General features: G+C 42.6%; 3 protein-coding genes, 1 long non-coding RNA gene and 1 pseudogene across 4 annotated transcripts; 2 read left to right on the top strand and 3 right to left on the bottom strand.

Annotated features, from left to right (window-relative positions):
• Positions 1–23,746: 23,746 nt before the first annotated feature.
• On the bottom strand, positions 23,747–23,965 carry LOC143961125 (small nuclear ribonucleoprotein F pseudogene; annotated as a pseudogene).
• A 13,881-nt stretch (positions 23,966–37,846) lies between these two features.
• Positions 37,847–85,649, top strand: CMTM5 (CKLF like MARVEL transmembrane domain containing 5). Its single transcript, XM_077469276.1, has 5 exons — positions 37,847–38,389; positions 58,647–58,799; positions 70,014–70,112; positions 79,295–79,382; positions 85,173–85,649. Exons 1-5 carry the CDS (start codon positions 38,294–38,296, stop codon positions 85,187–85,189), a joined length of 453 nt encoding a protein of 150 aa, XP_077325402.1. The 5' UTR covers positions 37,847–38,293; the 3' UTR covers positions 85,190–85,649.
• Positions 85,650–95,504: 9,855 nt separating this feature from the next.
• LOC143960549 (myosin-6) lies at positions 95,505–131,728 on the bottom strand. The gene is made up of 39 exons (XM_077469265.1): positions 131,647–131,728; positions 128,689–128,733; positions 126,934–127,142; positions 126,651–126,794; positions 126,355–126,511; positions 125,358–125,385; positions 125,169–125,268; positions 124,846–124,938; positions 124,594–124,657; positions 124,072–124,170; positions 121,945–122,048; positions 119,211–119,349; positions 116,243–116,361; positions 115,944–116,093; positions 113,009–113,179; positions 112,104–112,413; positions 111,950–112,017; positions 110,631–110,718; positions 110,309–110,426; positions 110,104–110,227; positions 109,877–110,013; positions 104,639–104,894; positions 103,782–104,024; positions 103,521–103,697; positions 102,231–102,376; positions 102,059–102,149; positions 101,508–101,897; positions 100,142–100,387; positions 99,598–99,794; positions 98,902–99,085; positions 98,649–98,814; positions 98,400–98,524; positions 97,931–98,239; positions 97,468–97,671; positions 96,853–96,978; positions 96,496–96,771; positions 96,187–96,282; positions 95,774–95,908; positions 95,505–95,626 (listed from the first exon to the last, which is right to left on the bottom strand). The coding sequence occupies exons 3-39, from the start codon at positions 127,132–127,134 to the stop codon at positions 95,603–95,605; spliced, it is 5,805 nt and encodes a 1,934-aa protein (XP_077325391.1). The 5' UTR covers positions 127,135–127,142; positions 128,689–128,733; positions 131,647–131,728; the 3' UTR covers positions 95,505–95,602.
• Positions 131,729–164,992: 33,264 nt separating this feature from the next.
• LOC143960544 (uncharacterized) lies at positions 164,993–195,185 on the top strand. Its single transcript, XR_013270340.1, has 3 exons — positions 164,993–165,102; positions 192,723–192,801; positions 195,100–195,185. It is a non-coding gene; the product is annotated as an uncharacterized LOC143960544 (long non-coding RNA).
• Positions 190,537–276,467, bottom strand: MYH7 (myosin heavy chain 7). The gene is made up of 39 exons (XM_077469245.1): positions 276,321–276,467; positions 269,679–269,886; positions 269,452–269,595; positions 269,085–269,241; positions 265,326–265,353; positions 265,123–265,231; positions 259,591–259,683; positions 255,828–255,891; positions 252,798–252,896; positions 252,587–252,690; positions 246,703–246,841; positions 244,682–244,800; positions 244,441–244,590; positions 241,784–241,954; positions 241,124–241,433; positions 237,791–237,861; positions 222,880–222,967; positions 218,447–218,564; positions 218,214–218,337; positions 205,909–206,045; positions 205,416–205,671; positions 204,060–204,302; positions 203,798–203,974; positions 203,575–203,720; positions 202,210–202,300; positions 201,628–202,017; positions 200,267–200,393; positions 198,854–198,972; positions 198,538–198,734; positions 198,240–198,423; positions 197,991–198,156; positions 197,648–197,772; positions 197,206–197,514; positions 196,081–196,284; positions 195,703–195,828; positions 195,257–195,532; positions 191,547–191,642; positions 190,833–190,967; positions 190,537–190,645 (listed from the first exon to the last, which is right to left on the bottom strand). The coding sequence occupies exons 1-39, from the start codon at positions 276,386–276,388 to the stop codon at positions 190,628–190,630; spliced, it is 5,886 nt and encodes a 1,961-aa protein (XP_077325371.1). The 5' UTR covers positions 276,389–276,467; the 3' UTR covers positions 190,537–190,627.
• Positions 276,468–288,358: the final 11,891 nt, after the last annotated feature.

Raw genomic sequence — 288,358 nt, 5'->3', positions numbered from 1 at the left:
CACTGGGGCGGATGTTTTGTCAGCTCTGCAGGGGCAGGCCGAGAGGTGGTTGACGTCACGCCAGCTTAAGCCAGGAATGGTGGTTTGCGACAATGGCACCAACCTCCTCTCCGCCCTCCGACAGGGACAACTGACCCATGTGCCCTGTGTAGCTCACGTCCTTAACCTGGTGGTGCAGCGGTTCTTGGGCAGGTACCCCAGCTTACAGGATGTCCTGAAGCAGGCCAGGAAGGTCTGTGTGCATTTCCGCCGATCATTTAATGCCTGTGCTCGGCTGGCTGAGCTCCAAAAGGAGTTGAACCTGCCCAAGAACCGCCTTATATGTGACATGCCCACCAGATGGAACTCAACATTGGTCATGCTGCAGCGGCTGCACACGCAGCAGAGGGCCATCAATGAGTACCTGTGCGACTACGGCACCAGGACAGGGTCAGGGGAGCTTGGTTTTTTCTCACCACGCCAGTGGGGCATGATCAGGGATGCATGCACTGTCCTGTCACCGTTTGAGGAGGCCACAAGGATGGTGAGCAGTGACAGTGCATGCATCAGTGACACTGTACCTCTTGTCCACCTCTTGGAGCATACGCTGCGTGGAATAATGGACAGGGCACTTGAGGCAGAACAGAGGCAGGAAGAGGAGGACTTCCTTGCCTCTCAAGGCCCCCTTTATCCAGACAGTGTTCCTTCTGTGCCACCCATCACACAGGAAGAGGATGAGGAGGAGGAAGAGGAGGAGGAGGATGATTGTGTCAGCATGGAGGTGGAGGCTGGCACTCAGCATCAGCATCAGCAGTCTTGTAGGGATGATTTACAGTCCCAAGAAACACGTGGACTTGTACGTGGCTGGGAGGAGGTAGCTGCGGATCATGTTGTCCTTAGTGACCCAGAGGACTCAAGACCGAATGCCTCAGCTAACCTACGCTGCATGGCCTCCCTGATCCTGCAAAGCCTGCGGAAGGATCCTCGTATTCTTCGGATCAAGGAGAGGGACCATTACTGGCTGGCCACTCTCCTTGATCCACGGTACAAGGGTAAGGTTGCCGACCTTATCTTGCCATCGCAGAGGGAGCAGAGGATGAGACATCTCCGGGAGGCCTTGCAGAAAGGTCTGTGCAACGCGTTCCCAGAGACTGGGAGGTTACAAACTCCTGGTCCTGGACAACGTGTTGCTGAGGCATCGGTCAGAAGGAGCGGTGGAGAAGGTGGCCGTCTGACTGATGCTTTCAGACAATTTTTTAGTCCGCAGCCCCAAGGTATGATCGGTTCCAGCACCCATCGCCAGCGTCTGATTTACATGGTGCAGGAATACCTAGGGGCAAGGTCAGACTTGGACACCTTTCCCACCGAAAATCCTCTGGTTTACTGGGTCTTGAGGATGGATCACTGGCCAGAGCTTGCACAGTATGCAATTGAGCTACTGGCCTGTCCTGCATCCAGCGTTCTTTCGGAACGCACCTTCAGTGCTGCTGGTGGCTTTGTTACCGATCACAGGGTGCGCCTGTCCACCGAATCAGTTGATCAACTGACCTTCATCAAGATGAATCAGTCTTGGATCACCCACAGCTACCAAGCACCTGAAGCTGATGTAACAGAATAATTTTTTTTGAAATATTACATCCCTTCAAGACTGCCTATGCTGATGCTGAGTGACTGTCCTGTTATGTTGATTGTCTATCCTCTTCCTCCTCCGCTGATATGTTGGAAGAACATTTCTGGTTCTGGTTGATGCCATCAGCCCAATTTTTCTGCCCCTGTTTAACAGGGGCGTTTAAGTACAATTTTTGATGCAATGCTTTGCAGCAGGGCTAATTCCTGCAATAAAACTAGAGTATATGGCAGAGGTTGCAGTGTGGTGGCACCAGCACCAGTGCCTAAGGCCCAATTTTTCTGCCCCTGTTTAACAGGGGCGTTTAATTACAATTTTTGATGCAATGCTTTGCAGCAGGGCTAATTCCTGCAATAAAACCAGAGTATATGGCAGAGGTTGCAGTGTGGTGGCACCAGCACCAGTGCCTAAGGCCCAATTTTTCTGCCCCTGTTTAACAGGGGCGTTTAATTACAATTTTTGATGCAATGCTTTGCAGCAGGGCTAATTCCTGCAATAAAACTAGAGTATATGGCAGAGGTTGCAGTGTGGTGGCACCAGCACCAGTGCCTAAGGCCCAATTTTTCTGCCCCTGTTTAACAGGGGCGTTTAATTACAATTTTTGATGCAATGCTTTGCAGCAGGGCTAATTCCTGCAATAAAACTAGAGTATATGGCAGAGGTTGCAGTGTGGTGGCACCAGCACCAGTGCCTAAGGCCCAATTTTTCTGCCCCTGTTTAACAGGGGCGTTTAATTACAATTTTTGATACAATGCTTTGCAGCAGGGCTAATTCCTGCAATAAAACTAGAGTATTAGGCAGAGGTTGCAGTGTGGTGGCACCAGCACCAGTGCCTAAGGCCCAATTTTTCTGCCCCTGTTTAACAGGGACATGTAATTACAATTCTTGATATAATATTTCACAGGAGGGCCCCTTCCTGTGCCCACCCAGAGTAACGGTGAGGACTTATAGTGTTGTGGCACCAGCACCACAACCACCAAAGGTCAATTTTTCTACCACTGTTCAACAATGGCATGTAGTTACAATTCTTGATATAATCATTCACAGCAGGGCGCTCCAGCGCCCACCAAGAGTCACTTTGAGGGCTTACAATGTTGTGGCAAAACCAACACCTTGTTCCGCCATTTCTGCAGAGCATATAGGGCAGGCCCCTACTTTCAAACATCCAATTTACAAACATCTCCTACTTGCAAACGGAAAGAGACAACAGCAAGTGAGATGAAAAAAGATGGACGACAAAACAAATTATACAGGGGTGATAACCCTTCCCTATGTTTTCCAAAAAGCTTAAAAATAGTTTTTTTGACTGGAGCTACACTTTAAAAATGTACCAGTTGAAAATTACAAACAGATTTAACTTAACACAACAAACCTACACAGTCCCTGTCTTGTTTGCACCGCCTGTATACTGCTGTTCTGAGTATATAGGGCCTGGGGGCCACACGCATTTCCTTTTTTTAATATGGGTACGGGGTTCCCCTTAATATGCGTACAAGACCTAAAGGGGCTGGTAATGGGCAGGGAGGGCTACCCATGCCATTTTTTTCAATGATTTTCAACCATATTGCAGGAACCAGATATAACATTAAAACCGCAAGCAGTTTTAAATGGTGTTATTTCCGTTTAATGTCATTTTGTGCAGGGACAGTTCTAAGCACGGGAAACACGTGGCACTTCACAGGCATACTACAGACACCCCCCAGGCACCATATTTAAAGGAATATTTCACTTTTTTTTTCACTTTAATCGTCATTAACCACTTGCCGACCGCCGCACGACGATGTACGTCCATTTTTTGAAGAGGGATATCTCGGTAACGGCAGCAGCTGCTGCCACAACCGAGATATCCATCTCTTCAGGCGGCGGTCGGCTGTACGATAACGGTGGTCTCCGCGGCGGATTCGCCGCGAGATCACCGCTATCGGCGGCGGGAGAGGTGCCACCCCCCCTCCTGCCGCCCTCCCGCACCTTCCGCCGCTTACCGGAGCCGTCGGTAGCGGCGGAGGCGATCGGGTCCTTCAGTCAGCTGGGCATAGAGACAAGTGAGGCTAAGATGGCCCCCACTCGTCTCTATACCATAGGAGGGCGGAAGCGACGTCAAAACGTCACTTCCGCCCATACCTCTTAAAGCTATATTTTTTTTTTAAATGTCAGATTTTTTTTTTTTTGTTGCATTTTAGCCCAAATATGAGATCTGAGGACCTTTTGACCCCAGATCTCATATTTAAGAGGACCTGTCATGCTTTTTTCTATTACAAGGGATGTTTACATTCCTTGTAATAGGAATAAAAGTGATCCATTTTTTTTTTTTTTTTTAAAGTGTAAAAATAAATAAAATAAATTAAAATAAATAAGAAAAAAAAAAAAAATTTTTTTAAAAACACCCCGTTACGACGAGCTTGCGCACAGAAGCGAGCGCATACGTGAGTAGCGCCCGCATATGAAAACGGTGGTCAAACCACATATGTGAGGTATCGCCGCGATCGATAGAGCGAGAGCAATAATTCTAGCCCTAGACCTCCTCTGTAACGCAAAAAATGCAACCTGTAGAATTTTTTAAATGTCGCTTATGGAGATTTTTGAGGCTAAAAGTTTGACGCCATTCCACGAGCGGGCGCAATTTTGAAGCGTGACATGTTGGGTATCAATTTACTCGGCATACCATTATCTTTCACAGTATAAAAAAAAATTGGACTAATTTTACTGTTGTCTTATTTTTTTATTCAAAAAAGTGAATTTTTTCCAAAAAAAGTGCGCTTCTAAGACCGCTGCGCAAATACGGTGTGAAAAAAAGTATTTCAATGACCGCCATTTTATTCTCTAGGGTGTTAGAAAAAAAACAATATAAAATGTTTGGGGGTTCTAAGTAATTTTCTAGCAAAAAAAACTGTTTTAAACATGGAAACACCAAGTCCGAAAAAGAGGCCTGGTCCTTAAGTGGTTAAAATCAGTGCTCCCGCCAAAACGGCCATTTTTAAAAACATTTTAGGCATTGACCCATGCCCCCTGGGGCAGGAGCCAGGTCCCCAAACCCTTTTTAGGACAGTATCTTGCATATTAGCCGTTAAAATTAGCACTTTTCATTTCGAACGTTCGAGTCCCATAGACTTCAATGGGGTTCTAAAGTTCGTTCGAATTTGGGGTCCGTTCGAAAGTTCTGGTGCGAACCGAACCGGGGGGTGTTCGGCTCATCCATATCTATGGGAATGCAAAAGCAGCTGAAGCAGGTCAAAGGCAGGCCCACTGCAATGAATTGAATATGATCTCAGAAGAGTCTCAAAGTGTTGTCAAAAGCACGCTACTTTTGCTGTTTGCAACTCACTGACACAGGGCGCAAAACACACTGTTAGGGTTGCTTACATTTCCAAGCTCTCATGTGGAAACCAACATTCCAGCCAGGGGAACATTCAGAGACATCTATCACTATTTAACCCACTATCTGAAGAGTTGACTCTTGGAGGAATAGTGGATGTAAGGGGCTTTCCATTGGACCCCTTGGGAGGAATACCCCAGATTAATTATCAGGTTAAAAGAGAATACTTGGGAAATCCTTAAAGAGATGAGCTCCTATTTGATGAGACAGATATATGCCTCCAACTGTTGCATAAGACCAGGGCTCAAAGTTTGAAGTCCTGAGCTACTAGCCAGGCCTCAAGGGTTACTCGCCACCAGTTGCCCCACCCGCCCCTTATTCCGCCCCTAAATACACCCTCCTAAATTATCTCATGAAATGACACTTAAATACTTAATGCAGAATTAAGTTATAAATATAAATATTAACAACAACTTTATCCATGATCATCAACGCAGCTTGCCATGCCCACCAATGCAGCCTGCGCCTGCCAATGCAGCCTGCATCCACCAATGCAGCCTGCATCCACCAATGCAGCCTGCGTTCGTCAATGCAGCCTGTGTCCGTCAATGCAGCCTGCGTCCGTCAATGCAGCCTGTGCCGCCAATGCAGCCTATGTCACCAATGTAGCCTGTGTACCCAATGCAGCCTGTGTACCCAATGCATCCTGTGCCTGTGTCTCCAATCCAGCCTGTGCCTGTGTCCTCAATGCAGCCTGTGTCTCCAATGCAGCCTGTGCCCCCAATGTAGCTTTTGTCCCCAATGCAGCCTGTGCCTCCAATGCAGCCTGTGTCCCCAATGCAGTCTGTGTTCCCAATGCAGCCTGTGTCCCCACTGCAACCTGTGCCCCCACTGCAACCTGTGCCCCCACTGCAACCTGTGCCCCCACTGCAACCTGTGCCACCAATGTAGCCTACCTGTGCAGATGGTCAGATTGTCGGGAACAGAACAGCTTTAATTTCAATAGCTGTGTGTTCCCCCGGCCTCATGTCATCAAATAAAGACCCTCACCCTTGTCCGGGGAACTTTGATAGACAGATCACCCGTCCCAGGATTGGACGGGTGATCTGTATATCAAAGTGCCTGGACAAAAATGAGGGGCTGTATGTGACGGCGCACGGTGGGGAACACAAAGCTATTGAAATGAAAGCTGTTTTGTTCTGGGCACTCTGACCATCCGGGCGGTGGCTCTCCTCTCTCTTTCCCTCCGATCGCTGGGAGAATGGCTCCCTTAGAACCCGCCTGCCGGCTCCCAGGCAGCCATACCTCGCCAGCCCTCAAAATCCACTCACAAAATGCAAACAGGCAAGTGGAATTTTTGAGGGCTGCTATAGACCCTAAGGAATACATACAGGAACAGCATATAAAGAATACTGATTAAAAAAAACTATTGCCTCTCCTGGTTTGTGGTAGAGGAATATGGGCCAGGTCACCAGCCTGAAAGCTGCTCAAGTTTTTAATCATAGTATTAAAGTTTTACTAAACCCACAACAGTAAAATCAGTCTGTATATGCAGGAAAGCATGCGCATTGTAAAGCATCTGCATTGTGTAAAAAGGCTGTTTGATCCTGTCTTCTCTGATCCTCCCCTTCTTCCGCTGTTCCCAATCTATCTCCTAAAAAGACAGAGCCTTTAGAGTCACTTTGCACATGCTCAGTTTGGTGTGTATTGCTAGAGTTTTTTTTTTCTTGGGAGAGTGCATGTGATCAGCACAAGGCCAATCAGTACTGTCCAGACAGAGGGTCACGGGTCCTGCAGCCTCATAGGACAGTCAGATGAGAATGAAAACTCCTCCTACAAGCTTTAACCAGTGCTCAGTCAGTCACTGATAGAAGTCACAAGACTGCTATATACTGTTGATGAGAAAAAAGTATTTAGAAGTTTATATTTACAAAAATAATTGCATTTCCATGTTCTTTGTACCATAGGGGACCAGGCATGGGGAATGCAGGGTCCTGGGCTTAGTAACACTTTAAATTACCATTATTGCTGTTCTAAATACAACATACTTACCTCTGTGTTTCTCCTGGTGAAGTGGACTGTTGGTCCAGAAAACGTGTAGAAAGGTCCCACCATCCACTGCTCATATATGACTATGACTTACACTGTATTTTGAATATGTTACTGTATGTCATGTGGTGAGCAGGGTTGACAATTAGGAGTGGAGGGTATATGGATATGCACACATAGGGATTTGCGATGTAAAAATCTATGGATAATATGTTAATGAACAGTATTGGTAAATTATGTATTTTAAAAAAGACAAAATAAATACAAATGTATTGTAGCACCCTCTAGTGCTAGAAGTATAATTAGTTTTTTTCCAGTGCAGGTCAATTTATATAGGCTTGGCTAGCAGCCAAGCCTGTCTGTTTTTGTCTTGGGTTGGGCAGAAATCCAGGGAAAGTTGGATGACTCAAAGGCAGCATCCCCCCTATTTCTAGAATGTACTAGAACCTTCTAGAAAGATAAGAGGTAAAGTAAGCAGGAGCTGCCTGGTGTATTCTGAGGGCCCTGAGCAATCCCCAACTTGGATTGGCAGTGGGCAGGCTTCCTCCAATACTCAGGGTCAGCCCTGCTGGGGAGGAGTTGTTCGGGTGGAAGCTGGAGATGGAGTATTAGGCTGTCCTGGCCTTTGGGGGAGCTCCTAAACCTTGGGCCTGGCTCGTGTGCAGATGGGGCCTTCCTAAAACCCTGAGGTGTCCTGACCAGCAGGCACTGGGAGCAAGAAGGACAGCAGGAAAACACTGCCAGACAAGTCTCCAGGAGGAACAAGGAACAGCCAACCAAACAATAAATACAAGTACAAGGACTATTTCTTGACTGCTTTATGTCTGGAAATTTGTGGGCCTTGCTGTGCAGGGTGAGAGACTGACCACAGTAACCATCAGCCCCAAGGGGGGTACCGCTGCAGTGTTTTACGATGTTGTAAGAAAATGTAGTACCCAAAAAGTCCCTAAAAGCTTTTCCCACATTGTATCTGGTTGCTTACATTCATATGGTTTAAATATTATCCCCTTTTCTGCCACCCTGGTGTACCTTTTAAAAGTTCTGAATTTCTGGGGGGAAAGAGGACGAGCGATCATGTTACCAATCTGATTGGCTGTCACAGTGGTCACATATCAGGAGACAGTCCCGCTGGCTACCGATCATTAGCCCAGACTGAGAGCTGTCTTTGACAGCTCAACTCGGTTTCCATTCTGGGAGCATGCAGTGAGTGTACATGTGCGGGGTGTGGGTGTTAAAGTCCACCCTTTTGCAGCTGCACATATGTGTTTCACAGGAGGCGACAGGTTAAAAAGCAAACTGTGCCTGCAATTTCTCAAGCACCCCCTGTACAATTTTCTTCTTCAATTTCCTTTAGATTTACCTTCAGCTATGTAGTACAATGGCCTGCCTGATTTCATACAAATTTAAAGTGTTTAGGTTTGACCTCACATTATATGGTTTTGGTAAATCTGAGGAAATTGTACAAACAAAATTGTAAAATGTATGGGCACTGGGCAGCCTTAGGCTATATTCACATGGGCAATGGCCACACCCTGCAAATTTGTCTGGCTGGAAGGACAGGTATGTGTAGTACTGTGGCTGCTTAGCCCATGCAATGCAATGATAGGCTGACGATGGCTACAACTACAGTATCTGTGACTGTTTTCACAGTCAGCAATTACCTGCGGTTAGGGACAGATTATCCTGTCTAGACACACTCTGTGCATGTTCAGCCACGATCACCGAAGGTAATTGCTGTCTTTGCCAATTCTCACAGATAGCTGTGGCTGCCATCAGCCTGTCATTGCACTGTATCGGCTGAGCGGCCGCAGCTCTTCTCATGCGCCTGTCATTCCATGTCTTTGTGAATTGTGCTGGACAGCTTGGTGTATAAATGTGGAGGGAAATATAAAGGCTTTTTTCCCCACAAATAGAGCTTTCTTTTGGTGGTATTTGGTCACCTCTGCGGTTTTTATTTTTTGCGCTATAAACAAAAAAAAGAGTGACAATAAAAAAAAAAAAGCAATATTCTTTTACTTTTTCCTATAATAAATATCCCCCAAAAAATTATAAAGAAAACAATATCTTTCTCAGTTTAGGCCAATATGTATTCTTCTACATATTTTTGGTGTATATTGATTGGTTTGTGCAAAAGTTATAGCATCTACAAAATAGGGGATAGATTTATGGCATGTCTATTATTTATTTATTTTTACTAGTAAATGGTGATGATCAGAGATTTTTAGCAGGACTGTATTATTGCGGCAGACAGATTGGACACTTTTGACACTTTTCTGGGACCAGTGACATTTATACAGCGATCAGTGCTTTAAATATGCACTGATTACTGTATAAATGACATTGGCAGAGAAAGGGTTAACACTAGTGGCGATCAAGGGGTTAAATGTGTTCCCTGGGAGGTGTTTCCAACTGTGGGGGGCAATGTACTGACTGCAGGAGCAGAGAGATCACTGTTCCTGATCACTAGGAACAGACAATCTCTCTCTACTCCCCTGACAGAACGGGGATCTGTTTGTTTACATTGACAGATCCCCATTCTCGCTCTCTGTGGAGCCATCGTGGCTGCCGGTCACACACATCCTCACTGCGCCTCCAGTCCCCTGTGCGCGCCCACTGTATCTATTACATGAACCAACGTACATCTACGGTGATTCGTTTAATAGAGCCAACCTGCCACAGTATAATGATGTCGGCTGGTCGGCAAGTGGCTAAAAAAATATAACTTCTCCTCAACCTTGTCTTGCCATTTGTGCATATGGGGAAGTATCTTGAATCATTTATGTTCAAGGTAATCAGATATATATGTACTAACTGCTACGCATCATTACATAGGATCATGTTATGTGACATGGAGTGACCTGAATGTCTTGCTTTGCTATTATTTGTAAAAAGCTGAAACATCACAATTGGTTGTTTTGGAAGAAAGTTCTGCCTGTGTGTATGACTGGGTAGAGTGAATAAAGGAAGGTGGAACCGAGGTCACAGACATCTCCACACGGGAACGCTGTAACAATACCCATGATGCTTTTCACTAATGCCTGTTGAACCTTGAATGCTGCCACTTCCTTATTTGGTCTGTCAGGCCTTTGCTAAAAGCATCATAGATACAATGACTGCTTGACTTCACACACACTCCTAAAGGCTGGCTCCAGCTCCTGTCATGCTCCATTCACCTCAGAGAGAACAAAGTGCCTTACTAGAACAGGCATTTATCTACATATCAGTGTTAATAAGGATTCAGTGTAGACATAAGCCCTGATTGCTTGAGAATGCTTTGATGAAATTACACTTATTTTATCACTCTGCTTGGAAAAAAAGGCTTAACAGTGGCATTTAGTAAAGGGAAACCTGTAATTCCATGGCAAACGTTTTTAAAATGTTGTGAAAAGTCACTAAGTTTGTACAAATTGGTTTATTCTAAGAGGGGTTTCACACCGACAGGCGTCGGCGATAAAGCGCCACTATTTTTTATTTTTTTTTCAAATAACAATTTTTTTTTTTTTCGTGGTCGTAAAACAGAGATATCAGTGCAGGCATACAGCAAAAACAGCAAGGCTCCCAAAATTTGGAGGGCCCATTGCAGAGGTACAGCATACAGTAACATGGTATAGGGCGGTATAGCAAAAACAGGCGGTTCGACCAGGGGTGCAGAGCGGGATGAGAGACACAGAAAGTCAAGCAGACGCACAATAAACCACGAAGCCGCCCAGGGTCTACTGCTCAGCTCATATGCCACACGGAAAACAGGACAAAGACCATCAACAACATACACAAAAAAGGCGGAGAAGAGAGAGAGACAAGGAAGAAGAAACGGAAAAGGAAAAGGAGCTAGAGCGCCAGCGGTCTACATCACCACATCCATACCGGTTCGCCATCAATCCTCCAGCAGCCGCCATCTCCCCCAGACCAGGTCATGCTCCTCCAGCTTATCCCTCATTCTGGCTGTCATCTTTTCCATGAGCTCAACATCTTTGATCCTGGCGTATAAAGCCTCCCTTGACGGGGGCACCGGGCATTTTCAGTTTAAGGCTATCAAACAACGGGCCGCTGTTAGGACATGCCTGAGAAGCTTCCGACCAGGCCTGGCCAGTGTGGGCTGGGACAGGCCTAATAAAAATAAATTAGGGGAGTGGGGTACTGGGACGTCAAACAAGCGCTGGAGCAGCCTGCGGACCATTAGCCAGTACGGGGCGATCAAGGAACAGGCCCAGTAAATGTGGAACAGGGAGCCCCGCTCCTTCAGGCATCTCCAGCAGCGGTCTGAGGTGGAGGGGTAAATTTTGTGGAGTATATCCGGGGTCCGATACCAGAAAAAAATAATTTTGTAGGAGTTCTCCTTGTACAATGTGCACAAAGAGGACTTGGCCGCCTGGCCCCACACCCCCTGCCAAGTCTCGAGGGAGAGCTCCTCACCCAACTCCCTCTCCCAGCGTCTCATATAGGAATGTTTACCCTTCGTTAGGAAATGGTATGTGTTAAGAATGCGATATATGTCCGAGATCAGGCCTCTGCGATGTCTGCCTTCCAGAATCATCTGTTCGAAAGGAGAGGGCGGGGAGAGACGTAGGCGAGGGGCTTTAGACTGCACAAAATGTCGAATTTGTAAGTAGCTGTAGAACAATTCTCTGGGGAGGTCGTGCTTGTCCTGGAGCTCCGAGAAGGACAAAAGCTGTCTTGTTCTGGGATCTACCAGGTGCCCTAAGTGGAACAGATCGCGCGAAGCCCAGGGTCAGGACATCTGATGGGTCAGGCCAGCCGGCAGGAGCGGGTTATACAGAAAGGACGTCAGTGGGGAGAACTCCGAATGGAGACTGTGCTCGCGGGAGAGCTTCCGCCAGAGCAGACGGAGGTGAGCCATCGGCCCTAGAAGCCGATCCGAGTCTATCTCAACACTCGCACCCCAGAGAAAACTGTTCGGATGTACCGGGGCTAACCAGATTCTTTTGATCTCCGACCACCTATTAAACGATCTCTGTGGGAACCAGGATGCTATGGCCCGCAGCTGAGTGGCCTGGTAGTAACGAACCAAATCAGGAAACGCCAGGCCGCCGTCTAAACGTGCGGCCGTCATAACAGAACTCGGGACCCTATGTCTCCTGTAGTTCCAAACAAATTTCAGCAAGTCCCTCTGGAGTGCGCGTAACTGAGCATATGGAACCGGGATTGGCAGTGTCTGAAACAAGTAAAGAAGTTTGGGGAGGACCACCATCTTAATGGACGTAATCCGTCCCAGGAGAGAGATGTGGTGGGTCTTCCATTTACGGATCAGATCCCTAATCGTCCGATAGAGGGGAGGGAAGTTGGCTTGGTACAGGGTATGGAATGACGGTGTAAGGAGGACCCCCAAATATTTAAGGGAGGAGCTTTCCCATTTATATGGGAACGCGGAGCGCAAATGGGTCGTCTCAGCCGTGACCATGTTTAGGGGGAGGGCCACCGATTTGGAAGAGTTAATTTTGTAGCCCGAGAGCCCTCCATAGCGGTCCAGCTCTGAGTGGAGATTGGGTAGTGAGATCCTAGGCTGAGTCAGGGTGAGGATAATATCATCCGCGAAGAGCGAAATCTTGAATTCTCTACCCCTGACCGGGATCCCACGGATATCAGGATTACTTCTAATGGCAGCCGCCAGAGGCTCCATGCACAAGGCAAAAAGAAGAGGAGAAAGCGGACAGCCCTGGCGAGTGCCATTAGCAATGGAGAAGGTGGAGGATGTGGCGAAGGGGGTCCTAACTTGTGAGGAGGGTGTAGTGTAGAGGTGTTGTACCGCGCGCAGAAATGGGCCCCCGAAAGCCCATACGGTGCAACGTGGCCTCCATGAAGGGCCAACTGAGGCGGTCGAACGCCTTCTCGGCGTCTAAGCTTAAAACCAAAGACGCCATGTTACCTCTGTTCGCCACGTCAATGAGGTCAATGACCTTCCTGGTGTTGTCCCCCGCCTGTCGCAGGGGGACAAAGCCCACCTGATCCTTATGTATTAGGGAAGGGAGGATCGTATTTAAGCGGTTGGCAAGGAGCTTCGTGAAAATTTTAAGGTCAGCATTCAGCAGAGCTATAGGCCGGTAGCTAGCGCAAGAAGTCGGGTCTTTGTCAGGCTTAGGAATGAGGGAAATAAATGAGCCCAGCATGTTGGTCGGGACCGGGGTTTGGCGGAGAAAGGAGTTGAACAGTTTGGTCAGATGCGGGCTCAGGAGGGGTAAGAACGTCTTGTAATACTCGTAGGGGAGCCCGTCCGGTCCCGGGGATTTGTGGGCTGGGAGAGCCCTCACAGTCTCGAGGAGCTCTTCCTCAGTAATAGAGGCGTTCAACTCCTGGAGGTCCGTGTCCCGCAGTCGGGGTAGTACAATGTCTTCCAAATACTGGGTAATACGGGCAGACAGATCCGGGGTCGGGGGTTGTGGGGGATGTCAGGCCTATTGTACAAGTCCGTGTAGAAGTCCGCGAACGCGTCCACTATCGCTTGGGGGTGGGTCAAAAGGTCTCCCCCCCTATTTTTAACTTGGGCCAGAGTGGAGGACACTGTACGGTCTGCCAACTTCCGGGCCAACAGTGACTGTGCTTTGTTTCCCTTGTCGTAGTAGAGTTGACGTAGGCGGACCAGTGCTTTCTCTACCGACCCCAACGCCAGGTCCCGAAGCGTCTGCCTAGCCTGGACAATTTGCTTAAGAGTGGATAGGGAGGGGGATGCCGCAAGACGGGCCTCTAAGGTCGCGAGTCGTTTCTCGGCCAGTAACACAGCGGCCCGTGCGTCTCGCTTCAAGGCCGAGGACAGGGCAATACAACACCCCCGGATGACCGCCTTGTGGGCGGCCCAGAGGGTAGTGAGGGAGATGTCTGGCGTATCGTTCTCGACAAAATAGTGCCGGAGCGAAACCTCCAGCTCCGCCCTTGCTGGGGCATGCTGCAGGAGGTAATTGTTCAGCCTCCAGGTACAGGGCTTACGGAGGGGGAGGTCCAATTCTAGGGATAGAGTTATGAGGGCGTGGTCTGACCAGGTGATGGGGAGTATATGAGCAGAGTGAACCGCCCTAAGCGTCGCGTTGTTGACAAAAAAATAATCGATACGTGAGTGTGTGCTGTGGGGGGCCGAGTAAAAAGTGTATTGGCGGTCCTGTGGGTGCAAAGCACGCCAGGCGTCAAACAGGCCCCGCCTTCTGGTGATCTGGCGGAACAGCCTAGAGTCTCTGGAGGTCCTGGCCTGGGGTGCCCGAGGGTCCACAGCCAGGCGATCACGGAGTGCGGATTGAGCTAGGTTGAAGTCCCCCCCTATCACCAGAAGCCCGGGGGGTGTCTTGAACAGGCGGGAAAACACCCTGGACAGAAATTGGTGTTGACGGACATTAGGGGCATAGATGACGCAGAGGGTCAAGGCCTGTGTGCGCCACAGACCGCGGAGAATGATGTAGTGGCCTCGTGGGTCCAGGTATACGGAGGTGCAAGTAAGGGGAGTGCCCTGCCGAAAAAGAATTGCGACTCCTGCCCTCTTCCGTGGGTTAAAAGCCTGATAAACCTGAGGAAAATATCTGGAGGCAAATGTAAAGGAGTCTCCCCGGTCAAAATGTGTTTCTTGGACCAGCACTATATCTGCCCCTGCCTGCCGGAACTCCCTAAGCGCTAGGTGGCGTTTTTTGTTGGAGTTCAGGCCGTGTACATTAAGGGACAAAATCTTAGCCATGATCAAGTAAGGGTGGGGTACAGGGCATACTTAGCTTACTGAGATGGAGGCCTGGATGCCTCGGAAGGAGCGGCGACCACTGGAGGAGAGGCGGCGACCGGGAGAACCGCTGGCAGAGCGTCATAGGTAAGACCAGGGGGGGAGAAAGCCTAGAAAGAAGGGAAAGAAGAAAAACAATAACAGAATACAAAAAAAAGGAGAACATTATCAAACAACAGGTCCGGAGGTCCTATAGGGACACCGGATCTGTACAGTTCCTTATTGACTCCCTGACCAAAAAATCCAGGAAAAAAGAACCCGGGTCAGGGAGGCACCAACAGTCCACACCACAAAAGGAACCAACTAGTGCAAAACCACGGGGGGGGGGGTTGGGGGCAGAAACCGTCCTGGAACTCAACCTGAATCAGCCCGGGGATAGAAAAAGCAAGTGTAGCTTCGGCAATCGGGGGGAGGAGAAAAAAAGGGAACCCCCCAAAGACAGGGGGGAAGCTAAAACTGCCAAGGGGAGACGTCCACTGGACTGGGCCCATCCAAGTCACTGGTGTAAAGGTGAGTTGCGAGCCGGCTCTGGTCCTCTGTGCCGTTTGGTGGAGGGAGCTTTCTGCCAGATCACCGGCGGAGGTGGCGGAGAAGCAATCAGGTCCCAGTCAGGGAGCTTGGGGACTGGCAGGCCCAGGGTGTCACAAAAGGGGACCAGGTCCTCTGGGAATTGGAGGGATGCAGATTTCCCCTGGTTTCTGGCCGTAAGACAAAAGGGGAATCCCCAACGGTAGGGTATGTCCTGGTCCTGCAAGGCTCGAAGAAGGGGCATCAGCAGCCGCCGTTTTTGAAGGGTTATCCAGGAGACATCCGGGTAGATCTGGATTGGAGCATTGTCGAACATAAGGTTGCGGGCGCCACTATTTTTTAACCCTCCTCTAGCAGTTGAAAAGGGGTTACATCGCAGCGCTGCCCCATTGATTTCAATGGGGAGCAGCGGTGGAAGAGCGGTGAGTTCACCACTCCTCCACTGATCCAAAGAAGCTGCTGGCAGGACTTTTTCTGATGCCCTGCCAGCGCACCGCTCCAGCGTGAAAGCCCTCGGGCTTTCACACAGGAGTGAATAGAGCCGCTTTTTTTCAGGCACTATACAGGCTCTATTTTTAGAGCTGTAGCGCCTGAAAAACGCTGGCAGTGTGAAAGGGGTCTAAGTGAGTTGGCACCCAAATTAACAATACTCATGTGCAAGTGCTAATTTTTGTGCACTCACTAGTAGCAGCCATTCAGAAATCACTTAGCTGAATGGAAACCAGTACAAGATGGACTCTGGTTACTATGAGTTTCTTTACTAAAGAATTAGGGTTAAAGTGATAATAAACCCTCAGTTTCTAAGAACTTTCAGCAGCTGATTATAAGAGTATGGTACCCCACCATTTCATATTCCTAAAATGTGTCTATGGTACCATGTACTTGGGGTAAATCGTATCCTGTTCTCTTTGTATATATATATATATATCTAAAATAACATTGTATAAATACATTTTTTTGTTTGTTTTTAATTGATCATGACATAATTTCTGTTCTCATCACTATATAAATAAATATAAATGATCACATAATTTCTGTTCTCATCAGTATATATATATATATATATATATATATATATAAAACTGTTGCCCCAGGTTTCCTGTTTTAGGGTGTTCTCTTTCTCTTGCAGTATGCTATGGAGCTACACTTGTAAGCAAGGACTAGAGTTTCGTCTCCTTAAACTGTGTCCATCAGTAGAAACACACAGCCCCATAACCTAGGATAGCAAGGCACTTCCCTGTTCCTCCCTTCCCTTCTCCAAGCTAAACAGACAAATTTACTGAACTGTTCACTTTTAACTCTCGTCTCTTTAGGGGTTTTACTTACCTTATCCCTCCCTTCTCCAGCAGCCAGAGTTAATTTCTTCTGATGTGGGCTCAGCATCCTCACATACCATGCAGGACTACTGGTACTCAAAGATGTCAAGGTGCCTGCAATTGATGAAGTGCCTTAAGCCCCATACGCACTATCAGTTTTTTTTCTGAGTTTTTGCTTCGGATTTACCAAAACCATATAATATGAGGTCAAACCTTAGGAGTTTCAATATGTATGTAATCAGGCAGGTCCTTCAACTACATGGTTTTGGTAAATCTGTAGGAAAAACTTAGCAGAAAAACTGATAGTGTGTATGGGGCTTAAGAGAAAAGTCTGCAGGGGCCAGTTTTCTAGCATAGAGAGATCCTGTGGGAATGAAGTATGAATGCTGAATGCCTGCGGGAGGGAGAGGAGGAGAAAGGCGCATTCAGTGGTGGAACACCAGGGCCTCGTTGCAAGTGCAACCTAATAGTTCCACCAATGGTGTCAGTAGTTTTTTATTTTTGTTATTTTTTTATTTGTTTTTTACCATTTTTTTTAGGAGCCCCATTGGGGGGGCTTTGGTAAAATATCAGGGGTTTAACCTCCCTTGCGCTATTCCCGAGTGTGGCTCGGGGTTAAATTTCAGTATCGTTAGAGGTAACCCCTAACCCTACTTAGCATTGCATTGCAGAATCCTGGTGCCGTGTATTTAGCTTGTCACCAGGATCCTGCAATGTCCCTCATGCTATGTCCCTCCCGCATGTAAAAAGTCCTTTAATAAAAATTCCATTTAAAAAAAGTCAACATATTTGGTCAATTAATTCATCCAGAATCCCTGGCTTGAATCCCATGGATTGTTTGGGGAAGTTTTGTTTACATTTTCACACTGTGCTGTTGGCTTTCTTGTGGAAGCTATTTGGGTGGTTGTAAAGCCACCTCATCACTTACACATGTACTGCATGATCTGTGCTTGGTTAGTATCAGTGCGGGGGTGAGATTAGTGGTCTAATAGACAATCTCAGATATCTTTGATAAACCACACACATTGAAATGATCTAAAACTACATTTGCATATGATGATCTGCCTGTGAATGGGCACATTTAGAGCCTGTGTCAATGGGCTTTGTCAGACAACTAGAGGGTACTTTTTGCATCAGTTTGAGTTTTTACATTCTCATAGACTTGCATGGGGAGAGGCACATGAATTGTTAGGAAAAACAACATACATTTTTTGTAGGGTTGCACCAATACCAAGCATGTTCGCAAGTAATTGAACTGCCTGGGAATGAAGAGGTGGCGTTGCTCACAACCGGAAGTCAGTGGGCAGAGAGTGCGGAGTGGAAAGCGAGTCTGTAACAGGCTGGCAGCAGCAGAAGTAAAGCTGGCTGGGGCAGGGGTGCAGGATGCAGCCACATGTTCCATCAGAATCGATGACCGGGCTGTCACATGTTCCGTGTCTCTGTCAGAGGTTGAAAATCCGGACACCCATCTTGCTACACCCTGCACTCGGCTGCAGTAAGCCAGAAGCGAACATCTTGTTATACCCAGCCCATAAAATTTGGGCTGGGTGTAACAAGATCACTGCTGTTGCTTACTGTAACCAAATGCAAGGTGTACCAAGATGGGCGTTGCAGCATATAGCATTGCAAAATCCTTCCTTTCTTCTCACCAGTGCCCATAAGTGCCACCCATCAGTGCCCAATAAGTGCCACCTATCAGTGCCACCAGAAACTAAGAAAGAAATAAAAAAAAACTGTAATTGGTATCAGCGAGTACTTGAAAAAAGTATCGGCACTTGTCTTAAAAAAGTGGTATTGATGCAACCCTAAGACCCCTTTCATACTGAGGTGTTTTTCAGGAGCTTTTGGGCTAAAAATAGCGTCTGTAAAGTGCCTGAAATACGCCTCCCCTGCAGTCCCAGTATGAGAGCGTGAGTGCTTTCACACTGAGGCGCTGTGCTGGCAAGGACATTGAAAAAAAGTCCTCTAAGCAGCACCTTTGGGGCAGTGGAGGAGTGATGTATACACTGCTCCTCCACCGCTCCTGCCCATTGAAATGGATGGACACCGCTGCCGAAGCGCCTACAAAGCGCTTCGGCAGCGGCGCTACACGGATGCATTTAACCCTTTATTTGGCCGATAGTGGGGGTTAAAAGTGCCCAGCTAGCGGCCGAATAGCGCCGCTAAAACTACAATAAAGCACTGTTAAAACTAGCAGCGTTTTAGCGTCAACACCCGCCCCAGTGTGAAAGCAGCCTTATTCTTAGCACGCCTAGAATTCACACCTTTGTATTTTTGTTTGACGCGTTTTCCATTGAAGTAAATACATATGTTCAAATAAGCATCAAGATGCCCGCAACGAATCACAATGCGCAAAATCATTGTGACACGCATCAATGCACATCCATGCATAATATAATGTCTATAGGCATTCAATACAAAGCACATTGCAATGGTCATTGAAAATGCAATAGAAAGTGCATCGGGGTAAAGCGTAAGAGCTTCCAAAGTTGAAGACACCTCTGAATGTCTGCTATCATGTGCTACTTTCCGAAATTATTATTTTTGAAAACATTTTCATAATTTGTATTACTAGCACAAATTTGAGTAATATACAATTTGTATGATCAGCACTAGCTGGAATCAGAATGTTATCTTATCTGGCTGTGTCCATGCAGGATTACATGTTAAGCATGTCTCAAAATACTGATTGATATAAAGTGGGGAACTGATAGAAAATGTAGCGGGGATACTCGCGATCGTCTCACGGGGAGGAAGAACGAGGAGATGCTGTTTCTGCCTAGCAATAAGTGACACTGATCTCTGCTCCTTGTGATTGGAGCAGAGATCAGTGAACTGTAAATCACAGCCACGCCCCCCCAGTTAGAAACACGCCCATAGGACACACTTAACCCCTACACTGCCACCTGCTGGTTAACCCCTTCACTGTCAGTGTCATTTACACAGGAATCAGTGCATTAAAACTAAATGCCATAAAACAATCCCCTATTTTGTAAACGCTATAACTTTTGCGCCAACCAATCAATAAACGCTCATTGCGATTTTTTTTTAATATGTAGAAGAATACATATTGGCCTAAACTGAGGAAAAACATTTTTTTTATATATTTTTTTGGGGATATTTATTATAGCAAAAAGTTTAAAAAAATGTGTTTTTTTAAAAATTAATGCTCTTTTTTGGTTTATAGCGTAAAAAGAGTGATTAAATACCACCAAAAGAAAGCTCTATTTGTGGGAAAAAAAGGACGTCAATTTTGTTTGGGAGCCACGTTGCACGACCGCGTAATTGTCAGTTAAAGTGTTGCAGTGCCGAATCGCAAAAAGCACTCTGGTCTTAAGCCAGCAAAATGGTCCGGGGCTTAAGTGGTTAAAGGAGCAGTCATTTTAATGATGCTTAACCACTTCCCATCCGGCCAATGTACATATACGGCCGGGTGGGAGCCACCTCCTTCTGACTGGACGTTCAGGAACGTCCATCAGAAGGAGAGGGAACGCGCACGCGCATGTCCGCGCAGCGGCGTGATCCCGATGTGCTCGTGTCACCCGAACACGGCCCATCTCGGATCGGCAGGAGGGCTCTGTTATTGGACCTCCTGATCACATGATGGACGTGTCTAATCACAGCCGTCATGTGATCTAAACAAACATCCGGTTGCTAGGCAATCGGCTCTCCTCTCCTCACACGGAAGTCGTCGCTGAGGAGAGGAGAGCAGATCGCTGCAGCCGGCTGGTGATCAGTGAGTATGAGCTGTTTTTACAGCTTTTTACTCACTGATCACTAGTCTAGTGTAATACACACATGTCCCCACACATGTCCCCAAAACACACATGTCCCCAAATAATAAAATCACATGTCCCCCACATATGTCCCACTAAAATCACATGTCCCAATAATTATCTGCACACATATGTACGTGATCACCTGCACACATATGTACATGATCATTCGCGTATATATGTCCGTGATCACACAAACCAATTATTATACACTTAACGGAATTTTTTTTACCAAAAACATGTAGCAGAATACATTTTGGCTTAAATTTACGAAAAAATTGGATTTCATTGGATTTCTTTTAAAATAGAAAGAAGAAAATATTGTTTTTTTTTCCAAATTTCCGCTTTTTTTGCGCTTATATCGCAAAAAATAAAAAACGGAGTTGTAAATAAATACCACCAAAATAAAGCTCTATTTGTGTGAACAAAATGACAAAAATTTTATTTGGATACAGTGTAGCATGACCGCACAATTGTCATTGAAAGTGCGAGAGCGATGAAAGCTGAAAATTGGGCTGGGAAGGAAGGGGGTGAAAGCGCCCTGTATTGTAGTGGTTAAAGTGAAACAGTAAAGACTAAAGCTCGCTACTTGTTATATAACAACTCGGCCTCGACACTCTTCGCTAGAAGACTTTCAAACTCGATCCGCCCTCCCCATTTATATAGAGTTTCTTCTAAAGATGGATTAGTGACCTCACACCCCAAAGAGGTGCTTAAAATTTTTTAACAATTCTATGCCACCCTATTAGCGCCCCCACACACTTCCCCATCCCCAGAGGAATTAACGTGGCTCCACGATATCCCCATCCTAACCCTGAACACTTCACAGATTGGTGAACTTAATGCCCCCATTACAATCCTGGAAATTTTACATGTAATTAAATCCTTGAAGGCAAGTTCTGCCCTAGGCCCTGACGGTTTCTCGTCCTTATATTACAAAAAATTCTCCACAATTTTAGCCCCTAGAATGGTTCACCTTTTTAATTTGGTTCTACAAGGAGGTAACTTCCCAGATGAAATGTTATTGGCCAACATGTCCCTAATCCCAAAACCAAACAAGAATCACACTCTGCCCCAAAACTATAGGCCCATTTCAGTTATCAATAATGATTTAAAAATTTTTAGTAGGATATTAGCAGACAGGTTGGCCAAGATCATCCCCTCCCTTATATCCCCCTTCCAATCAGGTTTCATTCCACACCGTCTAATAACTGATAATATACGTTTATCAACCAATATTATCCAGGATGCTAACTTTTTCACCTGCAAACTCCTTTTGCTCAGCCTTGACATACAGAAGGCATTTGATAGCGTCTCATGGGACTATGTTAATGATCTCCTACCGCAGATGGTCTTTCAAGGGGAGTTTCTAGTAGGATTCCAAGCCCTTTACTGTAACCCTAAGACTCATATTAAGCTCCCCGGGTGTAACTCTGAGTATTTCCCAATAGGTAGAGGCACCAGACAGGGGTGTCCCCTCTCCCCCTTAATTTTTGCCCTGGCCCTTGAGCCCCTAGCTATAGCTCTATTGAGAAACCCCGACATTTCTGGTTACACCAAAGGTAACTCGATGTACAAATTCTGCATGTATGCAGACGATGTATTGATGTTTTTGACAAATCCCCATATTTCGCTCCCCAACATCTTTGGGACGTTATCAAGCTTTGCAAAGGTTTCTGGTCTCTCTATTAATGTCTCAAAGTCTATTGCCCTCCCAGTAGGTTACTCTCCTACTGAACTAGACCACATTAAACACAATTACTCCTTCACATGGGCTAATTCATACCTGTCCTATCTGGGTGTAGGCCTGCCCAGAGACTTTTGCAAACTCTTTGATGTTAACTATCCCCCACTGATCTCTAAATTGAAAAAAACGCTTAAGCATTAGCTCCCTCTACATATTCCTTTTATTGGTAGGATCACTGCCCTTAAGATGGTTATTCTGCCCAGGCTGTTATATATGTTTCGCTCCCTTCCTGTCAAGCTTTCTAGATCATATCTACACAACCTCCAATCCTATCTCAATAAATTTATTTGGGGCGAAAAAAAAAAACTGATTTACTAAAGACGTCCTGTACCGATCTATGAAAAAAGGGGGCCTGGATGTCCCCCAAATCTGGCTCTATTATTTGACTTGCAGATTTACGCAGCAAGCCCAGTGGTCAATTCACAACTCAAGGGTACCATGGGTTCAATTTGAAAGAGAATCTATCATCCCATTTTATCTCCCTGGACTTATGTGGTCCACTCACCAACTAACCACTTCACTGCGCACACTGAACACCATAGTAGCAGATGGTCTGCAATTATGGCACCGATACAAAAGTAAATACAACCTTATCTCCGAGATTCCTTTGGGCGCCTCTTATTTGGGCGACCCTAGGTTTCCCCCAGCGTTTACTCATCCTGAGGCATTCCAAATATGGGTGGAGTACAAGCTTACCCAGTTAAGGGACTTTGTAATGGGCTCCAGATTCATCCCATTTTCGGAATTACAAACCCATTACCGACTCCCTGAGGTTGAATATTATAGATACTTGCAGATTCGGCATTTCTTCCTATCCCACTATCGAGTCCAGACCCAAGACCAAATTACCCTCTTCGAAGATTTATGTTTCAACTCCCCACGTCAAAAGGGGCTTGTTTCTCTAGTTTACAAGTCCCTTGAAGGGGTGAATGAGTCTCAATCATTGAAATATAGATCCCAATGGGAACGAGAATTGGAACTGGGAATGGATGCGATAGATTGGGGGGAAGGCTGGAATAATATGTGTAAATGCACTAGATCTTTAACGATTAGAGAAACTGCCATTAAATTAATGACCCGATGGTACTATACCCCAGCACGTCTACATAGGATATATCCCCTCACCTCCCCTAACTGTTTTAGGGGATGCAATCGTCTTGGCACCCTTACTCATATTTTTGGGGAATTTGAGATAATTCAACCAATTTAGCAAGAGGTTCTGAAATTGATGGACAAGTTAGCTGGTCGGTCGTTATCCTTAACGTACCAACACTGCCTAATTTTCCAAACCCCCCCTGACACACCTAAGCCGTTGGTGAGGCTGATTCACTCAATCTGTATGTCTATGCTCTGGACGATAGCACTACACTGGAAGACTCTGATGGTCCCATTAGCCCAGGTCCTCTCACGCACAGATCACATGATGCTAACAGAAAAGATTTTCCATACCTTGCAAGATACGATTCATACATATGATCTGAAATGGAATCCCTGGTTTCTATTCAGACTGCAAAGATGACCACATCTCATGTTTTATGTTGTATGATTTATTTATTTTCCTTTTCTGCTTGTTGAATTATTATTATTTTTTTTCTCGCTTACTTACTTAAAAAGAAATGATGACAGTTTACATTTAAAAAAATAATTTGGAAATTGCTTTATTTTCTCATCTCTCCATTTTCTGCCTCTTCTTCTCCTCCTCATATAAACAATACATTATTACACCTTATTAGAACTTCTCCAAGATGTTCAGACAATGTACCATTAATAAACTCTTCTGTATTGGCGAGCTGCATGTTCTGGTACGCATTCACAGAGACCAGGTATCCCTTGTATTCTATACCCCACTTCAGTTTCACCATTACTAACTTACCAGTAAGGCCATTAAGGAATGGTTTTGGGTTTAATGGCAAACTCATTCTGCTGCTGAAGCCACTGCAGATCTATAGACCAATGAAACACCTCCGGAGAGAGCAAGAAACAGCTAGAAGTACTCTTGATGAAATTGGCCTTTCTGTAAAAAATTGTGGTGCCTTCACACCATACAGCTATAGAGGTAAAAATAAAAATATATACAGTGTAGCGCTATAAGTGAAAAAAAAACTAATGCGTAGTGAACACTGATGTCTTATGAAATAATAGTGAATAAATACATAAAAAGTCCGAAATTCACTGAAGAGGGCTTTTAAAAGGAAATGCAAGAATGTCCATTCCATGCTTGAGAGCAAATCCTCAATTAGACACAAGTAAAGCAAACGTTGTGCAGATAACTGTGCAGTTGTGAAGAAAACTCAATAAGAGATGGATACTCTTACCAGATATAGTGGACCGTCTGGAGGTCTTCAGGCTCGGTGCAGTCTGTCTTTGTACAACCAGAACCTCCAAACGCCCCCCTTGAGCGTTCAGCATCCATATGGAAACCAAGGCTGCCGGCCTGACCATCATGGACAAGGAGTGGAACCATCTTTTAAAGAGTGACTGCTCTCCAGCCAACCTTAACCCTGTGGCATTTGGTCCACATAAGCCTGACTATATTCTGATTCTGAATTCCCTACCCCCTTCTCCTCACAGAATGCACTGTGCAGCGTGCGTTGCATTGTAGGGTGCTTGGCAAGCGAACATTCCTCAGAGCACTCAAATTTGGGTGTTTGCCGAATGGGTGAATGGGCCCAAAATTTGGGTGTTTGCCAAATGGGTGAATGGGCCCGAAATTTTGCTCAGCTCGAACTGTTTGCCCAACTCTAATAGCAAAGTGATCTTATAGCAGACATGTGCATCCAGTGTAAAGCCTGGTACACATGGTAACTTTTTTACTGAGTGCATTTTTTACTGTACATACACTGTGGGTTAAGAATTGATTCACATTTATTTGATTCATACATTTCTGGTGCTGCAAAACACTTTTTAATGTGGATGGATGAATCTGTTGATTTTTCTCTTATTCTGCCAACAGCCCGAATGGAAGAGATCTATATGTCTATAGTTAGCTTTACAATGCACTAGGTGATTTTTTCCTTTGTGAAAGTAATTGTCCCCGAAAGCCAGCAGGAAGAATTCTAAAGAAAAAAATGAAAGTTACATTGCATAATGTTGCACCCTTTACTGAGCAAACATTGATAGTTTTTTTTCAATATAGGTTTAATGCGGAACTGAATGTCTGGATAGGTGCTTCTGTATTTAGGAGAGCAGCACTCATGGCCAAAGTGCTGCTTTGAATTGCTTGTCTCCTCCATGTTATCTTATCAGTAAATGTACACAGGGTCGTTTACAGTCGTTTTTAGGCACTTGAGTTTAGAGGAATTTTTTGGAATGCAAAAAATGGGTTCAGAAGCTGAGTTTACAGGCATTTCAATCGCCGAACGCGGTAACTCGCATTTAGCCGCATTTCATTTACAGGCATTTTTCATTTTTGCCTACCGTATATACTCGAGTATAAGCCGAGATTTTCAGCCTCTTTTTTGAGGCTGAAAGTGCCCCCCTCGGCTTATACTCGAGTCATCGCTGTCTGCCCGCTCGATCAGCGTGTCGAGCAGACAGACAGCGGCCATTCTATAATTCAAAAGCCGCGCCTCCGGCTCCGCCTTCGCCTGTGATAGGCGGAACACTGAATTTCCCAGCAGCCTGTGTTCCGCCTATCACGGACATCGTATCATCCTCGTACTACGGACGAGGATGATACGATGTCCGTGATAGGCGGAACACAGGCTGCTGGGAAATTCAGTGTTCCGCCTATCACAGGCGAAGGCGGCGGCGCAGCTTTTGAATTTTACAATGGCCGCCGAGGCGCCGACGAAGAGGGCACGGGACGGAGGCAAGGCAAGGCACGGCACGGCACGGGACGGGACGGGACGGGACGGGACGGAGGCAAGGCACGGCGGCAAGGCACGGCACGGGACGGAGGCAAGGAGGCAAGGCACGGGACGGAGGCTCGGGACAAAGGCTCGGGACACAGGTAGGCTGGACACACACACACACACACACACACACACACACACACACACGGATGGATGGATACACACACACACAGGGATGGATGGATGGATACACACACACACAGGGATGGATGGATGGATGGAGACACACACACACAGGGATGGATGGATGGAGACACACACACACAGGGATGGATGGATGGATGGATGGAGACACACACACACACAGGGATGGATGGATGGATGGACACACACACACACAGGGATGGATGGACGGACACACAGGGATGGACGGACACACAGGGATGGACGGACACACACACAGGGATGGACAGGCATGTCTCACCCTCGGCTTATACACGAGTCAATAAGTTTGCCAGTTTTTTTGGGGGTAAATTGGGGGCCTCGGCTTATATTCGGGTCGGCCTATACTCGAGTATATACGGTATTTTGAAAAAATACATTTTAAATATATATTTTTTAAACGCCTCTAAATGCAAACGCTGCAAAACGCGGCAAAATGCTGATAAATGCGGCAAAACGCTGATAAACACAGCATGTAAACGTGGCAAAACGGACGCTTTAAACGTTGGTTACTATCTGTCAAGTTAAATCATTTAGGAGAGTTTGTAAATGCGCCCCATGTACATGAAGCCTAAGTTGCTCCCTGTTTGCTGAATGAGGTAGAAGAGTCTTGTTCTCTCTATAAAATGACTCATATTTTCCATATGGAAAAACTGTCCGCAGTCTATACATTTAATGAGCTATGTTAAAAGCATATTTTTTTTTTTATTGAAATCCATTTTAGAAGCCATATGTTTGAGGCTCAAAGAGACTTGCAGTGGAAAAATTTTTTTTTTTGCAATCTATTTATTTTCATTCTTTTCATTCAGTGTATGTTAATGTCAGTGTAGGTAGGTCAGTGTATGTTAATGTCAGTGTAGGTAGGTCAGTGTATGTGTAGGTAAAATGTCAGTGTAGGTAGGCCATTGTAGGTAGGTCAGTCTATGTTAATGTCAGTGTATGTGTAGGTCAGTCAGTGTAGGTAGTTCAGGCAAGTCAGTGTAGGTAGGTCAGTGTATGTAAATGTCAGTGAAGGTAGGTCAGGCAAGTCAGTGTAGGTAGGTCAATATCGTTAGTGTATGTAGGTCAGTGTATGTAAATGTCCAGTGTATGTAAATGTCCAGTGTATGTAGGTCAGGCAGGTGAGTGTAGGTAGGTCACTATCATCAATGTAGGTAGGTCAGGTAGGTTAGGGTAGGTAGGTCAGGTAGGTTAGTGTAGGTAGATCAGTGTATGTAGGTCACTACCGCCAGTCTCACGGCCCAAGCAAAATAACCTGCATCGCGTACAACACCCCCCCCCCCCCTTGTTTCCGGCCTTGGATTTCGGGCTGAAGCCCCTGGTCCTTTTGCCACCTAGCAACGCCCCTGTCCTTAGTAAACTCACTTAAGCATTCATCGCATTTAAAACATGTTGCACGGGAACTATGCTGGACAATAAATCAGCTGTATGTTTTTGTGTTGTGGGAAGAAACCTTTGCATATGGCTATGGCACAGAGAACTTACACACAGTCCTAGTGGTACCTGAATCCAGGACCACAGTGCTGCATGTTGATCACTGTGTTCTGTTGCAGCATTTTAAATAAAATATATATTGAAATACTTTTTTAAAAAGGCAGTTATGTGTAAAGTGCAAGCACTCATAAAAAACCTCAAGAAATAATCTATTATTTGCATTGTTTTAAACTGAAGAATTTTTAATTTTGGATAGAGCAAAGGGGGTTATAACCTCTGTCCGATTTTTTTTTCACCTTTTTTTTTCTCACTGTGTGCCATTGGGGAGATTTTCCCTCCCTTCCTGTCCCAGGAGGCACAGGCAGCAACAAAAAATGGCAAGCATTCTAATTCCTCTCCACATCTAAAACTAAAAAAAAGTTTGCCTTTAATTATACTTTAAGTTAATTAATGATACATGAAAAATATTTGGATTAGGCAATCCAATATGAAGTCCCAGGTACTGTATATCTATCTGAAATTCCAAGTTGCTACATTTGCAATGAAATAATGCAAACACTTTTAGCCTAGGTTCACATATATGCGATGTAGGAACCAGCGTGATTCCAGCACCAGTTCCCGCATCGCATTTCTCCCGCAGGCAGTTCACGCTGCCCACTGCGAACCGCTGCGGTTGTCAATACAATGTTAATGACACCCCCAGATCGGTTCACAGATCACAGTGCGAACTGTGAACTCACACAGAAATCAGATCGCATGTGTAAGAACACCCATGTGATCCAATTCTAGTGCGAAGAAAAAAAAGTCCCTGCACTATTTTCCTGCGAAACCAATGCGAGTTCAGCAACTGTATGGCTGAACTCACATTGCACAGACATTGCATGCGATCGGCACAGCAGAGCGAATGCGAATCTCATGCAATGTCTGTGTTTGCACAGGTGTGAACCTGGGCTTAGGCTACATGCACGTGGCTGTAGTTTTCTGGCACATAAGTTCCTGCATAAATGATTAGTAAAATGTTTGCGTTTAGATGCATGAGATTCAAGTTATATATCTCCTACTTTGTTTTGAATCCCAGAATGCACTTTTTGCATCCATGTAAATGTGTCCTCAGAGGCAAATTTTTAAAAATTCTTAGCAATGAATCTGAAAGCAGAGCATGTTTAACACACCTGCGTGCATGCCCTCATGGAAAACAATATGCCTGCGTTCAGGTTCGTAAACAAAAATCTCTTTTGCCGCGTACACACGAGCGGACTTTTCAACATCCAAAGTCCGACGGAATGATTCCGTCAGACTATTCGATCGTGTGTGGGCTGCAACGGACTTTTGATTCGCAAAAGTCTGACGGACTTTAGAAAATGGAACATGCTTCAAATTTTTCCGACGGAACTCCGCCGGACCCAGTTCCTCCGAAAAATTCGCTCGTGTGTATGCTATTCCGACGGACTAAAACCGACGCTAGGGCAGCTATTGGCTACTGGCTATGAACTTCCTTATTCGAGTCCAGTTGTACATCATCACGTTCGAATCCGTCGGAGTTTGGTGTGATTGTGTGTGGCCAAGTCCGCTCAGTCGAAAAGTCCGTCAGAACTCTGTCGGAACTCCGGCAGAACTCCGGCAGAACTCCTTCGGATGTCTGTCGGACATAAGTCCTCTCGTGTGTACGGGGCTTTTGAATTGCGTTTTTTTTTTTTTTGGTCATGCATGTACCCTGATTTTTTTTCTAAACCAAACACCTGCATACCAATTATCTGTTGTTACCTCCAGTGAAAATCTAAACGTCAAAATGAATATGTTGTATATTTCAGCTTACCAGACATTAGTTGTCATGGCTGCAATCATTTTCTTTTTTTTTTAGATACATTTTAAAATAGTATTAAACCATAAGTTATTATTCCCTGTTTCCTCCTAGACTTTTAATAGTTGCACTTTAAAAAAAGAAATTCTGTTATTGTGCTTCCAATCTGTTTTACCTTATCAAAAGATGACCCCATGCAGTATGGCTCTCTGCTCAGCTTTCCTGAACTTCCGATTGGGGAGTGGGCACTGTGCATATCACACATATAGGAGCAAAACCAGTTGTCAATCTGTAAACTGGTGAGCGGAGCAGTACTGCGGTTTACAGAGCAGGCTGTTTATGTTGGCTTTCAAGCACAGCTCTAGTCCTGAGAGCATGCATGTAACATAGCTCCCAACTGTCCCTGATTTTGAGGGACTGTCCCTGATTTGGAACAAGCTCCCTCTGTCCCTCTTTCCTTCTCATTTGTCACTCATATAGGTGTAGCACTGCCCCGTGGGGGTTGCTGAGTAAAGACACAGTATTTTCACACAGCCAGGTGCACTCACTCTTCCGCTCGTTGTCTCCAATGACCAGTCTGGGGGATTTTATGTATTATTTGGAGAACTTGGATAGGAGAAAGGAATTAGTAGGATCCTCCAAATTAACTATGCACAAGCGAGGCCAACTCTCTTTGTAGAATTGTGAAACAAATTATCTGCTGAACCATAAGTTCTTATGTAGCAGAAGTGGACTTTGTATCTTCAAGACACTAGCCCGTGTCCCCTTTAGCTCACACACCCAGTGTGCTGACTTCTAGGACCAAGAGGAGGATTTCAGCAACACACATTCAGTGTCAGGGATCCCTTCAGGGGTCTGTACTCACAAAATGTCCAGGGACAGCTGGTAGCCTCCTTCCAACTTCCAAGCGACACTCTATACCAGTGATACTAGACCAGATCCGTGGACATCCTCCCTCGCTCAGCTTGCACATGAAACCTGGGTTGTAGCTTCAAGGCTTCAGGCCCTCGGGTCAGTTACCTGAGGCTTGGCAGTCTACGCTGGGGAGAGGCAGCAGCCTCCTCCCCACCTGAACCTCTCTCCTTAGAGGTAGGCTGGACTCTAACCCAGAGCCCATGTGCTTCTCAGAAATAAATACAGTCATCCAGAATTCCCTGGGGGACATCCCCTTCTAATTGGCCAGGGCTGTATCTACATCCATGCTCTCACCTGCTAGGTTTCCTCCCACTGTCCAATATGACTTTTGCCATAGCTTCCAACTGTCCCTGATTTCGAGGGACTGTCTTTGATTTCGAGCAATGTCCCTCTGTCCCTCATTGCTCCTAATTTGTCCCTCATTTTGGTCTGATTTATATAGATGTATATAAAATGGACTTTTTATCTATCAAAAAGTGTTTTCCAGCGCTAAAACTTTCATCTGATTTCTAAATTGCTGCATTTGTAAATTCCAAAAGCCAATATAAAGGATCAGTAGTGGTAAAAAAAAGCACTTGTGGGTATAATCAATCTTGTTTTTTTGTACAATTCTTCTTTAAGGGGGCTTGGCAGGGTGTGTGTCCTATACCTGCATACTTTTGCTGATAGGTGTCCCTCATTCCCATCTCAAAAGATTGGGAGGTATACTTTTGCTATTGGATCAGTGGCAAACATCAAGACAGCATGAGCCGCACCCAGAGCACACTGAGCAGACCTCACTAATCAATCACTGCTCTCTGGTAAGCAGACAGCACCTAAATTTGCCTGTGTGCTACTCTGTTAAGCAGAAAAGCCAAAAACTATATACACTCTCTAGCACCTACCTATACCTAAGAGGGTGCTACATCAGTCTGATCTATATAGTTGTATATAAATTGCACTTATCTTTCAAAAAGTGTTTCCCAGTGCTAAAACTTTCATCCAATTTCTAAATTGCTGCACTGTTGCATTGGTAAATTATTATTATTATTATTATTATTATTATTATTATTATACAGGTTTTATATAGCGCCAACAGTTTGCACAGTTTGTGCAACAAAATAAAGGCAGACATTACAGTTACATCACAATTTGTTACAAGAGGAATCAGAGGGCCCTGCTCATAAGAGCTTACAATCTAAAAATTTTAAAAGCCAAAAAAAGCACTTGTGGGTTTAAAGAGGAACTGCAGTCTGCTCACATAATTTGTAATAAAAACATTCTTTGCCATTCTGAAGCTTCCCTCCAACCACGTTGCATATTTTATATATACTGGGATTCTGTACTTGCCAAATACACTGCAGAAATCTCCCTCCACTAAGTCTGGCTGCAATCATTTTAACTGTGGGCAGCTGAAGCTGCTGCCTGTTCACTTCCTGGATTTACACAGACACACAGAGGCACACCTCCAGCTCTGCAGCTTTCATTGGTCCTCTTATGACTCACCCCCTCCCTTCCTGGCAAACTCTCAGGAGAGTGAGAGAGAGAGAGCTGTGAATGATGTCATATGCCTAGGCATTTTTCCAGACAAGAAACAGGAAGTGGGCTGTATAAAGTATTTACTGGCAGAAAAAAAAAATTTACTCTTCAAAGTTAAAACAGTTGAAGCAAGTTATTGCGAAATATGTCGGGTACATAGCCTGCAGGCGAGATTTTCCACGCTTTTTTTATTGATAGTTTTTGTTGCTGTGTACCGTTCTTCACTGATGGCTTGTACATGCATGTATCCAATTTTTATTGATTTTTTATCTTAATAAATTACCATTTTTTTATTGGATTAATCTGCTCTATGAGGTGGTCTTCTGTGTTTTTTCCCCTCTTTTATTTTTATGCACCTATTTGGGTGTGAATTTATGTCGTACTTTTGGGGAGTCCAATTTCCTGGCATTCCATATTCGACATCCTGATTGGAGAGATCACAGAGGATCGTTTGGTACAGCTGGAATCCACGCCATCCCTATGGGAGGACTGCAGAAAACCATTATTTGATGCCTGAATGACTCACCACTATGGTGTTTTTTTCTTTTTTTGGGTGTGTTTTTTGTTTTTTTTGTTTTCACTTATAATCAGTTTTTTTTATGTAAAAGGAAACTGTTTATGGGTTTACTAACACTGTTCATATTATCAATTTTTTTTGGCTCAGTGCCAACTAAGCCACTGATTTGTTGTTTTTCACCTATCTTCACTGTTTGGCGATTGACTATTTTAGCGCTGCATTTTTTGTTTTCACATTTTTTACGCAATTGTATCATTGTTGATGCTGGCTGCTAGTGTCTTTTTTTCTTTTTTATTTGGTAGCGCAATTATAATTTGATTTGTTAAAACAACAAGGGCAGAAGATTAAATAGATGTAAACATGAAAAAAATACTGAAGTTCCGCTTTAACTAATCATTATTTTGTATCATTCTCCTTTAAGGGGGGGGGCGTGACAGGGGTGTGTCCTATGCCTACATAGGTATGTATGTAAGGATGGCTCTAGAGAGACTTCTCAAAGCAATGGAACCACCAACAGCATAACTGTTGTAAGGATAAGCTTATTTTTCATAAACAAGGGCATTGAGGATAAAGTAGAACAGCAATTGATCTAAACAGAATGATGCTTCTACATTTTATATTTAATAGTACTTGGGCTTAATAACAAGTTAAAGTGATTGCAAACAATCACTTTGTAAAACAATCCATAAAATAGAAATGAAAGGCAAAACATTTTTGTATAGATATAAAAAAAACGTTATTTTCTCAGTTTTTGTAAGTGATCACATTCCCCCTGTTCTCAGCCGTATATGAGCTGGGGGAGCTTGCCAGTGAATGGCTGTGCAGCGGGGGGCATATCAGGACAAGTCGATCATTGGAGGAGAGCACACTGAGTTCCCAGCATAGCTAGAGAACTGACCACGGAGTGCTCTCTTGCTTAGTCTGGTCAGGATTTAATAAGATAGCAAAAGTACTGGCAGAAACACCAGGGATTTCACACAAAGGAAGCAATACAAAGAGAACAGGAGACTTTCTCATACAAGTACATGGTGCAGCAGCCACGTATCAGGAATATCAAGTGTTTAAAGAGGAAGTAAACTTCCTCTGCTGACATTTACTTATAGGTAAGCCTATAATAAGACTTACCTATAGGTAGTGTAAATATCTCCTAGATGTGTACCATTTAGGAGATATTTACATTACATGCAGCCAGTGACATCACTGACGCAAGTGCTATGAAGGAACGGCCGAGCCCTGTGCTCGTTTGCGGGAGTGAGGTCATCATGGCTCTGATGCATTCTAGCACATTATGAGATTTATTTTCAGGTAGATTTTTTTTTTTTTATGTGGTTTACTATTGCTTTAAGTGTACACATGCTTTAAATACATTTACCAGGATGTTACTTCCTTGTGCATTGCACAGCTAAATGTTAGTTGCCTTCATCAGATTGTGGGTTGACTACTACATAGATGCATGCAGAGATAAGAAGAAGTTCTCCATTCTGTCTGTTTACAGTAAGATTGACGAGGTATGCTATGGCTGTAGGCCCTTCTTCAAATTTTTGCCACTTCCTGCTGAGCTTCTGTTGACTTTTGTTGAAGGAGCCCAAAGCAAAATCCTCATATGAACAGCACCTGCATCCAACCATATGCAGGTCCTGTTCACTATTCTGACAGCTGAGGGTGCTAGCTGTTAGAATCAGGGCTGCTGTTAGAAATCACTGCCACTATAAAATATCAAATTATATTTTTGCTAAAATGCTATGGCCATGATGCTATGCTTCACAGCCCAGGCAGAAATTATACCCTCATCGATCAAGACCCATTCAGTTGAATAGCGATGCTCCTAAAGTGCCCCACAACACATGAGGTTGCGGTGCGCTACTATGCGCTTAAAGAAGGCAGCGAGGATGCAAGATGCGTCCTCACTGCCTGTCAAAAGCTGTCTCTGAAGAGCGCAAAGAGAGTCCTTCATTTTTTTTGTAATTTTTTTTAAACTGCCCTTTAAAGGGCCTTTGGTGAAATATCAGGGGTCTAAACAGACTCCTGATGTCTCACATCTGAGACAAAGAAAGGGACTAAAACATAGATTCATCAGTCCTTTTCTCTGCAGCCTCAGCTGCACTGACAGTGAATGAATGGGAAGTGCTCTGAGGCTTCCTGTTTATTCACAAACTGAAGCATAGCAAACACAGATTATTGTGCTTCTGTGATGAATGGACACAGTTCATGATTGGTACTTCTTCAAAGCGATGTTCTGCGACTGTGATGTCATCACGGCTCAGCCATTTAAGCCACTGGAGCCCGTGAACCCAGAAGGAAGACCGGGTGAAGATGGAAGCCCTGTCAGCCGTGACAGCGCACCGATGGAAGGCTTAGTTCTAAGGTAAATATTTCATAATGTGCTAGTAGGCAATCCATACTAGCACATTATGTAATTGCATTGTAGAGGATCTTTTTTCCCCCCAATGCCGTGGTTTATTATCACTTTAAAATCACCTTTAAAGTGATAGTAAACCTCAGACCTGAAATATGAACAAACCATATCCCTCTGTAATGTTTACTTATCTCAGTTAAGAGCACTAAGTGCCACTTTTGTTCTGCTACTTCTGACAAGTTTATCTGATACCAAGAGAAATATAGTGACAGGGGAAGGATCTCCAGCTGATTGACAGCCTCTGCTCTGTTCTTGTGTGTTGTGTGGAGGGGGGCCAATCCGCTGTCAGATCTCTCCTCACTGTGCTCTGCAGAGTGTAACTACACGTACATACGATCACACTATCCGGCGGACTTAGTCTGGCGGACTTTCCAAACGAGTGGACCTGCTCACACACGTGACTGATTATCCGCCGTACTTTTGAATTGAATGGACTTGCCCACACACATGGAGGAAAGTCCGTTCATTTTGAGCGTGGCTCCAGGTAGCTGGGACCAGCAAAGGAAGCGTCGCTGGCCCCGTCACCTGGTATGTAGTTAAAGGGGAAGAAAAAACGGCAGAAGATAGTGGAGGAGTCCGGCGAGAAGACCCCCGAAGACGGAAGAAGACCCCCGGAGCTGTGCAATAAACTATTTTAACCCTTGTGTATTGTGTTTTTTTTTTTACATTTTTTTCACAGGTGAATGGATAGGGGTACATTGTCCCCCATACTCATTCATAAGGGGGCCGGGATCTGGGGGCCCCCTTATTAAAGGGGGCTCACAGATTCCAATAAGCCCCCCCCCAACAGACCCTGATAACCAACGGCCAGGGTTGTCGGGAAGAGGCCCTTGTCCTCATCAACATGGGGACAAGGTGCTTTGGGGTGGGGGGGGGCGCGCGGCCCCCCTTCCCCAAAGCAGCCCCCCATGTTGAGGGCATGCGGCCTGGTATGGCTCAGGAGGGTGGGGGGCGCTCACTCGTCCCCACCCCCTTTCCTGACCGGCTGGGTTGCGTGCTCGGAAAAGGGTCTGATATGGACCTGGGGGGGACCCCCGTGCTGTTTTTTTGGCGTAGGGCTTCCCCTTTAACTCCATACCAGATGACGGGGCCAGCGACGCTTTCTTCGCTGGTCCTGGCTACCTGGAGCTGCGTTCAAAATGAACAGACTTTTCTCTGTGCAGAAGAGGGGGGTGCAGATAGATAGATACAACTTATGTAGGAAGATTTGTTTCATCTCTGTATATCACCTGAGACCAGTCACTTCACTGGGTAAATGTAAAGGTTTACAACCACTTTAAAGGGGTGGTAACCCCAGGACTTAGCCACTAGTTTTTACCCCACCCTCCGACCACAAATGTAAATGAGCCCTAACAAAAAAATCTATATGCCCCCATACACACGGTCGTAAATTCCGATGGAAAAAGTCCAATCGGATTATGTTGTCGGAAAATCCGATCGTGTGTGGGCTCGGACTTTTTCTGTTGGAATTTACGACGGAAAACGTTTGAGAGCAGGATCTAAAATTTTCGGACAACAAAATTCGATCAGACTTTTTCCAATCGTGTGTAGAGAATTCCAACACACAAAATGGCACGCATACTCAGAAAAAATTTGGAGATGAAAGCTATCGGCTACTGGCCTCTACATAGTTCCGTTGTACATTACGAACGTCACCTCATTCCGAATGGTCGGACTTTCCACCAACTTTGTGCGACCGTGTGTATGCAAGACTATTTTCGGCCAAAATCTGTCGGAAAAAATCGGAGGGATTTTGTTGTCGGAATGTCCGACCGTGTGTACATGTCATTACTGTTGACGCTTGGAAGTTTGGCTAAAAGGAAGGTTTGAAGCAGCCATACAAAAATGGCTGCAATGAGAGAGGACAGTATGACCCTCAGGTGTGATGGCTATTGTAAGGAATCACTGGAGTGAACTTCCAGAAGAGGAGATATGAGGCTCCCTGCCATGTCCAGGGAGATCACGGGGGGATCATGCATGTGGATGAAATTTAGCCAGACCATGTCTGTTAAGGGATAAGGGATGTGATTGAGTCTTGGACTTCCCCCCTGCTTAGATAGTCAACTGAGTGCTGCAGGACATAACATTTAGAGTACTAGTTAATTGTGCAATTTACAAGCTCCAGGAGGTACCTTGGAAGATATAACTGTGTTTAAATGAATGTGTAACAATTCCCCTCTTCAGTTCATATATATCACCCTACAGGCATGACATGGACATCTTCCAAGGACAGGGATATACTGTTTCATGACTGCTACATTGTCGCAGCCTGTAAGATGCTGCAGGCATCATTCCATCAAGTTTACAGTAGACCAAACGCTTTGCTTGCATGCGTGTCCTGAGCCATTATAAAAATATATGAATAAAACATAATGGTGGAACAAAATGACTTAGCCCCCGTACACACGGTCAGACATTCAGATGGAAAATGTCCGATCGGACCGTGTCGTCGGATAATCCCCACCGTGTGTGGGCTCCATTGGACTTTTTCCGTCAGAATGTCCGACCAACAAAGTTTGAGCGCTGGATATAAAATCTTCCGACAACATGATCCAATCGGACTTTGTCCGTTCGTTTGTAGAGAATTCCAATCGGACACAGTGCCACGAATGCTCAGATCAAATTACGAGACCAAAGCTATTGGCTACTAGCCTCAACGTAGTTCCGTCGTAACGCACGAACGTCATCACGATTGGATTTTCTGACAACTTTGTCCTACCATGTGTATGCAACACCAGTTTCGGACAAAATCCGTTTGAAAAAATCAGACGGATTTTGTGGTCGGAATGTCCGACCGTGTGTACGGGGGCTTAGATATCAACTGGCTTGAATCAGCCTGATTTGCTGCAATTTTCAAAACCAGCAGATCAGTTTTCTCACCCGTTTTGTATACTATATAGATGCTATCTTTTGCTGCTGTTGCTTCCCGTTGGACTTTTTTTTTTTTTTTTTTGGAATGTCACGTGCATTAGGTATGCATACTGTGTTTTTTTTGTTCCTTAAAGTCATATACTCTACAGTACAACATTTTGTGTTTGCTTCTGAAGAATCATTTTACCTTGTATTTGCGGCAGGCATGTGACAATACAATTTCTGTCAACTTTTATTAGCTTTTCATTTCACCAAATTCTTTAGTTGTTTGAGCGTTTTTCCTTCTCTTTTCCTCCCCTAGTCTCTCTCCCTCCCCCTCTTCCTGTAACACAAATCTGGATCAGTTGCATTTTCAGACACAGTTCATCCTCGTCACCCTGCTCACACATCAGGAGATTCTCTGGAAGAAACTCACCCTGCTTCCTCTACCTCAAGCCTACTAATCTTTAACACCTAACACCTAACTACAATTTGATTTACATTGAATAACTTCCTCTCTTTTCATAGCCCTCAACTGGCTGAAAACTTTCTCCGTTCTTTTGGGTGTACAGAAATGTTTTATTGTGTTTTCTTCCTTTCTGCTTAGGGCATCACAAACTAAACACATATTCCAACAGTTCCTCTACTAATAGGAAACTAATAAACTGTTCTATCCCGTGTACACTACCAGTAGATTACTGTTTTCATTATTCTATCCTATTCCCTGATTTACTTTTTCTCCGTTATCTGTCAATCTGTCGGTGTAGCCCCTGCCTGGGGATGAGTGAACGAGAGGGAGACGAGAGCTCCAACGGCTTTTCTCTGGATAAAGAATTCCTTCGTTCATTGAAAGGGAAGCTTTTGCTAGCAGAGCTGGTAAGTGAACTACATTTCAACTGTTCAGATCCAGAACTTGAATTAGACATGGACCAGTAGGACTGGGCCAAGGGGTAGGCAGAAGAGGTGGTCGCCTTGGGTGCTTTAGCAGGAGGGGAAAGCAAAAAGGGCAGGACCTTCAACCTTTGCTGCAAAAGTAGTTCACAACTCATGGGGGGGGGTTACTCTATCCTAATCACTTTAGGTACTAAGGACCTTTTCCTGGCACTGCTGACCAGAGTAGGGTATCCTAAGTTTAATGGGTGGGCAGCGTTACCATGGAAGCAAAAAACAGGAAGTGCTATGGACATAATTCATTTTGGGCAAGAATTGCAGACTAATGCTCTTCCTAATGCCAGCTCTGTAGGGAACTTAGTACTATTTTCCTTAGGCTAGCCACCGATGGTTGATGTCTCATCATCAGGTGATGAAGATAGATGAGGTCATCCTCACTGTGATCATCACTGTGCCAAACCCCCAGAAAGCTTGTAGTGTGCCTATAGATAACAGATGTATTACAGAAACCATTGGGAATGACTTGATGAACCAATGGAATTGATGCAATAAAGTGTCACACATTCTTATTTTTAAAGGGATTTGCAATTGTGCAGAAATATTTTAGAATGTTAGAAAAAACTTTGCAATAACAAGTATTTCTGATAGTCTAAAGTGCTTATTGCCACATACTTGTTAATCTATACTTAGAAAATTGTCCAATCAGCACAAATAATGTTCGAAATGCTTACTATAATTTTTTTTTTTTACAAATCAGGAATGCTTTATTAAACAAACAAGCGTAACACAGCATAAATAGTCTCATAAACAGAGTACCAATGCCATAACTGAGTAGCAGTTGAATGCAAGGCCACAAGACCCAACCGTACATTGCCATAATGTATATACTTCTTAGCCCTTGTACACACGGTCGGAGAATCTGTCGGAATGAGTCTTATCGGACCGTGTCGTCAGATAATCCGACTGTGTGTGGTATGTATCGGACTGATTCCGTCCGAATCTCCGTCCGACCCAATTTTCCAACATGTTGGAAATATTTCCCGACCAACTGGGCCGGACGGACCTAATCCGATCATGTGTAGAGCATTTTCATCGGACCAAGTGCCACACATGCTCAGATCAAATTCCTACATCAAAGCTATTGGCTACCAGCCTGAATGTAGTCCCATCGTAACGAAATTACGTCATCACGTTCTGAAAGATCGGATTTTTCGCCAACTTGGCCCGACCGTGTGTATGCAACAGTTTCGGACACAATCCGTCGGACTAAATCCAACGGGCAAAATCCGACGGATTTGGTTGGCAAAATCTCCGACCGTGTGTACGTGGGCTTACACTGACAGAAACATGCTTATTATTATTGGTTTGTGCATGGGCATTAACTAAAATGTTCTTTTCTTTTTCAGCACATGCATAGTAGGGCCAGTCCTTTCTCTACGGAGAGCACATGGAACAGTTCCTAAATAGTTACAGAGATTGTCCATTATACTGGAAGATCTATATGACTATTGTTCAGGACTTTTTTCAGCTGGAACATGGTGGAACTCAGTTTCACCACCTCTGGCCCTCTGTTCCCTGCTCACCACTGTCACTTGTAAACAAAGAAGACTGGCTTCTGTATTTATAAGTGACAGCTTGTCTCCCAACTGCTCCCACAGATCTGATCTCCTGAGCTGCTCCCACTGTGCAGGATGGGGACAACGGAGATGCAGCTGCCAGGGTGCAGTGCAGATCCAAATTGCCGTTCTGCCTCTGTACCAAAGGATTGGCGGGTGCCAGTGGACATTGAGTCCATTGTACCCACTGCTCAGCTCCCACTGTGTATGATCACAGCGGGAGCAAGACGGAAAGAGCCAGATCACACATATATATATATACCTAATCCAGCGTAGAGGGGCCGCCCTTTTTTTCACTTCAGTGTGTTTTTTTTTGCTATTTTTATTGTTAACAACCAACCCATTTACAGTCTTTTAATTAGATTTTTAAAAAAATGTAATTTTGAAAATGTAATAAAAAAAACAATTGAAGCAAAAAAAGGACAAGTTAAAGTAAAAAACAATTATATACTGATTTTTATACATAGACCTTCAATCTTTATAGAATTTGTAGTTGTTACATAGTTAAATAGAAGGTGAGGTTGAAAAAACTCCATCAAGTCCAACCTGTGTGTGTGCTTTTATGTAAGTATTACATTGTATATCCCTGTATGTTTTGGTCGCTGAAACCACTGCCTGTGGAAAAGAATTCCACATCCTTACCGCTCTTACAGTAAAGAACCCTCTATGCAGTTTAAGGTTAAACTGCTTCTCTTCAAATTTTAGTGAATGGCTGCATGTCTTTTTAAATTATCTTTCACGGAAAATGTTATCCCTAGTGTGGGGTTACCAGTACGATATTTGTACATTGAAATCATATCCCCTCTCAAGTGTCTCTTCTCCAGAGAGAGTAAGTTCAGTGCTCGTAACCTTTCCTCATAACTAAGGTCCTCCAGTCCCTTTATTAGCTTTGTTGCCCTTTTCTGGACTCTCTCCAGTTCCAGCACAAGACTGGTGCCCAGAACTGGACGGCATACTCCAGGTGCTGCTGGACCAGAGTCTTGTAGATTGGGAGAATTATCGTTTTATCTCTGGAGTTAATCCCCTTTTTAATGCATGCCAATATTTTGTTTGCTTTGTTTGCAGCAGCTTGGCATTGCACACCATTGCTGGGCCTATAATCTACTAGGAACCCCAGGTCCTTTTCCATCCTAGATTCCCCCAGAGGCTCTCCCCTAGTGAGTAAATTGCATTCATATTTTTGCCAACCAATGGCGGCGATCAGCGACTTATAGCGGGACTGCCAGGGGCAGCCCGTGCACTGTGGACACACAGGCGCCACCCCCCCAATCCCTGCCGCCACCTCCCGATCCATGCGCCTGGCCCCTTTCAGAAAGCCAGACACATTGACTCCTATGGCAGCATGGGCGCGGGTGTTTTTTTTTAAATGAAGCACCTGATTAGAGCCTGAGGCTCTAATAGGCTTCAAAAAAGGGTGAATATGACAGGCACAGGCTGCATATGATGGGCACATGCTGCATATAATGGGCACAGAAGCTGCATATGACGGGCACAGGCTGCATATGATGGGCACAGAGGCTGCTTATGATGGGCACAGAAGCTGCATATGACGGGCACAGGCTGCATATTATGGGCACAGAGGGTGTATGATGGGCACAGGCTGCATATGATGGGCACAGAGGCTGTATATGATGGGCACAGGCTGCATATTATGGGCACAGAGGTTGCATATGATGGGCACAGACTGCATATGATGGGCACAGAGGCTATATATGATGGGCACAGGCTGCATATGATGGGCACAGAGGCTGTATGATGGGCACATAGGCTGCAATTGATGGCACAGTGTCTGCATTTTATGGGGCACAGTGACTGTATATGATTGGCACAGTGAGGCTGCAATTGATGTTTTTTTTCAGAATTTTTCAGTTTGCTTGCGCCCCCCCCCCCCCCCAAAAAAAAAATTTGGAGCATCAGGCGCCACTGGGGACTACCATATTGCGATGGACAAATCTGACACTAATTGACACTTTTTGTGGCGCAGTGACACTAATACAGTCATCAGTGCTAAAAATGTGCACTATCACTGTACTACTGACACTGGCTGGGAAGAGATTAACATCGGGGCAATCAAAGAGTTAACTGTGTGCCTAGCCAGTGTTTTACTATACTGTGTGGGGTGTTCTTACTAGGGGAAGATATTAAATTTATTTCCTGCTTTGCAACGATGCAAACTTCATCTCTTCCCCCTGTCAGAATGGTGATCGCAGTTCTGTCTCTCTGCACGATGATTGGCGGGTGTTGGAGTACATCGAGCACCCTGCTACCTCCGATCATCTTCTACTGTGTGTAATCACATGTATGTCCCCTACCCAGAAGTGTCAGATTGCGTATATATACTTGATCCAGCACAGAAGTGCAGCCCTGTAGCAGCAAAACTGCTATAGAGTGGACCGGAAGTAGGGATGAGCCAAACACCCCCTGGTTCGGTTCGCACCAGAACCTGTGAACGGACCAAAAATTTGTGCAAACTTTAGAACCCTGTTAAAGTCTATGGGACTCGAACGTTCAAAATCAAAAGTGCTAATTTTAAAGGCTAATATGCGAGTTATTGTCCTAAAAAGGGTTTGGGGATTCGGGTCCTGCCCCAGGGGACATGTATCAATGCAAAAAAAAGTTTTAAAAACGTCTATTTTTTCGGGAGCAGTGATTTTAATGATGCTTAAAGTGAAAAAAAAGGTGAAATATTCCTTTAAATATTGTACCTGGGGGGTGTCTATAGTATGCCTGTAAAGTGGCACATGTTTCCCGTGGTTAGAACAGTCCCCGCACAAAATGAAAATTTTAAAGGAATAAAAGTCATTTAAAACTGCTTGCGGCTTTAATGTAATGTCTGCAATATGGATGAAAATCAGTGAGACAAACGGCATGGGTACCCCCCCCCCCCCCCCCAGTCTGGTGCAAACAAGACAGGGACTGTATGTTTGTTATTAAGTAGAATCTGTTTGTGATTTTGAACTGGTACATTTTTAACCACTTCCCGACCAGCGCACGACGATGTACGTCGACAGAATGGCACGGGCAGGCATATTGGCGTACATGTACGTCCAATATGCGATGCCGCCCTGCCATCGGGAGCGCGCCGCCGGCGCGCGCTCACGCGCTGGTCGGGACCCCCGTGAGTCCGGTCGCGGGACCCGCGGACTCGATCGCCGCAGGCATCCCCGCGATCGTCTCACGGAGCGGCCGAATGGAGGAAATGCTGTATAAACAACACTTTTCCATTCTGCCTAGCAACTAGTGACACTGATCTCTGCTCCATGTGATTGGAGCAGAGATCAGTGTACACTAAATGAAAGCCCAACCCCCCCACAGTTAGTAACACACCCCTAGGAACACTTAACCCCTACACTGCCACCCACTGGTTAACCCTTTCACTGCCAGTGTCATTTACACAGGAATCACTGCATTTATATAGCAGTGATTACTGTATAAATGACAATGGTCCCAAAAATGTGTCAAAAATGTCCGATGGGTCCCCGACAATGTCGCAGTCACAATAAAAATCGCAGATCGCCGCCATTACTAGTAAAAAAAAAAATAATAAAAAATTATTAATAAAAATGCTATAAAACTATCCCTATTTTGTAAACGCTATAACTTTTGCGCAAACCAATCAATAATCGCTTATTGCGATTTTTTTTACCAAAAATATGTAGAAGAATACGTATCGGCCCAAATTGAGGGAAAAAAATGTTTTTTTATATATTTTTGGGGGATATTTATTATAACAAAAAGTAAAAAATAATGCGTTTTTTTCAAAATTGTCGCTCTATTTTTGTTTATAGCGCAAAAAATAAAAACCGCAGGGGTGATCAAATACCACCAAAAGAAAGCTCTATTTGTGGGAAAAAAAGGACGTCAATTTTGTTTGGGAGCCACGTCGCACGACCGCGCAATTGTCAGTTAAAGCGATGCAGTGCCGAGTCGCAAAAAGTGGTCTGGTCTTTGACCAGCAAATTGGTCCGGTCTGAAAGTGGTTAAAGTGTAGCTCCAGTCAAAAATTATATTTTTAAGCTTTTTGGAAAACATAGGGAAGGGTTATCACCCCTGTAACATTTTTTATGCTGTCTGTGCACCTCTTCTGAAGATTTCACCTCACTTTCTGTCCCAATGACAAATGTTTTTTGAAAATTTTGGCTTTTTAGTGAAACAAGGATTGGTGATAAAGCATCAGTGGAGAAGAGACACGTTTTTCCCATATCAACTCTTACAGGAGAGAATTTCCCTTCCTAGGGGTAGATTTCATCTCACTTCCTGTTGTCTCCTTCCATTTGCAAGTAGGAGACATTTGTAAGTTAGTTGGATGTTTGAAAGTAGGGGCCTGCCCTATATGCTCTGCAGAAAGAAATTTGGGCCTAATGTGTTGGTGTTGCCACAACACTGTAAGCCCTCAAAGTTACTCTTGGTGGGCGCTGGAACGCCCTGCTGTGAACTATTATATCAAGAATTGTAATTACATGCCATTGTTGAACAGTGGTCGAAAAATTGGGCCTTTGGTGGTGGTGGTGACACAACACTGGAAGTCCTCACGGTTACTCTTGGTGGGTGCTGGTACGGTCCCTGCTGTGAAATATTATATCAAGAATTGTAATTACATGCACCTGTTGAACAGGGGCAGAAAAATTGGGCCTTTGGTGGTGGTGGTGGTGTTGCCACAACACTGTAAGCCCTCACAGTTACTCTTGGTGGGCGCAGGAATGGGCCCTGCTGTGAAATATTAGATCAAGAATTGTAATTACATGTCCCTGTTGAACAGGGGCAAAAAATTGGACCTTTGGTACTGGTGCCACAACACTGTAACACCTCACAGAAACTGTAGTTGGAGCGCAGGAATGAGCCCTGCTGCAAAGTATTACATCAACAATTGTAATTGCACGCCCCTGTTAAACAGGGGCTGAAAAATTGGGCCTTAGCCACTGGTGCTGGTGCCACAACACTGTAACCCCTCACAGATACTCTAGTTGGAGCGCAGCAATGAGCTCTGCTGCAAAATATTGCATCAAAAATTTTAATTACACGCCCCTGTTAAACAGGGGCTGAAAAAATGGGCCTTAGCCACTGGTGGTGGCACCCAGAGCCAAAAATGTTCTTACAAACTATCAGCATGATCATTGAGGAGGAAGAGGATAGTCACTTAGCATAACAGGATAGTCACTCAGCATCAGCATAGACAGTCTTGAAGGGATCTGACATTTAAAAAAAAATTATTCGGTTACATCAGCATCAGGTGCTTGGTAGCTGGTGGTGATCCAAGACTGATTCATTTTTATGAAGGTCAGTCGATCCACCGAGTTGGTGGACAGGTGTACCCTGTAATCGGTTACAAAGCCTCCAGCAGCACTGAATGTGCTTTCCGAAAGAACGCTGGATGCAGGACAGGCCAGTAGCTCAATTGCATACTGTGCAGGCTCTGGCCAGTGATCCATCTTCAAGACCCAGTAAGCCAGAGGATTTTCGGTGGGAAAGGTGTCCAAGTGTGATCTTGCCCCTAGGTATCCCTGAACCATGTAAATCAGACGCTGGCGATGGTTGCTGGAATCGATCATACCTTGGGGCTGCGGACTAAAAAATAGTCTGAATGTATCAGTCAGACGAACACCTTCTCCACCGCTCCTTCTGTGACTGACCGAAGCCTCAGCAACACGTTGTCCAGGACCAAGAATTTGTAACCGCGTTGCACAGACCTTTCTGCAAGACCTCCCGAAGATGTTTCATCCTCTGCTCCCTCTGTGACGGAAAGATAAGGTCCGCAACCTTACCCTTGTAACGTGGATCAAGGAGGGTTGCCAGCCAGTAATGATCCCTCTCCTTGATCTGACGAATACAAGGATCCTTCCGCAGGCTTTGCAGGATCAGGGAGGCCATGCAGCATAGGTTAGCTGAGGCGTTCGGTCCAGAGTCCTCTGGGTCACTAAGGACTACATGATCCGCAGCCACCTCCTCCAAGTCCACAGGTTTCTTGGGACTGTAAATGATCCCTAAAAGACTGCTGCTGATGCTGAGTGCCAGGCTCCACCTCCATGCTGACACAATCCTCCTCCTCCTCCTCTTCTTGTGTGATCGGCAGGCCAGTAGGAACACTGTCTGGATAAAGGGGGCCTTGAGAGGTAAGGAATTTCTCCTCTTCTGGCCTCTGTTCTGCCTCAAGTGCCCTGTCCAATATTCCATGCAGCGTGTGCTCCAACAGGTGGACAAGAGGGACAGTGTCACTGATGCATGCACTGTCACTGCTCACCATCCTCGTGGCCTCCTCAAATGGTGACAGGACAGTGCATGCATCCCTGATCATGGCCCACTGGCGTAGGGAAAGAAAACCAAGCTCCCCTGACCCTGTCCTGGTGCCATAGTCACACAGGTACAAATTGATGGCCCTCTGCTGCATGTGCAGCCGCTGCAGCATGGCCAACATTGAGTTCCACCTGGTGGGCATGTCACAGATTAGGCAGTTCTTGGGCAGGTAAAATTCCTTTTGGAGGTCAGCCAGCCGAGCACTGGCATTATATGACCGGTGGAAATGCACACAGACTTTCCTGGCCTGCCTCAGAACATCCTGTAAGCCCAGGTACCTGCCTAAGAACCGCTGCACAACCAAGTTAAGGACATGAGCCAAACAGGGCACATGGGTCAGTTTTCCCTGTCGGAGGGTGGAGAGGAGGTTGGTGCCATTGTCGCAAACCACCATTCCTGGCTAAAGCTGGCATGGCATCAACCTCCTCTCAGCCTGCCCCTGCAGAGCTGACAGAATCTCTGCCCCAGTGTGGCTCCTGTCCCCCAAGCACACCAGCGCAAGCACCGCATGGCATCTTTTTGCCAGCGTACTTGAACGCCTATGGAGCACCGCTGGTTCCGAGGACAAAGCATCGGAAGAGGCCATGGAGGAAGAAGAAGAGGAGGGGGTGGAGGAGAGAGGTGTGTAAGAATCACCAGTAGTAGCATTTTGGAGGAGTGGTGACGGGACAACCTCCAACACTACTGCACCTTGTCCTGCATCCTTCCCAGCTGACAGCAGAGTGACCCAATGCACTGTGAAAGATAGGTAACGTCCCTGCCCATGCCTGCTGGACCATGAGTCAGTGGTAATATGCATCTTGCCGCTGACCGCCCTGTCCGGCAAGGCCAAGACATTGCCTTCCACATGCTGGTAGAGAGCCGGAATAACCTTCCATGCAAAAAAGTGGCATTTGGGAACCTGACACTGAGGAACCGCATTCCACAAACTCACACATGCACATAAAGAGCTCTGCGGTGTGATGCAGTCAGTGTGCTGTGCTTAAGCTGGCCCCTGGAGGGCATCCTGCCTCATTGGAGATGTGCCTCCTCCTCCTCCTCTCTCCTAACAGACACCCACGTGGAGTCAGTGACTTCATTATCCCCTCCCTCCTCCTCACTGGAGCAAACCTGGCAGTATGCTGCAGCTGGGGGAACATGACTGCCAGATTGCTGTCCTTCTTGGGCACCCTCTCTCTCTAGGCTCACGTTACTGCCTTCCTCTAGCCGGGTATCATCATCAGAGCCTTCAAAACGCTAGGCATCCACCTGGAGCATGTACCCAACACTGTGCTCAAACAGTTCTGGGAACTCCTCAGGAGGACATGGTGGGGCTAGGGAAGGAGTGACTGATGCCATTGAGCTAAGGGAAGAGGCAGCATTGGCAGCTGCTTTGCCAGACAAAGTACCCTGAGCTTGGGTGAGACAGGATGAAGAGGATGAGGATGGCTTGGTCATCCACTCTACCAAGTCTTCAGCATGTTTTGGCTCAACACAGACAGCTGCCGAAAAAAAGCGTGTCCCATGGCCACGTGCTGATGAGGATGCACCGTGTCCACGACCAGCACTGTTGCCTCTAGACACAGAGCCTGCTTGCCCTCTTTTATTGGCTTGTGACTGTCTGCCTCTACTTGTTAGCCTTCCAGACATAATAATGGCCTGCAGGGAGATGTAGCTGCACAAAGCTGGGGTGTATATACTGATTATACTGCAGCTAGCAGAATCAACTGCCTGCCTGTAGTATTATTAGTATGAGAACACCAGCAATTGGGGTAGCTTTAAGTGCACACTGTGCAGAGTATACAGTACACCAACTGTAATTACTGCAGCTGCCTGCGGTATAGGATCAGAAGAACACCAGCAATTGGGGTAGCTTTATCTGCACACTGTGCAGGGTACAAAGTACACCAACTGTAATTACTGCAGCTGCCTGCCTGCGGTATAGGATCAGAAGAACACCAGCAATTGGGGTAGCTTTAAGTGCACACTGTGCAGAGTACACAGTACATCAACTGTAATTACTGCAGCTGCCTGTAGTATAGGATCAGAAGAACACCAGCAATTGGGGTAGCTTTACGTGAACACTGTGCAGAGTACACAGTACACCAACTGTAATTACTGCAACTGCCTGTAGTATAGGATCAGAAGAACACCAGCAATTGGGGTAGCTTTAAGTGCACACTGTGCCGAGTACACAGTACACCAACTGTAATTACTGCAGCTGCCTGCCTGTGGTATAGGATCAGAAGAACACCAGCAATTGGGGTAGCTTTAAGTGCACACTGTTCAGAGTACACAGTACATCAACTGTAATTACTGCAGCTGCCTGTGGTATAGGATCAGAACACTAGCAATTGGGGTAGCTTTACGTGAACACTGTGCAGAGTACACAGTACACCAACTGTAATTACTGCAACTGCCTGTAGTATAGGATCAGAAGAACACCAGCAATTGGGGTAGCTTTAAGTGCACACTGTGCCGAGTACACAGTACACCAACTGTAATTACTGCAGCTGCCTGTGGTATAGGATCGGAAGAACACCAGCAATTGGGGTAGCTTTAAGTGCACACTGTGCAGAGTACACAGTACACCAATTGTAATTACTGCAGCTGCCTCTGGTATAGGATCATAAGAACACCAGCAATTGGGGTAGCTTTAAGTGCACACTGTGCCGAGTACACAGTACACCAACTGTAATTACTGCAGCTGCCTGCCTGTGGTATAGGATCAGAAGAACACCAGCAATTAGGGTAGCTTTAAGTGCACACTGTGCCGAGTACACAGTACACCAACTGTAATTACTGCAGCTGCCTGCCTGCGGTATAGGATCAGAAGAACACCAGCAATTGAGGTAGATTTAAGGGCACACTGTGCAGAATACACAGTACACCAACTGTAATTACTTCAGCTGCCTGCGGTATAGGATCAGAAGAACACCAGCAATTGGGGTAGCTTTATGTGCACACTGTGCAGAGTACACAGTACACCAACTGTAATTACTGCAGCTGCCTGCCTGTGGTATAGGTTCAGAAGAGCACCAGCAATTGGAGTAGCTTTAAGTGCACACTGTGCAGAGTACACTGTACACCAACTGTAATTACTGCAACTGCCTGTGGTATAGGATCAGAAGAACACCAGCAATTGGGGTAGCTTTACGTGAACACTGTGCAGAGTACACAGTACACCAACTGTAATTACTGCAGCTGCCTGTAGTATAGGATCAGAAGAACACCAGCAATTGGGGTAGCTTTACGTGAACACTGTGCAGAGTACACAGTACACCAACTGTAATTACTGCAACTGCCTGTAGTATAGAATCAGAAGAACACCAGCAATTGGGGTAGCTTTAAGTGCACACTGTGCCGAGTACACAGTACACCAACTGTAAGTACTGCAGCTGCCTGTGGTATAGGATCGGAAGAACACCAGCAATTGGGGTAGCTTTAAGTGCACACTGTGCAGAGTACAAAGTACACCAATTGTAATTACTGCAGCTGCCTCTGGTATAGGATCATAAGAACACCAGCAATTGGAGTAGCTTTAAATGCACACTGTGCAGAGTACACAGCACATCAACTGTAATTACTGCAGCTGCATGTGGTATAGGATCAGAAGAACACCAGCAATTGGGTTAGCTTTAAGTGCACATTGTGCAGCGTACACAGTATACCAACTGTAATTACTGCAGCTACCTGCCTGTGGTATAGGATCAGAAGAACACCAGCAATTAGGGTAGCTTTAAGTGCACACTGTGCCGAGTACACAGTACACCAACTGTAATTACTGCAGCTGCCTGCCTGCGGTATAGGATCAGAAGAACACCAGCAATTGAGGTAGATTTAAGGGCACACTGTGCAGAATACACAGTGCACCAACTGTAATTACTTCAGCTGCCTGCGGTATAGGATCAGAAGAATACCAGCAATTGGGGTAGCTTTATGTGCACACTGTGCAGAGTACACAGTACACCAACTGTAATTACTGCAGCTGCCTGCCTGTGGTATAGGATCAGAAGAGCACCAGCAATTGGAGTAGCTTTAAGTGCACACTGTGCAGAGTACACTGTACACCAACTGTAATTACTGCAGCTGCTTGTAGTATAGGATCAGAAGAACACCAGCAATTTGGGTAGCTTTAAGTGCACACTGTGCCGAGTACACAGTACACCAACTGTAATTACTGCAGCTGCTTGTAGTATAGGATCAGAAGAACACCAGCAATTGGGGTAGCTTTATGTGCACACTGTGCATAGTACACAGTACATCAACTGTAATTACTGCAGCTGCCTGCCTGCGGTATAGGATCAGAAGAGCACCAGCAATTGGGGTAGCTTTAAGTGCACACTGTGCAGAGTACACAGTTCACCAACTGTAATTACTGCACCTGCCTGTGGTATAGGATCAGAAGAACACCAGCAATTTGGGTAGCTTTAAGTGCACACTGTGCAGAGTACACAGTTCACCAACTGTAATTACTGCAGCTGCCTGCCTGTGGTATAGGATCAGAAGAATACCAGCAATTGGGGTAGATTTAAGAGCACACTGTGCTGAGTACACAGTACACCAACTCTACTTACTGCAGCTGCCTGCGGTATAGGATCAGAAGAACACCAGCAATTGGAGTCGCTTTAAGTGCACACTGTTGAAAGGACACAGTACACAGGAACGAATCTAGCTAAACTGAATACAGTGTATATAAATAAATATATATATATATATATATACAACACCTAGGATGCATATATATAGATATACACAATACACTCACTGCAGCTAACTGACTCTCCTCCTGCCTGCTCTATCTAACTCAAATGAAATGAAATGACACTGCCTATCTCTCTCTCTATCAGCATGCCAGAACACACTACACAAGGCCGCCACGCAAACGACCTTATATAGTGTGGGGCGTGTACTAAACCCCCTGAGCCACCCTGGCTTTGGCCAATTACGGCTTGCTGTACAGAAGGCGCTGTGATTGGCTAAGCATGCGGGTCATAGTGCATGCTTGGCCAATCATCAGCCAAAAATGCACTGCGATGCCGCAGTGAATTATGGGCCATGACGCGCCACTCGAATTTGCCACGAACAGTCCATAATGTTCGGAATTCGCCGAACGGGCGAACAGACGATGTTTGAGTCGAACATGGGCTCGACTCAAACACAAAGCTTACCCCTAACTGGAAGTTGTTAAGGTAGAACTGTAGGGAAAAACTTTTTTTTTTTTTTTTTTTTGGATTGAGCAAGGGAGGGTTATAGTGCCTGATTTTTTTTTTTTGCCATCTGTGTCCCATTGTGGAGATTTCCCTTCACATCCTGTCCTATAGCCCAACAGGAATTTAGAGGAAATCCCTACAAAATAAGGGAATTCCTTGGGGAACCCCCAGGTCACCTGAACTAGTGTCTCCATTGGAAGATTTCAGTTCTATTACTTTTCTGGGGACAACCCAAAAATTGTGATTTTCTTTTATTTTCACTTTTAATAATAATAGTAAAGAGGACAAATAGAGAGGGTGAATCTTAACGAGGGCACAGACATAACTCCCAAACGTCCCTGGCTTCGAGGGACTTTCCCTGATTTGGAAAAAAGTCCCTCTGTCCCTCTTTCCTCCTCATTGGTCCCTCATTTCTGTCTGATCTATATAGTCTTATATAAAATGCACTTTATAGCTTTCAAAAAGTTTTTCCCAGTGCTAAACCTTTCATCCAAATTCTAAATTTCTGCATTTGTAAATTTCAAAAGCTAGTATAAAGGGATAGTAGTGGCAAAAAAAGGACTTGTGCGTTTAACTAATATTCTTCTTGCATAATTCTCCCTTAAGGAGTCGTGGCAGGGGTGTGTGTCCTATGCCTACATACTTTTCCTAATAAGTGTCCCTCGTTCCCATCTCAAAAAGTTGGGAGCTATAGGCACAGACAGCAATAATAACTGCCAAACATTCTAATCCTCCTGCACTCTATTCAAACCCAAACAAAAAGGTTCGCCTTTAGTTTACTTTAATTCTTTGCAGTCTGCACAAGGAAGGGTTTTTACAAGGAAGTATGTTATGCCTAAACGTTTGTGTGCTAAAACAAGATCTTTGCTATCTCATGGTATGTCTAAATAATTAGGGCCTTTACACAAAATAGGTCACCTAATGGGGATTTCTCACAATGGCCTAGATTTGCAGACTGATGAGTTTGAGCCAAATGGCTGAAGACTCATTAGCACTTGGCAAAGTAATTTTGCTGTGAAACATTGTATGACTCAAGTTTTGTCTGATTTGTTCTAAATGAACTAAAATTTGAGCTGTGGGTGGCCCTACAAGCACTACCCAGATTGACGAATTAAAAAAAATGACTGGGACAGGTGGTAGACTATCAGCCGAACAGTGACTACATTATATCAGATACAGTCACTGTTCAGCAGGGACAGCTTACTATGGAGATTCTTACATTCATGCCATTAACATGGATGGGAGAATCAACTGATTTTTCTCCCTGTCTCTGAAATTTGAGCCATCTATGCCTGACTTAACTCAAGATGAATGCAGTGTTTAACCCTGACACTGCTCTCGCCTGCTACATGTGTATTGAAGCAAAGCCTCATTAGCCTTTACTACTGCCATTCTCTCAGTTTGATTTTTGCTTTGCGGTCCTTTACAGGAGTATGATAACAGAAAAACCTTAAAGTGACACTAAACAATATCCTTATTCTCCAAAAATATTCAATTTTTTCCAGTATTTTTTTCATAAAATTATGTAAATTTTTTGTGAATTTGGCATCTAATACCTGGTTGATCCTGCAAATTCCTGGTTGTAAGCTGACCACGATATGCACAGAAGCCCCTCCTTGCTAGCGTGGCCAGTTTGTGTGCCTTCTACTCCCATTCAGAGGCACAGGCAATTTATAAAAAATATATTTTATTGATGTCAATAAAAACATTATCGTAAAAAATCCCATGTTGCATATCAAATTCATTTCCTATACATATACAGACACTACTGCTTTAAATGTTTCGCTTTAAGTGAGTTTCTTCAGGATATTCTAGATCAGCCTTTCTCAACCTTTTCAACACATAGGAACCCTTGAAATAGTTCTCCAGTCTCGGGGAACCTCTGCTAAAAATAAAAATCTCCAACTCATGATACATTAGTGTGATGGTCAGTGGGAAGAAAGGGCCTTACACTTGTGGTCATTGGGAAGAATTACCTCCTTACAGATATCTAAAAAGATCAATGGTGTCAGTGGGAACCTATCCAAGAGGCAGAAAGGGCCCAATGCTGAAGGAACCCCTAGCAAACTCTGGAGGAACCCTAGTTGAGAATCACTGTTCTAGAGTGCTGTACGAAATGATTACTGAGAAAAGTAAAACAACAACAATGGGATTAATTACTACAAAATTATAATTAGTTACAATTTATCAAGAATAAAGGTGTATACACTCATGTATATAATGAATATCGCCAAAAAGGAATTTTACAATCAAACAATATTGTTGAAACATAGAAGGACTTACTGAGTATGCGACACCTGAGCATTTAATTTTTGAATGTTTCCAGCAGACAACTCTATGTAATGGACATAGCAACCACAGGGGGGGGTGAGGTAAATAAAAACGGACTGAATCCTGAGAAGGAAGCATATATGTCTATATATAGTATATGTATGGAAGATATACCGGGACATTTCCCCTTTGTAATAGTACATGTATTTTTAAACCCAGATTGTCCTAAAAAGGAGATAAACGGTAATGGTAAAAAGTTACCTGGATTGATGGATTGGTAGGATCAAAAGGAAAGGGAAAATATCATTTAGGCTGAGTGTTTAGGCCTGAGAGGAAGCCCTTGTACACACGGTCAGAGATTCAGACAACCAAATCCGACGGATTTTGTCCGACGGATTTTGTCAGACGGATTTTGTCCGATGGATTTTGTCTGACGGATTTTGTCCGAAACTGTTGCATACACATGGTCGGACAAAGTTGTCAGAAAATCCGACGTGATGACGTTATTTCGTTACGACGGGACTACGTTCACTCTAGTAGCCAATAGCTTTGGTGTAGGAATTTGATCTGAGCTTGCGTGGCACTTTGTCCGATCGGAATTCTCTACACATGATCGGAGTATGTCCGATCGGAGCATTTTGTCGGAAAATTTTACCAACAAGTTGGAAAACTTGGTCCGTCGGATACTCAGACGGAAACAGTCCGATGTAGACCACACACAGTCGGAATATCCGACAAAACGGTCCGATCGGACATATTCCGTCAGAATCTCCGACCGTGTGTACAAGGGCGAAGGGAAGGCTTTGATAAAAGCTCTCCAAACGCCAGTCAAAGCACCTGTCAAATAAAATGGTTAGCCTACAGTCTTGTTTACACCTTGTGTTTGTTTTGCTTTAAAAATTATACCCCATGTCACTTTACTGGTGCTTCAAAGCATCTTCAAAGCCTCCATAGAAGTCTATGGCAAAGCTCGCTTAAAGCACCTGCAGCTTTTGAGAGGCTTTAATTCAGCTTTAGCTTTGCCTTGTTTTGGAGAATTGCAGGTATAAGATATCAATTAGACTTGTGCACAACGGAACATTTTGTTTAGTTTTGGTTCGTTGTCATTCGTAAAATACATGATTTCGTTCTGTTATATTCGTTATGTTACGTTATTACGTTTTCGGATAATTTTGTTATTATTCGTAGAGTGTCGATATTCATTATACTGAATCTCGAATCATGTCGAATTCATTCGTTATATGTGCTATAATTTTGTTCGTATTCATTGAAATTCAATATTTATGTATGTAAGCACTTTAATGTATGTTGAAGCCAAAGCAACTGTGAATGAGCCCGCCACACCACCTGCCCATCCCTCCTTTCTTGATTTAACAACGTTTTCCTTAGGTGCGCTTATCCTTGTCAGCATTCGTCAGTCACAGGTAATCATACCCACCGGTCGCTCTGTGACACACTGCAGAAGGAACAGTGATTACATAACTTAAATCAAAAAAGAGAAACAAAACTTATTTAAATGGTGTTTTTTTTTATATTTCCTAACTGTGGATTAGTAAAGGATACACTTTGACAGGTCGGACTATATATATTTAGGACAGTGGTTTCACAAGTACTTTCATGGCCCTGTAATCTATTTTTGATTCAATTGTTTCTTAGGGCTCATTTAAGCCCCATACACACTATCAGTTTTTCTGCTGAGTTTTTCCTTCAGATTTACCAAAACCATATAATATGAGGTCAAACATTAGGAGTTTCAATTTGTATGCAATCAGGCAGGCCCTTGCACTACATGGTTTTGGTGAACCTGAAGGATAAAACTCAGCAGAAAATCTGATAGTGTGTATGGGGCTTAACACTTGCTTTGACTTCAACAAACATTAAAGTGTCTACCGCTTCAACATGCTTTTATGATGTGTTTTTGATGCTTCTGTGGTGCTTCGATTAAGCTTTGGCGATGCTTCGGTGAAACGTCAGTGATGCTCTTTTAAAGCTTTGTTGAAGCTTGAAAGATGTCGTGTGTGTGTGTGCGTGTGTGTGTGTGTGTGAATGTCTTATACCTGCAATTTCTCCAAAACATAGCAAAGCTAAAGCTGAATTAAAGCCTCTCAAAAGCCGCAGGTGCTTTTTCATAGAGTCCTGTGGAGGCTTTGAAGACGTTTTGAAGCGCCACTAAAACGGCATGGAGTATATTTTTGAAGCAAAGCAAACTCAAGGCTAAACAGGTAAACAGGACTGTAAAGTAACCATTTTATGTATTGACAGGAGCTTTGACTGGCATTCAGAGAGCTTTAACAAAGCTTTTCAGAAGCCATGTTTTGAAGCAAGTGTAAACTAACCCTTACTGTTATTTTTCTGCCTCTTTTCCCCCCATTTTTGTTGGTATGGAATGAGCAGTGCACATTAGATTTGATCATGTGCACTGCTCTATGCACACTACACATCCCAGAGTCCCTAGTCTATCTCAGGAGCAAGAAAGGGTGACTAGATTCCTATATACAGTGGGAACATGGATGGAGAGCTAATGTAGTCACCCTCTAACAGGAAGTTGGATCGCACCAAAAAATAAAAATAGAATTCGGAGATTTAGAAGACACTAGTGTTAATTTCGTTGACCAAAATATTTAATGAAATTAATACTATTTTAGTCGACTAAAATATGACTAAAACTAAAACAATTGTAATGACTAAAATACAACTAAAATGGCATTTTAGTAAAAAGACTAAACTACGACTAAAATTAAAATGGCATTTTAGTCGAACGACTATGGCAAAAAATAAATTAAAACTTTATGTCAAAATTAACACTGCACTACCACATAAGTATATGTAGGGGCATCTACTAAGCTGCTAAAAGTAAAAACAAAAAAGAAAGAAAGAAGAAAAAGTCTTTTCTTTTTTTTTTTCTTGATTTTTAATGTTGGTAATATATTCAGGTAATATGTGCAATGATATTACAGTCAGTAGAGTTTAGAGGTTTTTTTTAATATTTTCAGGTTGTACTTCTGCTTGTCAAAAAGCAATGCATTTGTTTGTTTATGAAACTTGATTTTATTTATAAAGACGTTGCCTAAATCTCTGTCTGTAGTGCATGTTACATAGTTACATAGTAGGTGAGGTTGAAAAAAATACACATGTCCATCAAGTCCAACCTATGTTCAAACTTTAATCCCATAAATAATAAAATGTTATTAGATTTTCACTCCAGGAGTATATAATGAATTTGTCAATTCTGAAAAAAAATGCTTAAAGAATGCATTAAAATTTAACTAAACTCATTCGATTTTAGTTGGCTAAAATGTACTAGAGATTTTAGTAGACTAAAATACGACTAAAACGAAAACAATTCAGATGACTAAAATACGACTAAAACTAAAATGGCATTTTAGTCAAAAGACTAAAATACGGCTAAAAATTAAAGTGGCATTTTAGTCAAAAGACTATAACTAAAACAAAATCGAAATTTGACCTCAAAATTAACACTGGAAGACATTGAGAGAAATCGTAGGGACCTTTTGAGCCAAAGTTTATTTCAAACCAGTGCTGAGCATTACTTTAAGAACCAGTAAAGTTAAAAATACATGCCAAGAAAAATTATTCACTGTTTATGATATCGTCTTATGAAACTTCACAATGAAATGATGTCACAACATGGTTTGAAAGAATATATAACAGTATGTAGCTAATGTGTATATCTTGTTTTGTTACAGAGGCTCTAAAGTCAGAAGTTTTTTTTTATCTTTATGCATTCTATGCATAAAAAAAGATTCAGATCCATTTTTTTCTTTTAAATGAATGTGCAGCCTTAAAGAGGTTGTAAACCTCCAAACCCCCCACGAAAAAACCCCTAGCAATACAAAGGCATAATGAGCTATTATGCATTGCATACTAGCTCATTATGAAAAACTTACCTTAGAACGATGCCCTGGATCGGCGCTGGCACACCGGTCACATGCGGGCTCGCAGGCTCCGGCACTGTGATTGGCCAGAGCCACAATTACATCACTGCCGCACATGCACGCAGGTGCTGCCGGTCACGGCATGGACCCTGAAGAAACGGCATGAGCGGGCTCCTTCAGTGTGCATGCGCTGATGACGTCGGCGGCAGCGTATATAGTAAATATCTCCTAAACAGTGCAAGTTTAGGAAATATTTAGAGTACTTATAGGTAAGCCTTAGTATAGGCTTACCTATGGGTACAACTTCCCCATGGATGTTTACAATCATGAAATGAATGAAATAAAATGTATTGCTCAAAACACTACACATTAACATGTGCAGTAATGTAATGTTTTGATTTGCACTGCTGGTCATGTTTTGTGTGGGCTATGAGGATTAATGCCTGGTACAAGTTTTTTTTTTTTTTCTTTAAGCCAACGGGCTGAACAAAACAAACTGACAGATCGCTGTTCTAACACTAAGCGATGTTAGTACAGCGATCTCCCCCGCTAGCTGCCAGTGGCGATCAGATGCCGATCAGATGCTGGTTTTCCCATATGCCCATTTAAAAGAAGTCAATCGTGAGCCCTGCTTCTGTTGGACAGGGAGCTGTACACACGGGCCGAATGTTGACCAGTTTCCACTGTACCAGCTAATTTTGGACAATATTCGTCCTATGTGTACAGGCATTGGTAGGGGCTTAACTGAGTGTAAGCTAGTATTGTGATTATTTAAATGAACTCACCTATTCAGCAAATTGGCCACACTTTATTTACAGGGTACTAGGAATGCTGTACTGTATCACCCTGGTAAACTTTTCCATTGGCTGACATCTTTGACATGCTCAACCAAAATTGTAGCATATTCATAATAGTGGAGCTTTTATGAGACTTCACAGATATAATTAATTTACAATATATGTCTCTCTCTTTACAGGTACTCTGCTTTGTGATATTTATCTGTTTTGCTGCATCCATATCCTCCTATTTGGCGGCACCACTGATTGAGCTTATCATCACCCTCATTTTCCTCATCCTTTACTCAAGTCATTACAATGAGCGCCTCACCGCTCTCAACTGGCCCTGCACGGTAAGTTACAAGAAAAAAATGCCATAGATGTTATAAGAGAATACTTCCTGTCATGTATTGTACTGTAAGGGGATAATTTACTAAATAAAAAGAGAATGTTTACTTTGCTAAGTGAATGGTCACAAGTTAGAAAATGAGGTAAAACTGTGTTTATGTCACCTAATTGTGTGCAAGCATTCAGTATTTTTCCTTGCAAATGTAGTGCTTACCCCCCAGGAGCCACTGGATATGATGGGTTGTCTGTTCTGCCATGACTCTTTAAAGTCGTTGTAAAGGCACAAGATCTTTTACTTTCATGCATTCTAATAAACATTAGTGTGCTACCATTCTACAATAATTCACAGAAAGTAGGCCACAAGAAACTGGATGAGATTAAATGGATGTATTATGGCAAGGCAGTTGAACAATGCTTGAATCGATAAATAAGCTATTAAGCACGTTGAAAGATGCTACACTAGATAATGTGACCACTGACCCACAAGATGGCGATCAACTGGACTATATAATGCAAAACCCAACTTTAACTGATGCAAACAGGTTAAATCATAACCCTTAACTAACCCAAAAATAATAGTCCTCATGTGCACACTGCGTATACTGCCCCAATAGTGGGTATTTGTATAAGTTCCTGACAAAGGGGTACCCCAGGAAGTGATTGCAAAGTATGTGGCACTTAATTGTCAGTATTAGCTGGCTATTATTGGGGCTCTTCTGTAACGTCGTGCATGTAAAGCTATCCCTTTAAGAATGTGCCATGGATCACTGATGGGCTGCTAAATAAGCAGTAGTCTCTATTGCATTAACTGTGTGCAGTAAGGGATTAAGCTTTGTAGTTCTGCTCACCAGTCCTGACATGCAACAGGTCCGGGTCCCATACACTTGGCAGTCAGTTGTCCCACAGTCCTCATAATCAAGTCCTCATGATCAGGTCCTCCTGCTTAGACTCTCCCCAGCGGTAGGCATACATGGCAATGAGTTGTGGTCCCAAGTCACAGTTATTCTTTGTTGCTCCAACTCTCAGCTCCATGGAAGCTCACATCAGTTATTTTTTTTCACCACTTGATGGATGAGGGAATCCTCCCCGCTGAACTATTGTATTCTGATCAAGCAGGGAAAATATGTCAGGGTGGTTGTATGAAAGTTGGTTGGTTGATCAACTTCTGTATAACCACAGGGGCCATACATGGATCGAAATTCAGTTGATCCCTGCTGAACTGGCCAAATTTTTATTCATATATGGCCGTTTGGCATTTGGTTCTGGATTAATCTAAGTTTGGGCAGAAGTTGAGTAAAAAAAACAAATATAACTTGAAGTAAAGACAGGGACTAAGAGATTCAACATTCTTAAATTCCACCAATGTGCTTAACCCCCTGCTGACTGCCACACGCCGATGTATGTTGGCACAATGACATGGCTGAGCAAATGGGTGTACCAGCATGTTCCTTTGTTGAAGCCGCATGGCTGGCGCGGCAGCACGAGCATGCCCAGCGCATGCTGTGGGTGCTTGCCAGTGGGTACCGCAGACTCAATGTTCGTCGGCAGCCCACGATCACTGCGAGGAGAGGCAGAACGGGGAAGTGCCTATGTAAACAAGGCAATTCCCTGTTCTGCCGAGTAACATGACAGAGCTCTACTGCTCCCTGTCATCGGGAGCAGTGTTCTCTGTCATCTTCTAGTGAGCCCATCATACCCACAGTTAGAACACACCTTTGAACACACAGTTAACCCCTTGATCACTCCCTAGTGTTAACCCCTTCTCTGCCAGTGATATTTATACAGTAATCGGTGGATATTTATAGCACTGATCGCTGTATAAATTTCAGTGATCACAAAATAGTGTCAAAAGTGTCCAATCTGTCCACTGCAATGTCGCAGTCCCAATAAAAATTGCATATCACCGCCATTAGTAGTAAAGAAAAAGAAAAAAATAATAAAATCGCGATAAATCTATCCCCCATTTTGTAGAAGCTATAACCTTTGCGCAAACCAATCAATATACGCTTATTGTGTTTTTTTGTTTTACCAAAAATATGTAGAAGAATATATCAGCCTAAACTGAGGAAGAAATTTGTTCTTTATATATTTTTGGGGGATGTTTAATATAACAAAAACTAAAAACTATTGCTTATTTTCCAAAATTGACGCTTGTTTTTTGTTTGTAGCGCAAAAAATAAAAACCCCAGAAGTGATTAAATACCACCAAATGAAAGCTCTATTTGTGGGAAAAAAAGGATGTCAATTTTGTTTGGGTACAACATCGCACGGCCGCGCAATTGTCATTTAAAATAACACAGTGCCGGTATCACAAAAAATGCTCTGGTCATTAATGGGGTAAATTCTTCCAGGGCTGAAGTCATGGGCGTCCGCAGAACTTTTTTTCAGGGGGGGCATCATTTTAGGTCACCCATGCTCTGCCACTTTTCGACAATGTCATGAAGGAAGGTTGCTGTATATAGCTGTATTCAGGACATCAGCGCATCTACGTCAGCAGTGTGATATCTACGGGCCTGACTGCCCTGTGTGGGCTCATGGTTTCGATTCCGTGGCCCAGTCCAACATCTCAGAACCGGGAGATGGAGAGCTGACCCACTAAAAAGGAGGATATCTTTTGATGGGACCCATCGAATATATACAAACGCCCTAATTTGTTTATTTTCTGGTAAGCGCATTCAATATACGGTGACGGGCACTTTATGCGCTTTTGGATCGTGTTGAATCACTGTGGTGTCACAAACGCTTATCTGGACTCACATATGAACTTTCCATGATTGGACTTTTGTTTATGATATTTTTTCTTTATGTATTGCTGTGTTTTTTATGCACTTAAGGTGTTCTTTTTATCGTTATAATCATTTAATGATAATTACTTACATATTTTGACACTATTTTTTGTTATTTATTTTAGTATAGGGTTGGCGCAGTTTTCTATTTCTGTATATCTGCAGTCTGTGATGATGGAGGAAGGTCTCTATAGACAGGAAGGAAGGTGGGTATATACAGATACCTGTATATAGAGACCTTCCTCCATCATCACTGACTGGATATATACATCATCTGTCCTGTATACAGCTATATATACAGGACAGATGATATATATCTGCAGGCAGTGATGATGGAGGAATACAGGAAAAAAGATGGGTGTATATAGCTGTATACAGGACAGGACAGATGATATGATCTTTCCTATGTCTGGCACTCCTTTTCACTGATCATACCTATATGAACTCAGCTGCCCCCCTCATCTATATATATGTAAGACCCCCACACACACATCTGTTAGCACACACACACACATACACACAGCTCTGCCCCCCTGTACACAAACAGCCTTTTCCCTTCACTTGTACTCACAACCTCCACTTGTAAGATGGTCTTCCTTCTCCCAAGTCCTGTTTTCACATGTCCCTGTGAAAATACAACAGGCAGCAAAGCAAACACGAGGGGCGCACATACAGGAAGCAGCCAGAAGTGGCAGTAAAGAGCTCTGTAAGTTCAGTGACACTGATCTGCAGCAGCTGTGGAGCCGACTTGCACAAACCCAGAGAGCAAGCACAGCTACAGATGTGGCCACTGCATACCCTTGCCGATTACAGGGGGGGCTCACGCGCCCCCCCCCTTGCCCCTACCTGCAGACGCCCATGGCTGAAATGGTTACATTTCATGACTGTTATGAATATATTATCTACACAGTTGCCCGTTCATATGGAACCTTAATCCTAGGGCAGTCATGCTGGCTGGAATACTTACCACTTAGGCCGCGTACACACGGGCGGATTGTATGGCCTACTTAGTCCGTCATACAATCCGACGGACAGTCCGTCATACTTTCCAATGAACGGACTTGACCACACACGGATGCACAAACAGTCCGTTGAAAGCTTGCGCGATGACGTGTACAGCACGTACGACGGGACTAGAAATAGGAAGTCCAATACACAGCAATGCAACCTTCCGCCGTGTAAATCCTTTCTGAGCATGTGCCATTCTTAGTCCGTCAAACTAGCCTACTCACGAGCGGATTGTCCGCTGAAACCAAAGTATGACGGACAATATTACGGAAATTCCGAAATACTTAGTCCGCCAGACTGCACGCTGAAAAAGTCCGCTGAAGCCCACACATGAGCGGACTGTCCGCTGAAATGTGTTTCGGCGGACTAAGTAGGCCATACAATCCGCCCGTGTGTACGCGGCTTTAGAAGAGCAGTCACATCATCTTTATCATGTCTCTGGTTCTATAAAGGAGGTCTCATAGGAATATATAGCATATGTAACTCAGAGAAGGAGCTAGGAAGTTTGGCTAACACATACCTTGTCATGTTGTCAACGCTAAACTGTTCCACCTGAAACAATAAAAAGTATGGGTTAGTGTTTTTGCATAAGACATCAGAATGAGGAAAGTGTGAGGAGATTTTGACTGTGGCACGATTGTTGGTGCCAGATGGGCTGCTTGAGTATTTCTGTAACTGCTGACCTCCTGTTATTTTCACATACAACAGTCTCAAAATTGTACAAAAAAAAAAAAACATCCAGTGAGCAGCAGTTCTGTGGATGGAAACATCTGGTACTTCAAAAAGGTCAGAGGAGAAGGGCCAAACTGGTTCAAGCTGACAGAAAGGCTACAGTAACTCAGATACCCACTATTTAAAGGTGCTGCCAGCGGACAAAATCTCGGGATGTACTTGTCAGACCTTGCTGGGGATGGACAACAGTACGACAGCAGAAGACTACGTCGGGGTCCAATCCTTTCATGTCGACATGAACCTAAAAGAAAAGTTGGGGATTGTAGAATCCATGCCACAAAAAAACTAAGGCTATGCTAAAGGGAGGCTCTGCTGATTATTAGTTTATTAATAATAGCATTCCTAATAAATTGCTAATAAATTGTTCCTGTAGCTGTGGGGTAGGTTTTTTAGTCAAAAATGAAGTGCCAATACTTCTACAAAAGTGCTATTGTTTTTACAGGAATGAATTTCTCCTCAACCATTCCTATTTAATTTAATCTACTGTATGCTTCCTTTTCTGGGTTTCTTTTCTGCTCTTCTGTTTTGTTCTTTTGTTTTTCTATCTCATTTGCAGGGGAAATGTACCTTTACTTGATTATAGAGACACTTAGGAAATGAATACAGAAGCTCTTTAACTAAATTAAATATGATATTACATAGATTCCCTAACTGACCTTTACCAAATGTATTTTCTCAGAAAGTAGCACTTAAAGCTTTCTGGGTCTAATGGAAAAGCAGTACAATGCTTGTAAAAGAGCAGCTGTCATAATTACTAAATAGAACCCATCAATGTCTTTACCTACTTCACTTGCAATAGGAAAGCCGTTAATAAGGGGCTCAGTGTCAGACACCTTATTTTATTTTTGTCTGTACTCACTGCCTCCACTACATCATGCTAGGTAACTGACAGCACATACAACAAAATGTGTAAGATCCACTTGCATTAAATTAAAGTTTTTCCCTTACTTAGATCTACCGTATTTGCCGGCGTATTAGGCGACTGGGCGTATAAGACGACCCCCTATTTTTCAAGTGAAAACATAGGTTTTGGGCAATACTCGCGGTATAAGACTACCCCCCTTCTGAGGCAACACCATTTAAAAAAATCATTAGAACCATTAAAAAACACAAAGCAAGAATGCCAACTACTCATCCGCCATGCTGTGATATGTCATAAGGTAAATCAAACAATAATAACACAAACAGAGATCTATTGAACGCCACAACTCTGGAACATAGCATTTTTCACTAACCAAACCTATACCACTTTTGGGTTACATTCTATGGGAATTGTCCACCTAAATGCATTTAATAACCCCCCTGTCATATGTCCCAGATTTACCTGTCCCTCTTGGGTGCCTGGGACCTCAAAGGCAAACAGCAGGATGTATAGTAGTAGGAGATCAGTGAATGGATTTACCCAGGGAAGTATGGTGAGCGGTGTATTTTAATGAAAACAACGCCTGCTTGGATTGGCAGAGGCTGTAGCATCATCAGCCCTTGCCTCTCTCTCTCTCTTAAAGCCAATCGAGCAGGCTACTCTATGTAGCCTGCTCGGATTGGCAGAGGTTGTTACTCCAATCCAAGCAGGCTCTGTATTCATTAATAGAATACAACGCTCGCTGGGATTGGCTCAACGGCGTATACTGTTTGTAGCTGAAGCCACATACAGTATTAGCAGACATTTGGGGGCTGACATCCATCGGGCAGCATTGTATACCCGACGTATAAGACGACCCCCGATTTCTGGGCATTTTTTTTAAGTGTAAAAGGTAGTCTTATACGCCAGAAAATACAGTACTCAAATTTGACACGCTAGGACAGAGGGATGGTTACAGAGAAATCCTATTTTTTGAACTTTTTTGGAGAGTGATTACTTACTTGAAGAGTTTAAATGCAAAAAAAATAAAAAATTTTTTATATGAGCTTGTAAGTTAATATTTATTTGCCCACATCAGCTTTCACACAACTACACAGCCTATGAAGTAATTTTTACGTTCCTGCTATGGCACAATGAAAACATAGTGCTAGAGGACTACAGTGCCTTGCAAAAGTATTCACCCCCTTGGCTTTTTACCTATTTTGTTACCATACAGCCTTTAGTTCAATGTTTTTTTAATCTGAATTATATGTAATGGGTCACAAGAGAATAGTCTAAGGTGTTGAAGTAAAATTAGAAAAATATATACATAAAACTATTTTTCAGAAATAAAAAACGGATAATTGGCATGTGTGTATGTATTTGCCCCCTTTGTTATGAAGCCCATAAAAAGCTCTGGTGCAGGCAATTACCTTCAGAATTTACATAATTAGTGAAATTATATCCTTCTGTGTACAATCTAAGTGTCACATGATCTATCATTACATATACACACCTTTTTGAAAGGCCCCAGAGGCTGCAACACCTAAGCAAGAGGCACCACTAGCCAAAAACTGCCATGAAGACCAAGGAACTCTCCAAACAAGTAAGGGACAATGCTGTTGAGAAGTACCCTGGGAGCACCATCAAATCTAGCATAACCAAATGAATAGCAAACCTGCCAAGAGATAGCCGCACACCAAAACTCACGGACTGGGCAAGGAGGGCATTAATCAGACAGGCAGCACAGAGACCTAATGTAACCCTGGAGGAGCTGCAGATTTCCACAGCAGAGACTGGAGTATCTGTATATAGGACTACAATAAGTCGTACGCTCCATAGAGTTGGGCTTTATGGCAGAGCGGCCAGAAGAGAGTCATTACTTTCAGCAAAAAACAAAATGCCATGTTTTGAGTTTGCGATAAGGCATAAGGGAGACTCCCAAAATGTATGGAGGAAGATGCTCTGGCCTGATGAGACTAAAATCAAACTTTTTCCAGCAGGACAATGACCCCAAACACACTGCTAAAGCAACACTTGAGTGGTTTAAGGGGAAACATATAAATGTGTTGGAATGACCTAGTCAAAGCCAAGACCTCAATCCAATAGAAAATCTGTGGTCAGACTTAAAGATTGTTGTTCACAAGCACAAACCATCCAACGTTAAGGAGCTGGAGCAGTTTTGCAAGGAGGAATGGGCAAAAATCCCAGTAGTAAGATGTGGCAAACTCATAGAGACTTATCCAAAGCAACATGGAGCTATGATAGCCACAAAAGATGGCTCTACAAAGTATTGACTTAAGGGGGGTGAATAGTTATGCACATTGACTTTTTCTGTTATTTTGTCCTATTTGTTGTTTGCTTCACAATAGAAAAAAAAACATCTCCAAAGTTGTGGGCATGTTCTGTAAATTAAATGATGCAAATCCTCAAACAATCCATGTCAATTCCAGGTTGTGAGATAATAAAACACGAAAAATGCTAAAGGGGAGGGGGGGTGAATACTTTTGCAAGGCACTGTATTTAAACTAAATGTTACTGATGGAAAATTCATAAAAGTTCATAACAGTCCACCTATGGGGTATGTCACGCAAATGGCACATGAATAATAAAAACGCAGCACCTGTGGCAGCACCCTTGGAAGTGAAGCAAACTCTGCAAAAGCCATGGGGGAACAGAAGGGGTACCAGACTAAGTGCAGCAGTTATAAAAGTGCAGAAGCTATTTGCCTTCCATGCTGGTTTCCATCACGGCCGGCCGCTTTGTACAGTCTCAGCCCAGGTCATTACACTGATGTTTCCACCATGGGGAACCCTTGAGCCAAGCCGCAGAGTTTACATACTTGTTATCTTTTCACTAAATGAGAATATGTGAATTGCCAATGTATTGTTCTTTTAATATATCCAGATACTTTTTTTAACTGCTGTACTTAGTCTGGTGCCCCTTCTGTTCCCCCTTGACATTTCTGCTATGAGCCTATTTATTCAGAAATAATGTCATTGCTTAGGATAAGAAAGTAATTCATATATTGTTTTTTTAAGATAAGCAATGCCTTCTTTTGGTGTTATTGCCTTTCTTTTTATGCAGCCCATAAAGGGGAAATTCTGCTCTTTCTCCTACTCCTCCCCCTTGCCATAATTGAGTGGGGGGGGGGGGGGGGCAGGTACATGGTTTTAACAGGTACCCGCTCCCACTTCTGCTCGGATCGCCTAGCTGATCCAAGAGGAAGTTCTCCCCCCTCCTATCCCGCAACCTTCTGGGACATGTTACATGTCCCAGAAGGCTGCAGGACCATTCCAAAATCGCGGTGCAGCTTGCACAGTGGGCAGCTGGCTGTGAAACCACAAAGAGTCACGGCTGGCTGACACACAGTTAACTTGCCAGTGCCAGGGACCCGAAGACCAGTGAAGAAACTGGCCCAGTTGAGGCTAGCACTGGATCCTTTAACAGGTGAGTGTCTGTTTATTAAAACTCAGCGGCTACAGTTTTTGTAGCTGCTGACTCTGCAGAACCGACTGAAGAACCGCATTAATGATATAATTAATATGTTTACAATTCATAAGCTGATCTAAACATATTGGTAGATTGAGAAACTACATACTCAATGAGGTTTAGTACCAATAAATTAATCAATGGTGGAGAAAGAGCAGGGTGTTCTGGTAAATCATAGATTTAAAGTGTATGTTACTCCAACATTTCATTTTTCTGATATGTGTCTGTTGCCATGTAATTGTAATTATCCTGTTCTCTTTGGATCGCTTCCTTTGCATGATGATTAGAGTTGGGTGAACAGTTGGGCCCAAACATCACTTGTTCGCCCATTCCAGGAACACCCAAATTTGCAGGGCACTTGGTGGGATGTCCGCCCACCAAGGGCCCCACAGTGCACTGTGCGCTGCATAGTGCATACATGGTTGTTAAGGAGTGGGCCAGGAAGCTGGCCGCTGCATTCTTAGCAATGGATGAGTCATGAATGAAAAAAATCAGGGGACAATGGCCTCTTCCAGACAACCCTGGGCGGTAGTTGTGAGGGTCTGCAGTCAGGGGGCTTATCAGAATCAGGAAGCATCCTTTAACAAGGGGCCCCCCAGATCCCAGATCCCAGGCCCACCCTATGTGATTGAGTATGGGGTACATTATACCCTACTTTTTCACCAAAAAAGTGTCAACTATAAAGACAGCTGGCAGTTTTTGACAATTCCTTTATTAAATTTTTTTTCAAAAATGTCGCCGATGTAGATCCATCAATTGCCGGACCCAAAATAAGAAAAAAATAAGTTCTGCCCACAATGAAGGCTAACTTCCGAATGCCTGCTCTGCCGTTTGACAGTTCTTAAATAGGTAAGAGGCAGGGCCAACTGATGATGTCACATGGTGGCACCGCCCCCTTGTGATGTCACTGACCCAGCATGCACCACAGACATTTGGTGGTTAGCTTTCATTGCGGATGCAGCATTTTTTTTTCCTTTTTCGGGTTCAGCGGTCATGATTGATGATGGCTCTATATCAGGGAACATTGTTTTTTAATTTTTTTTTAACAAAGCAATTGTCAAAAACTGCCTCCTGTCTTTATTTTTGACACTTTTTTTGGTGAATGAGTGGGGGGGGGGGGTGCAATGTGCCCCATACTCATTCACATGGGGGGCTCGGATCTTGGGGCCCCTTTTTTGAAGAGAGTTTCCATATTCAAATAACCCCACTACCAGCAGACCCCCACATTCACCGCTCTGAGTTTTCAGTTTTCTTTATAAATGTCAGTTTTGCTGCAACAGGTTCTAAACACGGTACGGATGTGCCACTTTACGCGAAAATAAATAAATTGCATTGATACATGTCCCGCAAGACAGTACCTGGGCCCCCAAACCCTTTTATGGCCAATAACTTGCATAAAATCCTTCAAAATGGGCACTTTTGATTTTCCAAGTTTGGTTCCCATAGACTTTAATAGGGTTCGCGGTTCGAGTCTGACCTTTTGCAAAGTTCGAGAGTCCTGGCGCAAACTGAACGGTCCCCCTGCTTTTCTATTCCAAACCCACCAAACCAGGCATGGAAGCACATCTCAGCGTGGTCAGGTTTCTTCTTTGCATTTTACTTGGGAGGACAGCCTGCCTGTACTCCTTTGGTCAAACTTGTGCTGACATCCCCCCCCCCCCTTGCACAGCTAATCACTGGAGAGCGTAGTGTACTGCTGTTTCTCTGCCTCCTGCTGACATGCCACCCTGCAGTCTTCACCCCCACCTCTCTTAGCCCCGTATGCAGCTAAGAACAGAGGTCATGTAATCATTTAGAAAAAAAAAGGCATTTATAGATTTTTTTTCCACATATACCCTAATATCACAATGCAATGGTAGTCTGCAGCTTCTGTTTTTCACTATCTGCAGTTTTTGGATGTGAGGCTCCCAGACTCTGTATAGGAGATTACTGAAGGTGCCGAGATAGTGTCAGTTCATTTATTTTCCCCAAATGTACACTTTAAGGGACCAATATAGTGAACAATATATTATTCTGGTAATGGTATGGAGTTAATACCTGTAATTATTCAGTGCCTATTCCCACTTTTGCCATAGTTGTGGTACGGTTAGGGTGTGTTAAAGCACTCAACTCTTGCCTCTGTCTATTTTGGAAGGGTAAATAATAACATTCAGCCTCTCTAGAACTTTTATATTCTAACAGAAAGGTACTATAAGCTTAACAAAGGTGTTCAACTGATTTCTGCCATGTTTTTCACTTTGCATTTGGCTCTATGGGTTTCTACGCAAAGTTTGGTTAAAACACTTTTACAGTTATTTGTACAATAGATTGCAAACATTTAAACTGTCTGACTGATATATATATATTTATCTTGCTTTCAGGATTTTCTGCGCTGTGTCTCTGGTGCTGTCATTTTTCTGGTAGTCTCCATTGTGGCTGCAGCCCGGAGTTCAGGAGATGGAGGGGCTATTACTGCAGCTGTGAGTACTTCTGTGGACGTCTTTACCTTTGCTTCACTTTGATTTTCTGCTCCAAAGCCATTGTTTCCGTCTGCAGTGAATTGTACTAATTCAGTTCCTAATTCAGTTATTTCCATTTTTTTCAATTTTTCATTTATTTGTACCACTGCCCTAATGATCTGAAAAATAAAATAGTGATAATATAATGTTGTCATATGGGAACAATTGGCTTCCTTTTTGCTAATGGTGTTATTAACGATATTTCAGCTCACAAAGGCTATCTGTGTGTTGCAGCAGATTGGTTCTCAGCATGTGGCATATGTTTCTCAAGGTGTAGCTCTGATCAATATATGAGGGACCCTTCTTTGTCAAGTTAAACTTACTATACTCGATTTAAAGCTTAGTAGTAGCTGAAGCAGAAGCCAGGGCAAGCGTGACTGTATGGGTCCAATGCAATCATATAAAGCAGCAACAAAATCTGTGCCTGGGTATACTCTTTTTAGTTCAATCTTATTTTATTTAAAGACAAAGGTTAACATACACGAGAATTAACACAGTGAAACAATAATATCAGTTACATGAGGTTCGGTAGTGACAATTCCAAATGGTCAAATTGGACTCAATTTTTGTGCTACATCAGGTTACATGGTATATGGGGGGGGGGGGGGGGGGTGACAAAAACTGATATACAACTAACACAAATCAGTAACATCATCCTGAGATTGGGTATACTCTTTTAATTTAAAGGTGCAGTTTTTACAGAGCAGGAAGACGATGAAGGATGGTAACCAATGAAGGAGGTTCCACCTCCAAAACAGTACCCCCTTTTGTTGTTGCTTAATATCATTGTTTTATTTGTGAATACACAATCATTTGAATGAATGATTTGTCTGTTGTAAAACATAATGTACTTTAAAAACATTTAAAACTAAACTCCAGCCAGCCCAAAAAAATGAGTTCTCTCCAACATCATCACATACAATGCCGGACCAGTGGACTTTGGGGGCTCACCCACACTCCAGGAGCAGAGAAGAGAGCTGAGGGGTGGGGAATAAATTAAGTATATCTGCTTATTCCTTACCACCTAGACTAAACAAGCATTTACCACTTGCTGAGTGGCACTATATGCTCATTTTTTTAGTTTTAGTGCACATGGCCTTTGGCACTGAAACCTAGGGAAAAAAAATGTACCCAAATGTCCCTAACCTCCAACATATCACAAATCCTCAACAGGATCTTAACACTTCACCCTACCCTCACTCAGCCTTAAGCCTCCATGCACACTGGCATAAAAAACATTGCTTCTACAGGAGTTTTGTGTTCTGCCTGTAGAAGCAGCTCAATGTTATCCTATGTGTCCATGCACCTTAGGATGATTACAGGCATATTTTGCGTTTAACGTTTAGAGGCAGAAAAAAAAAACTCTTCTGGTTTGCGTTCCTGATTTCTGGAGCTTGGAGACAGAAAAAATGTAAAGCTCTTCTAAACTCGTCTAAACTTTGTACACAAAAAATGCCCTGTATGAGTGTTTTTTACTCCAGAGAGAACAGATGTTTTTTTAACCGGTTCCTGACCAGCGCACGACGATGTACGTCGACAGAATGGCACGGGCAGGCATATTGGCGAACATGTACGTCCAATCTTCAATGCCGCCCTGCCATCGGGAGCGCGCCGCCGGCGGCGCGCTCCCGCGCTGGTCGGGACCCCCGTGAGTCCAGTCGCGGGACCCGCGGACTCGATCGCCGCAGGCATCCCCGCGATCGTCTCACGGGACAGCTGAATGGAGGAAATGCCGTGTAAACAGCATTTCTCCATTCTGCCTAGCAACTAGCGACGCTGATCTCTGCTCCATGTGATTGGAGCAGAGATCAGTGTTCACTAAATGAAAGCCCAACCCCCCACAGTTAGTAACACACCCCTAGGAACACTTAACCCCTACACTGCCACCCACTGGTTAACCCCTTCACTGCCAGTGTCATTTACACAGGAATCACTGCATTTATATAGCAGTGATTACTATATAAATGACAATGGTCCCAAAAATGTGTCAAAAATGTCCGATGGGTCCCCCACAATGTCGCAGTCACAATAAAAATCGCTGATCGCCACCATTACTAGTAAAAAAAAAAATAATAAAAAATTATTAATAAAAATGCTATAAAACTATCCCTATTTTGTATACGCTATAACTTTTGCGCAAACCAATCAATAATCGCTTATTGCGATTTTTTTTAACCAAAAATATGTAGAAGAATACGTATCGGCCTAAACTGAGGGAAAAAAACGTTTTTTTATATATTTTTGGGGGATATTTATTATAACAAATAGAAAAAAATTTATTTTTGTTTATAGCGCAAAAAATAAAAACCACAGGGGTGATCAAATACCACCAAAAGAAAGCTCTGTTTGTGGGAAAAAAGGACGTCAATTTTGTTTGGGAGCCAGGTCGCACGACCGCGCAATTGTCAGTTAAAGCGACGCAGTGCCGAATCGCAAAAAGTGGTCTGGTCTTTGACCAGCAAAATGGTCCGGTCTGTAAGTGGTTAAAGCCCAGTGGCAAGACATGCAAATCGCTGTTCACAGATGCTCTCCATCCAATCTGATAGAGCTTGAGTTATTTTGCAAAGAAGAATGGGCAAAAGTTTCACTTTTTAGATGTTCAAAGCTGGTAGAGACATCCCCAAAGAGACTTGCAACTGTAATCGCAGTGAAAGGCGGTTCTACAAAGTATTTTATCATTTTACTTCCAGTTCACAATTATATGCCACTTTGTGTTGGTCTATCACATAAAATCCCAATAAAATACATTTTAGGTTGTAAAAAGATAAAATGTGGAAAGTTTCAAGGGGTATGAATACTTTTTCAAGGCACTGTACACATAAGGTTTGTGTCAACACTTTTCCTGATTCCCCTTTAGACTAGGCTCACACCTGTGTGGTCATGCTGGCCACAGTTTTGCATGGGCACGAAAGCCCATTAATTTGAATGAACTGCCATGCTCCACAACACGCAGGAGCAATTTCCAGTGCAAGCGGCGTGCCATTAGGATTAATAGCACCCATAGGTCCCACATTTTTTTCTGTGGGTGGTTGTAGCTGCCGGGGTTTGTGTTGGTCACGCAGCAGCACCACCCACACAGATTTAACCCTAGCCCTAATGCAATTGGTACTTTATTCAAAAAGGAGAATCAAAAGTCAAAATACTTTTTTCTTGAATATTAAACACAAATAATTTAGAATCATTACAGCCCTTGATTGGTTTGACACGTTTGATTCTTTATTTCTATAATTTTACTATTGGTAAAATATACAGTATATGTGTTTTCCTATCACCCAACCATGTATTAAACATACATGTTCACTGTGCAAACACCTCTGGCACCCATCTTATCACATGAGAACAGTAGCAAATAAAATCAAACCCAGATGGTCGATGTCTCCCCAAGATTTGCTGACCAGGGTGCGTCTACAGAACTTGCAGAGTGCCCATAGATATTAATTTCCCAGTTCATTTCTGTCGAGTCAGATAATTATCTCATGTCTGCATATGTCTTTAAACTGGTGGGCAAATAGCATTTATTAACAGTGGTAAGATAAGCAGCGGCGAGATAAGCATGCTGATGAGATGAATGAATTATAAGACAAAGGCTGACCATTTGGTGCTGTGCATTATAATGAGCCATGCAGACCACCTGTGGATGCTAAGATGTTTTTAAGACTTGCTTACATTTAACACCTAACTCTGAATTTGAATTATTGTCTGAGGACCTGTAGTTACACCTACAAATTTGTGGTTTCATGTCTGAGTGAATAAACAGCAAACAACAGTGCACTAGAGTGCAGTGTACAGCAGCTTTCTTTACCTGCCAAACCTTAACCACTTTCAGACCGGACCAATTTGCTGGTCAAAGACCAGACCACTTTTTGCGATTCTGCACTGCGTCGTTTTAACTGACAATTGCGCGGTCGTGCGACGTGGCTCCCAAACAAAATTGACGTCCTTTTTTTCCCACAAATAGAGCTTTCTTTTGGTGGTATTTGATCACCCCTGCGGTTTTTATTTTTTGCGCTATAAACAAAAATAGAGCGACAATTTTGAAAAAACGCATTATTTTTTACTTTTTGTTATAATAAATATCCCCCAAAAATATATAAAAAAACACTTTTTTCCCTCAGTTTAGGCCGATACGTATTCTTCTACATATTTTTGGTAAAAAAAATCGCAATAAGCGATTATTGATTGGTTTGCGCAAAAGTTATAGCGTTTACAAAATAGGGATAGTTTTATAGCATTTTTATTAATAATTTTTTATTATTTTTTTTTTTACTAGTAATGGCCAGCGATCTGCGATTTTTGTTGTGACTGCGACATTGTCGGGGACCCATCGGACATTTTTGACACATTTTTGGGACCATTGAAAATCCGATCGTTCAGAACGAGGTGACGTAAAACACGTATGATGGTGCTATAAAGAGGGCAGTAGCCAATAGCTTTCATCTTGTAATTTATTCTGAGCATGCGTGGCACTTTGTCCGTCGGAATTGTCTACACACGATCGGAATTTAAACGATTGGATTTTGTTGTCTGAAAATTTTAGATCCAGCTCTCAAACTTTGTCGGAAATTCCAACAACACGTTCTGATCGCACATTTTCCGTTGGAAAGTCTGACCGTGTGTACAGGGCATTATAGTTCTCAATGGACTACGAGTGTGCTGATTACTTGTAGCCCATTCACTCTTCCTGCAACTTTCTACCTAAAAGCCCATACAGAGGAAAAGGAAAAAAGCTAGAGGGAGAGTGTGCAGGATCCTGAAATTGTGGTTGCAATGCTTTGCAGGCTCCTGTAGGAAAAAATAATATATTTATAAATATAAATGCATTTTTTTCCTGCAAAAATATGCGCAATTCATTATTTTTTCACTAAAAATGAATGTATTGTTTAACCTTGCAAAGAAGGGGAAAACCTCATGCTACAGATATCCCAGTTTGGCAGCAAGTTGTGTTTTTCTGTAAAATACTGCAAGAAGTGTTTATCATTTTGTGTGCAGTAACTGGCTGATTTAGTACCTTGTGCAGTTTTTTAAAATGAATTATTATGGCTCGATTCATAACTATGGAGTTGGTGTGATGTGTGTTGGTATGCATGCATGATGGGCTTGTTTTTCCACAGCAGAAGCCAAAATGTTGCAGTTTATTGCAGCATTTTGTGTTTAAAATGCATTGTAGAGTGTTGGGTTTAAAAACGGTATGTTTTTTTTAACCTTCACCCAGCACACTTTAATGTAGCATGTTGGTGTGAACTGGGCCTGTTACAAACAATCAATTTCAGTTGGTTATTGTGTTGGGTCTGCATGAAGCAATGCACCCCAATCAACGTGGTGTGGGTGGGCCCTACTGGTTGCTCTCTTTTGTTTTTTGTGCTGAAATAACCTCCTGGTAACATGAAGTATAGAGGTACTACAGATAGAGGTTGGTGGTTAATCACCAGGTAACTAGGCAATACCTTTTTATTAAATAAGTGAAAAAAGTGAGCTGCGCTAAAAAAACAAAAAAAACTAAACTCAACTAAAAAAAAACTCAAATCACACACATATTGAAAAATCTATAATCCCAAAAGGAAAATAGTGACAAAAAAGATGCAAAGATAGCTTAATCACTTGCAGACCGGACCATTTTGCTGGTCAAAGACCAGACCACTTTTTGCGATTCGGCACTGCGTCGCTTTAACTGACAATTGCACGTTTGTGCGACATGGCTCCCAAACAAAATTGACGTCCTTTTTTTCCCACAAATAGAGCTTTCTTTTGGTGGTATTTGATCACCCCTGCGGTTTTTATTTTTTGCGCTATAACCAAAAATAGAGCGACAATTTTGAAAAGAACGCATTCTTTTTTACTTTTTGTTATAATATATATCCCCCAAAAATATATAAAAAAACTTTTTTTTCCCTCAGTTTAGGCCGATACGTATTCTTCTACATATTTTTGGTAAAAAAAATCGCAATAAGCGATTATTGATTGGTTTGCGCAAAAGTTATAGCGTTTACAAAATAGGGATAGTTTTATAGCATTTTTATTAATAATTTTTTTTTTTTTTTTACTAGTAATGGCGGTGATCAGCGATTTTTATTGTGACTGCGACATTGTGGGGGACCCATCAGACATTTTTGACACATTTTTGGGACCATTGTCATTTATACAGTAATCACTGCTATATAAATGCAGTGATTCCTGTGTAAATGACACTGGCAGTGAAAGGGTTAACCAGTGGGTGGCAGTGTAGGGGTTAAGTGTTCCTAGGGGTGTGTTACTAACTGTGGGGGGTTGGGCTTTCATTTAGTGAACACTGATCTCTGCTCCAATCACATGGAGCAGAGATCAGCGTCACTAGTTGCTAGGCAGAATGGAGAAATTTTGTTTACACAGTATTTCCTCCATTCGGCCGCTCCGTGAGACGATCGCGGGGATGCCCGCGGCGATCGAGTCCGCGGGTCCCGCGACCGGACTCACAGGGGATCCCGACCAGCGCGGGAGCGCGCCGCCGGCGGCTCGCTCCCGATGGCAGGGCGGCATTGAATATTGGACGTACCTGTACGCCAATATGCCTGCCCGTGCCATTCTGTCGACGTACATCGTCGTGCGCTGGTCGGGAAGTGGTTAAAAAATTTAAATAAATTATATCAGTGAGTAATATCTTAAACGTATAGGTGAGAGTTAGAAAATCACCAGTGCCAATAATATAATTAACATAAATTATATGTCCCTTGTGCATAAAAATTGCATAAATTATTAATAAAGCACACAACACCAACTAATTATAATGAATATACAAAAGACTAAAAAAAGAAATTGGATAGGAATAAAGTCAATAAAAGTCCCAGAGAAAACAATCAAAAGATGGTGATGATTCTTCCAAAGTGAAGATATGGAGTTGGCACCCACAATATTCTGTGTTAAAAGACATCCAAGAAATCACCTCCACCAGTGAAAGGGGGCCGCTTACCAGAATTTTAGATCTCAGTATCAGTGAGATCAACAAGGCAAAAGCACAGGAGTTCTGGATGAGCCGTCACATGAGCCACACTAAACTTTATCCTTGATGTAAGCCTCCAGACGCGGAACGAAGGTGTCATATATCATATAAAGAAGTAGAAAGGCACTCGCATAGCGTAAAACCTCTTACTTTAATAGATAATAAAATAAATAATATTGCACTCACATGTATAAAGAAGGAAACAATCGCGTAAATAGAAAACGAGCCGGCCGGCTCTCGTGTGCCGCCCGCACTTCCGGGTTAGGCGTAGAACGCGGTGACATCGGCACGCCGTACCTATCTATGCGCGTTTCGTCACAAGACGGACGTGTTCACGGGATGCTTTCTATTTACACGATCGTTTCCTTCTTTATACATGTGAGTGCAATATTATTTATTTTATTATCTATTAAAGTAAGAGGTTTTACGCTATGCGAGTGCCTTTCTGCTTCTTTATATGATATATGACACCTTCGTTCTGCGTCTGGAGGCTTACATCAAGGATAAAGTTTAGTGTGGCTCATGTGACGGCTCATCCAGAACTCCTGTGCTTTTGCCTTGTTGATCTCACTGATACTGAGATCTAAAATTCTGGTAAGCGGCCCCCTTTCACTGGTGGAGGTGATTTCTTGGATGTCTTTTAACACAGAATATTGTGGGTGCCAACTCCATATCTTCACTTTGGAAGAATCATCACCATCTTTTGATTGTTTTCTCTGGGACTTTTATTGACTTTATTCCTATCCAATTTCTTTTTTCAGTCTTTTGTATATTCATTATAATTAGTTGGTGTTGTGTGCTTTATTAATAATTTATGCAATTTTTATGCACAAGGGACATATAATTTATGTTAATTATATTATTGGCACTTGTGATTTTTTAACTCTCACCTATACGTTTAAGATATTACTCACTGATATAATTTATTTAAATTTTTTAAGCGATCTTTGCATCTTTTTTTTGTCACTATTTTCCTTTTGGGATTATAGATTTTTCAATATGTGTGTGATTTGAGTTTTTTTTGAGTTGAGTTTAGTTTTTTTAGCGCAGCTCACTTTTTTCACTTATTTAGTTTATTATATCGGAGTATTACGATTGGAGTTGCTGCTTGTAGGGAATCTATATACATTTTTTAAAAAATAATTTTTTCTGAATAGCGCGGTTTACTTTTTATATCTTGTTTGTAATACCTTTTTATACTTGCCAACGTTTTTGCAACAGAATTCAAAACAATATGGAATACTGTATGGATTCAATGTTATTACATGTTTTCTATGGTGTATGTGTGTGGAGTAGACCAGGGGTCTCCAAACTGCAGCCCTAGGGCCGGATGTGGCCCTTTGCTTGCCTTCATCCAACCCTTGGGGCACTATTTCTCCCAATGACACCAACAATGGGGCACTATTTCTTCAACTACTACCAATGATGGAGCCTTATCCCTCTCCCTACTGACCACTAACACTGAGGCGGTGTTTATTCTCACTGATGCCTGGCCCCGGGGCATTTTCTACCCCCACTGGTCAGAATCTGGCCCCCCTGGAAGTCTGAAGGACAGTAAACTGGCCCTTTGCTTGAAAAGTTTGGAATCCTGGAGTAGACACTAAAAACTAGCCATGGTGTACGTAACTGCCATCCAGTTTGGAAAATACTAAAGACATTCAAGACATACTTTTAAAGCATACTTTTAAGCTGATAATATTTCTCAATGTCTGAATAGGTTCTGTTACTTTATAATGAAATGTATTTTATGATCTTTCAGAGACCGTGACTCCTTCCTTTCTTGTTCTTTTGTCAATGCTCCCTCTAATTCCAGTCATTATTGTTTTGTGTTTACTTAGCGATGATGGCTTTTGTTCCCTAAACTGTTGTTTTTTTCTATCTTTATTAGATGTTTAAGTAGTGGGTGGTAGGTAGAACATCCCAAGTTTAACACAAGCCAACAAGCAAAAAAAAGCTATTTACACATTGCAAAATCACTGTTTATGGACAGCTTCTGAACTGTCCTTACAAATTTTCCCTGAAGCAAGGATTTGTCAGCGTAGGTTATTTTTAACTGGCATGAATCTAAAGGGATATACTTTTACCAGTAACTATATTCTATTCATTGCATCACTTCTTTACTTGTTTGACATGTTTCCCACTTCTAACCTAATTTCTGGTTTCCTTCAAGCTCTTTGGCTTCATATTGGTTGGTGTGTTCGCTTATGACGCATACAGCATATACAAAACGGAGATTATCGACAAATCAGCAGACAGAGGTAAGCTTTCAAACTCACTTTATCTGCTCAATTTATCTTCTCTGTGCCATATCTAGGGACTTTGCCTATCGGGCCATTAACTATATAACCAATAAAGGATATTCTTCCCCTGATAAACATATATTCTATTAAAGTTCACATCTAGGTTGGACAGACTCCGCTTTGTAGCACCACCTGCGTTAATTTGTTTTCACATTTCTTCCCCACTGGGTGTAAACTGTGTATTTTATTGCGCTGTGGATTAAACCTTGTTGAGAATACCCCTGCTGCTGAACCACCCCTGTATGTGCAAAACACAACCTGAAATAAAATAAAATAAATTGTGGGCACTAGCTATCATCTATAAACTACTAGGATGTGATATCCCTTTATATAAAAAAAAATAATAATTATTCTTATAGTGCAGCCTTATATATATACAACACCACAAATTGTTCAAACTCATAGATTCATAGTGCCCATAAATCATATACCAACATATAAAAGTCCACTTTGGTGCTCAGTGATATAAATTCTTATAGATCATATGACAGCTTATACAGTGGAGAAAATAATTATTTGATCCCCTGCAGATTTTGTAAGTTTGTCCACTTACAAAGAAATGAAGGGTCTATCATTTTTATCATAGGTGTATTTTAAATGATAGGGACAGAATATCAATCAAAACTCCAGAACAAACACATGATACAAATGTTATAAATTGAGTTGCAGTTCAGTAAAATAAGAATTTAATCCCCAAGCAAAACATGACTTTATACTCGGTGCATGAACCCTTGTTGGGAAGCACAGATGTAGGATGTTTCTTGTAGTTGGTAACCAGGTTTGCACACATCTCTGGAGGGAACAAATCTTCTCTAAATCCTTAAGGTTTCTTGTCTGTCTATGGGCAACTCAAAGTTTCAGTTCCCTCCATATATTTTCTATAGGATGAAGGTCTGGAGACTAGGCCACTCCATGATCTTAATGTGTTTCTTCTTGAGTCTCTCCTTTGTTGTCTTGGGGGTATGTTTTGGGTCATTGTCATGCTGGAAGACCCATCCACCACCCATCTTCATGTTCTGACTGAGGGAAGAAGGTTCTCATCCAAGATTTAACAATACATTCTTCTACCTCCATGCTTGAATGTATGGATGGTGTTCTTAGGGTCATAGTCAGCAATTTTCTTCCTCCAAACACAGCAAGTCGAGTTAATGCCCAATAGCTCAATTTTGGTCTCATCTGACCACAACGCTTTCTCCCAATCCTTCTCTGAATCATTTAGACGTTCATTGGCATGACTGTACATGTGACTTCTTGAGGAGGGGGACTCTCCCCATTGTACAAGTCCACTGTAGTGCTTAGTGATATATTTAATTTGTGCTCAAATCATGCATAAAAAGTACTTTGTGCCATATAGCTTCTCCACCACTTAACACATTGACAGTCGCCACACTCAAAGACCCAGTGTTTTGTGGGTCAGCTTGAGCTCAGATAAACTCCCTGTAATTTGGGCTGTCAAGTCCCCTCTCCTCGGTTCCAGTATAGTACTCCAAAATAGAGATCAAACACACTCTCGTAACCCCATTTTAATAGTAAAAATAATTAAAATGGCAAAGGTAGGAATAGAACTTACATTGTCCTGTGCCTGAACCAGCACCCAGCGATCTCAGCAGTGTTCGTTATGCCCGTCAGCCGCCTTCTCCCGCATGGGTTATCAGCGTGCATTCCAACCAGAGGAAGCTCAGTCACCAGATGTGATGTAAAAAAACACGTAACCCGCCTCTACGCGTTTTTTGCAGTGTTAGCATCATTTATAGAGGATACTTAGTGCCCACAATTTATTTAATTACATTTTTTCCCCACTATCTTCTAGTCAGTCATATGATTTTATGCGGTCTTCTTTTTTCCATCCTTTTGCAGTGGTGGGTAGTTCTGTACACTTCAGAGAACGACTTGCACATAAACCTCAAGATAGACAGACAGACATATGAAAGCTCCCCTGTTGAATAGTGCCAACATTTTCTAATATCTGTGGGCTTCACAGGTCCTACAATTTTGTCAGCATAAATTTGATGCTGGGGTGGAATTATTTAAAAACATATTATTTAAAAACAGTGATAAATGCATTAACTCGATCCCATCAACTACTGGTCTAAACAACATACCGTATATACTCGAGTATAAGCCGAGATTTTCAGCCTCTTTTTTGAGGCTGAAAGTGCCCCCCTCGGCTTATACTCGAGTCATCGCTGTCTGCCTGCTCGATCAGCGTGTCGAGCAGACAGACAGCGGACATTCTAAAATTCAAAAGCCGCGCCTCCGCCTCCGCCTTCGCCTGTGATAGGCGGAACACTGAATTTCCCAGCAGTCAGTGTTCCGCCTATCACGGACATCCGCTCATCCTCGTACTACGGACGAGGATGAGACGATGTCCGTGATAGGCGGAACACAGGCTGCTGGGAAATTCAGTGTTCCGCCTATCACAGGCGAAGGCGGAGGCGCGGCTTTTGAATTTTAGAATGGCCGTCGAGGCGCCGACGAAGAGCGGCGATCCTGGCAAGGCACTGGACGGAGGCAAGGCAAGGAACGGCACGGGACGGGACGGAGGCAAGGCACGACACGGGACGGAGGCAAGGAGGCAAGGCACGGCACGGGACGGAGGCAAGGAGGCAAGGCACGGCACGGGACGGAGGCAAGGAGGCAAGGCACGGGACGGAGGCTCGGGACACAGGCTCGGGACACAGGTAGGCTGGACACACACACACACACACACACACACACACACACATGGACACACACACACAGGGATGGATGGATGGAGACACACACACACAGGGATGGATGGATACACACACACACAGGGATGGATGGATGGAGACACACACACACAGGGATGGATGGATGGAGACACACACACACAGGGATGGATGGATGGATGGACACACACACACACAGGGATGGATGGATGGATGGACACACACACACACAGGGATGGATGGATGGATGGACACACACACACACACACAGGGATGGATGGACGGACACACAGGGATGGACGGACACACAGGGATGGACGGACACACAGGGATGGACGGACACACAGGGATGGACAGACACACACACAGGGATGGACAGGCATGTCTCACCCTCGGCTTATACACGAGTCAATAAGTTTGTCAGTTTTTTTGGGGGTAAATTGGGGGCCTCGGCTTATATTCGGGTCGGCCTATACTCGAGTATATACGGTAGATGATTTTTATTCACAAATTAGTACAGACATGTAGCAACTCTCAGTTGTAAATGTAAAACAGTTGTAGCTTTTGGCTTGAAGTATTTGCCCCTAATGACCAGACCATTGTTTGCGATTCGGCACTGCGTCGCTTTAACTGACAATTGCACGGTCCTGCGACGTTGTACCCCAACAATATTGACATCCTTTTTTTTTCCACAAATAGAGCTTTCTTTTGGTGGTATTTGATTACCTCTGCAGTTTTTATTTTTGGCACTATAAAACAAAAAAAGCAAAAATGTTGAAAAAAAACTATATTTTTTTGTTTTTGCTATAATAAATATCCCAAATTAAAAAAAACAAAAACAAATTTCTTCATCAGTTTAGGCCAATATCTATTCTACATATTTTTGGTAAAAAAAAAATTGCAAAAAAGCATATATTGATTATTTTGCGCAAAAGTTATAGCATCTACAAAATAGGGGATAGAGTTATGGCATTTTTATTATTTATTTATTTTTTACTAGTAATGAGGGGAATCTGCGATATTTAGCGGGGCTACGACATTGCAGTGGACAGATCGGACACTTTTGACACTTTTTTGGGACCATTGACATTTATACAGTGATCAGAGCTAAAAATAGCCACTGATTACTGTATAGATGTCAGTGGCAGGGAAGGGGTTAACACTAGGAGGCAACCAAGGGGTTAAGTGTTCCCCAGGGAGGTGTTTCTAACTGTGGGGGCAGTGTACTGACTGGAGGAGAAGAGAGATCGCTGTTCCCGATCACTAGGATCAGCAGATCTCTCTCTACTCCCCTGTTAGAACGGGGATCTGTTTGTTTATATACACAGATCCCCGTTCTGGCTCTCTGTGGAGCGATCACGGGTGGCCAGTGCACACGCATCGGCTCCAGTGTCGCGCTGGTGGTGCGCCCCCCATCACTCTTAAAGCAACCGACGTATGGCAATTCACCCAGGAGAGCCAACCTGCCACACTATAATGATGGCAGCTGGTCGGCAAATGGTTAAAGAGATTCATCCTCTGTATTTGTCCTGTTTACTATTATCATTGCAAGTGCAAGTAAATCCCAAATTTTGGGTTGTCCCTAGAAAAGTAATATGGGGGAAATCTTCTGATGGGGACAATTCTCTTAATTTGTAGAGATTTCCTCTCACTTCTTGTGTGGCTATAGGACAGGAAGTGAAGGGAGATCTCCACAATGGCTAAATAAATTCTGACAGGGGTTATAACCCTCCTCGGCTCTATCCAAAAATAAAAATAAAGTTTTACCTATAGTTCTACTGTAATCTACATTTTAGTAAATAACTATGATTACCAGTACACCACTGTGGCTTTGCATGTAAGCTTCTGGTGTTTTACATAAAAAAAATTAGGGATGATTTCAGTCACACAGCATGAGTAAGCTTAACTGTAAGTTTTCTCATTAAATAATAACTAAGCACAAGAGCAAAATGCAATATATTTCTTACCTAAAGACTGGTAAGCTACAGTATATTCATGTTTTGTGTTTGGTTTTAGATACTTTATTAGCTGTTTTCTGAATGGCTTGTAATGGCTGACATGACTTAAAATATACTAAACAAGTCCAACATGGGTGCCCATGGGTATTTCCGCAAATTTAAAAAGAGCTCCAGAATGAATGGGTGGCCCAAGTGCACTGATGTGCATTAAACTTACCTCCCTGCCACTAATCCAGAAATATTTAAGTTTAAAGTTGTAAATTGTAAAATTAACCTGGTCACTGGCCAATTCATGCTGACTGAGCTTATGATAAAAATGTATAAACTGAGGTCATATTCAGTAAAAATCACACTCAAAAAACAGTAGTTCCACAGATGAAGCTATAAGCAAATCTCAAAATTTCTTGTAAAATTCAAGCTTTGACTTACCTACCAGTGGAGTCTACTATTTTGTAAGTGACCCATCTGTCTCAGCTGCCCATCACGCTAAAGAACCAATAAGAAGGCAAAGGAATTGGAAAGGGGTGGCACCAGCTTGACTTTTATAGAAGAATTCAAAATCTGTATACCTAGATCTATTGATTATTTTGATAAGTAGATTCCTCAATGTGAATTACCAAGGTGCATGACAGATTTTCACTTAGGTAAAGCAATTATAACTGAAATTGTGTTCACAGATAATACACTGTGGGGGTTATTTACTAAAGGCAAATCCACTTTGCACTACAAGTGCAAAGTGCACTTGAAATTGCACTGAATATGCACTTGAAATTGCAGTTGCTGTAGATCCGAGGGGGGCATGTAAGGAAAATAAAAAACAGCATTTTAGCTTGCACATGATTGGATGATAAAATCAGCAGAGTATCCCCTCATTTCAGATCTACCCCTCAGATTTACAGCGACTACACTTCCAAGTGCACTTTCAGTGCAATTTTAAGTGCACTTTAGACTTGTAGTTTGCGCTTGCAGTGCAAAGTGGATTTGCCTTTCGTAAATAACCCCCAATATTGTCTCTTAAAATAGACCTGAAAATTGTTACTGCATTCTGTATTTTCTGTTAGATATGGCTTATCATAGATATATATTTTGTGTTGTAGGTGCTGCTGATGCGTGAGGACCATGCACCAAGACTAATATCAGATTCTGGGATATGACCTGGGCATTTTAATTTTGCGTGATTCATTTTTCAACCATGATGAATTTAAACCTTGTCACGTGTTAAACTTATTCTAGATTCCCAGTATATATGTTTTACACTCCTGTGATGAGCCAAAACAACTAAAGCAACTTGTTACAAACAGATATACAATGTTAAGGTTATATAAATGTGTACCTATTAAAACATGTGATTCTTCTGTATGTAAGACTCTGATGCTGTAGTAGGTTTTATTTCAAATATGTGACCTTACCAAATATGCAGAAAATTAAGTATATACAGTATTTAAGGACGGGTGATTGAGCAAAAAACACAGTAGATTCGGATTGAGTAAAATAAGTACCAGTAATTAAAACTACTTGATTTTTCATGAAAATAAGGAATATACTAGCTAATAAAGGATACTTGTCAATCCAAATATGGAATCTTTTATTTCTGGAAAGAGTAACTCATCCTTTCACAAATTGTTTGTCATAATGTTGTGCTTTTAGTTAGCAAGCATTTCCATTAACAGCCCAACCTGCACTGAAATTATCATTATTTTTTAACTTCACATGAGCACTGCATGCAGAAGACCATCGAGCACCTATGTAATTAAGGCAAGTGGTCCAGCAGTGTCCATACTGCTCATTGTAACAAGAAGATGATTCTACTGTATCTCCACCTTGGCCCAGACATTACAGGCACCACCCCACCACTGCTGAGCCATTGAGCTCAGTACACTATAATTAGGAACTCTTTTGAGAGGATCAGATCTAGCTGCCAAGTGCCTTCTCTTATTGTACATTTAGTCTGGGTACTTAATGCTTACTTGTTGTCTCAGTGGAGAGCCAAGGGAATTAAACAAGGTCAGCACTCTGCTCTAGGTTCTCTATCCCTAAAAATGGCATTTTCTTGTTTCTTTATGTTTACTGACAGTTTAACTCCTATTTAGCAATCACTGAGCTAAACAATGAATGCATTTTGTCATTTTAATTCACTTTTTTATATTCCTCAGATCACAAGCCTACTTTATCTTGTGTGTATAAAATAAACAAGTAGAAAAACATGGAGGGCGCACCGACCTTGTGCATTGCCAAAGATAAAATGTATTTAAATAATAGAAGCAAGAGTCATACTCACAAACAAACATTTAAAAAGGCTTAACATTTCTCCAAAAATTCTGAACTATATCTTCTGCAACCTGGACCGAGTGTTGAGAGGAACCAGATGTTATCACGAATGGCTATAGCTATAGAGCAGGGATCCTCAAACTACGGCCCTCCAGCTGTTGCAAAACTACACAACCCATGAGGCATTGTAAAACTCTGACATTCACAGACATGACTAGGCCTGATGGGAATTGTAGTTCCTGAACAACTGGAGGGCCATAGTTTGAAGACCCCTGCTATAGAGACATACCCAAAAAGACTTGCAGCTGTAATTGCAGTGAAAGGTGGTTCTACAAAGTATTGACTCAGGGGGGATGAATACAAATGCACGTCTCAGATATTTATTTGTAAAAAATAAAAATAAAAAAACATTTATCATTTTCCTTCTATTTCACAATTATGCGCCACTTTGTGTTGGTCTGTCATATAAAATCCCAATAAAATACATTTACATTTTTGGTTGTAACATGACAAAATATGGAAAATTTCAAGGGGTACGAATACATTTTCAAGCCACTGTACCTCTCTTGTGCCATATGCAGTTTTAACACCATTGCTTATGACCTTTCTTCATGATAGAAGAATGAAGAAAAATGAATGGTTCACACATTTTGTATTCATTTTATAAATTATCCATATATAAATCTTCCAATATATTATTAATGAAAGCAATGCATTTTCCTGAATGACTGCCCTATAGCATAATGTGATGAGTCTTTGATGTTTCCTGAAGATACTATTTGGCAGTACTGAGTGTGTTACAGATCTAGTAGCAGTATTGTGTACATCAAATTTAGATTAGATTATTATTTTTTTAATATTCTGTGAGAACTTTTTTTTTCTTACACCTGATCTTAAGGGGGCCTAAAGTGAAAAATATACTGGTGGTCCATGAATATTCCTTGTTAACCAAATGTTAATCTGACTCCCACAAATGCTTACCTTTATCATCAAACATCTGTCTACTATGATAAAAGACCGGATCTGTTTGAACAAAAATCTACCATTGACTGCCCTTCCCTATGCACATAACCTTAGACAGCTCCAGTTCTTCTCCATGGCTAATAGGCAGAGGTGAGTATGAAGCAACAGCTGTAGAGACTCTGTGGAACCCTACTCTAGGAAAGAGCGAAGCTTTGGGACATTTGGGCAGCCAGTTTGTCTGTCTACTGTAAGGGGGACCAGTGGGCCAAAAGTAATTTTCTTTTGTATCTTCTAGCTCCAAAGAGAAAAAAGGAAACATTCACTGTATTTGTTACTCAATCCAAGACAGAACAGTCCATGAGGTGCAAACATTCCGAAGCGTTTCACTCAGTATTATGATTATGGCTATGACAACTATATACTGCTCTTAACATTGGGGACAGTGTGGGCCTGCAGTGGAACAATTGTTTTATTTCTACTTTTGTATCTTGTAGTTTGCCGTGAATTGACTGCCATGATGTATGTAATCTAGTGCCTTCCTTTTCCTTCCCAGGACTAATGAGTAGATACAAGCAGTTCTGGCCAAACTGAATGTATACGGTACTTATAAATAAGTCATGGCAATCAATTTACAGCAAACTGCAGATACATTAGGGACACAATGTACACAAATTTATTCAACAACAATCAAAATGCAGCACCCATAGCAAAAAATATGCGCTTATCTTCCACTGATGTAGCCTTAGTGAATAGAAATGTGATTGCTTGCTATTGGCTATGAATCATTGCATATCACCTTTGGCATTTTCACAGCTTTAGTAAGTTAGCAATTTTCTACACAGGATGTGTGTAGACAATTACAGAAAATCAGCAGTGTTACAGAGATACACTGCCAGGCACATGCACTTTGCATAAAGTGCTCACCCTGCTAAGCACAAATTATGTGTTCATACATACAGTGGGTAAAATAAGTATTGAACGCGTTACCATTTTCTAAGTAAATATATTTCTAAAGGTGCTATTGACATGAAATGTTCCCACACATGTCGGTAACTAGAGGTCGACCGATATGGGTTTTTCTCTGGCCGATGGCGATATTTAGAAATCTGGGTTGCTGCGGTTTGTTTATATTTTAGTGATCGGCTGTGATCCTTTCACAGCCGATCATTAAAATATAAACAAACCGCGGTAACGAGATGTTACCGGGTTCTCCTCCTCACACACCGATCGTGTGTGAGGAGGAGATTGCGGTAACATCTCGTTACCGCCTACAGTACACATCAAGCACACTCATTGCCCCCCCCAATAAAGAGGACCTGTCACCACCCCTCATAGTACCTGTCAATCACAGTCCATCAGAGTACCTGTCACAGTCCATCAGAGTATTTGAGTACCTGCCACAGCCCATCAGAGTACCCGAGTACCTGTCACGGTTCATCTGAGTACCCGATTACCTGTCACAGTTCATCTGAGTACCCGAGTACCTGTCCCAGCCCATCTGAGTACCCAAGTACCTGTCACGGCTCATCAGAGTACCTGAGTACCTGTCACGGCCCATCAGAGTACCCGAGTACCTGTCACGGCCCATCAGAGTACCCGAGTACCTGTCACGGCCCATCAGAGTACCTGAGTACCTGTCACGGTCCATCAGGGTACCCAAGTACCTGTCACAGTCCATCAGGGTACCCGAGTACCTGTCACAGTCCATCAGGGTACCCGAGTACCTGTCACAGTCCATTAGAGTACCGAGTACCTGTCACAGTCCATCATGGTACCCGAGTATCTGTCACGGTCCATCAGAGTACCCGAGTATCTGTCACGGTCCATCAGAGTACCTGAGTACTTGTCACAGCCCATCAAAGTACCTGAGTACCTGTCATGGTTCATCCGAGTAGCTGTCACAGCCCATAAAAGTACCAGAGTACCTGTCACGGTTCATCTGAGTACCCGAGTACCTGTCACGGTTCATCCAAGTACCCGAGTACCTGTCACACCCCATCTGAGTACCCGAGTACCTGTCACAGTCCATCTGAGTACCCGAGTACCTGTCACAGTTCATCTGAGTACCCGAGTACCTGTCACAGTTCATCTGAGTACCTGAGTACCTGTCACAGTCCATCTGAGTACCCGAGTACCTGTCACAGTTCATCTGAGTACCCGAGTACCTGCCACAGTTCATCTGAGTACCCAAGTACCTGTCACAGTTCATCTGAGTACCCGAGTACCTGTCACAGTTCATCTGAGTACCCGAGTACCTGTCACAGTTCATCTTAGTACCCGAGTACCTGTCACAGTCCATATGAGTACCTGTCACCGCCCTTCAGAGTACCCAAATACCAGTCACCAAGCCATCAGAGTACCTGTCACCAGGCCATCAGAGTACCCGAGTAGCTGTCACCAGGCCATCAGAGTACCCGAGTACCTGTCACCAGGCCATCAGAGTACCAGAGTACCTATCTCCAGCCCATCAGAGTACCTATTTGCAGCCCATGTCTCATAGAATATACGTTGGGGTGTTTGCTTTCCAAAATGGGGTCATTTTGTGGGTAATTTCACTGTCCTGGTGGTCCAGGACCTTCAAAATTGTGATGCGTAGGAATGAAATGAGATGTGTCATTTATGCTTCTAGAACGCCTGAACGTACTACTTCAATGTTCGGCCTCTGTATGTGGCCAGGCTGTGTAAAAGTCCTACACATGTGGTATCGCCATACTCGGGAAGAGTAGCAGATTGTATTTTGGGGTGTAATTTTTGCTATATACATGCTATGTGTTCGAAATATCTTATAAATTGACAATTTTGTGAAAAAAAAATGCGTTTTAATTTTTTTCCACATATTCCAAAAACTTCTGGAAAAAAATTAACCATTCAAAAGACTCATTATGCCTCACAGATTATACGTTGGGGTATTTGCTTTCCAAAATGGGGTCATTTCATGGGAAATTCCATTGTCCTGGTACTCCAGGGCCTTCAAAAATGTAATAGGTGGTTGAGAAATGAGATGCGTCATTTTTGCTCGTAGAACGTCTGAAGGTACTACATCAATGTTGGTGCTCTCTATGTGGCCAGGCTGTGTAAAAGTCTCACACATGTGGTATCGCCATACTCGGGAAGAGTAGCAGAATGTATTTTGGGGTGTAATTTGTTGTATGCATATGCTGTGTGTGAGAAATAACCTGATAATATGACAATTTTGTAAAAAAAAATAATAATAAAAAAAATCTTAATTTTGCAAAGAATTGTGGGAAAAAATGACAACTTAAAAAAACTCACCATGCTACTTACCTAATACCTTGGAATGTCTACTTTGTAAAAAGGGGTCATTTGGGGGGTATTTGTACTTTCCTGACTTGTTAGTGTCTCAAGAAATTAGGTACACCTGATGTACTGAAGGCCTGATCAGAAGTGTTCAATTTTCAGTGATTGGCACCATAGTTTGTAGACTCTATAACTTTCACAAAGACCAAATAATATATACTAATGTGGGTTATTTTTACCAAAGATAGGTAACAGTATAAATTTTGGCGAAAATTTATGAAGAAAAATTACGAATTAGCAAAAATTTATGACAGAAACAAAGAAAAAGGCATTTTTTTCACAAAGTTTAAGTTTTATTTTATTTATAGCACAAAAAAATAAAAAACCCACTAGTGATTAAATACCACTAAAAGAAAGCTCTATTTGTGTGGAAAAAAAGACGCAAGTTTCATATGGATACAGTGTTGGATGACTGAGTAATTGTCATTTAAACTGTGAGAGGGCTGAAAGCTGAAAATTGGTCTGGTCAGGAAGGGGGTGTAAGTGCACTGTATTGAGGTGGTTAATGTCATATAGTTCTGTGTGCGTTACTTCCAGTTTAATGTCATATAGTTCTGTGTGTGTTACTGCCAGTTTAACACCATATAGTTTCGTACGTTGCTGCAAGTTTAACCCTATTTACTTCTGTGTGCGTTAATACCAGTTTAACTCCATATAGTTTTGTGTGCGTTAGCCAGTTTAACGCCATATAGTTCTGTGTGTGCTACTGCAAGTTTAACGCCATATCGTTTTGCGTGTGTTAGCCAGTTTAACGCTGTGTGGGTTACTGCCAGTTTAATGCCATATAGTTCTATGTGTGTTACTGCCAGTTTAACGCCATATAGTTTTATGCGTTACTGCAAGTTTAGCGCCATTTACTTCTGTGTGCGTTACTGCCAGTTCAACGCCATATAGTTTTTTGTGCGTTACTGCCAGTTTAAAGCCATATAATTTTGTGTGATACTGCAAGTTTAACGCCTTTTACTTCTGTGTGCGTTACTGCCAATTTAATGCATATAGTTTTTTGTGCATTACTGCCAGTTTAACACCATATTGTTTTGTGTGTTACTGCAAGTTTAAAGCCATTTACTTCTGTGTGCGTTACTGCCAGTTTAACACCATACAGTTTTTTTGTGTGTTACTACCAGTTTAACACCATATAGTTTTTTTGTGCATTACTGCCAGTTTAACGCCATATAGTTTTGTGTGCGTTACTGTCAGTTTAATGCCATATAGTTCTGTGTGTGTTACTGCCAGTTTATCACCATATAGTTCTGTGTGTGTTACTGCCAGTTTAACACCATATAGTTTTGTGCGTTACTGCAAGTAAACCAAGGGGCAGGGATGCTGGTTGATATCATTGTCCAAAGCTTCCCAAGACATTTTGTCCTTCTGTAAGCCAACTCAGAGGTGGTCTTAGTTACAGGACCGTTTTTAAGGCAGGGCAAAAGGGGCAGCTGCCCTGGGTCCCATCATTGTTGTGGGGCCTCATGCTTGCTAACTATCCCAGTTTAAATTCCCTTATTCCTTGAAGTTTTAGTCCCGTGCTGTGTCCCAATATCTCAGTGTAAAGTTCTGTTGCTGCTGCCCAGCTCTGCCCTTTTGCCATGTACACAAGACTCACCTGCAGACCCTGTGTTTACATGTAAATAACCTGCATTAATATGTAAATAGTTGTGGACCCAGGCATTGATATGTAAATAGAGGCAACATTCATATGTATATAATGTCCCCCTGAGGTCACATCTACCATCACTTCTGCTGAATGCTGCCCACTGGGGAGGTAAAGGAGCATGCTTGAAAGTCCTGCCCACAACTATAGTCATTAAGCCGAACATCAGCCTGTTCTGCAAAGGTAAGCAAATTAGATGTGGAACACATCTTCAAAATAGCATAATGCCACAGCACCCTGAATTTTGGTGCATGTGCACAGTCAAGGCTATGCAGTACCCTCTAGGAACCAATCAGTGAGCAGTAATAATGTGCAGTAACCTATAGCAACCAATTAGTGAATGGTATAGATGTCCAGTAACCTCTAACAATCAATAAGTGAGCAGTATTAATATACAGTAATCTCTAGCAACCAATCAACAAGCAGAAATCATGTGCTGTAACTTCTAGAAAATAGACAGTGATCCATAATGTGTGCTGTAACCTCTAGCAGCCAGTCAGTGAGTGGTAATGATACACAGTAACCTCTGGCAACCAATCGCAATCGCTAGCCTGGTCTGATTCAGTAAACTGGTTTTGAGTCTAGCTGCTATTTATTGTATGTCTCCGAGCATGTGGAGAGTGAAATTGCATGGAAGAGGGGGCCCAAGAAAATGTTTTCCCAGGGTCCAATCGATAATAAAGACAGCCCTGCACACATATCAAATGCATTGTGCACAGGACATTTCAAAGGGGCCATACTACCAAAAGTGTTGGAACTCCTTTATTGAATTCCACCTTTTATCCTTGACTAGATTCATTTTCTGTTCAAGCTGCAAAGTTGTCTGGGAGTTCAGCTCTCACCCATGGTGCGGGATAATGGAGTGTTGGCCATCTCCCCACTGCTGCAGAAATTTAGAGACCGGATTAGGACATGGAACTCACTCTGCCTGTCGGTAGCGGGCAGGGTGAACTTGATTAAGATGATACTTATGCCCCAGCTACTATATGTACTCCACAACTCTCCGGTAGTGGTCCCACTGAAAACATTTAGAATTGTGAACTCCCTTTTCCGCTTACTAATCTGGAAAAATTGCCCCCCCCCCAGGATTAAACTCGAACATTTACAGTGCCCTAAGGACGAGGGTGGGCTTGCCCTGCCGAACCCATGGTTATATTATCTGGCGGCGCAACTCCAACACCTCATAGGGACTATGGAGGGGTAAGCAGATAGGCCAGGTCATGCCCGTAGTTCTTCAAAGGCGGTAATGCTACACACAGTAAAACGAGACTCAGTGCCTGCAGCACTTGAGGCCCTAACTTTTGGGAAACCAAATAAGAAATACCCGACCTACAATCTCATACAGAAAATTTGGAACAAAAGTAGATACCTGCAGGGAGTGACAGCGTACAGAGTTTAGCCCAATATGGTCCAATGGAACATACCTTGAGATAGCACAGCTACAACATGGGACATTGTGGAAGAGGTATGGAGTGGTATATATTCGGGAGATCTTCCAAAATGGGATCCTACAGTCTTTTGAGACTCTGCGGGACAGATTTGGCTTGCCACCCAGTATGAGGTTTTACTATATGCAATTGAGGCACGCAGTGAAGGCGCAGAGTAGAGCCTCTGAGTGGGTTTCTTCGCCAACGCCGGTGTTTAATTTAATACTGAGGGCAGCCACTACTAAAGGTTTTATTTCTCAATGCTACAATATGCTCCTGCAGAGTCTCCTGAATAAACACCCCCTGAAAGTGAAGAGTGGGTGGGACAGGGATGTAGGACCCATAGATGGAGAACAGTGGGAGGAAATATTACAGGCAGTGCCCATGAGTTCCCTGAATGTGTCACAGAGGTTATCCCAGTTGTATCTTATTTTAAGGATTTACTATACCCCACATAAAATGCATAAAATGGGTCTTAGGCCTACCCCGACGTGTACTATGTGCAAGAGGGATCACGGAGACCTGATACACCTTCTGTGGAGGTGCCTGAAGCTTCACTCCTATTGGGGTGGTGTGGTGAACACCATAAATAGGGTGTTTCGGATCTCTATGCCCACCGACCCCAAGTTATTAGAATCTTACAGTTAGCACGAAAGATGATAATGCTCCATTGGATATCGGAGGATCCGCCCACTGTTAAGGAGTGGATTTCCACAGTTGGGAATATGATTAGAATGGAGAAAATGGTATATCAACACAGGGGTTGCTCCCAGAGGCTTGAGAAGCTTTGGGGCCCATGGCTGGATGTACCGGGGCCGGTCCCGGTGGATCTGGTAATGGGCAGATATTGGGAGGGAATGCTGGTTGAGTGAACTCATACGGAATATTAGCCATCTAGAAACATGGGGTCGGGAAATAAAAAGTTAGAGAAGAGTGGGGTTTGTCTCATCTAAGACGATTTTGCAGTGATTATGTAATGCAAACGTACTGACCATGTAATGCAACTGTGAATTGTTGAAGCCTGGTTATGTTTGTTCATGTTGAACTAAATAAACTTTTGTTTGGATATAAAAAAAAGCTGCAAAGTTGTAACAAACTTGTCCAGGGAAATGATCTATGAAAATATGCTCCTACTGCTCAGTAATGATCTGCAGTATAATATTGCTGTGGTTATTTGGTCATACTGGTGGCTGCACTGTTCTAATTCATCAGTGTTTCTGCACACAGTTGTAACAGGCATTCCTTAGCTGCTTTACAGGACTTCTCAACAGGGGAAACTATACCCTGGGATATGCTGGTAATACAAGCATTTTACAATATAATGAGGGAGCTTTATTAAAACTGGTGCACACAGAATTTGGTACAGCTGTGCATAGTAACCAATCAGCTTCTAACATCAGCTTGTTCAATTAACCTTTGAAAGTAAAACATAGAAGCTGTTATTATGTACAGCTGCACCAGATTCTGTGTGCACCAGTTTTAGTAAATCCCCTCAACATATCATTAGAAATATTCATATACGTTTATTAAAGTAGCGACAGATAAGTTAAAAGCAAGTACCAGATAGCATTGTTTTACCCACAAAACCTCAACTGTTTTATCAGGAATGAACTATTCATGCAAATTCGATTTGTTTTTTTTACAAGTAGGGGAATTAGCAATCCTGGGCCCCTTTGCTCCCTTTTGGCTTTGACAGACGTGGGGCAGCAAGGGCTTTCTGTTTTCAAATTTTTTTTTATAGTAAGTGCATTAGCGTACAAACACACAATCTACAGCACTGAAAAAATAGGAGGCGAAAAAAATTGAGGTTGCATTATGCAGACAATCTTTATTTAAGTTTGTTTTACACAGTATGTACAGCTTCATTAGAATCTTTAGAACTTCTTGGAGCAGAGCCTTTCTACTCTTCATCATGGAGCTTTTGCTGTTGAAATAAAACACCAATGTTGAGGTATCAAAGCATAGGGGCATATAGTGTATTTGCTAGTAAACAGAAACAACAGCAGTAATCTACAGGAACATGTAATGAAGGAGAAATATTTGGCCAGGTCAAGATAAATGTTATACTCACCTTGCCACCAACATCTCTAGTCTTGGCTCGCAGCTTGTTGACCTGGGACTCAGCAATGTCTGCTCGTTCTTCGGCCTCATCCAGCTCATGCTGTAATTTACGGAATTTGGCTAGGTTTGTATTAGCTTGTTCCTCCTAAAGAAAAAAATATATATAAGAGCGTAGAAGATGCATGAAGAAAGCAGGCAAAAAATAATGTGATTGGAGAAATGACAGTATATATATTATAGACCAGTGTTTCTCAACTTCAGTCCTCATGTTTTCAGGATTTCCATTATTTTGCACAGGTGATTTGATCAGTTTCACTGCCTTAGTAATAACTACAGCTGTTTCATCTGAGGGAAAGTATGAAAACATGACCTGTTAGGGCACCTTGAGGACTAGAGTTGAGAAGCACTGTTATAGACACTTACAGCCTCTTCTGCCTGTCTCTTGTAAGCTTTCACTTTAAGCTGCAACTTATCAACCAGGTCCTGAAGACGAGCTAAGTTCTTTCTGTCCTCTTCTGTCTGTAGAAAATGGAAAGTGATTGTGAGAATTGCTCCTTGGCTGTGAACATTGCATATTTATAACATAAGGTATTTACACATCCTTACTTCCAGCACAATCCCAAAAATCAGTCTGAGCTCACCACAACCTTAATTATTGTATTGTTCCCCTACCATGCAAAATAATATAGAAATGTAAATTACATTTTAATCTTTATGTTTGACCTGTCATACCTGGTACGTAAGTTCTTTAATTCTCCTTTCATACTTCCTCACGCCCTTCACAGACTCAGCATTGCGTTTCTGCTCAGCTTCCAGCTCATTGTCCAGTTCCCGAACTCGAGCCTCCAGCTTCTGCACCTGCTTCTTACCACCTTTCATTGCAATCTGCTCAGCCTCGTCCAGACGTTGTTGAAGATCTTTGATTGTTTGCTCCATATTCTTCTTCATCCTCTCGAGGTGGGCACTTGTGTCCTGCTCTTTCTTTAGCTCTTCTGCCATCATAGCAGCCTAAGTTATAGACATTTTTAAAACAATTAAAGAGAAAATAATGAGATGTAATAAAGCTTTTTGTTTTCAAAATTTACATACATCAGTGATTGCTTTCTTGGCTTTTTCCTCTGCATTACGGCACTCCTGCACTGCTTCCTCCACCTCTGACTGCAGCTGAGACAAGTCAGATTCCATCTTCTTCTTCTGATTGATCAAACTGGTGTTCTGTTCAGGAAAATAATAAGTGTTACAATCTGTGTGAATATCAATATTGTGAGAGAATCTAAGTGACTTATATGATATAGGAAAAACAAGGAATGGTGGCACACCACAGACGTAGTCAAAATTCTTTGAAGATACTAATTGATCATCCAGCCAGACATACACAAGATACGTTGACACATTTCACTCAAGTCATTCTAGCTTACTCTTAACAAGTCTATGAGTAAGTTCGAGTGACTCGAGTGAAACGTGTTAACATATCTTGTGTATATGTCTGGCTGATCAATTAATATCTTCAAAGAATTTTGACCATGTCTGTGGTGTGCCACCATTCCTTGTTTTTCCTATATTGCATCCACGGTGGCGAGCTGAGGTGAGCACCCACAGCTGTCAATTGCTTCACTGATTTGCCTGAGTGGTGTACCACATGTGTTACATGTGTTTTGACTTATATGATAGGCATTGATTGAGAAAACCTGGTTCCTTTCTGACCTGTGAATGAAGGAGCTGTACTCTCTCACTCGTCTCTATCAGTTCTTGCTCTGCAAGCTTCCGTCCCCTCTCAGTCTGCTCCACTAGAGACCGCAGTTCCTCCAGTTCAGCCTGGAGCAGCATGTTTCGCCTCTCTACAATTGCAATATTTTCTTTAAGATCGTCATTAGCTCTTAGTGTGTCATCCAGTTGAATTTGAGTGTCCTGTAAGTGACAAAACAAAAGAGTTACTTTCACCTGTACCTCTGGCAGTTGGTTGTAGTTCAGTGCAAGTCACAGATTTATTAGGGTGGGGCTTTGGTCTCCATAAACCTAGAATTTGTAGCTTAAAATTTTAAGCATCCTGTGACTTATTTCTATCATTATTTTAATAGTTAATGCATAAATAGTATGATCATGACTGAATTTTAGAAAACATTAAAGCTATTCAGAGTCTACAAATATGCTTACATTATATGCTTACCTTAAGGGTACAATGGGCCACCTTCAAGTGTTTATGAGCCTCAGCTGCTGCACGGTTGGCCTGGCTAAGCTGAATTTCCATTTCATTTAGATCACCCTCCATCTTTTTCTTTATCCTGAGGGCCTCATTGCGGCTCCTGGTCTCAGCCTCCAGTGAGGTCTGCAATGAATCCACCAAACGCTGATGGTTTCTCTTAAGTTGCTCCATCTCTTCATCCTTTTCTGACAGTTTACGCTCAATCTCAGACTTCACTTGGTTATATTCCAGCTGGGTACGCAGGATCTTGCCCTCTTCATGTTCCAATGAAGCCTGAAGACAAACACATTTACATGTAGAAACATTTCAAACACATTCAAAGACGCATTTTTCGTGCATGCTATTTTAACATGTTGATTATATATATATACTGAGTTTATGAAGTGGTTTTATTAATTAATATTAATTATAACCAAGTGTTGCTGTTACTTACTTCTGCTTCCTCCAGTGCAGCCTGCAATTCCATCTTCTCTTGTTCCAGCTGCTTTCTAACCTTTTCTAGTTCATGAATACTCTTTCCACCCTCTCCCAGCTGCTCTGTGAGGTCTGAGATTTCCTCTGTGAAATAATTTTATTATTAGTGAAGTACATCTTAAGATATTAATCCACCCATGAATTCCTAATAGACATTCAACTCATTTTCATCTTTTCAATTAGTAGAATATTGGTCTAATTTTCTCACCCTGGAGATTTTTATTTTCTCTCTTGCAAGTTTCAAGATGCTCCAGAGATTCTTCATAGGCATTCTTCAGCTTGAATAGTTCAGTGCTTAGAGTTCGAGCTTCTTTCTGTGATGCCTCCAGCTCTGTTTGGGACTCCTCAAATTTCTGCTTCCACTCAGCAAGGATCTTAACGATTAAAAGAAGTTTAGAAACTATACATGAAACATTTTACCAGTTATAGCATTCCCCTTCACTGAAGAGTTTCTTTTTTACCTTATCAAAGTTCCTTTGTTTTTTGTCGAGTGCAGCAGATGCCGCATTTGACCTCTCTAAGTCAACCATCAAATCCTCAATTTCATTCTGTAAACGATGTTTGGTCTTCTCAAGAGATGAGCATTTGGCATTTACAGCCTCTACAGCCTCTTCTGCTTCCTGAAGCCTTTGAGCCAACTTTTTCCTGAAGGAAAGGTTGCAATAATTACAAAATACATGTGTTTTTGGGAACTAACGGACCATTAATCTCCATATATCATAATATGGAAACAGCAATAAAAAAGACAAGAATATGTAAACATACATTCACCAATAAGGATCATGCTCAGTAATGTTCATGCAGTCATTTACATATACTTTGGGTACTCTCATGTTCTTTCACCCACCTGGATAGAAAAGGCTGAAGCAGAGCCTTCTAACAAACAAGCTTTATGCTCGTCTTATACAACAGTATGAAACATAATCCAAGCAAAAAGCTTCTCTGTTGAAAGGAATTTTAGCTGGGATGCATTAGGATACCTGGCCAGATGTTAAAGAAGCAATTAAATATTATAGCAGGGTGAGCTGCAGGAGAGGGATAATGACAAGTATTTTTAATGCCAAAGAGTAAAGGGGAAAAAACACCTGTGTAAGTAATTAACTAATAATTATGGCACTGATTACATACAGTGGATTTAGAAGGATGTTATCACTCACTTGGCCTCCTCCAGTTCCTCAGTCCTTTGTATGGCATCTGTCTCATACTTGGTTCTCCACTGAGCCACCTCTGAGTTGGCTTTGGATAGAATTCTTTGCAGCTCTGCCTTGGCTTCCTGTTCTTCCTCATACTGCTCCCGTAGGAGATCACAGTCATGACGGGCAGACTGCAAGGCATGGGCTAGAGCATTTTTAGCCTAATAAAGAGAGAAACAATGCTCTCTAAGCAACCAGGCATAGTTAATTACCTAAAAAACGGACAACTAAAATCTATTTGAGGTTGCAAAAGCAGCTGTAAGTACCCCATATTAAAATGATCTGAATATAAATAAATTGTGTAAATACTATGTGGTGAGAACTTAGCTCTTCGGTAGTTTGCCACCTTTAGTATCCCAGAAAGACATGCAAGATAAAAAAAAAATAAGTTGCATGTCACAATTTTTTGGTCAAAATTTCATTATCTAGAGTCTATAAGTTTGAGCCCTTTGATGATCAATCCAGAGTTGGTTGAGATTGTTTATCATAGTAACTTAATAATATTTACCTTGTTCTCTTCCTCCAGCTGCCTCTTAAGGTCTTCCAATTGCTGTGTGTAGGTTTGCTTTCCACGTGTTAGTTGGGACACTAATGCCTCTTTCTCATCCAGTCTGCGGGACAACTCTCCATTCTCTGTCTGTAGTTTAGCCTTTTGAGAAGTAAACTCATTGAGTGTTCTTTGACTCTCTTCATACTTGGTACGATGTTCATTCATCTGGTCCTCCAATGTTCGGCATATCTTCTCTAAATTAACCTGGAAATCATAATGTAGAAGTGAGAGGAAGTAGTGTGCAGAAAATGATTGCCTCTGCTTAAACAGTAATTCACCATTATTACCAAACAATTCTGTACTGTTGTAGCTTGCAAACTAACATCTGCATCCAATGGAGCATGCTCGCTTCTTATGCCAAAGACCTGGGAAATTGTGGCTGGATTTTGCTTTGGTGCACCATGTGCACTGAGCTTAGCAACACCTATCTCCCCAATGGGAAATAGTAAATAAACCCAATATAAGTTATCGCTTCATAAGACATGGACACTCAAGGCAACCAAGAGTATCAGATAACAGATACTAGAATAAAGTATATAGATTTGTCCAGGCAGCTTACCTACTTGCACAATAATATAAAAAAGAAAATTGATTCCCTATCACACATTGACCACGTGGCATAAATTAAATATGAGAATAACAAAGACTTTTCTCCCATAATACCTAGCTGAGCGTGTTCTGGTCAGGTCACCTGATTAATTCTCAGTACCCGCTTCAGTGTCTAAGAGGGGCAGCCGACATAAAATGTCCTATAATAAGCCTATGGGTGAAATCATCGCACAGGCTCTGCAACCATTATCTGCATTCTTTCCTCTTAACTGAAGCCGGCGGCTGGAGAAATCATGAAACCTGAGCAGCACTCAAAAGGTAAGTATAAGCATAGGCTTAGAATGGGGGAGGGGGCAGGTTTAGGTATGGTTAGGATTTGACTGGAATGATACTTTAATATACACTGAATTGTTTTGACTGAATCTAAAGGTTATACTTTGGATACTAGGACACATAAAAAAAAAAATCTAATAAAGGTAATCATAATCAGCACTGGTCTGATACACCTCTCTCTTCCGCTGCAGTATAAGTCAATGACACTTGTGCTGAAGGGTGTGACTAATATTCAGCTATGCCAGTTTAGATAATTGAAAGAAGGTTAGGAAGCAGCGTTTCCATAGTAAGTTAAGGTATTTCCAAAAATCAGTCAGAAATGAAGTGATATAAGGATACAGAGTTGAAATAGATTAAGACTTAAATCTGGATTTAAGTCAAACAAAACAGGAGGGATATAGCTGGTTTAGAAAAACTGCAGGACAACAGGACAGCCCCTTACCTTGGCTTTCACCACCTGCTCCATATTAGATCCTATATCATCCAGCTCCAGTTTGAATTCACTCTTCTCCTTTTCCAGTTTCTGTTTGACTCTCTGAAGGTTGTCTATCTGCTCACTGAGCTCTGCCACAGAATCAGCATGTTTCTTACGTAGAGTAGCAGCTGTGGCCTCTGATTGCAGAGTGGACTCTTCAAGATCCCGCCGGAGTTTCAGAAATTCAGCCTCCCTCTTTTTGTTGAGCTCCAATTGCACAGAAGTAGCTCCTCCAGCTTCTTCTAAACGCTCACTTATCTCCTCTAGCTCTCTTGACAGATCAGAGCGAAGTTTTTCTACTTTGGCTCTTGCTGTTCGCTCAGCTTCCAGTTCCTCCTCCAGCTCTTCTATACGAGCCTAAAAAAGAAACATATATATTAAAAAGGAAAAACATATAAAAAAGGAAAGATAATAGGTATATTTACCGTAGGCATTTATTAAGCAGGTAATTTGTTAAAATAAATATATTATTCAGGTGATCAATATGGGAATTTTGGTACTATATTTGCATCATGTACCTGGTGCTCTTTGAGTTTCTTTTGAAGTTGCATGCCTAAAAGTTGCTCGTCCTCTATTTTGCTATTTAGCTGGCTGGTCTCAAACTCCTTCCTGTCAAAGAAATATTATACAATATATCAACATCACCAAGACCCACTAAGAAAAAAATAAATACATTCTGAGGTAACATACTTCTTTAACTTCTCCTCCAGCTGTTGCTTGTCATTCTCGAGATCCATAACATTCTCTTGAGTCAGTTTCAGATCACCCTCCTGTTTTCGTTTGACTCTTTCCAAATCCATTCTTATTTTTTTCTCTTGTTCTAAAGATCCCTCCAGCTATTGGGAATGAAGAGGTGTCACAATCGAGCTCATATCATACCAGATACTTAATATAAATACTTGGAACATGCAAGTGTAGCACCCTCTAGGTAGAGGTTAATAGAGTAGATACATTTAGGCAAGCCTGGCTGGTTGCTAGGCCTGTTTGTTTTAAATTCTGGGCAGGGAGTGGCTCAGAGTAGCAGCTGGTGACTCACAAGCAGCATCAATAAGACCTCTCTCTTTTTTCTAGAGCCTTCTGGAAGGTACTAGAAAGAGAGGAGGACAGGAGAGTTGGAGCTGCCTGGGCGTGTTCTAAGGAGTCCTGACCAATCCTCAACCTGGATTGGCAGGGGGCATGCATTCTTAAAAACCCAGGGTCAGCCCAGCTGAGGGGGGGGGAGCTGGAGCTGTTCAGAGCTTGAAGATGGAGTGCTAGGCTGTCTGGGGCCCGGGCTCGGGTGCAAACAGAGCCCTTCAAGAAAGCGTGAAGCTTCTGGACAGGAGGCACAGGAGGAGAAAGAGAGAGGACAGTGGGAGCTAGCATTGCCGAGCAAGTCTTCAAGGAGAGGAACAACTGATTGCAGCCAGGAAAGGGCTGGTGAGTGACTTGCACAGTCAGGAGTATTGGGGAGGCACGCCTGAGAGGACTGGGAACAGGCAGTCTGGGATGAGTACAGAGCCATTAGTGTGGACTGTGATGTTATGGGCAGTAGAGAAGGGCAGCTGCAGCCAGGAGGGCTGGCAGGGCCTGAAGATAGGTTAGTGGGCTTAGTAACCAAAGTTATGGCAGCTAGCAACAAGAACTTTTCATTGCTACATTAAAGTTGAGCCAGTGTCAGGCCTAACCATTCGGTGCTAGCTGTGTCTGAAAGCTCAAGCAAGTAGATTTCTGGAGGAGCTGAGGAGTAATAGTCTGCAGTAAGAGTTGTGCTGGAGGATGAAAGATCTGTATATACCAGATTGTATATAAGTTGTCCAAATTATTTGTTCCAAATCCACTGGGCATCCCATACTTCCTATACCCCATCCAAGTTTAAGCCCCTCAATAGAAATACAAAAACAAAGCTAATGGACTGTTCATTGCCTTGGCGTGTCTGAGGCCACTTCACTTAGCAGCCCCTATGATGTTACTGCTACACAGAGTACAGGTGTCACTTACATCATCAACCTGCTGTTCAAGCTTAGCTTTGGCCTTTGTCAGCACGTTGACTTTGTCTTCTTCAGCCTGGAGGTCATCTAGTGTTTGCTGATGGGCCTCTTGGAGGGCCTTTTTCTCTTTCGTAAGTTTTGCAATGATCTCATCCAAGCCAACCATCTCTTCGGTAAGATTTTTAACCTGGAAGAAAAGAAGAGCTGACACTAAAAGGGAAAGGAGAACTGTCATTGACTAGAGTAAGGTTCCATTAGAAAATAGTATTACCTTGTTCTCTGTGGCATGCTTTTCCTTTTCCACTTTGGCTAATGTCAGCTCCAGATCATCAATATCCTTCTTGAGCTCAGAACATTCATCCTCCAGCTTCCTCTTTTTAGCTGTCAGCTCTGCATTCATCTCCTCTTCATCTTCCAACCGTTCTGTCTGCTCCTTAAGCTTGGCTTCTAGTTGGATTTTGTTTTTAATTAGCTGTTCACATCTTTCCTCAGCATCATTTAAATTGTCTTGCTCCTATTAAAACAAGAATTTATGCAGAAATACAACTTTTAAGCAAAAATTAAAAAAACATTACCATATATAAACCTATATGAAAATTCTGTACTGCTTTCCAAAGGTTATTTATGATAGCTATTCCATATTAGATGACATGATTATTTAATTAGTCACCTCTGTTTAGTTTATGTGAACTATCTTAGCTTTGACATAGATATAATGACAATATGTGTTCATTAAAAGAAAACCGTTATATTGGAATTTAAGTTATAGGCAAATAAAGCATGTCGCAGTGTAATCTTCTGCCTTTTGTTACCACTTTTTTCTGTTTTTCTATCCCTTAATGTACACTGTTGGGTGCTGTTTAGCCTGCATCAGTGGATTACCTGTCATGGGTTTCCGAAAGCCTCCTCATGTCTTATATAAACACCAGTATTTCAGGGGGTCTGAATGTACAGTTAAATGTAATGTAGATTTTTCCCCAAAACCTAGTTGTTTGTACTGCCACAATATTCAATAACTTAACTATTTTTAATAAAGAGATTCAAGCTGAAAGTCCTGAAGTATTACAATTATTGTGTATGTGTAATAGGTGAATTTATTAATAGGAAAGTATGTTAAGGTAGACTTACAGATTGCACTTGAAGTTGCAGATCATTCTTCTCTTGTAACAAGGAGACCATCTTCTCTTCCAGCTCCTTGCGCCTGGCATCAGACTTCTCCAAGGCGTCCTTTAGCCTCTGGAACTCCTCCTTTATGTTTGCCATCTCTTTCTCGGTCTCTGCACTCTTAAGCAGTGGCTTGATCTTGAAGTAAAGCTTCATCCATGGCCAATTCTTGACACCCATGAAAGCACGAATGTTCCACTGAATAACCAGAAGAGCGTCTCTGAAATGATAAATAATATAAAGAATAAACCAAGAAAACTGCAAATGCAATTGCATTAAGCTAAACTTTATCCAGATTAAAAAATAAAAACATACAAAATGTTTTAAATACCCCTGTGGAATCTTGTTAGGAAATTTGAATTCTCAGAATGTTCGTTCAATTGACTAAGAGTTAAAGGGGACAATCCGTTTTGACCAGAATAAGTTAACAAATCGAGGGACAAGGATGGACAATTTTTAATTAATGGGTATAAATGAATTTCTAATTGATAAATTTGTTCTCGGCTGAAAAAAATCATAACTGGTCCTATGCACTTGCCAAAGGTAATCTGGAAGTAGAATGTTCGTTTGATGATAACCAAGACATTGACATTGTGCTTGAACGAAAAGTCAGACAAAATTGGTTGAGTCCATGAAGGCATCATTGAATGGATGGATGAGTGATTTTTATACTTTCTCATCTCAATGTTAGAATGAAATTCTACAGGTCTAAGGCTAACTTTAGTCCCTGCATTCTGTCTTCATTAACCCCCCAAGAGTGAAACAGGGAAAAGCGTTTTTTTATTAGTATTGTTATTACAATTATTATTATTATTACAAGACTGGCTGAGAAAAATAAAAAATGTTTTGACAGTTCAAATATTTAAACTTGTGTATGTAGCTGTTTGGCTGGAGTTCAGCTTTGAAAGGGAGATAAAAAGTCAGTGATATTAGGCACTAGTAAAATACAGTATTTGTTCAGAAATCGCCATAGAAAGAGGGATGGAATTTATTGTTCGACTTACACTTACTTTTTAGCTTTCAGGTATGTGGGGTCCAGTTACAAATAATGTTACTAAAGAAATAGTAATTTAATTATTTATAGTCTGCATTGTTTAACCAATGAAGAATGGACAATGTATTTAGGCTTTTTTTAATAGGTAACTGAATAAAGCAATGGTAATAGGTATAAGTGCAGTAACACCAAACATAAGTATTTTTTACTGAAACGTAAAGTATCTTTTACTGCTTTTACTGCTTTTTCCACAGTAAACTGAAATTGAATTGGTTTATGAAATGTGCACTTTTCCCATAATAATTGCTATTTACACTGCCATACATATAAAAACTAGATTTTTTGTTACCATAAAATCTCTTTCTCTGAGTTCATTGATGGACACAGCCTCTCTTCTTTATTCTTGACCAAACAGGATTTTATAGCGCCAACTACAGGTGTAGGATTGGGCAGAAAAAACTCAGCACCTCCTGTGGGCAATTCCCTCTGGGTATAAAGCCCCCTCTCTGCTGTAGGTAAGCCAGTTAGTCACAAGCAGTGTCAGAAGTAAAAATTACAATAGAGGGGTGGGTACTGTGTCTGTCAATGAACTCAGAGATAGGTATTTTACAGCGAGTAACAAAAAATCCTCTTTTATCTTACATTCATTGATGGACATAGCTTATCTTCTTTTTTCTTGACTAAACAGAGATGTCCCAAAGCAGTGCCACAACAAGGGGTGGGCAAACAAACCCAGGAAATAACCAGGCAAGCACACCAACACTCTAAACTTTCCCAAAGGGTCCCCCAAGAACTTTAAATAGGCCCAGATAATCCAGACGCCTAGACGAAGTCAAGGCAGACTTTCTGAGGTACAACATCCAACTTAAAGGAGTTGCAAAGTCTTGTGATTTTTCACCTTAATGCAATCTATGCGTTAAGGTGAAAAACCTGTGCTGCAGCTGCCCCCCAGAGCCCCACTTTTTCTTAACTGAACCCAATCGTTCCAGCGATAAGCACAAACCCAGCAGCTCCAGCCACTGTCTCGGATCCTCATTGGATAGATTGATAAGAGCAGGAGCCATTGGCTCCCACTGCTGTCAATCGAATCCAGTGACATGGGAGCTCAGGGTGTGGCCGAGTCCTGCTGTCTGTCAATGGACGCAGTAGTGGGACTTGGGAGCACGCCCGCACAGATGCCCCCATGGAATGCGACTCTCTGTGGGGGCACTCAATGAAGAGGAGGCGCCAGGAGAGCCACCGGGTTTTGCTCTGTGAAAAAACCCTTACACAAGCAGGTAAGTATAACATGTTTGTTATTTTAAAAAAAACAAAAAACAAACCTTTACAATCACTTGAAGTCCTGGTAACATGGTGACCTCTACACTGTCCATCAAGGTCAAGTGAGTAGTGACGTATTAAGGGTATGACACACATGGCATGTGCCATGGGTGCCATATGAAGGGGCACTACTGAGTAGCTGGGCAGCAGGGATGTACTGGCCATCAGGACTACCGGGAGTTTCCTGGTGGGCTGATGGCTCAGTGTGCTGGTTTCTGTATCAGACAGCCAGCCTGTGTCAAAATAATGGCTTTGCGAACTGCACAGTCATTACTTTGAGCACTACACAAAGTAATGTCTATAAGCAGGGCCGGGCCGGTACAAGAAAGGGGTGGATACCCTGGGCTGGGTGGTACAATTTGCTGGAGGGAGGGGTAGCAGGTGAAGGGCCCAGCAGTGCTTCACACAGTACACACTAGCCGGCACTAGCTGTACTGTAGTGGTCTGAGTCGCTCTACCTTACTGTAAAAACGTGCCCAGTGCACTTCGGCACAAGCACCAGACACCCCTGTCAGCACTGCCACTTCACTCCCCCTAAGGCGCTTAGTAGTCTTAGTAGCATGACGTCACTCACGGCCAGAGGTGGGATGGGAGGAGCTTGAAGAGCTGCTGCAGTGCCTAAGCTGTAACCAAGAGGAGCCACTGAGGAGGATCCAGCAAGTTCAGGAAAAAGTGTGTATAAGCTAAGCTGAGTGTTATAATGAATGATTCATTGCCATTGCCAAATGCCATGTGGGATGCTGCCATCTGACTGACTTAATAATGAACTGTCCAGATCCAATTGGGGGAGGGAAGGAGGCTGAGGGGGACATTACTAATGCTAGTATTCTACTTATTTATAATTTCTGTAATATGCAGCATTGGGGGGGATTATTGTACTGCCACTGGTCAGCCATCAATGCATCAGTGTTAAGGTTATCTGAAAGATGCATTTCAAATGTTTTGACAGTGGTGCAGTTTCAGTGCTTGCCATAGGCGCCAGTGGCGGCCCGTCCATAGGCGCCTAGACCCCGCAAGAACCCCTCCCCACCCCGCCCCAGGCAGCCACAAAAATTTTTTTTTTTAATACTGGCCCTTTAAAAAAGAAAAAAAAATACAAAAATTTCCTTAAGTGCACTTTGGTCGGATGACGCCGGACACAGTGCCCTTATGGGAAGCGCCACGTCTATGCAATCACGAGATTGCAGACATGGCGCTGCATTTGCGGGCGTTTAGCCCGCCTTGCGGCATTTTCTGAAACGCCGATTAGCTTCCGCCCGGCCATAGTAATATATACTACAGGCACTGGGCGGAAGCTACTCGGCGCTTCAGATTTGATTGACATCTGAACTCAGTTAGATGTCACTTCCTGTGTCTCTCTCCCATTGCACCCGGGAGAGGAACCAGGAAGTATGCCGGTCCATCAGCGCTGCCAGTGGAAGGAGACACCGCAGGAGAGGACAACAGCAAGGTAAATACCTCTGGGGGGGATTTGAAGTGGCAGACGCTGCAGGCTGCATTTAATGGGACACAGGCAGGCTGCATGGGGGGGCACAGGCTGCATTTAATGGGACACAGGCAGGCTGCATTGGGGGGGACACAGGCTGCATTTAATGGAACACAAGCAGGCTGCATTTGGGGGGGCACAGGCTGCTTTTAATGGGACATAGGCAGGCTGCATTTGGGGAGGCCCAGGCTGAATTTGGGGGGGACAGAGGCTGCATTTAATGGGACACAGGCAGGCTGCATGGGGGGACACAGGCTGCATTTGAGGGGGGACAGGAGCTGCATTTGGGGGGATAGAGGCTGCATTGGGGGCAGAGGCTGCATTTGGGGGGGCAAATGCTGCATTTGGGGGGGACAGAGGCTGCATTTGGGGGAGGAGAGGCTGCATTTGGGGGGACCAAGGCTACATTGGGGGCAGAGGCTGCATGGGGCAGACGCTGCATTTGGGGGGCAGAGGCTGCATTGGGGGGGCAGAGGCTGCATTGGGGGGGCAGAGGCTGCATTTGGTGGGACATAGGCGGCATTTGGTGGGACAGAGGCTGCATTTAGTGGAACAGAGGCTGCATTTGGCCATTTTCACCAACTGGGAGGGGTCAAAAAGGAAGGGCGGGGTCTGGCGTCCCCCCCATCCTAAAACTTCACCAGCCACCACTGATAGGCACCATCGCAAAGCATAAGGAACGCTGGTATCCCATACAGAGGGGAATGTGCAGGTATGTATCCTTGATGTCTATGGAGGCCAGGAAATCCCCTTGATGAAGAGAGGCCACCACAGAGGGAATGGATTTAATCTTGAACATTTGAACCCACACAAAAGCATTCTAGGCTTTAATGTCTAGGTAAAATCCCTGGTACCTCTCTGACTCGGGTACCGGGACAATCACTCCTCGAAACAACAGGTCCTGCATAGCCCCATAAAGGGCCTGTTAGTGCTCTGGCGAAAGCCAAAGCTTGGAGGGAGAGAAACCAACTTTTTGAAATGAAAAAGAGGGACACCTATTAGCAAACATATGTAGGCATAGGATACAAGGATAAAGGATTAGTTAAACTCACATGGAGGCCACAATCAGATTTCTTGAACCCCCCAGAGAGAGCACAGCACCCACGGATCCCCACCAGAGCAGTTACTGACCCCCCACCCCAGGATCCCAGCAGGGAGCCAGGTTCTTTCTCCTTGTCTTGCCTATAGCAGAGAGTGGGTATTATATCTAGAGAGGACTGCCCATAGAATGTGCTGAGTTCTTTTGCACCTAGTGTCCTACTCCTGCAGGTGGGGCTATAAATCCCTGTTTGGTCAAGCATAAGGAAGAGGGGCTGTGTCTGTCAAAGAACGTAAGAGAAAAATCAATTCTGTTCTAAACTAATTGTGTCTCTATTTGAATTTTGAGTGTACATATATTTACCTGCGCTCCAAAATCTTCTTAAATTCTATTCTCATCAGCAATCCTCGAGACTGGGCTTGGATTCGTGTAATGATCCTAGAGAGTCTTTCATCTCTCATTTCTTCCAGGGAACCCAAAAGACCAGCTTTAAAGAACACCTGTTTGAAAATGTAGGGTATTTTTTGTAATTTCCCAAATGAAATTGAATGGCACAAATGTTGGAAAAAAGGATACAAATACATATTTACCTTTGTATGTCCAAATTTGTACTGAGAGTGATCAATCTCCAGTGAGCCCAAAAGCTTTTCAGCACCTTTCCTGCTGTCTATGAACTGTCCTTCAGGTATGGCAGAAGGATTCAGGATACGGTAGCTGTTCAAAATAAAACTTATTAAACAGATGTTGAATTATACTTTATGCTCACTGCTATGCATTTCTAATAAATGTGCCTACCGCTGTTTGAAATCACCATACAAGATGCGGTTGGGAAATCCCTTTCTGCAAATTCTAATACCCTCCAGTACACCATTACAACGGAGCTGGTGCATCACCAAAGGATTGTCCATCTCACCTGCAAAGCACATATAGACATATAGTGTCCAAAAAGACAAAAAAAGTATGCTAGTGGTGGTAGTTAAGGTGGAAAGGGATGGTTATTAGGGGGACTAAGACAAAAATTACATTTCAGCAATGGTAAGGTCAAAGGAGATCTAAGTTCTAAAGTACTGCTAAAAGGAAAGATGGGACTCTGACTGATTTCCTGACTAGTTATTACCTGGAGCTTTTCGTTCATTAGGAATGATACAACGCACAAAGTGAGGGTGAGTTGTTCTCAAGTTGGTCATGAGCTTGTTCAGATTCTCCTGTTGAAGCAAAAAAATATCAAGGAGGGTAACATGTTCCAACACATCCTGCTAGGGACATTTACCCAGTAGTGTATTTGGGTTTTGTTCTGCCCAAGGCCTGACTAAATTTGTATACCCCCTAATTAAATAAGACCCACCCTTTCCTTTCAAGACAACACCCCTTGCTGTTTAAGATCCGCATTGAAATTTTCGAGTTGGGGCACTAGTTCTGAGGGCCTGGGGGGGGGGGGGCAATGGATTCCCTTAATTTGCATAGATTTCCTCTCACTTCCTTTTTGGCTATGGGGCAGGAAGTGAAGGGAAATCTCTGCAATGGGACAGGGGTGGTAAAAAATAAACTGACAGGGGCTATAACCCTCCCTTATTCTAACCAAAATAAAAAAAAAGTGTTGCCTATAGTTCTACTTTAAGCACAAATTTCTGATAATTTTATGGAGAGGACTAAGAAGATATAACCATGTCAATGGTGCAGCAGAAAACATATAGCACAGTCAGGAAGGTTTGTGGTCCAGGATGATAGGACAGTCAAAATTAGAAGTGGTGCCCCCCCACAGTTGCAGAGTGTGGCCGCTTTATGGGGGCGCTAGAATAAATTGCCTCTCAGCCCAGTCCGCCCCATAAGACTGGCGCTACACTAACAGTGTAGCACAAGCCAGCGGGGACTCTTTCTGTTCTGCCCCCCTACAAAGTGCTGCCCAAGGCCTGGGTCTTGTCAGCATAGGACAGGATACAGCCTTGCATTCACCACCAAAAACATTAGAAATTAGTAGCTTTAGTTAGGCCATAAATTATGCAATCTTCTTGTACATTTTTCCTTTAGATTTAGCAAAACCATATATTATGTGGTCAAACCTAAACACTTTCAATTTGTGTGTAATCAGGCAGGGCCTTGCACTAAATATTTGAAGGTAAATCTAAAGGAAATCGAATAAGAAAATTGTATAATTTATGGCTAGCCTTAGTTATCAAATTGTTTTGAAGAACTATCTGGGTATTTCACAGCCAGCAAAAAGATTCAACCATTCAGACTGCAGTATATAATAATCAGATGCAATAGCAATTGAAACATGATTATGCACATGCACAGTTTTCCATCTTCGCCCTGGGCACCAAATGGTCTTGCACCAGCACTGTGCAAAGCATTTCAACACAAAAAAATTGTGAAAAACAATAATGAACATTTTTATTATGTCACAAAAAATACTTCAGCTAAAAAAATAATTCTTACTCTGTGGAGAGCAGACACAGTCTGGAAAGAAGATCCTTTCTTCTTCGCACCTTTACCTTTTCCTGTATCTATAATTTGGAATAAAACACAGGGTTAATGTACAGTGAAAAGCAGCAAACTAATTCAAGTTTTTAATGTTCTAAGCAAGTCCTACCTGCGTCAGTCCCAGCATAGTTGGCAAACAGGAGTGCCAAAAGCTTAAGTGATGACTTTTGATACAATCCGACAACGGTCTCATTAAGAGGGTCCTTATTCTTTTCTAGCCAACCAAGGATATTATAGTCCACAGTGCCAGCATAGTGGACCAGAGCAAAGTGAGCCTCTGGCTTTCCTTTGGGATTACGTGGCTTCTGGAAGTTGTTGGATTTGCCCAGATGATTGTCATACAGTTTGGCTTTAAAGGTCACGTCGGAGGCCTTGGGAAACATACACTCCTCTTCAAGGATGGACATGATACCCATGGGCTGTGGAAAAAAAGAGCTTAATGTGTCATAAAGGGAAAAAGTAAATATGTAAAAAGGGAAAATATTTAGTCAAAGTAAGCCCCTGTACACACGGTCGGAGATTTCGACAACCAAATCCGTCGGATTTTGTCTGTCGGATTTTGTCCGTCGGATCTTGTCCGAAACTGTTGCATACACACGGTCAGACTAAGTTGTCGAAAAATCCGATCATTCAGAACGTGATGACGTAATTTCATTACGATGGGACTACGTTCAGGCTAGTAGCCAATAGCTTTAATGTAGGAATTTGATCTGAGCATGCGTGGCACTTGGTCCGATCAAAATGCTCTACACATGATCGGATTAGGTCCGACCGGCCCAGTTGGTCGGGAAATATTTCCAACATGTTGGAAAATTGGGTCCGATGGAGATTTGGACGGAATCAGTCCGGTGCATAACACACACAGTCGGATTATCCGACGACACGGTCCGATAAGACGCATTCCGACGGATTCTCCGACCGTGTGTACGCGGCATAAGACAAGAAAGAACATGAGAAGCACATATATATATACATACAGTATATGTAAAGTAAAGTAGTTCCCGTCACTCTTACCTTCTCTATGAGATCAATACAGGCCTGCAGATCCATACCAAAGTCAATGAATTCCCATTCAATTCCCTCTTTCTTGTATTCTTCCTGCTCCAACACGAACATGTGGTGGTTGAAGAACTGCTGCAACTTCTCATTAGTGAAGTTAATGCACAGCTGCTCAAAGCTGTTGAACTGAAGGTGTAAAAAAATGTGTTAGACAAAGAAGAAAGGCCAATTTAAGCAAAATGAATATGTACTCATGACAGAAAAATACATACAAAATACACATACAAATCAAACGTTCTCACTCACAGTGCGATTCATGCTCTATTTTATTATGTATATAATCAATGTTAAAGTTGAAGTTTGTTCTGCATATATTTTGCCTTCCCTGTTTCTTTCTTTCCTCCCTTCATTAGCATCAACACGCTAATTCAGTTTTTAAATAAAACCTGCGTGTGTTCATTACATATCTTATTTTTGTTCCAATGACATCATAACTTGGTCTCTGAACTTTTATGCAATGCAGGTAGATGATGGCTAGTGGGAGGGGCCGGCAGGGTGCTGTGCATTTCCATGCAGGCCAAACAAGGCCATGCCCAAACATGATACTAAGCCTCCGTGATTGAAAGAACTAAAATTCAATGAATGATAGGGGCAGACCAGGGACAGTGAGTTTGGGAAGGAAAGTGCTAGATGATGCTGGGAACCCATCATCCAGGAAAGCAGAAAGGCTGAAATTGACTTCTTGCAGCTTCTAATGCACACTTTGAGAAGCTCACAGTGTGCATAGAAATCAGAGCAAGTAATTTCAGTAAATGAGAGGAGCCTGTGCAACTGTGCAAAACTGAAGTGAAGACTGGAGTTCAGTTTTAAAGTTATGGCATCCAATAATTTTCCCTACATTCTCTTGTTATCTTTTGCAATCAATTAATGACCATACATGACTTTACTTAAAGTGGAGTTCCACCCACTTTTGAGAGGTGGTCTTAAACAAAAGACCACCTCTCGAGCCCTTGTTTTTGGCTAGTAAAATTATTATTTTTTTCTTCTAACTTACCTTTTTATGAAGTACAGCCTGTACTTCCGATCCATCCGGTCCACGGCGCAGGACGTCATATCCTCTTCTTAAGCGAGCCCCCCGCTGTCTTCTGGGACTTGTGTGTGTCCCAGAAGACAGCCGGCCATTCACAAAGCGCCGCATGACACACACATGCGCAATAGGAACCAGGCAGTGAAGCCACAAGGCTCCACTGCTGGTTTCCCTTAATTAGAATGGCGGGGCCTGCACCCGATCCGATGGACGGATCAGCCTCGGGGGGCCAACATCACGGGCTTCCAGGACAGGTAAGTATCCTTATTAAAAGTCAGCAGTTACAGTGTTTGTAGCTGCTGACTTAAAAAAAAAAAATTGCAGCCGGAACACCGCTTTAACATATAGTATAAAGCAGTTCAGATCTATTTACTGTTTGATTTGCTCTTTGGTATTCTCAGTCCCTGACTGTTAGTCTGACAGCTCTGGCATTTGTCAAAAGGCTGGTTCTTTGTGTGTTCACAGGGACCCAGGTGAGCTTTTGTGGGCTGCTTTAACCTAGTTTTAATGTAATGGTGGTGTTGAGAGAAATTGCAGATATAGCGAAGTGTTGGCTGTGTTATTACCTTCACTCAGGGACACTCCTTTGTGTGCTTTACATGGAGCACTTTCTCTCTAGTGCTTTACATGGGGAATAATCACATCACTTTCTGAATGCAGAGGGCAAGCCATTCACTGATAGCAGAGGATTGTGGGACATGTAGTCTGGTCCCCTGGATTTACACTAGACTTAAAACTGTTTGAAACTACAGCTTCCAGAGTACTGAAAGGCTAAAAGAATTCTGGGCAAGCAGATAAATTGAACTGTCCTGGGCAGGCTCACTCTCTTGGGACATAGGACCTACAGCTGCAGAGGCTATCCCCCCTGGCCGGTGTGCGTGGGCGCCAGGGCCTGGACATAGGCACCACTGAATCCCTGGGTCATCAGGAACAAGACTTAGTATCTATGGGATTGATGAGCCTGCAGAAGCTCACCTTTAACATTACATTCAGAGACACTGCATGTAGACACCTTTATCCCCCCCCCCCCTTTTTCTACATCAAAGGCACTTCGCTGGAAACACCATGCTTATTCTAATTACCTTTGTTGGTTGCCATTGCACAGCAACATCTTTGGGCCCATTCATAGATAGCTGAAGATCTCAGATACCCTTACTTCAAAGACTCCTCCACCCAAAGGAATCCGGCCACATCATTGGTTAAATTGTGTAGCACTTGTTTATCTTAAAGGGGAATTCTTACCCAAGTTTTACATATTGTCTTTTGTTATTTTTTTTTCACCTGTGGCATCAGGGCTTAGCGGGAGCAGACTGACAAAGAGTCTTCTCTCCCCCTCTTGAACCTGGGGTCATAGGTTCTCTTAAGGCCTGTTGGTTTTTACCACCATGTTCAATGTAACTGCTATTTCATTGCATATCTCTGTAACTCTGTTTAATGCTAAAGTTTGCAATTTGAAGAATACCTGCATTTTACATTTTCCCCCCTTGTAAACTCCAGAATATCTAGTAAAATATCAATTTGCAATCTCTATTATTTCTTTGTGTCTTTTGCATTTGCACTCTCTCTTTGAATTACATCAGAATCCAGGGTGTCAGAGAGGCTTGCAAGGTCAGGGCAACCTCTGGGGACAGTCATCTTCCAGCAGCCCCTACAGGGGTGGCACTACACAACATTTAAATGTCATGAGTGGGCCAGCTTGTTCATGTTTGGACATATACACAAACCTATGCATTGGCTTTTTTTCTAGATTTGCAGTTTAATCTCGGAAATGCCTTGGCCATTATCCTTTCTTCTCCTCCTGTGGTTTTACAGAAACCCCTGTACTATCATATTTTATTTCACACTTTATTATATAATACTTACATCAAAGATCTCAAATCCTGCAATGTCCAGCACTCCAATGAAGTATTGTCTGGGCTGTTTGGTTTCCAGGGTGGTGTTTATTCTAACCACCATCCACAAAAACATCTTTTCATACACTGACTTGGCCAGGGCACCGATGGAATAGTTTACCTAAACAATGGGGAAAATGAATGTGTTATGATTATGAAAAGCAGACAAGTAGAGAAGGCAGCAAAAGAAAGTGTTTGTTGAAAGAAGCCTTAATAAAATTAAAAATTAAATATATAGAAAAAGATATTTCAAGATAAAATCGTCTTCACCTGTTGGACATTTTGGCCCTTGGTGACATACTCATTCCCAACCTTGACTCGGGGGTGGCACAATCCTTTCAGGATGTCAGCAGAATTCAGGCCCATGAGATAGGCACATTTGTCAGCCTCTGCAACATGAGTACAGTATTACCAGCCTTCAGCAAGAAGCATTTATAAGATGGATTAAATATATTTTTGTGCACACAATAGCCAAACAGCATCACTTCTGTAATTTTGTATTTATTTTTTGCAAGCCATGACCCATTTACATTGATAATAGCAGTGTTGCATTTCAGTTTAATACAATGTATTTTTAATAATATGTTTTTTACTGTTTGCCACCAATATTAATCTTAAGGAAAACCCCCTCCCCTATAATCTGGAATTTTTTTCTTTTTTTAATGAATTCATGGCACTATTTCTATATCAATTGACCAAATAAGATAATTCCCTTGCAATGTCAAAAAAAAAAAAAAAAACTTTTGGTGGAAAAGACACAGTTATAGGGTCCTTATGTGCAAGAAATACCATAGAACAGGGATATGCAATTAGTGGACCTCCAGCTGTTGCTACAAGTCCCATGAGGAATAGCAAGACTTTGACAGCCACAAGCTCGACACCCAGAGGCAGAGCATGATGGGACTTGTAGTTTTACAACAGCTGGAGGTCCGCTAATTGCATATCCCTGCGATAGAACATTTGTGTCATAGTTAAGCAAGTCTGAATAAAGAATAATTTGAAATGACAATGTTCCCAGAAACCAACAGGCTTCACCCAGGAACATATCAAACTACAATTAACACATAAAACAGTTTTAAATCTAGCAGGCACCTGCATCACAATGATAGCTGTAACTGCAGGTCATGTCACTTAGCGATGTGTGAAACTTAAGTCGGTCAGCCAAAATTTGGTCAGTGGGTGGCCCATCTGCCTCTGGTCTGTTTCAGAAAAATCAATAGTTCAATCCAATTTAGTTGAATGTACACTCTGGCAAATGTTTGGCCAAACAGAGGCTGCATCCAATCAAAAGCAGCCTTTGTTTGCGTTATAAATACAATAGCCACAGTGGAAGGTTCCTCCCTCCGCGCTGTATAACATTGGTGAAATCGTCTGTTAGTTCTTTTAGTTCTTTTTCATTCAGCCTTAAAGCTTAATAGGAAAACACAAATTTACGTACAGTATCTCATAAAAGTTGGTTCAAATGGTGTCAATCGTGTGTGGTGGCAGCCAGGTGGGGAGTACAAAGAGTGTGTATCTTGCCTACAGTCAAGCATGGTGGTGGGAGTGTCATTGTTTGGGGCTGCATGAGTGCTGCCAGCACTGGGGAGCTACAGTTCATTAAGGGAAACATGAATGCCAACATGTACTCTGTACTGAAATAGAGCATGATCTGGGCAGCATGGTAGTATCCCAACATAACGACCCCAAACATAACTCCAAGACGACCACTGCCTTGCTAAAGAAGCTGAGGGTAAAGGTGATAGACTAGCAAAGCATGTCTCCAGACCTAAACCCTATTGCGCATCTGTGGGGCATCCTCAAACGGAAGGCGAAGGAGCGCAAGGTCTCTAACACACATCAGCTTGATATCCTCATGGAGGAGTGGAAGAGGACTCCAGTGGCAACCTGTGAAGCTCTGGTAAACTCCATGCCCAAGAGGGTTAAGGCAGTGCTGGAAAATAATGGTGGCCACACAAAATATTGACACATTGGACCCAATTTGGACATTATCACTTAGGGGTGTACTCACTTTTGTGGCCAGCGGTTTTGTGGCCAGCGGCTGTGTGTTAAGTTATTTTGCGGGGACAACAAATTTTCACTGTTATACAAGCTGTACGCTCACTACTTTACATTGTAGAAAAGTATAATTTCTTCAGCGTTGTCACATGAAAAGATATGATAAAATATTTACAAAAATGTGAGGGGTGTACTCACTTTTATGAGATACTGTATATGGCCAACTTTAACCACTTGCCGACCGCTGCATGCTGATATACGTTGGTACAATGGCAGTGGTGGGCAAATAGGCATGCCTGTACGTCCCTTTTAAGAGCTGGGGTTAGCAGGCGCATGAGCCTGCCGCATACAGTGTGCGTGGGATTGAGAGTCACCCGGTCTTCCGGTGATCGTGTCACAGAGCCTCATATCGGGGAAGTGCCTTAAAACAAAGCACTTCCCCGTTCTGGCTAGTGTCATGACAGAGATCAGCATTCCCTGTCATTGGGAGCGGTGATCGCTGTCATGTGACTTGAAGCCCACCCCCCTTACAATTAGAATCACTCCTTAGGACACACTTAACCCCTTTATTGCCCCCTAGTGGTTAACCCCTCATTTACACAGTAATCAATGCATTGTTATAGCACTGATCGCTGTATAAATGACAATGGTCCCAAAATAGTTTCAAAATTGTTTGATGTGTCTGCCATAATGTCGCAGTCCCAATACAAATCGCAGATCAACACCATTACTAATAAAAAAATGAAAAATAATAATGCCATAAAACTAGCCCCTATTTTGTAGATGCTATAACTTTTGCGCAAACCTATCAATATACGCTTATTGTGATTTTTTTTTTTACCAAAAATAAGTAGAATAATACATATTTGTCTAAACTGAGGAAAAAAATGCTTTTTTATTTATTTTTGGGGGATATTTATTATAGCAAAAAATAAAAAATATTGTGTTTTTTTTTCAAAATTGTCTTTTTTTTTTTGTTTATAGCGCAGAAAATAATAAGCTCAGAGGTGATCAAATACCACCAAAAGAAAGCTCTATTTGTGGGGAAAATAGGATGTCAATTTTGTTTGGGTGCAACTTTACATGACCGTGCAATTGTCAGTTAAAGCGATGCGGTACCGAATCACAAAAAGTGCTCTGGTCAGGAAAGGGGTAAAATCTTCCGAGGCTGAAGCGGTTAAAGTTACAGTACAGTGTGGTTTATATTGAATACATCTACTAATTCAGTTGCATATCTCACCCTCAGTCCCATCTGGTTCTGCTTGTTCTTCCCTTTGCTTCTGCTTGAATTTCATGTTGCCAGAATGCATGATGGATCCAGTCAACTTGTACACACCAGCTTTTTCCTCCGCTGTGAAACCCAGAACATCAAAGGCATTCTGGGAAACAGGAGGTGTCAGACAATGTGAATTTAATATAACGTGGAAAACAACTAACTAGATCTGATTGATAATCACCGTGCTAACCAACAAAAATATAATGTTATTAAACCTATAACATAAATTGCCTAAGATTCAGTGTATTACTATTATTAGTTATTATTTTTACTGAAAAACCATACTCCAGTTCATAAACATTGTCCACCTCTTCACAATATCAAGGCTAGCCATACTTGATTTCCCCAGCCATGCTAAACAACAGTTATGGAGGAATCTCCCCTACTGGCTTTTGTATTCAGACAGCCACAGCACCTGAAACTGTCTAAATACCTGAACAGTGACTGCAGCTGATAGACCGCAATTTTCCATCTAGCTAGATTTTAAATTGGACTTTTGGCAAGCCGGGTGGTACCAACAGAAATTCAAGCCATGCATGACAAGCTTAAATTTACTTTACCCATAAGAATGATATTTTTCTAATATTCAGACATTACAGGTACATTTTGGAGACAACAACAGCGTTTAAAACATATATAGTTGTATTTCTACATAATAGTCAAAAGGGTATATGGGTCAATTTATGATCCTAGAATTAGTATAAAGGTTATAGGCCCCTTTCACAAGGGATGGATCCGTGATGATCCGCTCCGTGAACATCTGCTTGCTCAGCGGGGATTGCTCCGTTTATCCCCGCTGAGCCGGTGGATGACAGACCGCCCTGTCAGATCTCCGCTCTCCTCTATGGGGGATTGGATGAACCCCGACTGTCTGTCATCCGATCCGCTCTGCAGACTGATAGAAAAATAGGATTTTCCTACGTCTGCAGAATCGGACCATAGCAGAGACTGATGATATCGGGTGTCAGCGGATGTTCATCCGCTGACACCCGCTATCCCATAGGGATGCATGTATGTCCGTATTTCATCCGAAAACGGATGGATGAAATATGGACATACGGTCCGCACCTGTGAAAGGGGCCATAAAGATCTAAACCCTAAAACAAGTCACCATGGCAGTTCTAGAGGGGTGGATGTCTTTGCCCCAACAAATGGCCTATATTTGTACAATAACCATTATTAAATGATATTTTGATGTAGTATACACAATATTGACAGAGGCCTTTGGCAAAGCGTCCTCTTTTTTTCAACACATTTCACGGATTAAATGTACTTCTTCAGGACAGAACTTGAACATAATAGTGTATTAGATATAACTGAAAACAATCAGTTAAAAAAATTGACCATAATTCTGAAATTAAAAAATGAACTACAGTTGCAATGATGTATACAGTGTACACAAACTCAATTCATTTTACATCACCTCCACCTCATGGCATAAAATTCACTGAAGTTGTTTGACCACCAACTATAGGTAAGTCAACAGTGCTTGTTTCTTATCTCCTAATGATTACTCTCCAAAAAAAAATCCCATCCAGACAAGTTCCGAGCTTTTTTTGTATAATAGCCACCTCATATATCCAGTATATCATTAGTAAAGCATGACATCTGGGAACAGAGGTTACTCATAGTCTGGACCTTTATTATCAAAATGAATACATTAAAAATGAATGCAGTCGCATATAAAAAGTGCCACAAGAGCTATGACTGCAAACTTATGATAAGTTATATGGGTATCTACTTCGATTCACAATCCTTGCCACAGATCTAGCAGCATGTGTGCCTACATCTCCAACCCTACCTTGGCACGTGCACTGCTGGATCTATGGCAAGGATCGTGAGTACCAATAAATATGGTACTTGAAGCACTTTTGCTTGGACATAAGTTACTTTGATTTACCTATAGTGAGTCAGTAGTCAAACAATTGTGGTGAGTTTTAGCCCATAAGTTGGAGGCAACTAACACAAGTTAAATTTGCATAAACTGCATTCTTATGTTTTTCTTTGTAGGTATTTTGAATTTATGGATGTGGTACTAGTGTGGCCCTTCTTTAATACACGTGTATATACCATATGAAGCACATTGAACAGCCTAAACCTGCCAAATTTCTATCAGTGTATGGCCAGCTTTAAGCTCGTATTGGCTGACACTGCTGTCCTACCTACTCTTAAAATGTGTTTCTTAACTGGGATTGGCAAAGTTGGGTAGCACAGTGGTGTAGTGGTTAGCACTCTCACCTAGCAGTAAAAAGGGTCACTGGTTTGGATCCCAACCATGACACTACCTCCCTGGAGTTTGCATGTTCTCCCTGTGCCTGCGTGGGTTTCCTCCGGGTACTCCAGTTTCCTCCCACACTCCAAAGACATGCAAGTAGGTTAATTGGCTTCTGTCCAAAAATTAGCCCTAGCATATGAATGGGGACCTTGGATTGTGGTATCCTTGAGGGTAGGGACCAATGTGAGTGTACAATGTACAGGGATAGGGACAATTGTAGGCACTTACTCAGGTTGAACTGGATGGACTAGTGTCTTTATTCAACCTTACTAACTATGTAACTATGATTACCAAAGACTGATATAAAGTTACATTTGTATATTTATGCTAGTTTTATGTAAAAACGTAATTCTTATTTTTATTCACTATATGTAATCTGACCAACTAGATGTATATCAATTCCTTCAAAAAAACTAGTCTTACATCTGTTGCCATGAGTTCATCAGAATCATCTATGGAGGCGACAGTGACTTCTCCTTGGGAGATGTAGGAATAGTCATATGGGTTGTTTGTAACCAGAAGCATATCTGCCATTGAGGACAAAATAGAAATTAACCAAAATATTTTAATAAGTAATATAATAAACATCAGACATGCCTTTTAGAACATTATTAAAAGAGGTGTTTAACATAGACAGTGTGTGCTCTGTATTATTAAAGTTGTACTCCAGAAATTAGACAAAATCTACCCTTACAATGGGGCCCTCCTGCACTCTAAGTTTTAAGTGCTCATTTCGTCTAGGTGTGCACAGTTAAGATGTAACAATTACCCAATTTCTGGCTCTGACAGGCTTCCTCCATCCATGTAACTGGTCCAGCACTGCCTCCTCTCCAAGGCGAACTCATCTGTGGCTACAGCTTCCTTCATGTAAAATGCAGGGTTAACGTGAAACTAAGGCCGCGTACACACGGGCGGACTGTTCGCCCAACTTTGTCCGCTGAACAGTGTTTCAGCGGACAGTCCGCTCGTGTGTGGGCTTCAGCGGACAGTTTCAGCGGACAGTCTGTCGAACAAAGTTTTTCGGAATTTCCGTAAGACAGTCCGCTGAAACTTGGTTTCAGCGGACAGTCCGCTCGTGTGTAGGCTTGTTCGAGAAACTAAGTTTCGCGCATGCTCAGAAAGGATTTACACGGCGAAGGTTGCAATGCAGTGTATTGGACGTCGAATTTCTCGTCCCGTCGTACGTGCCGTTCAAGTCATCGCGCACGCTTTCAGCGGACTGTTCGTTCATCGTGTGTGGTCAAGTCCGTTCATGCAAATTTTGAGCGGACTGTTTGTCGGATTGTTTGACAAACTAAGTTGGGCGAACAGTCCGCCCGTGTGTACGCGGCCTTAGGGGAGCTATACTTACCCTTCCTCCAACGATCCCTGGTCCTCATTGGTTCCTGCATCTTCTTTTGTGTGCAATCTTCATTGGCTGGAGTGGGATGACATCAGCCATCCCGGCACCCAGGGATCAGGACAGCTCTGCAAGCTGAGCTGTGCAGCTCAGTTTACAAATGCCAGAGACTGCTGAGAGCAGGCTGGTAAGTGTATTTTATTCCAGAAGAGACATTGCAAGTCTCTTCTGCAATAAAGAACCTACCTGCTTGCAGTTAGTAACAGCGGAACTTGAGTTTCACTTTAATAGCACTGCACTGTATGTAATGACACCAATGGACTGACCAACAAAAGGTGCTAAAATGTAGAAGAGAACAACTCTGGAGCCTGCTGGACCAAGGGATAGGGTAATTAATATACCTTATAGTTAGGTGCAAGGCTGTCAGGTAATTTTAGTTCATTTTGTGCTCCTCTGTAATCAGTGGAGCAGTTGTTTATTGTTCTGGACTGATCTGGGTCCCCCAGGCTGTAAACTTGATTGCTTTTCCCTGCTTTCTGGAAAGCTTCCGAACATAGGAGTGAAGCAGGCTAAGTGAGCAATCTGAATATTTTTGAGGTCTCAGCCAATCCCTGGGGTGGAATTCTCAGAAGGTGGCTGGAGAGAACATAAATAGTCTGGGGCTTTATCCGTCAACGTTCTGTTCCAAGAGGAGAGGCACCCACCCCTCCCATACTGCTTAGCTGACCCCTACCAAGAAACTCTACGAGGTCCCATCAGACACAAAGCTAGGGGACCTATCCACTCATAGAAATCTCTGAGGCTAAAGAAGAAGGGTGAATCTCACCCAGGGATCAGTCTGGAGAGTCCACAAATGTCTGCCTGCTGCAGGAGGAAGGCATCCAACTACTTAAGAACTTGTGAGTACAGACCTGAGAGCAGAACCTGGGTGTCGGTGCTGCTGTTAACCCCTTGGTGCACTTTTGCTTAGGCTATTCATTGAGCTAGAGGAGTGAATTATACTGTGTGCCTGGCCGCTGCTATACAGAGAGAAAAGACCCAACCAGGGGCCTTTTGCAGGGGTAGTGCAGGGGTAGTGCTACACAAGCATTTAATCCTTGCAGTGCACGGAATCCTTCTGCAAAAATAGATTTTGTCTAATTCTCAGAGTTCAGCTCCAAGATTCTATTTCTAAATTAGATTAAAATGACATGGACAAAATCAAGACCCACCTAGAAGCTCTGGCTTTTTCATGGACAAGATCTGGTAGAAGATGTGATAATTCCTTTCAGACTTCAGCTGGAAGATGCAACGAGATTTTTCCAGAAGATCTAGATGGACAAAATTATATTAGTTAAACAGAAGATGGTAAAGTTTAGTTGGAAATAAATGAACAATGTTATAATTAAATATATTAATTAAATACATTACTGTAAGTAAGTGATCTAAAGCAGTGGTTCTCAACCCTATCCTCAAGTACCCCCAACAGGCCATGTTTGCAGGTTTTCCTTTATCTTGCACAGGTACTTTAAATCAGAGTTAATGGCTTGGTATTTTGGACAGCTATTTCATCTAAGAGAAATTACAAAAACATGGCCTGTTGGGGGTACTTGAGGACAGGGTCGAGACCCACTGATTTAAAGTATACTAAATGTAGCTTAGAACACAAAAAAGGTGAGAATTTTTAAATAAACTTTATTACTGGTGGACAAAGCATCCAGTGATATAAAGGGAGAGAAAGTAGAGGAACTCACAGGTTTCTATGTCAGCAGAAGCCAGCTTCCCGGAGGCACCAAAGTGGATCCGGATGAATTTACCCTGGCCAATGTGAAAGATGACAAGAATAAAGACAGAGGAATAGAGATCAGGATAGAATGAGACTCTACTGCTTGGAAGAAGGAAACATCAAAGAGACAGGGCAACCACAGCAAAAGTGGAATAAAGCAAGGTATGTAGTGTAGAGGTACAGAAGAAATAGATAAAAGACTATTGGCAATTGTACTCACAAATCGTGAAGAGTTGTCATTCCGGACTGTTTTGGCATTCCCAAAAGCTTCCAATGCAGGGTTAGCCTGGATGATTTGATCCTCCAGAGTTCCCTGATAAAATATTGATATCACTCATGAATCAGTATTCAAATTTTTCATATGCCCCAACATTGTTTCAATGAGCAACTCAGTAAAATGTTTGTTATATTCCAGTTATTTATTTGTTGTGTTCCTAACCTGTTTTGCTTACATCATCTCTATAATCTGTCATTCCTCCCTTTTTACTCCTTAAGTTTCCCTTACTGTAATCAACCCTTTTTCTCCCCTGTATTCCCCCTCACCTTGTTGGCTGACTCCTTTTTTCCTCCAATGGCTGCAATGCTGGCAAAGTACTGAATGACACGCTTGGTGTTCACAGTCTTCCCAGCACCAGATTCTCCACTAAGTAGAAGAAGATGGAGTCAAAGTTAACATTGTAGGAAAACAACAATCTACCTAAGAGCTAGTGATACAAGAAAATGCCAGCTTACGTGATCAGGATGGACTGATTCTCACGATCTAGGAGAAAAAAGAAAACACAAAAAATTACCAAAAATACACCCATAGTACAACTTATATGGCTACGGATCATCTTCAGAGAGAAATATATATATATATATATATATATATATATATATATTTATATATATATATATATATATATATATAAATATATAAATATATATATATATATATATACATATAAATAACACTAGATTAACAATCCAATAGTATAAGCTCCTGGTGCCTGACTTGCTGCTCTTTGGCACTGTTTGTGTGGCTCTCGGTCCCATTGCCCTGTTACAGGAGGTCCCCGAGTTATGAACGCAATAGGGCCTGTAGGTTTGTTCATAAGTCGGAGTTGTTTGTAAGTCGCAACACTGCATTTGTAAGTGTAACCTCCGGTCGTGTAGTATGGCAGTGTGGGTTGTGATCAGATGTGTTCAGAGGTGCTTGAAAGGTATGCAGGACCAGCGTGGAGCACAAGTGGCCGGCATTTGAGGCCGTTCGTAAGTAGGAATCGTTCGTAACTCTGGTGTTCGTAACTCGGGGACTGCCTGTATAGTAGTGATTTCTAGCAGCCTCATGTAATATGTCTCCAGTCTATGACTCCTGAAGCATGTCCTCAGTCTCTAACAACTGAAATAGCATGTTCACAGTCTCTGACAGTCTCCTAAGGCAAATCTGCAGTCTTTGATCTTCTCTTGTATTATGTTCACAGTCTCTGACCATCTCTTTTATCACGTCCACAGTCTCTGACCATTTCTTGTATCATGACCATAGTGTTTGACTATAACCTGTTGTGTGTCTGCTGTCTCTGATAAAGAAAAATAACAGATTTTTTGTGTGGCCCTTTGACGATGTCAGGGGCTGTACTTGAGGCCCTTCAATATCTAGAAAGATGATCACCACTGGTATTGACAGTAGTCTAATATCCCATACTTATTATAATATTAAAAAGGTTGGGCATTGACCAAGACAGCTGACCTGTCAGCATGTATTGATAGGCGTTGTCAGAGATGGAGAAGATATGAGGTGGAGCTTCACTCCTCTTCTTCCCACGGTAAGCATTCACAACCTCTGCATTGTACACAGGGAGCCACTTGTAGGGGTTCACTGTCACACAGAAGAGTCCTGAGTATGTCTAGTAGAACAAAGAATGATACAAATAATGTACAGCTGCATCTAAAAGACACAGATAATATACTGGGACACTAAAAAGACATTTATTAGTATTCTGAATACATATGGGATGCAATATCAATAATATTCAAATCTCTTACATAGATCATCCAGGCTGCATAACGCTCTTTGAGGTTGTACAACACAGCTGGTTCGTGCAGGAAGGTGAGCATGGCCATGTCTTCAATTTTATCGAACTTTGGTGGATTTTGCTGGTGGACGTCACTTTCCTTCACAGTGACAGTCTAGATAGAACCATAAAATGTATAGAATTAATATTCCAGCATGTCGGATACAGAGAAAGAATTCATTCATTCATAGAAATAATAAAGAAAGAAATACAAAGGCTGATAAGAACCCTGCATAAGACTTTATTTCACACACCTTGCCACCTGCAGTTTCAACTGTCACTTTGCCACCATCACGACTTTTGATCTTAGCTTTTACAAACTCCTCTGTGACATCAGGCACAAAACACTCAGTCTTGATGTCAAAAAGACGAGTCTGAGCCTCTAGTCGCTCCTTGCCAGACTTTCGGAGGTATGGAGCAGCTGCCCCAAAGTCAGACAATTCTGCTTCAGACATTTTGAAGTCTACAAAAAAAAGGCAGAATTAAGAGTACCTCAAATATAATCTTAGGCTTTTACATATTACACTCCTCCTTTTTAAATAAAGTGTTTCTTGATCTATAGATAGATAGGTAAATGGTCTTGATGGATAGATGGATAGATAGATAGATAGATAGATAGATAGATAGATAGATAGATAGATAGATAGATAGATAGATAGATAGATAGATAAATGGATACATAGCTACATAGTTACATCAAGTCCAACCTATGTGTGTGATTATATGTCAGTATTACATTGTATATGCATGTATGTTGTGGTCGTTCAAGTATTTATCTAATAGTTTTTTTAAACTATCAATGCTCCCCACTGAAACCACCACCTGTGGAAAGGAATTCCACATCCTTGCCACTCTTACAGTAAAGAACCCTCCATGCTGTCTAAGGTTAAACCTCTTTTCTTCTAATTTTAATAAGTGGCCATGTGTCTTATTAAACTCAGTTTCACTGAAAAGTTTTATCCCTATTGTGGGGTCACCAGTATGATATTTGTAAATTGAAATCATATCCCTCTCAAGCATTTCTTCTCCAGAGAGAATAAGTTCAGTGCTCATAACCTTTCTTCATAACTAATGTCCTCCAGTCCCTTTATTAGTTTTGTTGCCCTTCTCTGTACTCGCTTCATTTCCAGCACATCATTCCTGAGGACTGGTGCCCAGAACTGGACAGCATACTCTAGGTGCGGCCGGACCAGAGTCTTGTAGAATGGGAGAATTATCGCTTTATCTCCTGGCATTAATCCCCTTTTTAATGCATGTCAGTATTCTGTTTGCTTTATTTGCAGCAGCTTGGCATTACATGCCATTGCTGTGCCTATCATCTACTAGGACCCCCAGGTCCTTTTCCATCCTAGATTCCCCCAGAGGTCCCCCAAAGCTTTACTGACCAAGCCTACAGTGGTAAAATATTACTGCACTATTATTTAAAAATGTATCCAGCTGTATTGTTTGTTAGTTGTTAACGTGACACTAAACAATATGCTTATTCTCCAAAAATAATCCATCCACATCCACTAGTTAATGGCCCTGTAATCTATTTTTCATTACGTTTTTTTCTTAGTGTATTTTTCTGCCTCTTGTAACATCCTGCGTGAGGTCCTGCTCCTCACCTTTATCTCACCTCAGTTCTGTTAATTTGGAATGAGCAATGCACTTTAGTTGTGATAATGTGCTCTATGCACAGTATAAATCCCATATTCCATAGCCCATAGATTATCTCAAGAGTGAGAAAGAGATGGTGGCTTCTGTATGTTCATACATACAGTTGGACAATGGAGAACAAATGTAGCCACTCTTTAATAGGTAGTTGGATCACAGCAGCAAAAAAAAGTAATTTGGAGATTTGGAGGAGGCTGGACGCAGTAGAAGGTACTTAAAATACTTTATTATGTTTTTTTATACTAGAGTTTAGTGTTACTTTAACCATAAAGAGCTTCACATTTATGCTTAGGATGCTATTGGGAATAAATGGTGTCATTGCATGAGTACAATTTAGAAACAGTTTTTCTTACCTTGTTCTCAATTGCTCAACACAAGAAGCAAAGGGAGGACTCGTTCTGTGCAAAAAGAAAAAGCACAATTAAACTTTGGCAAGGGAAGGCATATGACAAGTACTTGGGAAGTTCCTGGAAGTATCTACTGCACAGGCAATCTTGGGAATAATAGCTAACATTTTAGAGGAACAGGAGATAGGAAGAGGAGCCAAATGATAAAAGGATTCAGATACAGAATAAGGGCACAGCATTATTTATAGAACAGGGATGATATGAAGCAACTGCAAGACAGATAACTGAGGTGTTGGAGATGACATGAAACATAGTGGCATAGACAGGACATCTCACCATTATCATATCAAACTATGTGCAGACCACAGAAATGTATAATCAAATTTATTCAAGCACTCAGGTTATTTTAACACCCCATAGTAAATTCTTTCTACATCAACACATATTATGTATTTATAATACTTTGAAATGTGTAGCTATGAACAAAAGGAGCTATTAAATATTACTATTGTATAAGGATAAAATGGAAGCCCTATAGGATATGGATAGGCATTGACATAGATAGGCATAGATAGGCATACACTTTAGAGAGGGCAAGGAACTAGCAATTGTACATCTTAGCACATTAAAGTTACAAACAATTTTTATGAAGAATGTCTCTTTTCCCTACATGTCAATATAGACATACAACTTATGGTTATGAATTAAAATGTTTTATGTGATATTTATCTATACAACTTCTAAAGGTTAACTATGAAGACTTTCCAATGTATTGCTACAGTGATAAAATAATTACATGTGCTCTAATATTCTTATAAACGTATGCTACAGAAAAACAAAAAAAGATCTTGTTCTATAGCACAATGTACTTCCGTTGCCAATATAATTAAAATTAAAAGCCAGCACAGTAATATGAGGGTGCATATTACATCTCAGGGGGCACACACGTTGACAATGCACCAGACAAAAGCAAGCTATAGGATATGTATGCATAAAAGGATATGCGCTAAAAATATACATAACAAGGACAGATAATCAGAGCTGCATTAAGCACATAGAACAAGGGAACCTTTATAACCTAAATATTTAATATGAATTAACCAAAACATGTCTAGGGGCAACTACATTGAGACTTTGATCCTATTATTAAAATTCCATATGGTTTTGGAAAATTAGGAATAATTGGTTTACATATTGCCACAATTACAAATATTGGGGTTTACTACACTAGTAAATCTTTAATTTAATTACGCTGTTTTACTGTATTTAATATACTCACACGTAGCCTAATGAACAATAACATAAAATGCACTATGCAAATTCTGCTTTAAGAAGATTAGCTAATTGAAGGATAGTGTGGACCTTTGTATCAAACAACTATACCTGTATCTTAAAATTGGTGATTTAAGCTGATCATTCAACATAAAATATGATTGTACAATCTTCTTAAGATCTACCATTGACTATGTTGCGCTAGAGCTCTTCTGAAATACTGCAAAATGAATGGATTGTTCAGTTGGCCCTCATATACCATACCTTTGGTAACGCTAGAGAAGATTGTACAGAGATACTAAAATCAGATTGTATAGCCAGATTTACATAGCATTTTTTATGGTATATATGTTTCTAGAATGCTATATGTGTTAGGACTTCAATAAGTACTAATTAGTACTTTATGTATTTTCTTACTTTAAATATTTTAATGCTATGATTAACAGTATATTATATTATAAAACATGTTTTGTAAGCAATGACAAAGACTTACAAGGAATGGAAATTAAGTTTGTGTATCATTAAATGTAATTTGTTTTAATCAATGTAACCAGAGGCAGGCTATTTGATTATCTGTGTCTATAAGGCAGCATGGGTACATTGCTCAGGTAATCAAACTGTATGCCTATGACTGCAGATGAACTGCATGGCTTCCTGTGTCTCATTAGAAAATCTGGTAGACTGCATTATGATTACAGAGAGTGGCAGTTATTTTTGGCAATACCATGTAACAGGGATATAACTTGAGACTGAAAGCACTGCAGTTATTTGGCACCAAGAAGTGTGTGTCATTATTATCCTGTGATAATAGCTGTAGAAGATCTCTCTGACCTAACTCTCCTGTCCATCTCTTTTGAATTATGTATTTTCAGTGTTTGGGGCTCTCGTTAAACTTTAGGCCTCCTTCAGATAAGTGCTTATTTTGTACAGATCTAGACAGAACACAATAGGGTTGATTTACTAAAACTGGAGAGTGCAAAATCTGGTGCAGCTGTGCATGGTAGCCAATCAGCTCCTAACTTAAGGTTGTTCAATGAATCTTTGACAAAAAAAACTGAAAGCTGATTGGTTTCCATGCAGAGCTGCACCAGATTTTACACTCTGCAGTTTTTGTAAATCAACCCCAATGTATTTCTATGGATGGGCAGATGTAAACGGATGTCCATTTTTTCCATCTGTCCATATCCAAGAAAATTTAGGTCCACATAAACCCCCGAATGGGATGGATTGGATAAACAATGAAGTGAACAGGTGCACATCTAGCCTATAGTGATTGCAATAATTTCCCTTTGGTATTAATATCGCTTTCTGATTCTGATTGCATGGGTCCATTTTTCTTCCATCACAAGATGTAGGGAAAATCAAGAAAAACACAAAAGTGACATTGGCCCTGTGTTGACCTGACTCAGTAGGGGATCTGTTTCTGCTGACATAGAATGGAAGATAGTCATGGGGCAGGGGCTTTACCTTGACAAAACACTGCATCTGTGTTACTGCCAGTTATTGCAAAACAATTGCAAAACAATTGTAGTGTCAAAGTATAAACTGAAGTGTAGTACGAAAAGTTAGGTATATAAATTGAAAAGTCTGAGCATAATTTCACAGATGCACACTTTCCCAACAAAGCTTGCTTTTTGAATGGGCTACCTGCTATGTCCATATACCTATAATATGTATGTGCAATAGACTTACCCTAGACCTGGCTGCTCACTCTTCCTTGGTGACAATAGCATATGTGCCTCTTTTGTTCTCTTATATCCCCAACTCTCTCCCATATTAGGAACATGTCATCTAATTCTATTGTGGGCACCCCCCCCCCCTCCCGTCCTTTCCAAGTCTATTGTCCAGTCCCATTCACCTACAAGCCATTGTCTCAGCAATTTTGGGTGGGGGTGTGTGCGTAAGTTTGTGCGTATGTGTAACACAACCCTTGAATGACATGGAGCAGATTTTGTTGAGATGACAGTGACACAGAAAAGGCATGTTTTCCATGTATGGAGCGACTGGTACCACTTAAAATTTCACACCCTCGCCCCCCTCTCTTTACTCCTTGACCCCTCTGCCCTCTGTAAGAGCTAGATTTAGGATCCACTTGTGTGCATTCCGGAGGCTAGGACAATAGGCAGAGTGAGAGTGAGGAGCTATTTCAGGGAGCAGGGTGGCCTTGAGCTGTCTACGGGCAGCATGCTGAATTCACTCTGATACAATATTCCGTCTTGACAACCTTTTGTTTCAGAAAGTTATTTTTAAGATGCAGCTGATCACAATACTCACTGTATTAACTCATTCCTGCAACACACAGCTGACTTGAGTCACTGATCATCCTATTGTTCTATGCAACTCTCACTGGTTCTATGTATTTGGCAGAAAACAAAGAACAATGAAAGAAATTAATGTATATGTATAGACAAAGTCTTTTCACATTTCAAATGGAGTAAGGAATAGGTAAATTTGTCAGATTTATTTCACCCTCTGTGCAGTTTTGGGGAGATTTCCCTGCACATCCTGTCCTTTAGACATAAAAGGAAATGAGAGGACATATCCCCAAAGGGAGGGAATGAATCTCGGCTGGTTCACTGTTAACGGGCAGGCTGAATGTACCAAGATCATTCAACTTGGGTACAACCAGCCTGCCGGATTATCTTGCGACTGCCGCTAGTGGCAGCAATAGCCGCTAGTAATAATCACTGTCTTTTCCTGGCGGGGGTCCCTTCCCCCGCCTACCTCTGTGCCCAACCTCCCCCCCTGCTGGGAGAAGACAATTGCCTGGCAGGAGGGATTCCCCTGTCAGCACTGTCTCTGTTTATGGGGGAATTGTGAAAATGTATTTCCTGCAACCCGTGGTTGCAGGAGAGAAATTTGCATTGTGTATGGCCTGCCTAAGACAGTTGCTACCCGAACAGGTCTCCCTATTGGCAGATTTTACCTTTCTTTCTCTTTTTTTTTGAAAACTTAGATTTTTGTATTTTCCTTGTCATTTAGTCTTGATGACAATGATAACCAGGACAAATAGAGAGAGCAATAAAAACTTGACAGGGGTTCTAACTCCTTACCACTCTATCCAAAAATTTAAAATACACTTTAAGGTAAAGGCATTCTATGTATGAAGGTAAAAAACCTTCAGTATGCTGCTCCCCCTGTGGCCCGCCCTAATACCAAAGCCTGTTCATGGTTTAGCTGCTCTCCCCGGTCTCTGCCTCCTCATTGGCTAAGAGACAGCAGCGGGAGAGACAGAACCAGTGAGGAGGAAGCGGGGGCGGGACGCACAGATCTTATGGACACACAGATTGGGGGTCGGAAGTGAGCATGCACAAGTGCCCCCCCTAAACAAGGGAGGAGGAGCCAGGGGACACCAGAAGACGAGGTTTGGGGCTGCTTTGTGCAAAACCATTGCGCAGAGCAGGTAAGTATAACATGTTTGTCTTTTTAATTTTAACCTTTAATATCACTTTAAGGCCTCATTCTCATGTGTGTACTGTTCAGTATACCTGCACAAAGGGCTGCCTTCACCTGCATGGGTTGCCCAGGTGTTCCATGCAGCCGTGTGCAAGTAGCCTGTTCAAATCAATCATGTGCGGGTAGCTGTATGGATCTCCAAGCACATTCTCAACTGTTAATCTGTGTTGGACTGATGCACGGATCTGAACGCAATCTGTCTTGCAGATTTGTGCAGCCATTCTCCTGACAATGCAATTGCAAAAATCACTATAAGTAAAATAAGCCATAGTGAACACTGTGCTAGGGGTATTAGATGCGCAGGCTGTATCTACTGCAATTTCATTTACTGATGCTTGTAATGGAGCTAATAACTAAAAAAAAAGCTTATGCATACCCTGTATTTTTTTATCTTTTTTTTCCTCTGACAGCCTTTTTGACCTTGATTTGCTTGGCACATGCAAACTGCAATCTGGGACCACACTGTCCTACACTGTACGTAATTGACATCTGTTTATGATTTGCTACATAGGTTCACTATATACAGCTACAACCACGCTCCCATTTGATTGCATAGTCCAAATGTACCATGGAAATGTATGCCTCTTGTTCAATTCCCAATAGTTTCCAGGAACAATATCTTTATCAGGTAGAAGAGCAAAGGTATTCAAGTACTTTCTTCAGCCTAGACACTATAAAAGTTTATTGCTTGTTGATTAAGTATCAATTAATTTGTTATACAGTAGTCCAGCATGGACCTTATGTACTTTTTTAGTCTTAGGGTCACAAGGTAATGAGCATATATATTAGGGAAAATCGATATATCTATATTAGAATACAAGATGGCCTAATTAATTGTACTGTTTAATTAACTGTGGTACTGTAAAATTGGTATATGATTTGACTGAGCCATGATTTGAGGACTGAAAAGGAGAAATAATTAGGAATGGAAGTAAAAAGGGCGTAATATTAGACTAGACAACAACGGATTAAAGCTAATGAAAGGAGAATATTATGTTTGGGGGTAGCTATTTCAGAGCAATGAACCACGTGATGGTTTCCCATTCTCTTCACCCTGCACATTTCCGTCATTCATTCTGCTTTATGGCTACTCTGACCATCCACACAAAATGTTTAATGGCCCTTTTTTATCTTATCTTTATATGTTGAAGTGATGTCACTGTAACAAGAGCCATTTATGCAGAGGCCTCTAAGCTTCATACAGATAGTATGCGATTCAGCTTGGGGATGGAAACATTTCTCTTGGATAGAAGTGTAGCCCCTTGGACCCATGGTAATTCAGTCTTCTCATCTGAATCACACTGAAATCATATGAAATGCACATATGTAGACAGAGGACTGCTCTGAGGTTCTGGATCAAGAGCATCCAGATCTTAATATGTGTCCAAACTGACTACAGTTAGGTACCTTTCACACGGCATCTCTGTGTAGCGGATTCCGCTTGCTCAGCGGGGGGATCGCTCCGCTGATCCCCACTGAACAGGTGGATGACATGTCCGTCTCCGCTCCATTGTGCAGAGCAGACACAAACACAGTCCTGCTCTCCTCTATGGGGAAGTCAGATGGAAACAGACCACCCGACTGTTTCCACCTGATCCGATCCACCGGACAGGTGGAAAATAGGACGACTATCCTTAATTATGGATTGGACCCTGGGCAAACATTTTCTTGCCCCCCCCCTCCCCCCCTCCATGCAATTTTGTTATCCACCTACTCTGAGACATACAAAAAAATAGCAGTTTACTGAATCAAATCAGGCAGCAATTGCAATTGGTTGCTAGAGGTTACAATGTATCATTACCGCTCACTGACTGTCTGCTAGAGGTTACAGCACACATTAACGCTCACCTGTTTTTGATAGAGGTTACAGCACATGACTTATGCTTGTTTGTTAGTTGATAGAGGTTACTGTACATCAATACTGCTCACTGATTGGTTGCTAGGGGTTACTGGACATCCTTACCACTCACTAATGTGTTGCTAGAGGTTACTGCACATTATTACTGCTCATTGATTGGTTGCTAGAGGTTATTGCATATCTTTACTGCTCAATGATTGGCTGCCAGAGGTTAGTGCACATCATTACTGCTCACTGATTGGTTGCTAAAAGTTTCAGCACATCATCTCCTCACTGCCTGCACACCATGGACTCGGGAGGTGAGGGGACACATCAATAGACAGAAAACTCCTAGAGATCCTAGGACTTCTGGAATCAGTGGCAGTGCTGGGGGGTTGCTGGGATCAGTGGCAGTGGTGGTGGGGGTGGGGGGTTGGGATTCGTTAGGAGGCAGTGCACTGTGGAAAATTCTGAATCATGTAGAGCAAAGCTGGAAATCTTGGGGAATTTGCAATGACCACTAATGTGAGGGGGAATTTACACTTAATGACTGCAACATACAGGGATATACAATGTAATACTGACATATAATCACACACATAGGTTGGATTTGATGGACTTGTGTCTTTTTTCCACCTTACCTACTATGTAACTATGTAACACTGACCGCCATGTAGCAGGGGATTTTACGCCACCCACCAATATAAAGAGGGGTTTCTACACTAACACAGATGTAATAAGAGCATTTATAGCAACCACTAGTGTAAGGAGGAATATACAATGACCTCCCTGTAAGGGGGGATTTACACTAACAACCATTGTCGAGGAGATTTGTACTGACAACCAATGTAAGGGGACACTTCTACACCCCGACCACCGATGTTAGGGGGGATTTACAATGACCACCATTGTAAAGGGGGATTTACACTGACTACCAGTGTAAGGGCAATTCTGCACTTACCACCAATGTAAAGGGAAATGTACAATGATTACCAATGTAATGAAGAATTTACACTGACAACCAATGTAATGGGGGATTTAACATCAACAACCATCAAAGGGGGATTTCTACACTGGCCACCAATTTAAGGGGGGATTTACACTCACCACCAATTTAAAGGGGCTGCTATATGAACAACTAATGTAAGTGAGGATTCAAAACTGACCACAAATGCAGGTTTGGATTTTTTTTACCAATTACCAATATAAAGAGGAGTTTCTACACTGGCCACCAATGTAATGGGGATTTACACTGACTACTAATGTAAGGGGGACCTTCACACTAATGGAGAAAATAAATCATTACACACCAAACCGCAGTCTTCGATCAGCCAACAAAAACCTCCTCCTCGTGCCCAAAGCCCGGTATAAATCCAAGGGTGATCGGAGATTCGCTGTCCAAGGGCCTCGGCTATGGAATGCTCTACCAATCAACATCCGCCTGGAAGAAAATCACCTGGCTTTTAGGAAAAAACTCAAGACCTTCCTCTTTTAGCAGATGATCAAAGCTCGCCACAGCGCCTAGAGGCGATTCAGTTCGCATTGTGCGCTATATAAGTATTTCATTCATTCATTCATTCACACTGGCAACTAGTGTGAATGAAAGGATTGTACGCCAAGCCCCAATGTAATGAGTTGATTGACACTGACCACCAATGTAACTGAGACATTTAGCCTGAATTCACATTTCTGTGTGTTGGGACGCATGCAAAATTGCTTTCCTGGCACCACAGAAACATGCTGCCCTTTAGCAGATACACAGCAGTTGAATTAATTGTTAATGCCACCCTCACGCATCTGCTGAGATGTGTGTATTCACATGCACCAAAATTCATAGTGCAGTGGCACCATTTTATTTTGAAAAAGGGTTCCACATCCAATTTGCTTACCTTTGAACAGCAGGCTGATGTTAGGCTTAACGACCACAGTTGTAGGCAAGACTTGTAAGCATGCCCCTCCATAGTGGGCAACATTCATCGGAAATAATGGTGGATATGAAGTCAGGGGGGACATTGATATACATATGAATGCAGGCTCTATTTACATATCAATGCCACTGGCCCGCGGCTATTTACTGTACATATTATTGCTGTTGCTATTTACATAACAATGCCGATTATTTACATGTAAACACAGGGTGTGCAGGTGAGTCATTTATACACGGCAATAGGGCAGAACTAAGCAGCATTAGTAACAGAACTTCACACTTAGATATCAGGACGCAGCACGGGACCAAAACTTCAAGGGACAAGGGATTTTAAACTGGGATAGTTGGCAAGTATGAGGCAGCTGCTAAGGGCCCCAACAATGATGGGACCCAAGGCAGCTGGCCCTTTTGCCCTGCCTTAAAGACGGCCCTGACCATCCGTCAGGATTGGATTTGATGGCGGCAGGTGTCAGCGGACAGGTATCCGCTGACATCCGCCACTCTATAAGGGAGATTGATCAGGTCCGCCTGAAAAACTGACAGACGAACCTTTTCAGACTGTCCTATTTCTACCTTTTACAATTCCTAGATGCCATAATATTTTTTAAATTTTTTTTATGCCCAGGACTGACAAACAGTAATCTGAGATTCAAAAACTCTTTAAAAACTCAGTGACAACTCTAGAACTTGGTGTATTCCAATCTACTTCTAACACCGTTAGTGCAAGAAGTAGAAACAATGAACTATGTTGTTTTTGACAGCTGCACATGTCTGTGCCCTTACAGCTAAAGAGCCCTCATTGTTTTCTACAGTAATCTGCATTTTACTTCATGAGAAACAAAGGTTTCATTTTATGAAGCTACAAGTAAACCACACAGTTGTGTCATAACAAAAGAAGCTTGGAGAGAAAGTCTACCTTGTTTGTCTGGAGTAATTTTTTCTAATATCACTTTCTGAAATAAATCAAAGAAACAAACACACATTGAATGCCATAAACTACTGTATCTCATCATATATCTTTAATGGAAATATTTTCTTCAAAAGAACAATCAATACAGACATAGAAATTTTCAGAAAGGAGAATACATGGTATTCACATAGCAGCACAAGTAACCAGTGCTTCAAGCTTAATGGCTAACACCCACATGCTTTATATTTTAATAAAAGAGTTCAATTCCAATACACTGGGTACTAATATTAGTGTAGCAAGATCCCGGGGGTCCCAGATGGCTAATGGTGACCTCAAGGGTTAGGGAGAGTGGATATCCTTCCTTGTAGAGTGGGTTACCAGGCATGGTGGGTGTGTTGCAAGATGAAATGATGGGCGCCAGTCACTTTTTGAATGTGAACAAGAGATTTATTGTCTCTTAACAGAACTGTGGGGGAAAGGGTTGGGACCAGGACACCCTTGAGTAGATGCAATGATAATTGGCAGACTCCGAGACTTCTATAGGTAGACAGTTTAACAGTGCAATGCATCCAGCCGGATAACACTTCTGTATAGGTAGAACTGCTGTCTCCTATGGCAACTAATCTTGTAACAGTCCCTCTTGGTAACACAGAACAGTCCTTTATTTATCTCACAGTATCCCACTGTAGATCTTCACTCACTGAGCTCCCAATCTCTCACTAGACTTCCAGATCCCAGTCATCACTGGATCCCCTGAGCTCTTCCACAGTTTTCCTGCTGTATACTCCTCAAGCGTCACCCCAGCTATCCTGCTGGGTCCCTGGCGTGGCACTCCCCAATACTTTCCCACTTCTTCACCGTTCCTGGCTGGTGAAAAGACTGCTCAGGTACTTGCTTCAGCTTACTCACAGTAGTCTCTGGTAACAAGGTGGATGGTCCCTTAGTGGTGACAGCTTCCCCTCTACCTCTGACCACAACTGGTTCCCCGTCCGGCTGAACCTTCGTAACTCGGCTGGACTCCAATCCTGCAGTCCCAACCCTACGCTGCTTCTCCTTCTCCTGGATATGCCTCAAGCAGCCTAGAAGTCAGGTGTCCCTGGGATAGGCCTCAGGCTTCCAGCCTAGTAAGCGACATAACAGGTGGCACAGAGTTAGTCTGGCTTAGCTAAGCCCCTGTCATTCTAATGTCACCTGCCACAGCGCCACCTAGTGACAGAAGAGAAAAGTTGGAACTCCAGAATTTAGGAAGGAATCAATTGATCTCTAATAATTAACCAGGATAATTACCACCTGGCAAACTAAATCTGTTAGCAACTCTGCCTAAACACCAGGGTGCTACATTAGGAACAAATATTGATCTGTGGGCAGCCTATTAATACAGTAAATACTTGCCACAAATTTCCAAGCTATGTTCTCAGACTGGATAGACCAATACTAACATTTATTGAATAATGGGCCATAGATGCAAATATCTATCATTGCCCTGATGAGATGACCCTGCCATAGTAGACACTTCCTAGACAATTATTGTAGACAATACATGGCTTGAAATACGTCCAGTTCAGCAGAGATCATCCATCAATCGACGTGGGTACAACTAGCCTGTGGGACTCTTCTTCATGTGATTACTGCTGATGGCTATAGCCGCTAGCAGTATTCATCGTATTCTGTCAGCCGGAAAGGCTCACTGCACAGGGGCCCTCAGAATACAATTGTGCTGCTGGAGGCATCAAGCGATTTTCTTTCCTTCCACCCATGGTGAGAGTAAAGAAAATCACGTCATCTCTGAGCTGCTTAACATTGTCCTTCATTCTTTGAAGCCACATATTTTATTACGAACATCTTCTGCAATTCCTCACATTGATGGATCTGTTTGGAGCTTTCCTTTATTATTTATATTTGCTCTGTGGCTGTTCTTCTCATCTCATCTGCAGATTACCAACAATAGAAATGAAAAGCAATAGACTCTCAAAATGAGTTAGGGCCTTGACAAGGTAATGCAGCTTTCACATATATTTGCAATTGTTGTGCAACTACAACCTTTGTTTTTGACGCAATGTGTAAGACAATGTAATTTGTGTTTTTTGCAGGCTAGCTGGTAAGTGTGCTAGGAAAACGTTTTTTGCTGTTTCTGCTGTGCAAAGCCCTTCCATGTGAACCTTGCTTTAAAGGCTCATTGCCATAGGCTGAGAGCGCTGATCGGTTCGTTCAGCTGGCTTCTGTCTAACCAGTACGCACGTGACCAGTACCCAGGGGACGAATGTCGGCTGGTTTGTATTGAATCAGCTGATGCTGCCTGCTATTCGTGTATGGCCTTTAACCCCAGAAGGTTTTTCATGGCCAGGTAATTTTTTGCGATACGGCACTGCATTACTTTAACCACTTGCCAACCGTTGCACAACGATGTACGTCGGCAGAATGGACAGCTGCACAAATGGGCTTACCCGTACGTCCCTCCGCCATCGCGGGCTATTGGGCACGACGTGCACGCCTGCTGTGTGCCACAGGAGCGTTCCCATGGGTCCCGCAGATTCAATGTCCGTCGGTGGTCCGTGATCGTGGCACGGAAAGGCAGAACAGGGAGATGCCTATGTAAACCTGGCATTTCCCTGCTCTGCCTAGTGACATGACAGGGATCTACTGCTCCCAGTGATCTCTGTCATGTTCTAGTGAGCCCACCCCCCCTACATTTAGAACACACTAAGGGAACACAGTTAACCCCTTGATCACCCCCTAGTGTTTAACCCCTTCCCTGCCAGTGACATTTATACAGTAATCAGTGGGTATTTTTAGCTCTGATCACTGTATAAATGTCAGTGGTCCCAAAATAGGGCCAGAAGTGTCCAATTTGTCCGGCACAATGTCACACTCACAAAAAATCGTGCCATAAATCGATCCCCTATTTTGAAAACTTTTGCCAAAACCAATCAATATACGCTTATTGCGATTTGTTTTACCAAAAATATGTAGAAGAATACATATCGGTGTAAACTGAGGAAGAAATTCGTTTTATTTGTATTTTTTTAGGATATTTATTATAGCAAAAAGTAAAAAATATGTTTGTTTGTTTTTTAAATTGTCAGTCTTTTTTTGTTTATAGCACACAAAAAAACACAGAGGTGATCAAATACCACCAAAAGAAAGCTCTATTTGTGGGGAAAAAAGGATGTCAATTTTGTTTTGGTGCAATATCGCATGACCACGCAATTGTTATTTAAAGCGGCGCAGTGCCATATCGTAAAAAAATGCTCTGGTCATTAAGGGGGTAAATTCTTCTGGGGCTGAAGTGGTTAACTGAAAATTGTGCGGTCATGCGACGCTGTACCCAAATAAAATTTGTATCCTTTTTTTCCCACAAATAGAGATTTCTTCTGGTGGTATTTGATCACCTCGGCAGTTTTTATTTTTTGCACTAGAAACAAAAAAAGAGCAACAATTTTGAAAGGAAAACAATATTGTTTACTTTCTGCTATAAAACATGTCCAAAAACAAAAAGGTTAAAATCAAATGTATTCATCAATTTAGGCCAATATGTATTCTGCTACATATTTTTGGTAAGAGAAATCCCAACAAGTGTATATTGATTGATTTGCGCAAAAGGTATAGCGTCTACAAACTATGGAATATTTTTATGGCATTTTTATTTATTTCAATTTTTTACTAATAATGTCGGCAATCAACGATTTTTAACAGGACTGCGACATTGCGGTGGACAAATCGAACACCTAACTGACACTTTTGACACTTTTTTTGGGAACCAGTGACATTATTACAGTGATCAATGCTAAAAATATGCACTGTTAGTGTACTAATGACACTGGCAGGGAAGGGTTTAACATCAGGGGCGATCAAAGGGTTAAGTGTGTCCCTAGGGGGTGCTTGCTAACTGTGTGGGGGATGGTCTGACTGGGGGAAGCTTAGCAGGAACACAAGATCTTTTCCCCTTTCAGAACAACGATCTGCCTTATTTACCATTCTGCCTGTCTGGGGAACAATCAGAAGGTCCCGGAAGACATCGCAATCACCGGACCCTCTGATTGGCTCCCCCTCTGTCCAATTATCATCCGCCCCCCCCCCCCCACCTCCAGCGGCGTGCACGCGTCCCTGCTGTCTATTGCTCAAAATGACATACAGGTACGTTGTTTCATGCGATAAAGCCCACCTGCCGCAGTATATCTGCAGTAGGCTGTTGACAAGAGGATAAGTGTGCTTTTTTTGTTTGTAAATAGCAATAATAGCATTCTATGAGTGACTGGGTGGAAGGCATGAAGAAATTACATTTATTTGTCTCACGATCGTAAAATTAGGTTTGTTCTTTAAGTACTTATGTTTAAAAAACAAACAAATATCTATAATATGTACAAATAATAATGTACTGTATATATCCCCTGGTAATTTAATAAATAGGAGTGAGCTTGTACTGGAGCAAAAAGTCTGGGGTTTATGCCTTGGATGACATTTCCAAGGTCATGATCACCTTTAATCACTCTAGAAACAAGCTGGTGGATTTCCTTTCTCAAGATAAACGAGAGAGGAAATGAATAATCTTATAAAACCCACATAGGAACATGGTATAACAAGCAGGAAATCTCTCCAACAACATATGGCTGCAGCAATGAGGATCTAATGATCTCACTTCCAGTCCATAGATGTTAGCGATAAAAGGAATATGACAGCTAAAAGCTCATATGTGGTGGAATATTTCAGCTAATGAGTATAATACTTTGAGAATAAATTAGGCTCTACCTAAGCTCTGAAAAGATGCTTGCTGTACTAGAAATTCCACTGTCAACTATTGGTATGTGGTGCGGTCTTAACAGGCATTTGCTCCAGAGCATAGTGACTGCAGTGATGGCCTTTCTCCGTATGTAAAACAATCCATTTACCCCAGAATTGACATAGAACATACACGAAGCTACTCTTTAAAACATATTTGTTCTTTACATTTTCTGTAATGTGCCATTGCTTCTTTTTTTTTTTAATGATCATTCCCATTAACCTCATATCCTTCTTGTAGTGGTAACCATACAGTTACAGTTTACTTTTATTTTTTTACAGTGTATAGAGTAAGTAAATAGAATCAACAGCAAATGGATCAGATCAGAGAAATAAGGTTATTGTTATACTCTTTATATGAATGATTTGATTATGGATTTGTATTCTCACAGGGTGGTACCTTGAATACAGAGATTGGTAGAAAAATGCCACATCCTAATAGATTTATATGTAGATGTGAAAAAACGTATGGACTTTATAGGCACCAAAGTACACCACTATTTATCTAAAAATGAACATTTTATTACAATAATTATAGAATAATTTTACACACAATTAAATCTAAAATTGCACTCCCTATCCAGCTTGCATCTAATATCAACTATCACAACCCCTATTCTTGACCATCCGACTATGTCTAGGCAGGTTTGGTGTGCGTTGATAAAGCCTGTTCACGCTTATTCAAGCTCTACATGTTTCACACTGTTGCGCTTCCTCAGGAGCTTAAGCATTAAGCATTTATGTTAATGGCAATTTATGGGGCTGTAATATTGACGTAAAAAAATTGAAGGAGCAGTACTTGTGAAATCAGTTAACCTTGCCAATATCAACAACAGCTTGAGAATACAGGTGGCATTTAATTAGTTCAGGCTTGGTAGTTAGCACATTAAAGCGGGAGTCCGCCGTTTTAAAAAAAAAAGCCAGCAGCTACAAATACTGCAGCTGCTGACTTTTAAAATAATGACACTTACCCGCCCAGCGCGCCCGCGATGTCGGCACCCGAAGCCGATCTCTCGATCGTCTCTCGGGTGCTGCCGCCGCCATCTTTGGTATGGGAATCAGGAAGTGGAGCCTTGCGGCTTCATTTCCCGGTTCCCTACTGCGCAATGCGCGAGTCGCGCTGCGCAATAAGGATGGTCCCCGCTGTCTCTGGGATCCGTGTGTTTCCCAGCAGACAGCGGGGGACCTTCGGAAAGGGGCGTAGATTCTGCGGAAAGGGGCGTACCTTCTGCAGATATCTATGCCGGAAGTGGGTGCAGATACCTGTACTGTACAGGTACCTGCACCCCCCTCCCCCTGAAAGGTGCCAATTGTGGCGCCGGAGGGGGGGAGGGTTCCAATGAGCGGAAGCTCCACTTTAGGGTGGACCTCCGCTTTAAGGAGATGCAACCTAATGAATTGTGTAAATAGTAATCCTGATCTGCTCTGTGGCCCAATATAGGTCACCCCAACATTGTGAGTTCCAAATCTTCAATGGCTTTATGTTTCAGAAACATGCCATATATAGAGTTAAGGTACCCTTACTTTAGGTCTCCACGACACCCACCCTGCTCCCAGACAAGTATTGCGCCTTACTGTCCTCTCTGTAGCCTTGGGATGTGTTGAAATGGAAGGTACTCCCTCTAAGTAGCTCCCTGAATCCAAAAAGGCTGCTGCACTGGCACATTGCTGCACATGCTGGTTCTGGGTTCCTGGGTGTTTCTGTCTGGAAAATCAAGAAATGTAAAAAAATTGTTTTTCTTCACAATTATTATTTTTTTAATACTGTTACCAGTGTAGTACAGCGTCATCATATAACTGCTGTCACAGTGATCAGGGACACTGACCGGTGACAGTGGGAAACAAATAATCTATATATAAGAAGGCCAGTATGGTGGCCTGAATTTATGAGAGGAGTCCGGGGGGTATCTAATCAGGCCACTCACCTGTGGTCCTTGTCGGTTCAGGTGTGTGATTCGTTCTTCACTAGGTGACTCTTTCCAGCTCACTTCGTGTTTGTGAGTCTGAGTTCACCAAATTCCAGTGTGTGGCGACTTCTCCGTAGGTCCCTGAGCTCAGTCGTTGCCTTACCATCGTATCTACAGATTAAGTCCGGTGGGTAGTACACGGATTTCACCCTCACATCAACCCTTTCACTAACGTTCACTTCACATACACGATTTGGGCTGCTAATTGGGCATTAGTTACTGTCACATGTTTCTTGGCAGTATATTCTCTCATATAGAGGAGTATAGCTCCCATGGTTCAGAGAAGCAGGATCTTCCAATCTATGGATAGTATAGGACCCACTAATCATGGGGTACTTTGTCGCAGTAAATGGGCTTAAGCATCATATAGCAATATGGTGTGACCAAATCCCCATATTTTTTGATAATGTTTTTTGAAAATGTCTAGGTGTTTTTAAAAGTGTAGGACCCACTAATCATGGGGTACTTTGTCACAGTAAATGTGCTTAAGCACCATATAGCAATATGGTGTGACCAAATCCCCATATTTTTTGATAATATTTTTTGAAAATGTCTAGGTGTTTTTAAAAAGCCTTGCTGGAGGTAAATGTTAGTTTTGCATGTGTGAGCTGTAATATTTTTATTCTGTTGTATGGTCTTATGGCAGCACCATCTTTATGCATTTTTTTAGGGTGTGCCCCCCAAATATCTTGTTTGACAGATGTGAGGAGAACCCTGCTCTTCCGCTGCGGACACAGATGTAAGGAGGGGCTCTGCTGGGGACACAAATGTATGAAGGGGCTCCGCTGGGGACACAGATGTAAAGAGTGGCACCGCTGGGGACACAGATATAAGGATGGACTCCGCTGGGGACAAAGATGTATGGAGGGGCTCCGCTGGGGACACAGATGTATGGAGGGGCTCCGCTGGGGACACATATGTATGGAGGGGCTCCGCTGGGGACACAGATGTAAGGAGGGGCTCCGCTGGGGACACAGATGTAAGGAGGGGCTCCGCTGGGGACACAGATGTAAGGAGGGATTCCGTGATAGGGACACAGATGTAAGGAGAGACTCCGCTGGGGGCACCAGATGTAAGGAGGGACTCTGCTGGGGGCACCTGATGTAAGGAGGGACTCTGCTCTAGGCACCTGATGTAAGGAGGGCCTCCGCTGGGGCACTTTGTATAAGGAGGGACACTGCTGGGGGCACCTGATGTAAGGAGGGACTCCGTTGGGGGCACCTGATGTAGGGGGTGACTCTGCTGGGGGCACCTGATGTAAGGAGGGACTCTACTTGGGGCACCTGATGTAAGGAGAGACTCTGCTGGGGGCACCTGATTTAAGGAGGGACTCTGCTTGGGGCACCTGATGTAAGGAGGGACTCTGCTGGGGGCACCCTGATTTAAGGAGGGACTCTGCTGAGGGCACCTGATGTAAGGACGGACTCCGCTGGGGGCACCCGATGCAAGGACAGACTCTGCTGTGGGCATCTCATGTAAGGATGGACTCCTATGTGCTTCTATCATCCTGACACCATAACAACCATGGTGCCAGGATGATTGAAGTGCTAACACCAGGTATTTGGAGTATCTTTATCTGTTGAATTTTAAACTTTCTTGCTGTGCCTCCCCCCTTTCTTCCTCTCTCTCCATCCATCCCTCACTCATCTCAGATGCTAACCACATCACCTTAGAGCCACGCCCACTATTTCACTGAAACCATGCCCATTTTCACCAAGTGGGAGGGGTCAAAAAGGAAGTCCCATGCCTACACTATTAATATAGTTTCAATACATCAGATTTAGGGATGTGGTACAAAAGTTGATTATTTGTCTGATTGGATTATCACAATCCTTTGCCCTTTAAGGGTTTAAAATTGTGTCCTTCACAACATTTCAACTTGTTTGACACAATTCTGGATCTGAATAAGTTTGCATGTTCCCTTACTCTATGTAAACACTATTTTGGTAGTATTAAAGATAAGCAACACACAGGTTGAGCTTGAGTTCAATTTTAGGGATCAGTGCAATTTATATTCTGATCTGATTGATCTGGCCCATGAGTCTTGATTAGAGGATGGGGAGGATCAGGGATCTATGGTTTCGGTTTCCTCGTTCAGATTTTTACCCTATTCAATCTAGAGGAAAGGAATAGATAGTTTCCAGAAAGCGATTAAAAAGGAACTTACTAGACTGGCTTTATGTGTGGTGTCTGGAGTATGTGTTCTGAATGACAACCTGAGCACTGAGGAAAAATGTTCACTTGAGCAGTTAAGGGAAGACTGCTCCATAGTTATAAAGAATTCCGACAAAGGGGGCTTGGTTGTCGTTCAGGGACGCAGACACATACAGGTTGGAAGCATTGAGACAGCTCTCAAATGGTGCCACGTACCAGAAACTTAGGAAGGATCCTATTGATGAATTCCGTTCAGCGCTGACTGCTTTGGTTCATAAGGGCATAAGACTTGGTGTTTTATCAGTGCACAAGGGAGAAATATTGATACCTGGTGCACCCATTGCCCCCATCTTTTATCATCTACCCAAGACCCACAAGGGATTGAACCCCCTTTGGGTAGACCCATTGTGGCTGGTATTGGGTCTTTGAATGAAAGGATGGGACAATGGTTAGACCACCAACTCCAGCCTTTAGTTGTTAGGTTGCCCAGCTATTTGTGTGACACAAAGAATTTATTGAGATGTTGTCAGGATCATGAGTGGATGGAGGGCAACATGTGGATCACATGTGATGTGTCCAGCCTATATTCTAGCATCCGCATTCTCTGAGTATTAGAGCAGTTTTCTTTTTCCTAGATCAATGCAACCTTTACTCTCAAGTGCAGAAAGAGTTCATCTTGGAATGCCTAGATTATCTTTTAACCCATAATCACTTCTCATTTGATGGGAATTTCTCCAAAGGTGCGGAGCAGCAATGGGAGCCAGGTTTTTGCCCTCTCTTGCCAATCTTCACAGGGTTGGTGGGAGAGAGTGAAGATTTTTGGGTCCGATAATCCATTCCATTCACACTTCAAATTTTTCAGGGGTTATATAGATAATCTGATATTCATTTGTTCCAGTAAGCTGGGTATTTTCGATCATTTTTTGTCATACTTAAATTATAATTCTTTAAATCTCAGTTTCACTGGACAAATGGATAGATGTTCTAACGATTTTCTAGATGTAACCTTGGAAGGCTGGGAGGGTCGTGTTGTCACTAACTTTTACAGGAAGCCTTTGTCTGGAAACAGTGTATTGAGGGCAGACTCAGGTCATCTCGCACATACCATTAGAGGCATTCCTGTAGTGCAATTTCTACGTTTACGAAGCATATGTAGCAGGGATGCTGATTTTGAAGTGGAGGCCCTTAATATGAGGAATTGTTTTTTGCAGCAGTTACCCTGAAGGTTCAGTCAATAGGAATATTGACATAGCTAGAAAAACTCAGGAGTAATTTATTAGACGATAAAACGCGTGGCGTTAAAAAGCAAGAGCCACCCGTGTCCTCCACCAGAGAGCTTGTGGGCCCTGATGCAAAAGTTGACCTGGGCCCCCCCACTACTTACAACGTGCATGCAGATACATCCACCGCACGCCAAGATGCTCAAAATGCCTTAAGGGTTTTGAGTTCCCAGAGTTCCTCCCTACATCAGAGGACAGGGATTACCACTGGAGAATCAGAGGACAGGGACCCCCGCTGGAGAATCAGAGGACAGGGACCACTGGCAGGTCACTTGGCAGAGCTTCTTTCCCATCCCAACACTGTATACAGAGCCCCCCCCCCCCCACACACACACACTACGCAGGGCTAAAATCACATTCCTTTACACACATTCTATCAGTCTTCTCAGGGTGTATCTGGCTTTTATGTTGCCCTTCTGACCTGTGAAATTCTCTGTTTGAAATGTCAGTATAGTTGCAGTAGGTAGATACACCCTGGTCAGATCATGGCTGACTGGCTGTGTTGTAAAGGAATGTTATTTCAGCCCTGTGGCGGAGGAACAGTATAGAGTGCTGTAATGGCAAAGGAACTCAGCAGCTGGGCATAGCATGCAGGGGGAGGGGGTGGTCAGGTGGCTTTGAGGTGGGGACAACCTATATCTGAGAGGGCAAAGCCATGTGACACAAAATTTGGAGCCCCCTGAGGAGGTGTTAAGGGATTTGCTTTAGCAATTTCTGACGGTTTCTCTGTTGGTGTTGGCAGATGTTGGGGGAGGGTCTCCTCCCAGAGGTGTGTGTCTTTTCCCCAGTTGTCACCTCCCGGGAGGGGGTACAGAGAATCCCTGCTGGTGACTAGGAGACACTGAGCAGTGTCATACCTCACAAGTGACATTGGTCCCATCGTGGCTGCAGGACGGCACTCTCCTCCTCTTGCTTCGCTGAACTCGGTTACCATTCCATGTTGCCAGCACAAAGCAAAGACAATTCCCCATCCTGGGCTATTCTCACCTCGTGCTCCTCTCCATTCAGGAAATGGCTCACAGCTTCTCCTCAGTCAATGGGAACAGAGGGGTGTGGACTATGGAAAGCAAAGTGGAAGCCCAGTACTGGAGCGTGGCTGTGGGGCCCTAGGGCAGATCGCAGGAGGGAGGCTGCAGGGGCCCCCTGGAGCTAGGGGCAGGGTTGCGATTGTGACTCCTGCAACCCCTTATGCTTCGCCCATGTTGTCCATTTCATTCAGTATGGAGTTTAGAAAGATTAAATATATTGTTTAACGCCATTTACCAATTTTATATAATGAAAATGTGTGTATGCCCAAATCCTCTCCAGTGGGGCTAGAATAGTTTCTTGACATGCGCCCTCACTAGGCAACTCTTTATCCCTTAGCTATTTTAAATCTAGTAATAAGCGGGGGACAACTTGGCTTGATTTTAAGGGGAACTACAAGTGTGGCACAAAGATTGCCCTTGTTGTCCACGTTTGATTATGGGAGAAGGATTTAAGTCTACAGTTATTGGCAGAACTTACAGTGTCAAGGATTTTATAAACTGTCTCACCAGATATTTGGTATACTTGATTACATGTAAAATCTGCCACATACAATATGTGGGCAGAACAACAAGGAGATTGCGAGATCGCCTCCATTATTATGTGTATGATATACAGAAGAACCACTCTACAAATGTTGCCCATCATTTTAATAGATCAGGGGATTGAAAGAGTTAAAAGACCACCTAGGGGAGGCGATGTCTTTAGGTTGCTGTGCAAGAGGGAGGTCTTTTGGATTTTCCATTTGAGAACACGTATACCCAATGGGTTAAATTTTGAGTGGGATCTTACCCATTTTTATGATTGACCTCCCCTTGCTACTTTCTTTTTTTTAACTAACTTTAATTGGTTAGTTCACCTGTAACGTAATGATGACACATTAGCGTAGTATATAGGTGATTGTGGTGACTAGTTCCAATAGGTAATGACTACGCACTAACATATGTACAAAACGCGTCTACCTCTTTGTCCCCTGATCCATCTGTCAACCATTTGTCATATGAAGCTTCAATAAAAGGATTTTTGGAAATATAGGAATCATTTCCTTATGGATTATCACATGGTACAGATGCACTGTGATTGGCCCTGTCTGTACCATGTGATCACTGTGACCATAGATCAACACAATAATACACAATGATAGGCTATAAATGAAAGTAATTAATTGTGTACAACGGTCAGGTGATATGCTGTGATTGGTCACAGCGCTAAGATGGTACCGGCAATGTTCTGCTACACTGATTTGTCATCTCCTGTGTCTGGGGAACACAGCGGGTGACTGATCACCTCGCAGTGTGGCCCATGGGGTGCTCATGAGGCACGATCCTGGGGGGAGTCCTTCCAGGATGGCAGCATTCCCGCTTGGTTGTGATTGTACTATAGGCCATGTGGGATTGATTAAAAACATTCGGACATATTGGAGGTCATTTACTATAGCGTCAATAAATGATCCTGCAGTCCCGGAAAATAGCGCAGAATTAAGACTTCAACTCTCAGAGACTGGGCGCTAATGCAAATGGAAAGCAGCGTTATTGCCGGCGAACATGCCTGTCAGATCACATATGCAGGAATAGTGTAAGTCAATGGGGCTCAAACCTGCAAAATCCAAAGTTCTCACTGAAGGCTTATATGCAAGTTCTTTGCCATAAAAAGTGTATGGGGACCTGGGTCCTGCCCCAGAGGACATGTATCAATTTGCAAAAATGTTTTTTCAGGAGAAGTGATTTTAATAATGCTTAAAGAGGAAGTAAATAATTCCGGGGGCCGCGGACTCTGGCTCTGTGACTGGCCGTAGCTGCGCGGGAGCTGTCAGTAGTGGCATATGCTGGGAAAGAAATGGCACGGAGGTCCGTTTCTTCACAGCGCATGCGCCAATTACATCATTGGCACACTACAAGTGAAATATCTCCTAAACGGCACACATTTAGGAGATATTTCCACTACCTATAGGTAAGCCTTATTCTAGGCTTACCTATAGTTAAAAGTCAAGAGGGAGGATTTACAACCACTTTAAAGTGAAACAATAACATTTAAAAATGCCTTTAAATTTCGTGCCCGGGGGTGTCCTTAGTATGCCTGTAAAGTAGCGCATCTTCCCCGTGTTTATTACTGTACTGCAGCAAAATTAAATTTCAAAAGGAAAAAATGTAATTTAAAATTGCTTGCGGCTGTAATGAATTGCCAGTTCCCAGCAATATAGAGTAAAAATCTAAGAAAAAAACGGCATAGGTTCCCCCCACCAGTCCATACCAGGTCCTTTGAGTCTGGTATGGATATTAAGGGGAACTCCACACCAAATTTTTTTTTTAAATGGCGTAGGGGTCCCCCCAAAATTCATACCAGACCCTTATCCGAGCATGCAAACTGGCAGGTCAGGAAAGGGGGAACGAGCGAGCGTCCCCCCTCTTGAACCAGCCCATGTGCCCTCAACATGGGGAGGGTGCTTTGGGGTCCCCCCAAAACACCTTGTCCCCACGTTGATGGGGACAAGGGCCTCATCCCCACAACCCTTGTGAGGGCGGGCTCTCCATGTGACGTCAATGGATGGTCATGCCCCATGGCTGTGTAAGAGACGCCAGACAGTGGGTGACAGCACAACGGAGGAAGACAGCGGCAAGGAAGAACATGACGATGAGGAACAACACTGCAGAGGGAGAAGTAAGCGGTGGAGGGAGAGACAGCAAAAGAAGACTGCGACAGAAGATGGCTGCTAGATAGACAGCACCAGGAGAAGATGACGGCAGGAGACACGGCTCGGGGGAGACCACTCAGAGCTATTTTATATTAAAGGAACTGTCAAAAACCAGCTATTGTTTTTTGTCACATTTCACAGCTTTTTTTGGTGAATGAGTAGGGGTACAATGTATCCGATACCCATTCACATGGGGGGTGGGATCTGGGGCCCCCCCTGTTAAAGGGGGCTTCCAGATTCCGATAACCCCCACGCCCGCAGACCCCCACAACCCCTGGGCAAGGGTTGTGGGGATGAGGCCCTTGTCCCCATCAACATGGGGACAAGGTGTTTTGGGGGGACCCCAAAGCACCCTCCCCATGTTGAGGGCTTGTGGCCTGGTACAGTTCAAGAGGGGGGCGCTATCTCATCCCCCTCTCTTTCCCTGTGGCCTGGCAGGTTGTGTGCTTGGATAAGGGTCTGGTACAGATTTTGGGGGGGGGCCCACGCCATTTTTTTTTTAATTTTGGTGTGGGGGTCTCCTCCGTGTCCATACTAGACCTGAAGGGCCTGGTATAGACCTGGGGGGGGACCCCATGCAGTTTTTTACATTTTTTTTTTGTTTGTTTTTTTACTTTTAGTGGGGAAGCTGCTGACAGCCGATCTGATGACTCATTGGTTGTTAAGGACATGGCAGCTGGCTTCCTGGTCCCCCGGTTAGCAACTAGCTATATACAGTGTTAAAATAAGAACTGCAAAACACATCAAAAATCGCATCACAAATGCAACAGTTGCATTTCTGGTGCGGTTCCATTGAAATCTATTAGCCACAAATCGCATGAAAAAAAGCCCCCGACCATTTCCAAAAAAGCATAGATGTGAACTAGTACCATAGGAAACCATGTTAAATGGACTGTAGAGTGTTTCTGCAAATTGCAAAATGCACAAAAAATGCATAGGTGTAAACCTAGGGTCGGGGCCAGTTCACACTGGAGCGATGCGGGAAACCTGCAAATCCAGTGCAGGTTCCTGCATCTCATACAACTTGCAGGCAGTTCACCCTGCCATATGCGACCTGCTGGGAGTGTCAGTAGAAAGCTACTGAAACATTCAAATCAGTTCACATATCGCAGAGCAAACTGCAAATTCATACAACACCCATGCAATCCTATTGTACCGCGGACAAAAAAAAAGGTCCTGTGTGAATTTGGTCTGAATGCAATGCAAATTCAACTATACAATCTGTATGGCTGAGTTGGCATCACACAGACATCGCATGTGATTTGCAGTGCGGGGCAAATCACATCCGATGTCGGACAGCACAGCAGTGTGAACCGGCCCTAAGGCCCCTTTCAAGTCTCATCAAAGTCAAACCAAAGTAGTGCAGGGACGAATTTGACCCACTTGCAGGATGCACAAGTGAGAATAGTGCCTAATTCAAAGGCATTATCCATGAATCTCATTTACACTGCTGTGACCTGAAAGTCACACTATTTTTCTGCCACTTTGCCACAACTATTGGGAATGCCTGTGTAATATTGTGTCCTATGTACCGCAATTCAGATGAAAGTCCCACCAAAGTAGTACAGGGACTACTTTGAAGTTGTTGCAACTTGAAGTAGCACAGACATGAATGGTTATCATTGAGAATCATGGGGTACAACTTGTCATGCAACTTGGAGGTCTGAATTTGCTGGAAAAGTCACACAACTGTGAAACAAATCATATATATTTTAATAGAAAGGAGCTCTCATTTATACTTGCATAGTCCTTACTGATTTACATCAGCAGAACAAATGTAGGAAGTGATGTGTGCATATGGGCCAGAAGCAAATGTGTGGTGATGCCAAACAAATCAATGAACCTCACCCACACCAAATATAACTACCTCATCCACCCCACATTGAGGAAGCACAAGTACATATCTTACACTTACTCGGCAAATGAGCAGCACCTCCTCTATGTTAAAGAGGGACCTCGCCATATCCACCTAGATGGAGATCCTGAGCAGCACAGAAACTTCCAGGTGATTACAATGACTAATTTCTGGGTCAGAAGATGAAACCACACTCTTTTGATAGCAGCTGCGAATATTTGATTGCAACCCCAATTACATTTTTTTTATTTTCGTCTATTTGCAGATACGCAAATCTGTATTTCTACATGTAATGATATTTCAAGGTAAACTTAACGGAGTTCGATAAGAAATGGTGTCCCTGGGATAGCAGTAGGTGAATTACAAAGATAAAGACCCAGTTTGAGCCCTGGTTCACACTGACAGCAGGAGGAAATCGTGTGAGTTCAGCTGAATTCACACGATTTCATTCCCGCATGTCAGTCCCAAGTGCAGGGGGAATTTTAGAGACATCTGTGTAGGTTTCTGCACTGATGTCAATAAAAATCATACCCCAAAGTTGCCAAAAAGTAGTACAGAAACTACTTTTGGAAATTGCGGCGCCGCACCAATTAGAATGGTGCAATTGCCACCATTTTGGCATGTAAAATCGCACCAATGTGTATCAGGGCTGACACATATAACACTGCCTATCCACCAGCTGAATTCATTACCTGCAATTCTCCACAACTGTTATATATAAATATTCCACCATTATTTACTTGCAGGTGCTGAAGAGATTCGTTTTTGGTGCACAAATACATATAGAAATAAGTTATAAAAGAAAGATATTGCACTACCCCAAAACCACCATCCCCAAAACAAATTAAAAAGAAGAAAGAAAAGAGGGAAAAAAACACACATTAAACAAGCTCAATAATGTACTTTTATTTTGCCAGCAGAAACAAAATTATGTACCTTCATTTAGTGGCTTCAAAAAATATTCTACAGGATATATATGTGCTACATTTAGAAAAACAGTTAGCAATTGGGTTTTAAGGGCCCTGCTCATAGGAGCGTACGATCTAAAATTTGTCTAAACCTTAGAATGGACCCAGCTTTACTTTCAGTGTATAACGGGTAGCATTTCATAGTACAACTCACCCACCAGCCCACATTTTTATCTGCAAGATTATAGAAACATACTTAAAGCGGAGCTCCGACAATTTTTTTTTTACAATCAGCAGCTACAAATACTGCAGCTGCTGACTTTTTAAATAAGGACATTTACCTGTCCAGGGTGCCCATGATGTCGGCACCCGAAGCCGTACTGTCCCTCGGTTCTCGGGTGCTGCCGCCGCCATTGGTTGGGAAATCAGGGAGTGAAATCTTCCGGCTGCACTTCCTGGTTCCCTACTGCGCATTCCCTCTTGTCCCTGCTGTCTTCTGGGACCTCCCAGGAGACAGTGGGGGGGGGGGGCGGAGATGGTGCCCGAAGTGGCGTAGATATCTGCGGGTGCCTCGGGTATCTATGCCCGGAAGTGGGAGCAAAATACCTGTATTAGACAGGTATCTGCTCCCCCCTGAAAGGTGCCAAATGTGACACCAGAGGGGGGGAGGAATCCGAAGAGCGCAAGTTCCATTTTTGGGTGATACTCCGCTTTAACAGTCACTCTTACAAAGCATTCCAACATAATATTAAAAAAGGCACATATTCAAAATATAGCACCCACCACCAGCCCACAATCCACACCCATACATTGGTGACCATGTTCTGCTGGAAAAAGCATTTCTGTGTACATGATTAAGCAATGGGATCAAACAGTGGAGTAGAGTAGAAGGTCAGCACATGCTTCCAAACCACGTTTGCATGGTCAGACAGGAACAATACACACACAACATTGACAGCATGGCCACATAAACCCACTGTTGATGGAAAAAATGCACAAGAATTTCAGCAAACAAACAGCCCTAGTTGGGCGTTTGTCAATATGCACAATATCATTCCTTCTCTCCCGCAAATCATAGCAAAAAATCTGGCCTTCTTGGGTCAAACAACCCCCCCCCCCCCCCACTGCAGCCCTTTCTATAAGATTGGTTGTATTGTTAGCACACTGACACATGCCCAATAGAGGTACACACCCATCAGTATCTTTCAATCTGTCTCTTCATGTATGGCTAAAGTGATTGCACCTGATGAGCAGGAACACATAATACTATTTGCAATTGTGTTAGCCCTTGGCTACGTGCATAAAATCTCCAACTACAGGCCAAATATTGAAGTCCATTTGGATGCACATAAACAAAGCAACAGTTTTCTACAATACAGTTTTACATTTCCAAGTCCCTGGGCATGGTTAGTGCTAACAAACATTAACATCAGTCCTTGGCTGCAGTGAGATTCCAATCTAAAGTACAAAACTAACTTTCGTACATTAGAGACTAATTTGACAAGAGACAAATAAAATACCAGCATCTCTTTGAATTGTGGTGAGAAACCCACACAGGGAGAACATATAAACTTCAACACAAGGATGTTGGGGAATTGAACCAACAATCCCAGTGCTGCTAGATGGAATTGATACCCATTTAGCCAGTGGGCAGCCTCACACATGTTGCCTGCATCTCTGTGGTGTGAACCATCCCTAAGTCCATAGCCATGCTCAGTGTCACAAGCAATATACAATATATTGTCCAAAGTACTGGGACGCCTGCCTTTATACGCACATGAATTGTAATGGCATCCCAGTCTTAGTCCATAGGGTTCAAAATGAATTTGGCCCACCCTTTGCAGCTATAACAGCTTTAACTCTTCTGGGAAGGCTATCCACAAGGTTTAGGAGTATGTTTATGGGAATGTTTGGCCATTCTTCCATAAGTGCATTTGTATGGTCAGGCACTGATGTTGGACAAGAATGCCTGGCTTACAGTCTCTTCTCTAATTCATCTCCAAGGTGTTGTGTTGAGATCAGGACTCTGGGCAGGCCAGTCAAGTTCCTCCACCCCAAACTCACTCATCCATGTATTTATGGACCTTGCTTTGTGCACTGGTCAAATCATTTGGTGGAGGGGGGATTATGATGTGGGGTTGTTTTCCAGGGGTTGGGCATGGCCTCTTAGTTCCAGTGAAGGAAACTCTTAAGGCGTCAGCATGCCAAGACATTTTGGACGATTTCATGCTCCCAACTTTATGGGTACAGTTTGGGGATGGCCCCTTCCTGTTCCAACATAACTTCACGCCAGTGCATAAAGCAAGAAAAAAATGGTACAACTGTAACTTCCCCAAATAAATCCTTTTAATGTTGAGATGAAATGCATCTTTCTCTGAAATACATTTTACTTTGCAACATTGTTTCTTCTACTTAATCTATTTTGTTTTTAAGAATGCTAGAATGTGGAATGTTTTGATGTTTTGGTAAAATATATTTTTCTCTGTCACTTTCACTTGTTACTCTCCATCTCACCACAATCTTTACCCAAACACACAGGTGTCTTTACAAACCACAGACAATACCATTGCTGATGCAAATTTAAAATGAGTCATAATTTTTTGTGCTTTTTATTATTTCCAAATAATCATAATTTGAGCCCAAAAAATGTGATATGTGTACCAACACCAGATATCAAAATGTAATTCCCCCAAATTTGAGGGTAATATCACTATTCTACACTCACCCACCAAATAACACAGAATAGATCCAGAAGAATAACTGTTGAGTAATGTAATTCCATCACCTGTATGTCCAGAGGAATGCAGTATTTAATTTATGTGTATTTATGTGTAGGAGGTTTTCACATGTGTCAGCTCTGTGACCTAGAGGATAGAACTTCTGCTTAGTATCTCTGAGGATCTGGCTTTGAATCCCAAAAATGCAGTCATGTAGAGAAGTTGTCTCATCTCCCTATGATGTTGAACATAACTCCTGACTCAGGTCCTGAAACTATGTCTAAATGTAGTATTTATGTGTAGGGGGGTTCCACCACCATTGTAAATATTGCCAGATACACTATCTAGCCAAAAGTATTGGAACGCCTGCCTTTACACACAAATGAACTTAAATGGCAGCCCAGTCTAAAGCCTCGTACACACGATCGGATTTTCGGTAGGGAATTGTGTGATGACAGACTTTTGGCCTAAAATCCGAGCGTTAGAACACTCCATCAGACAATTGTTGTCCAACTTTCCACCAACAAATGTTGGATGGCAGGCTAGTAAATTTTCGGTGGACAAAGGTCTGTTGTTAGATTTTCCTATCGTCTGTACACAAGTCCGTCACATAAAGTTGAAAGTGCAAACACGCATGCTTAGAATCAATGCTCACCAAACACTACATTAGCAGAAGGTCCCCAAAGGGTTGTGCTCAAGAGCTGAAATCCTCGTAATTCCTCATTTCTTGTATGGAAGACAAGTTCCTGGCACATGCAATTCAGAAAAAAGTCTGATGCTTTGTTGGGCAACAATCTGATCGTGTGTACGAGGCTTTAGTCTATAGAGTTAAAAATTGATTTGGCCCACCCCTTGCAGCTAGAACAGCTTCTAGGAAGGCTAGTAAGGCTGTCCACAAGGTTTAGTGTGTCTATGGGAATGTTTGACCATTCTTCCAGAAGCCCATTTGGGAGGTCAGGCACTGATGTTGGATGAGAAGGCCTGGCTTGCAGTCTCTGCACTAATTCATCCCAAAGATGTTCTATTGGGTTCATCCACCGGGATGAATTAGAGCAGGGACTGCTAGTCAGGCCTTCTCATTCATCATCAGTGCCTGACCTCACAAATGCGCTTCTGGAAGAATGGTCAAACATTCCCATAGAAGAAACAAAATGTTACTCCAGCTCCACTGCCAAATTGAAAGTCTACGAGCTGTGATCCGGTGCTCTAGCCAGGACGTTCAGGCCCCAAATACAATACTTGAATCAAAAAGGGCAGGCAAATCAGATGCTCTTGAATAAAAGCCCGTTATTGGTTACATGGGTACACGGCTACAGGCTATACACTAAACATTCCCATAGACACACTCCTAAACCTTGTGGACAGCCTTCCCAGAAGAGTTGAAGCTGTTATAGCTGCAAAGGGTGGGCCAACTCAATATTGAACCCTACCGACTAAGACTGGGATGCCATTAAAGTTCACATGTGTATAAATGCAGCAGGTGTCCCAATACTTTTAGCAATATTTTATATATATATATATATATATATATATATATATATATATATATATATATTTTTTTTTATACATTTTCAAGGATAATAATAAAAACCCCATGATGAATTAAATAGTAGTGGGCAGCATTCATTAAGACAAGCTTACAAAGTAGAGACACATTTCATAAACACACACTCCTCATCCACGGTGCTCGGCAGGATTAGCACTCCCTTGCCATTTAATTCTTTAGATCTCTAGCATGCCAGGGGGCCTATGTTTCCCCTTCACCATACCACATGCAACCACTAATCTGCCTCCCATGGGAGGACTAAATAATGTGAAAGGGGTCATATCACCCTTTACAACAAGGACTCAAGACCTCTACAGAGCCTAGAAGGGCATAGTAGGGGACGAAGGGAGAAGCTGGATTATTCAGACAAAAAAGGTAAGTATGGCAGCTGACCCATTTGAGGTACAGACAAAGAGATGAAGTGACTGATGAACAAGAAGCAGAAATCAGGGGGGTGTTTGAAGGTAATCTGACAGCACTAGAGATGTATTGGGTGTACTGCACTATTGTCTGTTGCTTTGGACAGAGCAGATGTTACTGGACAGAGGACAGCATAGGAGGCTGTTGACACTTCCAGCTGTGACTTACATAAAATACATTTTAAAAGACACAGTTCCTACAGATAAAAGAGCAGGGCATGTGTGTTAAAAGACAAGAAAAAAAAAGAGCGTTAACATTAAGCTGGCTTTATACCAGCAGATTGTTCTCTAGCAAAGCATCGGAATTGTCTTTTGCTAGTACTGCAAAGTGAAACATGGAAGCGTGATGATGGCAGAAAAAAGTCCAAGTGGTCCATTGAGTCTAACCCTTTTTTCATTTTATTTTTATTTTTATTTATTTATTCATTTTTTACTTTTTTTTTGTCTCAGTATAGATCTATGTTTGCCCCAAGCATGTCTGGAGCCATTCACTGTTGACTGACTCACTGGGGTTGATTTACTAAAGGCAATTTGATTGTGCACCCGCAAGTGCAATTGCTCCAGAGCGTAGATGAAGTAAAGCTTAATTTTTGCAACGAATACCCAATCACATGCAAGGAAAATATAAAAAAACTGTATTTTTGCTTGCACATGATTGGATGATGGAAGTCAGCAAAGTTTCTGCTCATTTACTAAGCTCTTTCACAGTGCAACTGCACTATGCAAACTGCACAGTCAATTTGCCGTTAGTACATCAACCCCACTACCTCTGCTGGAAGTCTATTCCAAGCATCAACTACTCTTTGACCCCTTTCACACTGGGGCGTTTTTCAGGCGTTTTTCAGGCGCTTTAGCGTTAAAAAAAGCGCCTGTAAAGCGCTTGAAAGAAGCCTCATCTGCAGTCCCAATGTGAAAGCCCAAGTGCTTTAAGAACCCTTTCACAATGTCAGCGCCCGAAAAACGCTCGTAAAGCGCCGCTTAAACTAGCAGCGCTTTACCAGCGTTTTTTGAGCGTTATTGGGGCGCTTTTAACCCCTGCTAGTGGCCAAATAAAGGGTTAAAAGCGCCCACAAAACGCTGCTGCCAATAGCGTTTTTCAGGCGTTTTTCAGGCGTTTTACAGGCGCTTCCCATTGATTTCAATGGGAAGGGGCGCTTTATTCACCGCTCCAAAAGCGCTGCAAAGAAGCTGCTTGCAGGACTTTTTTTGACGCCCTGCCAGCGCAGCGCCTTGGTGTGAAAGCACTCAAGCGTTTACATTGGGATTGCAGTTGCAGCTTCTTTCAGGCGTATTTTTTAACGCTGAAGCGCCTGAAAAACGCCCCAGTATGAAAGGGATCTCGGTGTGAAAGCACTCGGGCTTTTACATTGGGATTGCAGTTGCGGCTTCTTTCAGGCGTATTTTTTAACGCTAAAGCGCATGAAAAACGCCTGAAAAACGCCCCAGTGTGAAAGGGGTCTTTAGGTAAATTAACACTTTCTATTATGATTTCAAATGTTCCTCCTGCTGGTTGGAGGTCATGTCCCTAAGGCCCCTTTCACACTGGGGCGGTGCGGGTGTCAGCGGTAAAGCGCTGCTATTTTTAGTGGCGCTTTACCAGCATTTTAGCAGCGGTATATGGCCACTAGTGGGGCAGTTTTACCCCTGCTAGCGGCTGAAAAAGGGTTAAAACCACCCACAAAGCGCCTCTGCAGCGGCGCTTTGCCGGCGGTATAGCCGCGCTGCCCCATTGATTTCAATGGGTAGAAGCGGTTTAGGAACGGTAAATGCACCGCTCCTTCACCGCTCCAAATATGCCACTAGCAGGACTTTTTTCTGTCCTGCCAGTGCACCACTCCAGTGTGAAAGCTCTCCGGCTCTCACACTGGAGTGAAAGGGGCCGTTTTTTTCAGGCGCTACACAGTCGCTATTTTTAGCGCTGTAGCGCCTGAAAACTGCCCCAGTGTGAAAGGGGCTTTAGTTCTTGATTTTTAGCTTCATATTAAAAGTACTGCCCTCCTCACACTCTTAAAACGGTATTATACCCCAAAACCAAAAATATAACATATTGCAACTTACCAATGTGGCGACTGCATTCGTTTTCTTGTTTTAGGCTTGTTCACTCTGCAAGTGCAGTTGATCCAAAAGTTTGTAAATGAGGTAAAGCTTCACTTTGCAAAGAATAACCAATCACATGCAAGGATAATTTAAAAAACAGCATTTTGCTTGCACACGATTGGATGTTGGAAGTCAGCACCTCCCAGGGAACACCGTTAACCTCTTGATCGCCCCCTAGTGTTAAACCCTTCACTGCCAGTGACATTTTTACAGTAATCAATGCCTTTTTATAGCACTGATCGCTGTATAAATGGCAGTGGTCCCAAAAATGTGTCAAAATTTTCCGATGTGTCCGCCATAATGTCACAGTCACGATAAAAGTCGCAGATCGCTGCCATTACTAGTTAAAAAAATAATAATAAAAATGCTATAAATCTATCCCCTATTTTGTAGATGCTATAACTTTTCCGCAAACCTATCAATATACACTTATTGCAATTTTTTTCCAAAAATATGTAGAAGAATACATATCGGCCTAAACTGAGAATAAAATTTGCTTTTTTTTTTTTTAAATGGGGATATTTATTATAGCAAAAAGTACAAAATATTGGGGGTTATTTACGAAAGGCAAATTCACTTTGCACTACAAGTGCAAACTACAAGTGCAAAGTGCACTTGGAAGTGTAGTCTCTGTACTTCTGAGGGGGACATGAAAGGAAAATAAATGGGGGGAAGCTCTGCTGATTTTATTATACAATCGTGTGCAAGCTAAAATGCTGTTTTTTATTTTCCTTTCATGTCCCCCTCGGATCTACAGCGACTGCACTTCCAAGTGCACTTTCAGTGCAATTTCAAGTGCACTTTGCACTTGTAGTTAAATCCACTTTGTCTTTCGTAAATAACCCCCATTGCACTTTTTTTGTTTATAGCGCTAAAAATAAAAACCACAGAGGCGATCAAATACCACCAAAAGAAAGCTCTATTTGTGGGGAAAAAAAGGACGTCAATTTTGTTTGGGTGCAATGTCGCATGACCGCGCAATTGTCAGTTAAAGCGATGCAGTGCCGAATCGCATAAAATTACCCCATCATTCAGCAGCCAAATCTTTCGGGGCTGAAGTGGTTAATAAGAAAATAATGAGCATCCTTGGTAGATCTGAAACTAATGGCATATAAATGGCAATCAGTTGACTTTCTGACACCATCCTTTCTAAAATGAATGACACAATCCTATCTACAATATAGATAAGATGTAATATTATTATGACAAAAAGATTAGATGACCGCAAGTTGTGCTTGTTCTTGGGAAAGTTCCTGAGTGGTGTGTCCTGCTATGGCTATTGCTCTCAACACATGGGTTTGTGACAGTTTGAGAGCTTAAATTTTTTTTAACCATTATTGGTAACAACAGATACAGAATACAAACCTAGCAAATAATGCTTGAATCCTTGGTAAGGTTTCACATTTTTGCACAGGGCAACACATCATCTCAATGCACAAAGATTTAAAGTAGAACTTCACTCTCCCAAACAACATTGTTTATTATTAATCCTTATCCTACTATCATTAGTACGTAGATAGGAAAGTATATCATATATTTTTTTTTTTTTACTTTTTTTTTTTTTTACATTTCTTCAGTTACTTCCTGGTTTCTTGCCTAGGAAAATTATGTCATATATCCCAGGAGTCTTCAGGAGGGGTTTTCTCAGCTAAGCACACTCTCCTGCCTGCATGCCTGAGTTAAGACCACATGTATTCCAGAAAGTAAATGCTACATGAATCATTTTACCTTACTCCAGATGACCACAGCCAGAAATGCCAAGGAGGTTGTTTTTCAAGGTGATTTCCCAACAAAATAAAGCATATGGACATGGGTGAATGGGGGAGTTCTCTTTGAATATTAAAAATAAATTAAATAGTGTTTTTGGTTTGTGGTGCTCAGAAGCAGCGAAGATCCGCTTTAAAGAGGAAGTAAACCCTGATGGGTTTACTTCCTCTTTGATTCCCTGCAAAGGTAAAGCATAATGGACTACTATGCATTGCATAGTAGTCCATTATGTGTCACTTACCTGACACAGGAGCCAGTGAAGTCACCGATGTCCCCTGTAGTCTGGAGCATCCATCTTCACAGTGGGTCTCGCCGCTCCGCCGCTGTCATTTGGCGAAGCCGCGATGACATCACTCCCGCGCATGCGCACGGGAGCCGACACTCGCGGCATATCGCCGTTGACAGCAGCGTGCTCAGTGCGCCTGTGCGCCGCTGTCTACGGTGCATGCGCTGTAGACAGCGGTGCCTGTCTTTCGGCAAATATCTCCTAAACCGTGTAGGTTTAGGAGATATTTCTTGTACCTACAGGTAAGCCTTAATCTAGGCTTACCTGTAGGTCAAAGTTGGTTTTAAGTGTTTACGACCACTTTAACACCAGCCTAAGGCATTTTATTTTCAGCCATGACTGTCAATTTGTTTTTTTTTAAGAACACCTCTGCTGGTGTGCTAGCTTTGTGAATTGAGCCTAGTTTTAAACAAGGCAAATACATACATTATTTTTTTTGCTATATGAGTTCTCTTTATGTTTCTGTTTGTAAAGCTCTGCGCAAACTCTTGGCTATATAAATCCTGTATCATAATACAAATATCATAAGTGTGTGCAGCCTATTGCATTAGGGTGTGCCCCCCAAAGCTCAAACACACATGCGCGTGTGTGTGTACATATATATATATATATATATATATATATATATATATATGGCACTTGAGTAGTGGGCAGTGTCGCTGGAGCAGTGGATAAGGTCAGTAGGGCAGAGTTTGGTGTCAGTAGTTTATTTTTAATATGTTTTTATTATTACTTTTTTACAATTTTTTTTTTTTTAGGATCTCTTACAATTTTTTTACAATAATTATTTTTTAAAATAATTTTTTTAGGAGCCCCATTTGGTGAAATATCAGGGGTCTAAACAGACCCCTGATGTCTCACTTTTGAGACAGAGAAAGGGACTGCGGACAGGGATTCCCCAGCCCCTTTCTCTGCAGACAAGCAGCAGGAGGAACCTGTGCAGCACAAGGTAATTAGGGTGTGCCCAGGCACACCCTGAAGACCCTGTGTGCGCGCCTATGAAAAATATAATTAATTTATTTCCTATATTTCTATTTCAGTCAGATCCCAGAGATCAAACATATATTGTAAAGGTAGACATCTATATTCCTCTTTATTCTAATTCAGACAAAGACATTATGTAATGTAGCTGTCTATATATTTAGTACACCATTGTTCTATAGAGGAGAGTGCCATAATGTGCCATGCTATTACAAAGATTGCTATACAGCTCATGATTCTTCATCCATATGTCAGAGCAGACTTGACTTGTTCATAAACAGCTGTAGCTATGTATTACCTAAAGTAATGTCTAGAAACATGATGTCTCTGAGCACACAGCATCATGTATAGAGCACAAGTGTAATAGGATCCCATGTATGGCCTCCCCCTCCTTTACATTGCTATACTGATCAATGTGTTCTTTCCACTTTATTCTTCAAACCAGCACGCCTCCATAAACGCGGTCATAACTTCAACCTTTTTTAATTGTGCTTCATCCGTCTTTACCTTTCGCTTTAGTGTGCACATTTTGCATGTCATTTAAGAGGTAGGTGGGTGCCTGTTTTTTCCATTCTATGCAGCCTGTGCTAATAGCATTATGCATCATTTGTCTTACTCAGTAAGGAAAAGTCCTGTACATCATGCTGACTCAGTACTGTAAAAAATCTGTGGCAGTGAAAAAAGTGCAAGTGCACCCATAGCAAGCAAGCAATATGACTACTAGAGACAGAAATCTAGTTCTTTGGGGTACTGCGCTTTGTACAGTGGGGGGGGGGGGGATTTACTAAAACTGGTGTACACAGAATCTTGTGCAGCTGTGCATATTAACCAATCAACTTCCAGGTTTTATTGTCAAAGCCTAATTGAACAAGCTGAAGTTAAAAGCTGATTGGTTACTATCTACAGCTGCACCAGATTCTGGGGGCACAAATCTCCGCAAATGTTGCTGCTGGTTGTAGCAATTGCGCTGAATCACAAAGTGGTGCATTATATCTTCTAAATCCAATGGTAAATTTCAGTTTATTGTTTGATAATGACAATTTAAACATCACAGATATTTGGGATGCAATTTATATATGAGATGCAATCTATGACAGTAATATGTGAAAATAACTTTAAATATATTTAACTTCAATTTATATTAAAATAAACATTTACTGTTGAATTACTTCTTCTTTAAATGTTCTATATGTATTATATGTTTATTTTACATTTACATTTACCTTTTCATGCATTTTTAATTAAATGTGTTATATTATATTTCTCTATGTTTTTATGCATTTTTATGTAATAGCAAAGCTTGAAGATTGATTAGAGCTTCTGCACACATACATTTGTGCTGCATGTCATTTAGAAAATGCATGAACACTTATTAAAATTGACCAATACCAAAATGCAACATGACAGCAAAATGACTGCAATTCATGTGTATTCATATACATACCTTTGTTTCTATCTGTCACTATTCATAAACTATGCATTTATCATTCTCTATAGTCTAACAGTCCATAGTTGCTTACCCTGCATTGCAATAGCTACAGTTATATAAATGTATACTCACATAGATATTGGGTTAATTTGTTAAAGAAGTAATTGTTAGTTAGCTCAGTGAAACCTGTATTTGCTTCTATTATGCAGTCATGTACAATGAAAATGCTGATTTTGTAGAATCCTTAATTTATATATATATATATATATATATATATATATATATATATATATATATATATATATATATATATGTGTGTGTGTTTAAAGGGAACACAGATTTTTTTTTTTTACAGAAAAGTTTTTATTTAACGCTTCAGAATAACAGTACAGTCAAAGTTCGCCATTTGATAATGCTTGTTACAGTGTCAATTTAAGAGTTCCATAGCAGAAGTTAACATCCTACAAATCCTTAAGGTGGTCAACCTTACTAACATTCCTCTACCAGTGAAGAATCCCAACCATGTTTCCTTCTAGGTCCCGTCCTCCATTTCGTAGGGTATTCAATCTCTACCCCCTGCCCATCAGCTGTTTGTATTGTATTCCTTACCCAATGTGGTCGGGTGACACTCGGAGCGAGGTGGGGGCAACTAGCCCCCGGCCGAGACAGGGGGGGAATCCATCAGTTGGTCCCCTTCCTCTCCAGTCCCTCACGCGCTCGCATCCACCCATACCTTGTCAAATTTATCCGGGCATTGTCTACTCTCGTAGGTAAGTTTGTAAAGTGGTAATACTGAATTAACAGCCTTTTGCTAGGAATTCAGTGTAGGGGGTTCGGCTGACTTCCAGTGTATCATTATCTCTCTCCTAGCATAAAATATTGAGAGGGTGATGCAGAGTTTTGCATATCTGTCTCCCTCAACCTCCCCCAAGTAGCTCAGCAGGAGCACCATTGGTTCCTTTGATACATGTGTATCCAGCAAGTCGCTCAATTTCCCTGCAACCTGTTTGAGACAGGCCCACACCATATGCCAAAACGTGCCTACTTCTGTATGACATTTGGGGAGGACGGGTCTAAGTCAGGGTATATGTTAGTCATTCTGTGCGGGGTGTAGTACGTCCTATGTATGAACTTCAACTGGATAAATCTGTTTTTGGCTGCTATCATAGATGGGATAAAGGTTGATATACAGTCTTCCCATTCGTCCTCTCCCAGTGCTGGGATGTGCTCCCTCCATTTGTCCAGTGCACTTGTAGGTTTGGTATTGTATGCTACCATCAGGTATAGGTAAAGAGTGCAAAGAGGTTTTCCCATTGCGCTGGATATGAGCAGGCGCTCAATTGAGTCCGAACTCGAGCGTCAGTGTCTCTGGGAACTGGGCCTTCATGGTGTGTCTTAGTTGCCTGAATCTAAATTCTGCAGTATTGGGGAGTGAGTATGTACGTTTTAAATCCGCGAAGGGCCTATGTTTTCCGGCTCGCAGGAGGTGTTTTAGGGTGGTTATCCCCCGTCCCGCCCAGTATGATGGATCCGAAATGACATTTAAATGGGGGAGTGAGGGGTTGCCCCACAGCGGCGTGTGTGGGGATACACAGTGTGGTTTGCGATATACTGCTCTGGCCTCTTTCCACGCCCTAAGTGCCGTTTTCATGGGTGTTGTCAGGTCGTATGGAGCTTTAGCTACCCTAAACGCAAGGTTACTCAGTGCTGCATAGGACCCCAGTGTAGCTGCCTCCAGTCTCACCGCCGGATTTTGCTTGGGCTGAGAGAACTACCACCTGACAGTGACTATGACTGCCGCCCAGTAATATATAAGGAAGTTTGGCATCGCCAAGCCGCCTGCAGAGAGAGGGAGGTACAGTATGCATTTTGCCACTCTGGGTGGCCTCCCAGCCCAAACAAACAAAGTCAGTATGCCCTCAAGACGTTTGAAAAAGGCCCTAGGAATATGCAAAGGGGTATTACGGAAAAAATATAGGAATTTTGGGAGAAATACCATTTTTAAAAGATTAACTCTACCTACTGGGGTCAATGGGAGGCTGCGCCATGCTGTGCACCTAACCGTCAGCTGGGACACAAGAGGCTGGACATTCTATTCCAGGAATGTCTCCGTCGTTTTAGAAATTTTTACGCCCAAATATGTGAATCCATCCACTCATTTGAGAGGGGTACCCGTGACTGATCTAGGGATAGAGTTCTGCAGTGGGAACAGAACTGACTTCTCCCAATTTATGCAAGGCTATGGCCAAAGGCTCTACAGCCAGTGAAAATAGTCCTAGAGATAAGGGACACCCCTGGCGAGTACCCGTCCCAGAGGGAAACTGTCTGAGAGGCAGCCATTTGTGCGGACTTTGGCAATCGGATTAGCATACAGCATCCTCAGCCATAACTTGAATCTAGGTCCAAATCCAAACCTGGAAAGGACCTCCCATAGATAGCCCCACTCGACTGAGTCAAAGGCCTTCTCCGCATCGAGGCCGATTCCAGACTAGCCCTGGCCATATGTGTGAAAAGTCTCCTGATGTTAATGTCCGCAACCCTCCCCGGCATGAACCCCTTTTGGTCCGGGTGGATCAGAGCTAGTATAACCGTGCTCAACCTGTTGGCCAGGACTTTGGCCAGCAGTTTTGCATCAACATTAAACTGGGAGATTGGGCGGTACGAGGAACATAGAGAGGGGTCCTTCCCAGGCTTGAGGATCACGACCACCACCGCCTCACTCAGAGAGCTCGGGAGTTCTTCTGTTCTATGCTCCTCCGTTAACATATCATGCAGTCTGACCATCAAGTCTTCAGCATATTGTTTGTAAAATTCGACTGGTATGCCGGGAGTCTTGCCCGATTGGAGAGTTTTTAGGGCCCTTAACAGTTCTACCGAAATAGGTGCATCAAGCGCGTCGCGGTATTTTGCGGTCAGGACTGGATTGTCGATAGGGTCTAAATAGGAGATCAGTTCATTCTGTGTGTATGTCATCCTGGAGCTATAAAGGAGGGGGTAGAAGGAGACAAAGCTCCCGTTAATTTTGTCAGGGGTGTAAAGAGGTGCACGGTTTTGGTCCTGTATACAAGACACACATGTCCCTCCCGCTTGCTTCCGTGACAGCCAGGCCAAGAGTTCCCCCTGATCTTTCTCCCTGTTCAAAGATTCGCTGGGATTGAGCCAGCATACATTGTTGAGTAAGGGAAGTGCAGACCCATACCACCTCACCAGTCAGAGTCTGTAGTCTAACGTAGTCCTGAGGGTCCCCAGTTCTAACAAACCTAGCTTCTTGCATGCCTGCCTCTCTTTCTACTCTAGTCAGTTCAGCTCTTCTCTCCCTATGAACTCTGGCTATGATAAGCTGGTATTGTCCCCTCATGTATGCTTTAAAGGCATCCCACATCACCAGTGGGGAAGCCGAGCCCGGGTTGGTTGCCCAATATTCCCTAAAGGATCCCTGAAACTGACCATCCACCTCCTCGTCCGACATCCAGAACCTGGAGAGCCGCCATAGCATGGACTCTGGAGCTATAGATAGCTCCATGGTCAGCAGAAGCGGCGCCTGGTCATATAAGCCCCTGGGAAGTATCTTGATATCCTTTTCCCTAGGGAGGGCAGCCCTCCCCACGTAGGCCAAGTCTATCCTGGAAAAGGTGCGGTGGGAGGCAGAGTGACACGTGTAGGCCTGGGTCTGTGGGTGCCTCCAGCACCACACATCCATCAGTCCGTACGTCTCCGCCCATTCCACCAGTCCAGGATACAGGTTACCACTGGCGGATAGTCTATCCATGGTGGGGTCCGGAACCAGATTGAAATTCCCCAAGATAAGAATATTTTCATTAGCAAAATCAGCAATCTTTGAAGTAACCTGATTTAGGAGAGTCAAAGATGCTGGTGGAGGTAAATAGAGACCCGCTATGACCCACCTCATTGGTCCCACCTGAGCATGCATCAGTACATATCTGCCCTCTGAGTCCAGCACCAGGTCCAGAAGCCTAAAGGAGATAGACTTATGCACTAAAATACTGACACCCCTCGCAAAGTTAGAATACGTGGAGTGGTAGTGATGGCAAATCCAGGGCTTCTTAAGGGACATGGTTCTGCTGCCCACCAGGTGGGTCTCTTGTAAAATACATATATGTGGGTTGTGGGCCTTGATGAACTGGAACACCAGGGACCTCTTAACCGGCGAGTTTAACCCCCTGGTGTTCCAGGGCAGAACGTTAAGGGATGCCATCATCAAATTGTGGTGTATGAGTACCCGGAGTAGGTATGTAGGGCCCTCTGGGGATCCCTAGCCGGACTCGGATCAGGCATTGCAGGCATAGATTCAAATTTGACATATATATTATGTTAGTAGTAGTTAGCAATTTGACCGTTAAACATAACCAAACATTAGATGAAAACAAATAACTTCCCCTATGGGGCAATTATCCCCACCCCCCTCGCCGGCTGCAAAAGGGGGTCCTGTGCAAATGGCGACCCCCAAACAAACTGGGGGGCCGGGGATGTGTCTGAGCTGCTCTTCAACTCCCGAGGCATCCGCCATTGTAAAATAAAATTTGCTGCTGCGACCTTGGGGTCCGCGGGTGGATAAAAGAGAGAAAAAAGGAAAGGGGAAGCAAAAACAACAGGGGAAAAGGTTCTCTTGCAATACATCCAATAGTCCCAGCTGCAGGAGAACTATAAAGATCCGTCTGTGCCAGTCTAGACGGTATGCTTCTCGCTGACCCAGGCAAAAGGTAATGTCCAATAGTGGATATGTAGGATAAGCGGGTCTTAGAGAGTCTCCTGGCAGATAACATGCCAGGGGCAATGGCTTGTTCCCCCCGTGGGGGGGAAGAAACCCCCCCCCCCCAAAAAAAAAGAAAAGAAAAACTCCCGAACCTCCATTATGTGATCCTGGTATCTTAACGTGGCACAACAGGTGCAACTGCAATCTACCTCCAAATAAGGATCCCTGCCACTGGGGTCACGCCGGGAAGGGGGTGTCTGATCTGGGCCCAGACACACACTATTTCCAGTGTTATATCAAGTGTGCATGCCCTGGTCATCCATCTCTGGGAAGGGAGTCGAGCCAGGCAGAGGCCTCCCTGGGAGAAGTGAAGAAGCGAACTGTCTCGCCATCTTGGGCTCTCAGTCGAGCAGGAAAGAGGACACTATAGCGGATATTGCATGCCCTCATGGTGGCTTTCACATGATCAAACGATTTCCTGAGCTTTTGAGTCTCCACCGAGTAATCAGGGAAGATCATCAACTTGTTGTTTTGGTAACGTAGGTCACCCAGCCCCCTGGATGCCCTGAGGATCTCATGTCTGTCCCTGAAGTTTAGGAGACTTAGAATAAATGTTCGTGGGGGGGCTCCCGGGGGTCCCAGTTTTGGAGGAATTCTGTGTGCCCTCTCCACTGCATAGTGGGGGGAAAGCCGCGCATCCGGAAGCAAGTTGCGCAACATGTCTTCCACAAAGCATGTGGGATTTGCACCCTCTGAGCCCTCTGCCAGACCCACTTTGTGGAGATTGTTACGTCTATTCCTGTTCTCTGCATCTTCTGCTCTATATTCCAGGGCCTTCCCTTTGGTCTGTAGCGTGTGCAGGGCCATGCCATGTTCAGTGACTGTGTCCTCAACGTTGCTAACTCTCTGCTCCGTTTCTGCCACTGTGCTGAGACGGACCTGTCAGAGTCCCGCTCTGCTCTATGGGGAGATCGGATGAAAACAGACCTCCTGTCCATTTTTCATCCTTTCCCATCCGAACTGATCTGCCAGACAGATGGAAAATAGGGTCTCCATCTGTCTGGATTTCACGGACAGAATTGGATCGGATAGCAGCGGGTGTCAGCAGACATGTCACCGCTGACATGCGCTGCCCCATAAGGCTGAATGGAGTTTTTCAGGTGGACCTGATCGGAAAGCCTGTGTGAAAGAAGCCTTACCATGTTTTGCTCTGTACTGTGTCTCAGTGGAGAGGGCTATCTTGGTAGAAACAGAGTTTTTTGTTTCTATATGTTAAGCTGGACATACACAACAATTTTGTTTCATTCAGCCACAAATAATTCCTCCACCCACAGAAGCAAGGTGGGATTTCCCCCTCAACCAGTCAGCTACAGCCACTGATCAGTGTATTCTGACAGCAGCAAGCCGCTGTCAGAATACAACCCCCCCCCCCCAGATATTGCATTCTGACAGCTGCACCTGCTGCTGTCAGAATACACTGATTAGCAGCTGTTAGGTGATTGGCTGCAGCCATTGATTGAGGAGAAACATCCCCACAAAAGAGGTTGAGCAAACAGTTGACTTCTGTGAGTGAGATCGGCCACACACTAAACAAAAGTTGGCTGGGCGTCCTGACATAGCAGTCACAGGCAAGAGTGCTTTAGATTTCATACTGCAGATATACAACCCTAAGTATGTAGGCACAGAGGGGTTGATTTACTATAACTGGAGAGTGCAAAATCTGGTGCAGCTCTGCATAGAAACCAATCAGCTTCCAGGTTATTTTTTGTCAGAGCTTAAAATGATTGTAAAGGTCATGTTTAACCGCTTCGCACCTGCCCTATAGCCGAAAGACGGCTACAGAGCGGACGCAAACTGCCGGGAGGCCGTCCCTGGATGGCCTCCTGTTTACTTCTGCAATGCGCGCTCCCGTGAGAGCGCATCGGGGAAGTTCTGTGCTGCCCGTGTCCCTCGGACACAGCCAGTCGCAGATCACAGTGGGCGTTTACAGCGTGATCGGTGCAATGTGCACAGAGCAGCCTCGATCCTCTTCTTTTTGGGTCCCCCACTGTGGTTCTGGCTCCTCCCCACTGCAGAGCACTCCCAATAGCAAGCCTCTTGCTATGGGGGCACTCGAGCAGACTGGTTCCCGAGCCAGCTTCTGTGGGTGGACATTGTTTATTCACACACAGACCGTGGCTCGGCCCCCCTGCTCTCTCCTCATTGACTCATTGACTATGAATGACAGCAGCAGGTGGCTCCCGATGGCTCCCGCTGCTGTGTGAGCCAAGGAGGAGAGAGAGGCCTGGGAGAGCCGCTGCACATCACTGGATCGAGATGGGGCTCAGGTAAGCATAAACTAAAGGCAGAATCTTTTGTACCTTCATACATTCTATGTATGAAAGTAAAAAAAACCTTCTGGGTATAGCTTAGCCCCCTGGCTGGGGATGAGAACTACACCCAGAAGGTTTTTTTTACTTTACTTTTACTTTATAATTTATGAAGGTAAAAAACCTTCTGCCTATAATACCACTTTAATTGAACAAGCTGAGGTTAGAAGCTGATTGGCTACCAAACACAGCTACACCCTATTTTGTATTCTTCAGTTTTAATAAATCAACCCCAGGTCTAGGTACACTCACAGGGTACTGCTTAGGCACAATTAACATTTCTAAATGTACCTTACAACATAGCGAATTTTCACTTTTGAAGATCAGCTCCAATTTTAAAATGAGAAAATATAACAATTTCCTGTGATGGACAGGAAAATAACATTTCTTTCTATCCATCTCTAGAGATATTACAAAGCTAATTGACATAATCGTAGGTTTCTTGGTGTTTTTCATTCTAGATTTTGCACTTCTAAAAGTGTAAAATGATAAATCTGTCACAGATATAAGATAGCAGAGTTCTAATAGTATTTTGTTTTTCATATGATCTGAACAAAATAGAACGTTGTACATATGTTTCGAACATATCACAGTACAATCACAGGGTCCTAAATTAGCAGGAGAAATCTGAGACAATGCTATATCACCATCTGCTGGTAAAAAGTGTTGTATTGTTCTTTTGAGTGGTCATGATGTGTGGGCCATAGTAGCAAAAATCACATCTTCTTAGTCTGGTGAACAGTAAACCTGCCTGTAAATGTACCAATATCGCTTTAATATTCAATCAGAAAAAAAAATGAATGTAATCCATAGTTTGTTTCTTAACAAGCAGTTCCATCCAATAAGTAAAATTAATTGATGAACTGACCTATTTCCCAACCATCATGATATCCACATGATTGTCCCTGGATTTAAACCAAATAAAGGAGGAAAGTATATGGACACACTTGGGGGTGTAGTTTTGAAAAAAATACATTTTGCTCAGTGAACGGGCATGTACATTTGTTCTGTGCCTATAGCACAATATAAATAAAACAATGTTATTAGGTCATTTCCTTTGCTGGTTGAATGTTATTTCCTTGATTTAAAATTGAAATGTTTAAGTTAGTTAGGGCCGGTTCACACTGCAGGCGAGGCGAGGCGACACCGACTTGCCTCGCCGCGACCTGCCGCGACCTCAGCGGCAACTTGCAGATGACTTCTGTATAGAAGTCAATGCAAGTCGCCCCGAGGTCGCCCAGAAGTAGTACAGGAACCTTTTTTCTGAGTCGGAGCGACTCGAGTCGCTCCTCTCAGAACGGTTCCATTGTACAGAACGGGGGCGACTTGTCACACTGCGGCGAGGCGAGTCGTGTCGCCTCGCATCGCCCGCAGTGTGAACCGGCCCTTAGTGTCATCTATTGGCCAAGTGTGGTATTTCCCTTTTTAAATTGATGAAAAGCAAATAAAATTGCCTAATAACATTTATTATTTTTTTGCCTTCACTGGGCCAGTGATATTTGTATAAATACACCCCTAGGTTTATAGACTGGCATATCGCAGTGATTAAACACTTCTTTCTCCCTTATTCACTTTACCAATGTAGCACTAACCCCCGAAGGAGCTGCTGGTTTGATTGGGCTTACCGTTACCTTCTTCACCTTGATTTGCATCTAGGGGTTTCCCATGGTAGATGGCCCAGAAACTTTAGAGACTGACGACAGATCCGCGTAAAGGGATTTTTATTTGACAAAACTTAGTTAACGAACAGTCTCTTAGTATAGGATCAGAGGGTTAGGAAGAAAGTTCAGGTACTCTTAGTGTCAAAGTCAATAATAAAGAACTTGCTTACTTCGACAAAATCCAGAGAATAGCCATTCACAGCTGGATGTTCACTCAAACTGGATAGTCCCTCTCTCACAAGGCCTAGCAGCCAACAAGGTGCTTAAATCAGGAATAAGTCTCTGCCACAGACTTTGTTGTAGAACATGTAGGAAACTAGGACTTGTAGAACACTCATGTGGTACCAGTATCTTTCAGCTGGTTTGGTGATACCCACAAGATTGGATTCACTTAGGTACTTCAGCCCTAACAGGCTCTTGCTAAGATGCCAACCCGTGTGTGGCCTTCTTCTTAAGAGTCCTCCCCTGGATAGCTACGAAGTTGCTGGGCCTCTCCACGACCGGAGACGGCACCGGACCACCTCCAAATCCTTTCCTTCGTTTCCTTGCCAGCCCCGAGAGTCGGGTGGATCCGCACTCCAGGTCGTGCCTTCTTGGAGGCTGGTCAGGAGGACCAGGCCCATGGAGTCAGAACATACTTCTGGACCGGAAACCCCGAACCACGTGACATCCGCATCTTAAGTACCCTCTCCCAGAAAGCACAGCAAGAGTGACACTCCCACTGGGCTGGCTCAGAGAGAAAGTAACCTTAAAGCACCCAACCAGACTGTGGTTCCATGCCTGCCAGAAGAGACAGTGCCCCCTATGGCCAGGTTGAACACCCAGTAGTTCAGTCAGACTGATGCTGAGGTCCAAATTTAGAATAATTATACCCAAACCAAACTGCAGTTCAGGTGAGCCAGTGACCTTTTTTTGCTGCTAGGCGAAAGTGCTATACACTACACCACTGTGCCAACCCACTATATACAGTGTATGCTAGGTGTGTGGAGTGTTTGTATTCTTGCTAAAAATTATGTACATGTACTGGGTGTAAGGGGGGGTCTTATCAGAATGGATGGTGGGGGGGGGAATTTGGTGAAAATAGAGTCTTGTAGACCTGTGAACCATGCTCATAGACAGCCAATGGGAAACATCCAGGTATGGACAAGCAAAGAAGGATCCCCCCACTTTGCTGTCAAGAAGAAAGAAGGGACCATGGTCATGTGACGCTAGGGGATTTTAGTTATAGCTAAATATTAATGTTTAGTAAGCTTATAAGTTGCCTTCTCTTGTTCATCATCACCCCCCTCCTCCATTAACACACTTAGGAAATTTTTCAATAACACCTTTCATATTTCAATGATTATCTTATTTTAAACCCAGTCATATCCTCTATGCAATGTGGGTAGATCATGGCTGGTGAGAGGGGACAGCAGAGTGCTGAAGACAACACAGTATCCTGCCTTAGTACTCCTCTTGAGAGCCCTCAGCCTCAGTGCAAGCGGCCTGGCTCTTGGGAGGAGTTATGCCTTAAGGTGTGGAAATCAATCTGGATAAGTAGGCATACCTATGATGGCTGCATTTGCATGTAAACTTTCATATGTAGCATCCTTAAGTAACACTAAGCCTTTGAAAGAGATTGAAAGAGTCAAGCTGGGGAGGAAAGAACCATGGAAATTCAGGCTCCTCCAGCCAGAAAATGAGGCAGGCTCCATATGACTTGCTGGAGCTCCCGAAGCACATTATGAGAAGCTCGCAGTGTGTAGTGAATACAGAGTAAGCACTTTCAGTAAAGGAAATGGCTGGAGTTCAGATCCAGTTTTTTTTAACAAATGTAATTGGGGGAAAGCAGTGTAGATGCAATAAACTTTATTGGGTAGATTTCAACCTCAGCATGCTATCAGCATAACAACCAGCCAAAAGCAGCAGGTTTGCCACAGATAAGTCAGCTTTAAAGAATACTCTGAATACTGGGTCAGATACTACGGCATCAGGCAAGGAGGGTTGACATTTAACCTCAGGGTGTTGGTTATTTGGTGCATTGTGGGTGTGGACAATTGCAGAAAAGATGGGCACCAGTCACTTTTAGGATGAACAAAAGTGAGTTTATTGCTCATAACAATAAAATGTAGGAAGATAGGATTAGGGCACAGGACACCCTAGGACAGTAGGCAAACAAATGATCAGCAGACTTTGAAAACAAAGGAGCCAGGTAGACAGCAATACAGAACAAGGGCCTTAGGCCTGTACCCAATGTTCTGTACCTACGTAATAACAACTGTCTCCCATAGCAACCGAAAACTCATAACACTGTGCGGGGTTTCCTTGGATGAGTCCCTCTTGATGCTTTCCCAGCCTCTCCACAGTAACCTCTGGTACTTCATATCAGAACTCCATCCTTTTCTTCATGCCTCCAGGCAACAAAAGGCATTCTCTCTGGCAGAACCTCAAGCACATGGCCAGGCCTTAGACTCCAGGCCTTCCCCTTCAGCTGTTCCTCACACATCTACTCCAGACCAACATCTGGAGGACCTCAATCACCTGACTTCCTCAAAATATGTACTCTCTCCCAGCAAGCTCAGTGACTTGAAACTCCTACTGATTGGCTGAAAGAGATATGCATATTCATAACTCAGTCTCACTGCAGCTCATCATACTAATGCCAAAGCAACCTATTGACAGAAGTGAGGGACCACAGTTAAACCAGGCTTAGGAGAAAACCCAAATGATCACAAAGACTACAAATCAGCCAGGTTAGTTACCACCTAGCGCAACTAAATTTACCAGTAGCCCCAGGGGCTACACCAATTAGCAGCAGTTGTCCCAAACCCACTACCCCCTGCCCAAACACTTGCAATATCGACTGAAGTTCACTCATCACACCATGCACCCTGCTACATCCAGTTCTGTTCACTGAACCCCAAATACACTAAAAAAACACCAGGCCAAGCATGCAGGCAAGGTAGGTTTGAAGATGGACCTTTCATCCATGTTTTCCCAATAATTCGCTGGGTGCCAAATTTGGTTCACATGAGTGGACTACCCCCAGGGTCGGTTCTTATGGGCTATGCTAGTCACCAGGGATAGAGTCACTGCATTACACATGGGAATACCTAACCTTAAGGCAGGCCTCTACTTTTATAGATGAACGTACACTATGTGTACACTTGCCCTGTAACTGCTCTCTGGTTAACTCTCGGGTCCCCATGACAATGTACACCTTCTCTGTAACTTGCATTGAGGATGGATATGCTAAGCCTTGTCCACATCCACCCTTCAGCGTATCATCGCTACCTCATTCTCAGTAATGGTATGGGGTCCCGTAGTGCACCTAATGCGTACTCCATGCATGCACTTGACTTCCATTAAGACCTCTTTCACACTGCGGGCATTTTTCAAGCACTACAGCTCTAAGAATAGCTCCTGCATAGTGCCTGAAAAAATCGGCTCCATTCACTCCAGTGTGAAAGCCTGAGGGCTTTCACACCGGAGTGGTGCACTAGCAGGGTGTCACAAAAAGTCCTGCCAGCAGCTTCTTTGGAGCGGTGAACTCACCACTCCTCCACCGCTGCTCCCCATTGAAATCTGCGGCAGCCAAATAGCGGCACTAAAACGACGGTAAAGTGGCACTAAAAACAGCACCGCTTTACCACTGACACCCTAGGTTGTTCGCGTGAAAGGGATCTAACTCTTCTGTACCTGTGTACAGGCTGGGAACCTCTGATTCGCAAATCCGCTCCCCTTGCTTTGGGAGACAGACCACTTACATGCTATCCTATCTGCCCCAGGCACATGCTTCACGACAGGAGGCTGCTTCCTTCTCTTGCTGATATAGCTGTTAACCATTTCAGCACCGCAGGTCAGCAGCTAACAAGCACCTGGCTACATAAACTAACCTGAAACCTGTAAAATCTTTAATTTTACATCCCTCTTAAAATGTCCTAAAATAAATGTATCTTGTGGTGGAAAAACATCAGCTTTAGACTTAAAGCGGAGTTACGCCCCCCCCCCCCCTTTCCAAAAATTAAACGTCTGCAGCTACAAATACTGTAGCTACTGACTTTTACTATTAGGTCACTTAGCTGTCCAGGTATTCTGCGGTGTGCGCACCAGAGCCAATTCTTGAATCGTCTCTCGGAAGTTGGTGCCACCATCTCAGCTTAGGGAAACCTGCAGTGCAGCCTTGTTTCCTATTGCGCATGGTGAATCGCGCATCGTTGAGCTCTGTGAATGGGCTGGCTGCAGGGGCCAAACTTCTCACTCACTTCGCCATGGCAAACTGAGCCTAAAGTTGGAGCGGGTACCTGTCAAAAGCAGACAAGTGGTGCTTCCCCTTTTGGGTGGAGCTCGGCTTTAAAGTGGTTGTAATCCTTAAACATTAAATATGAACAAAGCATATCAGTCTCTAGCGTGTACTTGCCTCAATCCAGAACATTCGGGGGGTTGATTTACTAAAGGCAAATAGACCATGCACTTTGAAAAGTGCAGTTGCACTCTGCAAGAGCAGTTGCTTCAGAGCTTAGTAAATGAGCAGAAACTCTGCTGACTTCCATCATCCAATCATGTGCAAGCAAAAATTCTGTTTTTTTTTTAAATTTTCCTTGCACATGATTTGGTATTCTTTGTAAAGTGGAGCCTTACCTCATTTACTAAGCTCTGGAGCAACTGCACTTGCAGAGTGCACCTGCACTTTGCAAAGTGCACAGTCTCATTGCCTTTAGTAAATCAATCCCTAAGTCTCATTTCTGTCTATTGCCTAGTTGCTCTGCTATCAGCATGAGTCACCTTTGACAGGTTTTCCTGACACCAAGAGGTAAAAAAGGTGATGGGGAGGAGACTCCAGCACATAGCCTGTGGATGACTCAGATCTGTTCCTTTGTGTTGTGTGAAGATGGTGTCTCCTTTCCCTCTAATCAGCTCTCAGAGATCTCCTCACTGAGCTCTGCAGAGTGTAATTTAAAAAAAAAACGGGGGAATGGGGGCAGGCGGGGCAGTGGGACTTTGTATGAAACATAACACTAAAGCAGAATGAGTCATTCATAGTACGGTAAGTATAATTAATATTTATTTGATATCCAATAAGGGCACAATGCAATAGATGATAACAATTATTATAACAATAAATAAGATACAGAATAAATAAAAGATGATTGGTCTATCACATCATAGTAAAATTAATAGCATAGTAGACACTGTAGCACATGATTAATAATAGTAGCATCAGCAGTACGCCCAACGTGGATATAACCAAAGTCGTATTAAGTAGAGTTGATGACTCAAACAATCAAAATCCATGGTATGCACATGATAGCTGTGACATGGCATCAAATATGAATGCTCGACGCGTTTCGTGGAAGTTTGTCCACTCATCGGGAGCTGCTAAACAGGGAATGCCTATAAACAATAATAGTATAGTAATTAATGGTAATTCATTACAATAGGAAGAGAGGGAGCAGGGACTCTGGTCCAAACACTCTTACCTATGAATAAATGAATAGAATTGTAACAAAACGTAAATAATAATGATCTTGATGATGGGAGGCACCAGGGGATGGGTAAGACACCCCCCCCCCCGGGAGCAGAGGAGGTGACCAGGCAGCAGCAAGGCAGGGCAACCCAAAACCAACGTGTGAAAAAAGATACAAGATCGCCCTTCCAGCATTGTAGTGTAGAATCTTGAACCCAAAGAGGTAACTGTAAAGCATAATAATAATATATAATGGTAAGTGAGTGGGTAATATATTGGGAACTACAAGGTGGAAGATAAGAAATTAGTGTAAATAGAGGAAGGAGTGAAAGGGCATGTGCAAATAGCCTAGTGTAGAAGAGATAAGGCAGTGCAGGAAAAGATCAAAACCACCGATAACACCAGTTGCCACCATTAAACAGCAGTGAATTACCTTATGTATCGAAAGGACCTTGTAAAGGATTGAGGTGAATGAACCACAGTACATAGAGTAAAGAATCCATGGAAAATGGGGGTACCAGAACTAGCCAGCCGAGGTCCCAACCAACACCACGCTGGGTCGTGTTGTGAGAGAGGAATCAAAAGCATCCACATGCAGGCGACCAAAGCCTACATATAGGTAGCCTGACGCCTCCAGAGTGTAATTTCAGCTGAAGGCTCAGACAAGCTAATTAAATTATGCACTTTGAAAAGCTCTGGATAAGAGAGGACTATTGATAAACAGGTACAACTTATGTAGGAGGATTTGTTTCATCTATGTGTATTACCTGAGGTCAGCCACTTCACTGGGTATATGCAAGGGTTTACAACCACTTAAAATTTGGTATCCTGTGTCTTCAGCCTATCACACAGGCTAAAGATCTGTAGCTGTCAGGCCTCCAAATATTGATATTGCAGTCCTGGGTACATACCTGTAGCACCCTGGTCATAAACAGAGCTGCTAATAAATCTAGATGTGCTGGGTGGTAATTAGCCCGACTAATTGGTAGGTTGATTCACTGATTTCTGTCCTAAGTCTGAGTTTTAGTGTGGTGGCTCTCTTCTGTCATTAGGCATTAGAACGATGGCTTACAATAAGTTTAAGTGATAGTTAACCACTTTAGCTCTGGAGGGATTGGCCCCCTTAATGACCAGGGCATTTTTTGCGATATGGCACTGCGTTGCTTTTACTGACAATTGCGCGGTAGTGCGACTCTGTACCCAAACAAAATTTACGTCCTTTTTTCCCACAAATAGAGCTTTCTTTTGGTGGTATTTGATCACTAAAAAATTGGGACCATTGAAATTTATACAGCGATCAGTGCTGTATAAATGAACTTATTACTGTGTAAATGTCACTGGCAGTCAAGGGGTTAACACTAGGGGGATCAAGGAGTTAAATGTGTTCCCTCGTGTGTGTTTCTAACTCTGGGGGATGTGACTGACTAGAGGAGGAGCCAGATTGCTGTTTCTAGCTAGTAGGAACAGACGATCTGTCTCTCCTCTCCTGACAGAATGGGGATGTGTGCGTTCTGACTCTCGTGCCTATGATCGCGTGTGGCCGGAGGACATTGTGCCCACTGGCCATGCGCATCAGGTCCCCTCCGTTTGTGCATGCGCACCTGCTATAGCTGTTTAAAGGGTCGACATACAGCAACAGTGATTTGCACAGGAGTGCCGACCTGACACCGTAGAATGACGGCGGCTGGTCGGCTAGTGGTTAAATGGGTTGTCTCAGCCAGTCAACAGGAGTTTCTTTAACTGATGTGTATGCAGGGATAGGCTACTTATTTGGGAGGAGTCAGGGGGTTCTTCCCACCCGAGGCTGCAGCCTGGGTGGGTGTGTGTCGAGAAGCTCCTGGTTGCTAGGCCTGAAGCCTAAGGCCTATCCAGGAGTCATGCTGGCTGCTAGTCACACTTAGGCCTATCCAAAAGTTCAGGGTTTCGCAAAGGAGGAGCAGCCAAAGTTAAGCCCGAAGCTTGGGGCAGAACCGCGTGTGTTAGAAGCTCAGTCCGAGAGGAGCCTGGCCATTACTGGAGGTAAAGGAAGAGCAGTTGCCACAAAGGGATGACCACTCCTTTTACTGGAGGGAAGTTTGGAAGGGATGAAGTTCTGAAGGCCAGAGCAGACGTTTCACTAGCCGGGGACAGTGCAGTAAATGGGAAAGCTTCAGTGGAGACTCATCGGGGAAAGCAGTGGGTAGCTGTGAGTAAAGCTTGAAGGAGTACGATGGGTAGCTGTAAGTAAAATCTAAAGATAAAGTACAGTGGTTTGCTGTGGATGAAGATCGGGGAATCCAGTGGGTGGCTGAGAGTCCAAGAAGTCTAGTAAGAGCCACAGAAAGCTGAGCTTAAAATCTACAGTGGGTTACTGTGAGTTAAACTGGAAGATCTATAGTAGGATACTGTGTGAGAAGCTGTTGCTATAGGAGACAGCAGTTGCTACAAGATACAGATTGCTGCATTCAGCTTAAAGGCCCTCATTCTGTATTGCTGTCTACCTAGTTCTATGTTTGTCTGCAGAGTTTGCCTTAATTGCTATTGCATTTGTCTAAGGGTGTCCTGTACCCTAAACCCTCCCCCCCCCCACAGTTCCTGTTAGGAGAAATAAAACTCTCTTTGTTAATTTTACAAAACTGACTGGTGCCAATATTTTCACCTTGCACTACACCCACTATACCTAGTAATCTGCACCCTCATTTCAGCCTGGCTCTGGGGGTCACCATCGGGGCCTTGCAAGTCAGGGAGACCGCTACATACCCTTGTGATTTAAGTCTCCCAGTAAATTTTTAGATGTCTTCGGTCCTTACTATGTAAAAATCCAAAATTCTACAGGGAGAGATCTTGCCTGGAGAAGTAAGAAGCTGGTTCATGAGAGAATTTGATGTATAATTTAACTTGCCACAAGTACTCAAACTGAACTGTGCTATTGGCTCAGCATCTGAAACAAAATTATGTGATCCTGTAATCATATTTACTATACCAAAGCAGTGTCAAAGAGGCATAATGTTTGTCATCATCTTTTACTTAAAACCGTGCTGTGGGCAAATAGCTAAATACAAAGAGGAAATATCCTTTCATCCAGTTCTCAGAAATACACAGCAAACCCTGGTGGATGACCCAATTTAAAGTTAAAGAAAGAAGGTATCCGATAAAAGCTGCTAAAGACAGGTTGTGCCACATCTCAAAATCAAAATAGAAATGAGAACCCCCTACAGGTGGGACTTTAATGGCACTACCACAACACATATGTAACAAAAATAGCTTAAATTTATTGTACACAATAGAAAATATATATATAATATATGGGTGCATGATATACAAAGAGAAAAAAGTGAACCGGACAATATACAGCTGCCTGAACCCAACGACGTTTCTGAAATATATTGTATTCGCCTTCATCAGGGGTTACTGCGTGTGTGCCAATGGACTCGCCGGATGGTCTGTGCGATCCATTCGGCCCTGGCGTCCCAGGGGGCCCTTGTATGGTGATCTGCGGGGAAGATTATTGCATCCAGCTGACCGGCTTGATTGCGGCTCAGCTGGACGCTGCTATGATATTTAAGCCCTGGCTCAATTTAGGGTGCGCAGGGTGAGGGGAAGGATGTACTGTGAAGAGCTGTTGGAACCAGTCTATAGGATCTTCCTGCTTGGGTAAATTAATTTCTGTTGTTTTTTTTTCTTTTTGACCATTTGGCGTGTCCTTGTTTTGTATTCATCAATGCTTATTATTTACTCCACTCAGTTTTTATACGCCTCATTTTGGGGCTTTTTGTGTGTTTTTTGACAGTGTTTATCCAAGCAGTGGTCCCTGAATCCTTTTTCACCTATGAGTTCCCAGCCTCCTTCCCCTTTTGGCGCTGCCCACCTGTGAGCGAGAACAGTTTGGGATTTAGGTGGGTTTCTATCAATAGTACTAATTGGGACTTTATAGCTCTTTGTCTTAAAACATGTGGATATCTATCCCACCGTCCCGTTTTGTCTTTTGTGTTTTTTCACCTGCAGGTTCTCCTATCATTTGGGGCCTCAGTGCGCACACCAACCAACCGGTGGTCCGGATTTTTCGGGCTCCGGGTGGATTGGTGGGATACGTTCTGAGTGGACCCGCTTGTTCCCCTCTTTCGTCTCCCCTTGCTGGTCTTTTCAACTATTTGATGCTTCTATATTTGGCCAATGTGATCTTTGGATGACTCCATGCTGCGTGGATCCCATGTTTCATGCTTTTAATGTTTTTTGGAAGCTTAGATACACTCTGCTAAGTGACTGTGATGTAAGTATAGCTATGTATGCTCTATTCAAATGACTATGTAATTATACATGTAAAATACGTTTTTTTGGCTAATTACTTTATATTTGAATTTTATAGATAGCCTTTCCCTGCAAATAACCCCTGATGAAGGAGAATACAATCTATCTCCGAAACGTTGTTGGGTTCAGGCAGCTGTATCTTGTCCGGTTCACCTTCTTCTCTTTGTATATCATGCATCCATGTATTATATATTATATATGTATTTTCTATTGTGTACAATAAATTTAAGCTATTTTTGTTACATATGTGTTGTGGTAGTGCCATTAAAGTCCCACCTGTAAGGGGTTCTCATAGTTTCATAGTTTGTAAGGTTGAATAAAGACCCCAGTCCATCCTGAGTGAGTGTCTACAATTGTCCCTATCCCTGTACATTGAACACTCACATCGGTCCCTACCCTCAATGAGTCCACAATCCAAGATCCCCATTCATATACTAGAGCCAATTTTGGACAGAAGCCAATTAACCTACCTGCATGTCTTTGGAATTCCGGGAGGAAACCGGAGTACCCGGAGGAAACCCACGCAGAAACAGGGAGAACATGCAAACTCCAGGCAGGTAGTGTCATGGTTGGGATATGAACCAGTGACCCTTCTTACTGCTAGGTGAGAGTGCTAACCACTACACCACTGTGCCGCCCTCATTTCCAATTTAAAGTTAAAGAGACATTGTCACTTTGCTCAGGCAGGAAACAATGACAGTGTCCCCTGCAAAGGGCATTTCTCAACCCACCTTATACTCACTGACCTTTCAATCCCTCAGTTCTCCTTTATCCTATGCAGTGAACATTAAAAATGGCCGTGGCAGCGATTTGTGGGAGCAGTGACATCACCACCTTGGTCATGTTACAGTGTTCATGCGAGCAATTGGCTTCTGGGCCTGAACACAGGGAAGCAGACCACACGTTCTAACATACCCAGAGGTATCCAATATTGTGAGTGTCTGCAGAAGAGGAAGGAGTATTGAGGTAAGTATATCAGGGTTAGGGAGATGCCCTTTGCAAATTGTAACTTTGATCTGCATACACAAGGTGACAGTGTCTCATTAAGTGGTATCCCGAGTGTCTCCACCCTCAGCCCACTGCTTAGAAGGTAAGGGGACAGCAGCAGACTGATATAGCAATCCCTTATCTCAGTCTGCGCTCTCCTCCTATTGGCAAGTTGCCTGTCAGCATATTTGCATATTGCTCCTATGATTGCTTCCCCGTGCTGCCCCTCCTTCACCCAATTTGACTGATTTGACTGGTTCTGACTGTATAGAGAATTGAAAAGGTTGCTTTAAAAAAAAAACACATTTAATTATGTATTAATGATTTCTGGGCTATAGATCTGCTTACAGTTAGGCTCCAGTAATTATTTTTAGGTTAGGATTGAGTGAATCTGGCTACTACTACTACTACTACTACTGTTAGATTATGTGTCTTGGTTGTGGGAATATTTTTGGTGAGATTTTTAGATTCTGTCTGTGTCCCCAAAAGAGAGATTGTTCACTTTTAATACATTTTTATTAGAGAGTATCAAACTACATGAATAAATGCAAAAGTCATGGTGAATAAAAATACGAAGTTATACAGTAGTTGAACAGGGTAGAAGCCAATGGATAGAGAAAGACAAGTTGGTGGCATATAAGTAACTTATAAACATCTTGAAGATATATATACCTGTATATGCAGTTGGCTATATGCAAGTCAGGTTAAAATATTGGTGCTGATGGGGGCTTCCCTGAAAGACTAGAAAAAGAGAAAGAGTCGAGGAGCCCCCATAGAAAAGGAGGAAAGAAATTTCAGTGATGAATAATATAGGTGGATGAAAAAGAAAAGCTAAGAAACTATAGGAAGCTAGGATCAGTGTCCTGGGTTGGAGGAAGAAAATTAAAAGGTAGGGAAAAGGGGGACATTTTTCTTCTAAGTTCAGTCTGACCCTCATAACTCGGACAAGGATTACCAATAAAATCCTGACACTCTGCTAGAAAATGTGCCCCCCCCCCCCCCCCCCAGTAGACAGAATTACACTTTACTTCCTGTTCTGTCTGCTACCTGTCAAAATACACAGGAAATTGAGAGATTTTCTCAAATGTTCTGTTCCCTCTAACATTGGTAAAATACACAGGAAGTGCGAGAAGGATGCCCTGGTTTTGTGTGCAGACCCTGTGGCATGCCCTTATCTGTGCACACTTGAATATTGAAATATATTTGCTGGGCTCTATGTTTACAGCAGATCCCTGTACATTGTGTCTCATTAAGGCCCTAGTATATGAATGTGAGTTGGGGACCTTGGATTGTGGGCTCCTTGAGGGTAGGGTGCAGGTGCAATGTATGTGTGGAGTGCTGTGTAAATTGATGGTGCTATATAAATATAATAGATGAACATCTTAATGAGACACAATGTACAGGGATAGGGGAAATTGTAGACAATCACTCAGGATGGACTGGTGTCTTTATTTAACCTTACTAACTATGTAATATGCTACAGTTCCAATCAGTGTGCTATGGATTCATACCCAGGACTCAGTTAAGATGAATCCATAGCACACTGATTAGAACTGTAGCATATTACATAGTTAGTAAGGTTAAATAAAGACACCAGTCCATCCTGAGTGATTGTCTACAATTTCCCCTATCCCTGTACATTGTGTCTCATTAAGATGTTCATCTATTATATTTATATAGCACCATCAATTTACACAGCACTCCACACATACATTGCACCCGCACCCTACCCTCAAGGAGCCCACAATCCAAGGTCCCCAACTCACATTCATATACTAGAGCCAATTAACCTACCAGCATGTCTTTGGAGTGTGGGAGGAAACCCAAGCAAGGTACAGGGAGAACATGGAAACTCCAGGCAGGTAGCATTGTGGTGTGGTTGGGATTTGAACCAGCAACCCTTCTTAGTGCTAGGTGAGAGTGCTACCTACTACACCACTGTACCACCAATGAATCTTCTGATGATGATTGGACTATGTTGCGTGTACTTTTTTTCTGAATGCTATAAACGCTATATGAGTGTGTTTTTTCTGCCAAAGGAACTAGCGTTTTTTTAAACACAGTGTGCATGGAGCCTCAAGGTTGATAGAGGCTTTTCACACTCCAAACAAATAAAAAAAGCTTTGATTTGAGTTAGGGGTTTGGAAACACAAATTTATGAAGTTATTAAAAAGAAAAAAATATAACACATCCTCTACTACAAGATATTTCATAGCTGGAGGTTGACGTTGGGGCAGAAACATTATGCACCCCATTTTCTCCTAATAGTTTTAAAGTAGGGTGGGCATAGACACACAATAATTACTGGTACCTAATTAAGGAAATCAGCCAATCTGCAGAAACTGGTTATATTTAGAGGTCTAAACAGCTCTCTTAGAAAATATAGAAAGGTTTTGATTTAGACTGGAGCTTTTTAATTTAGCCAGAAGTACCAATTTAAAAAGACAAGAGAACACAGTGCAATATGTTGGGTGAAAAGGGTTATGTTGTGGGTCAGGTTGCTCTGTAATGTGATGTTTGGTCACGGTCACATTGTGATGCTAATTAAGTTAATTGTTCTGGTCACATGGAATTAATCCCATAGATCCACATGAAAAGAAATTGCATTAAGCCACATTACCCTGCAGTGAGTGAAATTAAATTTAAAAGAACAGCTGCACAGAGAAACATAAGAACAGAAGGCCAAAGAAACATATGACTGGTCATTTACAATAGTTGAAAATGAAAAAAAAAAAAGATTATTGCAAAATTTATAGTAAAATAACAACATGGAAACTGAATAACAAACTTACCTGTCAAAAAATATACACTTTATTACATCACATGGAAAGTTAATCAGAAGAGAGCCAAACAAAAAAATTTGTACTGCAATAATTTATTGTTGGGCACACCTATACAGCTAGAACTGTGGAGGATTTGGCTAAATGTAAAGGTGCCCATTCACAGAAGGTAACTGTTACTAATGATCATCTAATGTCTTGTGGTGTTTTACCTAGCGATAAGCTGGTGTTGGAGGTGTCTACAGAACACCCTCACATTTCTTTCTATAAGCCTAAACAAAAATAGTCTGCAGAATGTACTAGCCAGTACAAATTTGTAAAGATCTTTAGGTCATGCTGGCATGGTTGACTGCTCATTAGAGTCTAGATTCAGTAAGCTCTTATGATGCTGTGATTTTAGTAAGTAAAAATTGCATTATGTATTTGCATGCTGTGGTGAAAACCCAGCATCGTCTTAAGCCTCGTACACATAATCGGATTTTCAGCAGACAAAGCATCAGACTTTTGCTCCGAAGTGTGCCAGGAACTTGTTTTGCATACAAACAGCACACAATTGTCAGCCAACAAACACCAACGTAGTGATTACGAGGAATTTTAGCTCTTGAGGACCTCCCTTTGGGCACCTTCTGCTAATATCGTGTTTGGTGAGCATTGATTCCGAGCATGCGTGTTTGTGAATGAATGAATGAATGAGTGACTTGTATAGCACTTTGTGCTTTCAACTTTTGTGTGACGGACTTTTGTACAGACGATAGGAAAATCTGACAACAGACCATTGTCCGCGGACAATTTACTAGCCTGCCATCATACATTTGTTGGTGGAAAGTTGGACAACAATTGTCTGATGGAGTGCACTAACAGTTGGATTTTAGGCAAACAGTCTGTCATAACACAATTCCAAAAATATTGGGACACCTGCCTTTACATACACATGAACTTCAATGGTATCCCAGTCTTAGTCTGTAGAGTTCAATATTGCGTTGGTCCACCCTTTGCAGCTATAACAGTTTCAGCTCTTCTGAGAAGGCTGTCCACAGGGTTTAGGAGTGTGTCTATGGGATCTGACCATTCTTCCAGAAGCACATTTGTGAGATCAGGCCCTGATGTGGACAAGAAGGCCTGGATTTGCTCTGATTCATCCCAAAGGTGTTATATCGGGTTAAGGTCAGGACTCTGTGCAGGCCAATCAAGTTCTTCCACTCCAAACTCACTCATTCATGTTTTTATGGACCTTGCTTTGTGCACTGGCGCGCAATCATGTTGGAACAGGAAGGGGCCATCCCAAAACTGTTCCCGCAAAGTTGGGAGTATGAAAATGGCCAAAAAGTCTTGGTATGCTGATGCCTTAAAAGTTCCCTTCACTGAAGCTAAGGGGCCAAGCCCAACCCGTGAAAAACAACCCCACACCATAACCCCCCCTCCACCAAATGATTTGGACCTGTGCACAAAGCAAGGTGACTGACTACAACTAGCTATACCATGACTTGGATAAATGAGAGCCTTCACAGAGGTGGCCTGCTACCTTTCACCTAAACAGTTCACTGTTGTATATTGTGACCACTTTTCATGTGAAGGATTTATAGGTAACTGTAATGCCGCGTACACACGACCGGACTTTCCAGCAGACTAGGTCCGATGGTCTACCCAACTGACTTTTGGCGGAGTTCCGATGGACTTTCCGGACAAACAGACTTGGTCACACATGTGATGAACGTAATGACGTAAACGAGACTAAACAAGGAAGTTCAATAGCCAGTAGCCAATAGCTTCCCTTGCGTCGTATTTGGTCCTTCAGACCAGCATACAGACGAACGGTTTTCCCCATAGGAATTGAGTCTGTCGGACAGATTTGACATGTTCTATTTCTAGGTCTGTCTGATTTTTTAAACGAAAAAACGATCAAAAAACGATCGTCGGACCTAGTCTGCTGGAAAGTCCGGTCGTGTTTACGTCGCAATAGAAGCAAGTTTGGTGGGGAGGGAGGTCAGCCCTTGACTTTCTAAGCAAAATTTTAAATTTGCTGATCTGATCCAACATTGTGCCCAACAAAAATAGTCAAAAAACTAATAAAGGAGAAGAGGTCAAAGGTGATAACAAGTATCCTATAAATTTGGTCTGAAGTAATTGTAGCCCAATCTTCTTTACAGGTCTATTTCTTTAAGTCCAGAAGTTTCCATATTCCGTATGAGTACACACAGATGTTTTTACATCTTCCTTGCACATCTTTTTCCCCAGGGTGAAGCAATATTCAAAAAGAGGGAAGCAACAGGTATTGTGAATTTAAAAAAAAATAAAGTACAGCAAAAGGTAGGGTTAATTTTTTATTGTACATAAGGACAGGTCACAGAATACATTGTCTTGGACTCTGTATCATGTAGAAGTGGATAAGTGCATTGGTCTTACTCATTCAACGTTTTCTGCAAAGAAAAAAAAAGCAAGATAAGTTTTATTTGGGCTTCTACTATAGGCAACACAGATATTTCCTATGTAATATAATAAAGCACAAATATTGTCTTCTGATTAACAGTTTTTGAATTATTCTTCCACCTTTCTCCTCCTGCCCGTTATTACTCTCAGCCCACATTGTCCCTAAGGAGCACTAACCTTGGTGCTGACATCTCTGCTCTTGGCCCTCATTTTGTTCACTTGAGACTCTGCAATATCTGCTCGCTCTTCAGCCTCATCCAGCTCATGCTGAACCTTACGAAACTTTGAAAGGTTCGAGTTGGCTTGCTCCTCCTACAGATTAAAAAAAAAAAAAGCAAACATGGTAAAAAAGGAGTTACAAAGGAAAATGTAGCAATTTTTAAGGAGGACAGACTTAACAAAAAATACAGCGTTTAAATGGCTTATATGCAATGTTAACATTTTATATCACCTTAAAAAGACATCTGTAACAGAAGTTCACTGCTCATGAAAATAACCATGTATGAATATGAAGTGTCTGACTCAAGAAATACCTGTGTTTAAATCCTGCAAAAGTCTTCTCCTATATAAGTTCTACCATGCCTCAGCAGCAGACGAGGGAGAAGATGATTTGATGTTACAGTGGAATTACAGAAAGCTCTACTCAAGCACATCATACATGTGGTCAAAAGTTCTAAAATATCCCAGGTCATAATGCAGTTAATACTACTTTACTGAGCAATAAATATGTAGAATGTTGTATCACCTAGTTATTATATGTGGTAAAACATTTTTTCTGGAAACATACAAAAGCGTATTTAAAAAAAAAAAACTGTATCCTTTGGGGATTCCATGCATATATTCCTTCGTAATAATTTGTGAAAGAAAAGCCAACTAAGCCAAGATACTTACAGCCTCCTCTGCCTGTCTCTTATATGCCTTCACTTTGAGCTGTAACTTGTCAACCAGGTCCTGAAGACGAGCTAAGTTCTTTCTGTCCTCTTCAGTCTAGCAAAATATGAAAATTTCAAAAAGAATGGTGGTAAAAAATATACTGTAGGAGTGGCAAGAAGAAGCACAAGTACTGTCAACGTTGTATTAAAAACTATAGTTAAAATAGTACAATATAAACACTACCAGGCGATGTACGTTTTGTACCTAAGGTTGGCTGTAGATAGGCAGATGACTGATGGGTGGAAGAGATATCTTCCTATCTCTGAATTTTTCTTCCACCCACTACACCAGGTGAAAATATGGCTATCAAGCAGAAAACATGGTTAACAGACCATATAAAAAAGGGAGAAGAACAAAGGAATAAGTATGGGACTTTAAATGAGGCGTGTCTCTGTTAGTAAAGGATATTGTGAGTTGATTGTATAAAAACTATTAAGTGTAACCAATCTCTGATGGGTAGGCCCTATAATGAGCAAAATAAATAAATATTTCTTGTGTACAAAATAATGCACTTCCCATCAGAGATTGGTTACACTTAATAGTTTTTATACAATCAACTCACAATATCCTTTACCAACAGAGATACGCCTCATTTAAAGTCTTGTACTTATTCCTTTGTTCTTCTCCCTTTTTTATATATCCTCCAGGGATGGAGGCATGTCTCTGCTACGTTTGGGCGGTCTCGGGTCATTTTTTGTTTCTTTTATCATGCTTAACAGACCAGTCAACCCAAAAGTGATATTTTACTTACATGCAAAAATGGTGGGCTTAATCTGCCCCTGGATCCTTATATATCTCTATACTATAATAGCAGGGTCCCACTGCAATTTTAACTCGTCTCACTGGGAATTTTAACCCATCTTGCCCAACTTTGCATGTCCCAGAGCCTTATTTTGCATTCCAAATAAAATAAACTTTCAGCATGGAGAGTGAACCCCCCCTCTCTATATAGTTAGAGTCAAGAGCTTAAGCAAACAGATCTTACCAATCATAGTACATAGTAGCCCCCAAGAGCTCTCCGCTATATACCAAATGTAAATGATTTGACTCTATAATACTTTGTTATTAATTAAACTTCTTTGTACAAGCATGGGAGTTTTTCATGATTGGAAACACATACTTTTGTCCCCACAGGAAAGTCCTTCTTTCTTCAGTCCTTGTCTAATACATCAGCCTGTCCAAGTATTGGTTGTCTGTCATATGGTTGAACCAGGTAGGTAGCCTATGCTTTTTCTGCACTATCCATACAGTACATCTCTATCTTATCAACAAAGGTTTACATACACAAGGTAAGAACGAAGGAAGATGTAGGGGAAAATGTAAGGGCAGTATGGATTCCGGTTTGTAAAACTGGTCCAGTGTTAAAGTCACTATCACATTTACAGCTCACCAATGCACAATGAACAGTCTTTAAAAAAACTTGAACCTGTTAACCACAAATAAAGACTCAGTTCAATTACTGTAGTGAACTGCTTTGCTATCTAGGAATTATTCAGTGATCATAAGCATTGTTAATTACGGTAGATCACTACGCAGGAGGAATGTCAGACTAGTACACTCCGTATGAGAGCAGCAGTCCAGCTCTCTGGTGTGCTGTTAACCCAGGGCAGCTTTAAGAGTTGTAAGCACAAACGGGCCATATTCTTGACTCAAAAATAAAAAAATATTCAATTTGACTTTAAATGATTCTAAGGCCGCGTACACACGGGCGGACTGTTCGCCCAACTAAGTTCGTCAGACAATCCGACAAACAGTCCGTTCGAAATTTGCATGAACGGACTTGACCACACACGATGAGCAGACAGTCCGCTGAAAGCGTGCGCGATGACGTGAACGGCACGTACGACGGGACGAGAAATTCGACGTCCAATACACTGCAATGCAACCTTCGGCCGTGTAAATCCTTTCTGAGCATGCGCCAAACTTAGTCTGTCGAACTAGCCTACACACGAGCGGACTGTCCGCTGAAACCAAGTTTGGACGGACTGTCTTACGGAAATTTCGTAAGACTTTGTTCGTCAGACTGTCCGCTGAAACAGTCCGCTGAAGCCCACACACGAGCGGATTGTCCGCTGAAACACTGTTCAGCGGACTAAGTTGGGCGAACAGTCCGCCCGTGTGTACGCGGCCTAAGATGCTATATTTTATCTATTTTCCATGTGACAGATAGCATGGATCTTACAACAGGAGGAATTAGTAATATATGGCCTTCAGTGTTGACTGGAGCATATTATTCAGGTTAATATTTGTTTCATTTTAAAGCGATATTAAACCCAAAGCCAAAATTTTAATAAATTGCAGCTTGCCAATCATTAGATGTGGTGGCTGCATTATCTTTTTTCAAGTCTTTTTTCGAGTCAGCACAAGGGGCAGATTTAGACAGCAGCATTGTCAGTCTGGAGGGGGCAGGGTTTGGATGTAACCACTTAAGCCCCGGGCCATTTGGCTGGTCAAAAACCAGAGGACATTTTGCGATCCGGCACTGCGTCGATTTAGCTGACAATTGCACGGTCGTGCGACGTGGCTCCCAAACAAACTTGATGTCCTTTTTTTCTCATAAATAGAGCTTTCTTTTGGTGGTATAAAAATAGAGCGACAATTTTGAAAAAAAGCATTATTTTTTACTTTTTGCTATAATAAAATATCCCCCAAAAATATATATAAAAAAACTATTTTTTTCCTCAGTTTAGGCCGATACGTATTCTACATATTTTTGGTAAAAAAAATTGCAATAAGTGTTTATTGATTGGTTTGCGCAAAAGTTATAGCGTCTACAAAATAGGAGTTTGTTTTATGGCATTTTTATTAATAATTTTTTTTACTAGTAATGGCGGCGATCTGCAATTTTTTTCATGACTGTGACATTATGGCGGACATATCAGACAATTTTGACACATTTTTGGGACCATTGTCATTTTTGCAGCGATCAGTGCTATAAAATTGCACTGATTACTGTAAAAATTACCCTGGCAGTGAAAGGGTTAACTACTAGCTGGCTAGGAAGGGGTTAAGTGTGTCCTAGGGAGTGATTCTGTTAGGGGGCATGGCTACGAGTGACACGTCACTGATCACCGCTCCCGATCACAGGGAGCTATGATTAGTGACATTGTCACTAGGCAGAACGGGGAGATGCTTGTTTACATTAGCATCTCCCCATTCTTCCTCTCCGTGAGACGATCGCGGGTATCCCCACAAACATCGAGCCCGCGGGACCTCCGGTCCTACTCACGGAGCTCGCGGCGGGGGATGCGCACGTGACCACACGGTGACAAATTCAAAGGGACGTACAGGTACGCCCATTTGCCAAAACGTGCCATTCTGCCGACGTATATGTACATGCGGCAGTCGGCAACTGGTTAAATACACTGACAAATTGAAGCCATACTCCAACTAACACTTTACAAGCAGCAAACAGTTTTTTTCCTTTTGGGATATGAGCACCGCTGTCTGTGTTAAATGGTTTGTCTCATCCCTGTAACTGCAAAAGAGCTTGTTCTTTTGAAAACAACAGACTTACTGGCTGGATCGCCAGATGAAAATGGAAGAAAGAATACCTAAAAAAAATGAATACAGCTGTCACATCCAAGAATTGGTAAGTTTTCTTTTGGGTTTAAAACTGCTTTAACATTGAACATTATTATACTACATTTAGTTCATGTGTTCTGCACCTGGTAGGTGAGTTCTTTATTTCTCCTCTCGTACTTTCTCATGCCCTTCACAGACTCGGCATTGCGTTTTTGCTCAGCCTCCAGCTCACTGTCCAGTTCCCGAACTCGAGCCTCCAGCTTCTGCAATTGCTTCTTACCACCTTTCATTGCAATCTGCTCAGCCTCATCTAGACGTTGTTGGAGATCTTTGATTGTTTGCTCCATGTTCTTCTTCATCCTTTCCAGGTGGGCACTTGTGTCCTGCTCTTTTTTCAGCTCTTCTGCCATCATGGCAGCCTGTAATGAAATTATTTTATGTACGATATAATATACAGGTTTAGGCAAGTTTATGTTAGTGTGATCATGCTTATATAATTTTACAGTAGTCTTATTGTCTCTACTCTACAAGTATATGTACATGCACATACACACATGTGCACTCAACTACATTATTCCAAAGTACACACATCTGTAATAGCTTTTTTCGCCTTCTCTTCTGCATTACGGCACTCCTGCACTGCTTCCTCCACTTCTGTTTGCAGCTGAGACAAGTCAGATTCCATCTTCTTCTTCTGATTGATCAGACTGGTGTTCTGTGTCAAACAGTAAAGATATAATTAGACACTTGAAGTCACATAGATGGCTACAAAGAAATGAGAAGCTGCATTTTCTAAATATCAGGAGAGCCTTTGGTTAAACTATTGTTGGGAGGACAAAAGACATGGAACAATCCATTGATAGAAACAACTGTGCATCTAAATATGGAACAAAGAGTCATTTATAGGTCACTCTATTCAAAGAAATGACCCTTACTTTGAGCAAAGGAACTAGTGTAGCCAGCTGACCTGTGAGTGGAGGAGCTGTACTCTTTCACTGGTCTCTAAGAGTTCCTGTTCTGCAAGCTTTCGTGCTCTTTCAGTCTGTTCCACCAGAGACCGCAGTTCCTCCAGCTCTGCCTGGAGTAATGTGTTTCTCCTCTCTACAATTGCAATGTTCTCCTTCAAGTCTTCACTGGCTCTTAATGCGTCATCCAGTTGGATTTGAGAGTCCTGTAACATTACAAACACAACAAGCATTAGTTTAAAGCCACCCTTTTCATGCAGTAAAGTATATAAAGCTTCATAGGAACCTTCAGAATCTTGCAAGTATCTTTCAATGTCCTCTAGAGCACCCACAAAAACCACTGAGCGCTGTTAAGCTGTAGACATTTTTCTTTATATCTCTGTTGTATACTATTTATCACATTCATTTACTACTCAAATTTAAATACTAATGAGGCCTGGTTCACACCTATGCAGGTTGCGGTTGATGCGTTTTCCTGTTGTGTTTTGCGTTTTTCTCACATGCTTTTTTGGCACATTTTTGAAGCGTTTCCTCTGCGTTTCTATTGAAGTCTACGGAACTAAAAACGTAACCTGATGTGGGAAAAAATTCGCTGACTGGCCCTTTCCAAAAAATGCACCGGTGGAAAACGCAAAGATGTGAACATTACCCACAGGGAACCATGCTAAATAGACTGTAGTGCAGGAAGGAGCGGCGAAAAGATCTGGCTAGCCATCAACATTCCTGCTTCAAAATGGTATTTACATATCAGCTCATCACGGGTTTTTGGTGTCCTGAGTCAAGCACTAATTGCCTGGTTTACTTTCAGATTGTAGCCTTTTACATTATATTGTACTAAAAGGATGGTTATTTTAACCAGACATTTTATACCAGAACATTATTTCATCTTTCTACTACTGATAATTGGTTTCAAATATTACTTAATATCAAAATCTTAGGGTAGTTATAAAAACTGGCAGATAAGGTGCATATCCAGAAATCAATATAATTATATGTGCAATCAATATGTCATTTCCATACTCATTGTAAAAAGCACATATTTGACTATCATTTATAGTATTTCTCTAGCTCTTCATTAGTGAATCTGAAAAGTTTAGGTATCCACCTGACACTACTTTTGTTATTACCTTTAGGTAGCTTTGGAGACTCTTTACTTGTTTTTGTGCTTCAACTGCCTGACGATTAGCCTGGCTTAGCTGGACCTCCATCTCATTTAAATCTCCTTCCATCTTCTTCTTGATCCTTAAGGCCTCATTACGGCTCCTAGTTTCAGCCTCTAGTGATGTCTGCAGTGAGTCCACCACTCTTTGATGGTTTCTTTTGGCCTGCTCTATTTCTTCATCTTTTTCAGCCAATTTGCGCTCTAAGTCTGCTTTGACTTGGTGCAGCTCCAACTGGGCACGGAGGATCTTACCTTCCTCATGTTCAAGGGAGGCCTGTGAAGGATTTCAAGAGACAATGACTAATCAAACAAATCAGTGCTGCAAAAACATTAGCATGTAAGTGATATACTATGATATAATGTCTGCAGCCATCTTTAGTAAAGAGGGTCCAGTTGCGTCGGCTCACCTCAGCTTCCTCTAGTGCAGATTGTATCTCCATCTTCTCCTGATCCAGTTGCTTACGTATCTTCTCCAGCTCATGAATGCTTTTCCCACTCTCTCCCAGCTGTTCTGTGAGGTCTGAGATTTCCTCTGTGTTACAAAATAAAACATTTCAAATCAATGCCTTGATAGCCCAAATGTCTAGCACAATGTATGCTACTAGGAATGCTCTCTTAATATGGAACATCTATGGATTTCTATGGGTTTCTTTCTTAGTTTTGACTAAATACTAATTAATGTCTAATATACCGTAAACTGGAAACTCTGCTGTTTGCATTCTGATATGTGTACTATTCATATTTTCTCACCCTGAAGATTTTTAGTCTCTCTTTTGAAAGTCTCTAAATGTTCCAAAGATTCCTCATAGGCATTCTTCAGCTTAAATAGTTCAGTACTCAGAGACCGAGCTTCTTTCTGGGATGACTCTAGCTCTGTCTGGGATTCTTCAAATTTCTGCTTCCACTCAGCTAGAACCTGAGTACAAAATGATAGTGAGTATTAATTCAATCTGCGTGCTTGTTAAAGAGAATGTGCTACAATATTCCTCCTATGATTACCTTGTCAAAATTCCTCTGCTTCTTGTCCATTGCAGCAGCTGCAGCATTTGACCTTTCCAAATCAACCATCAGATCCTCAATTTCATTTTGAAAACGGTGTTTCGTTTTTTCCAGAGAGGAACACTTGGCATTAGCAGCTTCTACACCTTCTTCTGCATCCTGCAATCTCTGTGCCAGTTTCTTCCTTTAAAATGTCAGGAGCGATATAATAAATTATAAAGGAAAGGTTTATATGCAACACAAATGTTTCTTCCGGAATATCAATTTCTGTAGACACATTTAATTATGTCAGTCTTACTTTGCTTCCTCCAGTTCTTCTGTCCTTTGGATGGCATCAGTCTCATACTTGGTTCTCCACTGAGCTACCTCTGAGTTGGCTTTAGACAGAGCTCTTTGAAGTTCTGCCTTAGCCTCTTGTTCTTCTTCAAACTGTTCCCGCAGGAGATCACTATCATGACGGGCAGACTGCAGGGCATGTGCTAGGGCATTTTTGGCCTGATGAAAATTTAGGCAGATTGGGTTAAACTTATGAAGATTTCACAATTTTGTGAAAAGTTTTTATTGTTACTCTTATAGCTGTTGCTACTGTTTGTTTTGATTTATATCACATGTACCTTGGTCTCCTCTTCCAGCTGCCTCTTGAGATCTTCCAACTGCTGGGTGTAAGTTTGCTTGCCACGAGTCATCTGAGACACAAGTGACTCTTTTTCATCCAGTCTACGTGATAGCTCACCTGAAAAAAAGGATAATATTGATTTTTATGAATTATTATGCTTACTGCTGGAGTCTCAGAAATATATAACATTTTGCAAGCAATTTTACCCTATATTGCCCATATAATAAAAAAATATAATAAACCTCTCAAATTTACAACGTATTATTGATTAAAGAAGACATCATTTAGCAAGGTCTAAGAGGAAAGGGTGGGTGGTCAGAGCAGGTGAAGATAATGGTTTGTACTATTTGTACATCACAGTATAATCTAGAAGGAGGGCGTGATCTAAGTGTAGTATGTTACTTATTTATTATGGCACAAAGATAATTGACAAATCACATTTAGCAGTTAAAACTTGGCTTATCAACAAAGTAAGACCTCTGGTAGACAACCTCAGCACAGCAGGGTACCTTAACCTGGGGAAGACACACTGGGTAGGTCGGTGGAATCAACCTGAAGGGCAGAGAAAACACACCAGGGGGCGCCAGACTAAGTGCTGGAGTATGAAGGACTAGTACATAAATAGCTAATTTATGAAGAAGAAAAATAGCACTTTAGGTGTACTCTCAGTTGGTGGTTGGCTCATGCGTATGGGGTGGGGAGCCTCATCCACCCTTGCAGCGTGAGCAGTTCAGATGTCAGGCCGGGTGCCAGCTTGGATGGAGGAAGCAGGAAGATGGTGGAGGGCTCCGTGGAATACAGAGGGGCCTGGATGTGATGTCAGCGGGGTACCCTGTTGTACTGAGGTTGTCCATTAGAGGTCTTACTTTGTTGATGAGCCAGTTTTTAACTGTTAAATCTAAATTGCCAATTGTCTTTTGTCATAATAAATATGTAACATAGTACAATTAGATCACGCCCTCCTGTTCTCTTTATCTGTTCACTCAGAGATACTTCAGTCTCTCCAGAGGTGCTGCATCAAGTGTTTTGAAGAGGAAGGTCACCCTGTAAATTCAATTTGGACTTTTTGAACTTTCTACTGTTCTCACAATATAATTAGTGTACACATGCTGCTCATTGTGTCACATACATCTCTTTTCATCTATGCTCTCAAAAGTGTCGGTTGTGATTCAGAGTTTACCTTCTTATCCTGGGCACAGGTATGCTTCAACACACACAAACACTGAGTGGTATCGTCTCCTAACTCCTATTGTCCTACTAGCTGTAAATGGTGTATGTAATGCTATCACTGCGTTTCTTTACTAATATTTGAACTTGTAATAATAAGAATAGTGAAAATTTCCCTAGTCATTCTAAAGTGGTAAATTATTAAGAAGTAATAGCATTTCCGGTTAAGAAACAAAGATAATACCATTTTCGGTCTGCAGTTTGGCACGCAGGGTGGACAGCTCAGTAACAGTTCTCTGGGATTCCTCAGCCTTAGTCCGATGCTCACTGACATGATCCTCTAAGGTACGGCATAACTTCTCTAAGTTAGCCTGCCAAGAGAAAGTTTATTTCAAAACATAAAAATTTAAGGTAGAGCTTCATAGATAAATAAAATGATCATATATATATAATAGCTTAAAAGTCATTACTTGTTGAACTAATGGTATATGCTGCAGTGAACATGTTTATAACTATAAAGTGTTACAGAACCTTATAGCATCTCTCTGTCAATAGAAAAATAACTACATGTTGGCATGCTGTAAAAACGAATTTCCACCACACTCCTTTTCTTGACAATTTAGCCCAAATCTGGGCTCCCTAAGTATGCAGACCAGGAAAGGCAGAAAAAAATATTTCCATACTTCTTCTATGACTTAAAAGAGAAGTATGGGCAAATCTTCTTTGGCTATACTTCCCCTGTGGATGACAGGGGTTCACTTACTTTTGATCCTGCAACCCAGAATCACCTGATAATCTACTGCTCACTATCAGCTGACATGGCAGAGCCACTCCCAGATCAGGATCGGTCAGAATTCACCCAGCTACCTGATTGACAGCTGGCCCTGCCTCTCAGTGCATGGCTGAGAGCCAGCTACGCCTGCCCCCTTCCAGCCCAGTGGTCCAGTTGGCACTTGAGGACTGAAAACTGAGCGATCAGCAGTCATGTGATCGCTCAGTGCTTGTGATTGGGGCCACCATGAGACAGTTGCGAAATCACATCGACATCTATGCTACAGCATATTAATGCAAGAGATTTAAAAAACAGGCAGTTAACTACCATTCTTCAGAAAGAGATGTTAGTAAAGGCAGCCTCAATACACTCTCATTAAAGGGCTAACAACTGCACCTAATCCAGTATCTACAGCTTCATACCTGGACTAGTAATGACTTATAGTCAAATTGGGTGTAAATTGGGGTTGATTTACCAAAGGCAGATTGCAGTTCAGCTTGCAAGGGAATTTTTAATTTGCAAGGGAGTGTTCACTCAGCCTAGTGATTGTGTCGAAAATTGCCTAATCACATGCAAAAAAAAAATCAAAGATAAAAAAACAATTTTTTTGCCTAAACTTACTAGAAATCATCAGAGCTTCACCTCATCTGCTAAGCTAAGCAAAAATTCTCTTGAAAAATGAATATTTCCTTGCAAATTGTGCAGTCTATTTGCCTTTATTAAATCAACCCTTTCTTATATCATTGTTGGATATCCTAGTGAGTAAAATGACAGCTTAAATTTAGATTACTATGACTGAACCACATAGGAGTGCTTCTTAGTTGATTTCTGACCTTGGCTTTCACCATATGCTCCATGTTGGATGCTAAATCATCCAGTTCCAGTTTAAATTCACTCTTCTCCTTTTCCAGTTTCTGTTTGACTCTCTGTAGATTGTCTATCTGCTCACTGAGTTCTGCCACAGAATCTGCATGTTTCTTCCGTAGGGTAGCAGCAATAGCCTCTGATTGCAGAGTGGACTCTTCCAGATCCCTCCGCAGTTTAAGGAACTCAGCCTCCCTCTTCTTGTTGAGCTCCAGTTGTACTGTAGTGGCTCCCCCAGCTTCTTCTAAACGCTCACTGATCTCTTCCAGCTCTCTTGATAGATCAGAGCGAAGCTTTTCTATCTTTGCTCGAGCTGTTCTTTCTGCTTCCAGTTCCTCCTCCAACTCTTCAATACGGGCCTGAATGAAACGAGTTCAAATATTAAATATTTTACCTGAACATGTTGATGATCAGATACATACAAATTGATTCATTATTCTTACACAGTACTACCAGACTAAAACAGGATAGTTACAAAACAAGGAAAAAATGTTTCATTGTCCAATTTGTTCCCCCCAATCCAATGCTGCTATCAGAATAACTATACCTACCTGAAGCTCTTTCATCTTCTTCTGCAGCTGAATACATACATTCTGTTCATCTTCAACTCTTGTATTAAGTTGGCTGATTTCAAAATCCTTTCTGGAATATGTAAAAAAACTTGTAAGTCCCATTCAGAACACAAGAGTGCAGTTATAGTTTAAAGTAAATGCACATTATTGGTGGATGGTGGTATATTTTTTTTGTTGGGGGGGTGGGCAAACAATCTTTGCTCCAAAACATTACAGTGAATCATTTAATCATTTTTATTATTTTACACTAGAGATGGGCCCAACACACCCCTGTTTGTAGCAGAACTACCGAACGGGGAAAAGTTCTCCCCATATTAGCGAACTCCATTGAAGTCTAAGGGAGCCGAACATTGGAAAACAAAAATGCCTATTTTGAAGGCTTATATGCAAGTAATTGACCATAAAAGGGGTATGGGGATTCGGGTATTGCCCTGGGGGACATGTATCAATGTAAATTTCTTTTTAAAAAACAATCGTTTTTGCAGTGATTTTAATGATGCTTAAGGTGCAACAATAAAAACGAAAAATTCCTTTAAATATAGTGTCTGGGGGGGGGGGGGGTCCCCTTAGGTGGCCTGTAAAGTGGCGCATCTGTAGGATATATAGAACATGCTGTAGCAAAAATTAAGAAAAAAAAAGAAAAGTCAAATCACATTTAAATTGGCTCACGTTTGTAATTGCCGGAACCAGGCTATTGAAAAAGAAATCGCTCCACACTCATTGATGGCTGACTGCCAAGTGCCTTTTAAAGGGGAGTTCCAGATTCCGGAAAGCCCCTGCCTGCAGACCCCCATAACCACAGCCCAGGGTTGTGAGGAAGCCCCCCCGCTCCAAAGCACCACCCATGTTGAGGGCATGTGGCTTGTTATGGTTGACCTGCCAGGCTGCATGCTTGCACCCCATGCCATTTTTAATTTTGGAGTTCCCCTTAACCCAGACCCAATGGTCTGTTATGGACTCAGGGGGGACCCCAGAACTTTTTTTTTTACTATTTTTTTGATGCCAAAGGTTTTTTCTTTTTAAATTCAGCTGTCAGCGGGGAAGCCCACTGACAGCCAATGACTTATCGATGAATCATCGGTTGTTAAAGATGCCGCTGCCAGATTCCCGACCCCGCTCCTTAATAACCAGATGGTATTGCGGCTCAAATGGGCAAAGCTTTGCCCAATCAGGGCACAGAATGCTCTGTGCAGCATGCAGTACATTGCAGGGCATTCGGTGGGGTGAACACCCTGCAAATTTGGGTGTTTCCCGAACAGGGCAAACAGCCAATTTTTAGCCTGAACTCATGCTCAGGCCGAACCATTTGCCCAACCTTATTTTACACCATATTTAATCACTTACTTGTTCAGTTTTTCCTCCAGTTGCAGCTTGTCATTTTCAAGATCCATCAGACTCTCCTGATTCAATTTTAGATCTCCTTCTAGTTTCCTTTTTACCCTTTCCAGGTCCATTCGTATTTTCTTCTCCTGCTCTAGTGATCCTTCCAGCTGTATGGGCCACAAAAGGTTTTAGAAAATTCCCAGATAAATTTGTTCCTTAATACCATTCTGCTTGTGTGACTTACATCATCAACCTGTTGCTCTAGTTTTGCTTTGGCTTTAGTCAATACGTTGACTTTGTCTTCTTCAGACTGGAGGTCATCTAGTGTTTGCTGGTGAGCCTCCTGAAGAGCTTTTTTCTCTTTTGTTAATTTTACAATAATCTCATCCAAGCCAACCATCTCCTCAGTTAGATTTTTGACCTGTGAAAATAACAATATATACATAAAAACATCCTAACGATTACTAGATAAAAAAAACCTGGCCAGATAATAAAAGTGAGTTCACCTTGTTCTCTGTGGCATGCTTCTCCTTTTCCACTTTTGCTAGTGTCAGTTCCAAATCATCAATATCCTTCTTCAGCTCAGAACATTCATCTTCTAGTTTCCGCTTTTTAGCTGTCAACTCTGCATTCATCTCCTCTTCATCTTCTAGCCGCTCTGTCTGCTCCTTCAACTTTGCTTCTAGTTGGATTTTGTTTTTGATTAGTTGTTCACACCTCTCATCAGCATCTGCTAGGTTATCTTGTTCCTGAGGTTTTTGAAAATGAAAAACTTTATAAATGCATTCCTTCCTGGGGTTCCAACTCTGATGGCAAGATTTTTTATTTTTTTTTGTGATGACCTTTATTATCGCTTTATTAACCTTTCGACATATGGTATTTCATAGGAGATAAACAAATGTACACTTACTTCAAATAGATTCACCTGCTTTGGTATGGCAACAGTGAATTTTTACATCAAATTTCGATTTAGTCATAGTCTTTTGACTAAACATTTTAGTTGTATTTTAGCCATCTGAATTGTGAAATCTCCAGTACATGCATTAATTAATAATTTCTCTAGAATTTCCAAACTCATTATATACTCCTGGAGTAAAAAATCGAATAACATGTTATTATTTAGGGTCTAAGGCTTGATTCACACCTATGCATTTTTAGTGCTTTTCACATTTTGCAGATTTGCATTACAGCCCATTTAACACGATTTTCTACAGAACACGTTCTGTAGAGCAAATAAGCAAAATGCAAAAAGCATTAAAAATGTGCAGGTGTGAATCAAACCTTAAGGTCTTGAACATGCACTGCACACACACACATTTAGCCATTGTGATACACATATAAATAAAGCCCAGTTTAATAAACATACAAAAATATTGCTTTTTGACAAACAGAAGTGCAAAAATATAAAAAACAAAAACAAACTGTAAACTCTATTGGCTGTAATGCCATTGCACATATTACCTGAATATATTACCAATATTAAATATTAAGGAAAAAAGAAACCTTTTTCTTAATTTCTTATTCTTTCAGCAGTTTAGTAGATGCTCCTTACATATTCTTATGTAGTGCAATGCATGTTTAAACTTTAATGTGCTATTATTATAGGCTGGGGATGGAATTGTGTTGCCGATTTAGAAAAGGCCAGCAGAGCAGTATTAATCTTGAGGTAAAATTTCGATTTCGTTTTAGTCATAGTCTTTCTAATAAAATGCCATTTTAGTTTTAGTCATATGTTAGTCATCTGAACTGTTTTGGTTTTAGTCATGTTTTAGTCAACTAAAATAGTGTTAATTTCGTCTCCAAAAATATTTTTTGTCGACTAAATTGACACTGTATGGCTGGGAGCTAAACTGTATACTCACAGCTTGAACTTGAAGCTGAAGATCATTCTTTTCCTGCAATAAAGAGACCATTTTTTCTTCAAGTTCTTTGCGACGTGCCTCTGACTTCTCCAGAGCTTCTTTCAGCTTCTGGAACTCTTCTTTCATAGTCTGCATCTCTTTCTCTGTCTCTGCACTCTTAAGCAGGGGCTTGATCTTGAAGTAAAGTTTCATCCATGGCCAGTTTTTGACTCCCATGAATGCTCGAATGTTCCACTGGATCACTAAGAGGGCATCTCTGGCCAAAAAAGAAAGTAGTAATTCATAAATATTTTGTTTAATACTTTGTGATTCCTTAATTCTGTAGTAAGACCTTATGATATGGAGCACCATAGCTAGCCCTTGTTATTCATACATTTCTCACTTCATACGTGTCTCTTGTGAGATAGAGTAGTGCACAAAAAACATGGATTGGGGACATGATATATAACGTATACAATACATAATACTGAACCTATATGAATAGATAGCATACCTGCGCTCCAAAATCTTCTTAAATTCTGATCTGGAGAGAACACCTCTGGACTGGGCCTGGATACGGGTGATAATTCTAGAAAGTCTTTCATCTCTCATCTCTTCAAGTTGACCCAATAATCCAGCCTTGAAGAAAACCTGAAAAAGCATGTTTAAAGTGAACCTATGCCCAGACCATGCACAATAAAGTGTGTATTTTATATAAATTCTTAATAAGATAAAGTATTTTAAAACAAGCCCTCAATCAGCTCTGTAGCAATATGCAATGTACAGAATTAATCTTTGAATTTCACAATAGGGACATTGAAATCTAAGCTATTTTGACAGCCTGCCAGCCTTCTACTGTAAAACAAACAGCACAAACTAAGCTACACGCATACTGAAAGAGAGCTGGTTTTGGAACATGTGTACTACTATCTGTTTAACAGAGGTTGATCTAATGACTGGCTTCTGTCGAACAGTCTTGCTGGAAAACATTTGATCAGTGCTTGCAGCCAATGGCTACAAGTGCTGATCAGTGTATTCTGTTGGGGGGGGGGGGGGGGGGTGTCTCCTGTCAGAGTATAATAGCACAGCGGGAGAGATCCCTGCATCACACATTGTTGTGTTAATTCAGGGATCTGACCATTTTTTTTTTCTTCAAAGAGGAGGCAGCTGCAACTATTCGCTAGTGATCTGACATCAATAAAGAATTATATATAAGATTAATAGTGAGCTAAACCCAAAATAATACAATATATATATGCAAAAATATGTGAAAATATTAATCATTGTGCAAAGTCCTTGTGCAAAACAAATTAAAAGCCTCAGTGATAAAACATGAATTCCACTGTCTCCATGTGATAAAGAGGATAATAGTGACCACAACTAGTGATGGACGAACTTCCGACGGGACGTTTCGCGAACGCGAAACGCGAACGGACACAAACGTTCGCGAAAACGACCGTTCGCCGCGGGCTCCATTGACTTCAATGGGAGGCGAATTTCGCAAACCTTTAGGTCGAATTTGCGGCCACGGGGTAATTATTAGGGGGTAGCACGTAGTCCCACCACCTGGACAATAGCATAATACATGTATGAGGTGAATTTGGGATCGATAACTACAAGCATTTTTTTTTTATTTGGGAAATTGTTCTGACAATTCAGGACTATGGAGCTAATGAAGGCAATGGAGGAGAGGGAAGGTCAGGGACCAGGGTAGGCAAACAAGAGGGTGCAGGAGATACAGAGCACTGACAGCAGCACCGTAATACAGAGCACTGACATCAGCACCGTGACATACAGCGCTGACAGCAGCTCCGTGACATACAGCGCTGACAGCAGCTCCGTGACATACAGCGCTGACAGCAGCTCCGTGACATACAGCGCTGACAGCAGCTCCGTGACATACAGCGCTGACAGCAGCTCCGTGACATACAGCGCTGACAGCAGCACCGTGACATACAGCGCTGACAGCAGCTCCGTGACATACAGCGCTGACAGCAGCTCCGTGACATACAGCGCTGACAGCAGCTCCGTGACATACAGCGCTGACAGCAGCACCGTGACATACAGCGCTGACAGCAGCTCCGTGACATACAGCGCTGACAGCAGCTCCGTGACATACAGCGCTGACAGCAGCTCCGTGACATACAGCGCTGACAGCAGCTCCGTGACATACAGCGCTGACAGCAGCTCCGTGACATACAGCGCTGACAGCAGCACCGTGACATACAGCGCTGACAGCAGCTCCGTGACATACAGCGCTGACAGCAGCTCCGTGACATACAGCGCTGACAGCAGCTCCGTGACATACAGCACTGACAGCAGCTCCGTGACATACAGCGCTGACAGCAGCTCCGTGACATACAGCGCTGACAGCAGCACCGTGACATACAGCGCTGACAGCAGCTCCGTGACATACAGCGCTGACAGCAGCTCCGTGACATACAGCGCTGACAGCAGCTCCGTGACATACAGCGCTGACAGCAGCTCCGTGACATACAGCGCTGACAGCAGCTCCGTGACATACAGCGCTGACAGCAGCTCCGTGACATACAGCGCTGACAGCAGCTCCGTGACATACAGCGCTGACAGCAGCACCGTGACATACAGCGCTGACAGCAGCTCCGTGACATACAGCGCTGACAGCAGCTCCGTGACATACAGCGCTGACAGCAGCTCCGTGACATACAGCGCTGACAGCAGCTCCGTGACATACAGCGCTGACAGCAGCTCCGTGACATACAGCGCTGACAGCAGCTCCGTGACATACAGCGCTGACAGCAGCTCCGTGACATACAGCGCTGACAGCAGCTCCGTGACATACAGCGCTGACAGCAGCTCCGTGACATACAGCGCTGACAGCAGCTCCGTGACATACAGCGCTGACAGCAGCTCCGTGACATACAGCGCTGACAGCAGCTCCGTGACATACAGCGCTGACAGCAGCTCCGTGACATACAGCGCTGACAGCAGCTCCGTGACATACAGCGCTGACAGCAGCACCGTAAGCAGCCCCAGGAGGAAGTCAGCACAGCACAGGGATGGTGTGATCCCCTCATAATAAGAACCCCCAGGAGGAAGTCAGCACAGCACAGGGATGGTGGGAGCCCCTCATAATAAGAACACCCAGGAGGAAGTCAGCACAGCACAGGGATGGTGGGAACCCCTCATAATAAGCAGCCCCAGTAGAAATATGACACCGCTCAACCTCTTCAAAGAGGAGGGTAGGGGCATATAGTACGGTGTGCTTTTTTGGGTCAGGGAAGTGAGCCAAATGAATTAAGAAGGTCTGTGTGCTTGATTCCAAAAATTGTTTATAGACATATACATGGTCTACTGATCACATGTGTTGAATTCCTCCGAGATCCATGCCTCATTCATTTTTAGAAATGTGAGGTAGTTAACACTGTGGTGAGCTAGGCGAGTACGCTTATCGGTCACAATCCCCCCTGCTGCGCTGAACGTCCTTTCGGACAGGACACTGGATGAGGGGCAAGCCAACAGTTCGATTGCAAATTGGGCAAGCTCTGGCCAGAGGTCAAGCCTGCCCACCCAGTAGTCTAGGGGTTCATCACTCCTCAGAGCGTCCACATCGGCCGTTAACCCAATGTAGTCGGACACCTGACGGTCTAGGCGTTCCCTGATGCTGGATCCGGATGACACCTGTCGATGGGTCGGCTGAAAGAATGACCTCATATCCGAAGTCACCAACACATCTTCAAACCGGCCTCTTCTTGCAGGCGCTGTTGGATTGGTACCCGCAAATCCTTCTCTGGGAGTGGGAATTGCTCCTCTGCCAGCGCACGCAAAAGCAGAATGCAGCATTTCTCGAAGCAAGGCCTGGAAGTGCTGCATTCTGACAGCCCTCTGCGACGGCGGTAACATTTCCGCCATTTTGTGTTTGTACCGGGGGTCTAAGTACGTTGCCACCCAGTACTGGTCCTTGACCCTCATGCTTTTTATACGGGGGTCCCTATTAAAACACTGGAGCATGAAGGCCCCCATTTGCACTAAAGTGGAAGCGGTGTGGTGGCCTGGCTCCTGCTCATCATCCAGGATAATGTCGTCCTCTTCATTCTCCTCTCCCCATCCTCGCACAACAGGGATCCCAGAAAGGTTTAAAGCATGCTCTTCTTGCTCCTGCTCATCCGCCCCGGCACCATCCTCCTCTGACTCCTCATCAGACTCCTGTTGTTGACTTGTCTCAGATAGAGTAGCCCCCCCTGGGAATTCATCCAGCATTGCGACTTCCTCATCTTCCCGCTCCTGCTCCTCCACAGCCTGATCAATGACACGACGCAATGCACGCTCCAGAAAGAAGGCATAAGGTACCATGTCACTGATGGCGCCATGGCTGCGACTGACCAGTTTGGTGATCTCCTCAAATGGCCGCAGAAGTCTGCATGTGTCGCGCATGAGCAGCCACTGGCGCGGTGAAAAAAAACCCAGCTCCCCAGAACCGTTTCTTTCGCAGAGTTCATACAGGTAGACGTTAACTGCACGTTTCTGCTGGAGCAGCCTATCAAGCATATAGAAGGTTGAGTTCCATCGCGTCGGGCAATCGCAAATAAGACGTCTGACCGGCAGATGGTGTCGCCGCTGAATGTCAGCAAGGCGAGCCATGGCCGTGTAAGATCTTCTGAAATGGGCCGAGATTTTCCTTGCCTGCCGCAAGATGTCCTGGACCCCAGGGTATTTGACAAGGAATCGCTGCACGACCAAGTTTAAGACGTGTGCCATGCACGGCACGTGCGTGATTTTGCCCTGTTTCAATGCGCTAAGCAGATTGGCACCGTTGTCACACACCACTTTACCAACTGTCAAATTGAGCGGTGTTAGCCACTCATCTGCCTGTGAACGCAAAGCTGAAAGGAGTGCCGGGCCAGTGTGGCTCTTTGCTTCCAGGCACAACAGACGCAGCACGGCATGGCAACGTCTCACCTGGCATGTGGAATAGGTTCTGGGGAGCTTGGGCGGTGCAGTGGAAGAGACGCTAGCAGCGGAAAAGGAGGAGGCAGCTGAGGAGGAGAGGGAGGAGGATGGAGTAGGAGGAGGAGAAGAAGAGTCAGGCCTGCATGCAATCCGTGGCGGTAAAACCAAATCTACACGGGTGCCACGGGTTACATGCTTGACGGCCGTCAGAAGGTTCACCCAGTGGGCAGTAAAACTGATATACCTTCCCTGCCCGTGTTTGCTAGACCACGTGTCTGTGGTCAGATGTATCTTGGCACCGACACTGTGTGCCAGAGATACATTCACTTGCCGCTGAACATGGCCATATAGCTCTGGGATGCCCTTCTCTGAGAAATACTTCCTTCCTGGGACCTTCCATTGTGGTGTTCCAATGGCCACAAATTTGCGAAAGGCCTCCGAGTCCACCAGTTTATATGGCAGTAGTTGGCGGGCTATGAGTTCTGACAAGCCAGCCGCCAACCGTTGGGCAAGAGGGTTATCCGGCGTCATCATTTTTTTACGCTCAAACATTAGGCCCACGGAAGCCTGCCTTTTTGCAGAAAAATGTGAGCTTGGCGTGATGGAAGGTGGAGTGGAGGACAATTGTGAGGAGAGAGGAGAAGGAGAAGTAGAAGACGAGGCTGGACGGTGAGAGCCTGCAGTGTGGCTTTGTGTGTTCCGTTGCTCCCACTGGGCTCGGTGATGGCTGCTCATGTGCCTTCTTAAGGCGGTCGTCCCTAGGTGAGTATTGGGCTTACCGCGACTAACGCGTTGACTGCAAAGATTGCAGATGGCAACGCTATTGTCAGCAGCGGACACGTTAAAAAAAGCCCACACTGCGGAGCCATGTGCCGGTGTCCTGGGAGCGCCAGATGTGACCGTACATGGTCGATGACTCGCTCCTGATACATTTGCAGTCTGCTTTGTCCCTGCTGTGCAATGTAAGTCATTGCTGCTTCTCCTCCCTATCTGCTGGTCCATATCTCCCTCTGAACTCCCCTCCTCTTCCTCTCTTGTGGGCACCCACGTGACATCACTAGACACGTCATCATCAACGTCACCTTCCCCACCGCTATAAGTAGAGTAGGCAGCAACACCGGGGACCAACCTCCTCCTTGGGCTGATCTGGGTACTGGCGTCAGACTGCTGAGTAGCGCTTGTTGCTACCTCCTCTTCCTGATCCAATACCAAGAGTGGCTGCGCATCAGAAATGTCCTCTTGATATGGATCGGAAAATAATTCCAGTGACTCAAGCGGAAGGTATGTGGTGGTGGTGGTGGTGGTCGTGTTGTTGGTGGTAGTGTCTTTGGGGGTGCACATAGCAGAGAGTGAAGAAGAGGGTGCAGATCGAGAGGATGAGGAGGGTGCAGAAGAGTAAGGCTGAGCGAGCCACTCAACCAAGTCTGGTGCATCCTTTAAAGTAATTGAACGCACCTTCTGCAACTTCCCACTTTGGCTCAAGCCTGTTGCTCCTGCCCTACCCCTACCACCCCTGCGGAAGGGCCTGCCTCTTCCTCTGCATGTCATTTTTTAAATGACCCTGTGACAAAACTCTTAGTCCCTATACCGCTGAAGGACTGCTGCAGTATAGGTGAGCGGTCAGCAGTGGTGCACGTCAACCCTATCTATTGTGGACCTATAGCGGTCCTTACAGAACAGCAGACTGTACCGCACTCAAGCCTATGTACCGTAGCACCCTATACCAAGTTACCAGTCCTTATAAGAACTTTTGTGGACCAAGCAGGTTGTGTATTAGTGTTTAGCAGACTGTACGTCAGTCCCTATACCGCTGAAGGACTGCTGCAGTATAGGGCAGCGGTCAGCAGTGGTGCACGTCAACCCTATCTATTGTGGACCGATAGCGGTCCTTACAGAACAGCAGACTGTACCGCACTCAAGCCTATGTACCGTAGCACCCTATACCAAGTTACCAGTCCTTATAAGAACTTTTGTGGACCAAGCAGGTTGTGTATTAGTGTTTAGCAGACTGTACGTCAGTCCCTATACCGCTGAAGGACTGCTGCAGTATAGGGCAGCGGTCAGCAGTGGTGCACGTCAACCCTATCTATTGTGGACCGATAGCGGTCCTTACAGAACAGCAGACTGTACCGCACTCAAGCCTATGTACCGTAGCACCCTATACCAAGTTACCAGTCCTTATAAGAACTTTTGTGGAACAAGCAGGTTGTGTGTTAGTGATTAGCAGACTGTACGTCAGTCCCTATACCAATGAAGGACTGCTGCAGTATAGGGCAGCGGTCAGCAGTAGTGCACGGCAACCCTATGTATTGTGGACCGATAGCGGTCCTTACAGAACAGCAGACTGTACCGCACTCAAGCCTATGTACCGTAGCACCCTATACCAAGTTACCAGTCCTTATAAGAACTTTTGTGGACCAAGCAGGTTGTGTATTAGTGTTTAGCAGACTGTACGTCAGTCCCTATACCGCTGAAGGACTGCTGCAGTATAGGGCAGCGGTCAGCAGTGGTGCACGTCAACCCTATGTATTGTGGACCGATAGCGGTCCTTACAGAACAGCAGACTGTAACGCACTCAGGCCTATGTACCGTAGCACCCTATACCAAGTTACCAGTCCTTATAAGAACTTTTGTGGACCAAGCAGGTTGTGTGTTAGTGATTAGCAGACTGTACGTCAGTCCCTATACCAATGAAGGACTGCTGCAGTATAGGGCAGCGGTCAGCAGTAGTGCACGGCAACCCTATGTATTGTGGACCGATAGCGGTCCTTACAGAACAGCAGACTGTAACGCACTCAGGCCTATGTACCGTAGCACCCTATACCAAGTTACCAGTCCTTATAAAAACTTTTGTGGACCAAGCAGGTTGTGTGTTAGTGTTTAGCAGACTGTGCGTCAGTCCCTATACCGCTGAAGGACTGCTGCAGTATAGGGCAGCGGTCAGCAGTGGTGCACGTCAACCCTATCTATTGTGGACCGATAGCGGTCCTTACAGAACAGCAGACTGTACCGCACTCAAGCCTATGTACCGTAGCACCCTATACCAAGTTACCAGTCCTTATAAGAACTTTTGTGGACCAAGCAGGTTGTGTATTAGTGTTTAGCAGACTGTACGTCAGTCCCTATACCGCTGAAGGACTGCTGCAGTATAGGGCAGCGGTCAGCAGTGGTGCACGTCAACCCTATGTATTGTGGACCGATAGCGGTCCTTACAGAACAGCAGACTGTAACGCACTCAGGCCTATGTACCGTAGCACCCTATACCAAGTTACCAGTCCTTATAAGAACTTTTGTGGACCAAGCAGGTTGTGTGTTAGTGATTAGCAGACTGTACGTCAGTCCCTATACCAATGAAGGACTGCTGCAGTATAGGGCAGCGGTCAGCAGTAGTGCACGGCAACCCTATGTATTGTGGACCGATAGCGGTCCTTACAGAACAGCAGACTGTACTGCACTCAGGCCTATGTACCGTAGCACCCTATACCAAGTTACCAGTCCTTATAAAAACTTTTGTGGACCAAGCAGGTTGTGTGTTAGTGTTTAGCAGACTGTGCGTCAGTCCCTATACCGCTGAAGGACTGCTGCAGTATAGGGCAGCGGTCAGCAGTAGTGCACGGCAACCCTATGTATTGTGGACCGATAGCGGTCCTTACAGAACAGCAGACTGTAACGCACTCAGGCCTATGTACCGTAGCACCCTATACCAAGTTACCAGTCCTTATAAGAACTTTTGTGGACCAAGCAGGTTGTGTGTTAGTGATTAGCAGACTGTACGTCAGTCCCTATACCAATGAAGGACTGCTGCAGTATAGGGCAGCGGTCAGCAGTAGTGCACGGCAACCCTATGTATTGTGGACCGATAGCGGTCCTTACAGAACAGCAGACTGTACCGCACCCAAGCCTATGTACCGTAGCACCCTAGACAGACCAAGTTACCAGTCCTGATAAAGAGCTTTGTGGAACAAGTGAGTTGTGAATGATTAGCAGACTGCAGCAGAAGGGCAGCAGTCAAGTATAATATTCTTTCTATATTTGGAAGAAAGAATATTATACGTGTACAAGCCTATTACCGTACCACTGATACCAGTCCTGAAAAGAACCTTTGTGGAACTAATAGTAACAGCAAGTCTTTAAAATTATCCTCACTGCCTGACACACTGCTTCCTGCCTGTCCCTATACAAATTGGCAAAAAAGAGTAGGCTGGAACGATTAGCTGGAACAGCTCTTTTGTGGACCTGATAGTAACAGCTAATGATGATGATGATGATGATGATGAAGAAAGACTAATCTGGCTGAGCTGTCCCTAAAATAGCAGCATACAGCGCTCTGTCCCTTTATCTAAACTGACAAAAGAAACTCAGGCTGCTGACCTAACACCTATACCAGTCCTGAAAAGAACTTTTGTGTACCAAATAGCTAGCGTTTTCTCTGTCCCTACTCCACACAGGATCCTTTCCCTACAGTGACAGAAGAAAGAATGTAAAATGGCCACCGGATCGGGTGTATTTATAGGTTAGGGGGAATGTCCAAGTGTCCATGAGCTGTCATGTCTCAATTGGTTGTCCTGTAACACATGATAAACGTGTCACGAAAGGTTAAAGTTCTTGTATACATTAAACACGTAAGTCCGCCGGGGCGAACGACGGAAAAAGGCGTTCGAACCCGCGGACGGCGAAAGTCGGAAATTCGCCGCGAAACGACCGCCGGGCGAACCGTTCGGCCATCACTAACCACAACCTCTGTGTGCAATACCTGCTCACCTCAAATGAAGACCCTCTTAGGTCTAATCATGCTTTTTTTGTAATAATCCAGAGAATCAGCCAAAACAAGGAGCGACAGACATTAGCTGTTTGATTCAGGTTCCAGCCAACTTCTCCCCATATAATGGAATCAAAATTTCCAAGTATAAATTCTCAAAGCAAATGAAAAGATCATCATCACACAAGATTGTATATAGTACAAGGGAATAAAACGTTTTATTTTAACGTTTTATGCCCTTGAGAAAGTCACGTGACCTGTGATGCAACGCATCAGGGTAGCCGGTAGCGATACTTCCAGTGGCTCTTATCCTAGGAAGTGCAGTGATAAGAGCTGTTCTGTTTTAGGCCGGGTTCACACTGCTGCGGGGGGAGATCCGGATGTGATTCGCACCGCACTGCAGTGCAAATCACATCCGATCTCCGTAGCGATGCGAGTTCAGCCATACAGATAGTATGGCTGAATTCGCATCGCTCCCGCAGCAAACTCGCACGGGACCCTTTTTTGGTCCGCAACAGAATCGGATCGCATGGGTGTTCACACCATGCGATCCGATTCCTGTGCGAGTGTGCAGATCGCACTGCGATATGTGGACGGATCTGGGGGTGTCATTAACATATCATTGACACTCCCAGCCGTCCGCATAGGGCAGTGTGAACTGCCGGCGGGAGGTGTGCGATGCGGGAAAACGCAGCGGATTCGCGGCGTTCCCGCATCGCTGTGGTGTGAACCCGGCCTTAAAGTGATCTAATACGGCTGTTTTACAACTACTAAAATGTGAGTGCATCTTTATAGAATATTTGTAATAAATCAAGTACTATATACAATCTTGCACAATGATGATCTTTTTGTTTGCTTTGAGAATTTATACTTGGAGATTTTGATTCCATTATATGGGGAGAAGTTGGCTGGAACCTCAATCAAACAGTTGATGTCTGTCGCTCCTTGTTTTGGCTGATTCTCTGGATTATTACAAAAAAAGTGTGATTAGACCTAAGAGGGTCTTCACTTGAGGTGACTAGGCATTGCACATGGTGGTGGTGGTCACTATTATCCTCTTTATCACCTGGAGACAGTGGAATTCATGTTTTATCACTGAAGTTTTTTATTTGTTTTGCACATGAACCTTTGCACAACAATTTATATTTTTATTTTCATATATTGCATATATATATATTGCACTATATATTGTATTATTTTGGGTTTAGCACACTATTAATCTAATATATCACACTAGAACACGTAGCTGCTCACAGCATGGGGAAACACGCATCCAATTCGCAATAGTGTGAACCCAGCCTTAGTCTTTGTTGTGATCTTTAAAAAAAATGAAGACTTCACAGTACAAGCAGTTACAGAGCCTGATCAGGGCTTGTTTTAAAACTCTTTTACTGCTTTCTTGATATGTAAATACTTTGATGTCCATAACCTGGCTACAGGTGCATTTTAAGCTTATTGCCTGTTGTGCATTTTTCTGACTTACAGTGCCTTGCGAAAGTATTCGGCCCCCTTGAACTTTTCAACCTTTTGCCACATTTCAGGCTTCAAACATAAAGATATAACATTTTTATTTTTTGTGAAGAATCACCAACAAGTGGGACACAATTGTGAAGTGGAACGAAATCTATTGGATTTTTGAAACTTTTTTAACTAATAAAAAAATGAAAAGTGGGGCGTGCAAAATTATTCGGCCCCCTTGCGTTAATACTTTGTAGAGCCACCTTTTGCTGCGATTACAGCTGCAAGTCGCTTGGGGTATGTCTCTATCAGTTTTGCACATCGAGAGACTGAAATTCTTGCCCATTCTTCCTTGCAAAACAGCTCGAGCTCAGTGAGGTTGGATGGAGAGCTTTGTGAACAGCAGTTTTCAGCTCTTTCCACAGATTCTCGATTGGATTCAGGTCTGGACTTTGACTTGGCCATTCTAACACCTGCATACGTTTATTTGTGAACCATTCCTTTGTAGATTTTGCTGTATGTTTGGGATCATTGTCTTGTTGGAAGATAAATCTCCGTCCCAGTTTCAGGTCTTTTGCAGACTCCAACAGGTTTTCATCCAGAATGGTCCTGTATTTGGCTGCATCCATCTTCCCCTCAATTTTAACCATCTTCCCTGTCCCTGCTGAAGAAAAGCAGGCCCAAACCATGATGCTGCCACCACCATGTTTGACAGTGGGGATGGTGTGTTGAGGGTGATGAGCTGTGTTGCTTTTACGCCAAACATATCGTTTTGCATTGTGGGCAAAAAGTTGGATTTTGGTTTCATCTGACCAGAGCACCTTCTTCCACATGTTTGGTGTGTCTCCCAGGTGGCTTGTGGCAAACTTTAGACAAGACTTTTTATGGATATCTTTGAGAAATGACTTTCTTCTTGCCACTCTTCCATGAAGGCCAGATTTGTGCAGTGTACGACTGATTGTTGTCCTATGGACAGACTCTCCCACCTCAGCTGTAGTTCTCTGCAGTTCATCCAGAGTGATCATGGGCCTCTTGGCTGCATCTCTGATCAGTCTTCTCCTTGTCTGAGCTGAAAGTTTAGAGGGACGGCCAGGTCTTGGTAGATTTGCAGGGTCTGATACTCCTTCCATTTCAAAATGATCACTTGCACAGTGCTCCTTGGGATGCTTAAAGCTTGGGAAATCTTCTTGTATCCAAATCTGGCTTTAAACTTCTCCACAACAGTATTACGGACCTGCCTGGTGTGTCTTTGGTCTTCATGATGCTCTCTGCGCTTTCAACAGACTATCACAGAGCAGGTGCATTTATACAGAGACTTGATTACACACAGGTGGATTCTATTTATCACCATCAGTCATTTAGGACAACATTGGATCATTCAGAGATCCTCGCTGAACTTCTGGAGTGAGTTTGCTGCACTGAAAGTAAAGGGCCCGAATAATTTTGCACGCACCACTTTTCAGTTTTTTATTTGCTAAAAAAGTTAAAAATATCCAATAGATTTCGTTCCACTTCACAATTGTGTCCCACTTGTTGGTGATTCTTCACAAAAAATGTAAATTTTATATCTTTATGTTTGAAGCCTGAAATGTGGCAAAAGGTTGAAAAGTTCAAGGGGGCCGAATACTTTCGCAAGGCACTGTATCATAAGTTCATAAGAGTAAATGCATTACCTTGGTGTGTCCAAATTTATACTGAGTATGTTCAACCTCCAATGAGCCCAGAAGCTTCTCTGCCCCTTTCCTGCTGTCTATAAAATGTCCCTCTGGTATAGCTGCAGGGTTTAGGATTCGGTAGCTGGCAAACAAGGGAGAAAAAAATATATATATATAACAATGAAATCACTCTGTATTACTATTTTATTGCTGCATCCAACACATGGCATACATCTTCATCTCATGCCTACCGCTGCCTGAAGTCTCCATACAGGATACGATTGGGGAAACCCTTTCTGCAAATTCTGATGCCTTCCAGCACACCATTACAACGTAGCTGATGCATTACTAAACGGTTATCCATCACCCCTGTAGAGAATAGTTACATTTATAATTATTAGGCATATATATATATATATATATATATATATATATATATATATATATATATATATTCATAGTTACACAGTTACATAGTTAGTAAGGTTGAATAAAGACACCAGTCCATCTAGTTCAACCTGAGTGAGTGTCTACAATTGTCCCTATCCCTGTACATTGCACACTCACACTGGTCCCTACCCTCAAGTTGCCCACAATCCAAGGTCCACATTCATATACTAGAGCCAATTTTGGACAGAAGCCAATTAACCTACCTGCATGTCTTTGAAGTCATAACTTAGAACAGAAATTAATTTATATTAGAAAGACAATTTTTAATATGTGATCATTAACAGCAGAGGCATCGCTTTGCCAAACTTCAGCAAAAACTGACAAATGCATAAAATTTAATTGATGAATGGTAGAAGCTACATTACCCATATGCAACAACATGTAGTTTATGTTTAATCTCTTTTTATTACATTTTTATTTTCAAGGATTACAAAAGAAAACAAAACATAATAAGGAGACAGCATCCAAGTCATACAGTAACAGAATAGAGGTATGTCAGGGCTCATATCCTCCAAGTCTCTAACAATAAAAAATTCAAGGTCACATACCCAATGATAAAGTATACATAAAGTATAATTACTACAACATACAAGAGAGATGAACGCATTGTTCTAATCCAAAACTTGGTCATAACAATTGCAAATATATCCATGGTGGAAAAACCTGACTAATGGCCACTTAGCAAGGGGTAGAATATAACCCCTTGAAAAGGGCTGAAATTTCAGTGAACAAATCACGATTATAGCAAGAACAAACCAATAAAGGTACTAGGGATGCAGTGATACCCTTTTTTATCAGCGAGTAAGAGTACCGATACAGTCGTTCAAGTACTCGCTAATACTGAGTACCGATATTTTGTGGTGCGACTTGCCTCTATATAAAACTAATGTGCTCAAATCGCACTGCAAAGAATCACATGCGATTTGAACAGGAATGCGGTTTCCCCACCGTTCCTGTATGAAACTATGAAACCAGACTTGTCATAGTGATTTCAGCCTGGGTTCACACAGGAGCAGTGTGGGAAACCACAATTCGCACATGTATGGGGGCAAATCGCAACACAAAGTATTTTTTGGTATCAGGAGCATTTTCATGAGTACTTGGTACTGGTGCATTCCTAGTAATAACCCTTGTATAATGTTAACAGAAGGAGAAATATGAAAGAAAGAAAAATGGAGGGAAAGAGAGAAAGAGAGAAGAAAAAAAAAAAGAGAGCTGATGGTGGGAAAGAGGTTTCCAGCATGAGCAATCCCCTGGATAGTCATCACGTTAAACCTTTTGGGAGATGAAAGGTTCAAAATCCAAAGAGTAGCAGAAATAGGACCACAGTACACATGAGAGTATAGGATTCAGTTTTATCCTCATCCCAGGCGATCACGTGTTCCTTATTATCAATGTTACCCTCTTCACAAGCCCATTCAGCAAGAGAGGGATGTTCTGGGTTTCACTAATGTCTGGGAATCACTGAGTGCAGGGCTGTAAGAAAGTGTAAGAAAGTGCCTAAATAGACTTTTTTTTTATTTGTTTATAGGACCCTGGTAACATAGATAACACTGTGATTTGTGGCACATTTGGAAATTTGACACCCACTAGTTCCGTACAGTTGTAGTATCTTCTCCCAAAAGGGATGATACCTGGACAAGTACCCCAGATGTAAGCCATGGAACTGGGGGCACATAAACACCTCCAACAGGTATCAGGAATAGATGGATCGATTTTGTGCAGGTTAACCAGGCAGCGGTACCATCTGAATAATATCCTATAACTTTGTTCCTGGGTATGTGATGATATAGAAGTCTTATAAGCAAGAGCTAGTATCTTGTCCTAATCCATTTCATCAGCCGTCACATCCAGTTCCTATTCCTATTTTGATATAAAGGGAGGAGGATTCGGGTAGGTTTCTTTCAGCAGAATTAGGTAAAACAGAGAGAGCAGGTGTTTTGGTCTAGTGGACTGGAAAAACAATGACTCAAAGTCTGTGTATGATCTAGTCAGGAAGTCCATGGGATGCAAGGTACCAAGATAATGTATAAATTGAGTATGTTCAAGCCATGCGAGTATATGGAAAAGAAGAATCAGTTTTCCTCCTTCTAGGGTAAGACCTAGAGGAGGGTTGTCACATCTTTTCCAGGAAAGGAATTGCTTGCGGTTAAGCATTGGAGGGAAGGGTGCACATCCGAATAGTGGGGTCATAGGGCTCTGTCTAGAAAAGAGAAGACTTTTGCACAGGTTAGTGTCCCATACCTGTAAAGTGGCCATGGTAAAGTTGGTTAGGAGGTCCTTAGAAGGTCAGTCAGTAGGGTTCGTCCAACGTAAGGAAATTAGATCTACGGGAATAATGTCATTTTCTATGTAGGTCCAAAATTTCTAGGATCTGTTGTGGTACCAATCTAGTATCCCAATCAAATAGGCAGCATAGAAGTATAAGGAAATTTGAGGTAGGGCTACTCCGCCCTTGTTTTTGGATAAGGATGGACTGTTTGTCTAATCCTTGGTTTCTTACGTGGCCAGATAAAAGCACATATGTCCTTATTTATGGAAGGAAAATACCCTGGTGAAGGTGCCACAGGGATGGCCTGAAAAGTATATAGTAATTTAGGTAAGTTATCCATTTTGATGACATTTATATGACCAAACCAGGGGATATATGGTTTGTCATATGAGTTAAGGCAAGTCTGGACCATTCGCAGTAGTGGTTTATAATTGAGATCAGCCAGAATGGGTAGATTGTGGGATTTGTATACCCATGTATTTATTGGCCTTTTCCTGCCATTTAAATACAAAATTCGATTTCACACAGACCAAAATTGATGGGGGTAAAGAGAGTTTCAAAAGTTTGGTTTTATAGTTTACTTTAAAATTGCTCACTATACCAGATTTCTTCAAATTCCTTAACAATAGAAGGGAGGGAAATGTGGGGATTCGTGACGTACAGTAAAAGATCGTCGGCGTAAAGTGACTTGAGATGCCCTGTATGTTCAGGTTTTGGCATAAAGCTATAGCGAGATGTTCTATAGTGAGTATATATAATGATGGAAAGAGGAGGCACCCCTGATGCATGCCATTGTGTATCTGAATTGGGTCTGAAAGAAAGCCATTAGAATTCTAATATTTTATGTAGGAGGTTGGGTCCAAGTCCTACTTGTTAGAGTGAGAGTTTAATAAAATCCCAGTGAACACGGTCAAAAGCCTTTCCAGCATCAACAGAGATCATGCAGGCTGGACGATAGTTCCCGCATACAGTGGGGTCTTTGCCTGGTTTGGGTATCACAGAAATGTGTGCTTCAAGATCTTGAGTTGGAAATAGATAAATATGACTTTAAATAGTCATTAGCTTTGGGTTGTGAGATTAACATGTCATGGTTCTCTCCACTTGACCCAACTGTTTGGATCCATTTTGAGAATGCTGGGCAGGATTTTATCCACAGCAAGTTGTATTTTGCTTTCTGGGATCCTGACTATTCCAGATGGCCATTACATACTAAGCTCAACCTTTGAGTTGTGCATACTGTGTGTTCTTATGAAGAACCCAGTACACATGCAGTTTCTTTTTAAGTTTTAGTGAATCCCATTATAAAGGAGTCAGTCAGGTCAGTGACACCAATAGCATTGTTAAAAAGTCATAGGGAGTAGTAAACGCCTGCTATGGGTAGCCTGACATTTTTTTTGGAAGTGCTCTTTTGGCTTGCTTCAGTCTTGGCAAAATAAAACAACAGTTGATTTATTTAAAAAAAAAAAAACATATGACAACCATTATGCTTAAACAGAGTTAAGTTTCCATTGAGCCCTGCTATAAAAAAGTTAAAGTTTGCTTGTTGCCACATCGGAACTGTAAAAACAATGCAATGATTTTTTTTAGTGAATGTTCCATAGTTAACTGTACACAGATGTAGACTGTAAACCATGGCATTGTGAAAAATATGAAATTTCCTAGTAATAGCTAAAATCATTTTTCAAATGTCTGTATATGTTAGAATGAAATATATGATACATAATTAAAAATATATATATTTAAGGCCTGTGCTACAGTATCAAACTTGTCATAATGGTAGGGTTTAGTTGCAATAAAAAGCTCCATCCAATGTATTATGCATTTAAAGCACATATACTAATATATACACAATGTTGTGTTTTCTCTTTTATGTAATATTTGTACACTTGTACTTACACAGAAAATATCAAGTAGGAAGCCTTAAGATTCTCTTAGGGTGTTTTAATATTTTCTCAATATTACCTGGAGCCTTGGTTTCGTTGGGGATGATGCAACGAACAAAATGAGGATGGGTAGATCGAAGATTGGTCATTAGCTTGTTCAGATTTTCCTGGGGTTGAGAAAAGTGTCAGACATTTAGAAAGATGGAGTAAAAGAGCAAGGAAACAAGGATAGAGTTAACTTTTGGACTCACCTTACCTCCTAAAGGGACTTCAGATCCTAAGCACAGACATCTCCAGTTTTATTTCAGTTTCATAGGATCCTCAGAACTTAAATCCCTTTCTGCTATTACTTCTTGTCTGCCCATTAGCCACCAATTGTAACTCATGCCTTGCTGGCCATTTAACAAGTACCAGGGTAGGGGGGACACAAGCTAGAACATGACCATTCAAACAAATGTAAAGAAGTGCCATGACAATAAGAATATTATTTATGTTACCTTTGCCCCTTCGATATGTATAGATAGGAAGGTAGAAGCTTCCTTCTTGTTGGACTTTAATGGTACCATATATCAACTGATGCTAAACAGTCAGAAGTAAAATATTTAAAGAAATTTATTACAAAAGTACATTTGATGACAGATTTACAGATTAAAACAAATCGTGATAATCAAGACAAAATTCTATAGTTGCACCAAATCGTGACAACTAGAACATAGATACCATCTATATATTGGTTGCTTTACATAATTTGCGGGTTTATATTAGCAGCTTCCTACAGTTTACATTAGAGCTTTCTACAGTTAGATGGTGATTAAAAGAGGATTATTACATAACTATGAAAGTAGAAAAAATACATATTAGTCACAAAATACAGTGAGCAGATATGAGTACTTTATATATATATATATATATATATATATATATACCCTGTTTCCCCTAAAATAAGACCTAGTGTGATTGTCGATGATAGCTGCAATAAAAGCCCTACCCCCCAAATAAGCCCTAGTTTAAGTCCTTGTAGGTCTTCTTTTCAGGGTAGGGCTTATTTTTGAGGAAACAGAGTAGGGCTTATTTGGGTGGTAGGGCTTATATTGCAGCCAACACCGACAATCACGCTAGGTCTTATTTTAGGGGAAACAGGGTATATATATATATATATATATATATATATATATATATATATATATATATATATATATAATAGCATTTTTGTAAATAAAGTCTGTTGTGAATCCCCCAATGTTCAATTATCTTACCAAAAGGCATTGGATTGCCAGAGGCCCAAGGAAAGATGGCCCACACTGGAGGGCATGGGAGCTCGCTGAGAGGCACAAGATACAAATGATAATAGTCTATTTAGGAAAAAGGATTGTAGTCAGATATACTCAAAAACCATCCATCCAGAGTGTTGAGTATGAGGTAAAATAGAATAGATTTATATAGGTGTGAAACATTAATAGAGTTACACAAATAGGGGGGTGCATTCGGTTATACAGGCTCAATGGGTGACAAATCGGTCCCTTTAGAGAGGGGTATAGCTATAGAAAGGAGAATATATTAGCTTCATTAGTGTTATGTATAGGAAATACACAAACAAATTATGAATGCACATGCATACACGTGCATAGCCGTGCATGCACATACCTAGATATGATGTAGAAATATCAGTGCATGCAGCCACAAAGTGCATATATATCTCTGTATATATACAGGTAATGTGACACATATATTACTATTGACAAAGTTTGTTGCATGTGGCTCTCTCACCTTCACAGTGGTTGTTGTTAACACCTGTATGGAGTATAGGGATCAATTCTGGAGATATATATATAGAGATCCACCCAAAAAAACAGAGATGGACAAGGCACCCTGGAGGTAAAGCAGAGTGCATATGCATAGTAGATCGCAATCGCCAAGAAAGGACTTTAGAGCATAGTAAGAGAAGGATCAATCATAAGTACCGTATTTATCGGCATATAACATGCACTTTTTTCCCCTTAAAATCAGGGGAAAATCGTGCGTGCGTGTTATACCTCGATCGCCCACCGCTGTGAGCCTGTGGGCGGCTTTCGGCTGCCTTCGGCCATTCTCGGCGGGTTTCAGCTGACCGAGAATGGGCGAGAATGGTCGAAAGTCACAGAGAGAGGGCGAAAGCTGCCGAGAATGGCCGGGAGCGGACGAAAGCCGCCGAGAGCTACTGAGCGCCGCCGAGATACACAGGACATCCTGCTCTGTATCTCAGCGATGCCATTTTTAAAAGGTAAAGCTGCAAATAAAACTGACAAGGCTGCAAATGATGGACAAGGCTGCAAATGACACTGACAAGGGTGCAACGATGGACAAGGCTGCATGACAAAGCTGCATATGACACTGACAAAGCTGCATATGACACTGACAAGGGTGCAATGATGGACAAGGCTGCAAGACAATCATGTTTTTTTCCTTAAAATTCCCTCCTAAACTTGGGGTGCGTGTTATACGCCGACGCGTGTTATACATCGATAAATACGGTATTTGAAAGGGAATCTACCATGTAGCCTGTGCCGTCCACACATCCCCAAGAGGCACAGAGGTGATAGTGCTACCAACATCTCTATTTATATGTTTGTGTGCACAAAAGGGCTCCTGCCCAGCAACACCCATGGCACTCATTGCGTCTGATCACTCATTGTGCCTGATGTCACCAGATCCGAACCTGCAGTGCGCCTGTGCCAAATTGGTGCATGTGCATTATCCATAAAACGTCAAATACACACCACAACAGTGAGTGCTTTACCATCAAGACAATGGGGAGCGAGCAGAACAAAAAGGACTGCTTGATTCCCCCTACAGGGCCGCATAGCCACCAGGAGAGTCATAGTGCCGTACCACCCTACAAAAGCCGTGCCTCCAGGCAATGAGTCAAGGGCCGCCATGTTGGAAAAGAACATGCACATAACCTAGACAGAAAAGAACATAGAGGGCCCTCTAGTGGGACATATTATTATGACAGTCTCAACACGTCAAGAAGACCCAGAGAGGGAGTGATGGTATCACAACAGAGGCCTATCTTATGTGTGACAATGAAATAGCATTTAACTATTACATTTTAGAACAGCTTTTAATAAATATATTTATATCAATTTAAAACTGTCTGACACAGAACATCGCCAGGGATCCCTAACCAACCAAACAACATGGAAAGAGGAACAAAAGGGAAAAAAATATACAACAAAGGGGGAACAAAAAAAAAGAAAAAAGGGGGAAAGAGAACACACAAGAGAAAGGGAAAGAGAAACATTTGACAACAACAATTTGAGCCACATTTTACAAAAAAAGTTTATATGAATTGACCTCATTGAGGCCAGGCGGAGCCATTGCATTGAGACGCTCTATCCAGCTATCCGATGTTCTGTGTCAGACAGTTTTAAATGAGTATAAATGTGTTTATTAAACTGTTCGAAAATGTAATGGTTAAATGCTATTTCATTGTCACACATATGATAGGCCTCTGTTGTGATACCATCACTCCCTCTCTGGGTCTTATTGACGTGTTGAGAGCATCATAATAACATGTCTCACTAGAGGGCCCCCTATGTTCTTTTCTGTCTAGGTCATGGGTATGCCCTTTTCCAACATGGCAGCCATTGACTTATTGCCTGGAGGCACGGCTTTCGTAGGGTGACTCGACACTATGACTTTCCAGGTGGGTACGTGGCCCTGTAGGGGGAACCGAGCAGTCCTTTTTGTTCTGCTCACGCCCTGTTGTCTTGATGGCAACGCACTCACTGTTCTGGTGTGTATTTGCCATTTTAAGGATTATGCGCATGCGCACTGTGGGTTCGGGTCCAGTGACGTCAGACGCAATGAGTGTCGTGGGCGCTGCTGGGCAGGGGCCATTTTGTGCACACAAACATATAAATAGAGATGGTGATAGTACTATCACCTCTGTGCCTCTTGGGGATGTGTGGACAGCACAGGCTATCTGGTAGATTCCTTTTCAAATACTCATGATTGATCCTTACTCTTACTATGCTCTAAAGCTCTAGATTGGCGATTGAGATTTACTATGCATATGCACTGTGCTTTACATATATATATCTCCAACATTGATCCCTATACTCTATACAGGTGTTATACAGGTGTTAACAACAATCACTAACTGTGAGGGTGAGAGAGCCACGTGCAACAAACTTTGTCAATAGTAATATATGGGTCACATTACCTGTATATATACAGAGATATAGATGCACTTTGTGGCAGCGTGCTCTGATATTTCTACATCATTATCTTTCCTATAGGTGCTGAGTTTGGGGTGCTCTGAATATCACCCCCAACATAGCATTATCTGCACTTTCCAAGCTAGTTACATATGCTGACACCACATAACTTTAGGTATAGTATATCTAGGTATGTGCATGCACGGCTATGCACGTTTATGCATGTATATTAATAATTTGTGTACCGTATTTTTCGGACCATAAGACACACTTTTTTCCCCCAGAAATATGGGGGAAAATGTGCCTGCGTCTTATGGTGTGGAGTGGCGGCCATCTTCATGCACCCGCCGTTTGCAATGTGATCGCTCCGTCAAATGACGGAGCGATCACTTGTAAACAAACTGGCGTCATGATGACGCCGGTTCCTCTCTCCCCTCTGTGTACAGATCTGTACAGTGGAGGGGAGAGATCGGATGGAAGTGCAGTCACAGCCATCCCTCCATACCCTGCCAATACTCTGCAATTCCCTGCCAATACTCTGCCATACCCTGCCAATACTCTGCAATACCCTGCCAATACTCTGCAATACCCTGCCAATACTCTGCCATACCTTGCCAATACTCTGCCATACCCTGCCAATACCCTGACATTACTCTGCAATACCCTAACAATACTCTGCTATACCCTGCCAATACTCTGCCATACCCTGCCAATACTCTGCCATACCCTGCCAATACTCTGCAATACCCTGGCAATACCAATACTTTCTATGGTAATGGTCACTCTGCATTTTCTATGGTAATGGTCATTCTGCATTTCATGGGCACTGGAAAATATTTTAGTACACCATTTGGTTCAGAATATTTTCTAAAAGGTCTAAAACCTAGGTGCGTCTTATGGTCAGGTGCGTCTTATGGAGCGAAAAATACGGTATTTGCTATATATAACACTCACAAAGCTAATATATTTTCCATCATCCTATAGATATACCCCTCTCTACAGGGAACATTTTATCACCCATTGAGCCAGTATAACCAAAAACATCCCCCTAAGTATGTAACTCTATTAATGTTTCACACCTATATAAAGAAACTCTATTCTATTTTACCTTATACTCCCCACTCTGGATGGATGTTTTTTAAGTAAATCTGATTACAATCCTTTTTCCTAAATAGACTATTATCACTTGTATCCTGTGCCTCCCAGCGAGCTCCCGTGCCCTCCAGGATGGGCCATCTTTCCTTGTGCCCCTGGCAATCCGATGCCTTTTAGTAAGACAATTGAACATTGGAGGATTCACAAAAGACACTTTATTTGCAATGCTATTATATGTATATATAAAGTACTCATATCTGTTCACTGTATTTTGTGACTAAAATGTATTTTTTCTACTTTCATAGTTATGTGATAATCCTTTTTTAATCACCATTTAACTGTAGAAAGCTCCTGAAGAAGCGGCTAATGTAAACCTGCAAATCATGTAGTGAAACCAATATATAGATGGTATCTATGTTCTAGTTGTCACGATTTGGTGTAACTATAGAATTTTGTCTTGATTATCACTATTTGTTTTAACCTGTAAATCTGTCATCATATGTACTTTGTTATACATTTCTTTAAATATTTTACTTTTGACTGTTTATTATCTTCTTAAAATATTGATGTATCGGGCGCAACTGGGGTGCGGTAATCATTTGGGCGAGCTTGAAGGAGGGGTACCACCCAGGAGATACAATGTTTATATTTTCCTTATTGCAGACTTTTTGCACGGAATCTATTACACCTAATTGTTACGACATTGGACTGCTCTTGTGCAAATGTAAGGATACGTTGACTGCTGAATGTACCTTAAGAATGTTGCTGATTTTGTATTATCTTGTATGTTGCTTTAAGTTACAAAATAAAAATTGTTTTGGTAAAAAAAAATATTGATGTATCTTAGCTCTGATCAATTCAGATCAGCACAGTTGAGATCCACCTACTGGATTTGTGTTTATTTTTAGAAGTTAGACATAAACATAACAGTATGCTAATAAGAAAGAAAGATATTGTTATAAAACTGAATTTCTGAAATTAACCATACCATATTTATATCCCATCCATAGAGAAAGCATACTTTACGGCGGATCACCTGGGAGACTGGAAACCAGTGTTCTGGCCCAAATGCCTTGAAATGTAGCAATAATCCTCTCATACAATTAAGCTGGCTACTCGGTAACATCCATTGGAGCAATTCTTTATTGGCTACATAGCAGGATACAGAAGTAACATGCTAATGCGGTTCAACCAAAACCTTACTAATAGTATACTATAAGTAAGGCTTCCGACGAAACGGGTTAGCATGTTACTGGGCCAGAGCACCCTCCCCATGTTGAGGGCATGTGGCCTGGTATATTTCAGGAGGGGAGGGCTGTTCTCTCACCCCCCCCCCCCATTTTCCTGCGGCCTGCCAGGTTGTATGTTCGGATAAGGGCCTGGTATGGATTTTAGTGGAGGACCTCCACACCAATTAGTTTTTTACATTTTGGCGTGGAGTTCCTCTTAATATCAATACCAGAACCAAAAGGCCTGGTAGTGGGCTGGGGGGGGGGGGCCCACACAGTTTTTTCAATGGTTTTTTATGTATATTTTAGGTATCCGGCAATACTTTACAGCCGCAAGCAATTTTAAATACATTTTTGTCTTTAGCAATGTAATTTTGTTATGATACTGTTATAATTCGCCAATTTACAGGCAGACTAAGGGGACCCCTCAGGCCCAATATTTAAAGGAATATTTCATTTTATTGTTTCACTTTAAGCATTCTTAAAATCACTGCTCCTGAAAAAAAAACATTCCGCATTGATGTGCCCTGGGGCAGTACTCGGGCCCCCAAACACTTTTTATGGCAATAACTTGCATATAAGCCTTTAAAATGAACAATTTTTATTTTTCATGTTTGTGTCCCATAGCCTTTAACAGTGATCGCATGTTTGCACAAATTTTTTGTCTGTTCGCATGTTCTGGTGTCAACCGAACCGGGGGTGTTCGGCTCATCTCTAGTAGTGGACATAAGCTTATATTGAGATTGTGTTTAGATTTTGCATTTACTTTGTTTGCATTGCATTCACTAGGGTATGTTTATTATATTCACTATTCTTTTAAAGGGATAGTGCTATACATGTGTTTATGCATATTTTACTCCTACTGATCTCAGGGCATTTTTTTTGGGGGGGGGGCCTGTCCCTGGGGCATCCCCCCCAGGGCGAGCGCAACCACAAGGCAGCTTAGGCAGCCGCCTTAGAATGCATAGGCATGTGGGGCGATAAAGTTGAAAACCCTAGCCACTTGCTGGGAATTCAGATCTTTAACCATTCTGCATGTTTTTTTTTTGTGTATTTTAGTAAAGCCAACTGTCGGCTTTCATGTAGAAGTGATACAAATGGCTGTGAAGCTACCTATCACTTTGACAAGCAATGCCTTGATGTGTGCCCCCCCACGTGACCCCCTCGCTATGTTCACTGGGCTCCGCTGTCCCATCTGTGAGTCAGTGCAGTCATTGCAGGTGTGTCTTGGAAGGGAGGCGGAAGCTCAGCAGACCTCTGCATAGAATGCATGAAGGTAAAAAACCTTGAACCTTTACAACCACTTTAGGCTAGCAGAAGAGTGTTGCTTTAGGCACCAAAATGTTGTGTGCCTACAGATGCCTATGATCAACATTTAACTTTAGTGAGAATACTTTTCAGGGCCTACAGTTTTGCAGACACCATGCCACTACCTTTTCTACATTACTAATGGCCATCATTACACTGACTCTTCCCCCTGCAATTTCCATTAGGCACTGTCTCTCCTTTCCATTTGCTTACAAATTAGGAACACTGGAAGATTATAGTTTTCAGCTGGTGTTTGGCCATTACACTAGCTGTATTCCTAATTGCATTTGATGACTTTTGAATAAATACAAAGGTCTATAAACGTGTTTTTTTATATTTGCCCTGGAATCAGGGTTGCCAACCATCAGTAAATTTCCTGACAGTTTGTAAAAATCTGTGGTTTTTACAGCTGCAGGTTAGTAATGCAGGTTGCAAGTTAGTGTTGGCTCTCTAAGTGTAAAGCCGCGTACACACGGGCGGACTGTCTGGCCAACTTAGTCCGTCGAAACACATTTCAGCGGACAGTCCGCTCGTGTGTGGGCTTCAGCGGACTTTTTCAGCGTGCAGTCTGGCGGACTAAGTATTTCGGAATTTCCGTAATACTGTCCGTCATACTTTGGTTTCAGCGGACAATCCGCTCGTGAGTAGGCTAGTTCGACTGACTAAGTATGGCGCATGCTCAGAAAGGATTTACATGGCGAAAGGTTGCATTGCTGTGTATTGGACTTCCTATTTCTAGTCCCGTCGTACGTGCTGTACACGTCATCGCGCAAGCTTTCGACGGACTGTTTGTGCATCCGTGTGTGGTCAAGTCCGTTCATTCGAAAGTAGGACGGACTGTCCGTCGGATTGTCTGACGGACTAAGTTGGCCATACAGTCCGCCCGTGTGTACGCGGCTTAAGAAAGAACCCCTTGACCACTTGATGCAGCACCAACAGCCATTTATCTAGGCAGAGTTTGGAGCCAGTTGGGATTATTTTTAAATGGAAGCAGGCTGGACCCAGCGGCTGCAGTGTGATCTCAACTGTGCTCTGCCTGGCGACTTTCTGCATAGATAGGTAGTTGGAAGTGGAACCCAGTGCTTGTCTGGCAGCAACAGCTCTTGAAACCTGTGCCCAAGGCCCCCACATGCCCCACAGCTACACCACACTCTCCTCCTGAGTAACCTATCTTGTTATTCTGCCGCCGCAGTTCTCTATCAGGTACTGTCAAAGAGGGGGAATTGGGGGTGGGAATAGAGCACTGTACTGGGAGAGGTGGTAATTTGGGGGAAAAGGGGGCTCTCCTGTACTCTGCACTCTGCACGCAGCGCACACCTGAACCCTGCACTCTGTATGCAGTGCACTCTTGAAGCCTGCACTCTGTATGCAGTGCACCCTGAAACCTGCCCTCTGTACGTAGCGTACACCTGAACCCTGCACTCTGTACTTAATGCACACTCCTGGTATTTAATGCCTCTTTAAGACCCTCCCACTGTTAGTGGAGGAGGTGATACTGCTGCCTCCTGAATGTGTTTTTTTTTTCACAGCTGAATGGGAATTTTGGATTGAAATATTGTGTCACAGCTGCAAGCCAAACATTTGGCTTGTGGCTGCTGTGCAGCCCCATTGAGCTCAATGAACAAGTTTGACAGCTGATGCTGTCTGTGAAATTTGACATGTCGAGTTAATATTGTCAACTATGAAGCTAAGCATCAAGGCATCATGGCAATATGTACTCACACAAGCAGCTGCTATGTTCATTTAGAGGTAGGTGGCCAGAAGTGGTTCTGTTTAATCATCTTCTTTTAGGCCACTCCCACTATTAGATGCAATTTGGTAATGCCCATTGCTCTCTTTGGCATGCATAACAGAACTTATTTGTCAACTGTATCCCAGTAGAGTGACTGATAATTTGTCATGCTGTGTTGACAGGGCCGTCTTTAATACTGATTGGACCCTGGGCAAAAAATTTCTTGGGCCCCCCCAATGCAATTTCACTCTCCACCTACTCTGAGACATACAATAAATAGCAGCTAGACTTAAAATCAGTTCACTGTATCAGATCAGGCAGCAATTGCGATTGGTAGCCAGCGGTTACAGCATATCATTACTGCTTACTGACCGGTTGCTAGAGGTTACAGCACACATTACGGCTCACTGATTAGTTGCTATAGGTTACAGCAAATGATTTCTGCTTATTAATTGGTTGCTAGAGATTACTGTACAGTATTACTGCTCACTGATTGGTTGCTAGAGGTTACAGCACATCATCTCCTCATTGCAGGGGGGCATGATCTACATACGAATGTCTCCTTTATTTACAGATCAATACCGCCGACCGCCGCTATTTACATATGATTGCTGGTTATTTACATGTAAACACAGGGTCTGCAGGTGAGTCATCTGTACACAACAATAAGGCAGACCTGGGAAGCATTAGTACCAGCACTTCACACTGAGATATTTGGACACAGCACAGGACTAAAACAGGGACAAGTGAAATTAAACTGGGATACTTGGCAAGTATGAGGCAGCTGCTTTGGGCCCCACAACAATGACAGGGCCCAGGGCAGCTTCCCCTTTTGTCCTGCCTTAAAGACGGCCCTGTGTGTTGACTTCTTAAATGTAAACCAGGCCAATTACCTGTTCTGTGTATTGTCAGTGTGTACAGATTTGCATTGGCTTGAAGGGTGTAAGTGACAGGCCTTTAATGAGTGAGCTGTCCCTTCTGCCCAGTCAATATCTGGATATTTGTATAGTTGAAGTCCCCCATTATGATGACCTTGCCCTGCCTCACTGCCATTTCTAACTGTGATAGGAGATCCAACACCTTTTCCTCCTACAGGCTGGGGGGCTTGTAACATACCCTCACTATTAATTTCCCACTTGCTTCTTCTTTTCTTTGGATTTCCACCCACATGGATTCCACCTCCCCTTGCCCCATTTGCGACGTCATTCCGCTCTTCCATCCGTTCAAACATTCTTGATATATAGGCACACCCCTCCCCCTCTCTTACCCTACTTGTCCCTTTGATACAAGAAATAATAAAAATGTACAAACGCCACCAGTTTTTTTACTGGTAAAAATCATGAAATTTACTGATAGAGAAACTTTTTTTACTGACACTGCAAAAATGTACCAAAAATGCAGAACAATGCAAATATGCATATTTAAACTATGATCATGTAGTTAGTGCTATTAGCAATATGTTTAAGTTAAACTAATTTAAAAAAACATATTTCTCCATTTACATGGTACAGGGGGTCAGAGGCTGTGCGGCCATGGTACAGGGGTCAGAGGCTGTGCAGACATGGTACAGGGGCTCAAGGGCTGTGCGGATATGCTACAGGGGGACAAAGGCTGTGTAGACATGGTACAGGAGGGGGTCTGTCTCTGTGGATGGCTCTGCTCCTGCTCTATCTGTCCCCCCTCCTCCTCCATACTTGTCTCAGTTTAGGGGCCAAGCATGGAGGGGCGGCTGATCAACACAATACATGTCTGACTGACCTGGATGGATGCTCCCAGTCAGCGCTCCATTACAGAATCCAGGCATAGGCAGAGATCGACCTGTGGCGAGGCGCTGCCAAGAACGAGCGCCTGCCATTCAAAAATGGAGCCAGGCTGCACTATCACGTCACTGCGCATGTGCCTGCCTGGCTGAACGTGCACAAGTTTTCCTGAGCCTCGGAGCTTCGGAGGCCGCATGTGCAGTTGCACTGCTGGCCTGCAGACATATTTTTTACGGGCATTTAAGGGCAGCCTGAAAACGGGCTGACATTTACTAGCTCCCTGTAAATTAACGGGCAGTTGGCAACACGGCCTTGGATATTTGCCAGCCAGTCCTGTGGGCTGTCAAACCAAGCTATTCCCACTAAGTCTAAATCCTCCTCGTGTAACAGCAGCTCCAGTTCCTCCATTTTGGTTATCTAGGCTCCTGGCATTTGTGCACATGCCTTTCAGTTTTGTACGGGTGCATATTATTTTCTCATTAGGTTTTCTGCGATTTCACTGATTCACTGAAAAAATGTGCTCCATCAGTAAATTTTCCATGTTCTGTCAGTAAAAAAAGATGCGGGAGGTTGGCAACCTTTCCTGGAGTTATTGTTATTTTCTACATTTGTATTCTGTGATCATATCATGCAGTACTGCACATAATACATAAAAAAAACATTCACATTGGTCCCTTCAGCAACTTTTTTGTCAGAGGTCAAATAACCTCTCTGTATGTTTTTAGGTTGTAGAAGGAAACCAAGAAAACACACCTAAACATGGGGAATACAAACAAATGAACCCAGTTTTAATTAAAGAGGATCACCATTATCATCATTTTTAGATATGAAATTGCATAAGTTCATGCTAAAAAAAATACAAGCACTGATCTGAAACCAGCATCAGGAACACAGAAAGAAAAGTTACCTTTACTGACCTTCTGAAAATGAAGCTGGCTGCAATAATTTCTGATTTACTGATGCTAAACAAGTATATATTAACCACTTAAGCCCCAGACCATTTGGCTGCCCAAAGACCAGAGCACTTTTTGCGATTCGGCACTGCATCGCTTTAACTGACAATTGCACGGTCGTGCGACGTGGCTCCCAAACAAAATTGACATCCTTTTTTTACCCCACAAATAGAGCTTTTGGAGGTATTTGATCAACTCTGCGGTTTTTATTTTTTGCAATATAAACAAAAAAATTGCGACAATTTTGAAAAAAAAAGCATTATTTTTTACTTTTTGCTATAATAAATATCCCCCAAAAATATATAAAAAAAAATTTCTTTCCTCAGTTTAGGCCGATATGTATTCTTCTACATATTTTTGGTAAAAAAAAATCACAATAAGTGTTTAATTGCACAAAAGTTATAGCGTCTACAAAATAGGGGATAGTTTTATGGCATTTTTATTAATCATTTTTTTTTTACTAGTAATGGCGGCAATCAGTGATTTTTATTGTGACTGCAAAATTATGGCAGACAGATCGGACATTTTAGATGCGATTTTGGGACCATTCACTTGTATACAGCGATCAGTGCAATTAAAAATGCACTGATTACTGTGTAAATGTGGCTGGCAGTGAAGGGGTTAACACTAGGTGGCGCTGTAAGGGGTTAAGTGTGTCCTAGGGAGTCATTCTAACTGTGGGGGGGGGCGATGTGTGACACAACACTGATCACCGCTCCCGATCAGGCATGGACTGGCCATCGGGACTACCAGGAGTTTCCCGGTGGGCCGATTGGCTCAGTGGGCTAGTCAGGTGCAGTCCTGGAGCCGCTCCTCTCTGACAGTGAGTGATCGCAATTTCACTCCTGTCAGGAGGAGCTGCTTCCGTCACTTGTTGGAGAGAGCATTAGGCATTATGCTCCCTCCAGTCTGCAGGGGGAGATAGACAGCCAGCAGACTTTCCTTCCTCTCTCCCCTTATCACTTGTTATCACATGACTGGAAAGAGGAACGAAAAGCTGCCTTCAATACTGTGAATACATGTGGGAGGGGGAGGAGGGGGAGGAGAGGGAGGACACTCTGAGGTGAATGGGGCTTCTGATGGGGTCTCTGATATGAAGGGGGCTGTTGGTGGGGAATCTGATGTGAAGGGGGCTGCTGGTGGGGAATCTGATGTGAAGGGGCTGTTGGTGGGGAATCTGATGTGAAGAGGGCTGCTGGTGGGGAATCTGATGTGAAGGGAGCTGTTGGTGGGGAATCTGATGTGAAGGGGGCTGTTGGTGGGGAATCTGATGTGAAGGGGGCTGCTGGTGGGGAATCTGATGTGAAGGGGGCTGTTGGTGAGAAATCTGATGTAAAGGGGGCAGTTGGTGGGGAATCTGATGTGAAGAGGGCTGCTGGTGGGGAATCTGATGTGAAGGGGGCTGTTGGTGGGGAATCTGATGTGAAGGGGGCTGCTGGTGGGGAATCTGATGTGAAGGGGGCTGTTGGTGAGAAATCTGATGTAAAGGGGGCAGTTGGTGGGGAATCTGATGTGAAGAGGGCTGCTGGTGGGGAATCTGATGTGAAGGGGGCTGTTGGTGGGGAATCTGATGTGAAGAGGGCTGCTGGTGGGGAATCTGATGTGAAGGGGGCTGTTGGCGGGGAATCTGATGTGAAGGGGGCTGCTGGTGGGGAATCTGATGTGAAGGGGGCTGTTGGTGGGGACTCTGATGTGAAGGGGGCTGCTGATGAGGACTCTGATGTGAAGGGGGCTGCTGATGGGGACTCTGATGTGAAGGGGGCTGTTGGGGAATCTGATGTGAAGAGGGCTTCTGGTGGGAACTCTGATGTGAAGGGGCTACTGGTGGGGACTCTGATGTGAAGGGGCTGCTGATTGGGACTCTCTGATCTAAGGGGGATGCTGCTGGGGACACACTGATGTAAAGGGGATGCTGTTGGGGACACTCAAAATTAAAGTGGGCCAGTCATGATGAAGTTCAGGGCCAAATTTTTGTCCCAGTCCAGCCCTGCTCCCGATTGCAGGGAGCGGTGATCAGTGTCAGTGTCACTAGGCAGAATGGGGAAATGCAGTTGCAGTGCACTTGTAGTGCACAGTGGATTTGCCTTTAGTAAATCTACCACAAAGAACTTGCTAAAGCAACAATTAGCATGACAGCTAAGCAATGATCATTTTCAGAAAGGTCATCAATTTTTCTCAGGCTATTAAACTGACAATGATGTGACTGAGATCTAGGTAAAAAAATAAGTAAAACATGAAGAGATAAACACTACAGGACTACAATATAGCTAAAATTGGTTACAATCCAGTCATAAGTGGTTGCTGTTCAAGGCATAAAGGGGTTGATTTACTAATGGCAAATAAACGGTGCACTTTGCAATGCACTATGCAGTTGCTGCAAAACTTAGTAAATGAGGGAAAGCTCTGCTGACTTTCATCATCCAATCACGTGCAAGCAAAAATTTATTTTTTAAAATTGTATTTTGCAAAGTGAAGCTTGACCTCATTTACTAAGCTCTGGAGCATAAGCACTTGCAAAGTGCAACCGCACTCTGCAAAGTGCAGTCTATTTGCCTTTAGTAAATCAACCACAATTTTATGACCCTCTTGAGCTGATGAATATTTAACTGTAAATAGTAACTGAAAATGACCAGTTCTGACAATATGAATGCAGAGGACCCTGTATGATAAGTACAGGCTACATGAAAAGCCTGGGAAATCCTAACTGCCCTTACCCTGTGCAGAGCTGACACTGTCTGGAACGAGGAGCCTTTCTTCTTACTGCCCTTACCCTTGGTAGCTTGATCTACATGGGGAAAATATAAAAGAAGCCCATCAGAAAACAGTAGCAGAGTATAAACGGAAAATATTCTGCAATATAATGCATGTTGCTGGCTTTATAGCAGTTTTAACCACTTCAATACAGGGCACTTAAACACCTTCCTGCCCAGACCAATTTTGAGCTTTCAGCGCTGTCGCACTTTGAATGACAATTGCGCGGTCATGCTACACTGTACCCAAATGAAATTTTTATCATTTTTTTCCCACAAATAGAGCTTTCTTTTGGTGGTATTTGATCACCTCTACGGTTTTTATTTTTTGCGCTACAAATAAAAAAATACCGAAAATTTTGAAAAAAAAAATGTTTTTTTTTTGTTTCAGTTTCAAAACTTTGTAAATAAGTATGTTTTCTCCTTCACTGATGGGCACTGATGGGGCTACACTGATGGGCACTGATAAGGTTGCACTGATGGGCACCAATGTGGCACCAATGAAGTGGCACTGATAGGCGGCACTGATGAGCGACACGGATGGGCGACACGGGTGGGCGACACGGATGGGCGGCACGGACGGACACTGATAGGTGGCACAAATTGGCACTGATAGCTGGCACGGATGGGCGGCACGGATGGGCATGGATAGGAGGCACAGGTGGGCATGGATAGGCGGCACAGGTGGGCATAGATAGGCGGCACAGGTGGGCATAGATAGGCGGCACAGGTGGGCATGGATAGGCGGCACAGGTGGGCACTCATAGGCGGCACAGGTGGGCACTCAGGCGGCACAGGTGGGCACTCAGGCGGCACAGGTGGGCACTCATAGGCGGCACAGGTGGGCACTCATAGGCGGCATCGGTGTTATAGTAATGGATGCCAATCAGTGCCAAACAATAATGCATGCCAATCAGTGATGCCCATTGTGGCCACTGATTGGCATCCATTATGGGCACTGATTGGCACCCATTGTGCTGACTGGCACCCTGGTGGTCTAGGGAGGATTATGGATTTTTATTACCTTTTCCCTGGTGGTCTAGTGGTGTCCCTGGTGGTCCAGTGTGGGCATCCTCGGGGGGGCTGTGCTGATAATCGATCAGCACAGACCCCCCCTGTCAGAGGAGCAGCCGATCGGCTCTCCTCTACTCGCGTCTGACAGACGCGAGTGAGGGAAAGCCGATCACCGGCTCTTCCCATTTACACTGTGATCAGCCGTGATTGGACACGGCTGATCACATGGTAAAGAGTCTCCGTCGGAGACTCTTTACCGAGATCGTAGTTGCCGGGTGTCAGACTGACACCCCGCAACAACGATCGCCGCGATGCGCGCCCCCGGGGGCGCGCAGCGGCTCATTATCCTAATCACGTCATATGACGTCCGGTTAGGATAATGAAACCACTTTGCCGCCGTCAATTTGTAATAGGGCGGGCGGCAAGTGGTTAATATATATTTCACTACTGTGTGCAGATTTAACAGCCAGCACAAGGCAGACTTAGTGTACATGGATGTTAAAGTGGTTGTATAGTCGATTTAGGTACTTTTACCTACAGGAAAGCCTATAATAAGGCTTACCTGTAGGTGAAGAAAATATCTCCTAAACCTGTACGGTTTAGGAGATATTCCCCTCGCAATGCGCCGCTGACTGCAGAGGCGCATGTGCACAGCGGATTCTCGGCTGGAAGTCCGGCAGACTCCGGACCCTACCGGGAAGAAATCTCCCGTGCGCATGCGTGGGAGTGACGATATCGTGGCTCCGGCCACTCACAGCGCTGGAGCCGCGATACCCAGAAGAAACGCTGAGGGAACATGTCAGCTCCCTCGATGTGGATCGGGCCAGATGTCAGGGCCTCGTTCTAAGGTAAGTATTTCATAATGAGCTAGTATGCGGTGCATACTAGCTCATTATGCCTTTTCCTTTGCAGGTGAGTTAAAAAAAAAAATTTCAGCGGGTATACAACCGCTTTAAGGTAGCAACAAACCCTGGCAATAGAGATGAGCTTGGGCATCTTCCAAGCTCATCTCTATCCAAACTTCCACTTTAACACAGTAGTAAACTCTGTTCTGCCACTTGTACCTACAGTCAAGCCTATAGTAAGGCTTACCTGTAGATACTGTGAATATCTCCTAAACTTACACAGTTCAGGAGATCTTTACAGAGTGTGCAGCCGATGAAGTTACCTGCACATGCGCTCTGAAGATCCGGCATACAGTGCCGGACCTTCAGAGCCCGTGCCTTGAACGACGGCTCCTGTGTAAATGGGTGGGAGTGACGTAATTGCGCCCCCGGCCACTCATGTAGGACGCGAACCTGGAAGGAAGACCAGGGGAAGATGTCAGACCTCTCAACGGTGACAGCGTGGTGCTTGAGGGCTTCGTTCTAAGGCAAGTCTCTCATTATATGCTAATATGCAATGCATACTAGCACATTATAACATTGCCTTGTAGGGGATTTTTTTTTTTCCATTAACTGCGGTTTACTACTGCTTTAAGTCCTATCGGCTATATTCCCTGCCCTGCAGCACACATAAAACAAAAGGACAGGATTCTGGTGATGTCAGCACACTTACAATATATGAACACATGCCTATGTATAGCCATTAACATTGAATAAATAAGGGAGTGGGTCCATATAATGGTACTGACATCACCATGATTCTGTCTCTTTGTTTAGGTGTGCTGCGGGGAGGGGAGTGACCTGGCCTGCAGCTGACTGGACTTAAAAAAAGTGCAAAGTGAAAGTTTGAATAGAAATTTATTGTAGGAAGCCCAGGTTTACCTCTACCTGACAGTATAAAGCTGCCTTTACGCAGCTCAAGCAAAGCTATGCTGTCTTTATATATAGGGATATTAAACGCTAATTGAATGCAGTGTACATGGGCACTGATGAACACATATTGGTAGACGTAGCTGGAATAAATACTATTGACTGTTATCGTGTACATACGATACACATTGGCCTGTAGACTTTGGTTAACAAAAGGGATAAATAGTTGGAAACTTATGCTATTGGGTTTGGCTGCTTCCCAGGAAATATCTGGATGGAAACCGATGATACAAAAGATCCAGCCTGTCAAAACTGGTACCCATATCTGCTTATATGGCAGTAGTTCAAGTTCACTAGACCTGCACTAAACATTTGGAGCAGGAGACCATACAAGGGTTAGGTAATACACTGGCCATTGATTAGATGCCTGCATGCGTGTCCAGCCTAACGATTTGTAACTGAAATAATCAATAAAAAATAAAAAAATGTGAATCAAAAGCTTAGAAATCATAGAGCATTTCCTGTGTACCTGAATCTGTACTGGAATAGTTGGCAAACAGGAGTGCCAAAAGCTTGAGCGCTGACTTCTGGTACAATCCCACCACAGTTTCATTCAGGGGGTCCTTGTTCTTTTCCAGCCAGCCAATTATGTTGTAGTCCACAGTACCAGCATAGTGCACCAGGGCAAAATGTGCCTCTGGCTTGCCCTTTAAATTGCGTGGCTTTTGGAAGTTGTTTGATTTGCCCAGATGATTGTCATACAGCTTGGCTTTAAAAGTTATATCAGTTGCCTTTGGAAACATACACTCCTCTTCAAGGATTGACATTATTCCCATAGGCTGTGGAAAAAGAATTACACAAGATACTAATATCATACACAGAAATGGAATTAAATAAAGTATACTTATTAATAAATTGGTAAACATTGTTTTGGTATGCTTTGAATGGATTCAATTTTTAAACAATTATTTTTGAACAAAGAACAGGGCTGCAGCATCAACAGATGTTGAAGCCACATTAATTTGAACCTGTCTTCTGTAAGCCTTTCATCTCCAAACGAATTAATGAATACTAAATGCTGGGCACATTAAGGGACATTCACTACAGGCAAAGTTTTGCAAAGTTCTGAGACATTTGAGAAAAGAATGTATCTAGTTTGGGGCACTTTGGATTGAATAATTACTCTTACCTTCTCTATGAGATCAATACAGGCCTGCAAATCCATGCCAAAGTCAATGAACTCCCATTCAATTCCCTCTTTCTTGTATTCTTCCTGCTCCAACACGAACATGTGGTGGTTGAAGAACTGCTGCAACTTCTCATTAGTGAAGTTAATGCACAGCTGCTCAAAGCTGTTGAACTGGAGAAAGACATATGTAAAATAAGAGAAAAGAAGAAAAAAATGCAAATATACTTTAAAGATCAATTCCTTTTGATCTCTGTGAGTTGAAACCTGTGTAGCAACCTGTGCATTGATAAGGCCAAAGTCTACTAAAATATTAAAAACATCACATGGGAGGGTTAGAAGTAGGAGTCAAGTTCTAAGTTAGCCTGGAAAACCACCTAAAGACCAACTCTAGCCATTTGTTTTTCATTCTTGGCAGAAAGTACAAAGTTTTAAAAATCTGTCAGCATTTTTTGCTGTCTGTGCTCTCATTGAAGATATTTTTCCTCTTTTTATATCCCATGACCACTGCCTCTGGGATGGCAAGGACAAACCTCCCAAACAGAGATATGAAAAGTACAAAAAAAGGTTTTAACTTTGTTGTCAGTAGCCTGTTAGATCCCCCCCCCCCTTACTTCAAGTCTTGGTGACCACACATAATTTGGGGAAGGGGACATTCTTCTTACTGGCAACACAGGGGTTGATTCACTAAGTAGGCTGTTTGCTTTTTAAAGGAATTTTCCCCAGAGCTTAATGAATGAGGTGAAGCTCTCTTGACTTCCGTCATCCAATCATGTGCAAGCAAAAATACTGTTCTTTATTTTCCTTGCATGTGGTTGTAGATAGTGCCTCATAGATTTAACAGTAAAGGTTAATAAATTGGTATCCTCATCCTCATTACTTAGAACAGAAACAGAGGGGGAAGATTTAACATGGACTACTCCAGATAGATTACCATGTACCATCAGTGGAATCGAGGACTATCTTGATACCCAAAAGATTAAGCAAAATAAAAATTACATATATTTTATTTAGAATTTTTTTTAGATTAAAAACATTTGTTGATAATCAACCATGTTACAAATTTATACATTATAACACAAACTGTTTTACAATGAAATGGTATCCAGCCTCCTATGAGGGGGAAGCTAGGGATACAACAGCTTATGCCCAAGTTGGTGAAATTTCTCTACTAGTTTCGCGACAAAGTCGCTTCTTCAGGAGATCTCTTGGCACATATCTAAAGTTGAGTAGATATATTTACATAATTAGGATTATACAAGACTTATCACAATAGGACATTTCATGACCTTGTAAAGTTGAGGTTATGGAGTGATTTTACAAAAATTATAATGGCATGAGCCATTATAATTATATACCATTTCATTGTAGAACTGTTTGTGTTATAATGTATAAATTTGTAACATGGTTGATTATCAACAAATGTTTTTAATCTAAAAAATGTTCTAAATAAAATATACGTAATTTTTATTTTGCTTAATCTTTTGGGTATCAAGATAGTCCTCGATTCCCCTGATGGTACATGGTAATCTATCTGGAGTAGTCCATGTTAAATCTTCCCCCTCTGTTTCTTGCATGTGGTTGGATATTCTTTGCAAAGTGAAATTTCATCACATTCATTATACTATGGGTAAAATCCTATTACAAATTGCAACTCCCCTGGCCAAGTGAACAGCCTATATGTTTTTAGTAAGTCAACACCACAGACCACAATAACAATTGTACATCCGCTCTGTGCTGCTGGACCAGTACCCAAAGAATCTTCTCCCCTGTGCTCCAGTGGTCTAAGGTCCTGACAACATCAAGACCAATGCAGGGTCCATGGCCCTGCTATGAAGATGATGATCCTGAGAGACAGTCCACCAATGGAGCAAGGGGGAGAGCCATCTGCTGTGGGAATGGAGGAGGGGTCTCCAAACTTTTTAAACAAAGGGACAGTTTACCGTTCTTCAGACTTTGAGGGGGCCAGACTGTGGCTAGTGAGAGTAGAAAATGCCCTGGCATCAATGGGAGTAAACAATGTCCCATCATTGGTATGCATGGGAGGAATATTGCCCAATTGTTGGTATCAGAGGAAGGAATAGTGTCCCATTATTGGTGTCAGTGGGAAGACTAGTGTCTCATCATTGGTGTCAGTGGGAAGACTAGTGTCCTGCCATTGTTGTCACTAGGAAAAATAGTGCCCCATTGGTATCAGTGAAAGGAATTTTGTTCTGTTGTTGGAGTCAGTGGGATGAATAGTGCCCCAAGGGCCAGATAAAGGCAAGCAAAGGGCCATATCTGGCCCCCGGCTGCAGTTTGGAGACCACTAGAATAGAGGATCAGGTCAGATAAAATGTTTCTCCTCTCCCCTGGTCTAAATGAGCAACTAACCCTTGCAGTACAGGTGAAGTCCCAATGCAAGAGAGCATTTTCAAATTCCATGAAGCTGGGATTTAACAAATTTTCACATAAGCAGTTCTATTTTATTAATAGGCATTCTTCATAGCAGCCACCACCTCCAGCCAGCCTACAGCATTTCCAAACATTAACATGATTTACACTAATCTGTATGTAACTATCAATCTCAAACTCCCTCTTCAGGAGACTCTTATTCATTTGTTTCTGAATCATCCCTGTTTAGCACATAGAATATCTGCATCTGCTGCTCAGTAACTTACATCAAAAATCTCAAATCCTGCAATGTCCAGCACTCCGATGAAGTATTGTCTGGGCTGCTTGGTCTCCAGGGTGGTGTTAATTTTTACTACCATCCAAAAGAACATTTTCTCGTACACTGACTTGGCCAGGGCTCCCAAGGCATAGTACACCTAAAGGAAATGTTAATAATTTTATAACTTAGATGGTTTGTACTTCACTGTATTTTTTTTAATTTCTAACATGAAAAAAAGGATCACTGACCTGTTGGACATTTTGTCCCTTGGTGACATACTCATTCCCGACCTTGACTCTGGGGTGACACAATCCTTTCAGGAGGTCAGCAGAATTTAGGCCCATGAGGTAGGCAGCTTTGTCAGCCTCTGGAAAAGACAGTAAAGGTCATTAATATAGTTTCAGGAGTACAAACACTCCCACCATCTTGGGTTTCTGGTGGATGTGAGCCTTATAGTCAGCAAGGTGACTGAATGCAAGAGAATTCTAAACCCTCAAATTGTATATTGCTCTAAATATGGCAGCAGTGCTTTAAATACAGCAGCATTGCTCTAAATAAGCTGTCAGAAAGTGCAATTGCATTATCACAATAACTTGTGTATCACCCTCTAGTGTGCTAGATAAGATGTACTTAGTTAATTGTTAGTGTAGGAAAATTTGGCTAAACTGAGAGCCAGGCCTGGGTTGAATCTTGGTCAGGGCTGAGTGACTCAGGGAGGCTGAATGACTCAGCAAGCAGCATCTCTGGTGACTCCCCCTGCTTTCTGGAACCTTGGAGAAGCTTCCAGATGCACTAGGGTGGAGTTTAGGAGAAGTTGTTTGGCGTATTAATGAGGGTTACAGCCAATCCTCAGCAAAGTGGGCTGGCAGGGCCTCATAAATACTCATAGGTCATGCCAGCAGGGGCAGTCAGGTGGGAGATGGAGATGGAGTGCTGAGTAGGCTGTTGGTGGCCCTTGAAGGTGCCTCGTCTAGGTAGATGTAACCTTGGGCCTGGGGCTCGGGTGCTGGAGGGACCCTCTACAACACACAGAGGCACGGGAGAAAGGAGAGGACAGCAGGAGAGTGACCACGTCCAGGAGATCTCCTGGGGAGTCAGCTAGGTGGTCTGGTGAATGAGCAGTCTGGTGGGCTGGTGAGTGAGCAGTCTTGGAGGACTATGGAGAGAGTGTCAGTCTGGAAGGACTGTGGAGAAGTAGCCAGGAGTGTTAAAGAAAGGGGCAGGTGCAGCCAGGCAGGCTAGCCTTGCCTGAAGAGGTGGTGCTGGAATCAGTAGCCACAGGGATGTAAGCTGGACACTGACTTTTTTTGCTACACTTCTAAAGGGGGCCTCAGGTTCCTGCCTGCAAGGGACTATTGCTTCTAAATCTGAATGAGTGCCATTGTCAGATCCACAAAACAGTGTGCCAGCTGGAGTTCTGCAAGAAAGCTAGTGCTGGAGGAAGAGAAGGGGTGTATATAGACTGTATATAGGAAAGTTGTCCCTGAAGTTGTTCGAGGTCAAGTGGGCATCCCATAATTTCCCTGCCCCTATCCAAGTTCTAATCCCTCAATAAATAACAAAAAAAAAACCCAAAGCACTGGACTGTCCTCTGAGTCTAGTGTGCCCGTGAAAATTCAGTGTGCCTGGCTGTGCAGGGTGGGGGATTCCATTTCAACTTGCAGCTCCTTAGGGGGTGCGCTACACTTGTGAGCTGTAACGTGAGCTGTTTGATTATATCTAGTTTACCCGAATTGCATGTTTCCAAATGGAATATAGAACATAGGCAGCAAATCTATACCTACAAATTATATAAAAAATTAGGTGGGATTTGCCTCAAATCTCTTTTGATTTATGATAGCTAATGAAAAACACTAAGGGATCTACAGTATTTAAAAATGTTTTCACAAAAGGCCACACACGATTACAGATCTTTTACACAAGAGTCATACATTTTTCCAGTTTAATCCAATAAGAAAGATGTGTGAAAAGATTTATAAATACAATTCATACTGAAATAAACTAAACTACCATAAATACACCCCAGAAACATACTCTTAGGCAAGAAAAAACAGTATTTTTTTTAAAGCAAATTTTGCCTTAGCAGCTCAATGACTAAAAAAGTATTTCCACTTTGGCAAAATCAATTTCAACAAAATCATTCTGCTCAGCCCTAATGATAGCTAGCTATAATGATTTTCAAAACCTCCCACCTCTCCTATTTTCACAGATATACCATAATGACAGTACACTGCAAGCATATTCTTTGTTATCAGTATACATATCAAACCTTCAGTGCCATCTGGTTCTGCCTGCTCTTCTCGCTGCTTCTGTTTGAACCTCATGTTCCCAAAGTGCATTATAGCTCCCGTGAGTTTGTAAATTGAGTTCTTCTCATCCTGAGAGAATCCTAGCACATCAAAAGCATTCTAAGGAAGACAGATCAGAGAACAAATCCATAAAATATAATTTTATACAGATGGTAGGATGTGATTACAGTGTGCTTTTTTAATATATATATATATATATATATATATATATATATATATATATATATACAGTGCCTTGCGAAAGTATTCGGCCCCCTTGAACTTTTCAACCTTTTGCCACATTTCTGGCTTCAAACATAAAGATATAAAATTTTTATTTTTTGTGAAGAATCACCAACAAGTGGGACACAATTGTGAAGTGGAACGAAATCTATTGGATTTTTGAAACTTTTTTAACTAATAAAAAAATGAAAAGTGGGGTGTGCAAAATTATTCGGCCCCCTTGCGTTAATACTTTGTAGAGCCACCTTTTGCTGCAATTACAGCTGCAAGTCGCTTGGGGTATGTCTCTATCAGTTTTGCACATCGAGAGACTGAAATTCTTGCCCATTCTTCCTTGCAAAACAGCTCGAGCTCAGTGAGGTTGGATGGAGAGCGTTTGTGAACAGCAGTTTTCAGCTCTTTCCACAGATTCTCGATTGGATTCAGGTCTGGACTTTGACTTGGCCATTCTAACACCTGGATACGTTTATTTGTGAACCATTCCTTTGTAGATTTAGCTGTATGTTTGGGATCATTGTCTTGTTGGAAGATAAATCTCTGTCCCAGTTTCAGGTCTTTTGCAGACTCCAACAGGTTTTCATCCAGAATGGTCTTGTATTTGGCTGCATCCATTTTCCCCTCAATTTTAACCATCTTCCCTGTCCCTGCTGAAGAAAAGCAGGCCCAAACCATGATGCTGCCACCACCATGTTTGACAGTGGGGATGGTGTGTTGAGGGTGCTGAGCTGTGTTGCTTTTACGCCAAACATATCGTTTTGCATTGTGGGCAAAAAGTTTGATTTTGGTTTCATCTGACCAGAGCACCTTCTTCCACATGTTTGGTGTGTCTCCCAGGTGGCTTGTGGAAAACTTTAGATGAGACTTTTTATGGATATCTTTGAGAAATGGCTTTCTTCTTGCCACTCTTCCATAAAGGCCAGATTTGTGCAGTGTACGACTGATTGTTGTCCTATGGACAGACTCTCCCACCTCAGCTGTAGTTCTCTGCAGTTCATCCAGAGTGATCATGGGCCTCTTGGCTGCATCTCTGATCAGTCTTCTCCTTGTCTGAGCTGAAAGTTTAGAGGGACAGCCAGGTCTTGGTAGATTTCCAGTGGTCTGATACTCCTTCCATTTCAAAATGATCGCTTGCACAGTGCACCTTGGGATGTTTAAAGCTTGGGAAATCTTTTTGTATCCAAATCCGGATTTAAACTTCTCCACAACAGTATTACGGACCTGCCTGGTGTGTTCCTTGGTCTTCATGATGCTCTCTGCGCTTTCAACAGAACCCTGAGACTATCACAGAGCAGGTGCATTTATACAGAGACTTGATTACACACAGGTGGATTCTATTTATCACCATCAGTCATTTAGGACAACATTGGATCATTCAGAGATCCTCGCTGAACTTCTGGAGTGAGTTTGCTGCACTGAAAGTAAAGGGCCCGAATAATTTTGCACGCACCACTTTTCAGTTTTTTATTTGGTAAAAAAGTTTAAAATATCCAATAGATTTCGTTCCACTTCACAATTGTGTCCCACTTGTTGGTGATTCTTCACAAAAAATAAATTTTTTATATCTTTATGTTTGAAGCCTGAAATGTGGTAAAAGGTTGAAAAGTTCAAGGGGGCCGAATACTTTCGCAAGGCACTGTATATATATATATATATATATATATATATATATATATATAATATAAGAAATTAGTTAAGACATATGGGTACTGTGTGGGTGATGTAGTAAATATAACAGCTTTAAAATTAATCATTTTTATTGTGATTAGCAGTAGGTGAAACCTGGGCTAGTTACTAGTTCTAGTTACAGTAATAAACAATAAGTTGTTTCAGAATTTGACACAGTGTTTGACATGGTTCCCTACACGGGTAATGTGGAAGGTAAAGTCTTACAGGCTTGGAAAAATCAGTTTGTAAATGGATAGAAAACTGGCTAAAAGACCAAATTCAGACAGTAGTGATTAATGATTCTTACTCTGAATGAACTAAGGTTATCAGTGGTGTACCCCAAGGTTCAGTGTTGGGACCCTTACTTTTTAATATATTTATAAATGATATAGGTTCTGTGATTAAAAGTACAATTTCAGTGTTTGCAGATGTTTAAAGCTTGGGAAATCTTTTTGTATCCAAATCCGGATTTAAACTTCTCCACAACAGTATTACGGACCTGCCTGGTGTGTTCCTTGGTCTTCATGATGCTCTCTGCGCTTTCAACAGAACCCTGAGACTATCACAGAGCAGGTGCATTTATACAGAGACTTGATTACACACAGGTGGATTCTATTTATCACCATCAGTCATTTAGGACAACATTGGATCATTCAGAGATCCTCGCTGAACTTCTGGAGTGAGTTTGCTGCACTGAAAGTAAAGGGCCCGAATAATTTTGCACGCACCACTTTTCAGTTTTTTATTTGGTAAAAAAGTTTAAAATATCCAATAGATTTCGTTCCACTTCACAATTGTGTCCCACTTGTTGGTGATTCTTCACAAAAAATAAATTTTTTATATCTTTATGTTTGAAGCCTGAAATGTGGTAAAAGGTTGAAAAGTTCAAGGGGGCCGAATACTTTCACAAGGCACTGTATATATATATATATATATATATATATATATATATATATATATATATAATATAAGAAATTAGTTAAGACATATGGGTACTGTGTGGGTGATGTAGTAAATATAACAGCTTTAAAATTAATCATTTTTATTGTGATTAGCAGTAGGTGAAACCTGGGCTAGTTACTAGTTCTAGTTACAGTAATAAACAATAAGTTGTTTCAGAATTTGACACAGTGTTTGACATGGTTCCCTACACGGGTAATGTGGAAGGTAAAGTCTTACAGGCTTGGAAAAATCAGTTTGTAAATGGATAGAAAACTGGCTAAAAGACCAAATTCAGACAGTAGTGATTAATGATTCTTACTCTGAATGAACTAAGGTTATCAGTGGTGTACCCCAAGGTTCAGTGTTGGGACCCTTACTTTTTAATATATTTATAAATGATATAGGTTCTGTGATTAAAAGTACAATTTCAGTGTTTGCAGATGACACCAAGTTATGCAGTGGAATAACCTCCTTACAGGATGTCTCCAATTTACAAGATGACCTGAATGCACTACTTAATTGGTAAACTATCTGGCAAATGAGGTTCAATGTTGATAAATGTAAAGTTACGCACATGGGGGCTAGAAACATGCACATATCTTACATACTAGGAGGAAAACAGCTGGGGGAGTCAATGGTGGAGAAGGATCTGGGTGTTCTGGTAGATCATAAGCTTAATATCATAGCATGCAAAGCCAAGCAGGGGTTTCCAAAGCTAGCAAAATCCTTTCTTGTAATAAAAAGGCATGAACTGTAGAGAGAAAGAGATATAATTTTGCCCCTGTAGAAATCATTAGTAAGACCTCATCTGGAATATGCAGTTCAGTCTTGGGCACCGGTTCTCAAAAAGGATATCGGGGAACTGGAGAAAGTGCAGAGAAGAGCAACCAAACTAATGAGAGGCATGGAGGAGCTCAGCTATGAGGAACGATTAGCTGAACTGAATTTATTCTCTCTTGAGAAGAGGAAATGAAGGGGGATATGATCAACATATACAGTATAAGTACACAAGTGGTCCATATAGTGAAAAAACCCTCACATTTTATTTTGTACCAAAAATTTAAAACAAGACTGAAGTCCACTATAAATAACCATATATAACAGACAAAATATGCAGACATATTGAAATATTGAGCGAAGTTGGACTTCAGAGACTATATAATCTCTATGTGTTTTGCTGGTATTGCTATTTCAGGAGATCTTGTATTGTGCTTGTGGTGAAGAAAATTACAAAGGAAAAAATACAAAAAAGTACATCAATACAAAAATACTTTATAAACAACAAATGAATGCAAACATATTGTAAATGTTACTCACAACTGGTATACATAGGTGGGCGACACTTCTCATAAGTATGGGTGTTGCCCATTTATGTATACAAGTTGTGAGTAACCTTTAAAATATGTTTAATTTCATTTCTTGTTAATAAAGTATTTTTGTATTGATGTATACCCTTTTGTATTTTTTCCTTTGTCATTTTCTTTACTACCAGCTAAATACAACATAAAAATTTTTCCTGAAGAAGCAATACCAGCAAAACAAATAGACATTATACAGTTTTTGAAGTCCGACTTCTCTCTTAAAAAACATTGTTGTGCATGTTGTGATTAGTGCACGTCTGCACATTTTGTCTATTATATATTGTTATTTATAGTGGGCTTCAGTCTGTTAGTGTCTGGTATACACATTTTCAACTACCTGATCACAGACACTGTAATTTGGTCTTGATTTAAATTTTTAGTACAAAGTCCCATTCCTTGTTTCCCAATTTTGTGCCTTATTATTCAGGGTTGTGGTGCTTGATATACCCACTCACGCTATGTTCACAACAATAAGTTGCCCATTACAGTAGACCTGCCAACCAAAAGTCTGGAAAGATTATCTAAGGAAACCTTTGGTTTCCTGATTCATAGTAATTTGGTGGCAGGTACCCACCACTAACTGTGGGAACCCTACATTTACTCAAATAGTTGTTGAGTAGCTCATCAATCAGTGGTGTTTTATAAAAGGGAACAGGGACTACAGCTCTTATGGCTGCATTGTGATCCACCCCTGGCTTCTCTTTTTTTCACTAATGGATGTTAAATGTAATGTGTGGCCTTCCTAACCAACAGGGAGACAGAGTGCAAGGGGCTCAGCCACAGTGTGACTATGAGAGCTGTGGTTCCTCTTTCCTGTTAAAAAAGAACCTTTGATCTATGGGGTACCAGGGCACTTTTTTATTTAAAGAAGAATGCATATAGGCATTAGAAAAGGCCTTGTATTATTAAAGTGGTTGCAAAGGCAGAAGTTTTTTTTTATCTTATTGCATTCTCTGCATTAAGTTAAAAAACCTTTTGTGTGTATCAGCTTCCTAAATACTTACCTGAGCCCATCTCGATCCAGCGAGGTTGCACGAGAGACTTGGCTGTCCAGGACTCGCCATCCTCATTGGCTTAGACAGCAGCAAAGTGCTATTGGCTCCCACTGCTGTCAATCAAAGTTAGTGAGCCAACAAGGAGAAAGAGGGGGCGGAGCCAGGCCATGGCACCATGTCTGAATGGATACACAGAGCTGCGGCTCAGCTCGGGTACCCCCATAGCAAGCTGCTTTCTGTGGGGGCACTCAACAGGAGGAAGGGGACAGGAGCGCCGAAGAGGGACCCGAGAATGGGAGGATCTGGGCTGCTCTGTGCAAACCACTACACAGAGCAGATAAGTACCATAACATGTAAATAACACATTTATTATTTTGAAAAAAAAAAAAAAAAACAAGACTTTAGTATCACTTTAAAGCCTAAGTGCAGCTAAAATAAAACTAAAAAATTAGCACAAGGGACGAAACTTACAGTCAGTAGGATATGTCCTTTGTGCTAATTCCTTTTCTGTTAGTATAAATTTTTTTCTGTCCAAGCCCCTGCAGATGCCATAATCTTCTGACATGGCTAGGGTATTAAAAAGAAGGCGCAGCCACAGGCTCTCCCCAAGAGAGCCCAACTATGGCTGTCAGGCACACTTTTGAGTTCATGGCACTTACATCAGTGGCTAACAGTTCTTCTTCATCATTAATTGAAGCCACAGTGGTCTCCCCTTGAGAGATGTATGCATAGTCATATGGATTACTGGTGACCAGCATCATGTCTGTAAAACAGAATGGATACTGGCAAATCAGAAAAACAAAGAAACATGTAAATGTAAATGGCATGCTTTGGATCTCAGTGTGGTCTTGGTTTATCAGTGACACCTACCCAGAAGCTCTGGCTTCTTATTGGACAAGATTTGATAGAAGATGTGATAGTCCCTTTCTGATTTCAGCTGGAAAGTTACACGAGATTTCTCCAGGAGATCTAAATAGAATAGTGAGATAAAAGTTGTTTATGAACTAATCAATGGATATTCCAATGGATATTGCTATAATTCTCAAAAATGGCCAGTCCCAGGTGTGTTTACCAAGGGAAAAAATATACTGTCCATAATCTGCCAGTTCCATTGTACGCATTTATGGTTTAATCTTTCTGCAGATGCAATCATGGGACAGTGAGATCTTTAAACCACTGTTTTGATCATGCTTAAGGCATAAATAAAGGATATTCTGCTTGCTACTTGGCATTAAAATTCAATGAGTGGCATTATAAACAGGTGCTGCTTGAGCACAGTGCCTAGCTAAATTAACATTACTTTGTGATATCAGCGAATATACTGAGATGAAAGCTACTGTATCATGGTCAAAAATAGATAATGACTCTTATGCATGCAACCTGTTATGCCGCGTACACACCATCGGACCTTCCGTTGGACAATTCGATCGTGTGTGGGTTCCGTCTGACTTTTTCTTCCCAAAAGTCAGACAGACCTAGAAGTAGAACATGTTTAAATCTTGGTCCGCCAGACCAAGTTCCTATCGGGAAGCCCGTTCGTCTGTATGCTGTTCTGACGGACCAAGTAAGACGCAAGGGCAGCTACAGCACCTGCCCGCGAGAATGTTTCCAGCGCAATCCTATTGCGCTGGTTCTCGGCTGCAGGATACTGTACATCTCGCGATCGCTGCAATAGGAAAAACAAATTTTCCTATTGCAGCGAGCACAAGAGATAGGTGGCAATGTCCCTTGGGTCTGGTATGGATTTTAAGGGGAACCCCCTATGCTGAAAAAAACGGCTTGGGGGTCACCCAAAGTTCATACCAGACCCTTATCAGAGCACACAGCCAGGCTGGTCAGGAAAGGGGATGGGGACGAGCAAGCGCCCCCCCCCCCCCCCGAGCCGTACCAGGCCGCATGCTCCCAACATGGGGGGTGGGTGCTTTGGGGAAGGGGGGCACCCTGCGGCCCCCCCCACCCCAAAGCACCTTGTCCCCATGTTGGTGAGGACAAGGTCCTCTTCCCGACAACCCTGGCTGTTGGTTTCGGGGTCTGCAGGCGGGGGGCTTATCGGAATCTGGGAGCCCCCTTTAATAATCCCGCCCCCCCCAACCTATGTGAATAAGTATGGGGTACTTCGAACCCCTACTCATTCACCTGGGGGGAAAAGTGTCAATAAAAAAACACACTACATGGGTTTTTTAAGTAGTTTATTAGGCAGCTCCAGGGGTCTTCTTCCGACTTCGGGGGTCCCTTCCGACTTCTCCGCGCTTTCCGCCTCTCCTCCCACTCTCCGGTTCTTCTGCCGAGCTCCTTCGCTATCTTTTGCTCTTTTGCTAGCGGTGGCCCGGCTTTCTCCTTCGTCGTCGTCGCTGCCATCGCCATCGCCGCCACCGTTGCCGTCTTCTTCTTCCTTCTTTTGTTCTTCCGATGTTGACACGACGCTCCTCCCGCTGTAATGCCATGGACATGCAATGACTTATATAGGTATAAGGGGGCGGGGATCACCGGGTGATGTCACCCGGTGACCCCTCCACTTATGGTGTCACAATCCCGGGGCATGCTGGGACTGTGACGTCATAGGGGGCGGGGTCACCGGGTGACATCACCCACCGACTCCGCCTCTTATGCCTATATAAGTTGTCTCGCACCGTGTCCACGGCATTACAGCAGGAGAGAGCATCGTGTCAACATCGGAAGAACAAAAGAAGGAAGAAGAAGACAGCTACGGTGGCGACGACGACGAAGGAGAAAGCCGGGCCACCACTAGCAAAAGAGCAGAAGATAGCAGAGGAGCCAGGCAGAAGAAGCGGAGAGCGGGAGAAGAGGCAGAAAGCGCGGAGAAGTCGGAAGGAACCCCCAAAGTCGGAAGAAGGCCCTCGGAACTTCCTAATAAACTACTTTAAAAACCTGTGTAGTGTGTTTTTTTATTGACACTTTTTCCCCCAGGTGAATGGGTAGGGGTACAATATACCCCATACTTATTAAAGGGTGCTCCCGGATTCAGACAAGCCCCCCACCGCAGACCCCCGACAACCAACGGCCAGGGTTGTCGGGAAGAGGCCCTTGTCCTCATCAACATGGGGACAAGGTGCTCTGGGGTGGGGGGGCCCGCAGGGCACCCCCCTTCCCCAAAGCACACACCCCCCATGTTGAGGGCATGCAGCCTGATACGGCTCAGGAGGGGGGGTCGGTCGCTCGTCCCCACCCCCTTTCGTGACAGGCCGGGCTGCTTGCTCGTATAAGAGTCTGTTATGGACTTTGGGGGGACTCCCATGCTGTTTTTTCGACGTAGGGGGTTCCCTTTAAAATCCATACCAGGCGACGGGGCTCACAAGGTGTCAATCTCGCCGATGAAAGCTGCGAGATTGCCTTCCCTTTCTAGACCCGTTGTACCTGGAGTCACGTTCAAAATTAATAGACTTTAGTCCATGTGTGGGCAAGTTCGTTCATTTTGAAAGTCCGTCGGGAAGTCCGTCAGGCCTAGTCTGCGGGCAAGTCCATTCGTGTGTGCGCAAGTCCGCTTGTTCAAAAGTCCGTTGGACCTCTGTCAAAAGTCCTTCAAGAAGACCGTCGGACCTAGTCCGTCGAAAAGTCTGGTCGTGTGTACGCGGCATTAGATGGTTATGCTAGATATGCGAGATTCAACGATTGTAAACTATTTTACCTTTCAAAATGATCAGCACAAGAAATAGAAGATTGATTTGGTTGCATTTGATTGTTAACACTTAATCAGCAAAATCACTTTATGAAAGATATCATTCTTTACTCAAAGCCATCTTTACATTGAATAATTCTATTGGCAAAAAGGATGTATGGCCAATATTAGAAATTGAAGGAGTAGAACATTACAGCATACTAATGGAAGCGGCATTAGTATAAGATCAAAACAGAGAAAGAAAGATATATAATCATTCTCACAGGTCTCTATATCAGCAGATGCCAGCTTCCCGGTGGCTCCAAAATGGATTCTAATGAATTTACCCTGTTGTAGAAAAGGATAAAAAGAGGCAGAAAAAGAAATAGAAAAGTGAAAGAAAATTACATTAAAATGCATTGTGAAGTATTTCTCATTGGCAAGAACCAAGGAAGATACAAAAGGGTACACAATGTGCACAATGTACAATGTTCACAAATCTGTCTAAATCTGTGTTAGTGAGCACTTCTTCTCCGAGATAATCCATCCACCTCACAGGTGTGGCATATCAAGATGCTGATTAGACAACATGATTATTGCACAGGTGTGCCTTTGACTGGCCACAATAAAAGACCACGCTAAAACGTGCAATTTTTTGATACACAGCACAATGCCACAGATGTCGCAAGTTTTGAGGGAGCATGCAATTGGCATGCTGACTGTAGGAATGTCCACCAGAGCTGTTGCCCTTGAATTGAATGTTCATTTCTCTACCATAAGCTGTCTCTTTCAGAGAACTTGGCAGTACATCCAATTGGCCTCACAACCACAGACCAAGTGTAACCACACCAGCCCAGGACCTCCACATCCAGCATCTTCACCTCCAAGATCATCTGAGACCAGCCACCTGGACAGCTGCTGCAACAATCGGTTTGCATAACCAAAGAATTTCTGCACAAACTGTCAGAAACCGTCTCAGGGAAGCTTATCTGCATGCTCATCGTCCTCATCGGGGTCTGGACCTGACAGCAGTTTGTCATCATAACTGACTTGAGTGGGCAAATGCTCACATTCAATGGCATCTGGCACTGTGGAGAGGTGTTCTCTTCATGGATGAATCCCGGTTTTCACTGACAGGGCAGATGGCAGACAGCGTGTATGGCGTTGTGTGAGTGAGAGGTTTGCTGATGTCAACATTGTGGATCGAGTGGCCCATGGTGGTGGTGGGGTTATGATATGGGCAGGCATATGCTATGGACAAATAACACAGGTGCATTTTATTGATGGCATTTTGAATGCACAGACATACCATTATGAGATCCTGAAGCCCATTGTTGTGCCATTCATCCACAACCATCACCTCATGTTGCAGCATGATAATGCACGGCCCCATTTTGCAAGGATCTGTACACAATTCCTGGAAGCTGAAAACCTGCCAATATCCAGCAACTTCGCACAGCCATTGAAGAGCAATGGACCAACATTCCACATGACACAATCAACAACCTGATCAACTCTATGCAAAGGAGATGTGCTGCACTGCGTGAGGCAAATGGTGGTCACACCAGATACTGACTGGTTTTCGGACCCCCCCAACCCCCCCAATACAGTAAAACTGCACATTTTATTGTGGCCAGCCTAAAGCAAACCTGTGCAATAATCATGCTGCCTAATCAGCATCTTGATATGCCACACCTGTGAGGTGGATGGATTATCTCGGCAAAGGAGAAGTGCTCACTAACACAGATTGAGGCTGGGTTTACACTGGTACGACATGACACTCGTCCTACTTTGGATCCGACTTTGCCCTGCAGCTTGAAGTTAGACATGCGTCCGACTTCAATGAATGGGGATCCGACTTGGATCCCCGCCAATACCAGGCACTGTGTTTGGGATGAATCTTGAGGGGGAACTCCACGCCAAATTTTAAATAGATAACCTGCATAGGTTCCCCCTCCAAGAGAATACCAGGCCCTTCGTTCTGATATGGATTTTAAGGGGAACCCCCTATGCCAGAAAAACGGTGTGGGGGTCCCCCACAATCCAGACCTTTATCCGAGCACGCAGCCTGGCCGGTCAGGAAGGGGGATGGGGACAAGCAAGCGCCCCCCCCTCCTAAACTGTACCAGGCTGCATACCCTCAACATGGGAGGGTGGGTGCTTTGGGGTGGGGGGCGCCCTGCAGCCTCCCACCCCAAAGCACCTTGTCCCCATGTTGATGAGGACAAGGGCCTCTTCCCGACAACCCTTGGCCGTTGGTTATCGGGGTCTGCGGGTGGGGGGCTTATCCAGATCCCACCCTATGTGAATGAGTATGGGGTACATCGTACCCCTACACATTTACCTGGGGGGGGAAGTGTCAATGAAAAAAAAACACACTAGACCGATTTTTAAAGTAATTAGGCAACTCTGGGGGTCTCTTCCGACTTCTGCAGCCTCTTCTCCCACTCTCTGGCCTCTTTTCCTGGTCTCCGGTTCTTCTCCCGCTCTCAGGTGTCTTCTGCTGGGCTCCTCAGATATCTTCTGCTCTTTTGCCCCCTCTTTTGCTAGGGTTGGCTCGGTCTTCTCCCTTCCAGACTTCTTCCGATGTTGACACAATGCTCTCTCATGCTGTAATACTGTGTGCGAGGTGCGCAACGACTTATATAGGCATGGGGGATATCATCCGGTGACCCCGCCCCCTATGACATCACCGCCCGCGGCATGATGGTGCATCACAAAGTCCTTTCTACTAAAGCTGCAGAAAGTATTCGTGACTGCAGAAGAGCCAATCACATGACTTTGACAGCTGTAGTATCGGGCGTTAGTATTATTTTTTTACATGTCGCCCATGTTGCTGTGCTGTATAAATTTGCATTTTTTTGTATTTTATGTTAAGCAGTGGTATGACTGCGATAAGGCCATACTATTGCGTTATAAGTTTAAAGTATTTAGGGGCCTTGTGTGTCTTCTGACAGAGGGGAATGGTGCATGCAAGGTCAATAACTTTTTTTTGCCTATTCTTAAAGTGGTAGTAAACTCAGTTTTACCACTTGTACCTACAAGTAAGCCTATAATAAGGCTTACCTGTAGGTACTCTGAATATCTCCTAAACTTGTACTGTTTAGGTGATACTTCAAGTGCATACAGCTGGTGACATCTGGCATACTGTGCCTGACCTTCAGAGCCCGAGCCGTAAATGTCACCGTGCCCCTGGCCACTCATGTAGCCGGAGGACGCGAACCCGGAAGGAAGACCAGGTGAAGATGGAAGCCCTCTGAACAGTGACAGCGCAGCGCTGGGGGGGCTTTGTTTTAAAGTAAGTCTTACATAATGTGCACGTATGCGATGCATACAACACATTATGACATTACTTCACAGGGGATTTTTTTTTCCCCTTTAACTGCAGTTTACTACCGCTTTAAAGAGGAACTAAAGTCCTATTTAAAAAATGACAGGCAGCTTTTTATTGCAGAAGAGACTTTTATATCCCTTCTGCAGATGACCTTACCTTCTGTACATATTTGAACACTATGACAAAAACTCCGGGCACTGGCAGAAGATTCAATTTCTGCTTTAATTACAAAATGTAGGAATAGGTCTCGTGACAGAGATTTCCCAGCAAGTTTAGCCTAGTCCTTGCCAGAGTGTTGCTTTTTTATTTGGCCAAACACCTGCACTGAGATAAAATAGCAGTGACACAGTACATCACTAAGTAGCCACTATATGTAACAAGCAAAAAAAGGCTTCTCCGATGTACATATACAAGGCACACAATGCTCAGTATAACATTATAATGTATTTCAGGTCTGTTGCCTTGGCATTGAAGTGTCATTCAGAATGACATACTAACATACACATGCAACACAAAGGTGTAAAGCCGGCATCACTTATAAATGATCTAACTGAAACTGATTACATTCATTATATATATATATATATATATATATATATATATATCTCAAAAGATTACAGTTTTTATTTAAATCTCATGACCATTGACTAATCTGTGCTCTGAAAACTAAAAGTCAATGATGGTAATTAATGTAATTTAGGCTAATAACTTACAAATCTCGAGGAGTTGTCATTTCTCAAAGTCTTGGCATTACCAAATGCCTCCAGGGCAGGGTTAGCCTGGATAATTTGATCCTCCAGAGTCCCCTATAAATTAGGTGGGAGAAAAATTAGATTTTTCATACAAGGTTTTCTCTGAAAATCTATGGCAAACATTGGCAATAATAGGAAAACAAAAAGTAATTACAGGACATTAGAAGAGCTTTATTGTGTAGAATGGCTAAGGCTAATTTATTGCCAAAACTCTTTTCTAGAATGATGGTTATAGATCAGTCCATCCCATCAAGGTTTCTGTACTGTGCTTTTCACAGTGAAGGCCAGTGTATTAACCTCTTCAATAGAGAAAAGGAAATTATCAGTAACAGATAACAGAGATTTTCAAACACGTTGGAAAATCTGAAGTGTTTGGAGAATTGAAAGCGTTTAGGCATTTACCATTACATAAGACCACATATACTGTAAGTTCAGTATACTCATATATTTTAAATTATGTTTTATGTTTTATGTTATGCCCCAATAATAGATTGTATAGAGACACTGCCTTAAAGTAATTGTAAACCTCTGAAATGAAAAATGGATATACAACACCTTTATAGTGTGCACTAGCCTCAACTCAAAGCACCACATATGATTTTGGCCTCCTCTCTTTTCCCTCTGCTATCTGCATTAGTCACTTCTGACAGGTTATCCTGACACCACAGAATTTGAGGAGAAGGCCCACCCCCTTAGTACATAGAAGGTGATTGACAGCCTCAACTGTGCATGTTTCCTTATGAGACTGATTTGGGACTGTGTCCTTTCTTTCCCTCCACTCAGGTCTCAGATTACACTCAGCTCCCTGCTATATTCTGGTGCAGTGTCAGACATCAAATCCCACCCCCTCCACACACAAACATACATACACCTTTGAGAGCTATAAATTAGTCTATGATTTGTGTGTTTCAGAAGGCTGTAGAGAGGGCTGCAGATAAAAAGGTAGAACTCATGCAGGAGGATTTGTTTAATCTCAGTATATCACCTGAAGCTAGTCACTTCAGTGGGTATGTAAGGGTGTAGGCTGGAGTGCCTGTAATAAAAATTGAGTGTTGCACCAACGTTATAGTCAGCCTGATCTTAAAGTGGACCTTCAGTGATTTTTTAAACTTTCCATCTATTAAATCTTCTGCCCTTGTTGTTTTAACTTTGGATAGTAAAACATTTTTATTTTTTATTAGTAAATACCTTATACAGCCAACATCCTGTTTCTTGTCTGGTAAGCAGCCTAGGCTTATGACATCATGCACAGCTCTCTCTTTCTCACTCTCCTGAGAATTTGTCAGGAAGAATGGGGGGATGAGTCATAAGAGGGCCAATGAAAGCTGCGGAGCTGGAGGTGTGCCTCTGTGTGTATGTGTAAATCCAGGAAGTGAACAGGCAGCAGCTTCAGCTGCCCACAGTTAAAATGATTGCATCCAGAGCTGGGAATCAGACTTAGCCTTGGCCTTAACGGACAGTGAGTGGGAAACCATTTTCTCTCATATACACAAGGGTTCTTTCAATGTATCGGTCCAAGAAAATGGTTTCAAACTTGCCACAAAATGGTACAAAACCCCCTCACAACTGCACAAATTTGACCCTAACACACCCTCTACATGTTGGAGGTGCTCCCAGGGTGAAGGAACCCTCCTGCACATCTGGTGGTCCTGCTCCCGAATTCAACTATTTTGGTCAGAGGCCCACCGCATTACATGCAAAATTACTACTCTCCCCATAGAATTTTCCCCAGCACAAATGCTCCTCCATCATACCCCTATTTCAAGAGCAACATACCAACGATCCCTAGCCCAACATCTCATTAACGCAGCAAAAATGTGCATCCCAGTCCTTTGGAAATCCATTCTCCCCCCCTCCATTACGGACTGGTTCCACCGTATTTCCAAAGTGGCGGAGATGGAAGAGCTCATACATCAAACAAGAGACACTCCACTTGGCTATTGGAAAGTCTGGGCATGTTGGCATCACTTCCGCAACTCACCGGAATATACAGCGCTGCTCACCTAAACTTTAGCTCTTGCCTCACCCTTTAGTTAATACCCTAGTTCATGGTAATTGACGCATCCAACTTTGCTAAATGTTACAATAATCCCTCTTCCTTACTTGACTGAGACCAAAAGAGCATGAACATCAAGTCTCTCTGTACTTTGTTTGTTTTACTGTTTTTCCATTTCGCATTCCTGTTTTTTTGGGCATTCAATACTCTAAGTATAGTCAAGTTATATACTATTATTGTACTGAGATAGGGGACGCTGTCCCAACTATATTCATTGTGACGAGTTACTTATTTTGTATTTGGTACATTCTACTTCTGTCACCTGCTTTGTTGATTTCTCTTGATATTTTCAATAAATATTTGGAACAAAAAAAACTTTAGCACAAAAAAATAAATAAAAATGATTGCAGCCAGACTCAGTGGAGGGAGATTTCTGCAGCATATTTGGCAAGAACAGAATCACAGTATATATAAAATAATATGCAAAGTGGTTGGGGGGAAGCTTCAGAATAGCAAAGATGTTTTTATTACAAATTATGTCAGAAGACTGCAGTTCCTGTTTAAATTGGTCTAGTTACTGTATTAGTTGGGTTTTCCCCTAAGGTCAGACAATTGCTTGCTGTTGCCAGAGAGTGTTCTCCAGGAAATAGGGCAGGAAGAAATAACTGGGTTATAAATATTTATTTCTCTGGTTTATTTACTGGGTTTCACTGGTTTATTGTCAGTGGTGCATACTATGGAAGAATATAAATATTTCTAGAGGTCGGCGGCCGGCGGAGACAATGTCTCCGCCGGCCGCCATTTTTAAGAAGACCAGAAGTTGGTCTACACCTGTGGCGCCACCCACCCCCGCTGTCAGTGTGTGTTTGTGTCAGTGTAAAGTGCGGTGGGCGGCACCACAGTTAAATGTCTCCGCGCGGCAACGGCGGCATGTCGGGGGCCAGTCTGTCAATGTGGATGTCGGGGTGGGGGCCAGTCGGATGTCGGGGCCAGTCATGGTATGTGGATGTCGGGGGCCAGTCTGTGAATGTATGTGGGGGACAGTGGTATGTCGGGGGCCAGTCTGTGAATGTGGGGGCCAGTGGTATGTCGGGGGCTAGTCTGTGGATGTTGGGGGCCAGTCTGTGGATGTCGGGGGCCAGTCCTTGGATGTCGGGGGCCAGTCTGTGGATGTCGGGGGCCAGTCTGTGGATGTCGGGGGCCAGTCTGTGAATGTGGGGGCCAGTCTGTGGATGTCGGGGGCCAGTCTGTGAATGTGGGGGCCAGTCTGTGGATGTCGTGGGCCAGTCGGGTTATAAAAAAAAGGAGGGGGAGAGCTTGGTTTCATAACCTGTCAAATTCATGCGACCAGCTTTTTCTTCAGCATAATGCAGAATTATGTAGGATCTACAGATTCTACACCACAGCCTGCATTTTATGAATGGCTTACAAAATATATGTGCAGTGTGAAGTGTTCATCAGAGAGAATAGCGATATAAATTCTCATTTATAAATATCACATTCGTTTTTAAGGGTCCATGGTTAACCCTTTAAACATGCTGCAAGTACAAATAATAACTGTTGATATAACAGAATTATAGTATGCTCCTACCTTGAGCGTCTTTTGAAATTATAATCCTGAATTACAAAGGATACAGCCCTCCCCTCATCCCCTCCCCACACACAAACACTTATCTCCATAATCTCTCCTTTGGAACAGGAAGCTATCAGCTCACAAGATTTCTGTCAGAATCAATTGATTTTCCTGCACTTATCAAAAAGATATAACAAAACACTTTCAATGGTATATTTAGCAGACCAAAGTGGTACAGTATAGAGAGGTCCATTGTGGGATTTACGTACCCTTTATCATCAATTAACAGCTTGCTGGCTGCATCACTAGGATGTATGGCAGCAAAGTGGCTTCCCTGTGCTGGATCATGTACTTAGTACATTAGGGGCAGCAACCTTTTTCCACTTAATTGCCGGATTCAATATATGTGAATGCATGGAGGGCTACATTCACTTGCTAATAAATTAAGATAACATTACACAGCCCCAGCACCCCTGGACCCCTTTAAATTACACATCCCCCGCACCTCTGGACCCCTTCAGATTACACATCCCCGCACCTCTGGACCCCTATACATTACACAGCCCCACACCTCTAGACCTCTTCCAATTACACAGCCCCCGCACCTCTGGACCCCTTTACATTACACATCCTCCGCACCTCTGGACCCCTTTACATTACACAGCCCCACACCTCTAGACCTCTTTACATTACACAGCCCCTGTACCTCTGGCCCCCTTTACATTACACTTCCACCGCACCTCTGGACCCCTTTACATTACACAGCCCCACACCTCTGGACAGCGTTACATTACACAGCCCCTGTACCTCTGGACCCCTTTACATTGCACATCACTTGCTCTAATGATCGTAATGATTCCTCACATGTGTGGTTTGAACACTGTTTACATTTGCAGTCGCGACTTAGGTATACTCTCGCTTCTGCGCGTAAGCACGGAGGGATTGGGCGCTTTACATTTTTATTTTATTTTTATTTATTTATTTATTTTTACACTGTCCCTTGAAAAAAAAAATATTATCTCTTTTATTGCTGTCAGAAGGAATTTTTAATATGCCTTATGACAGTAATAGGCAGTGATAGGTACACTTTATGGAGGGATCTGGGGTCTACAAGACCCCAGACCCCTCCTCTGCACTTAAAAGCATTCAAAACGCCAAGTTTAGCTGTTTTGAATACTGTCATTTTTTTAAATTTGGCACCCTTAAGTCTTCAGTAAACCGGAAATGATTGGCTTCTCAGCCGCATCGATTGCTATCCCAAGAAAGCCAACCGCCGACTCTGAAAGGGTTAAAATGTCCACGAGCTGGGTGCACGTGAATTCATCAAGTGCACTGACAGGCTGGACATTAAGGGTGTGGCCCTCAGACTGTAGGTTTTCCGACCCCTGTAGTACATGATCCACGCACTTGGGCAGGGGGCATGTGTCGGCCCACCTGTGCTGTGATTCGTCACAGCACATGCCGATCACTGGGTCCTGGTCAATGATTGACCACCACCACCCAGTGAATGTAAACGACACAGAGCTGTGTTCAGTGACAGGGGATCTCGTTGTTTGTTCTTTCCCTGCTAAGCAGGGAATGAAAACTAGATCCCCAGTAAAAGCAGAACACAGTTCATCAGAATAGATTTTGCCCAAAAAGAGATTTGATTTTGTATTTTTTTATGGGATGTTTTATATCAGAAAGTAAAAAAAATATTTTTAAAATTGACGCCCATTTTTTGTTTATATAATAAAATAAACCCAGGGTGATCAAATACCACTAAAAGAAAGTTCTATTTGTGTGAAAAAAATTATATCAATTTCATTTGGGTACAGTGTTGCGCAAATGTCAGTTAAGGTAGCACAGTGCCGAATAGCAACAAATGGCCAGGTCATGATGGGGGTAAAACCTTCCGGAGCTGAAGTGGTTAATTCAGGCTTACCTTGCCTGAGGGACCAGTATCCTTTTTTCGGTCACCAATAGCAGCGATGACAGCAAAATACTGGATGACACGTTTGGTATTTACAGTCTTTCCCGCACCAGATTCTCCACTAACCTCAGAAAGAGAAGAATGGGGAATTAGGGTTACATAAAACATAGCAGCCTGAAAGAACTGAAAGAAGGTAACTTTCTTAAAATACATACGTGATAAGGATAGATTGATTTTCCCTGTCTGTAAAAGAAAAACAAAATTGTGTTACTAATGGAAAAAAAAAAATACTTTAATAACCTTATTGTACTATATATTTTGTACCTTTGTATCACAAGGTGCTGTTTTTTATTAAACCAAATGTATTCCAGCCAAGAATACTTTAGCCTATAGCACAAACTCTCCACTGTATGCAGATGACAGATCTATTGATTTGAGAAAAAAAAATCCTTACCATAGAACCTACACAATAGTGGACAAAATAGTGTTGTACTGCATGTGGAGGTGTGGAGCACGTATTAGTTCATGGCGGCAAAATTTGTTTGTTTCATTTTGGATTCGTGTGTTAAGTTAATGAATTCATTTTGTCATTCTAATTATGTTAGAATGATTTGTTTTCAGAATTTGTTTCATATATTCGGATTTGCTTCATATATATGCAGATACGGTTAGTATATTTGTTTTCAAATCTATTCGAATTTTAGAAGACGGCTATATTCATTTTATTTTATTCTATTCTTTACTATTCTAATATATTCTGTTTTTTTTTTCAATTCCTTTCTTTTTTTATGTCATTTTCTATCCAAATCTGTTCTATTCTTTTCTTTTATTCTATTCTGTTTTATTCTATTCTATTATTTTATATTCTATTTTATTCTATTATAATGGATTCAAATTTCAGAAAATGGCTATATTCATTCTATTTTATTCTATTCTATTTTTTTCTACTCTATTCTGTTTTTTCAATTATATATTTTCTTTTTATAATCTCCTTTAAATAATCCGAATTTCGGAAGACAGCTATATTCATTCTATTTTTTCATTTTTTTTATTTGTTTTCTATTCTTTTATTTTTTATCCTATTCTGTTTTATTCTCTTCAATTCTTTTCTATTCTTTTTTTCTTTTATATTATATTCTGTTTCATTCTATTCTATTCTTTTTCGATTATTTTCTATTCTATTTTATTATTATTATTTTTTTATTCTATTCTATTCTGTTCATATTCTATTCTATTTTTCTCCATTTTATTCTATCTTTTTCTAGTGTGTTAATTTTTTTTTTACTATTGTATTCAATTTTTTTTTCTATTCTATTCTATTTTTTCAATTCTATTTCAGTCTATTCTGTTCTATTCTACTTTTTTCTATTCTATTCTACAAAGCAGGAGTAGGAATCGTCATCTTATTTCACCTTTATACCTTATTGTATTGGTTGCAATAAGTTTCCATTTCAAATTCAAATTCATTTTCAAATTCACTTTCATTTTCACATTCAAATTCGGATAATTCAATATTTCGCTACGTTATTTAATTTCATTATATTTTATTTTGTTTATTTTTAGTTATTACTCGTGTGATTCGGAAATTTGGATACATCCAAATCTCAGAATAATGAATATTTTGTGATTCGTAACGAAACGAATTGCACACATATCTAGCATGTATCACTTACACTGAAATTTAAAGAACATAGCAATCGCTAGATCAAAACATTGGTCCTAAAGCTGGCCTAAAGCGCGCTGAAGGAAAAAAATGTAACCGATTTCTCCATTGTTCGAGCAGCTTCTATCCAACAGGGCGGCTGAACAGAATTTGATCTGTTGAACTTCTGTTCAACTGTATTGGCCACACATGGATCAAAATTTCTGCCGGTCCTTGCTTAACCGAATGAATTTCAATCCATCTATGGCCACCTTAAGACATTTTCTAAATTTGTATTCATTGTTCCCAAAGATGACACGTGAAACGGTATAAACATGCAACACATTTTCCCTTCTCCGCTGTTTCATTTTTGCTTCAGAGCTAAATGAGTGATGATAGATCTTACATAGAGATCAAAGGTCAATATATGGCTTGATATCAAAGCTGATCAAGAGAATGGAAGGATAAAAGAAGGATATGGATTCCTTTTCTGATAGCCAGTTTTAAAAGAGTTTGATACCCCAACACTTCATATTCCTAATATGTACCTGCTGTACCATGTATTTGTATGAGAACGTATCCTGTTCTCTTTGTATTGCTTCTTTTGTGTGAAATCCCTGGTGTTCCTGACAGTCCCTCTGCTTTCCTATTAAAAACCGACCACACTAAGCACACTAAGCACACTAAGACCACACTAAAGTGCGCTTTTCTCCAATGATCAGACTTGTCCTGGCACGCCTCTGCTGCACAGCCATTCACTGGGAAGCTCAGTGTGCTGCTGCTTCTCCTCCTCCCCCCAGCTCTTATGCAGCTAAGAACAGAGGGAACAGATGGAATACATAGCTCCGAACTGTCCCTGATTTCGAGGGACTGTCCCTGATTTGGAAGAATGTCCCTCTGTCCCTCATTGCTCCTCATTTGTCCCTCATTTTGGTCTGATCTATATAGTTGTATATAAAATGCACTTTTATCTACCAAAAAGTGTTTTCCAGCGCTAAACCTTTCATCTGATTTCTACATAGCTGCATTTGTAAATTCCAAAAGCCAATATAAAGGAACAGCAGTGGTACAAAAAAGCACTTGTGGGTTTAACCAATCTCATTTTTTTGTACAATTCTCTATTAAGGGGGAGTGGCAAGGGGTGTGTCCTATGCCTGCGTACTTTTGCTGATAGGTATTCCTCATTCCCATCTCAAAAAGTTGGCAGGTATGGGAATAGGATCACTTATAAATACAGTGAGGAATACAGTGAGGGAAAAAATAATTTGATCCCCTGCTGATTTTGTACATTTGCCCACTGACAAAGAAATGCTCAGTCTATAATTTTAATGGTAGGTTTATTTTAACAGTGAGAGACAAAATAACAAAAGTATCCAGAAAAAACGCATTTAAAAAAAATTGATTGATTTGCATTTTAATGAGTGAAATTAGTATTTGATACCCTATCAATCAGCAGGATTTCTGGCTCCCAGGAGACTTCTATACAGGTAACGAGCTGAGATTAGGAGCACTCTCTCAAGGTCGGTTCACTCCGGTCCGACATGCGTTCCGACTTCCAGAGCACAAGTTGTATGACATGTCAAAATGAATGGTTCCCTATGAGAGCTGTCTTAACTGGTCAGACTTGTGTTGGTCCGGCTTTGAAAATGCTCCCTGCACTACTGGTCTGGCTTGGGCATGATTTTAGTCCATTCATTTCAATGTAAGTCGCATACAAGTCGGGTCATCGTCTTAAATGATCCGACTTGTGGCATGCAGCTTGCGTTCTGAGGATCTTGAAGGGGAACCACATGCCAAAAATGGAAAAAATTGCATGTAGCCCGACAGGTCAGGAAAAAGGGGGGACAAGGAAGGGGGATGGGGACAAACAAGTGTCCCCCCTCCTGGACCATACCAGGCCACATGTACTCAACATGGGGGGGTGGATGCATTGGGACAGGGGGGCTCTGCACCCCCCACCCCAAAGCATGTTGATGGGGACTAGGGCTTCTTCCTGACAACCCTGGGCGGTGGTTGTGGGGGTCTACCACAAGAGAGTGGAGCTGGCACAACTGCAGGAGCTAGCAATGGGAGAAGAACCAGCAGAAAAACTGGAGTAAGAAGACATCGGCAGTGGAGGGAGAAGAACCAGAGGAGGGAGAAGACATCAGCACAACTCTTCATCTGCTGCACCATGCCATATTCATTGGCACTGTTTGGGCCTGCTATTAGGGGCTCACTATTACCCCTCTCCCAAATCTGCCCCTAGTCCCATCCCTATTTGTAGGTACACTGATTTACAAAAGTTTTCAGGTATGCCAGCCCCTAGTCACACTGCACTATGGTACCTGACCTGTCAGCATGTATTGATAAGCGTTGTCAGAGATGGAGAAGATATGAGGTGGAGCTTCACTCCTCTTCTTCCCACGGTAAGCACCCACAACCTCTGCATTGTACACAGGGAGCCACTTGTAGGGGTTCACCGTCACACAGAACAGTCCTGAGTAAGTCTGGAAGGAGAAAATAGTAATATGTGTACATATTTATTTGGTGAACGGCATTCTCTGCTCATTAGTAGATTGTATTGTGAGTTTATTGGCAGACAATTTCAAGATCTAGAGAGGGAACTCAGATCTTCAGTAACAGCTAAAAGAGAAATATATAGCCATAATGTCAACTAATTGTAATGTAGGGCCTAGTCTCAAGCAGTTGGCACTCACATAGATCATCCAGGATGCATAACGCTCTTTGAGGTTGTACAGCACAGCTGGTTCATTCAGAAAGGTCAGCATGGCCATGTCTTCAATTTTATCAAACTTGGGTGGGTTCTGCTGCATCACTAGGCTGTCTTTCACAGTGACATTCTAGAATAAAGACATGTTTGAAAAATGTTTCATATGGCAAAAACATTCAATCCATTTAGGTAAAACTCTAATATTGTTCTCACCTTGCCATTTTCTGTCTCTGCTGTAATTTTGTCCCCTTCACGACTGGTGAGTTTGGCTTTCACATATTCCTCTTTATCATCTGGGACAAATATATCCTTCTTCATATCAAAAGGACGGGTCTGGGCCTCCAGGCGCTCTTTGTCTGACTTTCTCAGATAGGGGGCAGCTGCCCCAAACTCTGCCATTACAGCATCACCCATGGTCGTGCTGCAACAGAAGAAAAATTAAGAAATCAAAATTTTGCATCATGCAAAAATTACACCATTTAATTAACTTATTGCTTTATCAAGAGCTGAGAAAATACTAATTATTGCTTGACTTCTTATACAGTATGCCTTAGAGACACCACAGGTAAGACATAAGTACCATGGTTCCGATCTCTCTCCCCTCTCATAATATTATAACAAAGATGTCACTCTCTTCCTCAGTTGCTTAACTTATATTACAGAGAATTCTTTAGTCAATCCTCCATTATTTTGGCTTCAACCGTTGGGCAGAACTTTGAATTTGGATGTGGAATATCTCATCAATAGTATCCTTCATAAATATAAGGAGCCAGCATGTGATTCAATGTTATCTTCATGCACAGAAAACTGAAATCTCAGTTTTGTGTGGTGTTGGTTTTACAGGAAAACTTAAATAGTTACTAGACCCACAACAGTAAAAATCAGTCTGTATATGCAGTAAAGCATTCTTGTTATACTCACTTTGGAACCTCAGGGGTTAATCCTCTGAATTGTGTAAAAAGGCTGTTTGATCATGTCTCATCCTGTCCTCACCTTCTTTCAGTGTCTCCAACTCATCTCTGTATACTACAGAAAGTAGGGGACAAGACTGCACATGCTCAGTTTGGTGTGTTTTGTTTTTTTCTTCATGGAAGAGTGCATGTGATCAGCACTGGGCCAATAAGCACCGTCCAGACAGAGTCAGGGGTCCTGCAGTCTTATAGGACAGTGAGAACAGAATGAAGACTCCTCCTACAAGCTTTAACCAGACACTGATAGAAGTTGCAAGACTGCTCTAACTGCTGATGAGTAAAGGTATTTAGCAGTTTATATTTACTATTGCATTTCCATGTTCTGTGTACTGTGCGAGGCCGGATATAGTGAATGCAGGGTCCTGGGTTTAGTAACACTTTAAGTCCTTTAATTTATTTATTTTGGTATATGTGAAAGATTGCAGCCCAGGGTTGATAAAATGATCAGTGTGTGTTAGTGCTTTAAATATTTAGCATATTTTTACAGATTTTAATTGTCTACTACTATATATGTATTTGGAGGTCCTCTATTTGCTGAAGGCTGTTTAGTAGTGTTGTACCTTGCTCTCAATAAAAGTCTACCAGACAAATCTAAACATGAAAACAATAAAATACTTTGGTGAGTAATATTGATTTATATTTCAATAGTTGTTAATCAGGGAGGCTGACTGACTCTGCCTTATTCAGGTATCAAGAGGGAGAATCTATCAGTCTGTGATATGTAATACAGTAATTAAACGATATAGCAAAAATGTGAATGCCATGCAAAAAAACATGGCAGGCAGACACTCTTATGCCGCGTACACACGATCGAAATTCTCATCGGAAAAAGCTCTGGTGGTTTTCCCAACGGAATTCTAGTCAAGCTGTCTTGCCTACACACGGTCACACCAAATTCCGATCGTTTAGAACACGGTGACATACAACACATACAACAGGACTAGAAAAAGGAAGTTCAATAACCAGTAGCCAATCTCTTAGTTGAATCTGAGCATGCATGATTTTTGGCATGTCGGAATTGAATACACACAATCGGAATTTCCGATAGAAAGTTTTTCTGTTGGGAAAATTGAGAACATGCTATTAATTTTTGGCTGGCAGAAATTCGGACAGCTAAATTCTGATGGAGCATACACACAGTCGCATTTTCCGATGAAAAGCTCTCATCGGTCTTTTTCTGGCCGGAATTCCAATCGTGTGTACGCGGCATTATACAAACATAGAATACATGTATGTTAATTATTATGTAATATGCCTGTAAATGTTCAGTTCTGTACATCCATTCTTGTGATTTACAGGATTTTGCCAAACTACAAAGCCTCACTTTTCTGTGTTTCAGATAGAGCAACAGAACTGTATGCAGTTATTACAATAATGATAGTATTTATCATATGGATTTTTATTGTTATTTCAGATGCCTTTAGTTCTGCCTTTCTCATATACCTGCAGTACAAGCTACCATGCAAAAGTAACAGTGACAGGTGCTGAAACAAAAAATAACACTGCCAACACTACTTGAGTAGTTGCATTTCCAGTTCTTTTTAAAGAAGATTCAAACTAAGGTAATAAAAAGTGACTATTTAAGCCCCTTAAGCAGTGCTGTACTCTCTAATTCTCTAACATTGCCATTTTGTTGAACATTGTGGTCTTTTTGTGTCCTATAGTGGTCATAAAAGCCAGTGGTTCTCAACCTTTTTTCAGTCAGGGCACCATTCTAAATTCTGCACAATTTGAGACACCCCATCCTCAAGTGTAAAAAATGGTAATAGTAATAGTTTTACATAAGGAAGAAAAATCCACGCACATAAGACACCCAACATTACAAATAATTTATTCTTCCAAAGCAAATACACCTTTGCACACTGGTACTGACTAGTAGTCCAAATTTTCTCTTTTCCCTAAGTTCCGCTCCCCCACTCATGTGCCAATGTGCCCCCAGTGCTGACAGGTGCAAAGGATGCTGTCTAGGCGCCTGACATCCTCCTTATCAAACAATGACATCATTGGTTGGTAGGATGCCGGCAACTGAATCGTTGTAATGGTGCACAATGAAAACCTGTCGCTTTGTGTAACTAAACGGTAGGCCTGATTCACTTGTTGGCTTATATACAAATTTTGGGAATTTTTTTAGGCATTTTGCCAAGGCACCCCTGAAGGAACTTAAAGGCATCCTGGTTAAAAAAGACTGATGTAAGCAATAGAACTTTGTCACCTCCCGACTATCAACTGGCTGATTGGACAGTGAGCATCATTCTGTAGTCTGATTGGTCTAGCTGCTGATTGTCCTGCTCTGCAGTGGGATATCATAAGCTAAAAAGGTTTAAAAACTGTAGTTTTACTCTGGCAGTATTTAAAGTGCATCAAATAATTTCATGTTTCATACATATATAATTGTATTTTTTTTTATATCTGCCTGGTGTTCAACTTTAAAGCAACCCATTCACATACAAAAATCCGTCTGACTCTTCAACTATCCACAATTCCGAAAGTGTCTAATGTCCGTGTTGTCCACAGCATGCCGTGGTTCCATCCTGTTACCCATATATTACTGATGTGTCCTATAGTGATGTAGAGGTTGTAGGATGGAACCACAGCATGTAGAAGGGGGGTGACAGTCATTGGACACTCCCGGAAATTGTTGAATATTGGCGAGTCCAACAGAAGCTACAGTGCAGGAAAGTTAGAGAGACATAGGCTGTCAGAAAGATAAGTATGAGCCCTTGTACACACGGTCGGACATTCTGACAACCAAATCCGTTGGATTTTGTCCGACGGATTTTGTCCGAAACTGTTGCATACACACGGTCGGACAAAGTTGTTGAAAAATACGATTGTACATAACGTGATGACGTTATTTCGTTACGACGGGACTACGTTCAGGCTAGTAGCTAATAGCTTTGGTCTAGGAATTTGATCTGAGCATGCGTGGCACTTTGTCCGTCGGAGTAGGCTACACATGATTGGAGTATGTCTGATCGGAGCATTTTGTTGGAAAATTTTACGGACAATTTGGAAAACTTGGTCCGTCGGATACTCCGACGGAAACAGTCCGATGGAGATCACACACAGTCGGATTATCCGACAAAACGGTCCGATAGGACACATTCCGTCGGAATCTCCGACCGTGTGTACATGGGCTTACATTTCTGCTATAGGAAGAAACTTTCACTTAGGTGTTTGTATGGGACTGGCAGGGCTACTTTTTTAGTTATTGTGGTTAACAAGAAAACACATTTTATAGGAATACAATCCACACTCCAATTACTATATCTAAATTGAAAAAATTTTTAACTGTAAATTTGTTAGCAAAGCTCAGTATGTGATATCTAGATAGGGTCACTTTAAAGGTAAATTTGAACATATTAAACCAAAATGTGTCAACAGAAAATATGCTAATACAGACCATTGGCCATTGAAAAAAAATGGATTTCTCCGAACAAAAAAACCCCATCAATAATTTCATATTATTTTAATAAATTCTATTTTAATTGTTTCTACATTAACATTAGATTTACTAGTGTGTATTTGACTGATGGGAAATGTCCAATTAAACCATAAGCCCACGTGCACACGATCAGAGATTTTGCCAACCAAATCCGTCGGATTTTGTCCGTCGGATTTAGTCCGACGGATTGTGTCCGAAACTGTTGCATACACACGGTCGGGCCAAGTTGTCTGATTTAGCGGTTGCCAAGAACGGGGTGACATAATTTCGTTACGATGGGACTACATTCAGGCTAGTAGCCAATAGCTTTGATGTAGGAATTTGATCTGAGCATGCGTGGCACTTGGTCCAATCAAAATTCGCTACACATGATCGGAGTATGTCCGATCAAACCAGTTGGTCGGGAAATATTTCCAACATGTTGGAAAATTGGGCCCAACGGAGATTCGGATGGAATCAGTCCAATGCATACCACACACAGTCGGATTATCTGACGACACGGTCCGATAAGACGCATTCCGACGGATTCTCCGACCGTGTGTACAAGGCTTAAGAGTTTTAGAATCATCATATCCTAGATAATTTGTGTAAATACCTAAATACCTTTCACATATTGTGATATGAAATACATCCCATCAAAACTACACCAGATGTTCCCCGGCAATTCCCCGTTATGCTGGAGGAATTGTGGGATCAAAGCAACCCACACGCATATTTGGTGGACGTGCCTAAGCATTCTCCCTTTTTGGTCCAACATTATCCAACTCATACAGCAGATTTCAGGCGTTATTCTTCCCAATTACTCATGGATCATCCTTTTCCACGCTACCATGGAACCCATTGGTACCTATAAATGCTCACTTGTCCCTCATTTGCTAAACACGGCCAAAGGTTTAATACCCACTCTTCGGGGCCAACCCAAGATTCCATCAATGAAAAGTTGGTTGCAAAATATATTGGATGTACACCTTATGGAAGACATCACCCACAACAATAAAAATACCTCCCAGACACACACTTTAACTTGGACGCCTTGGTTAGAATTCACAGCTACTCCTTATTATAAAGAACTCATAATACAAATCCATTGAGATGAGATCACCTCCCAAAAATGTTCTGATTGCTCCCTCCACCTGAAGAATGACTTTCTCGAGGTCTAGGCTTGATTCTTTTCTTACAAGACCTTAAAGGTTTAATCACACTTTCAATATGTTGCCAGGCATGCCAACACCTCCCCCTCCCCTTATCCCCCACCCCCTGCTTCCCCTTGCCTTTTTGTTTCCCCATTTCATTTTCTGAACTTTCTCTCCTTTCCTGATAAAAACTATACACCTTCTCTGACTTGAATATATGCATAGAACCATACCTTTACCTGACCAAACGTCGTATGCACTGGTGCCGAAACTTTAATAAGCATAGAGCTCACTAATATTTGCATCTGGTCTTTAGAGGTTATACATTGTTCAGGTAACCTATTGCACTTTACATGTAAAATTGTATATTCTCTGTTAATTGTCCATCTTTTGTCTTTTAATGTTCTAATAAACATTTATTAAACAAAAAAAAAATATATTGTGATATGGGTCCATAAAGTACATTTTAAGTTATAGTACCAATTTATGAAACAATACACCTGCTCATAGTGACAAATCACATTCTAGCATGGAGCCTCTTAATTGGACCCGAAAAAAGAAACATGGGATACAATTTGTTGTTATGCTGTTTCTGTTTTTAATATAATGCCCCGTACACACAATGAGATTATCGGACGAATAATTTTTTTTTTTTGCATGCTAATCTCACATCGAATCTGATGAATTTACTAAAGCCACGAAAATTCTCGTACGACAGAATAAAAATCCGGAAGTGATGTCATGTGTTGTAATGCATTTGTATTGCATTTTCAAACGACAGCTGTACTGATTAAATGAAAATCGCACGATCTAGCATCGTACGAAAAAAAATTACATCCATGTCTGATAGAATAATATTGGATGAACTGTCCTGATTGGCTCTCGAAAGCTCTGTACTAATGATCCGATTATCGGATGATCGATGCGGATGCAGCATTTTTCGTACGATTTTCGGATCATGTGTACGGGGTTCAATGTGCTCATGACTAGTGAATGAATATGCTGTAATACAGAAAAGTGGCATCCTGCAAGAACACAAGTTAAAATAAAGGGAGACAGTGCAGTTAAAATATAATTGAAGACAAGAGGGGCATACACAGGGCCCTACTAACTTGAAATGTATTGTAACCGTACTGTCTCCCTTTATATTGTAAAGCACTGTGCAAATTGGTGATGCTGAATAAATTCTGAATAACAATAAAAAAATAATGCAGGAACAGCTATATATTCTACTGCATGTGCAATGGCCTGCCTTACCTATGACAGATAATTAGTGTAACACAGAACAAGTCCTATCAGTACTCACCTGGGAACAGTGAGCAAGCAGGAACAGATAATGAAGAAGGCACTGTTTACATGTCTCACTGTGCACATGCATGGATTTATATATATTCACCTGTTCTTTACCCTGTCCCCCCCCATCCAGATTTGGGCTCTATTGTCTGCCAGCCACACCCCTCCACACATCAAGAGAACAATTGAGGGTCTCACGTCATTGTGTAGGAATTGTGGTGGGGAGATGTGGGGGACATGTGAGACAGAGCAAGTGTGACATGCCATTAAGTATCTTTCTGATCCCCAGGGCTAGGAAGAATTGATTAACCCATACTCTGCCGAATTCCTGAAATTCACCAATTAAATCCTCTTTGCTAGAAAATACAGTGCACAGCAACTGCCAGCCTGTCTCTTAAACTTACACAATGCTAGCCTACTAAAAATACATATGGCCTTGTTCAGCAAAGCCATGAAAAATGAAATAGTGGTATTAAACATGTACTAGCAGAGAGAAAATGTATCAGATTTAATGTTTTTATAGAAAGATTTGTGAAAAATTAATTCTGGTTAATATTGGTTGCTGTACTTATTTTATAACATAATTATCTATTCTTATAGATACAGACCTATACTGACCTGATTAATACTCTATATACTGAGATGTATTCCATTATCTTGTAATATAATTATGTTGATACAAATATAGATATATTTAAGGGCTTTGTAAAGATGACCATGGACATCAGAGAATGGTCAGAGGGGTTGGCATGGTTCAACCCTCCGCTGATAATTTTGCCCAATTTTCCTCTTAAACGTCAGATTATGCATGTCAACAGAAATGAACAGAGTGGGGGGAAATGGGGATCTGGGAGGCAGTTATATTATTGCTTATCTTGAGGAAAAACAATTGGACAAAGTTTTCAAACTCATCTAATTGCTTTCTCTCCCACAATCTGTCAGCAATGCTTGCTGGTATCCATAGAAACATAGATGAGTGATTGCCTAAAAAAGACCAAGTGGTCTGTCAAGTCTGCCCCATGTTTTTTATTTATTTATTTCATTATTATTTTTTTATTTTTTGTCTAACTATAAATCTATATTTGTCCTAAGCATGTCTGAATCCACTAATGCCTTGTACACACAGACATTCCGACCACAAAATCCATCGGATTTTTTCCAATGGATTTTGTCCGAAACTGGTGTTGCATACACACAGTCGGACAAAGTTGTTGGAAAATCCGATTTTTCGGAACGTGGTGACGTTTGTTGCGTATGACGGGACTACGTAGAGGTTAGTAGCCAATAGCTTTGGTCTCATAATTTGATCTGAGCATACAGTGGTGTGAAAAAGTGTTTGCCCCCTTTCTCATTTCCTGTTCCTTTGCATGTTTGTCACACTTAAGTGTTTCGGAACATCAAACCAATTTAAACAATAGTCAAGGACAACACAAGTAAACACAAAATGCAATTTGTAAATGAAGGTGTTTATTATTAAAGGTGAAAAAAAATCCAAACCATCATGGCCCTGTGTGAAAAAGTGATTGCCCCCCTTGTTAAAACATACTATAACTGTGGTTGTCCACACCTGAGTTCAATTTCTCTAGCCACACCCAGGCCTGATTATTGCCACAAAATTGGGCCCAACGGAGATTCGGACGGAATCAGTCCAATGCATACCACACACAGTCGGATTATCTGACGACACGGTCCGATAAGACGCATTCCGACAGATTCTCCGACCGTGTGTACAAGGCTTAAGAGTTCTAGAATCATCATATCCTAGATAATTTGTGTAAATACCTAAATACCTTTCACATATTGTGATATGAAATACATCCCATCAAAACTACACCAGATGTTCCCCGGCAATTCCCCGTTATGCTGGAGGAATTGTGGGATCAAAGCAACCCACACGCATATTTGGTGGACGTGCCTAAGCATCCTCCCTTTTTGGTCCAACATTATCCAACTCATACAGCAGATTTCAGGCGTTAGTCTTCCCAATTACTCATGGATCATCCTTTTCCACGCTACCATGGAACTCATTGGTACCTATACCTGTACGTGGCACTTTATCCGTCGGAATTCTCTACAAACGATCGTAAAAAGTCAGATCGGATTTTTTTGTCGGAAAATTTGAGATCCTGCTCTCAAATTTTTTCCGTCTGAATTTCCGACAGAAAAAGTCAGATAGAGCCCACACACGATCAGATTTTCCAACAATATAATCCAATCGGACCTTTTCAGTCAGAATTTCAGACCATTGTGTACAGGGCATTACTGTGTTGATTGACTCACCGTTAGAAGTCTATTCCAAGCTTCAACTACACTTTGGGTAAAATAATATTTAAAATAAATGATTACAACAATCATAGATCTTTAAAGATTTGAAGCTCTTGTTTACTTTAACAGCTTTACAGTTCCTAATATGATGCCTAAGGCAGTATTTAGTTATGCATTTGAAATTAATTATACAAATATCCTTTATACTCAATATTCTGTATACATATTTGCATTCTGAATGCCACTGTTCACTCTGTAGCCTTTCATGGCTTTGTATTACGTTCTATAAATTTAATAAAAATGTATGTGGAAAAAAAATAATATTGAAAATACTGACTTTAGCTTTATATTGAAAATACTGCCCTCTATGATGATGCTGAAGCAATTTGGCTTTGTCCAGTGCTTTGGCACTCAAAGAACCTCTTCCTCATCATTATCAGCATAAAAGGAAGGTAAGAAAAGCCCTGGATTGTGCAGATTATTCATTTTAATTAAAATAATTCATACAAAAATAAATCACCTTTTAAAACACAAGACTCAGCACACATAACCAGCAGTATCACTGATTTTAGCATGTAACATCACTAGTACAAAACCCCTCCCTACGGGTTTCAGCTCCTGACGATGGCCTTTTGGTTGAAATATATAGGGAAGTGTCAGGACTAGTGACTTTGCCCACTGGAGTTGGTAATACTGCAGGCTACGTAAAGTGTTATAATTATTGCCTAATTCAGCTCTGTGCATATAACAGGAGTCTCTTTGTGCCTACATGCCAAGTCTTCATTAGTGGAAGTATTCCTATAGCAAAACTACTGTATGTGCAGCAAAACTTTGAGTCTGTGTATGCAATGAGCAAGTATGGCCGCCCCCCATTTCTGTATATAAATACAGTTTATACATAGAAACAAAGTTTCTGAAACATTATTAAAGATATTTTACATTGCTTTTACCTTCTCTTATGCACTTCATCTTATAGACTTCATCCCCTCAAGGTAAGCCACACATTGTGGGTCAGTGGCTTTTTTTCCCCAAGAGTAGTTATTAAAATGAATGCAGATCACTGCCAGTCTCTGCTCTTCCTTTGACTTATTTCACTCAACCTCTATGACTCATCTCATACTTTGGGTGAGAAAACCCTGTCCAGCAAAGTTGATTGTCTATAGTAATGTCATCACTAGACACAGGAGTCTGCAGATGCCAAATTGTTAACACCCGCGGTAGGATGATGCAGGACAGGACCCATAGGGAAGGTCTAGAAGGTAGCGGTGTTGATCAAAAACCAAGCCAAGGTCATGCACTGATGAGCAATAGGATGCATGTGAGAGAGATGTTTTCTGGAGCCAGGCTGGCGTTATACACAGGTGAGTAGAATAGTTGGAGATGTCAGGAGCTGAGCACACAAGGTCACACAAGGTACTGTAGAACAATGGAAACAAAAAAAACTCCAGGAGTCAAGCAAAGGGAAGGCAAGGGGAAGGCCAAGCCGGTAGCAGGTAGTCAGAGCAAACATAAGATCGGGATACACAGAAACAAGAATCACAGACTAGCTAAATCATCATCCGGCAATTACTCTTTGCCTTACATTGGGCATTTGGTGCCAGTTCTGGATTTGGATGTGAGTGCATTTCTGCATAAAAGTGCGTGCCGGAACTGGGTGCTGGAGGAAGTTCCCAACCTGTGTCTTGGCCATGCACACCTCTCTTCCAGATAGCATCCTGGCAGTATAGATGTGTACAAGTGCTGTTATAAAGTGTTTTTCAGCAAGTATGTGAGTGTTATTTTTATTTTTAACTATTTTTAATAAAAGTTATAATAAAAGTGGTGATATGCTATGGAGTCTCTCTTGCCTTGTTTACATTTGAAAATTTTGATCATTTTTGGAGCATGGATGAAAGAACAGTTGTACTTCATTAATCTGCCATTATTGTAGAACATACACCGATCAGCTATAACAATAAAGGATATGTTTCCCCAATGTTTCATATTCCTGATATGTGTCAGTTGTATCATGTACTTGTGTTAAAAAAGTATCCTTCTCTCTTTGTATTGCTTTCTTTGTGTGAAATACCTGGTGATCCTACTTTCCTATTTGATACTGACCACCCTAGGCATGAGAGCACATCCATCCCAGCATGGTCAGTTTTCTGGATGTGCTGGGAGCACAGACTGCCTGTCCTCAAATGGTGAAAACTTATTCTGACCCCCTCAGCCCCTCGCTACACAGCCATTCACTGGGAATATCCGTGTACTGCTGTTTCTCCACCCCCAGCTCTCTAAGCCCCTTATGCAACCGAGAACCGAGATCACTTATGAAAAAAGGAAACAAAAGCATTTATAATTTGTTTATATCTAAACAAAAATATGTTGCCTTTCATTTCTGTTTAAACTGAATGGGTCGTTTTACAAGGTAAGGTTTACATATATTTTAAGGTCACTGAAAAATAAAGTGAATAACATTGATTATCTAATTACAAGGGAATCTGAAAATTAGTAGGGTAGATTAGTCAGAAAGTAAACATGTTGTCCATGAAGTTGATATGTTGAAGGCAGAAAAAATAGGCATCACATTTTGATGTGTATGGGACTGCGTAGCTGCCGACCAGTCAGAATGTCTATGCTGACTCATGTCCAAGCCAAAAGCACTGTTAGGTCACCTAGAGCCCAGGTGTCAGATGCACACCGTAGGGCTTAGGAGTGCACCGCAAGGTTGTGGACCCTACGGCTGACTGCTGCTGACAGGGATCAAGGTGATAGGAAGGCAGGGCCGCCAGAACACCAAGATGGATCCCACCGGGGTTAGAGCGTAAGATTCCCTGGGGCGTGGAGTCTAAGAGCCAGCAGGTGTTCACCAGAGCCTCGAGTGGTGAGGATGGACTTGGCTGCAACTGGCTCCAGGTCGCGACCCCCAGGGTCCCCCAGCTCACACCCACAGTAGGCAACAGGAGGATAGGGATTGTGAGGGACAAAGCCAAGGTCTGGGCTACAAGCAGACAAGAATAGTCGGAGACACCCCAAAAGGTCAGGATCACAGGGAAACAGGGATAGTCAGGACATGCCAAAGTCGGTAACGGAAAACAGTAGAAGAGCACATAGCAGGTAACAGGAGGCTAACACACAAAGGTTGATCAGCAGGATTGGCTAGCAGTGCACAGGTTAATATAGAGTAGTCTGATAGGAGCTAGGGTGGAGCCATGCCAGAGGATGGATTATAAAAGCAGTCAGGTGAGGCTCGGCTGGTCTCTAGAAATGAACACATGGAGACAGGTAAGCAGATGAACTCTATTGCATAACCATGACAAGCACCTACAATGGGCACATGAGCATCATAACTGGACCATGGAGCATTGGAAGGAGGTGGCCTAGTATGATGAATTATGTTTTCTTTTACATCATGTGGATGGCCAAGTGCATGTGCATTGCTATCCTGGGGACGAGATGGCACAAGGATGCAGTATGGGACGAAGGCAAGACAATGGAGGCAATGTAATGCTTTGGGCAATGTTTTGCTGGGAATACAATTGATTGACACCTCAAATTTATTTGTGATTTTTAAGGCAACATAGAAAAAATGATACTAAATGTATATAAAAAAATATAAATTTTATTAAAAATATCAAAAAAACGTTACAATAACAAAGAAATCCATAAAATAACAATGTTGTGCTGACATATGTATATAGCATAAAATAATACCACATGTGTAAACTTTATGCAACAGAGCAAGCGGCTATTTTCATACGCGTTTCGAAAAGTATGTATTAATAGTTTCTTCTTCAGGGAAGCCACTATATGCTTAAAAAGGCATTTTCTCTTATTTTGGCGACCGTTCCAAAGATGGGAAAAACGGGCCAAAGGGGAGAAGGTTAAACCAATAAGTGAAGATGGTGAGGGTCTGCTACTATGTCACTGCACTCAAAGCCCTGGAGTCAAACAGACTCAACAAAGGATGGGAATGAAAAACTCCTTCATATATGTGTCCAATGGCCCAGGAGATGGGGAAACATTACATTGTATAAGCCCCAGTCTTGTCTGAGGAACCACCGTATCAAGGTTCCAAATTTCTAGGTCTATGTTTCCCAGTTTTCTACCGATGTCATCAGATCTGGAGAATCCAAATCCAACTCTCCTCATGTCCTTTGGATTCTCCAGATCTGATGACATCGGTAGAAAACTGGGAAACATAGACCTAGAAATTTGGAACCTTGATACAGCGGTTCCTCAGACAAGACTGGGGCTTATACAATGTAATGTTTCCCCATCTCCTGGGCCATTGGACACATATATGAAGGAGTTTTTCATTCCCATCCTTTGTTGAGTCTGTTTGACTCCAGGGCTTTGAGTGCGGTGACATAGTAGCAGACCCTCACCATCTTCACTTATTGGTTCAACCTTCTCCCCTTTGGCCCGTTTTTCCCATCTTTGGGACAGTCGCCAAAATAAGAGAAAATGCCTTTTTAAGCATATAGTGGCTTCCCTGAAGAAGAAACTATTGATACATACTTTTCGAAATGCGTAGAAAAATAGCCGCTTGCTCTGTTGCATGTTTACGCATGTGGTATTATTTTATGCTATATACATATGTCAGCACAACATTGTTATTTTATGGATTTCTTCGTTATTGTAACTTTTTTTTATATTTGTAATAAAATTTATATTTTTTTATATACATTTAGTATAATTTTTTCTATATTGCCTTAAAAATCCCAAATAAATTTGAGGTGTCAATCAATTGTATTTACTATTTCCGGGATGATGGCAATAACATGCCACAGCTCATGAGTCCAACAAATATTTTCAATGTTTTGCTGGGAAACCTTGGTCCTGCCAATGTTACTTTGCCATGTACCACCTTCCTAAACATTGTTTCTGACCAAGTACACCCCTTTATGGAAACCTTATTCCCTGATGGTAATTGCCTCTTTTAGCAGGGTAATGAGTCCTGCCACAGTGAAAAAAATGGTTCAGGAATGGTTTGAGGAACACAATGAGTTTGAAGTGTTGACATGGCCTCCAAATTCTCCAGCTCTCAACCCATCTGTGGGATGTGCTGGAAAAATATGTCCAATCCAAGGAGGCCCCACCTTGCAAATTACGGAACTTAAAGGATCTGCTACTGACAGCTCGGTGCCAGATACCACAGCAAACCTTCAGAGGTCTAAATGCATCCATGCAGGACTGTTTAGGTAGCGATGGGGCTGTTTTGGTGGCAAAAGGGGGGGGGGCTACTCAATATTAGGTGGGTCATCATAATATTATGGCTGAGCAGTGTATAGCCAAAACATTATAGATCTGGCAACATTCTGAAAATCCTTGGGAGTTTTCTCAGTATAAAAGATAATGTGCCTTGATAAAAGAGATCCCAAAGGGGAGAGTTTTAATTATCAGGGGTGATAAATTTGTGAAGTAAGGATAAAAATTCTAAGAAAGGACTTTTATTATTTTTATGGGTTTTTTTTATAAGTTGAAATGCATGTTCTGATTTGGCACAAAAATGTGATCTTTTGTGCAAGCTTATCAAAAACATATGAAACCCCCCCCCCCCCCCCCCCCCCCCACACACACGGTATACTCCCTTGGAATGTCCACCCCCAAGACACTGTGTACTAACTGAAAGAATTAAAATGTACATAAAAGTATATTTGATTGTTTTATTCCTTTAAGCTTACCCATATGCGGATATAAACCTACATTCCATCCTCTTATGTGCCCAAAAACTACTTAAAATGTTGCCAGATCTTCCATCATCACTTTTTTTTTTCACTACTATGCCACCTTATTGAGTAAGAAAAATGCCTGGTACTTTCAGAATGGGGGAGCACGCGACTTAGTTGTCTTCCTCCCAGGTAACAACACTGTGGCTTGGTCGCTCAGGCACTTAGCAGTGTAATATGGGAGCAGGAGGAGGGTCCCTACTATCCAGGGGCGGACTGACCATTGGGCCACTCGGGCACTGCCTGAGGGCCCCATGCCACTAGGGGGCCCCATCAGGGTTGCCAGCCTCAGTAAAACTAGGGACAGTATGTAAAAATTTGTGTCTCTGAAATATCCCTTACCGACATCCTTTTGGTCTAAAAATCCTGAGATTATAGCTGCCCCACCTCTCCAGTACCTTCTCAGCCAATAGAAACATGTCTGTGTATACTGTGTGATTGTATACTTTGTGTGTGTGTTTGTGTCTACTGTGTGGCCCCATAATCTCTGATTGCCTGGGGGCCCCATAAATCTCCTATTGCCCGGGGGCCCATGAGTTGTCAGTCCGCCCCTGCTACTATCCCTGTATAAATTAAGCTTCTAATGCATTAGCAAAGCACAGGTTCACTTTAAATTGCATATGTAGTTGTTGGTGTACTTGATCAACATTGAAAACAAAGGGACAATTCTATGAACACAAAATTCTCAAAAACTGGGGCTTTCCCTAGAACAGATGGCAATTACAGCCTTAGCCAGCATACAGATTGTGACGCTTTTTTTTTTTTCACCAGACCCACTCATGGAAATTATAGCAAAGATTCTTCCATTTGACGTATTGTTTCAAAGGTCCATAAACCCACAGTGTAACTTTAAACAATTAATTTGTTGTTTCAGGATATATTATTACCAACAGCATGTCAGACATGGTGAGTGACAGCTGTCATCATATACCAGACAGTGGGCGGTATATCAGAAGGGCTAGGTGAAGAGGTTAATAGACAGGGTGAGGGTCTCTATAAATATCAAAGTATCAGTGTCCTTTATCATCATATCACATCTTTATAAGGCAGTGCGGGTCTGCAGGGGTCACCTCTGCTTTATTATCTGAGAATTGTTGTCAGCTGCCCTTTCCTAAAAGACAAGAGACAGGGTGGAAGGAAAGGGGGGCTTGGAATAAAGCCAGCACTGCTTATCTAACAAGAATCTATATTGGTAGAAGATCTCTTATGTTCCTAATCCACCAAAGCAATAAGAGGAGGCACAATAGAGAGAGAGGTGCATTCTTCCTCTTATTATAACCATGTTAATAAAACAAAAACATTGTAGGATTCTTTGGAATACATGGAAACACAAAAGATATGAGAAACTGCTTAAATGAATAACTGTCTAACAAAGCAGAAGCAAAACATGTTGTAGCTATTACATACATAAGCATTTAACACTCTAATTACATGACAAAACTATTCTGAATTTAGTCCTTCGAAAAAAAAAAGCCTGCACCATAAAGAAATATTTTTCTGTATGGTAAATTCATGTCATGAATCTGGTCATATTTTCATACAGTATGTCTGGTCAGTTTAGCTTCCACTTGTATGCTTGCTATACACCTTGACTACTCTAACAATGCCTTACCTGTGTTTCTGCCCTGTTTACACCTATGTCATACCTGCCCATTACTGGTGGGCCAGAATTTATTCAGTCTGAGTTTGGTGTGACTCATCTTTATACTGACTATACTGTACAATACAATTTTCAAGGTCCCTGCCTTTTTCTGCTTTTGGGTTTTACCCATTTGACTTGTGATTAATAATGACAAACAGCAAATGAGCTTCAAAGGATAAGTTCACCTTTTAACAAAAAATAATAAATGCACATTTTTGCAGGTTTACACATTTCTTGGTTTAGGGTCCTAGAAAGCATTGCACCAGTGATCAGCAGATGGCTGTTGGTGCCATGCAGGCCTCCTGCAGACTACTGGTGTAAGCTGTCTGCCCAGTACGGGCAGGCAGTTTTGCACTGACAGGGAGTGGGCGTGTAATGAACTACCGAAACAATCAACAGCGCCGTGGTAGTTCATTGAGAACTACAAGCTGACAGGCTGTTGGTACTTGTGGTTCATTGATTCACAGGGATCTAAATCCTTGTGATTTATTCTGGCCATGCTCTCTTGGAATTGTGGCTGCGAGTACAGGGAGAAGATCCCTGGCTCGCTGCTACAAGGGGGGGGGGGGGGGGGTTGGGCAGAGAGGGGTCTGATGCTGATTCATATGGATGTAACAAGCAACATGTTCAGAAAGGTGACCTTATCCTTTAAAACAAGCTCTCACTGACCTATTCAGCTGCAGGCATTGTTGAGCAATTCATCCTCAACATTTACAGCAGAAGCATTGAATTAATCCAAGTCATTCTCTTAGCACTTTAGCTTCTCCAATTCCACCTCTCAATAGTGACTTGGAAGTAAGGATGAGATCACTGTTCGTGTCAAACATAAGTTCAACACGAACATCTGGTGTTTGCCCGTTCACAGAAAAGCGAACATTATGGGGCATTCGTGGGAAATTTTAGCATAATGCACTGCAAGATCGCAGTGCATTTCTGTATGATGATTGGCCAAAGCATGCAACTGACCTGCATGCTTTGGCCAATCAAAGCACGCTCTTCTGAGAGAGCCATAATTGGCCAAAGGCAGGGTGCCTTTGGCCAATCATGGCACAGGGGGACTATGTCCATGCCCCACACTTAATAACACACACATAAGGCTGCTTGGCTGTGTGTAGTGTTGTTGGCATGGACAGAGAGATAGCTTGATCTAATATGGTGTGTACAGTTTCTACTACTTTTCTGGTGGTGTACACAGTATCTAATACAGTGTGTACAGTTTCTACTACTTTTCTGGTGGTGTACACAGTATCTAATACAGTGTGTAAAGTTTCTACTACACTTCTGGTGGTGTACACAGTACACAATACAGTGCAGGCAGTGTACACAGTATCTAATACAGTGTGTATAGTTTTTACTACACTTCTGGTGGTGTACACAGTATACAATACAGTGTAGTCATTGTACAGTTTCTAATACAGTGCAGGAGGTGTACACAGTATCTAATACAGTGTGTACAGTTTCTACTACTTTTCTGGTGGTGTACACAGTATCTAATACAGTGTGTACAATTTTTAATACACTTATGATGGTGTACACAGTATCTAATACAGTGTGTACAGTTTCTACTACTTTTCTGGTGGTGCACACAGTATCTAATACAGTGTGTACAGTGTGATCATGGTGGTCATGCCCATGGTGAATCCTCTGCAGGTGGCCGTGGGGCACGCTTGCCCCTTTATACTGCTGCTGGCTGTGTTATTGAGCCACAACATGCAGAAGAGTTGGTGGAGTGGATAACAAAGCCGTCCTCATCCTCCTCATCCTTTGTCACCCAGGCTTAGAGTAGTTTGCCTTCCAATGCAACTGCCAAAGCAGCCTATTCCACCGGCTCCTTGTCCACAGTCACTCCTTCTGAAGCCCCACCATCGTGCATGGAGGAGTCCCCAGAATTATTCGAACACAGTGTTGGGTACATGTTGCTGGAGGATGCGCAGCGATTTGAAGGCTCATATGTTGGTTACCAGGTTGAGGAAGGGAGTAACGTGAGCCTAGAGAGAGGGGGTGCCACAGAAGGACAAGAAACTGGCAGTCATGTTCCCCCAGCTGCAGCATACTGCCAAGTTTGCTCCAGTGACGAGGAGGGAGGGGATGATGAGGTCACTGACTGTACTTGGGTGCCCGAGAGAAGAGAGGAGGAGGAGGCACAACTCCAATGAGGCAGGATATCCTTTAGGGGTAGCTTAAGGGCAGCCACCCTATTGGATCACACCTCATATCTCCGCAGGTGCAGTGCGTTGCTGACTCCCCTCTGACTTTCAAAAGTTCTTTGGTGTGGGCCTTTTTTTCGAGATGTGTGCAGCATATCGCACCATTGCTGTTTGCAACCTATGTCTGAAGCAGATCAAGCTTGGCCAGAACAGCAGCCGCATGGGCACCAAATGCTTGACCAGACATATGATGACCTGCCATGCAGTCCGTTGGCAACAGCACTTG

Source organism: Lithobates pipiens, unplaced genomic scaffold, assembly GCF_037356315.1.
Source record: "Lithobates pipiens isolate NorthernLeopardFrog02 unplaced genomic scaffold, aLitPip1_a1.2 Scaffold_11, whole genome shotgun sequence".
In the NCBI taxonomy this organism is placed as follows: Eukaryota; Metazoa; Chordata; class Amphibia; order Anura; family Ranidae; genus Lithobates; species Lithobates pipiens.
The sequence above is the reverse complement of the archived record's forward strand: the minus strand, read 5'-3'. Positions and strand labels throughout refer to the sequence as shown.

Coding starts and splice junctions, on each gene's coding strand:
- MYH7 (XM_077469245.1), bottom strand. CDS start 276,388: ATGTGCACAGTGAGACATGTAAACAGTGCCTTCTTCATTATCTGTTCC. Junction 203,721..203,797: donor TAGAGCAACAGGTTGATGAT/GTAAGTCACACA, acceptor TGGCCCATACAG/CTGGAAGGATCACTAGAGCA. Junction 195,829..196,080: donor TACAGCTCCTCCACTCACAG/GTCAGCTGGCTA, acceptor TGTTTGACACAG/AACACCAGTCTGATCAATCA.
- CMTM5 (XM_077469276.1), top strand. CDS start 38,294: ATGAGTGAACGAGAGGGAGACGAGAGCTCCAACGGCTTTTCTCTGGAT. Junction 38,390..58,646: donor AGCTTTTGCTAGCAGAGCTG/GTAAGTGAACTA, acceptor CTCTCTTTACAG/GTACTCTGCTTTGTGATATT. Junction 58,800..70,013: donor CTCTCAACTGGCCCTGCACG/GTAAGTTACAAG, acceptor TCTTGCTTTCAG/GATTTTCTGCGCTGTGTCTC.
- LOC143960549 (XM_077469265.1), bottom strand. CDS start 127,134: ATGTCTGAAGCAGAATTGTCTGACTTTGGGGCAGCTGCTCCATACCTC. Junction 104,025..104,638: donor TGCAACTTCAAGTGCAATCT/GTAAGTCTACCT, acceptor TTGTTTTAATAG/GAGCAAGACAATTTAAATGA. Junction 101,898..102,058: donor AGAAACTCAAAGAGCACCAG/GTACATGATGCA, acceptor TTTCTTTTTTAG/GCTCGTATAGAAGAGCTGGA.